General features: G+C 43.2%; 7 protein-coding genes, 3 long non-coding RNA genes and 1 pseudogene across 24 annotated transcripts; 5 read left to right on the top strand and 6 right to left on the bottom strand.

Annotated features, from left to right (window-relative positions):
- Positions 1-9,194: 9,194 nt before the first annotated feature.
- On the bottom strand, positions 9,195-19,967 carry LOC148140478 (uncharacterized). The gene is made up of 5 exons (XM_087979425.1): positions 19,828-19,967; positions 18,956-19,088; positions 15,576-15,701; positions 11,845-11,909; positions 9,195-9,737 (listed from the first exon to the last, which is right to left on the bottom strand). The coding sequence occupies exons 2-5, from the start codon at positions 19,005-19,007 to the stop codon at positions 9,441-9,443; spliced, it is 540 nt and encodes a 179-aa protein (XP_087835551.1). The 5' UTR covers positions 19,008-19,088; positions 19,828-19,967; the 3' UTR covers positions 9,195-9,440.
- A 15,019-nt stretch (positions 19,968-34,986) lies between these two features.
- On the bottom strand, positions 34,987-49,261 carry LOC122541364 (calcium homeostasis modulator protein-like). The gene is made up of 4 exons (XM_087978960.1): positions 48,622-49,261; positions 45,340-45,630; positions 39,733-39,801; positions 34,987-38,088 (listed from the first exon to the last, which is right to left on the bottom strand). The coding sequence occupies exons 1-3, from the start codon at positions 49,066-49,068 to the stop codon at positions 39,745-39,747; spliced, it is 795 nt and encodes a 264-aa protein (XP_087835086.1). The 5' UTR covers positions 49,069-49,261; the 3' UTR covers positions 34,987-38,088; positions 39,733-39,744.
- Positions 49,262-76,337: 27,076 nt separating this feature from the next.
- On the bottom strand, positions 76,338-99,663 carry LOC122541369 (uncharacterized). Of its 3 annotated transcripts, none has more exons than XR_015753064.1 (3): positions 99,535-99,663; positions 91,754-92,015; positions 76,338-76,474 (listed from the first exon to the last, which is right to left on the bottom strand). It is a non-coding gene; the product is annotated as an uncharacterized LOC122541369 (long non-coding RNA). The 3 variants fall into 3 exon arrangements; XR_015753063.1 differs by lacking the exon at positions 99,535-99,663 and adding an exon at positions 95,348-95,475; XR_006309580.2 differs by lacking the exons at positions 76,338-76,474; positions 99,535-99,663 and adding exons at positions 89,369-90,655; positions 95,348-95,475.
- Positions 94,070-100,313, top strand: LOC122541368 (uncharacterized). 2 transcript variants are annotated; one of them, XM_043678074.2, is made up of 3 exons: positions 94,070-94,676; positions 97,404-97,673; positions 99,566-100,313. In XM_043678074.2, exons 1-3 carry the CDS (start codon positions 94,071-94,073, stop codon positions 99,572-99,574), a joined length of 885 nt encoding a protein of 294 aa, XP_043534009.2. In that variant the 5' UTR covers position 94,070; the 3' UTR covers positions 99,575-100,313. The 2 variants fall into 2 exon arrangements, with proteins under 2 accessions (XP_043534009.2, XP_087835548.1); XM_087979422.1 differs by lacking the exon at positions 94,070-94,676 and adding an exon at positions 95,579-95,704.
- A 5,791-nt stretch (positions 100,314-106,104) lies between these two features.
- Positions 106,105-120,093, bottom strand: LOC122541367 (E3 ubiquitin-protein ligase TRIM39-like). Its single transcript, XM_043678072.2, has 6 exons — positions 119,683-120,093; positions 115,944-116,039; positions 114,898-115,131; positions 114,781-114,803; positions 114,581-114,699; positions 106,105-111,391 (listed from the first exon to the last, which is right to left on the bottom strand). The coding sequence occupies exons 1-6, from the start codon at positions 120,091-120,093 to the stop codon at positions 110,844-110,846; spliced, it is 1,431 nt and encodes a 476-aa protein (XP_043534007.1). The 3' UTR covers positions 106,105-110,843.
- Positions 120,094-123,439: 3,346 nt separating this feature from the next.
- LOC122541370 (zinc-binding protein A33-like) lies at positions 123,440-162,028 on the top strand. Of its 4 annotated transcripts, none has more exons than XM_043678076.2 (7): positions 123,440-123,486; positions 128,477-128,943; positions 140,443-140,538; positions 144,000-144,233; positions 147,525-147,547; positions 150,488-150,603; positions 159,799-162,026. In XM_043678076.2, the coding sequence occupies exons 2-7, from the start codon at positions 128,530-128,532 to the stop codon at positions 160,341-160,343; spliced, it is 1,428 nt and encodes a 475-aa protein (XP_043534011.2). In that variant the 5' UTR covers positions 123,440-123,486; positions 128,477-128,529; the 3' UTR covers positions 160,344-162,026. The 4 variants fall into 4 exon arrangements, with proteins under 4 accessions (XP_043534011.2, XP_087835546.1, XP_043534010.2 ...); XM_043678075.2 differs by lacking the exon at positions 123,440-123,486 and adding an exon at positions 126,614-127,558; XM_043678079.2 differs by lacking the exon at positions 123,440-123,486 and adding an exon at positions 137,374-137,662 and having other exon boundaries at positions 128,817-128,943; positions 159,799-162,028.
- Positions 162,029-162,639: 611 nt separating this feature from the next.
- LOC122541171 (uncharacterized) lies at positions 162,640-175,655 on the top strand. 3 transcript variants are annotated; one of them, XR_006309538.2, is made up of 5 exons: positions 162,640-163,469; positions 164,635-164,918; positions 170,435-170,674; positions 170,985-171,161; positions 173,220-175,655. It is a non-coding gene; the product is annotated as an uncharacterized LOC122541171 (long non-coding RNA). The 3 variants fall into 3 exon arrangements; XR_015753061.1 differs by lacking the exon at positions 170,435-170,674 and having other exon boundaries at positions 162,649-163,469; XR_015753062.1 differs by lacking the exons at positions 162,640-163,469; positions 170,435-170,674 and adding an exon at positions 164,216-164,375.
- Positions 175,656-176,303: 648 nt separating this feature from the next.
- Positions 176,304-187,157, bottom strand: LOC148140476 (uncharacterized). Of its 2 annotated transcripts, none has more exons than XM_087979417.1 (3): positions 187,082-187,157; positions 182,129-182,521; positions 176,304-180,618 (listed from the first exon to the last, which is right to left on the bottom strand). In XM_087979417.1, exons 1-3 carry the CDS (start codon positions 187,155-187,157, stop codon positions 180,434-180,436), a joined length of 654 nt encoding a protein of 217 aa, XP_087835543.1. In that variant the 3' UTR covers positions 176,304-180,433. The 2 variants fall into 2 exon arrangements, with proteins under 2 accessions (XP_087835543.1, XP_087835544.1); XM_087979418.1 differs by lacking the exon at positions 187,082-187,157 and adding an exon at positions 184,285-185,023.
- Positions 185,510-186,206, top strand: LOC148140477 (small ribosomal subunit protein eS8 pseudogene; annotated as a pseudogene).
- Positions 187,158-232,253: 45,096 nt separating the features above from the next.
- LOC122541372 (uncharacterized) lies at positions 232,254-251,649 on the bottom strand. Its single transcript, XR_015753060.1, has 5 exons — positions 251,466-251,649; positions 250,741-251,063; positions 241,764-242,094; positions 240,952-241,009; positions 232,254-232,599 (listed from the first exon to the last, which is right to left on the bottom strand). It is a non-coding gene; the product is annotated as an uncharacterized LOC122541372 (long non-coding RNA).
- On the top strand, positions 250,390-277,394 carry LOC122541371 (uncharacterized). Of its 6 annotated transcripts, none has more exons than XM_087979412.1 (7): positions 250,390-250,645; positions 251,816-252,016; positions 256,641-256,685; positions 257,434-257,826; positions 272,760-272,906; positions 274,282-274,361; positions 276,481-277,394. In XM_087979412.1, exons 2-7 carry the CDS (start codon positions 251,944-251,946, stop codon positions 276,625-276,627), a joined length of 885 nt encoding a protein of 294 aa, XP_087835538.1. In that variant the 5' UTR covers positions 250,390-250,645; positions 251,816-251,943; the 3' UTR covers positions 276,628-277,394. The 6 variants fall into 6 exon arrangements, with proteins under 6 accessions (XP_087835538.1, XP_043534021.2, XP_043534016.2 ...); XM_087979414.1 differs by lacking the exon at positions 250,390-250,645 and adding an exon at positions 256,358-256,449 and having other exon boundaries at positions 251,705-252,016; positions 256,546-256,685; XM_043678081.2 differs by lacking the exon at positions 250,390-250,645 and having other exon boundaries at positions 251,703-252,016.
- The last annotated feature ends 10,964 nt before the right edge of the window (positions 277,395-288,358 follow it).

Below are 288,358 nucleotides of genomic sequence, written 5' to 3'. Positions count from 1 at the left end.
TAAGAAAGGTTTGAAGGGATATGGGCCAAGGGCTGACAAATTAGGTTAGGGTATCTGGTCAGCATGGACGAGTTGGACTGAAGGGTCTGTTTCCATGCTCTATATCCCTATGACACAATGATTCTATGAGCTGTTCCTTAGATGAATTTGTTAAAATGTTCATGCAATTAATTATTAATTACTTTTGCATGACAGTCAGCTATGTTTAATTTGTTCCATTAGAATTTTATGGCATTTTAGCGAAGATTGACCTCCTGAAATTTGGTTTGAATAGCAGATTTTCAGTATGTTTAATTCTACCAGCCAAATAGTGTGCAGATTTGCCTGCATCTTCTACCTGAAGGGATTCTAAATAATTGGAGGCACACTAATGGAAACAAAATGACACATAGGGTTATGTTGCTGCATGTTGAGTCAGGAACCAACTTTGAATATTTTCAACAGGTACTTTTTCTCATGACAATTAAGTTAAATGCTCAAGTAACTAAATTCAAGCAAATTTAAGGTGACATATCAGAAATGTTCCCCCCTTCTGAATTGTTAGCCTTGATTGGGATTTCATCTTTGCTCCACCTTAACCCAATTAAGCTATTGCCTAACAATTGAGGCAAGATCATAAAACTAAGAAGCATGCCTCAATTTCAATCAGTTCTATTTCTTTCAAATCCATTGCAGTCTCTGACCTTTATTGATGTCCAAGTGGTTATCATCTAAGCATTGCTTTTCATGTATAGATTTGTAAATTTATCAACATAACATTCATTGACATTTTTGCAAACATTCCTCACAATACACAGAGGGTGTTTCATCTATGGAATGAACTTCCTGAGGAAGTTGCAATGTTTAAAAGACATCTGGATAAGGACTTGAATAGGGAGGGTTTGGATGGATAGGGACGAGGAGTAGGCAGATGGGACTAGTCAATTTAGGATTACATTCGGCATGGGCTTGTTGGACTGAATGGTTTGTTTCCATGCTGTCTGAATCTGTGACGCAATAAGATCAAGTTGTTGCATCCACCTTATTTATATGTCTGTGCCACTGACCGATTTAACAACTTGTTTACTATCAAAGAGACTTTGTGGTGCAGTTGCTTAAAAGTAGATTCGCAAGTAGAGAGAATGCGAAGAAGGCGTTTGATATGCTTGCCTTTATTGGTCAGTATATTGAGTAGAGGCAGTGATGTGTGACTGTACTGCACATTGTTGAGGTCACTTTTGGAATATTGTATTCAATTCTGATTTTCCAACTAGAGGAAAGATGTTGTTATACTTTAACAGATTCATGATGTGGAGGTGTCGGTGTTGGCCGGTTTGGACAAGGTCAAAAATCACAGTGCTGCTCCTTCATCAAGTGTTAGGGAGCAATCCTTCAAAAGCTAGTGTTTTTAAATAAAACTGTTGGACTGTAACCTGGTGTTGTGTAATTTTTGACCTTTAACAGGTTCAGAAGATATTTACAAGGAGGTTTCTGGGTGACGGACTTGAGCTGTAAGAAGGGGCTGATTCAGTAGGAGTTACTTTCTCTAGAACATCAGGGACTAAAGGATGACTTTGTACAAGTTTATAAACTCATAACAGGAATGGAAAAGGTGAATAGCCAAGGTCATTTTCCCTGGGTAGGGGAGTTGTAAACTAGGGGGTCACTGAGGGTTAAGGTGAGAAGGGTAATATTTAAAATGGACCTAAGGGACGGCTTTTTCAACAGAGGGTGATGTGAGTTTGGAATCAGTTGCCAAAGGAAGTGATTAGATTAGATTACATTACATTACAGCGTGGAAACAGGCCCTTCGGCCCAACAAGTCCACACCGACCCGCCGAAGCGAAACCCACCCATACCCCTACATTTACCCCTTACCTAACACTACGGACAATTTAGCATGGCCAATTCACCTGACCCTGCACATCTTTGGACTGTGGGAGGAAACCGGAGCACCCGGAGGAAACCCACGCAGACATGGGGAGAACGTGCAAACTCCACACAGTCAGTCGCCTGAGTCGGGAATTGAACCGGGTCTCAGGCGCTGTGAGGCAGCAGTGCTAACCACTGTGCCACCGTGCTGCCCCCAAAGTGGTGGAGACTGATACAATTACAACATTTGAAAGGCATCTGGATGGATATACGATAAGGAAGATTTGAGGTTTCAGTCCAACTCAACTATGCTGACCAGATATCCTAAACTGATCTAGTTCCATTTGCCAGCTTGTAGCCCATATCCTTCTAAACACTTCCTGTTTAGTCTGAGGAAGGGTCACTTGACCTGAAATGTTAATGTATTTCTCTCCACTGATGCTGCCAGACCTGCTGAGTTTTTTCAGCATGTTTTGTTTCTGTTCTTGTCATCATATCTCTGCTATTACACACCACTTACATTCTGAGAAGTGACTTAATTGAGATAAGATGGTTACAAGATAATCAAAGGATTAGATAGGTTGGATAGTCAGAACCTTTTTCCTCAAGTGGTGATGCCTATCAGGAGAGGATATAGCTTTAAATTGAGGGGTGATAGAGATAGCATAGATGTCAGAGGTAGTTCCTTTACTCAGAGAGTAGTAGGGGCATGGAATACACTGCTTGCAACAGTAGTAGACTCGCCAACTTTAAGGGCATTTAAATGGTCATTGCATAAACATATGAATGAATATGGAATAGTATAGGATAGATGGGCTTCAGATTGATTCCACATGTTGCCGAATATCGAGGGTCAAAGGGCCTGTACTGCGCAGTAATGTTCTGTGTTCTGTGCTCAAGGTATTCAGCCTCCCAGCTAGACTGTTATCCACTCCTTTGTCTGTCCAACTGTTCTCTCTCTCTTTGGACTGTATCTGCACCTATCGTTTACTCCTTATCCCTTCCACTCACCCTATCTTCTGCACATAAACTGACATACTCCTAACTAGCATCAGTTCTGAGGAAAGGTCACCAGATCTGATATGTTAACTCTGATTTCTCTGCACAGAAACTGCCAGATCGGCTGTGCTTGTCCAGCGATTTCTGTTTTTGTCCCCCAAAACATAATGTGAATTCCTGATTATGAATTGAGCCATAACACCACTACATGAACACTTTTCCCTAATCCGCATGTATACCGACTGTACACATCGGACAGCCTGAAACTTCTGTGAGCTTTGGCAATTCTGAAATTAAGAAGAAACTGGCAAAGACAATCTGCAGTTGATCGGTGCATTTAAACTGTAAAAGGTTATGTCTGAAAATTGGTGTTTGTTATTGAAATCTACTGGGCCTCCACAAATTTCAATGGATTAAGCAGGTTTTCCTTTTTGCCTTGTTGATGCTGTACTCTTGAAATAAAACCTGTGGCCATATTGTAATGAATTGACTCTTCATCATGTTGCGAAAAAGTTGAGAAACGAGGCAGAGAACTTTCCATGCACTTGCTCAGAAATGTCGACCCAGTACTCAGTTAGATTGTTAGGTGGAGCACCATGCAGCACAGCGACCAAGAGACCAGACTGGCAAATTTGCTATGGACCATGTAATGTTTATGCTGTCTTGTTTTTAATAATGCATTTTTAAAAGGCCTACTCCATCAAATAGATTGATAGCCCTGAAGACCTTAGTCAAGTCAATCTGCAACAGTCTACATCTTAGTTTGTTCAGACATTCCTGAAAGTTTTGATTTTTCAGTCTTCATATATATTGTAAAAATAAGCTTTTATCTACTTATTGGGTACAATTCTATCAGTTTTTATATTATATTTCCATAACGAACATAATACTCTGTTTAGAGAATGCTACATGCCTTTAACAGAACTCATTCTGTAACGCCGTTTAAACGGATATGAAACTAAATACAATATATTAGAGGCGAGTGCCAATTTTGTATATTTTTTGTTGTATTCCCTGAAAAGAACGGGATTAATTTATACTGCATCCAAAACAAAGCAGTACAGGCCTGACATTGGATTGATAGGCTCATTATCAAATGAACATTAGACAGGAGTCGCCCGCATTACTGAGATGGAAGTTGAAAGACAATGCCATTGGTAGAGTATTGACTGCTGTTTTGAGTCCGCATTGGGTTCAGCAACAAGTTCCATGCAGCTGATGAAACCAGTATGATTCAAGACACATAAACATTGTAATCTCTGTGACCCACTCTCAGCAATTCATCTTGCTGGGAGTTTTGGATAACCCAATGATTGATGCCTCAATCTGGTAAGTTGCAGCCTAATTGATAGCACACAGTTAAATGATTAGTGAGTTTTGAGAAGATTTGTAGTTCAAGTTGAGGTTATGGATATAGGTTTGCTTGTTAACCTGGAAAATTCATCAACACATTGACTTGGACCTCATTGACCACACGCTGAGAAAAAGAACAGGAAATGACATCACCATAGGAAATGGCATCACCACAGGAAATGACATCACCAACCCAAAGAAGCCCAAACATATAAATAGAAAGCAGGGATCATCAGCAGTGCTTCATCCAGAGTCTCACTGAAGATGTTACCTAATATGGCGATGGAATATCTGAAAGTGAACCTTCTAGCTCAATTTGCAAATCTACATCCAGACCAGTTTAATGATAATGCAGCCAGACTCGAGTTTCAATAAACCTTTCCAACTGATTCAGGCAATTACATGGTATGCTCCATTGCCTGGTAGACCTAAAGTAAGAATCAACTGAAAGATATCTCATAGTGACACTGCAATATGACCAATTCACTTACACCCCCAGTACTGCAGATTGCTGGTGCAAGTTGAATGAACAACAGGGTATCATCCGGCTATTACAATGCTCCACTTTTCCATCTTAAGGCATGTTTAAAGTTATTAGTCAGTGAGTGAATGTGGACATGGGGCAATAGTTTGCAAAGCTTGTGTTAAATAAATCATTGAGCAAGAAAGAACTATGGTAACTCCAATGATGTGCGAAGTGTTCGACATCATTCTTAAAGCATATTTTATTTTTGTGCCATTGAGATATCTTTTCCAAAAATAAAACATTGCAAACATCCATCACTGCCTGTAGTGCTGACTCCTGAGGATCAACATAAATGTGATTATCATTGATTTCAGATGAAAAAAAGCGATTAAATCGAGATCTTCAAAATTATACTAAATGAAAACAAAATTCAAAGAACTGTGCATGCTGGAAATCTCAAATGAAAACAGAAATCGCTGGAGAAACTCAGCAGGTCCCACAACATCTGTGGAGGGAAAGCAGAATTAACATTTCGAGTTCAGTGAATCTGCTTACAGTGCAGTTCAGAACAGGACAGAACCATTAAGAAGACGGATCACCAGACCGAAACAGTAACTGTTTCTCTCTCCATGGATGCTACTGGACCTGCTGAGTTTCTCCAGCAATTTCTGTTTTTGTGTCTTTAAAATTATAAATGGGGCACAACAACGAAATGATTCCATTGGTTTGCGAATCTACAATAAATCATCAAATTGACAAATGGGCATTTATGACAAAAATAGAAATTGCTAAAAAATTTTAGTTGGTTCTGGCAGCATCTGTGGTGAGAAAGCAGAATATAAACATTTCAGTGACCCTTCTTTAAATCCGGGAGTATTTTTTTAGGAGGCAATAGGTCTTCAGAATGTGGAGCCTTTTTTCCCTGAAAGGCTGTTGACTCGGGAGTCAACGGTAACTTCCAAAGCTGAGATGGACAAACATTTACTGGAGACAGGAGAGTTAAGGGATACAGAGGATGCATTGAGTGTGGTACTGACTAGATATTTGAATGGCGGAAAGGCATGAGGGTCATTCTCAGTTGTCATTAATCCATCTAAACACACAGCCATTCCAAAAGAAACAACAGAATTCCAGATCCTCGCTTATTCTACATAAACACAACTTGAATTCCACCCGCCAAACCCCTCAAGTAAGGGAAGGATAAACACACATATACTTTTTTATGTGCCACTGTGTATATCTCTGCAAATCCCTCAGTGAATGATATTCTTCACCTTCTCCTCGGATTTTTTGCTCATAGTTGTAGAATCAATGTTCTCAATTCATTCACTCACTCGCCAGAAGATGTCACTGTTTTCCCATGCTTACATTGCTCCGTCATCTTGGAAATGTCCATTGGCTGTTGACATCTTACACTCCAAGCATGAACTATTGCCAAGTGCTTTAGAAAGATCCCCTTCCCCGCCCTGCGCTGATATAGAGTCATAGAGATGCTGTAAACAGACCCTTCAGTCCAACCCGTCCATGCGGACCAGATTTCCCAACCCAATCTAGTCCCACCTGCCAGCAATTGGCCCATGTCTCTCCAAACCATTGCTATTCATATCCCCATCCAAATGCCTTTTAAATGTTGCAATTTTAATAGCCTCCACCACTTCCTCTGGCAGCTCGTTCCATACATGAACCACACCCTACATGAAAAAGTTACCCCTTAGGTCTTTTTTATACCTTTCATTTCTCACCCTCCTTCACTTGGAGGCTGGCATGAGAGGATTGAAGATAAAGGGGACTCACTGGGTCACAGCACAGAAATCGGGTCTGGTTCTACATCCTCATTTTCTCCTGGTGCTGTTTCATTGTTACTGGGATAAGGAGAGAATCATAGAGGCTTCTAGAATACAGGGGAAGTGTCCAAAGGCCATAATATATGAGGGCTCTAAGATCATGTTCTTTCAGGACTTCTCAGCCGCTGTCATAAGAAAATCTTATTTTTTTTACAAAGAAAATCTTATGACAGTGACAAGAGAAGGCTGAGGGAGCTTGGGATTCAGTGCTCCCTGAGGTATCTGGCGGTGCTTCAGTTCATTTTAGATGGATCCATACATCTCTTTGACACATTGGAGAAGGCAAGAGACTTTGTGGACAAATTAACCTAATTTGAACAATTTTAGTATCTATAAACAGTGTTGTTTGGGTATGTCTTTATCGTTTTGTAAAAGAAACAGAGAAAATCCGGTTGGAGCTTTCTTTACCTAATTTTTTTCTATTTGTAGTAACTTGGATTAAACTATGTTTGGTGGCAGTTGGAATGTATATTTTCAATTTCTAAGTTAAGATATACCAAAGGATAAATGAAGTATTTATTCCTTTTTGTAAAAAAAATTAAAATCATGTTAGTATTCTATGGTGCGTTTACTCACTTTTCTGCTTGTTTTTGCAGTGTGGCTCCATCTAGGAGAAGAGAAAATGCGTGGGATGGCTAGATGCCCACTTATGGGCAGTTTGGGATGGGTAATTGCCCCCTCCAGGCAGGGGCTGACTTCCCCTATTCAGCGTCGTTGGCGCTTTATACGTTGGTTTGCTTTTTGGTTTTCGCTGTTTTTAATTTTTAATAGTTTTGTCGGTTTGTTAAATGTAGTGGTTTAAGTTTATGTAGTTTTTATGTTTAATGGATTATGTGACACTAAGGCTCAGCAATTTGTGGTTTGAGTTCCTCCTCTCTGGAATTTAAATGTTACTGTTGAAGGTTATGGCTAATGACTTAATTAAATAGCATACCTGAAATATCAAGGGAAGTCGCTGACCAATTAAGAGAAAGAAGGTACTTTTGAGTGTTAGAAAGGAGAAGGTAGATATTGCTTTGTTACAGGAGACACACTTGGATGAAAGGGAACATCTGAAACTACAGCAGAATGGCTTTGACCAAGTTTATTTTTCATCATTTAATTCCAGAAGTGGGGAGTGGCTATATTGGTTATGAAGAATATCCCATTTAAGTTGCTAGAGTGTCTTAAAGACACATACAGGAGGTTTCTAATTCTTAAAGGCTTGATAAATGGGGAAGAATATTATGTTTTAAATGTTTATTGCCTTCCAGCTCACCCCCTTAAATTTTTGGAAGGCCCGTTTTCTAAACTGATAAGTTTTGAGTCCCAGCACATCATCATGGGGGAAGATTTTTAACTGTCTCATAGATCCCACAGTAGACAGGTTGCCCAAAGGTCCCTCGAAACTCTCTCTACAAACTAACCTGTTGGTGAATCAGTGTGGGGAGTTAGGGTCGTGGACATCTGGAAGTGTCTCCACCCTACAGGCAGGGATTTTATGTTTTTCTTCAATCCGCACAGATGTCACATTAGGATTGATTTTCTTTCTGACCCTTGCAGCAACCCTGGATTTGATGGCATCTTGTATGATTTGTCATATTACCATCTCTGATCATGCTCCAGTGTACCTTATGGTTAAGATTAAGGATGTTACAGTGGGTTCGATGCACTGGCGAATGGATCCCTTTATCCTTAAGGATAGTAAGTTTGGGGAGTATTTCTCTAGGGAATTTTGGACATTCCTAGACATCAACTTCGGCTAGGTTGGTCATCCATCCGTCCTTTGGGAAACTGCCAAAGCCTTTGGCAGCGGGTTAGTTATTTCCAACAGCAGTAGAAGGGTGGGCAGCAACGTTTCCTTGAAGCATGGTTGAAGGCAGCCGAGTAGGCTTACTTTGACAGACCTTCATTGGTCAAACTACAGAGGATTATGGCGCTGCAGTCTGCATTAAATTCCGTGCTCACTCAGATGGCAAAGAAGGAGCTTGCTTTTACAAAGCAAAGGTTATAAGAGCATGGTGACAGGCCAGACAGGTACTTTGCAGTTCTCGCAAGGAAAAGGAGTGCCCCACAAGCCATTACGGCGATTAGGGAAGGGCCTGGGAACCTGGCATGTGATTCTCAAAAGATGAATGTGGCGTCCCAGGGATTTTACTCTAAGTTATACCAATCCAAGGGCTGTGAGGAGTGGCAGGCCAAAATGGAATCATGTTTTTAAGGATCTAAAACTCCCTGGCATGACTCCTGAACAAGAGTCCTTTCTAAACGACCCCTGAACAGAGCAAAAAGTACAGGAAGCTTAAAAATATATTTTAAAAAAGGCACCTTGGTGGGCACATGATCTGGAAGGGTTTGGAGTGACAAAGGCCAAATGCTGGCAAATGGGCTAGCTTAATTTAGAATATCTTGTCAATTTGAATGAGTTCAAGTGCAGGGTCTGTTTCCATGTTGTACATATCCATGACTCTATAGGAAAAATAGGCCTAATGCAAAAACATTTCAGATGGACTGCCAGGCCTTGAGCCCCAAAGGGCTATGCCTCACAGCGCCAGGGACCCGGGTTCAGTTCCCGCCTCGGGCAACTGTCTGTTTGGAGTTTGCACATTCTCTCCGTGTCTGCGTGGGTTTCCTCCGGGTGCTCCGGTTTCCTCCCACAGTCACGAAAATGTGCAGCCAAGTGAATTGGCCATGCTAAATTGCCCCTAGTATTAGGTACATTAGTCAGAGAAAGATGGGTCTGGGTAGGTTACTCATTGGAGAGTCAATGTGGACTTAAGGGACCGAAGGGCCTGTTTCCACACTGTTGGGAATCTAATCTAATTAGGATAATTCAAAAGTACACTCCGACATCTATTCCAATCTATAATTGGGAACCAGAATTATAAATCGTGCCTCATCCGATTGTCATTTTGTTTACGATTGAGCCCAATTATTGAAGTTTTTGATTAACCGCTCGTTTTGCAGACTGAAGCATATTCACATGCGCCCTCTGCCGAGAAATCTGTTGGGCGATGTCTGAAGGAGACTTGCCGAGCAGACTCCGTATGTCTTTGTTCGGCCCCAGAGCAAATTCCGTGCGTGTCCGTCGGGAAAGCTGACGAACAGCACCCAGCCTGTCCCAGGTCTTCTGAGTGCGTCTTCGTCGGAGTTGCCCGTGGATGTTCAGGTGCTTCTTCGCCTAATATCGTGATATTCAGCTGTGCGTAGACAATACGAGACCCCTGTGAAGGAGAGTGGCCAGCCTATCGGAAAATAATGTGAGGCTGTGAAGGACGCTGACAGAACCCCGCCGCGTTTGGTCCTGTCCCCACCACCACTGCCCTGGCAATTTTCCCCTCACCCCACACCAATAGAGAACTCGCTGCATCTGAAATCCAGATAATTTGTGAATCGATTGTCCAAAGCGAAAACAATCAAATGTTAATTAAACTAGTACAGGAATACTCATATTATTAGAACATACGGCCAAAAGTCCAGAACTGGGCAGGTCAGGTGTCCGTGGTGTCCAAGGCTGTGCAGGTTAGGTGGGTTAGTCATGGGAAATACAGGGTTTGGAGGAGCTAGTGTTGGACTGGGGTGGACAAAGTTAAAAATCATACAACACCAGGTTATAGTCCAACAGGTTCATTTGGAGGCACTAGCTTTCGGAGCACTGCTCCTTCATCAGCTGGTTGGTGAACAAGCAGCGCTTCGAAAGCTATTGTCTCTGAATAAACCTGTTGGACTATAACCTGGTGCTGTGTGAAATACAGGATGACAGGGATAGGGCAGCATATTGGGATGCTCTTCAGAGGGGTCGATCGAATGGCTTGTATCCACATTGCAGGGTATCTATGATTCTATAACACGTGGGAGCAGATTTAGGCCATTCGGCCCATCGATAGCGCTCTACTATTCACTGAGACCACGGCTGAGCTGATAATCTTCCACATCATCATTCCCGATTCCACTTCTGCTTAAAAATCTGTTTACCATTATAAGTCCGCAACAGGGTAGGCAATGTGGACGCGACCCGTCTATCCGGTTAAAAATCACACAACACCAGGTTATAGTCCAACAGGTTTAATTCGGAGCGACCCATCTCCGGCATCTCCGAATCACGTCTATCCGGTGACATCTAATTGCTATGGTTTGGTTTTGCAGCAACTGGATTGTCATGTTCATTATAAATGGGGAAGGCAAGTTTGGATAGCACGATATGAGGAAGCAATTGAGTGACAGAATCCTACCCCAACTCTCAGCATGAATGCAACAGAATAGCATGTTAACGCGAGGATCATACGGCATCATTATGCCCGTGGATATTAATCTGACTCATTGCCAGCCTAACCCTCAGCATTTAGAATACACGGAACTCCGCCTTTCCAACCCTAGAGCTTACTGTCACTCAGTCCTAATTAGCCTTGCATTTTACTTTTACTCTGTGCCATGCCAACCTATGTGGATCAAATGAAGAGAAAATGAGGTCTGCAGATGCTGGAGATCAGAGATGGAAATGTGTTGCTGGAGAAGCGCAGCAGGTCAGGCAGCATCGAGGGAACAGGAGAATCGACGTTTCGGGCGGATTCTCCTGTTCCCTAGATGCTGCCTGACCTGCTGCGCTTCTCCAGCAACACATTTCCATATGTGGATCAAATGGCTGACACTATCCCTTCAGCCCTAAGTAAGCTGGTAGCATTATTGTGCTGAGCCGTAATAATTGAAAGAAAACATTTCAATTCCAAATACCGATATTACAAAGTTTCTGTATAAACTGGAGTAAACTTCCAAAATTCCAATAACCCCTTCCCAGTATCCGGGTTTTCTGAGATCTTATATTTCAACACTGAAAAACGGGGATCAGAAATGGAAAAGATTGTTTGGATTTGACGTTTCAATTCGCTAATCATCTAAAGGATTTGATGGACATTACCCTCCTCTCTCGCTCTTTCAAACAGAGCAAGGAGTCAGATCTTTCAAGTTGAGCTAAACATGTTTCAGTAATCTTCTACTGATCTCGTGCTGATTTGATTTACGACATCCACCCTTTCCCACGTCAAGTTAAGTGAACATACTCCTCCAATAATTTGTGTTTTTTTGTTTGAAAGCTGACAATTCAAACTCTTAACAGCTAGCCTCTTCGAAAATTTTCCTTGTTAAATTCCTTTCTCCTTGTTCTGTACTGCCCCAGTGTCATATAGAAGAACCAATCCCAACATGTTACTTATAATAAGAATAATCTTAGATTAGCAGCGAAGCGGTTCCTTGTTGCGGGCAGTCCCATCTTAGACCCAAGAGCCAGCAAAAACAGCAATTAAATCAAACAAGCTTTAAAGAGAGAGAGAAAAAAATCAAGAATTATCATAGTACCTTGCGCGACAGCTCTTGGTTTAGCCCGGGAGAATGTCTGAGGCAGATCGAATCGGCGCAAGCATCTGGAAGGAAAATGAAGAGGGCACCAGATTAAAAACATTCGGCGCACGCGTTCACAGAACCATTCTCTGCATATAAATTAAATAGTTATGATAACACCTCTGCATTTGTCGGGATAGGGTTTAAACCGTAGCCAGTGTATCATTTTAACGCCTTCGGAAGGCTCACTGGACTCCAACAACTCCGCTTGCTCTCCACGCGTGCTGCCAGACCTGCTAAATTATTCCAGCAATTCCTGATTTCCCCCCTCCCCCCCAGTATACATAGTTCATCCAGTTGCTATCACTTTAAGACGTGTTATGATTTAAACTGGGGTGTTATTATCGAAAAGTATGGCGCTTGAAAACCACAGCAGGTCAGCCCCAAACGCCGATTCTCTTGCTCCTCCGATGCTGCCTGACGAGCTGCGCTTTTCCCAGCGCCACATTTTTCGACTCTGATCTGCAGAATGTGCGGTCCTCACCGTCTCTCAGATGCTATTGTACAAGGCAGGTCCAATAATTAAACATAGCCTGATAGAACATTAGTGTGTATGATGTGAGTTTGTCTGGGTGTGGTATGTTTGCGTGGGTGTGTGCCATGTGTGTGGTGTACGCGTCAGATGTGTTAGATGCGGTGCGTATTGTGCATGTGCGTTATTGGCGTGTTGTGTGTTTGTGTGTGCTTTATGTCTGCGCATGTGTGCTGTGTCATACAACATGGATACGGGCTCTTCGGTTCAACCAATCAACGCCAAACATGTTCCCACATTACACTAGTTCTATTTGCCTGCACTTGGCCCAAATCCCTCCAAACCTTTTCTATTTATTAACTTATGCAAAAATCTTTTAAACATTTTAACTGCACCTGCATCCATCACTTCCTCTGGCAGTTGATTCCACACATAAACCACTATGTGTTAAAAAAAAGTTACCCCTCATTTCACCTTTAAACCTCTCATCTCACCTTAAAAATATGCGCCTACTTTTGAACTACGCCACCCGAGGGAAAATACTTTTGTTATTCACCTTGTCTATGCCCTTGCTAATTTTAGTAACGCATATAACGTTAGCCCCTCGACCTCCTGTGCTCCCGCGAAAAATGTCTTGATCTCTTCAGTTTGTTTTATGTCCGAAGTGTGCCTGAGTGTGCAGTCAAAGTTGATTGCTCGTCATTGAAATGCATTCACACCATTTTTTTAACAGTTGGACCAAATGTTTGCTGCACAAAATAAGATCTTAAAAAAGTTATGTGAAAATTGAAGGCAATTGAATGATCTTAAAACACTCAGTAAATAAAGTTTCAAACTGTTTGTTGATTACAAGCTCATGTGCAGAGAAAGACACTCCTCTTTCAACTTAAATGATTCTTTATAATGGCCTTGCCATTGACTGTAGACCATAGAAACAATTTGATGAGTTCCAATAAAAACAAGTCTTTCATAAATTCAAGAGCTGATACTTTCTCAGTTCTAATAATCTGCTGATTTCTAATCAAACTTTCCTCCTGTTGAAGTTTTGCAAAATAAGTCCTTCAGTTAAGTTAACAGGTTCTTCTCCAGGGACACAAAAGCTAACTTGCTTCTGAACTCAGCTCTGGTGTTTTCTATACTTTTTTTAAAAAATCAACTTGTTTGACGCTGTATTCTTCTGAATCAAAAATAATTCTTATGGTCTAATCTGTTTATTTTCTCGTCATAACCCTAAAGTATAAATATCTTGTTGCAATGACACTAGTGAGGTCAGGTGTTGCTTTCTAAAATAAATTGAATTTTGTTCACTGTTCAAGAAGGACTTGCTGACCGTCAAAGAAAAACTTCACAGGTCACGCATCAGCTTCCATTTTGACATCCAAATCCAAAAACAAATTAATATTTATTAAGTGCACACTGTCATTAATTGTAGAATGCAGACTAGATTTGAACAAAGTGAATTACATCACCCAAAAACACCAAAACTGTAAGAAGTATGCTGGAGTAAAATAATGCACAGACTTGACAGTAATAAAGCAGGCAAAACTTTCACAAAGGGTAAGTTTGACTGTTCTGGAGATATCAGAGCAATCAATCCTAGATTACAAATAATACGTTAGTCTCCACTAAAGCAAAATAATAATAAAACAAAAAATACTGCAGATTCTAGCAATTTAAAATTTAAAAAAAACAACAAAAAAAACATGCCGGAGAAACGCAGCTGCTGTGGAAAGAGAAACTGAGTTAATATTTGGAGTTGAATTGAATGCTTCTTCGCAACGCGAGAAGAAGAATCCTGCTGGACTAGGTTTATCTTCAATCACGCTGCACGACTTAATGAGCTGTTGCTGCTGCACTTTTTCTACAGAAGCACATTCGATTTCAGTTAGATTTTAGATTAGATTAGATTACATTATAGCGTGGAAACAGGCCCTTTATGTTGTTTTATTTATTTGTTCACAGGATGAGGGTGTCTCTGGCTAGACAATCATTTATTGCCCATTCCTAATTGCCTTTGTGCTGATGGCGGTGTATGGAACCCCTGTGGTAAAGCATTTATGGTATCTTTCAGTAACACCTTCCAAAGTGACCCCTGCCATCTTCAAGGGCAAGGTCAGTAGATATATGGGAATACTACCGCTTACATGTTCCCTCCCAGGCGCCCAAAAGGATCAACCCAAGGATCAATGGTTCTTGGAAGTACAAACAGATTGGATTGTGCCGGAGCGACTTTTATATAAGATGAAAAAGTTATCTTTTATGAAGAAAAAAATAGGAGTGGGATGCTGCAATTGGCCCTGTCAATAGAGCTGCGCTCGATAATAATTCACACCAATATTCTGAACATGAATTTCAAATGCAGCAAGAAACCGTATTAGGTAAAACAAAAAGCACACAACAGCAGGTTATCGTCCAGCAGGTTAATTTGAAAGCACTGGGTTTTCGAGCGCTCCTCCTTTATCGGATGCTCCTTCACATCAAACCATATTAAGGCACACCTGCTTTAACTGAGGAATTTTCCTTAACTGAGGAACTATGCTCTTGCTGTAGAGTGCAACGAAGGTTTACCACATTGGTCCCAGTTGTGATAGGACTGGTGTATGAGGAGAGGTTGAGTTGGTTAGGACTCAGTTCATTGTACTTCAACTAAATGAGGGGGAATCTCATAGAAACCTATAAAATTATAACAAGCTGGATACAGCTGGGAGGTTTCCCATGGGTGATGGAGTCCGGAATTAGGGCTCTAAGGATAAGATGTTTAAGGATAAAGAATAGACCATTTAGGTCTCAGATGAGGAAAATAATCCTTACACAGAGATAGGTGCGTAATTCAGTACCATAGAAAGCGGTGAGGCCAAAAGATTGTGTTTTCAGGAAGGAGGTAGATACCGTTCTTGTGACTAAAGGGATTAAGAGATATTGGGCGGGAGGGGATTTGGAATTAGAGTATTGAGCCTGATGATCAAATATGATGATCATATTGCATCGCAGAGCAGGCGCAAGTAATCGAATGGTCCACTGCTGCTCCTATTTCCTATGTTTCTGTGTTTCTTGATATGCACAGCTCCATTGGGAAAACACAGCTCACCCAAGACATGTTGATTTTCATAAGGGAAAAGAAAAGAGTAAATCCCTTTATGTCCTACTGTTGCAGTTTTAGGCTGATTCCACCCAGGAGCCGGGGCCTGGAATATGGTTCGCAAAGCAAATCACTCACCGATCCGCCGTTTAAAGAGGTAGAGGCAGCAACACGCCAGCACGATGCCGATTGCAAAACCCAGAATGATGTTTATGGGAACTGCATTCCGAACCAGCCAGTCCCCGCTTTCTTCGAAGTCGCTTCCTGCCAGAGAATTGTGATTAAAACCGAGGGCGCTTGAAAATCTCCAAACTAGGAATTATTTCAAAGGCATAAAAGGATACCGCAAAATTTACCTTTGAAAAAGAACAACGTCTGGTAGGTTTTTGGCAAAGTTGAAACCGTGGGAATAAAGGGACAAGGGGGAGACTTCCCGAATGACCTGCATCGACACTGTAGCAATTCTAGATTTACATAGCAATACCTAAAATGAATGAGCTTAAAACTTGACTTCAAGAGTTCATAATTTAAGGTGACTGTTAAAATAACGAGCGATGAAATCAGGAAAATATAATTCCCGACAAAAGAAAGGAATTTATACAGTTTATAAGGGTTACCAGACCAGCTACAATGGAGTCATATGGCAGCCGGGCTCTCAGCCCGGGTTGGGTTAACAAAGCCTCTGTCAAATGGGAATATGACGCACAAGTATCATAGAATCATAGAACCACAGAACTGGCAATTCACAAGGAGGCCTTTCGACCCATGCAGACACTGGAATGTGGAGAAAGTGGGTGTGAGTTGGAAAAACTGAGCTGCTAGGGATGTTTTTGTTCACTCAACGAATTGCTGTCATTTTGAAGGAGCTGTTTGAAAAAGTGGTGGGAGAGAATGCGAAATAAACGTTAAAGACAACAGAAAAGCAGAGTGATAGGAAATGGTAAAGAGGGATGATGAAATGAGTGGACATTTCAAATAGCTAAGAAAAAACCCAGAAAGATCCCATTCTAGAATGAGCGGTCCTATATTTGTTTTGGAGCCAAGAGTAATTTTCATCTATTTGGACCGTTTTATTCATATTCATTGGAGAAAATGACCTCAGTTCTATAGTGCAACCTGTAGAAAGCCGCACACTAACATCGATAGGACACCAAGAATTACTTACAGGCGTCAATTGCAACTAATACGAGCACAGCTCGGCGTCTCCATCAAGTCTTGCACACCATATTAGATTAGACTACTAACAGCGTGGGAACGGGCCAACAAGTCCACACCGACGAGCAACCCATCCAGACCCATTTCCCTACATTTTACCCCTGCCCCTTACACTATGGGCAATTTAGCATGGTCAATTCACCTAACCTGCACATTTTTGGACTGTGGGAGGAAACCGGAGGACCCGGAGAATGTGCAAACTCCTCACAGGAGGTCGCCTGAGGCGAGAATTGAACCCAGGTCTCTGGCGCTGTGAGGCAGGAGTGCTAACCACTGTGCCACCGTGCTGCCCATATTAATTCATAGGCATGCGAAAACAAAAGCAAAATATTGCATTTCCTGCAAATTTGAAATAACATCGGTAAATACTGGAAATCAACATTCACAGACCACGAATTCGGGTCTGAACCATAACTGTGCTTCTCTCAGGACAGATGTTGCCAGAGCTGCGAGTATTTTCCAGCGAGCAACCCTACTCCCTAAACCTCAACCTGAGCTACAAACCTTCACAAACCTTGCAGCAAATACATATGTTTCAGGGCAGAAAGTACTTAATTTTCTTCACAGTGCGCAGAGAAATCTCCAGAGTCCTGGAAGATCGCTGTATTGAACAACAAGAAAGTAAGAAAATACTGGACATCAAATAAGTAACATTATTAAGGTTCTAACCTCTTATTGAATCTTATCTACTTTGTCAGTATCTTTGGGACACGTATGGATGACGGAGATTACCGTGGATAATTCATTAAGGTTTTTATCACCACGTTTAAAATCACACAACACCAGGTTATAGTCCAACAGTTTTAAATGGAAGCACTATCTTTCGGAGCGACGCTCCTTCGTCAGGTGATAGTCACTGTCACCCCGATGAAGGAGCGTCGCTCCAAAGCTAGTGTACACCCCAGTCCAACACCGGCATCTCCAAATCATTTTTTCACCACTGCAGCCTCCTTCCACAATTGCAATTCAACATTGCGTTTACACTTGCTGTCTCCAATACATGTCTCACTACCATCACGCCTCACTTGGAGGTCGCCACTGACGATGTTACCTAGCCAGGTAATGAAACGTCTACATATCAAAGCGACAGCTCAGTGAGCAAACCTACACCATATACATCAGAAAGATGTTTATGGCAAAATATGTTTATTTTGTTGCTCGAGAAGTGAAAGGTCCTAATAGACGAAAATTACCTTTTATTCTTGACTCCTAAATATAAAACATGGCTGTTCATAGGACCGCTCATTCTAGAACGGGACCTATCGGTTTTATTAGTTATTTGAAATGTCCACTTATTTCATCATTCCTCTTCACCATTTCCTATCACTCTGCATTTCCTTTGTCTTTAAAGTATATTTCAAATTCTCTCCCGCCACCTTTCCAAAGAGTTTCTTCAAAATGACAGCAATTCGTTGAGTGAACAAAGACTTCTCTGGCAGTTCAGCATTAGCGGGACGTGAGGTCTCAGAAAAGTAACAAGACAATCGGTGAACAGGAATTGAGAGAAGTTTGGGTGAATTGCGAATAGCTAACATGGATTCAGGACAGCCAAACCAAACTTGAGAAAACGGGTTTGAAGTTCTAACACAGAAGTTTGTTGAAAACAATGCAAAGGGCGTTTTTGCTCGGTAATTTAAAACTTCGTTTAATAACGCCATGGCTGAATTCTTGATTTCCTTCTTAAAATATTAGTCCCCAAATTGGTATCAATGGGTTTAAGATACTGCGCAATAAAAGGAGGGATGAAGATGTCACGCTCATCTCAATACATTACTTACAGGAGGGATGTGACAGCAAGACAGAGGGTGTAGAGGGGATTTACCGGAGTGATGCCTGGGCTGGAGAGTCTCAGCTATGAAGAGAGATTGGACAGACTGCGGGTTGCCTTCCTTAGATTTGAGAAGACTGAGAAGGGAGATGGTTGAGATGAAGAGAGTTATGTGGATCATGTGTAGGCAATAAAAAAAGTCTTGATTGAGTGCTCAAGACGGTCTTGGGTGGCTGATGGAGGGCAGGTGGCACAAATTTAAGACAAGATGCAGGAGGTTTACAGTTAGATGTGAGGAAAAGCTTTTTTCGCCCAGAGGGTATTGGGAATCTGGAACTCACTGCCTGTCAGTGCGATGGACAGGAACCCACATAACGTTGAAGTAGTAATTAGATAGGCACTTGAGATGCCAAGGCACACAAGACTATGGGTAAGTAAGGGAAATGTGATTAGCTGGTTAGGCGGTAGTTTTTGATTAGCATGGACAAGATGAGACTAATGGCCTTTCGATGTTTAGATCGCTATGACTCATTACCTGGAAGTGCGTGGATATCTTCATTTCCATTGCCAACAGTTGTGCTTTGCATTGTTGAATTGTGCTGGAAGGTCTGGTTATGCTGTCCGGAGTCTCCACTCTGTCTGTATTTGCATCACCTCTGGAAAACTTCCTAAAATGGTGAGTATTTCAACACAGGATAACTGCCTCCACTAACATACAGTTAGTTTAATTTACATCAGAATTTAATATTGTACGAAATGTGAAATAATAGATTCTGCCAGTTTATTCATCTTGCATTGCAGTCAATTTCAAATGCCGCATTTTACAGCAATACGAACTTATCAGTATGGAAAGTTGTTTCCAATTTTCCAATTCCCCTTCTTTTGCAGGTTTCATTCAGTTGCTAAACAACTGACAGAGAAACTGACTTATTTTAAACAAATGATGGGTGAATTTTATTTACATCTAAGAGAAAATGCATATTTTAGATACATTCTCTGGACGTGTTGGGTTGTTTCGATACAGTAAACGATTTTAAATATTCCAACCTGCAGGAGTTCTGTGGAGGACCCACAGCCTGTTGTTAAACACGCGGCCGGTTTAGCATCCTCTCACAACGCTGCGTATAAAGACAGCGGTTAAACAAGAAAGAACTAACAACACCAATGTTATTGATGACAGGATTCCAACCGTTTGTAAGGATAATATGCATTAGTCGTTTACTCGTAATATTGAACTATTTCATGGCGAACAAGCTCAGGAAAATGTGGCCGCTTACAGTGGCCATCAATGTGCTGTCGAATAATATGGTAAAGGACTTGCAGAGAGCGGGAGTTTGGTCGCACACAGGAAAAGCGAGCAGTAGAATTCACAATGTGTATCTGCACACCAGCCGCCACGGGACTTACTCAGCATCATTCGACAGCCACAGGGTGGGCTGTTTGGATCCCGAGTTGATGTCAGCTCACATCTCCAGGAGGGAGAGTTCGCCCCTTTGACGATATTCTTCTGAGCAAAATGGTGATGTCCTGCACAAGTAACCGTCAGACCAGAGACTCACTCATTGGGTCAGCACTGGAGAACTACCTTTGGTTTTCACGAGACAGACGTGGGCGTCGTTGGTTGGACCAGCGTTTATTGCCCGTCCCTTCATCGCCCTTGAGCAAGTACCCAACCGGATTTTGCGTCTCAGAGCTGCAAGAGTTAACGGTCAATTTACAAAAGCTGACATTGTTCTATTCCCTCTTTGGTCACAGTTACCACTCACAATCGTCCCTCCAGGAACGACAGTCTATCGCCCTGTTTGCAAATTCAGGAAACTAACAGGGACAGCGGAAATTCCATCCCCCACCCTCCCATCCAGGTCCCATCAGGCCATCCATGTTCATTTGATACTGGGGGGGGGGGGGGTATTGCGCTTTGGTGGCATCAATTTGACCCCCCGCCCCCCTCCCTTTACTCATTCTGTTTGATATTTGTTCTGGGGATTATGGGCGTTTGATTACTTCAACTGACTACATTAGGGCAAAACTCATTAGGCGATTTTAATCCTCCTCCTATCTGGTCTTGAGGTTGACTTCCACGCCTGTTTCTTTCAAGGTTAATTGAACGAGCCATGTGTAAGCAACCTTGGAAAAGGCAAAAGACCTCCACACTGAGGGAGGGAGAGGCCGAGATAGAGAGGGCAAGAACGCCATTGCTTTTTGTCTCTCCTGAGTTTCCCTAGACAAATTAATGGTGAACATTTATCCTGCATTTTTGCTCCAACTACGGGCAAAGGTAACCCAAAGTCCTACGAGGGTGAGAGTTTCAATATATTCTTGCTTTAAGATGGAGCCATGATGATTTTACCCAAGTCAGGATGATTTAATTTGATAGTTTATAAACCTTACATGAGCTGGTTGCAGTATGTTCCATGCAAATGTACTTGCAAACTGTAATGAAATGGTGCTATCACAGAATCAGAGACAATGAGAGCCAGAGGATGGCATTCAGCATCAAGACTTGCTGAGTGCTTAAGTGAGCAACGTTGTCTGCTCCACTTTCCAGAATGCGCAACATAGCACTTCTACAAGTCTCGAGCATGTAAAAGGTCCGAAATATTTCTTTCCCTTTTTGTGTGGTTTATTAATCTATTGTGAGTTGTAGAACCTTGCTATGTGAAATCCTCTGAGGTCTGAATGATTTATCTGAGTGTGCTTACAATGTAAACAGCACGGACTTATTACAGTGGTTTGGCATCACACTTAAGCTACCGTTACAGTCTAAGTATAGCCCTTGCTTCATTGTGGGTTTCAACCAAACTGCTGAGAGAAAAAAATACTTCCGGATTTCATTCGTGGACGCCCAAGTTGCGCCTAACTATTCTAGGTTTGCCCAGTTTAGGAAATAATGTCTTTTGGTCTGGTGCATCTAGTACATATATCTAGTACATTTCTAATGTCTTTTTCTTTGTCCTATTTCGTGCATGCATCCTTTATATCACAAATAAAATTAACTACACTTTTTTAAGCATCGAAAGGATGTTATTGAAATTTACACAGCATGCTTGTACCACTTAAACATTGAAGCTCAACTATCTTTCTGTTGAATCTACAGAGTCCCTTTGAAATCTAACAGCTATCATTAGAACAAAACAGAAAACTGAACGCAGCGCTGTAGTTGTTGTCTAATTAAGGCTTTCCACAGCTGGCATTTGAAAGATAAGTAATATATGAGCGAATGCAGAAGTTGTTGGCAGGTTCTAAATGAGTCACCATTTGCAAGAAAGAGAATAGCAACACAGACATTCTAGTTGAAGAGGAACGTGAAATGTTAGCTATAATATGGGATAATGCATTGACCAAGAATTGAACTGAACTCCGCACACACAACTAATGTGGCTACAGCTGCAGGGCAGAGGCTGGGGATTCTATGCTGAGTAACTCATCTCCCAACTCATCCAGAGCCTGTTTACTAGCCACAGTGCACATGTCTAATGGAATACTCTTAAAATTGTGTCTTGCTACCATTCCAGTCAAAGAGACCACAACTTATGTCTGGTCATAGATGTGAAAAGCTTGGTCTTAAGTATGGCACAAGCCATAACTGTAATCGTATTTATTTTTTGCTTTCTGTAGTTGATGCCACATCCTTTAGGCCCATATTTCTGCTGTTTAGAAGAATGAGAGATCATCTCATTTCAACATACATGGGCATTTGGCAAAAACAATTGCCTCGTTGGTTAGTAAATGTAAAATCTGTGAATGAGTCTTGGGATAATGGTCTGGTCTACTAGACAAAATTACATTCATTTATATAAATAATTGCACGTCTTTTGAATTCTCTATCCCGTGGATGCTTAATGCTTGAAAAGGCTTTAGGCTATGATGGACTCATTTTAGGACACTCACAAAATCAAGGATATGGGGAGCATGCAGGGACGTGGAAACCAAAAGAACTTCGGATGCTGTACATCAGAAACAAAACCAGAAATTGGTGAAAAAACTCAGCAGGTCTGGCAGTGAAATCAAAATTAACCAGACCCGAAATGTTAACTTTGATTTTTCTGCACAGATGCTACCAACTCTGACGAGCTTTTCCAGCAACTTCTGTTTTTGTATGCAGAAAAGTGGAGTTGTTGTCCAAGATACTACTCACAAACTGGGCAATCTTGACAGACCACAGGATCCACTGTGTTCCTGGCTCTTGTGTCATTAAAGAATAAATTTTGAACTGAAAAATATGCAACAGGCCTTGTTTGCAGTTTGAGCACAGGAGAAAACAACTAAAGGCCAGAAACTTCATAGTAAGTTTGAGCTTAGAAACGCATTCTATTTCAAAGCAGTGTGTATCATATTTCAATAGATTTCAAACTTCCCAGTGTATTTCCAGTTTTCAGGAAACCCACAGTTGCAATTAACCTAAACAATATGAAGTACATGTGTGACAGTGCACTGCCCTTAGCCTTAGCAAGCAGTCAGTCTCAGAAAAGAGTCAAAATCAGAGAAAAGAGGTAAAAGCTTCACTCTTCCAGTGCCTACTTCCTTCTTCAAGCCCTTATCAACATATATTCCAAAATCACTGAAATGGATGCAATAGATCTCACTGCACGATTTCCTATATTCAAATGGATTATCTCCCTCCCAGATGCAAACTCACCATTATTTCCTCAACAGGCCATGTTAAGTTAAACAGATTCGCTGCTTAATATCTGGTTGATGTTCCTGGAAATCTTATATTCTCTAAATTGCAACCATACTTCCTGGAATGGCACAGTGATATCAATAAAACAATGACTGCAGGTGCTGGAAACCAGATTCTGGATTTGTGGTGCTGGAAGAGCACAGCAGTTCAGGCAGCACCCGAGGAGCAGTAAAATCAATGTTTTGGGCAAAAGGTCTTCATCAGGAATACCAGTTTCCCCAACCCTAATTGTCCTGGAGAAAGTGGTGGTTTTCTGCAATCTTGAACCAATCAGTCTTTATTGTGCAGAGGTGACCTCAATGCCCGAAGGAAGGGACTTCCAAAGATTTGACCTGGTGACAGTGGAGGAATAGCCACCTAGCTCCAAGTCAGGATGGTTTGATTCAAACAAGACAAATATTGTGCATCTAGAAAGCAGGACCTTACCAAAGCCAGTGTTGTGATTTTGACAGGGTCATTGTAACCACCATGTTACTTCTATCATTATTAATGGACGTCAAAAACGGAACATATAAAATAACGCTAACCCATATTTGTGAATGGAATCCTATAACAGCAGGTAAATGTAATTCGTTACTGATTTTTGAGGGATCCTTGGACCATGAAACTAAGTCGGCCAGACAAAATTTATTATTGACCAGACAATAGTGATGAAATTGAAGATTTGTAAAGGTACTTTTGGAAAATATTTTCTCTGCTTTCATACTGAAGTCCAATGGCTGTTGCTGGAGTGATTTTGATTTTGGACTGAAGACAGTTTGTGTTTTGAAAAGATTCCCATTGATGTGCATATTCCCCATACCTGTGAATATGTAACTGAAGGTTGGATGCAATAATAAGCGTGCACTATGGAGAAGAGAACTTCCAGCGGTGGAGAAGAACACTACAGCCAGAATTCGCCCACTCCTCCCATTCTTTTTCTTTTCTTCTCTTTATGTTCTTTATTACTTCTTCCCTCCTGGCTTCCACCAACTACCGGCCTCCGACAACTCCCGACTTCAGTGCAGACATGATGAGGGACCTTCTCGGCCTGTTGTAGCTGCCTGCTGGTAGACAAGCAAGAGGCTGGAAGAACAAAGCAAGCCAGGCAACATCAGGAGGTGTAGAAGTCAATGTATCAGGTGTCACCCTTCTTCCCCACTTCCTGTTGCTGCCTGGCTAGATGTGTTCTTCCAGCCTCCTGCCTGTCTACTTTTGGATTCCAGCATCGTTTTTTGTCTCTAAATCATAGTAGTTTCCTGGCATGGTGTAATGGACTCCTGGCTAGGCTTGACAGTCATCTGGCAGTATCTGGCTTTCTCTTGGCCTGGCATGACCTCAATGTGGTCTCCTGGCCTTGAGGCAATTCCAAAGCTGTGTTCCAACTTCATGAAACTCAAGGTGCAATCAGGGGCCAAAGTCCAATGTGGACTGGAGACTGGTCTGTGTTGGAAGTTGTTCTGAACTTTTATTTATTTCTGCAATGCTAGACTTGTTATATCTCTATTTTCTAAGGTCTTATAACTGGCAGTAATGATTAAACAAAAAGACAGTAAATGCGTTCAGCATGGAGTAAGTTTAAAATTACATGACATCAGGTTATGGTCCAACAGGCTTCTTTGGAAGTACAAGCTCCTTATAAACCAGTTGGACTATAACCTGGTGTTCTTTGACTTTTAACTTTGTCCACACATTCCAAGACCAACACCTCCACATCATCATGGAGTAGATGGAAGATGGATATATTTCTGACGGAAGTCAAATTTGAGGAATCTTCTTCATGAGTCTTTGCAGTTAATAAGTTGAAACATTGTGAGAGTGAAATAAAAAGTCCATGTCCGTCATTGATATTGTTCCATATATTTGTTTTCAAAATGGTGCACAGTGAAGATCATGTCAGTGGCATTGGTGGGTGGGAACAGTCAAACTGTGATCCTGGATTGAGAATTTTAGACACTGAGGGGGGACAATCCTTGCAATGGCATCTTCTGTGGAAAATATAAGGAGATTTCTCCACAGTTATAGCAATCAGACCTGTCTTCCTTTGTGATTTTAACCACAATCACAGCATACCTGCCACCCCATAATTATGAATACTTTGATTTGTAGGATAAAGATTCAGATTAATGTCTTAGGTTTAAGAGTTTCATTTTTCTTTGTTTAATTATATGATTGAGTAATCAACATTCCCCACATCCTTCTGAGCTAAACCTGTCTGGGCACAATTTCACCAACATGCAACTGTGACGGCTTAGCTGTTTTGGATGCCAGACAACTCATGCAGCAGAACAATGATCTGGAGGCATGAGTTCAAATCCAACTAGAGCAGCCGCAGAATTTAAAATCAATAATTTAAATGATTAAAACTGCCCAGCTTTTGTTTTTAAAAATGAAGCATCTGATGCAATAATTTGCAACAAAGAAGAAAACCTATCATTCCCCTTCTTGATCTGTTTTTGATTCTAGGTTGCAGCAGTGTGGTTGGCTATTAATTTATTTCTCTAGTTGACTATGCAGTAAGCCAGTCCTCAATAACCAAGAAAATGGCTCATTCAAGGGCAATGTTTAACATTGTCCAGCCAGTCCAACACCAGCACCTCCACATCATCATGTAGTAGATGGAGGATGGATACATTTCTTAAAGAAGTCAAATTTGATGATCTTCTTCATGGGTCCTTGCAGTTAATAAGCCAAAACATAGTGGGAGTGAAATAAAAAGTCTATGCACATCATTGATATTGTTCCGTACAATTTTTTTCAAAATGGAGCACAGTGAAGATCATGTCAGTGGTGTTGGTGGGTGAAAAAAGCCCAAACTCTGATCCTGGTTTGAGAACTTGAAACCACTGAGGGGGAGGGGGTGGGGTGGGGTGGGGTGGGGGGGGGGGGTGGGGAGGGGGGGGGGGTTAGTCCTTACAATGGCATCTTCTGTGGCAAACAACAAGTACATTCCTCCACTGTTACAGCAATCAGACCTATCTCCCTTCGTGATTATAATCACAATTATAGCATACCTGACATCCCAGAACTATGAATATGTTGATTTGTAGGATAAAGATTCAGATCAATATCTTAGGTTTAAGAGTTTCATATTTCTTTATGAAATAACATGATTGAATGTTCAACATTCCCCACATTCTTCTGAGTTTAATCTGTCTGGACACAATTTCATCAAAATGCAACTGTGGTGACTTAGCTGTTTTGGATACCGGACAACTAATGCAGCAGAGCAATGAACTGAAACATGAGTTCAAATCCGACTACAGCAGCCACAGAATTTAAAATTAATTAATTAAAATGATTAAAACAACCTAGGTTCTGTTCTTAAAAATGAAGCATCGGATGCAATAATATGCAACAGATAAAAAAACTTGTCATTCCCCTTTCTGGCCTGTTTTTGATCTTGATTTGCAGCAATGTGGTTGGCTATTAATTTCTTTCTCTAGTTGCCTATGTCTTAAGCCACTCCAACTAAAATTAGAAGTATGCAATAAATTTTGGCCAAACCCATCACACCTTGCAATGGCAACTGAATAAAAACCAAACAAAATGTTAATAACTACCTGGAACTTTGAATCTTTCTTTTTGAAAATCTTCAGGTCATATTAGTCAAAACATTTTCATGATAGGGAATGGCATAATGGTCAGCATAAGACCATAAGACTTAGGACCACAATTGGGTCATTCACCTCACTGAGTCTGTTGCCATTTGATAATGGCTAATATGGAGTCAAAAAGTGTGACACTGGAAAGCACAACACGTCAAGCAGCATCCGATGAGCGGGAGAGTCGACATTTTGGGCATAAGCACTTGATCAGGAATGGCTGACCTGCTACACTTTTCCAGTGTCACACATTTCCACTCTGGTTCTCAAGCATCTACAGTCCTCACTTTCTCCTCATGGCTGATATAGGATGAAAAGAAGCAATATCTGCTGTGTTCTAGGGAATACATCTTTATTGGAAGTGTTGGCAATAATCAATAGCAATGTTTCTTGAGAACCACACCATAAAACCTTTAACCTCAACAACAATTTTGCAGAGAAGCTCAAAACGAGAATGAAGCAGCAATGAGTGAGAGCAAGCAGTCACCTTTTAGTTCTTCTAATGAAAACAGCTCAAAAACAGCTTATTTCATCTTGCTCTCATGCAATACACAGAAGATACTGTGAAATATAACCTTGGGTCAGGAATTAAATTGTTACAAGCTTTTTGTCTGTGCATGTTTTGCTTTCTTTTTTCTATAGTTGCCAACATATACTATGGTTCCCCCTATGCAATGCCATTACAACAGAAAAAAACACATTAAACTTTTTTTTTCTATTGTTCAAATAGAGAAACAAAACAGAAGTCATTAAACTTTTGGTTCGTAAAATGCTAAATAGCAATTTAGGAAAGCTGAATACTGGCAATAGCATTACATTTGATTACATTTCAAAATGTTCATTGTGAAATACAATTTTCAGTGAAGAGTAATGTCATAACTTCAAGTCTCAACATGATTTTCCCCCTTTTGTCAAGAATAACAATTGTCTTTAACAACAATATGGATATGTCGTCAAGAATTCGATCTGAGATAGGGTATATCAGAGGCTGTGAAACAACAGCTTGACAAAAGCTCTCTCATCTTCTGAATACCCTCACAGAGAGAGGATCTTTTTCTCTGTTATCCTGGCAGCTTTTTATTTATCAAACAACATCTAAAAGAAAATCCATTGGATCATCACTTCATTGCCAATTTCTGGAAAGTTGTCTGTGCATTAATAAACATGAATAAGCTTCTGTGTTACCCAAGTTATAACAGTGATGGCACTTTCAAAATACAGCATTGCCTTGGCTGTCAGTCTTTGAAGTATCCTGATCTTGTGAAACTCCATTGCATTCAAACAAGCTTTGTCTTTTTTTTGTGTTTTATTATACACCTTTTTTTAGTTTTATATGCTGTGAACTGGGGAAGAGCCTTTAATTTTTCTCGTCACCTAACAAACTATTGGGGCTTACTGCTGACTTTGTGCACACCTTCTGTTGTTCATTCTATTATCAAGAAGCACCTGCTCCCAGAAGCAGTTGGATCCTGCCTTCCCCTCCCTAAGCTGGAGGGAATAATGGCAGGCATGATGACTTCAATAGACGTGACACCAAAAATCAGATTCTCACCATCAAAACAAACTTTGTCAATTAAGTGCTCCCTCCTTAGATCATGAGGTGTTTTTTTCATCTTCTACTGTTAATTTCCCTTTGTATGTAAGCACTATTCAGGACTAAGTGAACCTTTGCTAAGAAGTTAGTGCCTAATACTTTCAATGTTGCTTCAAGCTAGAGGAAGGAGAAAGTGAGGTCTGCAGACGCTGGAGATCAAAGCTGAAACTTTATTGCTGGAACAGCACAGCAGGTCAGGCAGCATCTAGGGAACAGGAGATTCGACGTTTCGGGCACAGGCCCTTCCTCAGGAATGAGCAGAGAGTGTTCAGCAGGCGAAGATAAAAGGTAGGGAGGAGGGACTTGGAGGAGGGGCGTTGGAAATGTGATAGGTGGAAAGAAGTCAAGGTGAGGGTGATAGGTCGGAGTAGGGTGGAGGCGGAGAGGTCAAGAAGAAGACTGCAGATCAGGAAGGCGGTGCCGGGCTGGAGGGATTCAGCTGAGACAAGGTGGGGGGAGGGGGGATGAAGAAACTGGTGAAGTCCAAGTTCATCCCCTGTGGTTGGAGGGTTCCCAGTCGGAAGATAAGACGCTCCTCCTCCGACCGTCGCGTTGTTGTGGTTTGGCGGTGGATGAGTCCAATGACCTGCATATCCTCGGTGGATGGGAGGGGGAGTTGAAATGCTGTGCTACAGGGTGATTGGGTTGGTTCGTCCGGGTGGCCCAGAGGTGCTCTCTGAATCGCTCCGCAAGTAGGCGGCCTGTCTCCCCAATATAGAGGATGCCACACCGGCTGCAGCGGATGCAGTAGATAATGTGGGTGGAGGTGCAGGTGAATCTGTGGCGGATATGGAAGTTTCCTTTGGGGCCTTGGAGAGAAGTGAGGGGGGAGGTGTGGGCACAAGTGTTGCACCTCCTGCGGTTGCAAGGGAAGGTGCCGGGAGTGGAGGTTGGGTTGGTGGGGGGTATGGATCTGACAAGGGAGTCGCGGAGGGAGTGGTCTCTACGGAAAGCTGATAGAGGAGGGGAGGGAAATATATCCTTGGTGGTGGGGTCCGTTTGGAGGTGGCAGATGTGACGGCAGATGATGCGCTGTACATGGAGATTAGCCCCGCCCCTCCAACCGCCACCAGGACAGATCCCCACTGGTCCTCACCTACCACCCCACCAATCTCCATGTACAGCGCATCATCCGTCGTCACTTCCGCCACCTCCAAACGGACCCCACCACCAAGGATATATTTCCCTCCCCTCCTCTATCAGCTTTCCGTAGAGACCACTCCCTCCGCGACTCCCTTGTCAGATCCATACCCCCCACCAACCCAACCTCCACTCCCGGCACCTTCCCTTGCAACCGCAGGAGGTGCAACACTTGCGCCCACACCTCCCCCCTCACTTCTCTCCAAGGCCCCAAAGGAAACTTCCATATCCGCCACAGATTCACCTGCACCTCCACCCACATCATCTACTGTATCTGCTGTAGCCGGTGTGGCATCCTCTATATTGGGGAGACAGGCCGCCTACTTGCGGAGCGATTCAGAGAGCACCTCTGGGCCACCCGGACGAACCAACCCAATCACCCTGTAGCACAGCATTTCAACTCCCCCTCCCACTCCACCGAGGATATGCAGGTCATTGGACTCATCCACCGCCAAACCACAACAACGCGACGGTCGGAGGAGGAGCGTCTTATCTTCCGACTGGGAACCCTCCAACCACAGGGGATGAACTTGGACTTCACCAGTTTCTTCATCCCCCCTCCCCCCACCTTGTCTCAGCCGAATCCCTCCAGCCCGGCACCGCCTTCCTGACCTGCAGTCTTCTTCTTGACCTCTCCGCCTCCACCCTACTCCGACCTATCACCCTCACCTTGACCTCTTTCCACCTATCACATTTCCAATGCCCCTCCTCCAAGTCCCTCCCCCCTACCTTTTATCTTCGCCTGCTGAACACTCTCTGCTCATTCCTGAGGAAGGGCCTGTGCCCGAAACGTCGAATCTCCTGTTCCCTAGATGCTGCCTGACCTGCTGTGCTGTTCCAGCAATAAAGTTCAAGCTAGAGGAAGCCAGGGATCTTTCAGAGGTTGTCCAAGCGACCTCTGCACCCTCCAGCAACAGACTGACTGGTATCTTTTGCAGCTGAAACTTTATTGCTGGAACAGCACAGCAGGTCAGGCAGCATCTAGGGAACAGGAGATTCGACGTTTCGGGCACATGCCCTTCCTCAGGAATGAGCAGAGAGTGTTCAGCAGGAGAAGATAAAAGGTAGGGAGGAGGGACTTGGAGGAGGGGCGTTGGAAATGTGATAGTTGGAAAGAGGTCAAGGTGAGGGTGATAGGTCGGAGTAGGATGGAGGCGGAGAGGTCAAGAAGAAGACTGCAGGTCAGGAAGGCGGTGCTGGGCTGGAGGGATTCAGCTGAGACAAGGTGGGGGGAGGGGGGATGAAGAAACTGGTGAAGTCCAAGTTCATCCCCTGTGGTTGGAGGGTTCCCAGTCGGAAGATAAGACGCTCCTCCTCTGACCGTCGCGTTGTTGTGGTTTGGCGGTGGATGAGTCCAATGACCTGCATATCCTCGGTGGAGTGGGAGGGGGAGTTGAAATGCTGTGCTACAGGGTGATTGGGTTGGTTCGTCCGGGTGGCCCAGAGGTGCTCTCTGAATCGCTCCGCAAGTAGGCGGCCTGTCTCCCCAATATAGAGGAGGCCACACTGGCTGCAGCGGATGCAGTAGATAATGTGGGTGGAGATGCAGGTGAATCTGTGGCGGATATGGAAGTTTCCTTTGGGGCCTTGGAGAGAAGTGAGGGGGGAGGTGTGGGCGCAAGTGTTGCACCTCCTGCGGTTGCAAGGGAAGGTGCCGGGAGTGGAGGTTGGGTTGGTGGAGGGTATGGATCTGACAAGGGAGTCGCGGAGGGAGTGGTCTCTACGGAAAGCTGATAGAGGAGGGGAGGGAAATATATCCTTGGTGGTGGAGTCCGTTTGGAAGTGGCGGAAGTGACGGCGGATGATGCGCTGTACATGGAGATTGGTGGGGTGGTAGGTGAGGACCAGTGGGGTTCTGTCCTGGTGGCGGTTGGAGGGGCGGGACTCAAGGGCGGAGGAGCGGGAAGTGGAGGAGATGCGGTGGAGGGCATCGTTGATCACGTCGGGGAGGAAATTGCGTTCCTAGAAGAAGGAGGCCATCTGTGTTGTGCGTATTTTGAACTGGTCCTCCTGGGAGCAGATGCGGCGGAGACGAAGGAATTGGGAGAATGGGATGGCGTATTTACAGGGGGCGGGGTGGGAGGAGGTGTAGTCCAGGTAGCTGTGGGAGTCGGTCGGTTTGTAGTAGATGTCCGTGTTGATTCGGTCGTCTAAGATAGAAACAGAAAGGTCTAGGAAGGGGAGGGAGGAGTCCGAGACTGTCCAGGAGAATTTGAGGTCGGGATGGAAGGTGTTAGTGTAGTGGATGAACTGTTCAACCTCCTCGTGGGAGCACGAGGTAGCGCCGATACAGTCATCAATGTAGCGGAGGAAAAGATGGGGGGTGGGGCCAGTGTAGTTGCGGAAGATGGATTGTTCCACATACCCTACAAAGAGGCAGGCATAGCTGGGGCCCATGCGGGTGCCCATGGCTACTCCTTTTGTTTGGAGAAAGTGGGAGGATTGGAAAGAAAAGTTGTTCAGGGTGAGGACCAGTTCAGTCAGTCGAAGGAGGGTGTCGGTGGAAGGGTACTGGGTGGTACGGCGGGAAAGGAAGAAGCGGAGTGCTTTGAGTCCTTCGTGATGGGGGATGGAGGTGTACAGGGATCTTTTGCAACCTGGACTTGGTTGACCAGCCTGATGGGAAAGTCATTATGTCTCAACTGAGGAGGAATATCCCAGGGGTCTGACCCTGAGGGCTGCCAGAGACAAGGTACATGCTCAGACTCTCAGGCAGAAGATATTCCCTGTTGCAGTGAATTGGATTGAACGAAGAAGACCCTCCTCTTCCTCAGGAAACTTAGGAAATTCAGCATGTCCATAAGAACCCTTATCAACTTTTACAAATGCACCATAGAAAACATTTGATCAGGTGTGTAACATGGCATGGCAAGTGCTCTGTCCAGGACCATAAGAAACTACAGGTGATTGCGTGCACAGCCCAGGCCATCAGAGAAGCCAGCTTTCCATCCATGGACTCCATTGACACTTCATATTGTCACAAAAAGGCTGCCAATATCATCAAAGACTCCTCCTATCCTGGTAATGCACTCCCACGACCTCTTCCATTAGGCAGAAGATACCGACACTTGAACGCACACACCATAGATTCAAGAACAACATCTTCCCTGTTGTTATTAGATTGCTGGATGGATCTCTCTAACTGCAAATAATGTTGATCTTGCTCTGTGCACCTCCAGTGCAGTTGTAACCTTGTGTGCCTTGCTCTTTCTAAACACTCTATTGTCTGTAAGTCCTCATTTGCTATGATTTGCCTGGACTGTTCACAAAACTAAGCTTTTCACTGTATTTAGATGCATGTGACTACAATAAATCAAATCAAAAATCAAAGTTCCAAATAAAATTGTGCCTGGCTGCCTCCATGTGTAAAGTGCTATTGCCTTGAAGATCCAAGCCCACTACACTCACTGTCTGCTGGATGTACACATGTACCTGCCTTCGGACCCTTTAACCATTGGTGCTCATCATCAGTGACAAGACAAGAAAGGAATGAGGATCTTTCTGTCATTCTAGCTGCCCCTCCATTCAGGAGACTGGATGCTTCCCATTCTCTCAGTGAGGATGATGCCAACACAGGCACTCAAGAAGGTTCTTCTCTTGACACTCTGGAGGTTAATGCTTCGTGACCTCCTACTGCCTGGGATCCCCAAGCCTTCAGCAATACAAGCTGAGGAAGGTGAGCCTGCATCTAGGCAGTAGACTGTCAGCAGCCCAAAGGTGTTAGCAGAAAACTATGCAAACACTTCCAAGTCAACAAGACCATCCACCGAGCAGGGTGTCTCCAAACTAGCTGCAGATATTGGACCTTCATTTATTCTGAGTGATATGAAGAAGAAGGAAGTGTACTGAGGGCACATGGGTAATTACATCTATATAAATGACATAACACTTTTGTAAATATATTTTAACTTGCACTGTTCCAATGTCTGCAGTGGTATAATTTTCACCTAAGGCCTTGTCAACACACACCCTTGTGAGAGATCAGCAGCCTCCTCCAACATGCCCAGGACAAAACTGGTAAAAATAGCCAAGCAGTGCTCATCTCTCACAAGCTACTGATTCTTGAACTGCAGATAGTCTAATATTCCACGCCTACAGATAACTTACTGGTGGGAGTGCCAATTCATTGATGATTCCACACATCTCTATAGGGAAAGCTCTGCATAACTTTTCAAGGGAGCACTCAGATATTCACACTACGATATGTACAATGGGCAACTTATCTATCCACTGTCCCTCATACACAAGTAATTGGTAACAGAAGATATGCAAGGTGGTACCTCACACAGTGTTTGTCCTGTCGGAGAGGATGTTCAGGCATTTCCAGACTACCTCGTAGTCTACATGTACTGTTAAATATGAACGATAATGGCATGGCCAAAAGAAGGTCCCTCAGGATTCCTGTCAATCTGGAATCTATTGTGAGTGATCTCACTACAGATCAGTCAGATGTCATATCCTCATGAATGTCTTTAGAGTTACTTAATGATGTTAGTGCACTGCCTTAATATTGCTATTTCAGAAAAGATCATGAACGTCAGTTTATGTGCAGATACGTCAAAGAAGGTCACCTGAAGCTATCATGCATGCAATCATATCGAGAAAAAAGCATTTATTCAGCAACACAAATGTTCAAGAATACAAAAATAACAAGGAAGAATACAATTTACACTAAGCAAAGGCTTCTTTCCAGATTAGCGACAGATTCTGAAACAATTATGTGAAATCTAAAGCCTGCTCATTCAGCCTGAAAGCAAGTATCAATGACTGTACTGTCTCTGGCCTCTTGGGCTCTGTGATATATTGTTCTGTCATGCTGTTTTGGACAACCCTCCTGGGAATGGCCTGATTTTAAATATCATCTTCCTCCTAGATGATTGCTCTCAATCCCCTATTTCATCTACATCCATGTATCCCTAGACAGACTTCCCTTGACCTGTTTGAACACTTCTCCCAGTGCATCCAGTCCCCTCCATTCATTATCAGGTCTCAGTCTTCCATCTGCAATTGCCCCTTATTTTACAGAGACCATTCCTCAATGAGCCAAATACAATGACACTTACTCCACAATTGAGTTAACTGTCTTCCCTCGAGCTCCAAAGACTGCTGCCATTAAGCCCTTAACCATTATTGATCAAACCTCCCCACAATCGATCATGACACCGGTTCCTAACACACACCCAAACAAATTCTGCAATAGCATATAACCATGATTTGTGTTAAGTGTTTGAATATTTGTACAGATTAATTATTCAAAAGTTATATTTTCTATAATAGAATAGATGTTTGATTGAAGGAAATGCTCTCGATAAATGATGCCAGTACGCATTTACTACAAACAAAACAATCCAGTGGATATTGAAACTCTGATGCAAACGTGGAAAGTATTCAACATAATTAGCTGAGTCACCTAGACCTGTGAAAAGAAAAGTGGCATTTATAATTCAAGTTGATGCGATTTCAACAGACTTACAATGAAATACTAACGGTTGTTAAGACGGACCCGGAGGGTCCCGTCTTTGCGTGTTCTTTTGGAAGGAGAGACACACACAGGCAACTATGATTAGACGCAGACAGCAGTTTATTCACAGAATCTTAACTGGTACAACGAATCAATCAACAGACATGCATTCGTTGGAGAAGGCGTTCTGCCTTCCCATTCAAAGTTGACACAATTATACTTCGCGCTGCCTGGAGTCCCCGGTCAGTTCGCCTTCCCCATTGGTCCATTCATCTGCGCGCGCTGGGGATCCGTCCTCCTATTGGCCGCATCGAAGTGCCTGTCCAGCTCCTGCTGTGCTTGACAATGGCTCAGCCATCCCTGGGAGCGGTTCCGATCCCGTATTCAATAGTCCATTGTTTCAAGGAATTACTATGCGTCTGACAGGCTGGCCATTTTCAATAGTTTCAGTTTAACTAAATTATCAATTACACTTATCAACTTTAGATTTAAATAGGGCCATTCACACTCACTTGTTACAGGTTCCGATAGAGCAATTCATACCTGTCTAACAGTTACAGATTCCGATCAGTTTCTTTATTAATCCCGGGTTTCGATGGGGCAATTGATACTGGCTGGTATTTACAGGCTCCAAGATTTAATTAACATTATGCATATCCCTTACAAGCTCCAGCAGTCATGCAGTCGCCTGCAGCAGCTCACTTGGCTGTTGTTAACCATTTCAGGGCTGGAAGTGTCACCCTCCCTAGCCCTACATTAAGCACCCCAGTGAAATCTCCCCAACACGGTCAACTAATTTTTCAGCTCTAGGAGCATAAGCAGTGGAGACAATGTCAACACAATATTTAAATACAACATAAACATTATCAGAATTTCTGACTCAACCATCCTTCCAAGCAGTGTGCTCCACTCTCTGGATGAAAACAACTTCCTCAATTCTTCTCTTGGCCTTCTGCCTCTTGCCATAAGTCAATGCCCTTGTTAATCTGCACCTACTAATGGAATAAGATGACTTTGTCTTCGTAGAGTCATAGAGTCATAGAAATGTACAGCACAGAACCAAACCCTTCAGTCCAACTCGTTCATGCCGACCAGATATCCCAATGTAATCTAGTCCAATCTGCCAGCACCCAGACCATATCCCTCAAAGCCATTCCTATTCATGTACACATCCAAATGCCTTTTAAATGTTGCAATTGCATCAGACTCCATCACTTCCTCTGGCAGCTCATTCCATACATGTACCACATTCTGTGTGAAAAAGTTGCCCCTTAGGTATCTTTTATATCTTTCCCCTCTCACCCTAAACCTTTGCGCTCTTGTTCTGGACTCCCTCACACCTGGGAAAATATTTTGTCTATTTACCATATCCATGCCCCTCATGATTTTATAAAGTTCTATAAGGTCACCCCTCTGCATTTGACGCTCCAGGGAAAACAGCCTCAGCCTATTCAACCTCTCCCTATAGCTCAAATCCTCCAACCCTGGCAACATCCTTGTAAATCCTTTCTGAACCTTTTCAAGTTTCACAATATCCTTCCAATAAGAAGGGGACCAAAATTGCACGCAATATTCCGAAAGTGGCCTAACCAATGTCCTGTACAGATCCTTGTGGCACTCCACTAGCCCCTTGCTGAGATATTTGTTTCAACGATAGTCACAGGTGAGGTGACAGAAGACTGGAGGTTGGCTAACTATTTAAGAAAGGTGGTAAGGACAAGCCAAGGAATGATAGACCGGTAACCCTGACATCAGTGCTGAGCAAGTTGTTAGAGGAAACCCTGAGGGACAGGATGTACATGTATTTGGAAAGGCAAGGACTGATTAGGGGATAGTCAACATGGCTTTGTGCGTGGGAAATCATGTCTCCCAAACTTGATTGAGTTTTTTGAAGAAGTAACAAAGAGGATTGAGGAGGGCAAAGCAGTGGACATGATCTATTTGGACTTCAGTAATGCGTTTAACAAGGTTCCCTAAGGGAGACTGGTTAGCAAGGTTAAATCTCATGGAATACAGGGAGAACTAGCCATTTGGAGACAGAACTGGCTCAAAGGTAGAAGACAGGGGGTGGTAGTAAAGGATTGTTTCACCCTATCAATGCCACTCATTATTTCAATATGCCGCTATCAGGTCCCCTCTCAACCTTCACTGCTCCGTGAAAAATAAACCCAACTTATTCAGTCTTTCCTTGTAACTTAAGTCCTATTTTCCTTTTTAGCCCCAATACCTGTACTGAAAGCATCTTTACCGGAAAGTGCAGATTTAAAGATGCACTTTGTCGAAGCAAATATATGATAAAATGATATAGCAGAGTTCAATCATTCGCCTGAATGTTCACACCTGTACATTTTCTTGAGTTGTCCAAGTAACCCCAATCCTTTGTCATGCCTCTTGGCTAACTTCCTTTAAGTAACTGTCCAATTTCCATTTAGGAAGTTCCAATTAAATCTTCTTCCCACCATCTTTCAAGTTTTACATTCCAGATTACAAGTATAAGTTATATAAAAGAAGACTTTCCTCAAGTTGTTTCTCTTTCTTTTGTCAATAAATGCAAAGATATTTCCTCTGATTACTGACAGAAACACTACTGTCATTCCTGTCAATAATACTTTTGATTTTGAATATTGCATTAATTCTTCCCTTTACCTTCCTTACTGCAAGAAAAATCTTACCTTCTCAATTTCTTCCACGCAACTGAATGCACTTATATCTGGTTTCATTCCAGGAAATTTCTCCTGCACCTACTTCAAGGTTCTTGACAATTTTAATAAACAAGGATCATTATAATTGAATATACAACTCCAGTCGAGGTTTACCCAGTGTTTATAAGAAGTTTTCATAGCCTCAATAGATTTGAATTATATTATATTAGCAATATATCAATGGGCAGCACCGCTGCCTCACAATACTGAAATGCTGGTTTGATTCCAGCCTCGGCTGACTATCTGTGTGGCATTTGTATGTTCTGTGTGTGTGTGTGTGCCGGGAGCTCTGGTTTTGTCCCACAGGTCAAAGATGTGCAAGTTAGATGGACTGGCCATGCTAAATTGCCTATAGTGTTCAGGGATATTTAGGTTAAGTGTGCTAGCCATAGGGAAATGTAGCGTTATAGGATAGGAGTGGTGGATCTGGACTGGTTGCTCCTTGGAGGATCAGTGTGGACTGTCTCCACACTGCAGGAATTCCATGGCTGACATGTTCATTGCTGAAAGAAGACAGATCTAGTTAAAGTTCTTAATTTGACAAAAATTACACACTGTATTGCAGGTGTGATCTAACTAATAACACCTACAATTTCAATGGAATTTATTTCAGTGTTCCAAATTTCTTGCAATTGGTGTCAACATATCAACCATCACTGGTATCCACAAGTATCACAACTTTAACTGATCAACTCTCTTCTCAAAATGTTCTTTGTTCACTCATAAAAAAAACCAAAGAACCACAGATGCTGTAAATCACAAACATAAACAAAAATTGTTGGAAAAACTCAGCATTTCTGGCAGCATCTGTGGAGAGAAAGCAGAGTTAATGTTTCTGAAGAAGTAACCCATCTCAAGAACTCATTGTAGATATTAAATGGTTAGTATATATGCTGAAGATGGGAGGGCAGTCGTGGGCTGAGGAGGTGGAGGAAGAGTGAACAATAGATGGCAATGAAGCTCGGGGAGAGAACAACAGTTGAGAAGCCTGGGAGAATGAATAGCTGCTAATAGAACATAGACCAATACAGCACAGAACAGGTCCTTCGGCCCACGATGTTGTGCCGAACATTTGTCCTAGCTTAAGCACCCATCCATGGAACTATCCAATTGCCACTTAAAGTTTGCCAATGATTCTAACTCTGCCACTCCCACAGGCAGTGCATTCCATGCCCCCACCAATCTCTGGATAAAGAACCTACTCCTGACATCTCCCCTATACCTTCCACCCTTCACCGTAAATTTATGTCCCCTTGTAACACTCTGTTGTACCCGGCAAAAAGTTTCTGACTGTTGACTCTATCTATTCCTCTCATCATCTTATAAACCTCTATCAAGTCACCACTCATCCTTCTCCGTTCCAATGAGAAAAGGCCTAGCACGCTCAACCTATCCTCATATGACCTATTCTCCATTCCAGGCAATATCCTGGTAAATCTTTTCTGCACCCTCTCCAAAGCTTCCACATCTTTCCGAAAGTGAGGCAACCAGAACTGCACACAGTACTTCAAATGTGGCCTAACCAAAGTCCTGTACAGCTGTAACATCACTTCACGACTCTTGAATTCAATCCCTCTGCTAATGAACGCTAATACACCATAGGCCTTCTTACAAGCTCTATTCACCTGAGTGGCAACTTTCAAAGATAATGGGCACTATTAGTTGCAGACAATGGGCTACTTATGGCAGCAGCCCGATTGATAAAAGCAGGTTGGGTTAAAAGGCATGGGGGAGAAGGTGCTCAGACACTCAAGTTATTTAACTCAACATTGAACCCTGCAGGGTCCCCACATGGAAATTGAGATGCTGTTCCGAGTTGTAATCAGACCTGAAATGTTAACTCAGCTTTCTCTCCTTAGATGTTGCCAGACCTGTTGATATTTTCCAGCAATTTCTGTTTTTGTTTAATGTTTACTCATTGATAATTTATATTCTGAAGCAAGAATGCACCACATTAGTGGGGTTAAATTTTCCATAATGTTGCATTTTTTTTAGTGGCAGTACTAACGGTTTAGGTACCTTCCTATTTTGAAAATACAGAAGGGGATCTTTGATCATTGGATTTTAGGTTGTGATACAATTCAGGTCTATGCTAATTAATTAAATTATAAATTCAAATAAATTTTTTAATAAACCAGTACACTCACCTTAGTTTATGACTAAGATTGCCATTCTGTTCTCTCTTGTAAATTATCATCAATTTCAAGGCATAAATTCTGTTGGAAGAACAAATCAAAAGCTTTAATGTTCTTGTCTACATAATCTAAGATTCTCAACATTAAATATTTTGTGAAGTCAGCAGCTTGGTTTTTGAAAGTATTGCAATCTTTCTCAAACCTGCAACACAGAGCCAATTTCAGGATGGAAGATGACAAGGTCTGCCTTTCACATTGTATATGGACAAGCAGGAGGCTGGAAAAACACAGCAAGCCAGGCAGCACCAGGGGGTGGAGAAGTCAATGTTTTGGGTGTAACCCTTTTTCAGGAAGTGTTTGTGATTTCCAGCTTCAGGAAGGGTTACACCCAAAACATTAGTTTCTCCACCACCTGATGCTGGCTGGGTTGCTATGTTCTTCCAACCTCCTGCTGGTCTACCTTGGATTACAGTATCTGCAGATTTTTTTGCCTCTTTCACATCTATGTGACTGAGTTTGGCCTCAAGGTACTTTCAAGCAAATGGAAATGAATGAAGAAATATTCTCTGTTGATTGAAGTCATCCATAAAGCAAAAGGAGATGGTTGTGATTGTTGGAGGCCACTCCTCTCAGCTGACCTCACTGTAGCTGTTACCCAAATTAGAAATTTTTATCAACCTGTTCATAACTGTTTTGATAGCTTTTTGTCAGATGGGACCCTATGTCAACTTTCTTAAAAATGTGATTCAACACCTCCAAACCTGGGTCCGCTGGCTCAAAGGTAGGGACACTATCACTGCATACAACAGCCTGCTCACTGTAAGTAAGTCTCAGGTGAGTGCCCTAGGCCAAACTATGCTCAGATGTTACATCAATTAACTTCTTTCTACCACAATGTTAGAGACAAGGATGTTTAACTTGGGGATAGTCCATTTTAATGGGATAAGATAGCAATTGGGCTGAATAAATTGTGGACAAAGGCCATGAAGGGAAATATTGCAAAAATAGGTGAGAATGATTCAAATAAGAATCTCAAGTTAAGGGACAAAGTTCCAATTTTCTCCTTAAATATCAGGCATCATTGAATTGCAACTTCAGAACATCATCTCTGCAGACTCAATGGACACTATCTTCCTTAACCTTTCATTCATGCAAGCAGCAAACCACAGCCTCACTACAGCAATATGCCTGCTCTTGGTCTAACTCTGACATCACTTCAGTCATTCAGCATTTCACTTTAGAGGTCAGGAACGCCTACAACTTGCCTGCTTCTGTCGCTTCACAGACAACATCATACATAAGCTTGCATCTCATGACATTCACCTTCATTTCTTAGTGCTCACTCACTTCTCTCTTGTTTGGAGGCTGCCAGCTTCTGTGGTTTGCATTGCTTTTTAGTGCAGATGGAGAAGCAGGGCAGTTTGTCACACTGGAGAGCACGGAACAGTTAAGGAGGTGGACATGTCACTGCACAGCATCATGCCAACTCAATGCCATATATACAGCAAGTATTAGCAGCTTAGATAGCACACAAATGGCAAGTGCTTCAAGCAAATGACTATGTCTGAAAGTCAAAGGAATGCAGCCCTTAGCGGTGTTAAGGAGTTAGTGGACACTTCCCATCCAGTTCTACAACTACGGGATTGGTAGAATATGCTTTAGATTGAGCGAATACATGTGACAATTTTATGATTGGCTTTGATAAATTATGTTTCACAGTGATGAGAAAGATACATTTATCATGATTAACGACATGGCCAGATTGCTTGTGGCTAGTGTTTCTTAAATAGATCATTGGCAAATCCTTGAATATTATGCACAGCATAATTTAATAGCAGATGTGTGACTTCGATTATGTGGATGTCTAATAAATGTAACTCCCCTTGAAGGGCCTCACATCAGCCAGAAATGGCACCTGCCTTCTCAGACAACCCAAAACAAATTGACTCCACCCATTGAGAGAGTGTTGGCAGCCATTTCTCATCATTATGGTGCAACTGAGAATCGATGATAAGTGGAACACAATCCAGACCGCTCTCCTGAGAGCTGTCCATATTCAAACGGTAAAAGGAGGAGAGAAAATAAATACAATAACTATCAATCATGAAAACGTGCTCGGGAACTTAATGGGGCTAAAACCGGTAAGTCCCCTGATGAGATGCATCCAAGATAATGAAGAAAGTAGTCAAGAATGTGGAGCTGGAAAAGCACAGCAGGTCAGGCAGCATTCGAGGAGCAGGAGAACCAACTTTATCAGGAAGAGCTTATGCTCAAAACATCAATTCTCCTGCTCCTCAGATGCTGCCTGGCCTGCTGTCCTTTTCCAGCATCATACTCTCAACTCTGATCTCCAACAGCTGTATTGTCACTTTCTTCTAATAAAGTGGATGCATTCTTCCAAGAATCCTGACATTCTGCAATAGGTCAGAGATTAGAAAAAAGTCCATGTAACACCTTTATTTATAAAGGGCACGGGGTGGTCAATAGCACAGTTAGCTTGATGTCAGTTTCGGGGAATAATTACAGAGTCTTTACAGAATCTCAGGGTCTTTTTTAAAGGATACAATAACAGAGTATTTAGAAATGCAGAAAATTTTCAATTAGGGTTAGCTTGGCTTTGTGAAAGGAAACCATACTTGACAAATTTACTACAATTCTTTGAGGAGCGAGCATACAGGATTGATAAAGGGGAAACAGTGAATGTGATAACTTTAGAATTTCAGAAGCTGTTTCACCAGGTGCCACACATTGTGCTACTTAATAAGGAAAGAGTTCAAATGTATTAGCATTGCTTAATTGTGTGGAGACAGAAGAAAGGGATAAGAGGGGTGGGTTTGCATTTTAAGGATGATAGCCTACATAAGTGGTGTGTTACTGGAATAAGAGCTAGGCCATAATGATTTACAATATATACTGATGACTATGGTGAGGCAAGTGAATGTACTACAGACAAGTTTGTAGATGACTCAAAAATAGCAGGGGAGGCAAGCGGTGAGGGGAACACAAAGAGTTTGCCTAGGGAAAATGGCAGGTCAATTGAATGGGCAATAAGTTGACAGGTGGAATTTAATGTGAAAACACATGAGGTCATGAATGATGGCAGAGGTATAGCAGAGCTGGATATTATTAAATTGAAAAAGACTGTAAAACATTATTGAACAGAAGGATTTGAAAGTTCTCATTCAAGAATTATAAAAAACTAGCATCAAAACTTAGCAGCTAACAGGGAAAGTAAAGGGAATATTCGACTTTATTTCAAAGGAAATGGAGAAAAAACATGGGAGGTTTTGCTGAATCCACATAAGGTGTAAGTCAGACTGTAACTGGGCTATTCCAAACGGTTTTAGGCCCCCTATCTAAGCAAAAATATACTTGCTTTGGAGGCAGTCCAGAGAAGGTTCACTTGGAGGGACTGATTGTGAGGGAAGATTGAGTGGATTGGCTCTGTACTTGTTAGTATTAGAAGATTGAGAGGTACCCTTACTGAAATATAAAAGTTCCGAAGCGACTTGACAGGGAAGGTGCAGAAAGGTTGTTGTCCTCATTGGAGAATCTCGGATCAGAGGTGATAATTTCAAAATCAGGAGTTACCCAGCGAGGGGCTCAGGTGTTATGCAGAAAATACAAGAAATTGGAGTTGAGGATTATCAAAACTCCATGATTTTATTGAATGGTAGAGCACGCTCAATGGACTGAATGTTCCAGTTCTGCTATGATGTCTTATAGAATTATGGATCCATGTGTCATTTTAAGAATCCACCACCATCTTCAATTTCTATTTTGTATAACTATTTCCATCAACACCATCAACCTTTAGGCTGCAAATGTTCCATCAAAACCTTTTATTTAACTAACAATATTCCTACTTTGTCAATTTCATCCCTGTCCATCACCTGGACATACCCACTATTACAGCCCACTGCCCTACCACTGAAGCCAGAGCCGAGGGGATGTGCAAAACTGCATACAATTCCACAGTACCCTGTGCTACTCCAATGTATCAGATCCCAACTTTGCATTTGGAGTTATCCAAGTCACAATCACTATCCCCTTTCAGCATGGCTGTAATCACCTCAACGTTATTATTCACCTTCCCTAACCTTGAGTGGTACATTCCCCAGGACTGACCGTATGCCTCCAAGTGACGTATCAGGACAGATCTGACTGATTACAGCTTATTTCCCTGACTGATGTCTCTGCATCTTCACAACTGACTTCCCTGTAATCCCTGGACTGTTTGTACCTGCAAGATTGATCCCTGAACCCTGATCGAATCAAGAACACAACTGACTGTGGCTAACTCCCAGAATGAGATTGGACAATCCTCCTGTCTGATTGTGGCATTGTTACATATTACATAGGACTACTCCTTTTAAACCTTGAACCATAACCATTTGGTTAAAGCATTTGCAAGTGTTTGCCCTGCACATTACCTGTGCACTCTGTCGGTGTTGCATTGATGTAACAAGTGCTATAGAGCAAATTTTATTAGATCAGTGCTGGCAAAAATTAACAGGCTGGATGTCTTCTTGTCCGTATTAAAAGTTAAGGCAAGAGGAAAGGCTGCCAAATCCAGAGAGCATTAAGTCAATCAGTGCTAAGAAAGCAAGATAATATATTTGAGGGCCATTCTGCTCAGATGGCAGATGCAAAATGCTTTAGCAGAAGCATTGCAATGCAAGGTACCAGTGAGTCCCAGAGTTCAGTCGTGAGTTGCTGAAGTGTATTCTAAGTTAGCCAGACATTGACATGATGCCGTTGTAAGACAAATTACCTGCCGATGTCACTCCAATTTCCATAAACAAAGTGTAAAGGCAATCACCACCAATGGAATGTGACATCAGGGACTGAGAAATGATGGACAACATGAAGGTCTAGCAAAAAACACCAATCAGCTTCAACAACCAGGTAACTGCTCTAACTTTCAACTTGGGATTGCCACTAGCTAGTCTCTCTTCAGTAGCTGAGAGAATTGCAAACTACACAGACTAGAGGTAGATTAGAGAGTAATGGGATGAAAATGCATGGATACAGGGTCATCACTGCTTACCAGTGAGAATCAGAACTTACTGTTGAAACCCTGAGGTGTAATCTGACTTCTTATCTTGACATCAGAAATCAAATATTTTCATTTTGTCTGTATTTCCCCAATGTCTCACCAATTTACAAGAATGGCATAAACTCACGTGATCGCATTTCATGGTTTTGAGAAAGCAGCAGATCACCACTTATCAGTTTTGCTCCGCACCTATTATTGGTATGTAGGTCAGGACTGTCCTATTCAGAGTCATAGAGTTGTACAGCATGGAAACACTCCCTTTGACGTACTGTTATTCAATAGCTGATATTTCTGCTTGAGGTCTGTTCACTCATGCCAGAAGCACAGGTGAAATATTCCACTTTTGCAGCTCATGACGATTAAAATTAACATTTGGAATAATTAAAGAATAGCAATAATTTTTGCTTACTCACTGCCAGGAAGTGCTGGAGGTACAAGCTAGAAAATGTTTCAAACGCACTTGCTAGTTGATTTAAACTGCATTCAACATTTTTATTCTATGTTTACTGTATGTCATGATCATTTTACAAGTTAGTAAATTAACATCGCATTGCATTTACCTCTTCAATTGTATCATCTCGAAATGGATGCCCCACTGATGCAGGTTCAAGCAAAGAACGTAAATTATTTTGCATTCCATTAAACAGCGTCCTCGCCGTTTCACCTGCTCTTCTTTCCACTTCCTCCATTGTCAATTTTTCTTGTTTTTCTTTACAGATGGCATCATATCGGTAATGGTAATAATAATTCTTAATGTCACAGGAAGAGCAGTAACTAAGACAGGAGGTGATAAGCAGGACGCCGAGGAATACGAAAATGAAAATGCTGCCAACATACTGTTGAGGCGTGGTTGGAAAAGAAAAGACATTTCAACAACAGCCATTCACCAGAACTATTCCATTGCTTTCATTATGCCTTTTTCTGTCAACTTATTTGCCTAAGAGTATATGGCTAAAAGGGTTTCAAATAAACTTTCAAGACTACTTTTCCTGCAATGGAGGATTCTATTGAAACATCTGGATCACCAAGTCTCTCTTTAAATTCCAAGCAAATACTTTTGCTTTCACTGTATTTGTCCTATCATGTAGTGCTGTCTCTGCACATACCAACCTGTCTGGCTGTCCCCTATCTGACAGTACTGGGTATTCGTCGAATTCTTCTCAACTCTTTTTGTTTTGTCTCTCATTTTATCAATTTATCTTCTATATTGTTCCCAGAGACCAAACCTTCTTGATAAATTTCAATTTTCACTCCTTGCAAGAGGCCAAGTTTCAAAAGAAGTAACAATTTATACAGCGTTAGAGCAGAGTACTGATGGCTGACAATGTTGAGTGGGAGTATTGCAAGGGAGAATGCACCAGGTGCTAATTAACTTCCAAAAGGTTATTAAAATTGAAAACAGCCAAGCAAAAACTGGTTGGTTAAGGTATAGTCATGGAGAGCGCATCAAGGAATGTCTACTCCCTTCAACTTTTTGTTCACTTGAAAAAGATGCAATGGAAAAGGACAAGGCTTCGCATGTAAATATATGTAACTACTCACTTGGGTAAGTGAGCCACATTGTGATTCTGCAAAACCAAAATGAAACTCTGCCTTCCATATGAATGAGGGCTGTGGTAGATGCCTTCCAGTGCCAGTATGATGCCAGCAATGAGAGCTGTACTTCCTAATGATGTGTGAGTCGTATCAGACAGCACAGGCAGCATGGTGGCACAGTGGTTAGCACTGCTGCCTCACAGTGCTAGAGACCCAGGTTTAATTCCTGTCTAAGGTGACTGTCTGTGTGAGTTTGCACTTTCTCCCCGTGTCTGCATGGGTTTCCTCCCACAGTCCAGGGTAGAACATAGTGTGCAATTTTTTTTGACAACCGAAAAATAGGTGGGAAGGTGAGACATGATGAGGTCATACAGAGACTGCAGGTGGATATAGAATGAGTATAGGACAGTGCACAAAAACTTGGTTTATGAAATTACTTTGGTAGGAAGAATAAAAAGACCAGTGATTACAGAGAGAGTTTCTTTAAAAAATGCAATGCAAAAGGATCGGGTTTACTTGTGCACGAAACACAAAAGGTTAGCAAAGAGGCGCAACAAGAGGCCCAAATGGAAATGTTAGGGAGAAAGTGGAATGGCGTTTAAAATTAGGAAATTCTTGTTACACAGTCCACTCCTTCAACAATGATGCTCTGTAGCAGCAGTGTGTACTACCTACAAGATACACTGCATAAATTCACCAAAGTTCCTCAGACAGCACCTTCCAAACCCACGGCCATGTCCATCTAGAAGAACAAGAGCAGCAGTTACATGGGAACACCACCACTTTCAAGTTTCCATCCAAGCCACTCATCACCCTGACTTGGAAATATATCACTGGGTCAAAATGCTGGAATTCCCTCCTTCAGGGCATTGTAGGTCAATCCACAACAGGTGGACTGCAGTGGTATAAGAAGGAAACTCACCACCACCTTCTCAAGGGGGCAACTATGGATAGGCAATAAATGCTGGCCTCAACCTATAGTGCCCACATCCCACAGGTGAGTAAGCAAAAACTATACAGGGTGCTGGTGAGGTCACACCCATAGTTTTAACCACCTATTTAATAAAGTACATTGGCCCTGAGGGTGGTTCAAAAGAGATTTGCAAAGCTGATTCCTAATGGTGTTGACTTATTATAAATGGTTGAACAGGTCAGGCCTTTATTCATTGGAATTGGGAAGAAATGTTGGATAATCTTACTGAAATATACAAGATTCTGAGGGGGCCTGACAAGGTAAATGTTGAGATGTTTCCACTAATTGGGAAGTCACGAATTTGGGGATATAGTTGCAGATTAAGCAGACATTCATTAAAATCTGCGACAGAAGGAAAATCCTGCTAGAATGCAATGATCATCTAGAATTGTTTACCCACAAAGATGTGAGCACAGGTTTTGCAATTCCTGTGGTGGCAGGAGAAGGTACTGGGAGGGGAAGCTTGGTTGTTGGGGAGCGTGTGGATCTGACAAGGCAGTCACAGAGGGAACGGTCTTTACAGAAAGTAGAGAGTGATGGGGAGGGAAATATATCTTAAGGACATCTCCGAGACATCCGCATCTACCAACCCCACTGCCACGTGGCTGAACACTTCAACTTCCCCTCTCACTCTGCCAAAACATGCAGGTCCTGGATCTCCTCCATCACCACTCCCTTACCACCCGACACCTGGAGGAAGAACGCCTAATCTTCTGCCTCTGGATGCTCCAAACCCAGTGCATCAATGTGGACTTTACCAGTTCCCTCATTTCTCCTCTCCCCACCTTAACCCAGTACCAAACTTCCAGCTCAGCAATGCCCTCATGACCTGTCCTACTTGTCCATCTTCCTTCCCACCTATCTGCTCCACCCTCTCCTCCAACCTATCACCATTACCCCCATCTCCATCCACCTATTGGACTCTCAGCTACCTTCCCCCAGCCCCATCCCCCTCGCAGTTATCTCTCCACGCCCAGGTTGCAGCCTCATTCCTAATAAAGGACTTTTGTCCGAAACGTCTTATGTACATTCCTTGGATTGTAATTCCAGCTTTTTAGTGAAACATCCTTCCTCAAATCCTCCCCACAATTAACGTGGAAGTTTTTTAGTCGCTGACCTCTTTCAGGAAACCTGTATGTCTCCCCTACACCAGGATTGCAATAGAGTGATCACAATTGTCCCTGGCGGATCAGCAATGTTTCAACTGCTTTCAGTTATTTGTCCCCCCAATCGCCAACTGTAAAATAAGTCAAGATGCTTTGCTAGAAATGGAAGTTACCGTTGTATATTTTCCACTAAATTACTCTTTACAACATATGAAGGCATTTCTCACCCGCGAATGATCACATTCCTGGTGCAGTGGCTGCTGGCAGCTGAAATTGGCGCATGTCTGACCCGACACTGTTCCATTTTCCATGATCACGGAACAGGCGTAGTAATCACCGTCCAAGAACAATACGCAGATCCATATCACTGACGGGAGAAAAAGTTGAATGAGCAATTTGCTGTAAATTAAAATTAATTTCCAACTTGTCCTGCAATCTTCATAATAGTGCCATTGATGTGAATCAAGTTGCAGCAGTAATCTCGTCAGCAACAATATCACTGAAGGTGCACAGAAAAATAGCCTGGCAAAGGCGAGGTTCTGTTCATGTCCAGTACATGGACACGGGATATGTTTGTCCAGGAGAATTTGCAATCCATAAAGGATTATAACCAGCATAGCATTCCCGATGATTGTGCCTTTTTTCAATAACGTTTTTAATATTTCAGGATCCATCGCACCAATAAATTGGCAATTCACTGGAGCGCTCACAGTTACAAAGTTTGAAGTAACTGCAGTAAGTCATGGGTAAGTTTAAATATGTGTTAAGCCCCGCCCAGGTAGATACTGAGGTTGTTCCAACAGGTTGTCTACAACTATATTTGTCTTAATTTGTCGACTCATCAAAAACACGAAGCAGAAGTGCGAATCTTAGTGGTCTTGCAAATTGGCACAGCCCATCGGTTTACCAAAAAAAGAACTGGGAATGCTGGATATGGAAATCAAATAAAACAGACATTTCTGGAGAAACTCAGCGGATCTGTTGAAAGAAACCCGAGTTAACACTTTGAGTGCAGTGGCCTTTTTACAGAACTCAAGAGTCTTAAGTGCAAAGCATTCAGCCGATGCAAGAGTCTCTGATCCTCACTTCCTCTGTCACTTCTTGAGGTTTATTTTTCAGAACAAAAAATTGATAGACTGGGTCTTTCACCTTCAAATATGAAGTCTGAGGGATGACCCAGTACGCAAATCTTTAAAATGATGACATGTTTAAATCGAGCATCTCCTGGTTGTGGGGAAGGTAACAGGTGATTATTCTGAGATTGTTAGAGTGGAAGTCAAGTATAACACACTTCAATGCCATACGAATCTGCTTATGTTCATAACTGCAGCCTCAACCCTGACTACCAGCCGCCACCCCCTCTGTCAACCTTGACTCTTCCTCCTCAGCTTCAGCCCCACCTGAACATCCCTCTCTTCACATCCTCAGTAGCACAGATGCTAGTCTTCAGTCAGTTTGATGTCGTACAAAAAGACAGCTGAGTGCTCTGCATGCTGGAAAGGCTAAAGGCCCAGGCAGCATTCTGACAATAGTTCGAAAGGTATGCTACAGACTGGGCGGACCTTATAAAAACTGAGAAATAAATCACAGTTCAAAGGCTGAGAAATCTGCAATAAGTATCAGATGTTTCTTCCTGCTAGCATGTGTCCATTATTGTCAAGACACAAATCCATAACATCATAAGATATAGGTCCAGAATTAGGCCATTCAGCCCATCAAGGCTGCTCCAACATTTGATCGTCATTGATATGTTTCTCAGTCCTGTTCTCCTGCTTTCTCCATGTCATTTTTGATTCCCTAACCAATCAAGAACTGACTTATCTCTGTCTTAAATATACTAAATGACTTGGCCTCCATAGATTTCTGTGGCAATGAGTTCCATGGATTACCTTCTAGCAGAGGAAATTCCTCCTAATCTCAGTTCAAATGGTTGTCCCTTCACTCCGAGACTGTACTTTCAGCTCCTAGTCTCTCCCACTGGTGCAAGCATTTTCTCTATGTCCACTCTGTGTAGGGTTCTCAGTATTCTATAAGTTTCAATTAGAGCCCCACCGTTCATTCTTCTAAATGCCATAAAGTAGAGACCAGGGTCATCAAAAACTTCTCATATGACAAACCCTTTATCCCAGGATCATTCTTGTAAATGTTCTCGGGTCCCCTCCAAAGGCAGCACATCCTTCCTTAGGAAAAGAACATAAAACTGCTCACAATATTCCAAATATGGCCTGACCAGAGCCTTATACAGCCTTAGCACTACATGTCTGCTCCTGTGTTCTACCTGTTTTGAAATGAATGCTAACATTGCATTTGCTTTCCCACATGCCAACTGAATCTGTATGTTAACCTGAATCCAAAGCTAGGTTCTCCAAGTCCATTTGTGTTTCAGATTACCAAAGCCTTTCCCTACTTAGAAAACATTTTATGCCTCTATTCTTCTGACAGAGTGCACAACCTCACACTTTCGCACATTGTATTCCATCAACTATCTCTTTGCCATGCTCTTGGCCTGTCCAAGTCACTCTACAGTCTCTCTGCTCCCTCAAAATAACCTATCCCTCCATCTACCTTTCTGCCATCTGCAAATTTAGTAACAGTGCCCTTAGTTCCTGTATCCAGATTGTTACGTGCAATGTGAATAGTTGCAGGTGCAACACAGACCAATGTGGAACTCCACTAGTACCACCTGCCATCCAGAAAAATACCCCCTTAACCTAATTCTCTGCCTTCTACCAGTCAGCCAATCCTCCAATTATGCCAGTACCTCACCCATAACACCATAGGCTCACCTTATTTCACAGCCTCCTGTGTGGCACCTTGTCAAGGCCTTCTGGAAATCTAAATAGATTATGTCCATCTAACTTGTTCATATCTCCTCAAAGCATTCGAACATATATGTCAAACATGACTTCCCCTTGAGGAAGCCAAGCTGACTCAGCTCTCTTTTACAATGCACTTCCAAGCAATCTCATTATTAATAATGGACTCTAAAATCTTACCATCGATGAAGGTCAAGCTAACAATTTATAGCTTGTTTCCCGTTTTCTGCACCCCTTCCATTCTTAAGCCGGGGGATTACATTTGCCATTTTTTAAACTCCACGACTCTCCCTGACTCCAGTGATTCTTGAAATATCACTACTTTTGCCTCTACAATCTCAGCAGCTTACTATTTCAGAACCTGGGGTGTTGTCTATCTGGTCTATGTGAGTTATACATCTTTGGATGTTTCAGTTTGCTCAGCACCTCTTTAGTATTGGCCATTCCACTCATCTTTGCTCCTGATGCCCTTGAAGTTCTAGTATGCTGCCGGTGTCTTCCAAAGTGAAGACTGATGCTAAGTAGCTGTTCAATTCCTCCACTGATTCTTTGTTCCCCATTACTGATTCTCCAGTCTCATTTTCCAGTGGTCCAATGTCTGTTCTTGCCTTTCCGAGATCTAAATATCCCTTGCAGTCTTTCATATTACCCTCATATTTCATTGTCGCTCCTTATTGCTTTTTTAGCTATCTTCTGCTAGGTTTTAAGGGCCTTCCAATCCTCTAATTTCCCACTAATATTCAATATATTGTCTGCTTTTTCTTTTACTTTAATGCTTCCCTCATCCTCCCCTAGTATGCTTCGTCTTACTTGGGATTAATGTCTGCTGTGCCTTCTGAATTACTCCCAGGAAGTCCTGCCATTGCTGCTCCACCATCTTTCCTGCTAGACTCCCCTAGGAGAAAGTGAGGACTGCAGATGCTGGAGATCAGAGTTTAAAAATGTGTTGCTGAAAAAGCACAGCGGGTCAGGCAGCATCAAAGGAACAGGAGAATTGATGTTTCGGGCATAAGCCCTTCTTCAGGACTCCCCTTCCAATCAACGTCAGAAGCTCCTTCTTCATGCTACATAGTTATTTTTACACAATTTTAATACTAATGCATTTGATTCTAGCTTGTCCCTCTCAAACTGCTGGGTGCATTCAATCATATTATGGTCACTATCCCAGAGGGACTGGAGGAAGTTCTTTCACCTTAAGCTCCCTTGTCAAGTCTACCCCATTATACATCGCTAAATCCAGAATTGTCTGTTTGCAAATGGATTCTTCCACAAGTTGCTTGAATAAAAACTCAAGCAACAAATTCCTCTTCTTGATATCAACTACCAACCTTATTTTCCCAGTCCTCCTGCAAATTGAAGTCCCCCATGATTATTGTAATAGTGCTTTTCTTAAATGCTTTTCCAATCTCTCAATTTATTTTCTTCTCCATATCCTGACTCCAGTACAAAATCCCATCAGAGTATTTTATTCTTTGTGGTTTCTCAATACTACCTACTCAGACTTTATATCACTTCTTGCTATCATTTTAATTTCATTTCTTACTAACAAGACAAATCTGCCCCCCTGTGGCCATCTGGCCTGTCATTTTGATAGGATGTGTATCCTTGAGTTCCTCGCACTGATCTCCTGGCAGCCATGACACTGTGATGCCTACAACATTCTACTGCATTCTGCACTACAAGCTAATTTACCTTGTTTCATATACTGCACCAGTAAGATGTAAAGTCCGATAGGGGCAATGCTGACATGATAAAAGTGAAGGAGGAGGGTAAGGATTAAATCAAAATAGAGGGGGAAATAAAATGCTCCACACTCTGCAGTGCCCACCGTTCCCTAAGGTATCGACAGCATTTAGCGGTCACGGCATGCTCCCTCCTCAGGGACACCCAGCTCAATGATAGAAGGAGGGGCAGACGGTAAGTTGAAATGGCCCCCCTCCATGTCCTGAACCCATTATAAGCCAGCCTGAACAGGCCAGGAGCAGACCTCCGAGGGTGTCCTCTGTCCTTCCCAACAGTAAGTTATCAAGTTACGTCAGAGTAGTTGAGAATGTCATCATGTTAGAAGTTGTACAACACATTCTACCTAATGATAATGTAGTTCATGGAAACCTGGCTAAAAGAAGGGCTGGATGCAAGGTGGTTCATAAAATATATAAAAGGAATGGATTGAGGAGGGGTAGCAGTATTGCCTGAAGAGAACATTAGAGTGTTAGAGAGAGAGAGAGAGAATACCACAGTAGGGCCAAGGGCAGAATCCATTTCGCAGAAACTAACAAACATGAAAGGTGTAGTTACATTGCTCAGTGGAATCTGTTGGCCAAAAATCTAGTGAAAAATGCTGAAGAAATACGAGAGATACAGAGAAGTGCAAGAAATATAGATAAATGGTCAATTAGTTTATACCTTCATTCAAAGGATGTGGGCATTGCTGTCTAGACCAGCATTTATTGCCTGACCCTAACTGGCGCATCAACAGGTGACTTTACTTACCTTACAATAGATTGTGATGATAATAAAGAATTCTTAGAATGCATTCAGAAAATGTTTCTTCAGGCTGAGTTTAACAACTTCACTAGGTGACAGACTGAGTATATTTATTGTACCAGAAACGTGGCATTGTACTGTGCTCTGTCACATAATGACCTCCTCAGGAGACTGACATGGGATGCGACTAATAGGGTCCCTTCATTGTCCAGTACTTCCTGGGAATGGAGAAACTATGCCATGTTCTTTGCAGTCTGCAAAATATTATCGATGAGGATGAGCACATTGCCGAAACCTTCCCTTCACTTCCAAATCTTGCATTTAAACAACCACCAAACCTTAAACAAACCATTGTTCGCAGCAAACTGCCTAGCCTTCAGGACAACATCGACCACAATACCTTACAACTCTGTCATGGCAACCACTGCAAGATGTGTCAGAGTGTCCACATGGATACCACCATTATACGTGGGGACACCACTCACCATACACATGACAGGTACTCATGTGACTCAGCCAACCTTGTCTATCTTATATGCCGCAGGCAAAGATGTCCTGAGGCATGATACATTGGTGAGACCAAGCAGACGCTATGACAATGGATGAATAGACACTGTGCAACAATCGCCAGACAGGAATGTTCCCTCCCAGTGGGGGAACACTTCGGCAGTCAGGTACATTCAACTTTGGGTCTTTGGATGACTGTCCTCCAAGGCGGACTTTGGGATAGGCAACAATGCAAAGAGGCTGAGCAGAGGCTGATAGCCAAGTTCGGTACCCTCAACTGGGACTTTGCTATGTCACACTACAGATGGCCCCACTACACTATGCACTCTCTCTCTCACACACACACACAATCACATATATGCACATGCGCACACACACACTCTTACATACTCAACACACTCATGCAGACCCTCTCTCATATAAACTCTCTCTCTGAGGCACAAACACAAACACACACACACACATCCCCAAGAGGCACACACCAACACACAAACACACACTCACACACTCACATGCAGATTCACACTATCCCCCCCCCCCCCCACCACCACCACCACACACACACACACATTCTCTCTCTCTCTCTCTCTTCCCCACCTCACTTGCACACACGCACACACATATATAACTTTATGGAGTGAATTTGCATTTGCAGAACTGTAATTGCGGATACATTCTATTTTGTACAAAAAACACACAATCTGTAGGCAGTCAATGCAGACAGTCAATCCATGTAACATTTTATAAATTCCTACTTTGGAAATAGAACCAATCTGACTCAAGTTTGGGATACAGACGGACTCTGACCTCACACCTTTTATGCACTGTCTGAGGTGAGATGTCACCTTTTTTTATAAAACATTAAGTTATTTCGAGAATGTGATTTCTGATTTACATATGAATGAACTGATAGCTACAATCCATTCTAAAAGATGAAAGACTTAACAGCAATCTTGGTTTGTTCAATATATCATATCAGTTGCATGCTTGACACTGTCTTATGATCCTGCCCCAACAACTACCCAATGAAGGAGAAGCTAATACTTCCAAGTAAACCTGTTGCACTATAACCTGGTGTGTGTGATTTTCAACAATTGTAAAAAATTCATTCATTGCTAGGCCAGCCTTTACTGCCATTCCTAATTACCCCCAGGGAAGGCACTAGTGAGTTGCCTTTTTAAACCTCTGCAGTCCTTCACACTGCTGTTAGAGAGAATTTTGCCCCAACGACATTGAAGGAATTGTGATATATTTTCAAGTCAAAATGATGAGTAGGTCGAACGGGGACTTCCAGGCATGGTGTTCCCATGTATCTGCTGCCCTCGACTCTCTAGACAGCAAAGATTACATGTTTGGAAGACGCTGGAGAGGAGGTTTGATGAATTCCTGCTGTTTAGAATCATAGAATCCCTATAGACCCTATTTGCTCATGTCGAGCAAACCTTCATCCAGAATCTCAAACTGAGCTACAAATCTTCTCAAAACTCACCAATCATATTCATACTTTTAATGATTTTTATTTTTGTCATAGCAATTGCTGTATTGACTACAATAGAGAACAAGTAAGCAGACCAAGAATACCAAATGTTAAAGGCCACCAATGAGCTGTTATTACATGTGGAGAGCTAAGAAAATGAGTTTTATTTAAAAAGAAATTGTGGAAAATTAATATAATCTTTAAAGTAAACATAAGCAAACAACAAACTAAGATCAAAAAGCCTTATGTCAGGGACTTGCTTCTGAATCTGCAATTTACACCTACTGATATTCAATAACCAAAGAGACCATCAGAAGTTAGCAGTGTTGTTTCTGATTAATTTTACCAGACTTGAATCAATTATTAAAAATCACACAACACCAGGTTATAGTCCAACAGGTTTAATTGGAAGCACACTAGCTTTCGGAGTGACGCTCCTTCACCTGATGAATCACCTGATGAAGGAGCGTCGCTCCGAAAGCTAGTGTGCTTCCAATTAAACCTGTTGGACTATAACCTGGTGTTGTGTGATTTTTAACTTTGTACACCCCAGTCCAACACCGGCATCTCCGAATCATGAATCAATTATGTAATCTTCTAGTAAAGGACATGATAACAAAATGGGGTGGCATGGTGGCTCAGTGGTTAGCACTGCTGCCTCACAGCACCAAGGATGCAGGTTCAATTCTGGCCTCAGGCAACTATATGGAGTGTGAACGTTCTCCCTGTCTGTGCGTGGATTTCCTCTGGGTGCTCCAGTTTCCTCCCACAATCCAGAGATGTGTAGGTTAGGTGAAGTGGCCATGTTAATTTCCTCAGAGGGTTCTGCAATGAGGAGGTTGGGGTAAATGTAGGGGAATGGGTTTGGGTGGGATATTCTTCGGAGGGTCGGTGTGGACTTGTAAGGCCAAAGAGCCTGTTTCAACACTATAGGGATTCAATGAAAATGGCTTTTAGTTTTCTAAAGAAAGAACCTACTAGCAACATAACTACTACAAAATTTGAGAAGAAAACATTTTAGATTTCCTGTAAGAAGAGATCTGAATACCAAATGTTATATATATTGTACTGGCACATATTAAACATAGTGATATACATGTAGTTGGGTTACACTATTTAGTGGACAATGCAACAGCTTGAGAGGAGACTGTTACTTGTGCTGTGCGTAATAGGTTAGCTATTAAAGCATACAGATTGTAATGAGTTGCTGCATTTATGAAAATTCTTCACCATGATGATGACTTTCATTCTTTACGGTGAAGGCACAGCAGTTGAAGGGTTTAATGATGACAATAATTTGAAACTGTAGCTTTAGATCAGCAGCTAAATTAAAGGAGTCACGTCATCTGTTCCAAAGTTTACCTGACAGTTAATACAGGTTAATACAGGTTACTTGACTGAGCAGAATGTGTAAGGTATTTAATGGCAATAGACTCTAAGTTTGTACTGATTGGAGTCTGAGTCTGCCTAAGTACCAGAAAGACACTGACAGTAATGGTTGTAAACAGAAAACAATAAATACTGGAGATCACAACAGGTCAGACAACATCTATGGAGAGAGAGCAAGCAAACATTTCAAGTCTAGATGAATCTTCATCAGAGCTAACTGTGTAAGTTGGCTTGCTGAGCTGAAAGGTTTGTTTCCAGATGTTCTATCTATTTACTTCAAGATGAAAGGAAGCCATGCGAATAAAATCTAATTAGTATTTCTACCTCGCTGCAATAATGGAAGTGCAAGTGAGATTCAGTCACATGTAGTGCAGAGAGCACACAAATACAAAAGGGACTAGATAAAATAATGTAAATATAATCATTAAAATTTATAACACCCTCAAATTTGCCATCAAGCAGGTGATGGATGCATGTCTCGTGCACATGATAATGAATGCAGTAAGTAAAGAATTTTCAACAAGAAGTAAGATTTGGATCATTGTCTGCTAAAGGGCATTAATGTTGTGTCGTGCCCCAAGGGGGCTGAGGAACTGGAAAGTAAAAACCTGAATCATTGTCATGGTACAATGTTGGGATGAACTGAGGAAACTGAACTAGCCGACAATTTCTAATTTCTTTGTTCTGATGGAGGACAGAATACTATACCAAAATGGATGAACCCTAATTAGCAAAGATAGGATGGAACTAGAACTGGATAGTTAGCTAGTTATGGGCATGAGTCAATATCCTGTTTGAGGTGTGAATATTGCACATTTAACTAACAGTGCTTTGAAGATTGCACAGAATAACTCAGTGCTCACAATGAAGCTCCAGCCTCAACAGTGGGGCTGCAATGCTTAGGATATGAAGAATGGGAATTGACTTTTGAAGTTGGCTCAATTAATTAGACATCACTTTATGGAGAGACAATAATGAGAAAGAGTGAGATAATTAGAATGGAACGTGAAGATATTGTCACAACAAAGAATTAAGCTGCACTCCAAACGCAATTGCAAGCTTTCACAGAGCGTGAAAAGAAACTTGTAAAGCATTCTATATTTGGGCAAAAATTGAGAAAGTGTCTCATAGTTGATGACTTAGATGTTAATGCAAGTTGAAGCATTTTGGAGCTCAATTACATTTTTGGACCTTAATAACTTATAATAAGACAATCCTTTGACTTGCTTAGAAAAAATTCTGGTCAGAAACTTAAATACGTTCTGCTTGAGTTTAATCCTCCAACCCTATAACTCAATTTTTTTTTAAGTACTTGGCGAAGACAGTTGTTGCAGACATTTTACTGAAAGTGCACATAACAGAGACTGTAAAATGGTCAAGAAATTTTTGAGGTGTGATGAAAATGCCTCTTTCACTTATTTTGGAGGCGGTGTAATGAAACTGTGAAGTTTACATATAAGTGTTTCAATATACTTTGGAATTCCAAGAACCCAAATACTTTCCAAGCTAACTCTCATGAATTTGTCTGTATGGTGGAGTTTAAAATTAGTTTACTTTAAAAAACTACACTATTTATAATTCCGAGAAAGGAAGTTACTCACAGGGCTGAGGGAGAGAACTGTCCATGTTCATTCAGTCAGTGCGAGAGAGCTGATCAAGACAGAAGCATGTATCAAGCCCTGAAATATTGGGAAGTCTTTCAATGAAGTAACATGTGCTAAGCAGATTCATCAACATCATTTGTCTCCTCCATGACAAGATCTCAGCAACAGTCCTTGCCCACAGTAATGTGACAGAATCCTTTGAGGTTAAGATAGGAATCAAACAGGAATGCATCATCACCCCTACCCTTTCTCCATCTCCATTGCCATCATTCTTTATCTTGTGAAGAACAAGCTTCCCAGTGGTGTGGACATTGTCTGGAGCCTAACAATGATAATTAAGATGTGGATGTGCCAGTATTGGACTGGAGTGGACAAAATTATAAATCGCACAACACCAGGTTATAGTCCAACATGTTTGTTTGGAAGTACGAGCTTTTGGAGCACTGCTCCTTCATTGGGGAGGTGTGGAGCAGGATCATAACACAGAATTTACAGCAAAAGATCACAGTGTCACGCAACTGAAATGAGATATTGAACAAACCTAGATTGCTGTTAAGTCTTGCATATTTTAGAATGGGTTGTAGGTTCCTGTTCATTAATATGTAAATCCCAGAACTTCTTTCAAGTCACATTCTTGAGGTAACGTAATGATTGGTAAGATTCAGACAGACTGTAACCTCACACCTTGTCTGAGCTGAGATGTCACTTTTTTTGTATAAAACCTTAAGTTATCTTGAGAATATAACTTGAAAGAAGTTCAGGGATTTACATATTAATGAACCGAAATCTCCAACCCATTCTAAAACATGAAAGAATTAACAGCAATCTAGGTTTGTTCAATATATTGTTTCAGTTACATGACACTGCGATCTGTTGCTATAAATTCTGTGCCTTATGATCCTGTTGCACAACTACCTGATGAAGGAGCAGCGCTCTGAAAACTAGTACTTCCAATTTGTTGGACTATAACCTTAAAAATCACACAATACCAGTTTATAGTCCAACCGATTTATTTGAAAGCTTTAGCTTTCCAAACGCTGCTACTTCATCAAGAGGTTGTGGACCCAATAACCTGATGTTGTGTGAATGATAATTAAGGAAGAGCTATTTACACTTACAGCGGATGAGTTGAAAATTTAATTATTTCAAACCCATCAACATATTAAAATCTCTCTCCCTTAGATATGAGTTAGACTGGGGTCTTTCTACAGGAACAGCGCTAGATATTCAAGGAATTGAAATAGTTGAAAAGCTGTACAAGGGTGTACTGATTCATATTGACAGATGTGTTCAATTTATGAAGAGTGCACTGTGTGTTTAAAATGTTTGGATCTTTGTTGTAAAGGAATTGTTGTAGGGTCTTATTTCATTTATCTTCAGTTTGGTTAATAAACCTGTTTTATCGTTGAAATAAAAACTACAGTATCGCGTCAACGATCACTTTAAAATAAACACAATCCAATTAGATAGACTCCAGTCAGAAATGTGATATGTCTGATCAACTGGGAATGATTAATGGGAATTCTCCCATTGGAACTGGGGCTATTTTCTCATCATGATTTTCATTAGAATAATTATTTATTAGAACCTGCACTTGAAACTTTTACTTACCCGCGAATAATCACAATGATGTTGTCCAGTTAAAAAGTACGGTAATTACGATTGCATTGGAATGCGACTGCGTGTTCCATTGGTCACTCTTTCATCTTTCATTATCTCACCACAGATATAGTAATCTCCATCCAAATATAATATGCCGAGCCATGATATTGAGGGTATGGAAGTTTTACACAAAAGATATATGGACTTGGAAGAAACAAAAACAGCGGCACCCATATTTGGAAAAAAAACTTTTTGATCTTGTTCATCCTGTGTCCGAGCATTGGATCGATCAGCCATGCAACACTTTACGCCATGGTACTGATTCGATTCAAAATGCAGCAGTCCACTGATGAAAAGCAATTCGAACAATAGACCAGCGTAGACACCATTCGATTTCGCAGAAGTACACAGGCATGGGATCTCTTTTTCTAGGAGTTCTTCCAATCCATAAAGAGTTAGGAACAGTACTGCCCCAATGATGGCGTGTGCCTGAGTTATCATTTAACAATAACTCCTTTAATTTCGTATGTTATCGTCATTTAATCCCATTGCAATGGTAATACTGGTCACTCACAGAAACCAAGATAAATGATTGGAGAGTTTCGAATCAGATCTGCGAAGCACCACATAGGAAAACTTTCAAGTTTTTCAAACACATTGAAACCTCTACAGTCCAATCTTCTATGCTCTAATTTTAGAGTGTTAAATATACCTGAAAGGGGAGTATTAATAAATGCACAATATGAGCACATCTCTTTCATTCTGACTTATTCATATATAAAACCTTGGCTCTGGTGCCTGTCAGAAAGTCTTTGGTCCCACACATGTCAGCGTCTTAGTGGTTTATTAAGTTCAGAAAGAAATTGCATTAAGTCAGCTCCTTTCAGAATGCCTAAGACGTTTCAGAAAATAGTTATTTTTGTTAGGGCAACCAATTATGGTTCTACTAATAATTAAGAAAGAACTATCTGCAATTCCCACGGATGATTTGAAATTTTAATTATTTTAGATGTACCAATTTACTGAAATAGCCAGCAAAATCTAGCTCCCTTGGAAATGAGTTGGGCTCAGCCTGCCCAAGAATAAAATACTAATTTCCATTCATAAGATTGTGGACTTGCTCGCTGAGCTGGTAAATTTGTTGGCAGATGTTTCATCACCTTACCAGATAACACCATCAGTGCACCTCCTGTGAAGCATTGGAATTCTGTCCCGCTGGCTATTTATGTGTCCTGGTTTGCTGAGGTGGGTGGTACCTTTTCTGGTTTTATTTCGTAGTAGTCGGTATATGGGATCTAACCCTACATGTTTGTTAATGGACATCCTGGTTGAGTGCCAGGCCTCCAGGAATTCCCTTATATGCCTTTGTTTACCTTGTCCAAGGATGGAGACATGGTGTCAGTCAAATTGATGCCCCTAATTGTCCGTGTGTATGGACACAAGTGATAGTTGATCATGTCTCTTGGTGGCTAGTTGGTGTTCATGTACCCTGATGATTAGTTCTCTTACTGTTTGCCCTAAGTAATGTTTGTGGCAGTCTTAACATGGTATTTTGTACATAATGTTGGTTCTGTTAGTTGTGGGTATGGGATACTTTATACTCGTCAGTAGCTGTCATAGTATAGTTGTCGGTTTGCGAGCGACCATGATACCTAAGGGTTGGAGTGGATTGGTGGCCATTTCAATATGTTCTTGATGTATGGGTGGGTTACCAGTGTCTCTTGACATGTTGTGCCTTCCAGTTGTGGTATGTTGTGTAGATACCGATAGACTACCTTTTTCAGGAAACTTGTTACTGTACTGTCAGGCAGATGGTAGCCTGATGGAGCTTCACTGATGCTGTTATCTAGTATGGTGACAAAACATCTGCAAACAAACTAACCAGTGTAGCGAGCAAGTCAACAACCTCATCCACAACCTGCACGACAAATCCTTTCAAGAACATGAATTTCTATTCATATAACTCCTCATACAAAACTTAAATGATCCATGCTGTTTCACAGGCAGCAAATTCCTTTGAACCATTGTCATTGCTACTCTGTGGAAAACAATGGTGTTGTGGTGGGGTGAGCAAATTCTGAAGTCACAGGACACCAAGTCATAGTACAACAGATTTATCTGAAATCTCAAGCTTTTGCAGTCCTGCTGCTTCAACAGCATCTGAACAAAGGCCACTCGTCCAGGGTGTTATCCAGGCCAACAATTTGCCTTTAATTCCATGAGCATCAGCCACAGCAAGTGGTTTTCGCTTTTGGCACTTTATTTGAACAGTTCGTTTACCGTAGTTAGAACTGACTTTACCTCAGTCAGTAAAGATGAACAGGGATCTAGAAGTGAAATCTAGAAGTGGTTCTAAAAATGCCAAGTGACTCAATGCGCTAAGTGACCTCTTCCTCCAAGACACTCCATCACGAGAAACCAAGAGGAACAGATTGCTGTGAAAATAAGGATCAAAACTTCCAAATTAAAACATTGCTTGTGCGTTACCAGTGTAAATTGGCAAGCACAAGGGTGATGGGTGAATGAGACATGATGTGTATCAGAGCATGGAAAGTTGAACTTTGGATGGCCTTATTTTACTGAAGGTCGGAATGTGTGAGGCTGGCCAAAAGTATACTTGCGAGGGTCAAGACTAGAATATTTGCAACAGTCAAATCAGCAAAGTAACAGATAAGGGTTTCAGCTACAGATGAGATGAGCCAGAGGTTTGGGTAGTTATCGGGATGAAAGTGAGCAGCCTTAGTTGATGCGACATGGAGACAGCAAGCTAAATCAAATCAGCCTCAATATCCCAGTATTCAAAACAAACTAAAATGAAAACATTCAGTGACCATTAAAATTGCACCAATGGTTTCTAACCAGCAGATTTAAAGCTTAAACAAAGCAAATTAGCAGTTCATTATTAATAGTGTATCCCTAGAAAAACAAATTTAAGTAAGAAAATCTAACTAAGCTATATTATTTAAACCCAATCTTCTTTGAGTCTAGTCCCCACTCATGAAGAGACAGACAGGCAGCCAGCATTAATGGATAAACTATGTTAAAAAAAAGGAAACATAACTGGCCAGTTCATTTAAGCAGTTAAGATAGAGATGGACATCATGGAAATGGACCCTTTGGTCCAACCCATCCATGCCGACCAGATATCCCAACCCAACTAGTCCCACCTACCAGCACCCGGCCCATATCCCTCTCAACTCTTCCTTTTCATGTACCCATCCAAATGCCTTTTAAATGTTGCAATTGTACCAGCTTCCACCACTTCCTCTGGCAGCTCATTCAATACATGTGCCACCCCCTGTGTGAAAACGTTGTCCCTTAGGTCTCTTTTGTATCTTTCCTCTCTCACCCTAAACCTATCCCCTCTAGTTCTGGAATACCCGACCCCAGGTAAAAAACTTTGTCTATTTATCCTATCCATGACCCTCATAATTTTGTAAACCTCTATAAGGTCACCCCTCAGCCTCCGACGCTCCAGGGAAAACAGCCCCAGCCTGTTCAGCCTCTCCTTATAGCTCAAATCCTCCAACCCTGGCAACATCCTTATAAATCTTTTCTGAACCCTTTCAAGTTTCACAACATCTTTTCGATAGAAAGGAGGCCAGAATTGCATGCAATATTCCAACAGTGGCCTAACCAATGTCCTGTACAGCTGTAACATGACTTCCCAACCGCTGTACTCAATACTCTGACCAATAAAGGAAAGCATACCAAATGCTTTCTTCACTATCCTATCTACCTGCGACTCCACTTTCAAGGAGGTATGAACCTGCACTCCGAGGTCTCTTTGTTCATCAACACTTCCCAGGGACTTACTATTAAGTGCATAAGTCCTGCTAACATTTGCTTTCCCAAAATGCAGCATCTCGCATTTATCTGAATTAAACTCCTTCTGCCACTTCTCAGCCCATTGACCCATCTGATCAAGATCCTGTTGTAATCTGAGGGAATCTTCTTCGCTGTCCATCATACCTCCAATTTTGGTGTCAACCATACCTCTTATGCTCGAATCCAAATCATTTATATAAAACTAGAGGACCAAGCATGATTTGTAGCATCACAGGCCTGTAGGGACTGTGTGTTGGTTGATTTCTGAAGAGCTGAAAATGTGTTGCTGGAAAAGCGCAGCAGGTCAGGCAGCATCCAAGGAACAGGAGAATCGACGTTTCGGGCATAAGCCCTTCTTCAGGAATCAAGTTTCTGAAGATACTTGTAAATGTAAATGGCTTTCCATGGGCTCCAAGGAATATTCTCTTCTTCCTTACAACTGGGATTCTACACTCTGAACTTCAAACCAGTTTATCAGCATTACCTTTGTTTAATTGATCAGTACTGGCCTCCCTGTGATGGTTCCTTTTAACATCCAAACATCTGCCAACACTTGAGCATAATGCATCTCAGGGACTGAAACATCTATGTTGTTCATTAAGCAATAATCAACTTGCAAAGAAATTCCAGACTAGATTCCAGAAATAACTATTAGTTTGTTTGTTATTTCCTCTTTTTTTCAAAAACAAGCTTCTGCTCGCAATTCAACCATCACATTCAACTCAGCTTCAAACCAAAATGAAAAAAAAAGAGAAAAAGCAATGGTTTCAACATTGTGAAGGCATAGATAGAGAATGCTCCTCTAAGAGGTAGATGTAATACCAATTCATTAACTCTCAGAGAGAGGAATGGAGTTGATCACTAATGAGCCAATTTTTTTTTTAGTGAGAACCAGCTTGTTCTTTTTAATGTTTAGCTGGAGGAAATTTCTGCTTAACCAGGACTGGATGCCAGATAAGCAATCAGATAATTTAGCAATGGCCGAGGAGTAAGAAGAGGTGATAGTGAACCAGAGCTGTGTATGTGAAAAAAACTACCTGTGCACTCCTTGGATTATTTCATGAGGGAAAATCAGGGGAGTAAGAACTGAGGGGGCAATGGTAGCTTCGCAACTTTGTATATTATAATCTGTTTTCTTCATTCACTCCACCATCATAACCCATTTATACCCTTGTTACAAGATCATTCCCCAGCAAACATAGATACAATCATGCTCAATACCCTCTTCGAAAACATTGGTATGGATAATAAGTACATGAAGCCCAATCTCCGAACATTTCAATACAGTTACAATCTTTCAAATGTTAAATGGCCCTTTCATTCCTATTCTCAGATGTTTGGCCAGTAATCAATTATCATATCTAAGTGCTTTTTTTTCCAGTTATTAAGAGATTACCAGTTCTGTATGGCTTCTTGTTAGGAGCATCACTTTTGTGTGTAAACCCATAATCTATATTTGCTTTCAATCGTTACCCATTGTTATTGTATTATTCAGTATTTGCTTTCAGTTTTAAGATTTTGCTCACAACTACAAAAGAGAACTTTGTTCAGAAGCTCAGGGTTCTCTAGAGATGAGCTTGGAGGCAAGGCAGCTAGAAAAATGTTAAAACTCACACAACACTGGGTTATAGTCCAACAGGTTTATTTGGAAGCACTTGCTTTCGAAGGGCTGCTCCTACATCAATTAGTTCCTGATGCACTCCAAAAGCAAGTGCTTCCAATAAACCTGTTGGACTATTACCTGGTGTTGTGTGAGTTCTAACTTTGTGTAGCCTAGTCCAACACCGGCATCGGGGCGGCACGGTGGCTCAGTGGTTAGCACTGCTACTTCACAGCACCAGGGTCCCAAGTTCAATTTCAGCCTCGCTAGACTGTCTGGGTGGAGTTTGCACATTCTCCCCGTGTCTGCATGGGTTTCCTCCGGGTGCTACGGTTTCCTCCCACAGTCCAAAAGATGTGCAGGTTAGGTGAATTGGCCATGGTAAATTTCCCATAGTGTTAGGTGCATTAGTCAGAGGGAAATGGGTCTGGGTGGGTTACTCTTCGGAGGGTCGATGTGGACTGGTTGGGCCGAAGGGCCTGTTTCCACACTGTAGGTACTCTAATCTAATCTACAAATCATAGCTAGAAAAATGACAGAGAAAGGCAATGAGAAGAAGACACAGCATCTCTCTAGTTTCAGTATGTACTGCTTCTTAATCGTGCTTGGAAAGTACCATTTCGAGTTGCCTTTGTGGTCCAGCTTTCAACTCAGTCATACAACCACTGAGTTTTACATTAATTTCTGACTTGTGCAGCCTTTTTTTTTAGTCTGTATTTTCCTTTTATCTGCCATTCCATTTGTCTTACCTCATTATCAGCAGCAAAGCGAAGGTACGACATGAGTCAGACATCAAATAAAACTGCCCTTACACTATCCCATCAAATACAACCAGGGCAGATACAACATGGGCTTGATAGACAATGAAACTCGCTATACACTGTTGTATCAAACACTCCCAAGGAAGGTAAAGCACAGGGTTAGATAGAGAGTAAAGTTCCCTCTACACTGTCCCAAACATTTCCAGAGCAGGTAGCAGATAAGTTAAATACCGAGTAATTTTAAAAATTCATTTATAAGGTATGTTGTCACTGCCCAGACGAAATTATAGTCTATATCTGAACCAGACTAGAACCAATGTCCTTGGGGAAGTTTTTGCTACTGCTGTTGGGAAGTTTTAAACTAATGTGACATGGGGCTGGGAACCAGAAGAGAAAACAAGTAGGTAGTGCGGTGGAGACTGGAGATTGTAAGAATAATGAAGATAGCATGAATAAGGGGAAGAGTAGGCAGAGAGCAGATGAATGCAAAAGAACTGGTGGCCTGTGATGCAGCTACTTTAATGCAAGCAGTAGAGTGTGTAAGGCAGATGAATTTAGGGTTTGGATTGGTGTCTGGGCTTATGACATTATTGTAATCACAGAGACTTGGTTGAAGGAAGGGCATGATTGGCAATTAAATGTTCCAGGATATAGATGATTTAGACATGACAGGGAGGGAAGTAAAAGTGGTGGTGGGGGGGGGGGGGGGGGGGGGGTGGTGGCAGGATGGAGTTGCATTGCTGGTCATGGCTGTGCTAAAGGAAGACACTATGGAGGTCTTGGGTAGTGAGGCATTATGGGTGGAGATGGGAAATAAGAAGTGTGCAGTTACATTGTTGGGGCTGTATTACAGGCCTTCCAACAGTGAGCGTGAGGTAGAAGAACAAATAGGTAAACAGATTATGGAAATATGTAGAGGTATTGGGTAGTGGTGATGGGAGATTTTAATTTTCCCAACATTGACTGGGATATACTTAGCGGCAGAGGCCTGAATGGGGTAGAATTTGTAAGAAGCGTCCAGGAGAGTTTTCTAGAGCAGTATATCAATAGTCTGACGAGGGAAGGGGCCATATTGGACCTGGTATTGGGGAATGAGCCAGGACAGGTGGTAGAAGTTGTGGTGGGAGTTTTCTTTGGGAACAGTGAGCACAATTTTGTAAGTTTTAGAATATTCGGAGACAAAGATGAGAGTGGTCCTAAGGGAAGGGTGCTAAACTGAGCCATGGCCAATTATATCAAAATTAGGCAGGAGCTCAGAAATGTGGAATGGACACAGCTATTTGAAGGGAAGTCCCCATTTGATATGTGGGGGGCTTTCAAAGATAGGTTAAAGATAATGCAAGATAGTCATGTCCCATTGAAGGCAAAGGATAGGAAAGGCAAGATTTGTGAACCGTGGATGACAGGAGAAATTATATGACTAGCCAAGAGGAAAAGGGAAGTGAACTTAAGGTCCAGGCAGCTAAGAACAGAATGGGCCCTGGAGGAATATCAGAAGAGTAGGACAAGTCTTAAACGAGGAATCAAGCAGGCTAAAAGGGGTCATGAAATAGCTTTAGCAAGCAGAATTAAGGAGAATCCCAAAGCATTTTATTCTTATATAAGAAGCAAGTGGATAACTATAGAGAGGATTGGTCCACTAAAGGATAATGAAGGAAGGCTGTCTGTCAAACCTGAAAGAATGGGTGAGATTCTGAATGATTACTTTGCATCAGTGTTCACTGAGGAGAGGAACATGATGAATGTTGAGATTAGAGATAGAAGTTTGATTAGTCTGCATCACGTTGGCATAAGTAGGGAAGATGTATTGGGTAGGCTAGAGGTTATTAAGGTGGACAAATCCCCTGGACCGGATGGGATCTATCCCAGGTTGCTGAGAGAGGTGAGAGAGGAAATAGCTGGGGCACTGACAAATATCTTTGTGACATCCTTAAATACAGGTGAGGTGCCGGAGGACTGGAAGGTTGCTCATGTTGTCTCCCTGTACATGAAGGTTAGTAGGGATATTCCTGGTAACTACTGACCAGTGAGCCTGACGTCAGTGGTGGGAAAGTTGCTGGAGAAGGTACTGAGGGTAAGGATCTATTCATATTTAGAAAATAATGGGCTTATCAGTGATAGGCAAGATGGTATTGTGTGGGGGAGATCGTGCCTTACCAACTTAATAGAGTTCTTTGAGGAAGTGACCAGGTTGATAGATGAAGGAAGGGCTGTTGATGTCATATACATGGACTTTAGTAAGGCATTTGATAAGGTTCTCCATGGTAAACTAACAGAGAAAGTGAGGTCACATGGTGTGCAGGGTGTTCGAGCCAGGTGGAGAAAGAACTGGTTGAGCAACAGGAGACAGAAAATAGTAGTTGAAAGGAGTTTCTCAAAATGGAGAAAGGTGACCAATGGTGTTCCACAGGGGTCAGTGTTGGGGCCACTGTTGTTTGTGGCATACATAAATGATCTGGAAGAGGGCACTGTTGGTATGATCAGCAAGTTTGCAGATGACATGAAGATTGGTGGAGTAGTAGAAAGCATAATGGACTGTCAAAGTATACAGGAGAATATAGATAGAATGGAGAGATGGGCGGAAAAGTGGCAGATGGGGTTCAATCCAGACAAATGTGAGGTGATGCATTTAGGCAAGTCTAATTCTAGAGCGAATTATACATTGAACGGAAGTGCCTTAAGAAAAGTTGATGGGCAGAGAGATCTAGGAGTGCAGGTCCATTCTACCCTGAAGGTTGCTGCATGGCTGGATAGAGTGTCAAGAAGGCATATAGTATGCTTGCCTTCACTAGATGGGGCATTGAGTATAAGAGCTGGCAAGTCATGTTAAAATGTACAAGACATTGGTTCGGCCGCATTTAGAATACTGTGTGCAGTTCTGGTGTTCACATTACCAAAAGGATGTGTAAACTTTGGAGAGGGTGCAGAGAAGGTTTACGAGGATGTTGCCTGGTATGGAAGGTGCTAGCTATGAAGAGAGGTTGAGTAGGTTAGGTTTATTTTCATTAGGAAAAAGGAAATTGAGGGGGGACCTGATTGAGGTTTACAAAATCATGAAGGGTATAGACAGGGTGGATATAGACAAGCTTTTTCCCAGGGTGAAGGATTCAATAACTAGAGGTCACACTTTCAAGGTGAGAGGTGGAAAGTTTAAGGGGGTTATATGCGGCAAGTACTTCACACAGAGGGTGTTGGGCATTTGGAATGCATTGCCAGCAGAGGTGGTAGGGGCAGGCATGGTAGATTCATTTAAGATGCGTCTGGACAGATGCATGAGTAGGTGGGAAGCAGAGGGATACAGATGCTTAGGAATTGGGAGACAGATTTAGACCATAGATTTGGATCGGCTCAGGCTTGGACGGCCAAAGGGCCTGTTCCTGGGCTGTTAAATTTTCTTTGTTCTTTGTTCTTTGTAACCATATGCTTGGGATCTGGAGTCACATTTGCCCAGACTAAGTCAGGACAACAAAAAAAACTGTGGATGCTAGAAATCAGAAACAGTAATTGCTGAAAAACTCAGCAGATCTGGCAGCACCTGTGGAGAGAAAGCACAAAGCTAACATTGTGGGTCCAGTGAGCTTTCTTCAGTTCTGTTTTTCTGCAATTTATCTTTCTGTTTCAGGTAAGGACAACAGTTTCCTTCCCTAAAGGACGTTTTTTGAAGCAGACGAGTTTTTCCAGAAATCAGCAAAAACCTCTCTTGACTGTCCAATCAAACAGGCCCAGAGGAGTTTGACACAGAGTAAAACTCCCTCTTGCACTGTGCAGTCAAACACTCTGAGAACAAACACATTCTGGTACAAAGTGAAGCTCATTCTAGGCTATCCCATAAAAACACTTTGTGGAATAAAATGCCGAGGTCAAGTTTGAGGTGGGGGAGGAACATTTGTCGCAGACAGTAGGGGCTGCCTGAGTGAAATCCATTCTTATAAATCGTGGTCACTCACTTTTCTTTCCAATTTTCATGTATTGAAGGAGGTGTGTGCTGATAGCTGTTCAAACATTACCTTTCTTTAAAATGTCTGATGTCTGTTTATGAAAACACATTTAGTGAAACATTTATTTTGAACTTGACTTGAGTTTTCAATGTTTGTGGGCGGCATGGTGGCACAGTGGTTAGCACTGTTGCCTCACAGCGCCAGAGACCCGGGTTCAATTCCCGCCTCAGGCGACTGACTGTGTGGAGTTTGTACATTCTCCCTGTGTCTGCGTGGGTTTCCTCTGGATGCTCCGGTTTCCTCCCACAGTCCAAAAATGTGCAGGTCAGGTGAATTGGCCATGCTAAATTGTCCGTAGTGTTAGGTGCAGTGGTAAATGTAGGGGAATGGGTCTGGGTGGGTTGCGCTTCGGCGGGTCGGTGTGGAATTGTTGGCCCGAAGGGCCTGTTTCCACACTGTAAGTAATCTAATCTAATCTAATTTGTCACTGGTCACATCCCTGAAGTGCTATGGAATGTCTTTGCTGATACTGAGATTCAATCTGGCTGGTGGTTTGTAAACGCATAGTTGAAGCTTAAAGGTTAAATCAGGGCTGGGATTACTAACTGCAAGCAACAATATACAAGTAAAGAAGAACACATGAACTGAACAACCTGATGAAGACACACCAGACCCGAAATAATAACTCTGCTTTCTCTCCACAGATGTTTCCAGATCTGCTGAGTTTTGGCAACGATTTCTGGGTTTTTTTGTTGCAGATCTCAAGCATCCTCAGTTGTTTGTTTTATTTTACTGCCTTGCCATGATTTGCCTTTTCCACTTTGTGCTTTGAACCCCTCAGCCAGACCTTAAAAGTTCACAACAGTTCTGTCCTGATTTGCAATTTAGCACACACTCAACACTAGGCAGTTTGTCGTGGCTGCCAGCTGTTATCAACCAAGGGACTGCATATGTTACACTACGGCACATACAGACCATGAAAGGACTGCCATAGCTGATGCGTAGCTGAGTCTAGATTACAGTGTTGCTGGAAAACCACAGCCAAGGAGGCAGCATCTGAGGAGCAGGAAAATCAACATTTCGAGCAAAAGCCCTCCATCAGGACTGAAGCCAGGGAGCCTCCAGGGTGGAGAGATAAATGGGAGGGGGGTGGTGTTGGGGGGAAGGTAGCAAAGAGTACAATAGGTAGATGGGGCTGGGGATGAAGGCGATAGGTCAGAGAGCAGGGTGAGGGAGGGTAGCAAAGAGTATAATGGGTGGATGGGAGTGGGGATGAAGATGATAGGTCAGAGAGAGGGTGGAGTGGATAGGTGGGAAGGAAGATTGTCAGATAGGACAGGTCATGAGGATGGTGCTGAGCTGGAAGGTTGGAACTGGGGTAAGGTGGGGGGAGGGGAAATGAGGAAAATGGTGAAGTCCACATTGATGCCCAGGGGTTGCAGTGTTCTGAGGCAGAAGATGAGGCTTTCTTCCTCCAGCCATCAGGTGGTGAGGGAATGGCTTTGGAGGAAGCCCAGGACCTGCATGTCCTTGGCAGAGTGGGAGAGAGAGTTGAAATGTTGGGCCACGGGCAGTGGGGTTGATTAGTGCGGGTGTCCCGGAGATGTTCCCTAAACTGCTCTGCGAGAAGGCGTCCAGTCTCCCCAATGTAAAGGAAACCACATCGGGATACAATAATGACATTGGTGGATGTGCAGGTGAAACTTTTATGGATGTGGAAGGCTCCTTTGGGACCTTGGATGAAGGTGAGGAGGGGAGGTGTGGGCGTGGACCTGACCAGGTAGTTACAGAGGGAACTGTCTTTGCAGAAAGTGGAAAGGGGTGGGGAGGGAAATATATCCCTGGTGGTCAGGTTTTTGTCATTGATGGAGATGGAGAGGTCTCCAGAAAGAGGAGGGAGCTGAGTCCAGTTTTTAGCCAGCCATTCCATTGTATGTGGGGAGCTACTGGTTGTAATTTCTGTCTTTCTTGGTACTCTGGGCACTGCCCCACCAATGCAGCCTTGTTGGCATCCAATCCTGGACCACCAGACATAACATCTTGCCAACATCTTCACATTGGAAACTCCTGGGAACCCTGGTGGAATTCAGCCAGTGTCTGGTGACAACCTTCACTCCGGGTAATCCGGTCTTGCTCCCCAGAATAATGTGACTTCCTCTGCAGTGATCTGGTCTTGCTGAATCCAGAAGGATTTCAGTTCTGGTTGTGATGGCCTGTTTCTCCCATCACACCATCTGCTTCGGTTTTGTCAGATAGGATCTTTGTATCCACAGTTTGATACTGTCAGCATTAACTGAAAGGGTGTCCAGAAAGTTTAAAACCAGAATGGAGTTATCTATTGGGTTTTGTTGTGCGCTGACCTCGAGTCCCTCTGTTCAAGATATCCCTAAGTGAGGCTATGCAATTGTTTTCACTCAAATGACATTCCCCAAACTCAGTTGGCTTGGCAAGAGTGTCCACATCCATTGACAGACCTTGTAACTCATAACCTCCACTTGCCGCATTTTCTAACAACAAAGCCAGTTGTAGCGCCTGTTTGAAATCCAGTTCAGCTTCAACTAATAGGCACTTTTGCATGGTTACATCATTAAATCCCACTTACCAACTGGTCTCTCAACATTTCATTCAGGTTTAAACCAAAACCACATGCCTCTGCCAGTCATCCTAACCTCACCAAAAAATCCTGACATCAATTCCACTGGTTCTCAAATTGTTGAGTAAAACTGAGGTCGAGAAGCAGGAGGCTGGAAGAACACAGCAACCCAGGTAGCATCAAGAGGTAGAGGTCAATGTTTCTGGTATAACCCTTCTTCAGGACTGATAGAGTTTCAGAATTAGAGGAAGCTTGGGGTCATAATATTCCTTAGCTCCATCCATCAACTTTGAAAGGTTTTAGTACCAGTTGCCTCTGGGAAAGTTAGGCTCCTCATAATAGAAAAATCTGCAGGACCACACTGTCAGGAGAATTATTGCTTGCTTTTCATCTGCCCCAATGTCATTCATCCAGAAAAAATAAAGTATTCTTTCTATATACTGGGCCCAGTCTTCGATGAGATGGAATGAGTCAGGCTTCCCAAATAGTAGCATGACATTAGAAATGCTTATCCCAACACAATGACAACAGTTGCAAATAAGTCTCTTCAGGGGTGTCTTCTGCCATCACCACTGAAATAACTCATGAAAAAAACAGCATCCTGTCAGCAAATCACCCTTTACTTACACGTGCAGAGTACATGACACTGATCCAGCTCCCTCAGTACTAGAGTACAGATCTGGTTAACTTTGGGAAGAAAATCACTTGACTATGTACAATTAAACTGCAGATCCATCCAGTGTATCTCGGACCTGGGATTGAGTACAGGAGTTGGGAAGTCATGTTACAGCTGTACAGGACATTGGTTAGGCCACTGTTGGAATATTGCATGCAATTCTGGTCTCCTTCATATTGGAAGGATGTTGTGAAACTTGAAAGGGTTCAGAAAAGATTTGCAAGGATGTTGCTAGGGTTGGAGGATTTGAGTGCTAAGAAGAAGCTGAACAGGCTGGGGCTGTTTTCCCTGGAGCATCGGAGGCTGAGGGGGGACCGCATAGAGGTTTACAAAATTATGAGAGGCATGGATAGGGTAAATAGGCAAAGTCTTTTCCTTGGGGTCGGGGAATCCAGAACTAGAGGGCATAGGTTTAGGGTGAAAGGGGAAAGATATAAAAGAGACCTAAGGGGCAACCTTTTTCACACAGAGGATGGTACAGGTATGGAATGAGCTGCCAAAGGAAGTGGTGGAGGCTGGTACAATTGCAACATTTAAAACACATTTAGATGGGTTTATGAATAGGAAGGGTTTGGAGGGATACGGGCCAGGTGCTGGCAGGTAGGACTAGATTGGGTTGGGATATCTGGTCAGCATGGACGGGTTGGACCAAAGGGCCTGTTTCCATACTGTATATCTCTATGACTCTATTTCTCTATCTAGATTCTGAAGCAAGGTCACCAGACTTAAAATGCGAACTCTGTTTTCTCTCCACAGGTGTTGCCAGACCTGCTGAGCTTCACCAGTGATTTCTGTTTCTGTTTGCTATGGATTTCCAACATTTGCAGTTCATTGTTTTATTAGTCAGGATTATCCTGTTCACCCTGTCCCAGCTGTTATGAAGGTGGAGCAGATCAGAATTGCACTCCATTTTTCCAGGGCACTGTGTGGTCAAATTGCATCAAGCAGACTGTTATCACATTATCCGACTATTATCATTGTTATCCCCAACTATTATTACTACCAGTACACAAAATAAGCTTCCTCTGCACAAGAAAGTTCCAGTCTATGTATGAGGAGCTGGGAAAGAATGACAATTAGCGTTTCCTCAAGCCAAGTGCTTGAAAATGAATGCTTAGGTCAGTCAGAACATTGTTCACTAGACGAAAAACAAATGAAAATCTTCAACTAACAAAATTCTTTATCAATAATAGGAACATGAGTAGGCTATTCAGCTCCAAGAGCCTGTTTCACCATCCAATGACATCATGTCTAATCTGTTCCAACTCCATACATGCTCAGATTTAAACTTAACAATTGATTCTGCGTCAACCAGAATTTGACGAAGGGCATTCCAAATATCTACCACACTTTGTCTATAATAATTGAAAGAATAAAACCCACAAACTTAATCACTAACTTGAACAACTAGGCAAGAAACCTGATCAATAGTCTGAAACCTCGCCATTTCTACACAGAGGCACATGAATTAGGAGCAGGTGTGGCTTGTTTAGTGCTTCAAACCACCTCCATGATTGAATAAGTGCACAGCTGATCTGATGGTGGTCTCAAGTTCACTTCCCCTCTCCCCCTTATAAGCTGTGACTCTCTTGTCAGTCAGGAATCTGTCTAACTTTTGTTTCAAAAGTATTCATTGACTCTGCCTCCATTACCCTTTACATTGAACTGCGCAGCATAGGAATGGGCACTTTAGACAAAAATGTTGTGCTGAACATGACGCCAAATGAAACTAATCCCTTCTGCCTGCCCATGGTCCTTATCTCTCCATTTCTTGCATATTCATGTGCTTATTTCAAAGTCCCTTAAACGCACCTATCATATGTGCCTCCACTATACTCTTGGTTGCGCATTCCAGGCTCCTACCACTCTCTGTATAAAACACTTGCCCCTCAAATCTCCTCACATTTCTCCATTCCACCTTAACTGGATGCCCCTAGTATTAGACATTTTGTCTTTTGGAAAAAGATTCTGACCATCAATGCTGTCCATGCAAACCATAATTTTACACACTTCTATCAAGTCTCCCCTCTGCCTCCGCTGCTCCAGTGAACCCTTGTTTTCTAGCCATTCCTTATAGCTCAGTCTCCCTAATCCAGGCAGAAACCTGGTAAACCTCTTCTGCACCCTCGCTAAAGCCTCCACATAATTCCAAAAGATGGTAACCAGAATTGAACACAATACCCTAAATGTAGGCTTACCAAAGTCTTACGAAGTTGCAATATGACATCTTGAATCTTGTACTCAACTTCCTGACCAATGAAGGAAGCATGTCACATGCCTTCTTTACCACCCTATCTGCTTGTGTGGCTACTTCCAGGGAGCTATAGACTTGAGCCCCAAAATCCCCAAAATACCAGTTGTGTTCAGGTTCCTGCCATTAACAGCATTCTTTTCTGAATTGAATCATTTATTGTCACGTGTATTCAATATAAAATACAATGGAAGGTGTGAACTGTCACCATGCATAGGTGCCATTCACTTTAACAAAATAAAATTAAAAACAAAGATAACTTAAAGAGAGTCCAACTTTTCCTTCTCCGCTGCTACAGTCCCGCTCCAGGATTCCCAGCCCACACCATACCATGGCCAGAGTCCTGCTCCGGGATTCCCAGCCCATGTCATACTGGGGCCAGAGTCCCTCTCCACACAGAAGCGAGAGCTTTATTCCAGGCTTCACAGGCTGACCGACTCTGCAGCCATGCTGCCTCTGGAGATGCTGGCACCACTCTGGAGCCCATCGAAGCCGCCATCCTCTCGAAGAGCTCTCTTTATCAGGTAGGTTTGAGTGAAAACTAAATAAAACTGAGAAAAGAAAAGGAGGAAAGAGAAAAGAAATAAGCCAGCACATAGGACAAGCCCATCATTGGAACCTGGACATTGCCTACTCTGCTGCTGCCATCTTCTCCTTTAAATTCCTGAACATTTGATCACACATTGACCTGGATTAAACTCCATTTACCATTTCTCCACCCATATCTGTAACTAATCTATATCCCACTGCATCCTTTAACAACCTTCTACACTATCCACAACCCCAGCAACCTTTGTATCATCTGCAAACTTACTAATGCACCCACCTACACTTTCATCTAAGTAATTTATACATACTGTATATACTTGTTTATTGGTCGATCTCATATATAAGTCGATCCCTTATTTTGGCCAAAAAATCTGGTATTTTTTCATATACCTCCGTTTATTAGTCGACCCTAGTTTTTCAGAGGTCTCTTCCTGACTATACATGCAGCCTTAAAGGTCAGGACTTGCACATTTTTGATTCAAATACAATACCTGAATCATCACATGTTACAATCACCAGTATGTATTTGCGCAACGTGATCTTCAAATCATTAAATTGAATGTTGATAACTATATATATATGCTGTATAGATACTGTATGTATTTATCTATGTAATATTTACATACATATATTTGACCTGTGCATGCAAATACTATGGTACCTTATGGCAGATCTCGACCTTGTCTTCCTGCTGTTGCCTCAGTTTCTTCAAATACAGTGTCGCATACAGTTGTTCTCTGAACTTATTGTAAAGCTCTCCCAAATTCAATAATAGCCATAATTCTTTTTCCTTTTGTTGTTTATTATTCTATGTAGAAACCTTGTCGATTTTTTGACTCATGCCAAACATGAATTTCATCCTCTCGAAAACAATATCTCATGTGTAAGTCGACTCCCTAATTTCAGCTTTAAAAGAAGTCTTCAAAATTTGACTTATACACAAATATATATGGTATATCACAAATAGCAGATGTGCCAGTATGGATCCCTGTGGAATACCACTAGTCACAGACCTCCAGCAAGAAAAATATCCTTCCACTACTACTCTTTGCCATCTACGGGCAAGTCAATTCTGAATCCACAAGGCCAGATCACTGGATCTCATGAATCTTAACCTTCTGATAAGCCTAACTTATCAGAAAATCCATGTAGACAACATTCGCTGCTCTATCCTCATCGGTCACCTTTGTCACCTCTTGGAAAAATTTGATCAAGTTAATAAGACACAACCTGCCTGCACAAAGCCATACTGATTGTCCTTAATTAAGCCATGGAGAGGAATTCGACGATAATGAACCTCTGTGGAAAAGAATCCTCACCTCTGCCTTAATGGAGAGGCCCCTTATTATTGAATTGTGTTTGCTAGTTTTTGTTTCTCTCACTAGAGGGAGCTACCCTTCAGCATCAAGTCCCCGAAGAATCTAATATGCACAGTCACCTCTCCTACCTCTAATCAAGTGAAGCCTCTCTGAACTACCTCTATTATAATTATATCATCATTTCAGTGAGGAAACCAGAACTGTAAACAGTACTCCAATATGACCTCACAATAAGGAAAATAAGACACAAAACAAATTTATGAATAAAATGAAAAGAATTTTTTTCAAATATAAAACTAAGATGAAAAAAGGAAAATCTCTAAAAGTTCTCAAAAAAACAAAAAAAATTGTGCCTCTATCACAAAATTTCCCTACATTTATACCTGATCTCCCTCACAACAAGCAACAATTGACCTGTCTGCCTTCCTAAACTCCTGCTGAACCTGCATGCTAACTTTTTGGGATTCATGCATCTAGTCATCCATATCCCTGTGTATTGTAGAGTTCTGCAATCACTTGATATTTTGTTTGATGCAAGTTATAAAGGACAAAAGGCTGGAACTAAAAAGCATTGTTGCTTTTAGATGATTTCACTAGATTTCCTGAAGTGGTGCCTTTTGGAAAAATTACTGTGAAAATGGCAGAGAAAAGGTTAGTTCAATATTTTACAATATATGATTACCAAACAAAAACTAATCAGATCAAGGTTCAAGTTTTATGTCATATATATTCAAAGCCATGGTAAATAGTTTGAATATTGTAAATGCAATAATTTACATTAGACTATATTCCTTACAGCGTGGAAACCGGCCCTTCCACCCAACCAGTCCACACTGACCCTCCGAAGAGTAATCCACCCAGACCCATTTCTCTTTGACTAATGCACCTAACACTATGGGTAACTTAGCGTGGCCAATTCACCTGGCCTGCACATGTTTGGATTGTGGGAGGAAACCGGAGCACCCAGAGGAAACCCACACAGACACGGGGAGAATGTGCAAACTCCACACAGACAGTCACCCAAGGCTGGAATCGAACCTGGGACCCTGGTGCTGTGAGACAGCAGTGCTAACCACTGAGCCACCGGGGCATCTTTACTTTTTCATCTTAATCTCAAAATGCATTGCAAAGATAGCCAAGGATTTGAGCTTATTGTCAGGAATATCCTAATGATTAGGATAAAGAAATTCCCTTGTTACTATGTGCCATTAGGGATGCTCTTAATGAATCCAAACTCGGTCCTTTTGACATGAGGTGAAAGCACCTCTTACATTGATTAAAGAAATAATCTTAAAACTAAGTTCAGACATAATGTTTTCAGCATGTACTTTGACTTTTAGAAATAAACTAATGAATGCATGTGAGTTGTTCAAGAAACATTTGAAAGGTTGTCACCAAACAATGAAATTGAGAGTAGATGGAAAGGCCAATGCTTGGAATTTTTTTGTGAGTGGTATGGTGTAGTTGTTGCCTATCTTGGGGGAAACATTTAAAAGCATAATTCACTGGACCTTATTAAAAAGAAGTTCAATTAAGTAAATTATATGCTGAGTACTCCAGACAAGAGACAGGCTTGGTGAGTGTGTTGTATCAATGCTTAAAGATATTTTAGAACAGTGATGATAGTCAAAAAAAAAAATACTTACATTAATGAAAGAATTAAGAAATAACATAACAGCAGCAGAATAACTAAGAATGAAACAAATGCAAAATTTGATCCTTGAGCAATCAGCTTAGATTGAACTGAGGGTGAAATGACAAGATACTTTATCTTCCATAAAATTATCAAAGTTGCTTATAAAGGTCATGACAGAATCGTGAAACAACTTATGTGAAACATCAGAAGAAATGTCCATTGCTGGGGACATGATGTTAATGTAAGTGATGGGTTACCCACAAAACAACATCCTTACAAACTCAATCCAGAGAACTTAACTCAGGTGGGGGAAGGGATTATGTTTATGATGAGTGATGATGTTATTGATGCAAGTCGTACAATCTGGCACAAAAACAGAAATTGCTGGGGAAACTAAGCAGCATCTGTGAAGAGAAACCAATGTTATTGTTTCAAGTCCACTGACAGTTCTGAAGAAAGATCACTAGAGCTGAAATTTTAACTCTGCTTTCCCTCCCCGATGTTGCCACGCCTTCTGAGTTTTTCAGCAATTTCTGTTTTGTTTGTTATCCAGTATCTGTAGTTCTTTGGGGTTTTTTATGTCTTAGTACCTGGAGCTCACCATCTTAATAGCCCCAATAGTATATGTTTTGCACAAATTCTGTATTGATCATTGCAAACTCAATTCAGTCAGGGAAGCAAACTCAAATCCCATTCTATAACGGGATGATTGCACGATAGAGCCAAAGAAATATCAGCTTTTGTAATAATAATTGGACTTTATTAATGCAAAGTCATGTATTTGGAATGAAAAAATATCAGCAACATTGTAATGATTGATCAATAAAGTAATTGAAGGACTATGTGCATGTATAATTTACACTAACAACTTGGTTGCTTGCAAAGAAACCTGGGAAGAATATTTTCCCCTCTTAACTGAATTGTTGATTGGCTACAAGGAATCAATTTATTTATAAATCTGGAAAAAAGTGAAGCGACTGACATATTTGCTCCACACTGAGGGGCAAGATCCAGAAGTGAAAGTTATGGACTGTTTTGGAATTTCCCGGTGCTAAAACTCAAAATTTTGCAATGTTGGCATGAGTGGATTTTATCAGCTGGTCATGTTGAACTTCAGTACTATTGTGGTTCCTTTAATGAATTTATTAAAGGAAGTTAGAAAATATGACTGAACACAAGAATGCCCCTGTGCCTTCCAAAGTGCAAAAGGTTTGCTGACAACTCCATTTTTTTTAAAGTATCAAATTATGGGAAGACTGGCAAACTAGCAGTTTCTGCCAATGATATCAGTGTGGTCATTCCAAACAGCATGTCTTTGCATTTCTGCCACTTCCCTGGTGATTGCAATTGTTTTAAGTTCCTCCTCTATTTTACTGAGTAGAACCCTGCCAGACTTGCTATCAGTGAATTCAAGAACAAACTATGTAAAATTTGAAACAATAAGTTGAATTTTAATACTCTGACCACTAAGTTGATGGACTGAATGGATGACTGCTGTTCCTATGTTCGTGTGTCACAGAGATCACTGATGCTAAGGTCAGTTTAGGATAGTGATTGAGACATGGATCAAGCTTAGTGGTCAGAATATTAAAATTCAGCTTATTGTTTCAAATTTTACATAGTTTGCTCTTAAATTTGCTGATAGCAAGTCTGTTAGAGTTCTACTCAGTAAAATAGAAGAGAAATTTAAAACAACTGCAATCGCCAGGAAGGTGGCAGAAATGCAAAGACATGCCACTTGGAATAACCACACTGATATCATTGGCAGAAACTACCGGTTTGCCAGTCTTTCCATAATTTGATACTTTCAGAACAAATAGAGTTGTCAGCAAACCTTTTGGGTTTTGGAAAGCACTCTGGCATTCTTGTTTTATTTTCTGACTTCCTTTAACAAATTCAGTAGAGGAACCACTGAAGTTCAGCAAAATCAGCTGATAAAATTCACCCATGCCAACATTGCAAAATTTTGTGTTTTAGCACCGAGAAATTCCAAAGCAGTTCTTAACTTTCACTTTTGGATCTTGTCCCACAGTGTGGAGCAAACATGTCAGTCACTTCAATTTTTGCCTGATTTATAAATAAATTGATTCCTTGTAGCCAATCAACAATTCAGTCAAGAGGGGAAAATATTCTTCCCAGGTTTCTTTGCAAACAACTAAGTTGTTAATGTAAATTATGCATGTACATAGTCCTTCAATTACTTTATTGGTAAATCATTCCTGATGAAGGCCTTATGCCCGAAAAGTCAATCCTGACCTGCTCTGCTTTTCCAGCACCCCACTCTTGACTCATTCAGTCCATCAAGCCTGTTCCACCATTCAGTGAGATCATGGCTGGATTTGTGGCCAAACTCCATACACCTGCGTTTGGCCCATATCCCTTAATACCTTAACAAAAATGTATCCACCTCAGATTTTAAACCAACACCTGACCCAGCATCCTTTGCCATTTATTGAAGAGGCTTCCAAACCTCTATCACTTTTTTTGTGTAGAAGTGCTTCTTAAGATCTCTCCTGAATAGTCTAGACCTGATTCTCAGACTGTGCCCCTATTTCTAGAACCTCCAACAAATGGAAATAATTTATCCTTATCTACTTCTTTTTCATGTTAATACCTTGAAAACTTTGATCAGATCAACACTAACCTGTCAAATTCAAAAGAAAACAGGTCTAACTTACATCTCTCCTCATTAACTGAACCTCTGAAGTTCAGGAGTTACTTTTGCAAACTTAGGATGTCCTCCCTCCAAGGCCAATATGTCTTTCCAAAGGGGTAATGTCCAGATCTGCTCACAGTAATTTACAAGTGGTGTCTAACCAGGTTTTTGTATAACTGCAAGATAACTTCTGCATCTTGTATCGCACCCTGTAGATATAAAGGCCAGCATTCCAATAGATTTCTTGATCATTTTCTGCATCTGTTTGTGACATTTTAAAGGTCTATGCAGCTGAACTCCCAAGTCTCTTTGGACATCTGCAGTATTTAACTTCATACTATCTAGAAAGTACCCTGATCTATCCTTTATCAGTCTGAAATGGATTATCCACACTTTCTCATATTTGTCACAGTTTTGCATATTCACTTAGTCTCTCAGTGCCCCTTTCTAACTTTATGCTCTCATCTTCACTGTCTACAATGCTGTCTAACTCTGAGTGATCAGCAAAATAGACGATGTTCTATGTCATTGTCCTCATCATCACACTCACTGTGACACATTCAATGATCACTGTGATACAATCAATGATCAGTGTGATGTCAGCAATAATACTGATCAGCCTTGTTTATCAATTATCTAAATAATAATAGGAAAACTGCATTTGATAACTTGATACTAACAGGGTTACTTCTTCAACATTGATTTTATTTGAACGGAATAAATGTATAATCGATATACTTTGGCTGAATTACATCCTTTTAAGATTTCTTTGCAGTGTTTCAGTTTAATTGGCCATCAAGTCTGCTCCAGCTCCCTCTCCAACTCCAGCAGCTGCTCCAGTTCCAGCTTTTGCTGCTGCTCCAGGTCGAGTTCGGGCCAGTGATCCTGCTCCAGCTGCTGCTGCATGTCCTGCTCCACCTCCAGCTCCTGCTCCAGCTCCAGCTCCAGTTCCAGCAGCTGGGCCAACTCCAGTTCCAACTGCAGGTCCTGCTCCTGTTCTTCTGCCTGCTCCCTCTCCCGCTCCCACTCCCACTGCCCCTCCAGCTCCAGCTTCAGCTTCGGCGTCAGCTCTGGGGTCCAGTCCCTGCCAATTGCCAGATTGCCAGCTGTCGAAGTCCTGTCCCCATATGGTGCCAAGTGCCACCAGGATGAGAATCACTGACTCACCACGAGCCACATCACAACAGTTGCCAGGAGCCATGTCATAAAGCAGTCGAGGTCCCTCCCACTCAAGTCCTCTCTTCTGCCTTTTGCCACTTGATTGCCTTCCTCTGAACAAAAATGAGCTTCCCTTTATAACATAAATTACAGCCATCCCTTCCAATGCCTACTTCATTCAAGGAAATAATTCAGATTACTTTGCTAAACAGTGCTTTAGACAGTTTTCTATCTAAGGCACACAGTATGGACTGTAAATCGAGTGCAGAGCTTACAATTTGTAAACCAAATGTAGCACTAAGTGTTGGAGAGACAAAGGTTGAGAGATGACTTAATCAAGGCATATAAGGTCATCAGAAGGTCAGATAGGGAGGACAATGAGAGCCTTTTTCCACGGATGGTGAAGGCTAACACGAGGGCACATTGCTTTAAACTGAGGAGTGATAGGTTAGTTTCTTTACTCAGAGAGTAGTAGGCGTGTGGAACGGCCTGCCTGAAAAAGTAGTAGACTCACCGAAGTTAAGGGCATTTGAATGGGCATTAGACATACATATGGATAATATTGGAATGGTGTAGGTTAGATGGGCATCAGATTAATTTCACAGGTCAGTGCAACATCGAGGGCTGAAGGGCCTACACTGCGCTTTAACGTTCTAGGTTCTATGTTCTGTGTCTGTAATCTCAGAGTTGGTAAATGGAGGTGAAACCTCTATCCATATGCCAGGTTCAAACTGTGTGTTGTTCTCAGAGTGATTCAACAACCAACATTTATTACAGGCTGTAAAATAAACATATATTCAGCTTTGGGTGTAGAGGAAGGGGAAACATTTTCTGATTCTGTTAAATAGTGAGAAGAGGGGCTTTACTATTTAATCTGAGTTTGATCTTGTAAAGACCCCACGATATGATATGCACTCAGTAAAATGACAATGAGGACTGAAGTCACTGGAAATGTCTACAAGAATAACAAAAATATCAGTCCTTGTTCACAAGCCTGAGGCTGATTTGCTTGTCACACCTCCAACAACTATTTGAGATCCAACATCTGCTGCTGCTCCACATTAATTTCTGACAAATCATCCTCCTTTAACTTGAGTTTCTGCTCCACTTCAAACTTCTGTTTTCACTTCAGTTTCTATTCCCACTCCTGCTTCAATTCTATATTCTGTCATAGGATGTGGGTGTCATTGGCTCAGTCAGCACTTATTGCCCATTCATAGCATCCCTATGGTGTGGAGTCAGCCCATTTGGTCTATTGAGTCCGTGCTGACCTTCCGAACAGCATCCCACCCAGAACCACTCCCTTCATCCTGCGTGCCCCATGGCTAACCCACCTTTCATGACCAATCTCCCTAGTCTTTGGACTGTGGGAGGAAAGTGGAGCACCCAGAGGAAACCCACACAGACACGGAGAGAATGTGCGAACCCCACACACACAGTTGTCCAAAGCAGAAATCAAACCCTTAGGTCCCTGAGGCAGCAGTTCTAACCATTGAGCCACCATGCCACTCTAATGGCCTAGAGGCAATTAAGGGTCAGCCTCATTGCTCTGGGTGTGGAGTCACATGTAGGCTAGACCGGGTAAAGACAGCAGTTTATTTACCTAAAAGGCATTTGTGAATCATGTGGGCTTTCCCCAAATAATTGATTTATGGTCATCATCAGACTCTTACTTCTGGATTTTTTGGGGAAATGAATGTTCCACAGTCAGATTTGAACCAGTATGCACCAGAGCATGACTTTTGGTCTGGATTAATGGTCTAGTGATAATTTACATTTAGAGTTTTTTTAATATTAGATTACTTACAGTGTGAAAACAGGCACTTCGGCCCAACAAGTCCACACCGACCCTCCGAAGAGCAACCCACTCAGACCCATTCCACTACATTTACCCCTTCACCTAACACTACAGGCAACTTAGCATGGCCAATTCACCTAACCTGCACATTGTTGGGCTGTGGGAGGAAACCGGAGCACCCGGAGGAAACGCACGAAGACACGGGGAGAATGTGCAAACTCCACACAGATAACTGCCTGAGAACATAGAACATAGAACAATACAGCACAGAACAGGCCCTTCGGCCCATGATGTTGTGCCGAACATTTGTCCTAGCTTAAGCACCCATCCATGTACCTATCCAATTGCCGCTTAAAGGTCACCAAAGATTCTGACTCTACCACTCCCACAGGCAGCGCATTCCATGCCCCCACCACTCTCTGGGTAAAGAACCCACCCCTGACATCTCCCCTATACCTTCCACCCTTCACCTTAAATTTATGTTCTCTTGTAACACTCTGTTGTACCCGGGGAAAAAGTTTCTGACTGTCTACTCTATCTATTCCCCTGATCATCTTATAAACCTCTATCAAGTCACCCCTCATCCTTCGCCGTTCCAATGAGAAAAGGCCTAGCACTCTCAACCTATCCTCCATTCCAGGCAACATCCTGGTAAATCTTCTCTGCACCCTCTCCAAAGCTTCCACATCTTTCCTAAAGTGAGGTGACCAGAACTGCACACAGTACTCCAAATGTGGCCTAACCAAAGTTCTGTACAGTTGCAACATCACTTCACGACTCTTGAATTCAATCCCTCTGCTCATGAACGCTAATACACCATAGGCCTTCTTACAAGCTCTATCCACCTGAATGGCAACTTTCAAAGATCTATGAACACAGACCCCAAGATCCCTCTGTTCCTCCACCTCACTAAGAACCCTACCGTTAACCCTGTATTCCGCATTCTTATTTGTCTTTCCAAAATGGACAACCTCACACTTGGCAGGGTTGAACTCCATCTGCCACTCCTCAGCCCAGCTCTGCATCATATCTAAGTCCCTTTGCAGCCAACAACAGCCCTCCTCACTATCCACAACTCCACCAATCTTCGTATCATCTGCAAATTTACTGACCCACCCTTCGACTCCCTCATCCAAGTCATTAATAAAAATTACGAACAGCAGAGGACCCAGAACTGATCCCTGCGGAACTCCACTTGTAACTGGGCTCCAGGCTGAATATTTACCATCTACCACCACTCTCTGACTTCGACCGGTTAGCCAGTTTTCTATCCAATTGGCCAAATTTCCCTCTATCCCATGCCTCCTGACTTTCCGCATAAGCCTACCATGGGGAACCTTATCAAATGCCTTACTAAAATCCATGTATACTACATCCACTGCTCTACCCTCATCCACATGCTTGGTCACCTCCTCAAAGAATTCAATCAGACTTGTAAGGCAAGACCTACCCTTCACAAATCCGTGCTGGCTGTCCCTAATCAAGCAGTGTCTTTCCAGATACTCATAAATCCTATCCCTCAGTACCCTTTCCATTACTTTACCTACCACCGAAGTAAGACTAACTGGCCTGTAATTCCCGGGGTTAACCCTATTCACTTTTTTAAACAGGGGCACAACATTCGCCACTCTCCAGTCCCCTGGTACCACCCCCGTTGACAATGAAGATGAAAAGATCATTGCCAACGGTACTGCAATTTCCTCTCTTGCTTCCCACATAATCCTAGGATATATCCCATCAGGCCCGGGGGACTTGTCTATCCTCAAGTTGTTCAAAATGTCCAACACATCTTCCTTCCAAACAAGTACCTCCTCTAGCTTACCAGTCCGTTTCACACTCTCCTCTTCAACAATACAGTCCCTCTCATTCGTAAATACTGAAGAAAAGTACTCATTCAAGACCTCTCGTATCTCTTCCGACTCAATACACAGTCTCCCACTACTGTCCTTGATTGGACCTACCCTCGTTCTCGTCATTCTCATGTTTCTCACATATGCATAAAATGCCTTTGGGTTATCCTTGATCCTATCCGCCAAAGATTTTTCATGCCCTCTCTTAGCTCTCCTAATCCCTTTCTTCAGGTCCCTTCTGGCTATCCTGTATCTCTCCACTGCTCTGTCTGAACCCTGTTTCCTCAACCTTATGTAAGCCTCCTTCTTCCTCTTTACAAGACATTCAACCTCCCTCGTCAACCAAGGTTCCCTCACACGACCATTTCTTTCCTGCCTGACAGGTACATACATATCAAGGACACGCCGTATCTGTTCCTTGAAAAAGTTCCACATTTCCATGACATCCTTCCCTGACAGCCTATGCTCCCAACTTCTGCTCCTCAGATCCTGTCTTACAGCATCGTAATTACCCTTCCCCCAATTGTAAAACCTACCCTGTTGCACGCACCTATCTCTCTCCATAACCAAGGTGAAAGTCACAGAATTGTGGTCACCATCACCAAAATGTTCACCCACTAACAAGCCCATCACTTGTCCCGGTTCATTACCGAGTACCAAATCCAAAATGGCCTCCCCACTGGTCGGACAATCTACATACTGAGTTAGAAAAGCTTCCTGGACACACTGCACAAACACCGCCCCATCCAATCTACTTGATCTAAAGAGCTTCAAATCAATATTTGGGAAGTTGAAATCGCCCATGACTACTACCCTGTGGCTTCTGCACCTTTCCAAAATCTGTTTCCCAATCTGTTTCTCCACATCTCTGCTGCTATTGGGGAGCCTACAGTAAACACCCAACAAGGTGACTGCACCTTTTCTATTTCTGACTTCAGCCCATACTACCTCTAAAGGCAGATCCCCCTCGAACTGCCTTTCTGCAGCCGTTATACCATTTCTAATTAGCAATGCCACCCCCCCTCCTTTTTTACCACCCTCCCTAATCCGACTGAAACATCTGTAACCAGGAACCCCCAACAACCATTCCTGTCCCTCTTCTATCCACGTTTCCGTGATGGCCACAACATCGTAGTCCCAGGTACTGATCCACACCTTAAGTTCACCCACCTTATTTCTGATACTCCTTGCGTTGAAGTATACGCACTTGAACCCATCTCTGTGTCCGCAAGTACTCCCTGTCAGTGCTACCTTCTTCACAGCCTTCCTACATTCTTGGACATCCTGACAAACAGCTAGCCTACCTGCTGGACTACAAGTCCAGATCCCATCCCCCTGCCAAATTAGTTTAAACCCCCCCCGAAGAGTGCTAGCAAACCTACCCCCCAGGATATTGGTGCCCTTCTGGTTCAGGTGCAACCCGTCCTGCTTGTACAGGTCCCACCTTCCCCAGAATGCAGTCCAATTGTCAAAATACCTGAAGCCCTCCCTCCTACACCATCCTTGCAGCCACGTGTTCAACTGCACTCTCTCCCTATTCCTTGCCTCACTGTCACGTGGCACCGGCAACAACCCAGAGATGACGACTCTGTCTGTCGTAGCTTTAAGCTTCCAGCCTAACTCCCTGAGCTCTTGAATGACCTCCCCACCCTTCTTCGTACCTATGTCGTTGGTGCCAACGTGCACCACGACTTCTGGCTGCACACCCTCCCCCTTAAGGATTCTGAAGACACAGTCCGAGATGTATCGGACTCTGGCACCCAGGAGGCAACAAACCATCCGAGAGTCTCGCCCATGCCCATGCCCGTCCATCCCTCTAACTAGAGAGTCTCCTATAACTATCGCTCTCCTCCTCTCTCCCTTTCCCTTCTGAGTCTCAGAGCCAGACCTCACGCCACAGACCCGGTCACTGCAGCTTACCCCTGCTAGGCTGTCCCCCCCACCAGTATCCAAAGCTGTATACTTATTGTTTAGGGAAATGACCACAGGGATCCCTGCACTGCCTGCTTCCTCCCCTTCCCACCTCTAACTGTTACCCAGCTACCTCTGTTCTCTGGCGTAACTATGTCCCTGTAGCTTCTATCTATCACCTTCTCAGCCTCTCGAATAATCCTCAGTTCATCCAACTCCAGTTCCAGTTCCCTAACTCGTTCTGTGAGGAGCAGGATCTGACTGCATTTCCTGCAGATGAAGTCGGCAGGAGTATCGGTGGTCACCCCTACCTCAAACATCCTGCAGGAGGAACAATTCCACTGCCTGCGCTGCCATTACTCTACACTTCGTCTCCAAAGCAAGAACACTGAGTAGCTTACCTGTGAACTTTAAAGTTAGGTTAGAGGAGGAGGATGGGAGGGAGGCCCTACTGTGTAGGGCCTGGGGACTAGAACACACCCACTCAAATATCAATCACTTACCTTCCCGACCAGCTCTGCGCTCCAACCTCACTTCCGCCCAGCTCGCGCCGCTCTCTGCTGAGAAAAGACCGTTGGCGTCGAGATAAGTTATTTTTATATCACTTACCGTCGAGGTAAGTTCTTTTTATATCAAACAGGCATGAATTGAACCCAGGTCTCTGGTGCTGTGAGATTAGCAATGCTAACCACTGTGCCACCGTGCTGCCCAGTCATCATCTTTTTCCCAGCACTCTTACTTGAGTTGCTGCTCCAGGCCCAATTCCCACTCCTGCACCAACTCTGAGTCCAGCTTCTGCCACTGCTCCACTTCCTGCTCCCACTCCAGCTCCTGGTCCTATTCCAGCTCCACTCCTACTCCAGATCCAGTTTCTGCTCTTACTCCAGTTTCCTGCTTCTACTCTAGCACCCAGTCCTTCTCCAGCTTCCAGTCCTACTCCGGATCAGGTTCCTGCTCAGCTGTTCCAGTAGCTCAACCATCGCCAGTGATGGTTTCTGTTCCTGTTCTTTTCCCTGCTCCATCTGCAGCTCCAGTCCTCATTCCTGCTCTGTCTCCTGAGTAACCATTACTGATTGTCAGTAACTGCTTTCAGTGGATCTGGGAAGGGCTATTCAATGACACTGAATGGTGTTCGTATCTGATTCTCCACCCCTCTATCTCCACCGGGACTAAATTCCGAGGGAGAAGGCCTTTTCATCAGCCTTCCTAAACTGCTGCTAACTGTGCCCCTTTAGTCACACATTCATGTCGACATAGATTGTTTCCACTAGACTCGCTGGTAATAGCTCAGTTGCGGGCAAGCCTCTCACCATGCAGACACCACAACAGAAGGAACAATGCAGATTACTTGCCAACTCCCAGCAAGAGTGACTCAATCAAAAGTAATCTGGGGGCTAGATGCAAAATGGGGAGGCTTCTCGCATACCAGGCAATCAGCAGCCTGACAGAGTCATACTCTCAGAATCATACCTTACAGACACCACCATCACCACCCCTGGATGTGACTTGTCACACTTGACATGGCAATACAGTGATATAAGGTTGGGAAGGAGTTGCCCAAGACGCACTGTTGAATATGGGGTGATTCATACTCACAGAACTGTGAAAGAACTGAACATTTTTCTCCCTCACTCCCTCCGCGACTTGTTGCCATCTCCAATCTGTTCAGTTTGCTGAGAACAAACCATACAGTTGTCAACAGACAAAAGATCTGTGCCATCAATCATCGGTCGCTAGTCCATCGACCAATCAACACCTTGTTGCCAACCAGAGGCACATCTGTACAGCCCGTCAGCTCCAAGTCATCTGCAACTCACAATTCAATTCCTGCTTGACCACACAGTTTGAAAGGTGCCTGCAATGGGAGTCAGGTTATTAGTTTCAAAACATATAGCCACCTTTGCAAACACCAGTTTTAAAACAACTTTTTCTTATTTCAATCTGTAGCTTTTAAAAAGGATTAAACTATCATGATGGACAAGTTAGTGAGGCTGCTCAGTGGACTTTAGTACATTCTAGCTATAAGATGGTAAGGTTACTCATGGGCTTCTTTGAAATACACACAAATTTGGGTGCAGTTACTGAACCTGTGAAAGGAGAATGTAATGTGCTGCAAACTGATATCAAATGGAGGCATCAGTAGGAAAATTTGTGAAGACCAAGATCTACAAGCTCAGCGAAAAGGGATTGTTATAACAGAATGCTGAGTGTTTTATAGGTCTAGAAAAAGCAGAACTCACAAGGTACCACAATGGAGGACACTTGTAATTTTGTTCAGATATATGCTGTTCATCAATATTCAGCATCAAATGCAGTTTTCCTGTTACTATTTGGATTATTGATATCAAACTGTAAACCGAATGCAGAACTCACAATGTATAACCGAATACAGAACACAGAGTCTGCAAACCGAGTGCAGAGCTCACGATCTGTAAAGTGAATACAACGCTCACAATCTGTAAACCAAGTGTAGAACTCACAGTCTTTAGGCCTATTGTAGACCTCTCAGTCTGTAAGCTGAGTACAGAGCTCAGAGTCTGTAAACAGAGTATGTGCTCACAGCTTGTAAACTGAGTACAGAGCACACACTCCGTAATACAGACTTAAAGTGTTTTCACTCGACTCGCCGATACTAATATTGTCAGCATGCAGACAGGCCTCTCTCCATGCAGAATGCACAACAGAAGAAATAAGACAGATTACTTGTCAACTCAGAGCAAGAGTCACTCATGCAAGGCAATCCAGGCACTAGAGTCAAAACTGGGCATGTTGTCTCACTGACCAGTCAAGCAATAGCCTGATGTAATCATACACATGGAATCATATCATACAGACAGCACCATCACCATCTCTGAATATGTCCTGTCCCAACAGACGTGGGCAGCAAAGTGATATATAGTTGGGAGGCAGTTGCCCCAGAAGTCCTGTTGAATATGGGGTGTTTCATACTCACAGAGCTGGGAAAGAACTGAACACCTTTCTCTCTCACTCCCTCTGTGACTTGTGGCCATCTCCACGCTGTTCAGTTTCCCGAGAACAAGCCATATAGTTGTCAACAGGCAAAAGGTCTGTGCCATCAATCATCGGTCACTCGTCCATCGACCAATCAACATCTTGTTGCCAACCAGAGCTGCATCCGTACAGCCCGTCAGCTCCAAGTCATCTGCAACTAACACTTCAATTCCTGCTTGGCCGCACAGTTGTTTCAACAGTGTCTGCAATGAGAGTCAGGTTATTTGTTTCAAAACATATAGCCACTTTTGCAAACACTAGTTTTAAAACAACTTTTTCTTATTTCAGTCTGCAGCTTTTAAAAAGAATGAAACGAGCATTATGGACTAGTTAGTGAGGCTGCTAAGTGGACTTTAGCACATTCCAGCTATAAGATTGTAAGATTACTCGTGGGCTTCTTTGAAATGCAAGAAAGTTTAGGTGCAGTTACTGACCCTGTGAAAGGAGAATGTGACGTGCTGAAAACTGGTATCAAATGGACGTATCAGTAGGAAAATTTGTGAAGACCAAGATCTACAAGCTCAGTGAAAAGGGATTGTTATAACAGAATGCTGAGTGTTTTATAGGTCTAGAGAAAGCAGAACTAGCAAGGTACCAAAATGGAAGGCACTTGTAATTGTGTTCAGATATATGTTGTTCATCAATTTTTAGCATCAAATGCAGTTTTCCTGTTACTATTTGAATTATTGTTATCAAACAGTAAACTGAGTGCAGAAGTCACAGTCTGTAACCAGGTACAAAGTCCACAGTCTGTAAAGCCAATCTGGAACTCTCACTCTGTAAACTGAGTGTAGAACTTGCAATCTGTAAACCAGGTGCAGAATTCACAGTCTGCAAACCGAGAACAGAGCACACAGTCTGCAAATTGAATGCAGAGCTCACTGTCTGTAAACGGTATACAAGACTCACAGCGTGTAAATGCAGAACAGAACCCACAGTCTGTAAACCAAGTGTAGAACTCAAGGTCTGTAAACCAAGTGTAGACTCACTGTCTGTAAACTGAGTACAGTGCACCCAGTTTGTAAACTCAGTACAGAGCACACACTCCGTAATACAGACTTAAAGTGTTTTCACTAGACTCGCCGGTACTAATACTGTCAGCATGCAGACAGGCCTCTCTCCATGCAGAATGCACAACAGAAGAAATAAGGCAGATTACTTGTCAACTCAGAGCAAGAGTCCCTCAAGCAAGGCAATCCAGGCACTAGAGTCAAAACTGGGCATGTTGTCTCACTGACCAGTCAAGCAATAGCCTGATGTAATCATACACATGGAATCATATCATACAGACAGCACCATCACCATCTCTGAATATGTCCTGTCCCAACAGACATGGGCAGCAGAGTGATATATAGTTGGGAGGCAGTTGCCCCAGAAGTCCTGTTGAATATGGGGTGTTTCATACTCACAGAGACGGGAAAGAACTGAACATTTTCTCTCTCGCTGCCTCCGTGACTAGTTGCCAGCTCCAATCTGTTCAGTTACTGAGAACAAGCCATACAGTTGTCAACAGGCAAACGGTCTGTGCCATCAATCATCGGTCACTCGTCCATCGACCAATCAACATCTTGTTGCCAACCAGAGCTACATCTGTACAGCCTGTCAGCTCCAAGTCATCTGCATCTCACACTTCAATTCCTTCTTGGCCACACAGTTGTTTCAACAGATCCTGTGATGGGAGTTAGGATGTTCGTTTCAAGACTTAGGGCCACCCTTTCAAACACTAGTTTTACTACAGGAGCCCTGGCTGACCAATATAGATAGGGGATTTAGAATCTCCTCACTTCAGGGGCCTCACTCTGAGCTGGCTGGAGTGACTTGGTAAGAGGATACTGGCCTTTACGCAATTATTTCAGAGGGATTGATGGGAAATGTTGTCAAGTCCAAGATCTACAAGCTCAGCTAAAAGTATAACAGAATGCTGAGTGGTGTATAAGTCTAAAGAAAGCAGAATTAGCAGATTACCGCAATGGAGGGCCATTGCAATTTTGCTCAGAGACATGCTGTTCCCCAGAGCAAGGACTGCATGTTGTGTCCAGGTATTGTTGACGATCCTGGCCTGGAGGAAACAACTGGAAAAACACAAGGAGATGATTCCACCTTCTGAGAAGGTATGTTAAGTTGGGGAAGAAAGATTGGCAGACACAATAGAGTGGACGACCGAAAGTTGGAAGGGGAACTGCGCCCAGCTGTTCAGACACAAGAGAGGAAGTAGGTAGCACGCAATTTCTATAAATTAGCCTCTGGATTTATTCTAAATGTGGTTGATAGCAGACGAGTTTGTTCTGATTTTCTCGCCACAAATTAACTTCTGCGACTTAACGGTGAATGCTAGTTATTGCGGCAGCTTCAATCAATTGTCAGTGTGTTGTGATATAACGCCGTTGAAGATGGCCATGTTGGAGAAACTCCAAGAGAGTTTCCTGAATGCTAAGCCGGGAATGTTCCAAGTTTTGGGGAATTTCATTATATTTCTAATCCTTTATGGAGTGGAATGTCTACTAGAGAATGAGATCCAATGTCCATGTCATCTGCCATCGAACATCCGCTACATCTCAATAACGTTTGTTTTCCCCGCAATGTCACTGTTCATTATTGGTCTCTTGGTACAAAGTTACTTACAGAAATTGTGTCATTTATGGTGGAGCAAGCAGAAGGTAGAGTACCGTCCACCCACACCTATACCTAGCCTGCTGACTGTGTGTAAAGCATCAATTCCAGCAATACTATGGATTATTCTACTCTTATTGAATGGCAACTATTACGCCTGTTCCAAGTTAATCGGTAGAAGTGAAACTGCATGCGAGTCGAAATGCAATGAGAATTCCTCTGAAATTGTCCAAGACTACTGCATTGCATCACAGGTAAGTGGTTCTTTTACATGGTCACTGTAACGAGCAAAGAGAGACTGTGCTGCACTCAGGAGAAAGTGAGGTCTGCAGATGCTGGCGATCAGGGTCGAGAGTGTGTTGCTAGAAAAGCACAGCAGGTCAGGCAGCATCCGAGGAGCAGGGGAATCGACGCTTCGGGCATAAGCCCTTCATCAGGAATTTCTCTGATGAAGGGCTCAGGCCCGAAATGTGGATTCTCCTGCTCTTCGGATGCTGCCTGACCTGCTGAGCTTTTCCAACAACACAGTCTCGACTGAGCTGTGACTAAACTCCATATATCTACCCATTGGCCAGGGGTTGGTGAGCCCAGTTAGCTAAGCCAGCTGCCTTATAATGCTGACCCACTATCAATTACGTGGGTTCTATTCCTGCACTGGCTGAGGTTATTATGAAGCACTCTGCTCGTCAACCTCTTCCCCTCGTGATATGCAGCGATTCTCAGGTCATAACAAGAAATGATGATGGTGATTTTAATTTTTATATAGATTCCTTTTCCATATCTTGAAATACCTTGTGCATCCCTCAATCATGGACTGGCAGAAGATTGAAATTGTAACAAGGCTTTCAAACATTTCTGTGCACAAATATTTCGTAACTTCACTTCAGTTATGAGATTTCGAACTCAAAAGTTTGCGACTACGTACCCAGGGGGAAGAGTCTATCACCGCCTGCTTCCAGTTCCCCATGTCGTTCGAACCAACCGGTAACCTTCTAGATTCCAGGGATAACAAACCGATCCCTCCCTTGCACCGTTGTATTTGGTCTCCCTCCGAGGCGAAGGATTGCAAATTGTCTCGATGAATGTGTCAGCTGAAAGTACAGTGCTTTACCTGTGATACATCTCGGTTGAAAATCTGAGCTGAGCTGGAGAGAACTGCAGGCTGTTGAAAGTAGGAACTGTGCCTGAAGGCTGTAGTTTCAAAGTGAGAAGACATGTGGTCGCCCTAATATTGGGCAAGATGGTGAAAAGCTCACTGATGGTAGATTGGAGGAAACGAAAGGTGCGGCATATGAAAGTTGGAAACACAGAAAATGCGGGAGATATTGGGCTTGAGGGGGCTATTGGGGAATGAAAGGGAGGGACATAAAAGGGCCGTAAATGTCTAGGATGGAGCAGTTCTATGGATGATTCATTCTGGGCAATACACTTTGAGAAAGATATCAAGCCGCGGTGAGGTTGCAAATGAACCTATCTGAATGCCACCAAAGATGGGGAAGTTCGAGAGCCTCAGAAATCTACAGGACAGAAAAGGCCCCTTTCCACAATCAAGTCTGCACCAGTTAGACATGAGCATTGAACTATTCTCATCCTATTTTCCAGCATCTGACCCATTGCCTTCTGTGCCTTGAGATCACAAGTGCACATCTAAATGTAAGTCAATGTCAGTGGTCTGAAGACAGCAGGGAAGTTGGGAATGCTTTTATATAGCATAAAGGTTTAAAGGGCATTTGATAATTATGCTGAATATAAGCATGCAGGTGCCACAGGCAGTGACGAAGGCATATGAGATGTTGGTCTTCATAGTGTGAGGATTGGAGTATAAGAGTGGGGATGTCTTGCTGCAATTGTATAGGGTCTTGGTGAGACTACATCTAGCGTATAATGCAGTGTTTTGGTCTCCTTATCTGGGAGAAGGTTATTCTGGCCATGTAGGGATTTACCAGACTATAGTACTGCCATTTCAGGGAGAAAGGAGAGAGTGAGGATTGCAGATGCTGGAGATCAGAGTCAAGAGTGCGGTGCTGGTAAAGCACAGCATGTCAGGCAGCATCCAAGGAGCAAGAGAATCAATGTTTCATGCATAAGCCCTTCATCAGGAATCCTGATGAAGGGCTTATGCCTGAAACATTGATTCTCCTGTTCCTCAGATGCTGCCTGACCTCCTGTGCTTTTCCAGCACCATACTTGGGATTCCAGGGAAAAAGACTGGATCAGTGAGGACTATATTTTCTGGAGTTTAGAAGAATGAGAGGACTTCTCATAGTGACCCATAGTTCTAACAGGACTAAACGGGTAAATGCAGTAAGAATATTTCTGAAGACTAGCAAGTCAAACCAGGGATAACAGCCTAATGATATGAGGGAGGCCATTAAGGACTGAGATGATGAGAAATGTCTTCACCCAGAGAATGGTGAGCTTGTAGAATTATTTGCACAGAAAGTGTTTGAGGCAAACACATTGAATATTTTCAACAATGAGCTAGATATAGTTCTTAGGACTAATGGAATCAAAAGACTTGGGGGGAAAGCAGGAACAGCATTCTGAGTTGGATGATCAGCTATGATCATAGTGATTGGGAGAGCAGTCTTGAAGGGCTGAATGGCCTACTCTTGCTCCTCCTTTCTGTGTTTTTTTTTAAATCGTGAGAGAGAAATAAATATGGAGATTTGTTTCTACCTCCGAAAGGATCAGGAAAAAGTGGAAAGAAATTCAAAGATGTTTGTCAGAAAAACCAGAGGTCACACTTGAGAAAAATATACATGATAGCTTGTTATAATCCAGAATGTATTCCCTAAAAGAGTGGTAGAAGCAGAGAAGAATGGAATTAAAGGGGGAAATAAATATCACAATTTTTGGAAACTGCAGGGGAGTGGGATTAATTCTGAAACAGACTGGATTCCTCTTGTGTTGTATCATTCTATGATTCTATGCATCATTGTTTAATTGAATTTCTTATATCTCCACCCATACCTTAACAGTTCATCGGCAGCCTTGCAGTGGTCATATTACTGTCTGCATTGGCAATATTCAACTTTCTTCAATATTGTTCCGACTGGAAGAGCAAATATATGTTTGAATATAACTGTAAATGTAAAAAAGATGAAGCAAAGTTGCTGGGGGAAAAGTTGAAAGCCAAGGCAGCTGAAGCTGTCAAAGAAATTTGCAAAAGTAAGATGTCAACACAATTCCCAAATGATGGGCAAATTCAGCCAGGATCCAGTCATGAAAACATGGAAATGAATTCCCAGGTAAGTGTTATACAATATTCAGAAATATTATGGCAAGGAGGATGCAGAGAATGAAATGTGGTAAATGCAGCTAAATCCAACTTTCAAAGATTAAGGTAGAAATTTATCTTGGATGGATCTGCAAGAAACGCCATTAAAGTGTACTCTTGATATTCAATTCTGTTGGAATTCTGTTAATGGAATAGAATATTAGTTGAATCTCTAAATGTTCTCTAAAATTATGATGTTAAATCTGGCAGAATAAATACTGAGACTGGGGATGTACTGAGAACAATTATCAGATGACTTATTCGCAGGGCACCAAGTATATCACAATAAAAGGCAAAATATTGCAGATATTGGAAATCCAAAATAAAAACAGAAGGTGGTTGAGAAGCGCATCATTGGAGGAAAGAGTTCCATACAAGAGTCATAGTGGACTCAAAACATTAACTCTGTTTCTCTCTCCACAAGTGCTGCTGAGTTTCTGCAGGACTTTTCTAATAAAAACATTATAACTCCATCACAGACAGTAATGTTGTCTGAGCTGGAGCTGGCTGACCAGCAGAAGAGTCGATCACAAAGGACAACAGTGGGGCTGTCCGAGATGGAGCATCTGACACCTTTACAGAATAATCTCACATGGGACAATGGCACGCTGGTGTAATCATTTAACTCTTCCCATGGTGCATGCTTTCCTGAGCATAGATGCATGCAATATCACAACAATTATTTGAGGCAGTCAATACTGTTCCATCCTCTTAACAACTATTCACCAAGGTGATATTTGACATCATCAGTTTTCAATTTTGTCAAAAGATATGCCAACAACTGATCAAATGGCACAGTCACAAAACTAATTGCTGATTTATTAACAATTATTTCAATCTGAAGTCTGAACAAACACCAAACCATGAATACTACTTTGCAATCGCTATTACTCTACGAAGTGTCATGATCTGTCATATTTCCATTAATTCATCACTGATGAAATGGTGGATTCTGTGTTGTAGCTTCTCTTTCACCTCTTCCATTTAACTTCTGAATAAAAGCCAGGATGAGCCTGGACTCTGTCATTCACATACAGTTGCCAGAGAGAGAGACAACTGATGGTGAGTTTAACCTGAGGGTCACCAAGCCTCCAGCAGAGAGAGGAGTTGAGAAGGAGAATCCTTCAAGATAATTTCAGCCAGTACAGGAATTGAACCTATGCCATTAGAATTACTCAGTTTCACAAGCCAGTTGCTTAGCCAACTGACAGTCCATAAACCAGGGGTCATAGATTCAAACTAGGTGACAGAGGAATTGGCGGGGATGTGAGGAAATAATAACCTTTTTTTACACAGAGGGTAATGGGTATCTGGAATTCACTGCTTGAGTTGCCAGTGGAGACAGAGGCCTTAAACCATTTGAAAAAGTGCCTGGATCAGCACCTTAAGTGTTGTAAGCTGTAAGGCTATGGGCCATGTGCAGGGAGATGGGATGAGAAAGGACATCTGGGTGACTTAAGGTCACACGACAACATGGGCAGAATGCCTCCCACCCCCCAGCAACCCCCACACCCCCCTCCCCCTTCTGTGCTATATCATTGCTGTGGTTCTAACTGAGCTGGTCAATCCCACATGACTATATAACAGACAGCTAGTTTGCATATCAAGAAGCCCCTAAAATACCAGACCACCTGATATTATTTCCATTCTCGATTAGGGCATAATGGATTTAAATCTTATTACTAATTGCTTAATATTGCACAATTATAGCAATTGATATGAAGGGATTCTGGCAGTGGAGGACAAAGACACTAGCAGTGCTAACTTCATGTTTACAATAAGGAGAAACAGGGAGTTCCCTGGTCTCCTTGCTCAGTATTATTACAGCTCACCCATTTAAGTGTGACTGTGCTTTTCCACCAGGTTCCTTAGGATCCATCCAAATCGCAGTAGTCCACTAACAGTAAGGATTGTAAGAAGAGGAACATCAAATCACATCTATTACTGGAAGTGGCGCCAAAGGCAACAGACCCCTGATATGGAACACAATTGAAAATATGCATTCAACTTTTACTAACTGTTAATTACTCACATGTTTGGATAAATAGTTTTCTTTCACACAGTAGATTACAATATTTCTGTGATATCTGAAGTCAGGTTAAATAAATAAAGGATTTCAGGCAAAAAAAAACGTTGTCAGACCTGAGTAGCTGGGACTGAATGGATTCTGACAGTGGTAAGAAAGCCAACAGATATAAAACAAAATAGCAGAGAGTCATTAAAACTTCACTCTGCAAGATATTGACAGCCTGGTGAGTCACACTGGCTTTGAATTTTCCAGCACCTGCTCCAATCGGCATGAAGGGAAAGTTAAAAGGGAATCGGCAAATCTTCCAGACTTGTTAGAAGAAGGATGAGGTTGCGCACAGCTAAGCAATGAACCTGAACAAATCAGGGCAGCAAATTTGTTATTAGTGATGGGGAGGAACTGCCACAACTGTATTACATGCAAGGTTTCAGTGAGAATCAGAAAAGCCAGTCCTATGGAATTTTGGAGGTTCAGAAGGACCATCTACTACTGTCATTCATGAATGTTATGTGTTCCAAGTAATTCACTGCAGATTTGTCCTTTAATTGCCTCTTTTTTGACTTAAACTTATTTCAAATTTGATTTGAATTCTGTTCCGTGTCCCTTTTTGAACTTGCATTTTCTTTGGCTGTTTCATTTTTACTTTCCAGCTCCCTTTGTATTTGGCTATCTGCTGCAGACCTTAGTCATGTCCTTGCCATTGGCATTCTATTTTGCATGGTTTCTCACCTCTCTCCACTTACTTTTAACTTCACACTTAACTTCAATGTGGACTGCAGTGGTTCAAGAAGGCAGTTCAGCATCACCCTCACAAGGGCAACTAGGGATGGACAATAAAATGTCGGCCAGCCAACAATGCCAACAGCCCACAAGTGAATTAAAAATATCAACTGGAGGATTCTGTAGCTGTATTCATCCTTGTATATTAATTCCCTTTGTCCCTACATTCTAATGGCTCTCAGAGAGACATAGATAGGATGCAGAGCTGGGCTGAGAGGTGGCAAATGGAGCTTAATGTGGACAAGTGTGAGGTGATACACTTTGGACGGAGTAATCGGAATGCAAAGTACTGGGCTAATGGTAAGATTCTTGGGAGTGCAGGTGAGCAGAGAGATCTCGGTGTCCATGTACACAGATCCCTGAAAGTTGCCACCCAGATTGACAGGATTGTTAAGAAGGCATACAGTGTTTTGGCCTTTATTAATAGAGGGATTGAGTTCCGGAACCAGAAGGTTATGCTGCAGCTGTACAAAGCTCTGGTACGGCCACACTTGGAGTATTGTGTACAGTTCTGGTCACCGCATTATAAGAAGGATGTGGAAGCTTTGGAAGGGGTGCAGAGGAGATTTACTAGGATGTTGCCTGGAATGGAAGGAATGTCTTACGAGGAAAGGCTGAGGGCCTTGAGACTGTTCTTGTTAGAGAGAAGAATGTGACTTAATAGAGACATACAAGATAATCAGAGAGTTAGATAGGGTGGAAAGGGAGAGCCTTTTTCCAAGTATGGGAACAGCAAATACAAGGGTACACAACTTTAAAGTGAGGGGAGACAGGTATAAGACAGATGCCAGAGGTAGTTTCTTTACTCACAGAGTAGTAAGGGTATGGAATGCTTTGCCTGCAATGGTAGTAGATTCGCCAAGTTTAAGTGCATATAAGTCGTCATTGGACAGGCATATGGACGTACATGGAATAGTGTAGGTGGGATGGGCTTCAGATTAGTATGACAGGACATAGACATAGAGATATAGAGATGTACAGCATGGAAACAGACCCTTCAGTCCAACCCGTCCATGCTGACCACAGCGCAACATCGAGGGCCGAAGGGCCTGTATTGCGTTGTAATGTTCTATGTTCTATGTTCTATGTAATTCTTTTATTTATTTTTCATTTTGAAACCATAAGTTTGTTACACCACAGTTGCAATGTATTTACAATTGCACTGCACATTTTGTCCACATGCACCAGCAGAGGGAGTCTTCAAGAATTCAGTAATAGAGGATCAATGTTTAATAGCTCAGTTGTGCAGTTATAATTTGAAGAATCCCCTATGTAACTGCTTCCAATCCAAAAATTTCGCACCAGTGACTGAGTAAAAGCCACATCTCTAAGTTATGCACATCTTGATTTCTGGACACATTAGTATTGCCATTCCTGTTTGTAATCACTTTCCAATCATCTCAACCCCAAACTACAGCCTCTGTTTGCCCAATGTATTCATCTTTGTGGCATGCATCTAATTGGATGTAAATGAATGTTTTATCACACAATCGGACAATTTGTGACTGTTAGTCAAGCACAGTTTGAGTTCTGAAGGGTTATTGGATTTGAAGTGTTATCTCTGTTGCTCTCTTCACAGTCGCTGCCAGATCGGCTGAGTTTCTCAAGCAATTTCTGTTTTAGTTATGATTTTTCTCCAATTTCGAGGGAAATTTTATCCTACAGTTTGTCCACAGTCATGGCCTGGAGATGTATGGCATCCTGGATTTTAGTTTTGCATTCCTCAAAATTCCAGGGTAAACCAAAAGATTTGGAAACCACTAGCGTCACCTGTAGCCCCTCTGAGTTTGATCAATTTCTCGCAATTTGCAGTTGGTCAGTCAGTCATGGGGAATTGTGGGATGAATGTGTTTCTGACCTTTAACCTGCAGGAGTGACTGTGACTCTGAAGTTTTCTCACTGTTGGTTGGTTGTGGTTAGAAAATTAGAAATAGTCTGTCAGTGAAAATATGAATGAAAGTACATAGATGAGACATGACCACATCGTAAAAGGACAACTGTCTAGCTTCACATTCCAGATCCTACAGAGGTTAGAGTGAGGGGAGTCAGTGCTGGAGAGGTGAACTGCAAAGTAGTCACTTCAAACAAGAGTCACAGGGTCCAATATTCAGCCTCGAGTCTCTGTCTGATATTCCCTTTTCTGATAGCAGACCCTTAGGCCAATGAGTCTCAGAATGGTCTGGTCCTCAGACAGGACTGTCTGTGGGCTGTCTGTGGATCCAGACTCAGAAAGGCTGGAGTTATGGAAGGAGGGAAGCTTAGAGAATTCAATTAATAGTTTACATTCTTGCTGTGATTTTACAGCATGGCAACTGGAGCAGGCAGCAGCATAAAAGTAATATCACTGAGCTAGTATTCTAGATCTCTAGGCTAATTTTCTGCAATCACAGGTTCAAATTCAACAATGGCAGATGGTCAAGTTATTAATTCAGTCTGAAAAATCAGGAATTAAAAGAAAGTTGACCTAATGGCGTCCATGTAATCATTATTGATTGTTGTAAACAGAAACCCATCCAGTTCACAAATATCTTCCTCACCTGTGACTCCAGATCCATGGCAATGTGTTTCGCTCTTAACTTCTCTCTAAAATCACTCTAGCAAGATATTGAGATCATGGAGCAGTTGGGGATGAGCAATAAATGCTAGCAATGCCCACATCCCATGTATGCCTGCAACCATTTAGCCCCTTGCTTTATCTCTGCTGTGTTTGTACAGCTTCCCTTAAAACTCGACTCACTAGGATGGCATAATGGCTCGGTAGTTAGCACTGCTGCCTCACCACACCAGGAGCTGGGTTCAATTCCAGCCTCAGGTGACTATCTATGGGTAGTTTGGCTCTTAACTGCTCTCTAAAATCACTCTAGCAAAAGGCCTTCATCAGGGATAGAGGCAGGAAGCCTCCACGGTGGACAGATAAACAGGGGGTTGGGGGTGGGACTGAGGAGAAAGTAGCAAAGAGTACAATAAGTGAATGGGGGTGGGGATGGAGGTGATAGGTCAGGGGTAGGGTGGAGTGGATAGGTGGGAATGGAGATTGGCAAGTAGGACAGGTCATGGGGACAGTGCTGAGCTGGAAGGTTGGCACTGGGGTAAGGTGGGTGGAGGGGAAATGAGGAAACTGGTGAAGTCCACATTGATGCCCTGGGGTTGAAGTGTTCTGAGGGGGAAGATGAGGCGTTCTTCCTCCAGGCGTCAGGTGGTGAGGGAGCGGCGGTGGAGGAGACCCAGGACCTGCATGTCCTCGGCAGAGTGGGAGTGGGAGTTGAAATGTTGGGCCACAGGGCAGTGGGGTTGATTGGTACGAGTGTCCCGGAGATGTTCCCTAAAGTGCTCTGCTAGGAGGTGTCCAGTCTCCCCAATGTAGAGGAGACCGCATCGGGAGCAACGGATACAATAAATGACATTGGTGGATGTGCAGGTGAAACATTGATGCAGGTGGAAGTCTCCTTTTGACCTTGGATGGAGGTGAGAGAGGAGGTGTGGGCACAGACTTTACAATTCCTGCGGTGGCAGGGGACGGTGCCAGGACAGACGGGCCGGTTGTTGCGGGATGTGGACCTGACCAGGTAGTCACGGAGGAAACGGTCTTTGTGGAAAGCGGAAAGGGGTGGGGAGGGAAATATATCCCTGGTGATGGGGTCCATTTGGAGGTGGTGGAAATGTCGGCAGATGGTGCGGTTAATGCGAAGGTTGGTAGCATCGAAAGTGAGGACCAGGGGGTTTTGTCCTTGTTACAGATGGAGGGGCATCATCCGCCAACATTTCTGCTACTTCCAAATATGACTCTCTTTGGAACTCCATTAGTGCTGTACCTCTCTCTAGATATGCTGTCAGAGCTGCTGAGTCTCTTCAGCATTTTGTTTTTTTTTCAAATTTCCAATATTCACAGTATTTGATTCTGAATGTGCATTATACAGTGTGTAAATTCCTGTCTGAGGTGGATTTGCCCTTGACATCCCTAACAAAGAGGAAGTGTATGTGACAGAGTGGAAGTGGTGTACCTCTATAGCACTCTCCCTATTGCGACCTCTACCACCTAGAAGCAGACCTATATGAACATGGGAGAGGGGATGCCCTAGTGGTGTTGTCGCTAGACTAATAATCTGGAGACCTGACTCATGCTCTGGGGACCTGGTTTTGATTCCTTCCACAAAACAGGATGGAGTTTGAACCTAAAAAAAATCTAGAATTAAAAGTCTATTGATGACCAGGAAGTTATTGTTGCTTGTCAGGAGGAAAACCACCCAGCTTGTTGACTAAAGGCGTTTAGGGAAGGAAACTGCCATCCTTACCTGTTTTGGCCTATGTGTGACTCCTGACCAACAGCCAAATGGTTGACTCTCAACCCTGTGAATTATTTTTCTAAAAATAATATCAATTGCCCTCTAAGCCACACACCATCCTGACTCAAAACTATATAGTTGCTCCTTCACTACTGCTGGTTCAAAATTCTGGAACTCCTTTCCTAAAGCACTGCTGATAAATCAGCACCATATATGAACTGCAGTGGTTCAAGAGGGCAACTCATCAGCACCTTCTCAAGGGCAACTAGGGGCAGCCATAATGCTGTCCCAGCCAGCACGGAATAAAAATTAATGGGCTGCAGTGGGTTCAAGAAGGTGGCTCACTAGCCCTTTCTCAAGTGTAGTTAGGGATGAGCAATAAATTCTAGCCTTGTCAGCAATGCATACATCCCATGAAATTATATAGAAGCAAACTATTCAACAGATTGGTAAAAACTGGGAGGAGAGTGTAAATCAGTTTAAATCAATGCTTGTATGATTTTTGCTACAAGGAGGCCACAAGTCCCCAGCTGGCAGGAAATACACACATTACTCTTTAATGGACCAGTGTCTTGAAGAGGAGACCTATTCTTGACAGGTTCAGAGGTTATAACTTATATATGATAAGTGCAGTCATACATGATGCTCGGTCTGTGTCATGAATTGACTGTGATTCCTGGAGGAGTCAGAGAGGATTTATTTAGAGTTTTATTTCCAACTTAATTGTCTTTTCTCTCTCTCTCTCCCTCTCTCTCTCTCTCTCTCTCCTCTGGCATCTCCCCTGTCCCTGAGGAAATGTCATGGCTCCGGGCGGTTGGAAAACAGAAATGTGTGGGTACGTGGCCAGTGTTGCCCGAGCCATTCATGTGAGGTAGGCTTAAAAGATCAGCTGGTATTGTCCTGTTACTTCTGCACATGAGGAACAGTAAATCACAGGGAATAAAAACAAAGGAAATGAATAGCTGTTGGCAAGGATTTCTTTGTGATTTCCCTTCACAATTAGGAGGAAGGTCTTGGATTGATAAACATACATTCGATCAGACTCTGACTTCCTCAAGCCTCTGCATTTCATTGCAAAATTGAAACTATGTCAAAGTATAGATCTCATGGGAGTTAATATTTGTGAACAATTTTTGTTTCGTTTCATTACATAGGCAGAGGGTTATATGCCTGGGGACAAAAATGATATACTGCATTAAAAGTGTACCCTGTATGCATAAAGTTTCTGAATAATCTTTCCTCTGCAAAGGTTGAAAGTCATGCAGGCAGACTCAATTATTATGTCAATATCAGAATTTAGTCAATTTCAATGATTCCAGCTAACTGACACTAAAATATTTTTGAGTTATGAAAACAAAATAGTCATCAAGTCCATTTTCATCAATATCTTCTGAAGTTTAGTAAAGGGGATACACAATACATATAAGATTACAATATATACAGTGGATCAGTAATAGCGAACTTTCACATTGCTGAAAAGAAATACAAAGTTGAAGCTTTTCATCTTGTACCCATCAGGACTGGGACCAAAGAAAACAAACTTTGAAAGGAAACACCAATTTTTATAGCATGAGAATAGGGTGCTGACTGGTTAGATTGCGGCTGGCATGGAGATGTGTTTGGATCTGTTAGCAATCACAGTTTGCTGATTAACCTCAGGCCAGACAGGAAGACTCAGATTGGGTGAGGAGATGCTATAGGGAATGCAGTAAGGATTGGGAGTCACCATATTGAATGATAGAATTGCATGTTTGCTATTGGAAGTCTCCTGAATGAAAATGTTGCAATGTATGCACAAACTCCATTTACCTAGACAGAACAGAGTCTTTGTGTGAACATACATAGTTTCTAAGACGCACAAATGAAACACACTGCCAGCCTAACTAAGAATGTTAAATTGGCTTATCGTGTAAGTTTTATAATAGTCAGGATTATTTAGTAAATGTTTTCCAATACAGAATCACATCTAGTGATGAATATTATGTTCTGAATTTTACAAGCACAGCCTGATTTGACATACTCGAACTTTGTGGTTTTTTTTAGCAATGTTTAAACTAGAAATATATTATAGATATCTTAAATTATAATATATATTATTTTGAATCGCATATAACATACAACACAAGACAGGCCATTCAGCCCAACCAGTTTGTCCTTTATTTTATAATATTGTACACTATTATTGATGTATGTGTAGTTTGATGTATGCAAATTGTCTGTTGTGTAACTTCGGAGCAGCAACTATACTTCAAACATTCTCCTTGCCTGTGAAGTGCTTCTTTGCAACAACCTGAGGTCATGAAAGTTACTCTAATATCTTCTTTTTATGTTGTTTCTTTTTATCAAGTCCACAAATCTGCTTCTGCAATGCTGTCCCTTGACTGGTGTACAGTTCCTTGTGTTGCTTTCCAGTGCTTTGACTGCAAAAAGGCTAGGCTCCCTCACCAGCGAGCGATCGGGAGTTAGACCTCTGGTTGGTCTCCAGCCACCCAATCCCTTTCACTCACTGGCAATGAAACCAAATGTAGCTCCTTTACTAGCCCCTCCAGCACAATTGAAATGAACTCAGCAATTGAACTAGATTCTTACTGGTTCCTATCTGCAATAAGTAGCATACACTCACTGGCTAAGACATTGTTGAAACTCTGCCTTGGACACAGAGTCTGATATCACAGTGACAATACGGACAGAAGATGGCTATTTAACCCCTAGAGCCCATTGTATCATTCATTCAGAATATAGCCAATCTGCATCTCGACTCCATTTTCCCAAAGAATCCTAAGCCTAACCCATTCTCACCCTGCAAAAATCTGTATATTTCAATGTTGAAAGTTTGAAATTGTACCCAATATCCACAGCCTTTTGAAAGAAAGCATTTCCCATTCCTATCACTTTTTGTGTGAAGAAGGCTTGTTTAATCCTGCCCATGCATAATCCAGCTTTAATTTTAAATCCTAATGCAATTATTAGTTTTCCCATCAGAAAATTATAGTATTCTTTTATTCTTGCATTATTTTAAACATCAATTAGATCACTCACGCATGATTAAAAGATTGGTTTAGACAAACTTGTCTTTACAATTTAAACCTTTAAAGTATGAAAGCATGAAAATATGATTTAGGAGTAGCCCCCCTCCAGTCTGGTCCAAAAATCAATAAGATTATGGCCCTCTGGTTGTGGCTTCAACCTCATTTTTATGCTTTTTCCCAAAATCATTTGACTCCTTTTGTTAACCAAGAATCTATCTAACTCAGCCTTAAAAATATTCAATGGCCTTGCATCTAACGTTCTCTGGGAAAGTTACACAGGTCTGCAAATCACTAAGGAGAAGAAAATTCTTCTTATTCACTGTCTTCAATTGGAAATTCCTCATTTTTAAAACGTCTCCTGGTTCTATACGTCCCATAGGGGAAAGCCTCCTTTCAGCAGTCATTCTTTTGAGTTCCCTCAGGCAAACGCATGCTTCAATAAGATCAGCTCTTCCAGACTGATTCTAGGATGGCAGGACTGACATATGAACAAAAAAATGGATCAATTGGGCTTGTACTTATTAGCATTTTGAAGAATGGCAGGGGGAGAGGAATCTCAAGAAACATATAAAATCCTGATGGGTCTGGACAGGCTACATGAGGGAAGAATATTCCCAATGTTTGGAAAATCCAGAACTGGGGGGGTCACAGTATAAGAATAAGGGGTAAGTCATTCAGAACTAAGGTGAGGAAGAATTTTGTCACTCAGAGAGTTGTGAACCCGTGCTATTTTCTCCCACAGGAAGCTGTTGGGGCCAGTTCATTAAATATATTCAAGAGGGAGCTGGACATGGCCCTTGTGGCTAAAGAGATCAAGGGGCATGGGGAGAAAGCGGTAATGAGATACTGAGATTGCGTGATCGGCCATGTTCATATTGAATGGTGGTGCAGGCTTGAAGGGCCGAATGGCTGGCTCCTGCACCTATTTTCTACATACCCACATTTTTAAACTTCAGTAAATACAGTCCAATCTGTTTGACCTTTCCACAAAGGATAACACCCTCATCCCAGGAGTCTGCCAAGTGCACGTCCTTTGAACTGATTTTAACACAATTAGGTCTTTTCTTAAATAAAAAGATCAATATTGTGTGCAACCTTCTAGATGTGGCCTGACCAGTATCTCAGGCAACAGTAGTAAAAGATTCCCATTTTAATATTCCAGTCCTCTTGAAATCATTATAACATTGCATTTGCCTTCTGAATCTCTTGCTGTGACAACTGGTATATCATAAATCAGCTGAATATAAAGCAGAGACTTTTCGACTATAGCTTAATGGTAAATGTCATGAAACTCTGTAAAACAGTAAAAGGGGAAGTGATACTTGTAGCAAACTGTGTGCCTCTTGGCAGGCATGTTGTCTGCAGCTCACATATATTGATGTGGTATGTGCCTGTCACTATTGGTGACTAAGTGTCTGTTATTGCTATTGCAGAATACAAGAGAATGATGTTGGAAATTATAAACACTACAAACAGGCAAATGAACAGACACAGTGAGATGTATAGACAGCTAGATGGACAAATATAGCAAGGTAGAGAGACAGAAAGAAAGGTGGGGGTGAATGGTGGGAATGTAAAACAGCCAGAATCGCTTTGGTTGTCATTTACAAGACATAGTCAAGCTGACTTTCCATTGAGGCGTATGATTTGTTGTCGACGTTACCAACTGCTGTTTTAAAATGAGGAGCCCGCTATAAGCTAGCGTACAGGGTCACCATCCAATCAGGGATGACAGGTTGACCGTGGACACTAAAGGACCAATGGGAGGACCTCCAAACCTCGGATTGACAGACCCACCAGCTGAGCTCTGTGAGTAGCTGGTCTGAAGGTAGAGACTGGGAGGGAGAAGGTCAGAATGTGACCCTGGAGGAGCATCCCTTCTCCCACCACCACCCCTCCCCTCTAACAACATCTCACCCTGATCTACACTGTTCCAGTGAGCTCCTCACAGTGCCAAATTGAGTTCTCTGTTGGTGTCGGGGACGGAGTCTTAATTGGCCCTGAAGTACATCAGCTTGCAGATGGCTGACTACCTGCAACTTGGCAACTGCCCTTCTAACCCTGATCTTTGACCCGGCCTCTTTGGAAATGCCTCCTGATCAGGATTGTGGTGCCACCACATTGTGCCACATTTGGGCGGCACGGTGGCTCAGTGGTTAGCACTGCTGCCTCACAGCACCATGGACCTTGGTTCAATTCCCGCCTGTCTGTGTGGAGTTTACATATTCTCCCCGTGTTTGCGTGGGTTTCCTTCGGGTGCTCCGGTTTCCTCCCACAATCCAAAGATGTGTGGGTCAGGTGAACTGGCCAGGCTAAATTGCCCACAGTGTTAGGTGTGTTAGTTAGGGGTAAATATAGGGTAGGAGAATGGGTTTGGGTAGGTTACTCTTCAGAGGGGTGGTGTGGACTTGTTGGCCCGAAGGGCCGGTTTTCACGCTGTAGATAAACTAATCTAATCTGTGAGTCCAACCCACCTTCAATCTGGTCCCAACCTCAACTTAAAATTCAGCTCCAGATGTTCAGTGCTGCTGAAGTCAATGAGACGGAACATTGATTGGACGGAGTGTAGAATGGGTAACTGCCAAGACAGCCAATCAGTTGCATCAAAGCACTAAAGACCTGGCCGAGGTGGACGTCAACAGGTCCAGGCAGAGGCTCATGGAAACGTTGTTAGTGCCCAACTCTCTGCTCTTCTTCCGTGGGTATGTCTGTGCTGGGGTGTCCATCAAGATTCAGCACGCAGTGTCCACTGGTACAAGAGAGATCTTTCAAGATCAGTGGGCACCGCAGTGGCTGGGGTGCATCATCAACTCGAAAAGCAACATTTTGATAAGTTTCCATTCCAGTTCTGAATGCTTCCATTGACTATTTGATTCTGACTTTGTTATGGGGCCCCGCCTGATTAAAGTTTTATTTTGAAAGAGTAGAACGGGGCAACCGATGCAACTCTGTCTTTGTTCTATCTCTAGCGACCCCAAGTTTGTTCCTCTATACACAGACGGGAGTCAAACAGAGATTGGTTAACCAGTGAGCAGTGTGAGTGATTCCCCATTTTTACCAGTTAGGTTATTACAGGGACTGAAGATGGGAAAGAGTTTCTCGACGAATGTGTCACTGAAAGTGTACAGGTGAGACATGTTATCAGCATTGTAAAATACCAACTCTCCTCCTTCATAGTCCAAGTAAACACCCAGCTTCCAAGGCTTCACTTCAACAGAAATAGTGGTACTTTCTACAGTTGACGCTCGATAATCATTCTCATTAAACAAACTCATAACCCAGTATCCTTCCGTAGTTAAAGGTAGGAAGGCTCCCTTCCTCCTGGAAGACTCTCCACAGACACCTACAACCCACTGGATCTTGTTTCTAAGATCTACCTCCCAGTAGTGAATCCCTGATGTGAAACCTTGTGAGCTCAAAACATACAGGTATTCATCAAATCGTTCCGGTGTATCAGGAAGATCTTCCTCTTCTCGCTCTGCGTTGCTGTGCTCCACACTCCTCAGGTCCTCAGAAATGATGAGTTGATCATTTGCTGTATTTGGGTCCAGGGTGAGAGACTCTGGGACTGGAAGACAACCCAAATGGGAAGCCATTATATAAGAGAAACATGTCTGATTTGGGATATGCATATAGACGGTGGGGGCTACTCAGCAGTTTCCTCAGCCCAGGAACAAGGAGATCTCAGGGATAAGTATGTGAGGCACTTCTCCACATTCCCTCAGCTCCATTTATTTAAAATAGCTAGATTAGATTACTTACAGTGTGGAAACAGGCCCTTCAGCCGAACATGTCCACACCGACCCTCCAAAGAGCAACCCACCCAGACCCATTCCCCTTCACCTAACACTACGGGCAATTTAGTATGGCCAATTCACCTGACCTGCACATCTTTGGACAATGGGAGGAAACCGGAGCAAACCCACGCAGACACAGGAGAATGTACAAACTCCACACAGACAGTTACCTGAGGTGGGAATTGAACCTCAGTCTCTGGCGCTCTGAGGCAGCAGTGCTAACCACTGTGCCACCGTGCTGCCCGTTCCAATACAGTTAGGATCAGTGTGACCTCTGTCTTTCCAGACTCAGAGCCCAGTCTGTTATATTCAACCATTTTGAACAGTTCCAAGGCTAGCAGTTTTCCAAATCACGAGACTTCTCAGGTTTAAAAGGACAAGGCTGAAAGTAATATTAGTGCACTGAAAACAGCACCAGCAATAGAGAACTACCAAGTGAACATTGTTGGCATTTAGAAGGTATGACTGAGGACACAAAATGCAGAATACTTGACTTCTGGCTTCCCTTTGCTTGCCACTGTGCTACCTGGCTAATGTCTCTGTCTCAGTCTTGCTACAGTGCTCCAGCGAAGCTCAATGTAGAATGGAATCACAGCAACTCATTTTCCACTTGGGAACTCGACAGCCTTCTGGAGTCAGTATTGCATACGATAATTTTAGAGTCTGAGCATCTTCTCCCATGTCGTTGCCCCAACCCCTTCATACCAAGACCTGTCATCACGTAACCCACTAACACATTGTTAGCCATTAGTGGCCCCCATTGAGCAGCTAGTGCTTCTCTCAGGCTGTCCTTTACCCATTCTTTTGTCTGTCCAGCTATTTTTCTCTCCCTTCCTGAGCTCCTTTGGTACATAACATTTACTCCTCTCCCTCCCTCCATCCACCCCATCTTCAGCATAAATACCAACCATTTTCTAGCTATAATCATTCTGAAGTAGTGCCACTGGTCCTGAAATAACTCTTTCTCTCCAGAGATGCTGAGTTTTTCCAAAAAGTTTGTTTTTTGTTTGAGAAGACATGGTTGAATGGGATTGAAGAGTGAACGGTCCAATTTCCATCAAGTCGCAATTGAGAGGTTGGAAAGGTGTTAATAATTCCACTTAGCCCACAGGGCCAAATAATCTCTCAGATCTCTCACATCACCCCTTGTTTTTGAAGGATATTTTAGGATGCACCGAGACCTGTCTAGTGATAGGCAAGTTCCAACGCATTTCAACTGGATCTTCTCACCTGCAGCGATTCACATTAAGGCTGAATAGCAAGGCATTTCTTCGAACCATCAGCCATGTTCAGTTGATAGATCCCTCGCTTTTGAGAAAGAACATTCTGTCCCTTCAGCATGTTGGTCTTTCAGCCGGTGTGGTAGTCTCCCAACCTGTTTGGCAGTTGTTCAGTTGGGCATGGCCTCAGTGTGGACCTCCAGCCTCGAAGTGAAGCCGATTGCAGTCAGGAGTCAAGGTTGGTGTGGACAGGAGGCTAAATGCCAGCGTGAGCAGGGTTGCAAGGACTGTTGTTCTGAGCTTTTTATTTCTCTATTGTCTAACTTATGATCTGTAATGCTGGGCAGTTTATTTATTTATTTTTCCAATTTTTTTTTTCCCCTCACAACTTGTCTTGAAGAATCTGCACCTTGGTACTATGTACCAAAGATGGTGCCATCAGTGGCGACTTGTAAACTTTTTACTGTACATGTGACAATAAAGCTAACCCAATTCAATATGTGCACTCATACACCATGAACACCCTCTCCCACGTATATTATGTGCAAAAGCTTGGGTGTCAAACCTGGCTAAGCATTGCCACACTGAGTTCAGAAGTCCTGGGTGTAGGTCCCACTCTCTAGACTTGTGCATAAAGTTTAATCCAAGTCTAACAGCAGGGCAATATTGAAACAGTGCTGACCCATTACTGCTGCTGTTTTCCAATCCATTAACGGTGCTATATTTTCTGCCTTGCTCTAAACATCATAATTTGAAGAAGTGTGATTTTCAATGCTGTCTCCTCATCGATACGGTAAAGTCTAATTTAATGCACAGAGATTCATGAGCCCCATCAATTTGAGGAGACAAATTCATGGGTCTTAAACGTCCTGTAGATTTCCCAAGGTTCTAACATAGGCACCAGTGCTACCATAGAGACAAAAAACATGTCTAAACAAAAACACACCTAACAACCTAATTTTCTTCTTTCTGGCCAGGTTGACGCATCAGGCAGATAGTACAGACCCAAGGATATTCACTAGAATAAAACAAAGAACTGCAGGTGCAGGAAATCTGAAACATTGCTGTGGGTCTGGAGTTACATGTAGGCCAGCCAAGATAAGGATGGCAGATTTCCTTCTGCAAAGCGTATCAGTGAACCAGATGGGTTTTTACAACAGTCAACAATAGTAACGTGGTCATCATTAGACTAGGATTTTTACTTCAGTACTTTGATATTTATTCAATTCCCACCTCGGGCAAATGTCTGTGTGGAGTTTGCACATTCTCTCCGTGTCTGTGTGGGTTTCCTCCGGGTGCTCCGGTTTCCTCCCACAGTCCAAAGATGTGCAGGTTAGGTGAATTGGCCAGGCTAAATTGCCCGTAGTGTTGGGTGAAGGGGTAAATGTAGGGGAATGGGTCTGGGTGGGTTGCTCTTCGGAGGGTCGGTGTGGACTTGTTGGGCCGAAGGGCCTGTTTCCACACCGTAAGTAATCTAATCTAATCTAATTAGTTCACCACATGAGCACTTTTCCTGCAAACTGTGAAAAGAGTTGCTACATGACGCAAAGTATGTGCAGCAGATTTTCAAACTTGCCACACGAGGCATCAGATAGCCCCCTCATTCCTGCCACTCATCACAGAGGCCACCCAATTATCACTGCTGCTGAATTGAATGGAAGGGTGACTATTCCACCCCCTTGCTCATCAACAGCTGAGCAAAGTGAAGGGGATGCTGCAAGAGGCTACTCTGACTCTTACCTGGCTCAATCATTCTCCTCATTCCCTTCCACACTCTGAAAAACTGGAAGGGCTCACCGAAGATCTCCATGGTCATTTCAACATCAGTTTCCTCTGGTAGCTTGGCTCGGTTTTCGCATCTGGGGAAAAGAGTTTGATCTGCATGAGCAGCAAAAGCAACAAAAGCAAAGGGTAAGTGCACAAACTGAGAGGGAACGTACCTGGTGAGAAAGCCCTTAACATCCTAAATAAAGAGAAAATAAACAGAACAGGAATTAATATCAAGACAAGCATAACTCCACAACGAAGCACACTCTTTCTTTCACTTTAGTTACTACCTTGAGAAACTCTGCTGCCTCAGTTATTTTTAATCGTGCTTGTAACTCTGAGATGAGCTGCTCATTGATCGAGACTCCATCATTAAGTGCTCCAATGTATTCCTCCAATCTCTTTAACATATTGTCCTCTTCTTGTCTCAGTTTTGTTCTCATGATCTCTTCTTGTTCATTCAGGAAGTTGTGCATCTTTTCAAACTCTTTTTGAATTGTGTCCATCAGCTGGTCTGCTTGTGCCTGAAGCAGAGAAAACACCAGTCCCAGTGAACATTCAGAAGAAGGCAGTGCAAAGGGTTCTCGCCTTGTTATGATCTGAAATTCACTGTCTCCAGGACAGGGGGAACTGCTTCGATGAGCAGAGGAATAGGACTGAGCATGTGGCTCTTTCAAAGAGCCACTATGGGCTGAATGGTTTCCACTGTACTCTGAGAGGTTAAAAACAGGGTTGCATAACACCCATATTTCAGGCTGCACTGTGCATACCGGAAGCATATGCACACTTGCAAGAAGTTCATGAACTGGATTAGCTTAGCAATATGTATATACTGTCAGGGTCTGTAAGAAAGGGCAATAAATAATGCCTTGCTAATTTTGCCTATAGTCTATAAATAGCTGTGTCTCAAAGTCTAAGGGAAAAAAGCGGCATCATCAGTCCAGAGGCTAAGACACAGTCAGTCAGATGCTTGGGTGGTCAAAGTCTGGAGAATGGGTTCCAGGCACTCTTGCCAGACCAGAGCATCCAGACAAGGGATCAGTGGCAAATTAGTGAATTATTTTTTTTAAAATTCCAATGATCAAAGGTCTAAAATATTACATCTGGTTCTGTCTGCACAGATCCTACCAGACTCATTAATTCCAACATTTTTTATCTTTGTTTTGAAGTTTTGGCCAATATTTCATCTTTTCAAACATTTTTATTGCCCTGGATTTCAAGTTCAAGTAGAAGTAGCATTCCAAGAACAACTACAGAGGGACAAAAAAAATCGCAGTCTGGCTATACTTTGAGAATGACCTTTTTAAAATGAACACTGGAATTGTTTTATTTTTACCTTTAGTTCTTCCATTTTTGCCTCTTGCTTCTCTTTGTTTTCAATCATGTCCTTAATTTCCCAATCCAACAAATCCAAACATGCTTGGAATGCTTCCTGAAACATTTAGTGCATTTTAGTAATATGAACGAATCAGACTGAGTGTGATTCATGAAATAAACAGATGTTATCAGATAAGTCAATAATGTGACGGTCACTGAAATACCTTTGAGTTGGGATCTAAAAAATTTCCTTCGGAAGAACCTTAGATTATTTCAATAGCACATATACATGTATATGGCTATAGTCATAACCAGATACAGAGGAACCTCAATTATCCAAACATCAATTATCCGAAAATTGGATTATCTGAAGGAGATGTCAAGGTCCTGTTAGAAACATTACATCAAAGACATGTTTCCAACACTGATCAGTTTTTGTTCACAGTGATTAAAAGTGAACTCTTATTGAAATGCTGCCAAGAACAATCCTGGACATCAATGGGAGCCTAGGCACCATCTCCAAGGGACTGACCTCCCACCCTCTCTCTGTCTCCCCACACTTTCCCAGGAGTTCTACACAGGGGTGTACCCTAAACCCTACTTCCACAGAAAATCTCTCCAACATTGTCCTGTACAAGGCAAAGGTGGAACCTGTCAAAAGGTTTCAATAAAAAGTTGTGCGTGTGTACTATTTGGAGACTCACCCACCAAAAGGCAGCAGCAGCAGCAGCAGTCTTGTTGTTGGTGTCCAGTCCGGAGAGGGGGCGGGGGTGCACAGGGTGGTGGGGGGGAGGGGAGGGGGGGGGAGCGGCGCATGGCGGGGAGGCAGGTGGGGGGGGGCGGTGTTGAATGGGGTTGGGAGGTGCAGTGTTGGACGAGGGCACATGGGGGGGCGGGATGGGGGCACTGTTTGACGGAGATTCGGGCGGGCAGGGGTGGTGTTGGACGCGGTTGGGGGCGGGCAATTTTCGACAAGGTTGGGAGTGGGCGGAGGTCGGATGGGAGGGATGGTGTTGGACGGGGTTGGGGTTGGGGGCTCGCACGCGGTGTGCTGCTGCCTCGTCTCCTGAACAGGAAGCGGACTTAACAGAAAGCTCTGAGCCCCAGAGGAAAGGCATTGAATCAATTAACCGAATAATCAATATCCACCCATCTCGTTCGAATAATCGAGGTTCCTCTGTACAAGTTCCTCTATACACATGGGGGTTATCTCATATATGCTCATTGACTCATAACCAGGCAAAGAAACACCTGATTTACATCGTTAAAAATCACACAACACCAGGTTATAGTCCAACAGGTTTAATTGGAAGCACACTAGCTTTCGGAGCGACGCTCCTTCATCAGGGGAGCGTTGCTCCGAAAGCTAGTGTGCTTCCAATTAAATCTGTTGGACTATAACCTGGTGTTGTGCAATTTTTAACTTTGTACACCCCAGTCCAACACCGGCATCTCTGAATCTGATTTACATAGGCAGAGACTGCGGTACTTCGCATTCAAGCTAGACAGTAGAATGCCCAATATGTATGGCTTGACATTAGAAAGTCAAATGTATATACTTAAATATTGGAATATGTTTACAGAAAGAAAACAATCCATACCTAGCTGGATTCTGAAATTCTCCATTATGGTGGCTACGCACAACAGTCCATCTTCCGTTGTTACACCTGCACCACTCCCCACCTCTTCCTCTGCTACATTGATGACTGCATCTGTGCCACCTCGTGCTCCCGTGAGGAGATTGAACAGTTCATCAACTTCACCAAAACATTCCACCCCAACCTTAAATTCACCTGGACCATCTCTGACACCTTCCCCCCCTTCCTGGACCTCTCCATCTCCATCAATGACGGCCAACTTGACACTGACATTTTTTACAAACCCACTGACTCCCACAGCTACCTGGATTACACCTCTTCCCACCCTACCTCCTGCAAAAATGCCAGCCCATATTCCCAATTCCTCCATCTCCGCCGTATCTGCTCCCAGGAAGACCAATTCCACCACAGAACACACCAGATGGTCTCCTTTCGAGACCGCAATTTCCCTTCCCACATGGTTGAAGATGCCCTCCAACGCATCTCATCCACATTCCGCACCTCCGCCCTCAAACCCCACCCCTCCAACCATAACAAGGACAGAGCCCCCCTGGTCCTCACCTTCCACCCTATCAACCTTTGCATTAACTGCATCATCCGCCGGCATTTCCGCCACTTGCAAATGGACCTCACTACCAGGGATATATTTCCCTCCCTACCCCTTTCCACAAAGACCGTTCCCTCCATGACTATCTGGTCAGGTCCACGCCCACCAACAACCCACCCTCCCCACCTGGCACCTTCCCCTGCCACCGCCGGAATTGCAAAACCTGCGCCCACACCTCCTCCCTCACCTCCATCCAAGGCCTCCAAGGAGCCTTTCACATCTATCAAAGTCTCACCTGCATATCCACCAATGTCATTTATTGTATCCATTGCTCCCGATGCAGTTTCCTCTACATTGAGGAAACTGGAAGCCTTCTCGCATAGCGCTTTAGGGAACATCTCTGGGACACCCGCACCAATCAACCCCACTGCCTGTGGCCCAACATTTCAACTCCGCCTCCCACTCTGCTGAGGGCATGCAGGTCCTGGGCCTCCTCCACCGTCATTCACCCACCACCTGACGCCTGGAGGAAGAAGCCTCATCTTCCGCCTCGGAACACTTCAACCTCAGGGCATCAATGTGGACTTCACCAGTTTCCACATTTCCCCTCCCCCCACCTTACCTCAGTTCCAACCTTCCAGCTCAGCACCATAACCGGTCCTACCTGCTAATCTTCCTTCCCAGCTATCGGCTCCACCCTCTTCTCTGACCTATCACCTTCATCCCCACCTCCATCCACCTATTGTACTCTTTGTTACCGACTCTCCATCCCCACCCCCCTCGCATTTATCTCTCCATCCTGGACTCTCCCTGTCTTCAGTCCTTCAGCATCCTGTTCCTCGGATGTTGCCTGACCAGCTGTGCTTTTCCAGCACCACTCTAATGTAGACTCTGATTTCCAGCATCTGAAGTCCTCATTTTTGCCAAATATTCCAACAGCTAACCACTGGAGTATTCTATTTACATAGCTAAAGCTGGGAGTACTCCACATACAAGGCTCAACACAGGCATATCTCACGTACAAGGCTAAACCCCTTGGATGGCCTATAAAAATGCTGATACCTGTACTGGGTCCTCCTTCATATATAACTTGACACTGAGTTACCCTACATGCGAGGCTAGATATTGAAAACCTCACACCCAAACTATATAAATATATATTATATATATATATATGTATATATACACACACACACATATATACATATATATGATGATAATCAATGAGGTCACTGCTGATCTTGACACTGACTGTTACTCCTTAACCTGTAACACATTTGGTAAATGAGAACCTATAAACCTCAGTTTTAAATTTAATCTACTCCACTAGTTCCTTTTAATAACTTGGAAACTCTGATCCCATCCTTCTCACCTCTCCTTCTTTCTCCGCGCCTATCTCTCCCCTCCACTTCATGCTTATTTTTTCCTCTTTTATCCCCCCAAATTTCCCTTGTTATATTTCCTCCCTCCTCCTTACCTCAGCTGTAACTCCTCTTCTGACCCGTTTACCATCTCTCACCCTTAATTCAGTGAACAAACTCTCCCTTGTTCACATGTCTTCACTCTCACAGTCATACTACCTACTCTGTGCCACTTGAACAGTGATTGTCTACCTTGTATTTGTGGGACGCCTCTTTTAAAGTAGTCACATCATGTGTTTCATGCTCTGAACTCCAGCAGTCCACACAGATTATTTCCTCCTCTTCTTCACAGAACAGTTTCAGCTTCTTCTCATGTTCCTCACAGTAAGACCCGTTCTCTCGCTCTGTCACCTTCGCCTTCAGCTTTCTGAACTTCTCCACAACACTGCTCAGGGTCCGAGCTGGCCTGATGTTCTTCTGACTGAAGACCTGCCGACACTCAGGGCAGGAAACATCTCCTGTCACCTTCTCCCAGCTCTGGGAGATGCAGGACCTGCAGTAATGATGCTCACAGTCCAGAGACACCGGGTCGGTGAATACCTCTAGGCAGATGGGGCAGGTCAGTTCATGGGTAAGATCCCCCAGCTCTTTTGCAGTTCCCATTTTACAGCTTGTTCTTCTTCTGTCTTTTCTGAACTTTAAATTCTGATTCTTAAACGCATTCACGCCCCTTCTTAAAAATCACATGATTCAAGATTGTGAACACAATAATGTTTCTCTGGTGAATCATTAGCATTGAACTATTTGGCAAGCAGTCAAATTTAGACAGGAAATATATCTCAAAACATGTTTTACTTATTTTAGATTGAGATAATGACGGAAATATAATTGAAACAATACGTGGTTTAACTATTCACTTTCATCCAAATATTTCTCAAAACTTACCTCTGACCAAAGTTACGGTCATCCATCCGAACATATCTTTTTTGGCTCCATGTCAACTTTTGTTTGATATCTGTACTGTGAGAAATCTCAGACATTTCAATAAGTTAATGCTGTTGTTGTCCTTTGAGACTGTCCAGGCATGGATTCAAGTGGAAATTTGTTCAACTCCTTCTGCACGTATGACCATTTAATCACTTCTGCCCTTCACTCAACCTCACTTTTAATTTTTTTATTAGCTCCGTACAGATATTTTGAATCAACTTGTTCCAATCAAACTGATTTCTTACAATTCTTTTTCGTTAAGTGGCAAAATTGGAGATGCAGCATCTGGAAGGTCATTAAATTTGAGTTTGGAGTAATCTACAAACAATGACAGACATCAACTCTAAAGAAGAGTTCCATATAGGTATCTCATTCGAGATGATGTCCTTTACAGGATGATTTAATTCGGAACTGTAAGTCTTCTGACCCTTTGCAGGTATCTTAGCAACCTTGTTAGTATCTGTTATAAAAATTATAATGCAGTTCTAGAAACTCTTATGCCAATTAGTCCATGCTTGAAGTTCTTTTAAATTTGTTCATGGATTGGGGGTTACCAGCTGAGCCAATATTTATTGCCCATCACAAATTGCTCAGAGGGCAGTTATGAGTCAACCACATTGCTGTTGTTCTGGAGCACATGTAGGCCAGCAGATATCCTTCTCTGAAAGACATCAGTGACCCAGATAGTTTCATGACAATCATTAGGCAAGTTTTTTTATTCCAACTTAAAAATCACACAACACCAGGTTAAATTCCAACAGGTTCATTTGGAAGCACTAGCTTTCGAAGCGCTGCTTTTTTATCAGGTGGTGAAGCCTGCTGAAGGAGCAGCACTCCAAAACCTAGTGCTTCCAAATAAACCCGTAGGACCTGGTGTTGAGTGATTTAGTAATATGCTTAAGTGATTTTTTAACTTTGTCCAACCTAGTCCAACACTGACTCCTCCAAATCATTCCAAGTATTTATTAAATCCTAATTTCACCATCTGCCATGGTGGAATTTGAATGTATGATCAGCGATTACTGTGTTTTTGGCTAAGATTTTGGACTGTTAGCATAGTGACATTAAAGGTAAGGTAAGGTTGCCATAGTTTTACCAGACCAAAGGACTGGTCTCTCATTAGTGAGATAACTGGAGGTGGTTTAACCTCAGGGTCACCACACCCAGGCAAAGGAAGAGAATGAACAGGAGAGTACTTCAATGATAACCTCAGTTGGTGCAGCAATTGAACACACACTATAGGTGGCTCTCTACATCGTAAACTTCCATCCAGCCAACTGAGCTAACCAACTCCCAAGAACATCACCACCTTCCCAATTATAAAGTTAAAAATCACACAACACCAAGTTATAGTCCAACAGGTTTAATTGAAAGCACACTAGTTCTATCAAAATTTCAGCATGGCACCATGTTAGAAACAGGAATCAGTTCGGCAGGACATCCTTAGTGACAGGAGGTGGTACCACAGGGCAATGCCCTTCGTAGCAGCAAGTGATCTCACCCACCGTGGTACCCTCAGGGATGTATTGCTATTGGGACATGGCAGTTATTAGTACTGCAGCATCCTGGTTGCAGACATGGAACCCACCAACACAACAAGAGACAGAATAATTTGGCGGCAAGGGGCAAAACTAGAGCGCCCTCAAGGGGTTTGGAAGAAGTTGTTACCTCCAGCACCATTCAATGAGAGGGTACTGCAGCGCCTTTAGTGATTGGGAGCGGTACTGCAGCATGTTTCGCGGTTGGGAGCGGTACCGCAGCGCCTTTGGCGGTTGGGAGCGGTACTGCAGGTACCTTTGATGGCTGGGAGCAGTACTGCAGGCACCTTTGGCGGTTGGGAACGGTACTGCAGCGCGTTTCACGGTTGGGAGTAGTACCGCAGCGCCTTTGGAGGTTGGGAGCGATACTGCAAGCACCTTTGACAGTTGGGAGCGGTACCGCAGCACCTTTGGAGGTTGTGAGCGGTACTGCAAGCGTCTTTGGGGGTTATGATTTGGAGATGCCGGTGTTGGACTGGGGTGTACAAAGTTAAAAATCACACTCTGCACTCACTACACACACACACACACTTTCTCACACTCACAACCCCCACCCTAGACAGACACACACACAGACAAAGACCCACATGCACACATATATTTTGTGGGGTGAATTTGTACTTGCAGAGTTACATTGCACTTTGCTGAAAAACTGCATACATTCATGTAGAACTCTGAGCTCAAAAACTGCATGAATTTATGTAAAACTCTGTTATCTCACTTTTTAGATTAGAATCAATCTAAACATCAGGTCATAGACAGAGAACACAGGGGGCTAAACACCTTCAACATATTGTCTAGCTATCACCATTGTTAACAGCTAACCCAAGAATGCAACTTTTAAAAAAGGGTTTTGTGATTTACACATGAAAGAAGTGAAACTATCACTGTATTCTAACAGATGAAAGGCTTAACAGACAATCAATTTTTCAATGTATAATTTCAGTTATATCACACTGCAAATTTTTGCTATAAATTCTGTGTTACGATCGAGCCCTCCACAATCACCTGATGAAGGAGCGTCGCTCCAAAAGCTAGTGTGCTTCCAATTAAACCTGTTGGACTATAACCTGGTGGTGCGTGATTTTTAACTTTTGGAGGTTGGGAGCGGTACCGCAGCGCCTTTGGCGGCTGGGAGCGGTACTGCAGCATGTTTCGTGGTTGGGAGCGGTACTGCAGCGCCTTTGGCGGCTGGGAGCGGTACTGCAGCATGTTTCGTGGTTGGGAGCGGTACTGCAGCGCCTTTGGCGGCTGGGAGCGGTACTGCAGCATGTTTCGTGGTTGGGAGCGGTACTGCAGGGCCTTTGGCGGCTGGGAGCGGTACCGCAGCGCCTTTGGCGGCTGGGAGCGGAACTGCAGCATGTTTCGCTGTTGGGAGCGGTACCGCATCGCCTTTGGCGGCTGGGAGCGGTACTGCAGGTACTTTTGGCGGTTGTTTAGGGGGGGGGGGGGGGGGGCGGGGGGATGGGATAAAACCGCCCTCAGGGGAACACGACCGCGACCTTAAATGGGGGAAAGAGAGCGATTTGAGGTTGGTGAAGTATAAACAGGCGGGGGCTGGAGAGGGGAGGGGGTCAATGTGGGGAAAATGAAAGTGAAAATTCCTTTTCCCTCCCGCGGGGCTGGAGCAGAGGGAAAAAAATAAACTGGGATTTTAAAATCCTCCCGAGAAAGTTCTCCAGGTCCCGCTGCCGAAACTCAGCAAGTTGGAGCTGTGAAGTTTTCTTTTTTGTTGTTGTTTGGTCGAGGCCGAGCGTCGGCACAAACCACTCTTGGTCCTCCTGTTGGAAACTTCTCTCTTTTCTTTTTATTTCACTGTAAGAGTCGGAATGAAATCGGCCGCAGTTTTTAAGGAGCTACTGTCTATTAAAATAGGGAACCCGGGTTGGGGGGGGGGGGGGGGAGGTAAAAAGAAAATCACCCTTTGCCCTAAATATTACCACTTTTTTTTTTGTTTAAACGGCAGCGTCTTCGAAACGCACTAAACTCCTGAAACTGAACTTGGGAAGGTCACCCCCCCCCCCCCCCAAACAAAATCCTTTTTTTATATGTATCGATTAATGGGCATTCGTGCAAATATCAGAGATGCTTTTCAAGTTTACCCTGTTCATTCGCCCCCAAAGTCATTTTGATGTTTCAATTAATGGGCATTAATGTATATGTCAAACACTGCTTTTTAATCCTCCCCTTTTCCCCTGAAGTTGTATTTATATTTCGATTAATGGGCATTAATGTATATGTCAAACACTGCTTTTTAATCCTCCCCTTTTCCCCTGAAGTTGTATTTATATTTCGATTAATGGGCATTAATGTATATGTCAAACACTGCTTGTTAAGCCTCCCCTTTTCTTTTCTCCCAAAGTCGTATTCATATTTCGATTAATGGGTATTATTTTATATCAAACACTGCTTTTTAATCCTCCTCTTATCTTTTCCCACCTAAAGTCGTATTTATATTTCGATTACAATAATGGGCATTAATGTATACATCAAGCACTGCTTTTTAAGCCTCCCCTTATCTTTTACCCCAAAGTCGTATTTATATTTTGGTTAATGTGCATTAATATATGTATTAAACACTGATTTTTAAGCCTCCCTTTATCTTTTCCCACCCAAAATTGTATTTATATTTCGATTACAGTAATGGGCATTAATGTATGCATCAAACACTGCTTTTTTGCCTCCCCTTATCTTTTACCCCAAAGTCGTATTTATATTTTGATTAATGGGTATTAATGTATGTATTAAACACTGATTTTAAAGCCTACCCTTATCTTTTCTCCCCAAATCATATTCATATTTCAGTTAATGGGTATTAATGTTTATATCAAACACTGCTTTTTAATCCTTACCTTATCTTTTTTCTTAAAGTCGTATTTACATTTCGATTAATAGTCATTAATGTATACATCAAACACTGCTTTTTAATCCTCCTCTTATCTTTTCCCACCCAAAGTCATATTTATATTTTGATTACAGTAATGGGCATTAATGTATACATCAAACGTTGCTTTTTAGCCTCCCTCACTTTTTAACCCCAAAGTTGTAATTATATTTTGGTTAATGGGCATTAATGTATGTATTAAACACTGATTTTTAAGCCTCCCCTTATTTTTTCTCCCAAAGTCATAGAACATAGAACAGTACAGCACAGAACAGGCCCTTCAGCCCACGATGTTGTGCCGACCACTGATCCTCATGTATGCACCCTCAAATTTCTGTGACCATATGCATGTCCAGTAGTCTCTTAAATGTCCCCAATGACCTTGCTTCCACAATTGCTGCTGGCAACACATTCCATGCTCTCTCAACTCTGTGTAAAGAACCCGCATCTGACATCCCCTCTCTACTTTCCTCCAACCGGCTTAACCCCTCGTGTTAGTCATTTCTGCCCTGGGAAATAGTCTCTGGCTATCGACTCTATCTATGCCTCTCATTATCTTGTATACCTCAATTAGGTCCCCTCTCCTCCTCCTTTTCTCCAATGAAAAATGTCTGAGCTCAGTCAATCTCTCTTCATAAGGTAAGCCCTCTTAAACTCAATCCCCCTGTCAATGAAAGCCAAAACACCATATGTTTTCTTAACAACCCTGTCCACTTGGGTGGCAATTTTAAGGGATCTATGTACCTGCACACCAAGATCCCTCTTCTTCCACACTGCCAAGAATCCTATCCTTAATCCTGTATTCAGCTTTCAAATTCGACCTTCCAAAATGCATCACCTCACATTTATCCAGGTTGAACTACATCAGCCACCTCTCAGCCCATCTCTGCATCCTGTCAATGTCCCACTGCAGCCTACAACAGCCCACTATACTGTCAACGACACCTCCAACCTTTGTGTCATCTGCAAACTTGCTCACCCATCCTTCAATCCCCTCATCCAAGTCATTAATAAAAATTACAAACAGTAGAGGCCCAAGGATAGAGCCCTGTGGAACACCACTCACCACAGACTTCCAGGAAGAATATTTTCCTTCTACTACCACTCGCTGTCTTCTGTTGGCCAGCCAATTCTGTATCCAGACAGCTAAGTTCCCCTGTATCCCATTCCTCCTGACCTTCTGAATGAGCCTACCATGGGGAACCTTATCAAATGCCTTGCTGAAGTCCATATACACCACATCCACAGCTCGACCCTCATCAACCTTTCTAGTCACATCCTCAAAGAATTTGATAAGGTTTGTGAGGCATGACCTGCCCCTCACAAAGCCGTGTTGACTGCATTTAATCAAGCCATGCTCTTCCAGATGGTCATAAATCCTATCCCTCAGAATCCTTTCTAACACCTTGCAGATGACAGACGTGAGACTTATTTATAAGTCATATTTATATTTTGATTAAGGAGCATTAATGTATGTATTAAACACTGATTTTTAAGCCTACCTTTATCTTTTCTCCCAAAATCATATTCATATTTCAAATAATGGGTATTAATGTTTATATCAAACACTGCGATTTAATCCTCCCCTTATCTTTTCTCCCAAAGTCGTATTTATATTTCGATTAATGGGCATTATTGTGTATGTCAAACACTGCTTTTTAAGCCTCCCCTTATCTCTTACCCCCAAAGTTGTATTTATATTTCGATTAATGGGCATTAATGTATACATCAAACTGCTTTTTAAGCGTCCCATTATCTTTTCCCCCAAATTATATTTCAATTAATGGGCATTAATGTCTATGTCAAAGCTGCTTTTCAATTTTACCCTTATATTTGCTCCCCCCCACCCCAAAAAATTCACATATCGGTTAATGGGTATTTACGTATGAATGAAAACTGCGATTTCAGCTTACCTTTATCTTTTCCCCTGCAGTCATGTTTATATATCGATTAATGGGCATTTATGTCTATATCAATGCTGCTCTTGCAGCCTCCCCTTTTCTCATCCCCTGCTATCCGCTTTCTAAATCAAAATTGATCCATCTCCAAGTTTCTTTCCTGTCATCGAAGTGGAAACTTCTGGAAAATCGCAGCAGCTGAGGGTGGCACAAGGCAGGTGGTGGTCAACCTTTCTCTCAAACTACCCCAAATCTATCCACGTATTAAGCCGTGGAATTGTTGTCTGTGTCTGGAATGAATATCATTTAAGCTGGGTTCAGTATCCTCAGGAGGAATTTCTGGAGGTTGGGAGAGAAATATTTGCTCTTGGTGTCTTGTCCTTTTGGAAGGGAAAGACCAAGTTGAGATTTAATCAAAGTTCATCTCTTTCCATCCTTCCCCCGTCTCTTTAAATTAGGTAAGAGCATGAGTTTACTTCCATTCATTTCTTCATGGGATGTGAGAACAGCATTTGTTCCCCATTCTTTGAACTGGCTTTGCTATAGCGTCATTTCAGGGAGTAAAAGGTATCACTTGGAGTCAGCCACATTGCTGTGGACCCGGTGTCACATTTCGGTCAAACCAGATAAGGAATTGGGACTCAGCGACGTTTTTTCCCATCAGTAAGTGAGGATAGTGTCTGTGGTAACCACAACTTTTTTTTAACTCATTCACGGGATGAGGACATCGCTGGATAACTGGTATGTATTGACAATCCCAGCAGGCAGTTAAGAGTCAGTTACATTGCGGAGGATCTGGAGTCACATTTAGGCCAGACCAGGTAAGGGCAGCAGTTTCCTTCTCTAATGTCGTTTAAACTGAGGTTAGCTTTCAATTCCAGACGAGTAATGGAGTCTTGGAGTTATTCATCCAGCAACATTACCACTGCGCTACCATTTGAATGTCAGTGACAAAGTGCTCACAACTCAAAATCGTAAAGGGAGTAGATGTACTGAGAGTGTATTAGTAATGAGTTTACATCGAGAGTAGTTGGAAAATTAAATGTTCTGTCTAATTGGAAAGAGGGTAAAGGAGTGATTGTTGTTTTTTAAGACAAGTTGTAGAAATATATGATGCAGGAAAGACGCAAGACTAATTGATGAGAAAGGGGCAGCAAAATTATATTTTTATTGTTTGAGCAAAGGCATTATGGGCCCAGTGGCCTCTCATGCAGTCAGCTCTATCAGCTTGTAGAGTGGTTTTCATATTATTTGGATGTCCCTTGGTGCTTTACAATCAATAAAGGACAAATTAAGGAATAGTCAATTATATTTTGCAGGAAACACCGCAGGTGATTTGCACACAAGGTCCATAAAATGTGGAAGTTGGTATTTTATTGATTACAAGACAAATATTGATCAGAGTACAGGGGACAACTCCTCAGCTTTCAAAATGTTGCAAGGTCTTTTTTTTACCTCAGAGGATAGACAGGAATCACAGTTTAATATCTCACCTGAAAACCTGTACCTCTGACAGAGCAGCACTCCCTGAGGTTGTGACCAGTAACAGCCAAGACTGTGGGCTGAAGCCTCTTGAGTTTATGTTGAACCTAAGACCTTCCAATTTAGACGAGAGTGCTACCCATTAAATCGTGGCTGACTATATGATTAAAAATTGAAACTTTTCAGGAATGAAGCTAAGAGGGAATGTAAGTTATAATGTTTACGCATTAATTTTGACTTTTTTAATCTGTATTAAGGTGGATAGTTAAGAGAGCTTGGAATTGGATGGACGTTGCAAATTGTTTTGAGAATGGCTACGAATCATCATGTGAACCGCCTCTTCAGTGAAGTGACCTGCTCCATCTGCCTGGATTTCTTCCAGGAGCCGGTGGCACTGGAATGTGAACACAATTTCTGCCGTCTCTGTATCTCCAGGACCTGGGAGCAGGGTGGTGCTTTCTACTCCTGCCCTGAGTGCAGGGAGGAGTTCCACGAGAAGAAGCTAAAGCCGAACCGCATGCTGGCCAATATTGTGGAGGGGGTGAGGGAGCTCAACCTCCAACCTCGCCAGGGTCACCCAACCTTCTACTGCCAGCAGCACGATGAGCGCCGCAAGCTGTTCTGCCAGGACTGTCAAGCAGCCATCTGTGTGGTGTGCTCCTGTGCAAAAGAACACCAGGGCCACAGCTTCATCCCTGTTGAGGAGGCTGCTGTCCTGTACAAGGTAAGAAGGTTGTGGATGTACAAGTAGAGAGGAAGAGGGCTGAAAGATGTATGGGGTAAATATAGGAATGTTTTACTTATTTACTCACGGGCATCGCTAGCTGGATCAGCACTTATTGCCCAACCCGAGTTGCCCTTGTGAATGTGGTGAGTTGCAGTCCACACGCTCAAGGTAGACCCACTATGCCCTTCAGGAGGGGATTCCAGGCAACCATGAAGGGACAGTAATGTATGTCCAAGTCAGGATGGGGAGTGGCTTTGAAGGGAACTCGGGTGGTGGTGTTCTCATGTATCTGCTCCCCTTGTTCTTCTGGGCGGAAGAGTTTGAGGGTTTGGAAGACATATGCTGTAAAGAGGGCACCAAATGGTGGACAGCCCCAGTGGTAGAGGAGGTTTCTGCGGTGGTTTGACTTCAGTGGCCTTGGGTGGGGCTGAGGCTGCGGTAGTTCGTGGAAGGGGTCCTGATGCTCATGGTAAAAAGGCTGAAAATAAGGAGTGTGTGCTAGGAACGAAACTTGGTGGTTGGTAAAGGAAGTGAAAATCAATACTCGAGGAAATTTACCTCTCTCCCTACCATCACTGAGTCTGAAATAATCGATTTCTTCCTGGGATCAGCCTTAAAGGACAAAGTTCTCAAGATCTGCAAACTCATGCTGGTCAACATACAAGAATTAAAGCTTTTGTTGCAATTGGTGACTATAATGGACATATTTGTTTGGGTGTCAAATGCTTGAATTGGTCATCAGTTGGCAAAGCTGTCAATCATTCCTGTAAAGAGGGCTTAAACTGGGGTAGCAAAATTGGAAAACTCCTCGCTGTACCATACAATGTTACACCTCTGTTCAAGAAGGGACAGAGGCAGAAGACAGGAATCTATAGGCTGGTTAGCCTGACCGTGGTCATTGGTAAGATTTTAGAATCCATTATTAAAGATTAGATTGCAGAGCACTGGGCAGTGTATGGTAAAAATAGAGCTGAGTCGACAAAACTCCGTCAAGGGGAGGTTAGCACTGACAAATCTGTTAAAATTCTTGGCGGAGGTAACGAGCATGTTAGATGAAGGAGAACCAGTGGATGTGAACTGTTTGGATTTCCAGAAGGCCTTTGACAAGGTATTGCACAAGATGCTGCTAAATAAGATAAAAGGCCATGGTGTTAGGGGCAAAGTATTAGAGGATTGTCTGACTGGCAGAAGACAGAGTGGGGATAAAGGGGTCTTTTTCAGGATGCCAGCTGGTGATGAATGGAGGTCAAAATGGGGTCCACATTGGGACCATAACTCTTCACATAATACAGTAATGATCTGAGAAAGGAACTGAGAGCATTATTGCAAAGTTTGCAGATAACAGAAAGATAGGCAGAGCAACAGGGAAGCAGTGAGGCTGCCGAAGAACTTGGACAGGCAAAGGGAGTGGGTAGGGAAGTGACAGATGAAATACCATGTGGGAGAGTGTGATGTTATACACTTTGATATGAAGAACAGAGGTGAAGACTATTTTCTAAATGGGGAATGGCTTGGGAACTCTGAAGCACAAACGATTTGGGAGTCCTTGTTCGGGATTCGCTTAAAGTTAATACGCAGGTTCAGTTGACAGTTAGGAAAATGCAATATAGAACGTAGAACATTACAGCGCAGTACAGGCCCTTCAGCCCTCGATGTTGCGCCGACAAGTCATACCAATCTGAAGCCCATCTAACCTACACTATTCCATGTACATCCATATGTTTGTCCAATGACGACTTAAGTGCACTTAAAGTTAGCGAATTTACTACCGTTGCAGGCAAAGCATTCCATACCCTTACTACTCCACACCTGAGGAGTGACTACCTCCCTGTAACTCCTGTCAATAACCCCCTGTGCCTCCCAAATGATCCTAACATCTGATATCTGTGTTCAAGAGAGCTAGAATATTAGAGCAAAAATGTACAGCTGAGACTGTCTTCGGGAGAACACCTCGCTGCTGCTAGCAGCAGCCCCGGGGGGATGACCTTGCTGCTGCTGTCACAGGCCCTGCATGGTGGGACAAGGTACTCGCTGCTGCCACCTTCCTGTTGCCAGGAGAACCATCCTGTCTGTGGCCACTTGCTATTGCCGGGAGAAGCCACATCTGCCGACAGCCCGGTCTTGCCAGTGCTGCTTCAGCCCACTACGGAAAAGAAGAAAATAAAGACCAAAAGAAAAGGAAAATAAAGCGAAAGGCAAGAGCAGAAGCAAAAGTAAAATAAAGAAGGCAAGCGGGTGGGCCCCTGGCAAGAGTCCGCACCCAGCCCTTTTATTCCCTGTCATCATGAGGAACAGTTCAGACTCTGGGTCAGCACTTGATGGAGTTCAGAAGGATGAAGGGAGATCTGATTGAAACTTACAGAATACTGAGTCGCGTGGATAGAGTGGAGAAGATGCTTCCACTAATATGAGAGACTAGGACCCGAGGGCACAGCCTCAGAGTGAAGGGGCAACCTTTTAGAACTGAGAGAAGGAGGAATTTGTTCAGCTGTGGGTGGTTAATCTGTAGTACTCATTGCTGCATAGGATTGTCATTGAATGTATTTAAGACAGAGATAAATGGGTTCTTGATTGGTAAGGGGATCAAGGATCACAGGGATTGAGAAATACAACCACTATGATCGGATGGTGAAGCAGACCACATGGACCGAATAGCCTAATTCTGTTCCTATATCTTATAGCCTATGGTATTATAGGATTAAAAAGTGGCAGGAAAGAGAGCTCAAGATATACCAGGGACAGGAAGATGATTGAGGTAAATGCTTGGGGCAGGAAGAGGGGTTTAGAATATGCACAGGCAGAGGGAACTGTGCATGGGATGGGGAGATCCTTATCCATCTCCATGTCTAATTTCTTCAGTATGTCAACTTTTAACATTTTGGTTGATGTCCTGAAATCCTTGGTTCACCCAGTTCTAATCTTCTCTGACCCATCTTCTTTTTGTTTGCCTTTTCCATCTTTGCTTTATTGCCTGCTGTCCCGTCCTTTATCATATTATGTTCTGTCTGTGAAATTGTTTTCCTAAACCCTTTGCAAAGACATATCTCTCAATCCTGCTTCAGAAGCCATGTTTAATCCAAGGAATTAGCATGAGTTTTTCGCTCACTGAGTCCATTTTGCCATTCAGCAAGATAATGTCTGATTTCTAACCCAACTTTCCTAACTGCACACTTCCATCTCTCTCTCTCTCTCTCTCTCTCTTCTTGCTGGACGCTTTTTCTCCATGTTAGGGGATGCACAAGAAGTATTTTTACTCTTATGACAACTGTAAACCCTGTTTTTACCATTGGTATGTTACTAGTGTGATATTTTCCCTTACCCACAACAGCTGCCAAGTAACCCCCACACTCGATTCAATTGCAGCTACACTTGTTCACCCTTCCCTGAAAAACAATGAGCTTTGATTTTTGCACTCTCCTTTGCTGTTTTAAAAGCCTCTTTAGTATATCAATGTGTCATCTTTACATATGTTTTAATTTAACTGCTCATACTAAATGCTATGTAACACCAAAAAGAAAGCAAAATACTTGGAATCCTGGAAATCGGATGTAAACAAAAAGCTGGTGCCATTCGTATGTTACGTATCCTCTGAAAAGAGAGAGAGCACTGACGCTTGACTTCCAGCAGAATTGTCAGGATGAAAGGTGATTGATTTGAAATGTTAACTCCACTTCTCTTGTCACACGGGCTGCCCTAACATGCTACATATTATTATCAATTTTCATTAATCTATCATGGCAATGAACTTGCGACTCCTCTTGATAATTTATTCAAGGAAAGAAGAAGGGATATAGCTATTAGGATAGGTGAAAGGGGTGTTTAGATGTAGACCGCTTAGTTTTTCAAATAACATTGGATAACTTTTCACTTGAAAGGTAGACACACAAAATTAGCAAGTTTGGAGCTAGTAATATGTCAGTGTGGATGGGGAATTGATGAACAGACAGGAACAGAAAGTCAGGATAAATGGGATATTTTTAAGTTGACATGGTGTAACTCATAGAATTCTGTAAGAATCTGTACTCACCTATTTGCAATCTATATTAATGACTTAGTTGAACATTGAGAGAATACGTTCACATTTGCTGACAGTAGCAAGCTGTGTGGAAATGTACGCTGTAGAGAAGACACAGATGCTGTGGAGGTAGAAGCAGGTTGAGTGAGCAACAAGATGAAGTATAATGTGAGATTATATACTTTGATAACAAGAACAAAGAGGCAAACTATATCATAGAAACACAGAAAACAGAAGCAGCAGTAGGCCTTTTAGCCCTTCAAGTCTGCTGAAATGTTTGATATGATCATGACTGATTATCCAACTCAGTCCCCTGTTCCTTCTTTTTCCATATACCCTTTGATCCTTTTAGATCTAAGAACTATATGTAACTCTTTCTTGAAAACATTCAATGCTTTGGTTTCACCACTTTCCCTGACACACAATTCCACAGTCTCATCACTCTATGGGAGATGAGATTTCTCCTCATCTCAGTCATAAATGATCTATCCCCTTAGACTGTGATCCCTGCTTCTGGACTCTACGCTCATCAGGAATGTCCAGTGTATTTTTTAAATTCATTTATTGATGTCATTAGCTGGACTAGCATTTTTTTATTCCTAATTGCCCAGAGTCGGTCAGTCTCATGCTGTGTGTCTGGAGACACATGCAGGACAGACCTGGTAAGGACAGCAGATTTCCTTCCTGAAAAGACATTACTGAACCAGGTACTACCCTCTGCATGCAAGAGTTGCCCCTTAGGTCTCTTTTATATCTTTCCCCTCTCAACCTAAACCTATGCTCTCTTGTTCTGGACTCCCCCACCACAGGGAAGAGACTTTGTCTATTTATCCTATCCATGACCCTCATGATTTTATACCTCTTGGGCAATTTTCCCTTTTGTTGGGAAAATGCCAGCATTGTAGCTAAACTGGAACAGCTTGGCTATGTTGCAGCAAGTTCTAGAGCTCATGTCTCCAGAGCAATATTCATTACTTCCAGCCATTTCTTTGCTATTTGTCTCACAGTTGTGAAAGAATAGTTGGGTTTACATACATTTTATTCCTTTTAAAGAAATGTTGCATATGATCCATTTCACAATTAAAGAAAGGATGTGTATGTAGATAAGAAAATAACAACATTCCATAGTGGATGTGTTCAATTTGAATTTCAAGAAGGCTTTTGACAAGGAGTGCTAAACAAGAGCCCATAGTGTTTGGAGAAAGATATTGACATGGATAGAGATTTGGCTCACCAACACAAGGCAGGAAGTGGAGATAATGGGGTCTTTTTGAAGGTGGCAGTTAGTGAACTAGTGTAGTTCCATAGGGGTCAGTATTGGGACCACAATTGTTCATGTAACACATTAACAAGCTGGATGAAGGACGTGTCAGCATTGTTGCTGAGTTTGCAGATGACACAAAAATAGGAGGGACAGATATTGCTGAAAAGATGAAGAGGCTGCAGAAGGACTTGGACAGGCATGGAGAATGGGCAAATAAATAGCAGATGAAATACAATGGGCAAAGGCTTCAAAAATCTTAAAAACAAAGGAGTCCATGTTCAGGATCATCTTAAGCTTAACATGCAGATTCAGCACATAGTTAGGAAGGCAAATGCAATGTTAGCATTCATTTTGAGAAGGGTAGAATACATGAGCAGCGGGGTACTGCTGAGGTTATATAAGGCTCTGTTAGACTGCATTTTGCACAGTGCCTTGTGTTTTTAGGAAGGAACAATTGCTGGCATCAGAGGAGGTTCACAAGAATGATCCTGGGAATGACGAGCATGTCATACAAGAACTGGTTGAGGACTCTGAATCTGTTCTTAATGGAGTTTAGAAGGATGAGGATAGAATCTCAATCAAAATTGCAGAATACTAAAAGGCCTGAATAGAGTGGACTGGAGATGATGTTTCCACAAGTAGGAGAAACTAGGACCTAAGGCGACAACTTCAGACTGAAGGGACAACCCTTTAGAACTGAGATAAGGACAAATTTCTTCAGTCAAAGGATGGTGGAACTCATTGCCACTGAAGGCTGTGGAGGCCAAGTCATTGAGTATATTTAAGACATAGGTATGTTCTTGATTAATAAAGGGATCAAATGTTACAGGGAGAAATTAGGACAATAGGGTTGAGAAACTCTTCAGGTATGATCAGACAGCGGAACAGACATGATGGGTCGATGGTCTAATTCTGCTCCGATATCTTATGGTCTTATGGATGAGCAGGGACTAGCAGGTGGAGAAATTATTGTTCTGAAAAATCAGACCCTAAGAGTTTTCCTTGTTGTCTATAACCTTCCATGTGGGGTATCCCTCACTTGGGGGAAAAAAAAAAGTGTTTGGATGTAAAATGATCAAATAATTTGATGTGCTGCAGAACACCTTTTTATTAAGAGTGTTACATTTTTGGTTATATCAACTAGAAGTTTTTCCACAGCTGAAATAGCATGTCATGGCAATGATATGCCCAAAATATGTGAAAGAACAGGAGTCAGTATCTATGTTCAGTATCATTAAGCCTTTACCATTATGGACTGCCTCGAAATGAATGAATTGTGAAAAAGCATATATTCCTGAGGATGATTCAGACTTGAGTATACCCCACTGATGACTAACCAAGACAAACAATTCCTTCAAAAGTTGCCCAATTACACATTACAGATAACTGAATACAGAAATAGCAATAAGATAATTGCTCATATTTGTCTTGTTGGATGTACATAGAAACAAAGTGACCACAACTTTGCAGCTGTAAGTCAAAAAGTATTGCATCATGGGCTTTGCCAGCACCTTAGAAGTAGGTACGCAGTTGATGGCAAATGATCCTTTAATTAGCGAAGCAAACAAAACTTTGGAGGACTGGATTTTTATGAAAGACACCAGAAGCCATTTATAAATGGCAGCAGTACCCCCATTCCCCAATATCCCAAATTTTGCTGCTGTTGGATAAGGGTGCAATAGTGAGACTGTGTACTGGCTACTTCTGACCTGCCCAGTTCTATTATGGGGGTGAATGTCTTACTACAATTTTTGGGGAGTCAGGTCAGCTTCACCATGACTCATTCATGGATTTCAAGGAATTGCAAAACATAGTGTGTAATGATTTATATTTTAAATTCAGGAGCCTTTTGGAAACTCTTCATGCTAACTAAATGCCAAATTGTGTCACACTCACTCATTCCCAAAGCCTTTTGTTGTTCCCATCCCAACTCAAAACCCCCAATCTGAATTGTACCTCATGCCATCTCTGCAAACTCAAGGCATCAAATGAAATGTTAATGAGCCCGGCTGGTCAAATTTGTATGTCAGATGCCCTTGCTTTATTGGTCGTTGATTGTCTTCACAACGCTATACATGGTGGTGCTAACTCGACATCTGACCTCCTCTTGACCACCTGGTGGCACCCTCACCTCCAGCAGATGGCCCAAAGTGTCAGTGCTCGATGCCTCACCTGCCAAGAACACAACCTGGGCGAGGATGTGCCTTGCCTGGTGGGGCAGACACCCGTCCCTGAAGGGCCCTTCCAAACCCTTTGACTTGACTTCATTGAGTTGCAAAAGTGTCAGCATTATAAGTATGTTTTGGTAATTGATGACGTTTTTTCTAGATGGGTTGAAGCTTACCCCACTTCTAATGCTACTGCCAAAACTGTTGTAAATATTTTACTCCAAGAAATTATTCCTCCCTTTGGGATTCCCATTTACTTATCTTCTGACCATGGCGCTCATTTTATTGGTGATATTAATGAGGAATTATGCTGTCTGTTTGGAATCCGCCGCCAACATCATTGTGCTTATCGCCCACAGGCTGCAGAGCTCGTGAAGCATTGTAACCAGACTCTGAAAAGTAAACTTGCCAAGTTGACTTCTGAGACAGGTCTTTCCTGGGCTAGGCTATTACCATTGGCGCTGTTTCACCTACAGTGCACTTCTCTGGATAAACTCGCTAATCCCCAGCCGAAATCGTCTACGGTCAAGTTTTCTGCATAACTTGGACTGATGCCACCTCCCCTATTCACTTCCACCACATGATTGAGGACATGTCCTCCTATGCTGTCTTTGTGACTAAAATTTTGTGAGGTCTTCACTCCCAAGTCCTTGCTGCTCATGAGAAGCTCCCCTCCCTTGAAAGTGTTCTGATTATTGAACCAGGCTCTTTCGTTCTCATGAAGAATTGGACACGCCGTAGCCTCCAAAGTCGATGGGCAGGACCTTTTCAGGTCCTCCTCACCACCACGACTGCTGTTAAGGTTGCCAGGCACTCGGCCTGCGTTCACCTCCATCACTGCAAGGTCATCGCATGAGCCCCTTGCAAGGGGGGAGATGATGGAGATGGAGACAATGGGGAACTAAGAGAAGAATCTGAATCAAACCCGACTACTAAGATATAGCTTCATCTTTCGATTAGTAATTCTTCTTCTGTTTTAGATATCCCAATCCTTGATCCAGAAATGACCATTATGATGAAGATCGAACTTACCCTGCTAAATGGACTTGCCGTCGCCGGCATTGGTGCTCAAGAAGGGACTGTTTACCCGTGTGATCCTGAACAACCAGAGACTGTACCATTTATGCTGAAAAGATGTTCTTGTGTGCCGAGAGACTGATTCCTTTGCATGGAATGTTACCAAGAATAACTGTCGCAATGGTCAACTGCATCAAGAAGATCGGACAGTTCATCTACAGAACAAGTCTCAATCGCCTTTACTCTGTCAAGGTGTGGTGTGGTAGTTTGATTTTAGTTGTGCTATGGGCAACCCTGGTAAACCTTGCCCCTATTCAAAGAGGTCTAAATCTGCACGTCGCAAAAGAGAAAAGGGGAAATGTGATCTTTCACTAACAATTTGTTTCTTCAAAGTCACAATAAAACAATTAGCCAGGATGAAGTGGTCTGTTACGCCTTCACATCAGCAAAAGACTCTCTGACCCCTTTCCCCCTCCCAAATCCCAACAACGGAGTATGGAATGCTTCTAAGGCGTTTACCGGATGTAATTTTTTTTTTCTGACTATTACTTATCCCAACCTGCTAGTTGCTTGTGGACCTCCTCTAATAAGTCCGGGGTAGCCTATCCAAATTGTTGCTGCAGTAAGGGATGGGGGTGCACTTACATGAATGTGACTAAGACCATGTACTATGATGAATTGTACCAACCGCTACTGCTCTCCTGTGGGACCTCTCATCTCGTGCACATGCCTGCTGGAGAAGTGTGTCTCTGTTATTGCTGGTATTCAAATCCTTTGTGGAATGGGTAATGGCACCTACCTTCACTATGAGACCCCTAATGGCACTTCCATCTTCCCAGTTGTGGGATGGAAGGAACCAATCTGAGTCAATAACCGCATCTCTTACCGAAAGACCCACATTTTCTCTTGAGCAGCTTCCACCCTAAGTGCTCAGGGCAACCATACTTTGTGGCCATGGACTACCCATATGTTCGGGGTAGTCACAAAGACAGGCCTGCTTCTTGGGGAGCTCCCTCCATAATCTATACTAAACCTGGACATTATTTCTTCAGCCAAGGCAAAGCGACCAACGTCTTTGTCCTTGATGAAATAAGTACTCCCTGTGCTGTAGCTGTAGGGACACTTTTCCTGACTACTATTCCCTGTCCAATAACCTGGGAATGGTGTTGGGGTTTCCCTGCCAAACGTTCAGTTTCTACTGAATTCTGCGCGCATTGGAAGGGTGCTAAGGCTTTGGGCAGCACTAAAGATCACTCTGTGGGCTGTGCATTTCTTAGTACCTTTTCCTTAGGAGGATCTGCAGGAATTATTAGCCATCAAAATTGAAATTATCTTATTTGTGGTTTCATCCTCTTGGGCAACGAGACGGCCTCAGCCTTAGCTCTCAGATTTACGTCTATTTTCCCAGCAAAGCTGGTACACCCTCGACTGCCTACTTGCCAAAGAGAGTGGGGTTTGTGCCATAGTTAAAGACTATGATGGAGGTTACTGACCTCATTGCAGATACTACCAAGCATGTTGCTAACATTTGCACCTTCGTCAATCAAATGACAGAAGATCCTGGATGGGGAGATACAGGTTTTGGCTCATGGTACAACTCGTTGATAAATCTGGCCATGAATATTGGTATTATTTTAATTTGCCTCTTTGCTGGCATTGCTATTGTTAAATGTATTATTGCCAAGCTAATGGCTTCTGTTGACAACATCGGTTCCCCCGAGAAAATGCTTCTTCTCCATCCAGATGAAGATGGGGAGGAGCGATTGCCTACCCCTGCTCCCTCCCCGGAGGAGGTGGAAGTATGGCAGTCTCTAGTGTCCATTTGATTAGACTGATCTAATCTATGCCCTCCCATCCTATGGTGTGGTCATGGAATAACCAAAGGGGGGAGATGAGGATCTGAAAACTGAATACAGGCTGAGGTAACTAGTTGTTGTCAGGAACAAGCACTTAACACATGCTTTTCCTAACTTAGGTGGCAATAAAATGGCTTTTTAATGCAAATAATATGACAAAGTGACTTCGAGGCTGCAAATTGACGATTCTGCTAAAAGCTGCATCAGGCTTTTAACTCTGATCAAGTTGGATAATTGACTAAGCACAGTCTGCCTCAACAAAGATTAGCAGACAATGCTTCCTTTACAGCATAGAAATAATTAGACTAGGTAAGACATTACTGGCCATCATAATTGACCTTCAAGTGCAAGTACAAAAACTTGGTTCCTGAGACAAGAGTGGCTTGAGTGTTGGAAAACAAATTTGGTTGCCAGGAAAAATCATTGGGCTGAGTTGCTGTCAACGAAGCTATTTCATTATTTGATTGGTAATTGTCTGAATGTACTGTACAATTATGGCCTGTACCTTTCTTTAAGAAAAGTATAAAAATGTGTTTGTTTTAAGCCACGTGCGCAGCTTTTCTGAGCAACACAAAAGTGTTTAATCTCTGTTTCTGGACAATCTATGCCCAGCTGCATGAGGAGTAAAGTGTGAAGTCTTAAAGAACCAGACTGATTGCTATTGTTTATTGACCTGATTGTGGAACTTTGAGACCCCGCTGGAGATCGAGATTTTTACTTCATGATAGGAAAGGCTTGGAGGGATATAGGCCAGGAGCAGGCTGGTGGAATTAGTTTAGTTTAGAATTATGTTCGGCATGGACTGGTTGGAACAAAGGGTCAGTTCTATGCTGTATGACTCTGACCTTTACAAATTGAAAATTCCATAATTCCATGATCTTTATGAGGAAACAAATCACCTCATCTGTGCTTTAAATTGGCAATATTTTATATTTTGAACTTCCTGAATAGAAACATTGAAACATAGGAGCTGGAGTATGCCATTTATCCCATTGAACCCACTTTGCCGTGAAGCATAATAATGGCTGGAAAATGGAGCTGAATCCAAATGGTTATTACCCATAATTGTGATGAATGATGGAGCAGACTTAAGGAGCCTGCTCCGATTTCTTAATGTTATTCAGTTTGGTAATCTGGACAAACCTATCGTTATGAAACTCACTGTTTCTCTTGCAGGAAAGATTGGGACAGGCTATCAACTTCCTCCAGTCCCAAAAGGAGAAGGCCTGTCAAAGCCAAAGCCAAGAAGAGGCAAAGATTTGTAAATTACAGGTGAGTGTCATATGATTTGTCTCATCCACTGGCTTTCTCGGTAGAGGATGTCATGACGTTTGAACAAAGAACATAAATATTCGAGTAATGTCTTTGCCTAAAAGTTGTATCGTTACTGGGGCACTCTGGCATTTATTTAATTCATGAAATTCTCTTAATGTGCACATGTGTTTGAAGGTGATAAGACAAGTTTTTTTTTTAAAAAGAAGCATGTGGAATCCTTAGCTTTATAAGCAGAGTTATAAAGTGTAGCTTTGGATTAAAATTGAGAAGTCTGATTATTGTTCAAATACTGAAAAGTTGGAAATGGTGGAGTTCAAAAGCGCTTTAGGGATCCATGTCCATATTTTAATATTATCAAAAATGTACAAAAGTTGCCAGTGGAATATTGGCCTTTATATCTGAAAGGTTAGACTATAAATTTAGCTCGAGTTCTGCAAAGCAATAGTTAGGCCATAACTGGAGTGCTCTGTACAGTTCTGGACATCTCTGTTTAGAAAATATATATTGAATTTGAAAGGAGTGTAGTGTACATTCATCACAATGTTAGCAGGTTTCTGAGGATATGATTCATTGAGGTATTTAGGATTTTGATAATATGTTAGAGAGAAGGTCTTTCCGCTGGTGAAGTGGTTAGGACAACTGGGTATAAGTTTAAAATCAGACCAGGTTATTCAATGTAGAGCAACAACAAGTTGTATTTGTATGGTGTCCTGTATAAAAGTCCCCAGGTGCTTCACAGGGACATCACAATGCAAGATGTGATGTAGAGATAATGAAGCGGATGACTAAATGCTCAGTGAAAGGAGTAGATTTTAAGAAGCAACTGGAGAAGTTGAGAGATCAGATATATGGAGGGAATTCCAGACCCAGAATTAGAGTCCAGATATCTCAGGGTTGTGGAGCTGAAGACAATTATTGAGATAAGGAGTGCTAATGCCAGTGAGAGTTTAAAACCACAGATAATATTTTAAAATCAAGGTATCGCTTAATTTGGTACTAATGGAGTTTAGTGAACATTGTTGGTGGGACAATAGACTTAGTGCAACGGATAACATGAGTATCAGAGTTATAGGTGACCTCAGACTTACAGACGGCAGCATGTGGGAAGCTGAAAAAATGTGCTTTGGGATAATAAGGACCAGGAGTTACAAAGGTATGATTGTATGTTTCAACAGGACGTAAGCTGAGGCAGGTGTGATATGGGTGGAAATAGGTGGCCTCAGTGAACCTCTGTACTGGTAAATGGGAGTTCAAGTCGGAGTCAAATACAGCACTCAAAATTACAAGCAGACTGGTCTAGCACTAGACATTTGCCAGCAAAAAGAATAGAGTTAGCAGCAATGGAAGGGAAATTTGTAAAAAGGGTCAAACCTAGTCATAGAGATGTACAGGATGGAAAGAGACCCTTCGGTCCAACTTGGCCATGCCAACCAGATATCCCAATTCAATCTAGTCCCACCTTTCAGCACCTGGACCACATCCTCCAAACCCTTCCTATTCATATTCTCATCCAGATGCCTTTTAAATGTTGCAACTTTACTAGCCTTCACCACTTCCTCTGGCAGCTCATTCCATACACATACCACCCTCTGTGTGAAAAAGTTGCCCCTTAGATCTCTTTTATATCTTTCCCCTCTCACCCCAAACCTATGCCCTCAAGTTATGGACTACCTCACCCCTAATCAGTCCTTGCCCTTCCAAATACATGTGTATCCTGTCCCTTAGGATTCCCTCCAACAACTTGCCTGTTACCGATGTCAGGCTCACTGGTCTATAGTTCCCTGGCTTATCCTTACCATCTTTCTTAAACAGTGGTACGTTAGCCAACCTCCAGTCCTCTGGCACCTAATCTGTGACTATCGATGATACAAATATCTCAGTAAGAAGCCCAGCAATTACTTCCCTAGCTTCCCACAGAGTTCTAGGGTACATCTGATCAGGTTCTGGAGATTTATCCACTTTTCAAGACATCCAGCACTTCTTCCTCTGTGTAATATGGACATTTTTCAAGATGTCACCATCTATTTCCCTGCATTCTATATCTTCCATGTCCTTTTTCACAGTAAGCTCTGTTGCAAACTTAATGGGCTTTGGTCTTCTCAATATTTAATACATGGATATTTCTATTTATCCAGACTGATAATTTACAGACAGTAGAAAAATCAAGAGAAGTGATAATGAGGTAGAGCCAAATGTTATCTGAATGCGGGTGAAATCTGGGATTATGTTTCTGTATGAATTTACCCAAGGTGTCGCATGAGGATTAGGCGGAGAACAAGGATAGCTCTGATGAAGCTCAAGACTCAAAATGTAGCTTATTTTCTCTCCATGGAGGCTTCCTGACCTGCTGTAATCTCCAGCACTTTTTGTTTTCAATCAAGGATAAATCCTCATCAGGATACCAGAGATAACAGTGCAGGAACAGAAAGAGAAGCCATCGCAAGTTGTATTCTAGCTATGATCAGGTAGATGAGCATGGAACCAGTCAAATATAGTCCTCCCCAGCTGTCCGAGTTGAAAATGATGGTGTGGTCAACAGTATCAGTGGCTGCAGACATGAAGGATAGTTTGTTTTTGTTAGACTTGGCTGAAAAGGAAAGCTGATTTGATGGAGTTCTGGAAATAACAACATATTCAAGGAGATCTGAAATGAAACCGCAGTTGCAAATGGAGTGATAGTTTACTCATGAACTGGGACAGGATTATTGCTTTATTTAAGGAGTGGGTGCTTACAGCAGATTTGAGGGAATGATAGACAGTACCTGAGGAGAGAGAACTGTTAACAATACTAATTAATGTTGGAGCCAGGATAAAGTTCTAATGAGTAGAGATTGGAGACAAACTGAAGAAGGATCAAAGTTAAGAAGTGAGAGGAGCCTCCAAGGACAGTTGGCCTAGTGTGTTCCTGGGAATGGAAGGAGTGGCAGATTCAGCTGTTCAGATGGTCTCAGTCTTATTGACAGAAATTTGTGAGCTTCTATCCTTTGTTATTGGAGGTGAGGATGGAGAGGACAAGGATGAGATACTGTCTACAATGAAGAGCAGAGGCTAGGGATTTTCTTTGTATTGTTGGATGATCCTGGAACAGTGAACAAAGCTGAGAGCTGAACAGGGGGAATGCCTAGGGTGAAGGGGGAGTCATGGTTTTGTTTTGAAACAGTGCCATCAGAGGTAAAAATGAAGGTATGATTGATTAAATCAGCAGATCAGCATTTCTTGGTAAAAGTGCCAGTCACAAGACTGGTAACGTCTCATCTCCACAGAGCACTGACCAGGGACTGCCTTTACCTCTGATGTTAGGTCTCCTCGGAATGTATGCTTAACTCCTTTGTCCAATGCTTGTTTTTATTAGTTAGCTGCAAGCCTTAGCCAACCAAATTAGACATGCAGCTGTATCTCCAACTACTCAGAAAATAATAACTTATATTGATAGACTTTACTGGATAATTTTCACCCAGGAGCAAGGCAAACTGCTGAAGGAGCAGGTTGATGCCGATCTGTTCGCCATCTATCAATTTTTGGATGAAAAGAAACAAGAACTGCAATCAAAGATTGAGCAGCAAGTGTGCCAAATCATTGAACCCTTGCAAGAAAACGTGCAGAAGATCCAAAGGGAAATGTCCTCAATTGAGCAAATCATTCTGGATGTCCAGTTGCAACTAAGTTTCAAGGAACCTCTAGAGCTTCTCCAGGTGAGAAGGCAATCTGTGGGAAACATGAAACAAATGTATCCTTCACCTTTTGCTCCTTTCACCTGTGTTCTTTGCTCAGTACTTCAGAAGCTTTGAGGAAAATGTTAATAGATGAAAAACTGAACAATTTTGCATTTATATAGCAGCATTCCTGACACAACATCCATATCATTTATATTTTGGAGTGCAGTCACTGTTGTAATTGCAGACAAGATGCAACTATTTTGCACACAACAAGCTCCTATAACCAGCAGTCTGGTGGTGTTCAAGTGAGATTGAAGGATAAATAATAACCAGGGCAACAAAGGCAATGGGATATTTTACATTCACCTCATGAGGAAGATAAGACCTTGGGCTACTATCTCACCTGTAGCAGTGAAGGACCATCTTTTTTTTTGTTGTTGTTGGGATTTATGGAATTGTCAGATGTTGGTTGGTCACGTGTCAGATTTGAACCAATGCCACCTTGATTTGGAAGCTCATGGGTTTCCTGCTTATCCAAGGGTGACTTGAGAACTTGAGATTGGAACAGCTCGAGAACATATAATTCTTTGAGACGGTTCCATGTTCATTGGCTAATCTTGGACTTCAGCCCGCTGCCCATATTGGATGATTCTCTGAGAGATCAAATGAATAAGTCTTATCTCAATCTTAAGTATCTTCAATTATAGCTTATCAATGCCTTACAGTATGGGGAATTCCAAAGATTGATAATCTTTTGAGTGAAGAAATTTCTTCTCATCATTATGCTTCCTAGAAACAACAAAACAACCATTGCGTTTACCCTGTCACCCTCACCCCCAAACTTTCCATAATCTTTATGAACACCAAAGAATATAGATCCAATTTACACAGCTTGTAATCAGATGACAATACTTTTATCCTAGGTGCCATTCTAGTGAACTTCTATTGTACTGCCTCTAGTGTAGCTATACCCTTTACTAAATATGTGGACCAAAACTGCATTGTATTTGGTGTGATTTCACCAAAGTCCTCTTCAATTGCAGCAAGACTCAAATCACTGTGCAATAATGGCCACAGGCCAACTACTTTGCTTGTTGTTCCTGCATGTTAACTTACTTTCTCTGCAAGAGTTCACCTCCGTCTTTGAACACCAATATTCAGAAGTTTCACATTGTTTAAAAATATTCTGCTTTTCCATTCTTATGACCAAAGTGAATAACATCATACTTCCATTAACTTCAGTGTTGCCTTGTCCATTCACTTAACTGTTCTTTGCATCCACTTTATATTCTCCTCAGTGTTGCATTTCCACTTAACTTTGTCTTGTCAGTAAATTTAGATACATTATTCTGTCTCATTAGTACAGACTGTAAAAGAGTCTGTAGCTGAGGTTCCAGCACTGATCCTGGCAGCAAGTTAAGCCTATCAAGTGCAGTCACTTGAAAATGCCCATTTATCCCTATTTTCTGCTTCTTGTCCACAAACCAATTCTCTATACCAGTACATCGCCAAAGTCCATGAACCTTATCTAGTGTAACATCTTCTTGATTGCCTTTGGGAAGTCCAAGTACACTAAAATTACTGGATCCCTTTGACCTACCCTCCTAGTTACATCCTCAAAGTACCCTCATAAATGTCACACAGGATTTCCCTTTTGTAAAACCTTGTTAGTTTATCTTAATCATATTATGGTTTACTAAATGCATTGTTAAGACTTGTAACAGGTAGCAGACCTGTTAAAGGTCTGTGGTTCCCTATTGCCTCTCTCCCTTCTCTCTCGAATCGTGATATAATGTTTGCTAAGTCTAATCTGTCACTGTTCCTCAAATTGGGGAATTTTGGTAAGTCATGGCTAGCCCATTCTATTAGATATGCAGCTTCATTTCATTTCAGAGTGTTAAGCTGTAAGCTATTTATGTCCTGGAATGATATTAAATATCCTAATCATCATAATGCTTTAGCACCAATGTATCCAACCTATTTTTTAAAACAAAAGGTAGAGAGAAAATAGAATTATAGACTGGTTTGCCTGCCAGCAGTGGGGAAATGCGAGGGTCCATTATAAAATAGCAGAGCGTTTGGAAAACAGTGACAGGATCAGAGAGGCAACATGAGTTCATGAAAAAGAAATAATGCTTGACAAACCTACGAGAAGCTTTCAAAAAATGTAACTAGTAGAATTGATAAGGGGAGCCAATTAACTTGCTTTACTTGGACTTTCAGAAAGCTTTTAATAAGATCGCACATTAGAGATTAGGATGTAATGTTAAAATGCATGGGCTTGGGGATAGTGTACTGACATAGAAAGACAGCTGCTTGGCAGACAAGAAGCAAGGAGCAGGAACAAATGGGTTCTTTTATCCCCTGCATGACAGGCAGTGACTAGTGGAGTACCAAAGGGATCAGAGCTTGGGGAAGGTGCTAACATATCTGTATTAATCTTCGTGTTAGGTCTAAACTATTTAGGTCTATTTGTGATTCTCCATACATTCAGATATGCTGTTCTCATCAGTGCTGCGGTGGTTTACCAATTAAAAAGAAATCAGTGAATTTCTGTTTGTTATTTCAAGTGTATCATCTGGTAATTCCTCAGAATGAGGATTGGGATTGCTAATATATGTGGAGCCTTTTAACGTCAGGAGGATAATGCAGCACAGCGACCATTATGTTCTGGCTGACCAGGAAATGTTCCTACTCATTCTGGGTGCAAAAATGATTTACGAGGATGTTACAGAGACTGAATAGGCTTGGACTTATTTTTGCCTCGAGTGTAGGAGGCTGAGAGGTGATCTTATAGATGTTTATAAAATTATGAGGGGTATAGGTAGAGTGAATAGCAATGGTCTTTTCCCCACGATAGGGGAGACCAAAACTAAAGGAGAGAGGTTTAAGGTGAGAGGGGAAAGATTTAAAAGGGAGGGTGGTGTGTGTATGTGTAACAAGCTAACCGAGGAAATGGCAGAGGTGGGTACATTTACAGTATTTAAAGGACTTTTGGACAGGTATGTGAATAGTAAAATTTTAGAGGGACATGGGCCAAGGCTGGCAAACTGATTAATTCAGTTTAGGAAACCTGGTCAGCATGGACAAGTTAAACCAAAGGGTCTGTTTCCATGCTGGCTATCACTATGACTCCATACAAGGATTCTTCCAAACAGCTAGTATATTACATCAAAAACCTCATGTTGTGCTAACCAAGTCTGATTAATGAACTTTCACTGCATGTTCTTTGTGGATAATTTTATTATACAGACAATTCTTTCTCGTAACTGTCAAATGTGAAAATTATAACCTTCTATTTTGTTTTGGTTTTTCACTTTTCTTTAGGATATCAAACTGCTGCTGGACAGGTACGTGTCTGAAGTTCTTTCTAAATATATGCTCCCGAGTTCCCACTGCTGATCTGACTGGATATGTACACAGCCTAACCCACACAGATATCACACTCCCATGTTTAATACTAAATGTCTTCTGAGTTAGTTGGGCTTGACTGGAATTATGTCCAGTGCTATAGTTTACTGTCATGGCCAATGGAGTTTGGAGAAGGATAACCATAGAATAGAATCATAGAAATTCTACAGTGTGGAAAGAGGCCATTCAACCCATCGAGTCTACAGCTGACCTTTCAAAGAATATCTCTCCCAGACCCAAATCCCTGCCTTATCACCATAATCCACATTTTACCACGGCTAATCCACCTAACCGACGTAACTCTGGACAATATGGGGCAATTTAGCATGGCTAATCCACCAACGTGCACATCTTTGGACTGCGGGAGGAAACTGAACCACCCAGTCAAAACTCACACAAGCACAGAGGACGTGCAAACTCCACACAGACAGTCGCCTGAGGCTAGAATCACCCCTGGGTCATTGGCACTCTGAGGTCACAGCGCTAGCCAGAGTCCCCTTGGCTGCAAAGCACACTTGGTGTCAGTCATAGTTTAATTGGTATTCAGGCTTTCTACCACAAGTTCATAGATTTGAATCAGATTCCAGTGACTGAGCACAAAATCCAGACTACAGTGCACTTCTTTAGGAAGGCTTGACTGTGAAGAGTTGCTATCTATTGCAAAATGCAATATTGAGGCACCGGTCTGCCCCTTCAAGTGGATGTAAAAGATTGCATGGCAACATTTTGAAGAACAGAAGACTTTTCCAACACACCTCCCTTAACCAACATCTAAGATTATCTGGTCATTATCGTAGCCTTGCTGTACAAAATTAATTGTACTTTTTCAAGATACAGTAGCAACTGATGTGATATGATTTGCACATGCCTTTTAGAGGATAGATCCTAACCTTTTAGAATATGTGATCATTGTATATATCCTGCTACAATGCTTGGAATTTATGTTGCCCAAAATTCATGTCCATGAGATTTCCTTGCAGACTGGGGAGAGCTCTGCAGTTTTTGATGTGTTAGGTAGATGGCTTTAAGTATCATAAGTGAGCATGGAAATTCCTGGCATAAAGGCACGTTACAATAATACTTTTGTGTTTTGAGAAACAGGCACTATAATCTTGGTGTTGCACAAATTAGGGTTTTTGTCAGATCATTTGTGTCACATGATTTGTTTCCACTACAGAACTTCTTTCCAGCTACATACTGGCTGGATGCCAAATACAATTGCCAAGGATTTCAATTCTCTATTTGATTGGCTTGGGCAGCTGACAAACACCTGGAGGGAAAAGCAATAGATTTCCTCTTCTGGAGAAGTCATGCTCTAAGTCTTTTTCAAGATGTGTCAGTTGCTTCAGTTAAAGACATTTCAATGTCATTTTAAAAAAACTAGATCCTCCTGCCAACAAAAAAATTTAGATTAGAAGTTCATAAATAACTGAGAGGCTTTCCGGGCACTATTGAAAGTAAGAGTATTAGAAATACTGAGGCAGAGTTGCAGATCATTTTATCTTGTAGAATGGCCATTGCGTTGACACCTTTAGCTTACCAGGATCAGGAAAAATGTTTGTATCGGAATTGTTGGATCCAAAAAGTTAATTTGTGGAGTATTGGTGTTCCGTTTCAAACTACTAAACATCAAATTTTCTCTGCATGCAGCTTCTATCAGAAGGTATAAATTTCTGTCATGCTCCACTTTGTGCCTGTGATGGCGATGCTGTCTTCTTTGCAAAAGCATCCTGGTATCTTGCACACCATCAAGTCTATATATTGTTGAAAAATATCCTTTATGAGCAATATCTCACGAAGGGAGTATGGAGTATTGTTAGTTCCTAAGAAGGATCTCTCTGTCCCAACCAATGCCCAAAGTACGGGTTTGCTGAAGAATTTGGCAATCATAAATTTGGGATTGAGATTCTAAAGTGTGGAATTTTCTGAGCGCATTGTGCTACAGCCAGATTTACATGCCTTAGTTCTAAACAAATTCAAAAATAACCAGCTGCCTTCATTGACAATCATGTTGGTGCTACATTAGTCCTTTTAACCGAATCATCTCTTTCTATCTTGTTCAGTTTGGCATTCATCTTGTGTGGGATGTGAATGGACACTTATGTAGTGGACCAATATATGGATTAGCATCTTCACCGAGATACAATATTGCATCACCCTTGAAATCTCTAATCACTTAACTTATTTGAGTATATTGAAACAAAGTTAGCTGCTCAGGATATTAGTTGTTCTTATATTGTGTTGGTTTCTTCCTTGAACTGTGGGCACCATGGTGGTAACCAGCATTTGATCTTACTCCTCACCAACTACTCAAAGTCATGGGATGATTTCATCATATCCTGTGCACATGGCAATATTAGCAAAAGTTTAACCTACACCCTTTAAAGAGGCATATTGCATCAAAACTGCAATGGTACTTCAAAACAAGGAGTACGTTTTTAGCTGTAAAACACCTTTAAAATGTTCTGTGACTAATTTGTTTTCTTAAACTGGGAACAATTTCAGACTTGGCCTGGTTTGCCTTGACAACATGGCCACAAGCTTGTATGAAAAGAGTGGCAACTTTGACACTGTGCTCACGGGCTGCCTGTCTCTTCCAACTTGAGATGAGAAATTTGGGGGAAACAAACACAGAATTCTGGAAAAGCTCACTCCCTCTAAAGTGTCATACCTGATTCGAAACATTCGAAACATCCATGGAGAGAAACTCTATTTCCCTCCATGGATGTTGCCGGACTTGCTGAATTTCTCCAGCATTTTGTGTTTGTATCGTATTTCTAGAGTCCGCAGTATTTGCTTTTACCGGAGAAATTTGGAAGGTTTTGTTTTTGTAAAGCATTAGGTTATTGTAACATTCTTGTGAAGTTGCTCTATTCCAGGTGTAGACAGGAGCATGTCAAACCAGTAGATGAACCCACTGAGCTGCGTACCAACTCTGTCATCACACCTTTCCGCTACGTTAAAATCTGGGATAAACTTAAAGCATTAGTACCAGGTACGTGATCAACCAGTCTCTTGCATGCAGACACAGTGCTGTAAATGAATTTATTACACAGTGGATATAGCAGCCTATGGCTCAGTGTCAGAAGCTTGTAGGTGCAAGCCCACTCCTGAGACTTGAGTGTAAAGTCTAATATAAGCAGCTGTGCAATACTGAGGCAGTGCTAGATTATTAGAGGCACAGTCTTTCGGATGAGTCGCTAAATCAAAGTCCTTTTTTTTTTGCCCTTGTGGTTGTAAAAGATTCATGGTGATATTTGGGAAAGAAGCAGGTGAGTTCTTCGGGTTCTGTTATCAAATATTTCATCCTCAATCAAAGACATTCGCAGATTATCTGGTCAGTAATCTTTTACTGTTTGTGGGATCTGGCTGTGTACAATAGAATTGTTTGAGTATGTCATATGTGCTGAATGAACTTTGAATTAACGAACAATGGAGGTCTCTTAAAAACTGAGTCTGGCCCAATGCTCAGAGAAGGACTCCTAAAAGATGGAAAGTCAGTGAGTAGGGTTTTGCCTTTTGAAATAGGAAATGTAAATTGGGTAATTTCTGAAATCCCATTCCTGGTTCAACATACATACTCATTATTTTCACTGCACAGTTTATCGGCAGGCTTAAGTAAGTGTTTCTGACTCATCAAACAGACTAAGATGGGTACAAAGGAGAGGATGATTAGAAAACATGGTTCCTTCTACTGGAACACTGGAACTGTTCTGTACCTGATTGTTAGGCTTCTAGCCCTAACCTCATGTACCGTTCCCGTTTCGGTACCCTACATGCCTCCGCTGTTCTCCTCAGTCTACATATTTGGTATGGAGAAAGTGAGGACTGCAGATGCTGGAGATCAGAGCTGAAAATGGGTTGCTGGAAAAGCGCAGCAGGTCAGGCAGCATCCAAGGAGCAGGAGAATCGGCGTTTTGGGCATGATCTCCTGAAGAAGGGTTCATGCCCAAAACGTCGATTCTCCTGCTCCTTGGATTCTGCCTGACCTGCTGCGCTTTTCCAGCAACACATTTTCAGCTACATATTTGGTATGTCCATTGCATACCCCTTCATATTTCTCCACAGAGACTAATCTAAAGCCCTGGCAGGAAACTGGTAATAAAACTGAAAAGTCTTTGAAATGCTTGTGTAACTGTTAGAAAAATAAACATCCATTCAGCCTCCACTTGTAATATATCTTGGAGCTCATAAACCAGTCAAGGACTCACCCTAGCCATTCAGATTCCTTTTAAAACTGTGACCATTTAAGTAGTCATAAATCTGTTTTTAAAAAAACTAGCTGAAAATGTGTTGCTGGAAAAGCGCAGCAGGTCAGGCAGCATCCAAGGAACAGGAGAATCGATGTTTCGGGCATAAGCCCTTCTTCAGGAATGAAGAAGGGCTTATGCCCAAAACGTCGATTCTCCTGTTCCTTGGATGCTGCCTGACCTGCTGCGCTTTTCCAGCAACACATTTTCAGCTCTGATCTCCAGCATCTGCAGCCCTCACTTTCTCCTTTTAAAAAAAACTGCTCCATTTCTACTTGACAAGAATATAATCCAATTAGAATTGACAATCAAACAAAGCTCAGCTTCTCCTGGATTGAATGTTTTCATGATTTTAGTTCTCACCCAAACATACATAATGTTTTGCATAAGCATGTCAATAAAACCTCTAGAGCTGAATATATTACAGTCTTAAGTAGACAAATCAAATGTTTGAACACTCAACCAAGGAAGTTTGCCATCTGTTCAGGTATTTCAATTCAATGAGTACATGGTAGTAATGTCACTGGACTAGTAATCCAGATCTCCTGGCTATTGTTCTGGGGTCAGAGGTATAAATCCCTTTAGGCAGATTGTGAAATTTGTATTCAATATAATAACAACCATTTTTGATTAGTGGTTTAAAACAAATCAATTTGTTTCAGTAATGCTCTTTACAGAAAGAATTCTGCTGTCCTCGCCTGGGCTGGCCTCCATGTGATTGTCTCTTCTGGCCGGTTCAGGGTGGACAGTAAATGATGTCCTAGCCAGTGGTGCCCACGTTCCTTAAATGAATTCAAAAGTTTCGATGTAAACATCAAAGTACAGGGTCCAGATGACACACACAAATCTGAATGTCAACATTGGTACATACAGAAAAACTCTTTTTTGGATAAATTCTTCTTCTGAACACTTTTACAATCCCAATCAGTTTAATGGTTAAATACCATTAAAACAAAGCAATAATATTAATCACATCATTTTAAAAACAACTAACCAATTACAAAGCATCTGTTGACAGCAGTTTTCAAACAGAAGGTTTCCAGTTCCCGACTAGGCCTGCGCCATGGTTCTTGAGCCCTCTGGCTCCTTTGAGCTTCAGAACACAACCTGTCTCATTGAACATTTCAGATGTAATAACATTTGAAATAAGATACATTGTAAATGTATCTAATACATTGTAAAAAAACATACATTTCTCAAAGTAGTGGCTGGTGTTGAGATTTTTCTATCTCCCTGCAATTATATTCTGTGCTTTGATTAGATTAGATTAGATTACTTACAGTGTGGAAACAGGCCCTTCGGCCCAACAAGTCCACACCGACCCACCGAAGCGCAACCCATCCCCCTACGGATCACCTAATACTACGGGCAATTTAGCATGGCCAATTCACCGAACCTGCACATTTTTGGCCAATTCACCGAACCTGCACATTTTTGGAGGAAACCGGAGCACCCGGAGGAAACCCACGCAGACACTGGGAGAATATGCAAACTCCACACAGTCAGTCGCCTGAGGAGGGAATTGAACCCAGGTCTCTGGCGCTGTGAGGCAGCAGTGCTAACCACAGTGCCACCGTACGATTGATAAATGCAAGTGTCAAGTATGCCTCTTAATTATCCTTTAAACCTGCTGCCTTCAGGGATCTGTGGACAAGCACCCAAAGAACCTTCCCATTCGATGAACTTCTTCGAGTCCTGCCATTCATTGAGTATTCTCTTGTCTTGTGACTTCACATTTATCAGGGTTAAGTTCCATCTGCCCTCTCATCTGACCAAGACATCTTTATCCTCCTATAACCCAGCCTTCTTCCTCAGTATGAATCACCCGGCCAATCTTCATGTCATAAATAAGCACACTTGTCATTCCCTCCACATTTACTTCCATATCCTCAATAATAAAGGGACCCTACATTGATCCCTTTGGTACACCAGTAGGCACTGATCACCAATCACAAACAGCTTTCTTACCATCACCCTCTCTCCAATTACTTTTGGATCCAATTACTTTCAAAGTTATCTGGATCCCATGTGTGTTTACCTTCTTTATAAGTCTATTGTTATGATACTGGGCAAACCCCTCTACTATAATTTAAACTGGCCACACAGAAAAGTTCACCCCGCGCCATATTCAGTTAAATTTCGAGTGGCAAAGAACTATCCCAAAAACCACTAATTTAAGAAAAAATTTAGCAATTTTATTTTAATCCAAAAGAGAACATTAAACAACAACTATTTATACTCCTTTCTCTTAATCAAACTTTCTCTGTAGATTTCTCTAGGTCAGCTTTGGTGTTCTGCGGCATAGATTTCTTATGGACAAGTACCTTTCAAAGAGCTATTCTGCTGGCTGTTATGTTGGTGCTTGGCAGCTCTTTGCTGTTCTTCCCCCTAACTGTGCAAAATGTCTGATATTATACCCCAAAACATCAGATCATTTCATTAGTTTGATGTCATCCAAAACAGTAAAATTCAAATTTGATTGAATTTTGTATCTGGGGTATAATTTAAACTGGCAAAATTTGAATTTGTTTTGTACCATGGCAGTGCAGCTCCAGCTATTTGTTTCAACCAAATGTTACATTTTAAAATTTTTCAGCATACTGTGCCTCTCTCGGTCCGTGCCAGCTTCCACTCTCTCTTAAAGGTACAGTACTCACCTACACCTTCATAAAACTACCATATTGAACTTTGTCAAAAGTTTTGCTGAAATCCATGTAAACTACATGAATTGCACTACCCTCATCTACACACCTGGTCACCTCCTCTCAAAACTCAGTTGGACTTGTTCGGCATGACCTCCCTCTAACAAAGCAGTGCTGATCAAACCTTGCCTCACCAAATGGAGATTAATTCAGAATTTTCTCCAATTAATGTAAGGCTCACTGCTCTGCTCTGTAATTCCCTGATTTATCTCTACCACCTTCTTTGAAAAGTGGAACAACTTTATCTGTCTTCCAATCAATTGGCAGCTCCCCATTGCCAGAATGATTAAAAATTTGGTGCAGAACCCCTGTAATTTCCCTCCTCATCTTCTACAGCTGCTTGGGATGGAACAAAAATTTGTCCATTTTTAAGCCAGCCAAAAACCCGAATACTTCGCTCCCGATACTAAGCTATTCAAGAATTTCATTGTCCATCTTCTGCATTTTCCTCCAAACTGAAAACAGATGTGAAGTAACTGTTTAACACCCTAGCATGATCCTAATGGGCCTTACTCTATGCATGTGTTTATACGTGCTATACCTGCACAATGATTGAGTATTATACAATGGACAATGAGTAAATAGAAGAAATTAAAAAAGGAGCAGAGTCAGCCATCTGGCCCTTCCAATCTGCTCCACCATTCAATAAAATCATGGCTCATCTCTTCGTGGACTCGGCTCCACTTAACGCTCACTCACCATAACCATGAATTCCTCAGCTGTTCAAAACTCTATCTTTGCCTTAAAACATTCAATGAGGTTGCCTCAACTGCTTCACTAGACAGGGAAATCTACAGATTCGCAACCATTTGGATGAAGACGTTCCTCCTCAACTCAGCTCTAAATCTGCTCCCTTTATTTCATAACTGTGTGCTCCCGGTTCTAGTTTTACCTGCCAGTGGAAACAACATCCCTGCTTCTGTCTTATCTATTCCCTTCATAATTTTACATGTTTCTATAAAATGTGCCCTCACTCTTTTAAATTCCAAAGTGTATAGTCCCTGTCCAGTCAATCTCTCCTTGTAATCCAGCCTTCTCAACTCCAGAATCAACCTAGTGAATCTTCTCTGCACTACCTTCAGTGTCAGTACATCCTTTCTCAAGTAAGGATCCAAAACTGTACACAATACTCCTCCTGTGGCCTCACTAGCATCTTTATGCAGCTGCAGCATAACCTCTGGTCAGGCAGCACCCATGGAAGGAGAGCAAGCTAACATTTTGAGTCTAGATAACTATTCATCAGAACTGAAGTGAAGTCTGCACAACTGCTGTCCCTCCACACTTCATTTCAGTTCTAATGAAGAGTCATCTCGACATGAAATGTTAGCTTCCCCTCTGCTTGGATGCTGCCTGGCCCGCTGTGATCTCCAGCATTTGTTGTTTTCAGTACAGATTCCAGCATCTGCAGTAATTTGATCCAAAACATAACCTCCCTATTTTTAAACACCATCCCTCTAGCAATAAAGGACAATATTCCATTGGCCTTCTTAATTACCTGCTGCGTATGCTAACCAATGTTTTGTGATTCATGCAGAAGGACAACCCACGTGTCTCTGCACAGCAGCATGCTGCAATTTTTCACCATTTAAATAATAGTCCATTTTACTGTTCTTCTTATCAAAATGAATGACCTCATATTGACCAACATTGTACTCCATCTGCCAGACCCTTGCCCACTCATTTAACATATCTATATCCCTCTGCAGATTTTGTGTCCTCTGCACACTTGGCTCTGCCAATCATCTTAGTGTCATCTGCAAACATTGCCACACTACACTTGGTCCCCAACTCTAAATCATCTTTGTAAATTGTAAACAATTTTGGTCCCAGCACTGATCCCTGAGGCATACCGTTAGCCATTGATCACCAACCCAAAAACACACATTTATTCCTTACTCTTTGTTTTCTATTAGTTAATGCCAGGCACCTTTATCTTATGCAGCAGCCTTTTGTGTGGTATCTTATCAGATACCTTCTGGAAATCTAACTATACCAGCTCCACTGGTTCCCTGTTGTCCACTGCACTTGTAAAGTCCTCTAAGAATTCCAGTAAATTAGTTTCGCGTGACCTGCCTTTCATTAATCCATACTGTGTCTGCCAAATGCGACAATTTCTACCCAGATTTCTCACTAGTTCTTCCCTGATGATAGATTTAAGCATTTTCCCTATTACAACGTTAAGTTAACAGACCTATAGTTACTTATCTTTTGTTTACTTTTTCAAGTACTGGAGTCACATTTGCTGTTTTCCGATCTGCTGGAACCACCCCAGAGTTGAGCAAATTTTGGTAAATTACCACTTGCTATTTCTCCTGCCATCCCTTTTTAGTACCCTGGGATGCATTCCATCAGGGCCAGGAGACTTTTCTACCTTTAGTTCCATTAGCTTGTCCAACACTACCTCTTTACTGATAATGATCTCTTATAGGTACTCATCTGCCATAGCCTGCTTGTCATCAATTAGTGGCATGTTATTTGTGTCTTCCACTGTGAAGACCGACACAGAATACCAGTTCAAGGCCTCAGCCGTTTCCTCATTTCCCACTATGACATCCACCTTCTCGTTTGATAAAGGACCAATGTTTACTTTAGCCACTCTTTTTTTCAACTTATATTTGTAGAAATCTTTACTATCTTTTTATATTCGGGGCCAGTTTGCTCTCATAATCTTTTACCTTGTTTCAAATACTGTGAACATTCAGGTGAAGTGTCGATATGCAAGTTTTTCTATCTTTAAAATCCTATCTCCTCCACCAGAAGAATCTTTCTTTTTAAACAAACATTCTCTCTTTTTCTGTCACTACCTAGTTTCCAGTCATCTCAGTGCTACACTGCCTATAAAGATTTCCCAGTCCTCTAGTTTCCCATTCACCTTTGCCACTTTGAATGTTTAACTTTCAATTTGATACCCTCATTTATTTCCATAGCCATCTATGGTTGATTATCCTTTTTCCTGCAATCCTTCCGTTTCATGTGTATATTCTTTTGATGAGCGCTGTAAAATGTTGCTTTGAAAGTCCTCCACTGTTCCTCAATTGACCCATCATATAGTCTTTGCTCCCAAACTACCTTAGCCAACTCCTTCCCCATCCTATTGTAGTCTCTTTTGTTTAAGCACAAGATACTGATACTGGCTTGAATTTTACCTTCTCACCCTCCATCTTTGAGCACTCCTTCCGAGAGGATCCCAAACTATGAGATCACTAATTATTCCTGGTACATTGCACAGGATCAGATCTAGGATGGTTTGTTCCCTCATAGGTTTCATTATACATACTGTTCGAGGAAACTGTTCGTGTATACATTCTATGAACCCCTCCTGAAGGCTGGCTTGACCGACTTGGTTTGAATACTCAATATGTAGATTAAAAGCCTCCATAATTGCCATTCCATATTTAGATGTATCAGTTATTTCTGTTTATTGTCTGCCCACTGTGATATTATTTGGTGGCCTATAGACTACACCTATCAGTGACTTTTTCCCCTTAATATTTCTAATTCATTGATTCAACCTTTTTCTCCATAGAATCATCTCCCACTACTGCCCGGATGTAATCCTTAAATATCAGAGCTACACCGCCTCCCCTTTCCTTCCTGTCTGTCCTTCGTGACCACGGTTCTGTCATGACTACCTAATTATGCCCAGTTGCAACAGTTTGTGCCATCAACTCGTTTACCTTGTTTCAAATACTGCAAACATTCAGATGAAGTGACGTTATGCAAATTTTTCTATCTTTAATATCCTATCTCCTCCACCGGAAAAATCCTTTTTAAACAAACATTCTCTCTTTTTCTGTCACTACTTAGTTTCCACTCATCTTAGTGCTATGCTGCACAGCTGCTTCTTGCTTTTTATTTAATATCCTGATTCTCTTTTTCCTTAACCCCTCACCCACTCTAGCTAACTGAGAGCCTCCCGTTAGGTTCTCATCCATCCCCCCGCCATGCTTGTTTAAAGTCCGCCCAATATTGATAGCAAACAGCCTGCAAGAATATTGGTCCCTTCACTGTTTGGATGAAGACCGTCCCTCTTAAATAATTTCTGCCTTCCCAGGAATGGTCTCAATTATTCAGAAATCTCAAGCCCTCCCTCCTACACCACTCCTCAGCTCTCATTTTTAAACGGCCTAATCTGCCAATCCTAGCCTCACTAGCATGTGCACAGGTAGTAATCCAGACATTACTACCTTTTGAGGTCCTGGCTTTCAATCTGGCTCCTAACTCCCTAACTTCAGCTTCAGGACCTCATCCTTCTTTTTAACTATGTTGTTGGAACCAGTGTCTACCACAACCACTGGCTGGTTCCCTTCCCACATCAACACCACCCACCCCAATTGCCCTGCAGCAGCTCAGTAACCTGCAGGACCCTTGCACTAAGGAGGCACCATACAATTCTGTTGGCAGTAGAGCATCTGCAGAAACACCTCTCCTTTGATGATTGAGTCTCCTATCACTGCAGTCCTCACTGCCTTTTTCTGTCCCGCTCTGTATAGCTGAATGACCCACCATGCTGTGGGTTTTGCTTTGGCTACAATTCCCTGAAGCATTATCCCCGTCGTCAGAACTCAACACTGCGTACTTGTCGGCTATTCGGATAGCCTTAGGGGACTCCTGCACTATCTGCCTCACCTTACAGCTGCATGCAATGATCACCCATTCTCTATCCTCCTGGACCTTTTTATGCTGTGGGGTGACCACAGTCTTGTACGTGCTATCAACTTAACTCTCATTCTCCTGGATGTTCCTCAGTGCCTCCAGACCTCGTTCAAGCTCCATAACCTGGCACTTGAGTTGGAGGTACTGACAGCACCTCCTGCACACATGTTGCTCATCGAGCAGTCAGTAATCAAGAACTCCCACATGTTACAGATGGAACATGCGGCTTGAAGGTACTGGCCTTCCACCTTTTTTACCCAAAAATTAGCCACTAAAAAAAAACTAAATGCAATTCTCACTAACACACACTAACAATTAACTAGAAACCATAATTCGACAGGTTATTTGATTAGAGTCAGAAAATTAAAGACTTATCCTTACCACTCAAATAGCCAGTCATTTAACAGGTTGGCTGTAATGTCTCGATTGAATCTCACGGTCACTCTCACCAGATGCTGATTAGCCCCTTACCGCTTCTCAGGTCTCTGCCGACTACTGCCGGCTCCAAGGTAAGACTAGCTGAACCTAAGAATGTGTCCAATCACTGAATGTCTCTTTTAACTAAGGATGTGTATCTTGCAGCCAGAGAATTTCTGAAACTGGATCCTAAGACAGCACATCCACGACTCATTCTGTCTGAGGATCTCATCAGTGTGATTGATGGTGAGAAACGTCGGGACTCTTCATTCGTGCCCCATCGCTTTAACCACTGGCTCTGTGTTCTGGCCAATGTTGGCTTCCTGTCAGGGCAGCACTACTGGGACGTATTGCTGGGCAACAATACCGCTTGTGTCATTGGGGTGGTCAGCGAAATTGCCGACCGGGCAATAACTAAACAGCTGACGCCACAAGATGGCTACTGGGTGATTGAAATGGTCAATGGGAACCTAGTCAATGTCAATGAGTCTGGTGCCAAGATCCTCCCCCTCCAACGCAAGCCCCGCATCATCCGTGTCTATCTGAATTATGAGAAGGGGCAGCTATCCTTTTATGATGCTGAAGACCTGTGTCCTATCTACACCATACAGGACAAGTTCACAGTGAAACTCTATCCTCTCTTCAACCCTCACAACCACAAGGAAGGGAATTCAGAGTCGCTGAGTATATGTAACGAGATGGAGTGCTGAATTAATTTGTTACCGAGGTGGAATTTTGACATTGTGGCGGCCTTTGAAGGGAAACTCTCTTGTCAATTTAAAACCTAAGGCAAATATATGAACTCGGATTGGTATTTTTTTTCCATAAGCTGGTGTCAGGCATTAAGTATTAAAGGTGCTGGTTGGAATGAAATGGACCCTGACTGGCTGGTTGGGAATTTTCACATTGGTGCTCCTGGTTCCTAGGAGGAACCAGGAGCACCTGTCGAATCTGCATTATCCATCTGTTACCTTTCCATTAATGATTTTAAATGTTATAACGAAGCTGGGGTTGAGGCAGGAAGAAAAGGGGCTGCTGAATTTCTACACTGGAACCAGTAACACAGCAGATATACAGAATTAACTCCCCTTGCACAGACGCTCGATGGATCCATCAATCACAACACAAGTTCTGGAATCCGGTGTGCATGTGGAATCCAGCATTGGCGCCATTCTTCTGTTGTGGGCACTTATTTCCATAACAAACACACCAGTACAGGGATTGTCCCTCCCACTTTATCCTCCTTGTAATTCCATGAGTGGAATATATCGATTAGAGGCTGGAATAAGCCATTTAGCTCTATTAGCATGGTCTGCCTCCTTCAATAAGATTGTGGCTTACCTGGTTGTGGCCCTCATTTCATAATGAACATTGAGTTATTTATGAATGTTACTGTAGCGACAGATATAAAAAGGCACAAGTCATCTTATCATGAAAGGATAATATAGCCAAATTTCTCTTAACAGTATTTTATTAAATAGTTAATAGCCATGCCATTGATGCTGAAAGGAACAGACTGAGGCAACATAATGGAGATTTTGATTTGTGGAAAAAACTTTAAATGTATTATGAGTAAATGCACAATGCAATCCTGGAGTGTAATAAATGTATTCTGAATGTTTCATAATTGTAGTTTGAGCTTTATTCTCCATTTTAATGAAGTTGTTTTCAATTGAATACACAGTCATCTTCTCAATCATGTTAACATTACTTGTACCTCTGGGCGAAAGTGAGAACTGCAGATGCTGGAGATCAGAGTCAAAAAGTATGGTACTGGATCAGCTGTGCTTTTACAGCATGACACTCTTCGATTACTAATACATTTGCAAGCCCAATATGTTTCAGCCTTTTCTGTTCATGAACAATGTCCAAAATTGGAGAATATGTCAATGTATTGACACTGACAGAAATATGGCTTATGATGATCCTAAGAATGGATTTCACGGAGTGAATAAAGAGGAACTATTTTACCTGGAGTTGTGTTAGCAACCAAAGGCTATGAATCTGATGCCTGAGCACTGCCCCAAGGTCATATCCAAGTCAAACCAAATAGTGAGGCATTGATTGGCAGGCACCAGTATGAAATGTTTTTGGAAAATGTCGCTGTGTCCCAAAAAAAAATCAGCTTGGGCAAGTCATTTTGAGATAAAGTGAGTGACTTCTAAAATCATAGTTATTATGTTTGGGGTGATTGGAAGGTTACATAATTAATGCTCACTTTTGTATCAGAACAGCAAACTTATAAGGACAAATAGTGCTGAATGACAAAGTGAAGAATTGTCCACAATGCAGTTCTTCACATCATGTGAGATGTTGTTAGGCGTAATAATATTTCGGAAATCTGGAACGGGGCAGAAAATTCTGTGGTAAGTGCATAATGGACACCATTGTTAATGTGACATTCATTCTGCATTTTGAATAAAGAATACCATAAATTGTGAATTGTTTCATGTTCGGGGATGATTTAACCTTGTGAAAACAGCGTCATATTGAAGACTCCGTGAAATTCACAATGGCTGCATTTGCAAAATAACCATTGAACTCCATTGCAAGTTGAAACCAGTGATCAAAAGTAGATACATTTTTAACACCATGATAAAATTACTAGTTTAGATTCTCTTTACTTCAATTTGTGAGTTGGAGATAAGAACTTTCAACGTTTCAAGTGATACATTAGTGTGGATAGGGAACTGGGTAATTAACAGGACATAAGATAAATGGTAAAATACTGAAGTGTCACAGTGATTGTGGTAAAGCAGAATATTGTCGAAATGAAGAGAATCACAGAATACCACAGCATGCAGAGGGATCGGAAGGCTTGTGGCAGTTGCCTTGGAAGCTGCCAACTTCTGCAATGCATCGAGGCAGAGCGATACTGTAGGGTGGAAGCTCACTATCCATGCGCTTATTGCATATCAATGAAAGACCGGGCATCAAAAATCAGGACAGGAACATTTGATTTGGGTTCTGCGTGACCACTTTATTAAACGGTGAGTTCACAACTCCATTAAAAATCCACCCTTACACTGAGGACAGCTGAGAAGATCATTGGGGTCTCTTTCCACCGCCCACCCCCACCCAATTGCCTTACTGCATTTACACCACACCCCTCACTCAAACTCTTCTCCCATCTGGCAGAAGTTACTGGAGCACTCGCTGTCACAGCGGCCAGACTGTGCAACAGTTTCTTGCCCCAAGCCATCAGGCTCCTTTAACGCTGTATGATCGGGTGCTTTCCCACCTGCAATTCTCTGCAGGACTTTAAATTGCCGCTAGGAAAACGCTGTAACTTGCGTGTTTTGCACTTCTTATGCACTTTATGCCGTGTACGAGTGTGGAATCTGTGCTGTCAATGTAGCACCCTCTGTCCCGGAGAAACCCTGTCTCATTTTTACTGTATCAGTTGTATGTGGTAGAAATGACAAATTAAAAGGCTACTCTCGTTCCTGCACTGTCGCCGGGTGAAAATCCTGGAACGCCCTTTCAGACAGTATCACAGCTGCCTGCACTCTTAAGTACAGCAGTACAAGGAAACAACTAACTGTGCTGGCCAATCTGTTCAAACACATTTTGGCCGCAGTAGCATTTGAACTCTTGTCTTCAGCATTCCACCATCCACAGCACTCTATTTAGTACCGATCCTTATTGATCTTCCATCCCAACCTCCCTCCATCTCCCTCGTCAGCCCTCTATTCCTGTAATTTGAGGATTAGGCCCATCCCCCTCCTGCTTCCCGCTATTTCCTGTGACAGTCGGAACCCAGCTCTGCAGATCGATGAAGATGTTCGCCTTTTGTCTCCTTTGCGCTTTGCAGGTTCTCTCTCACTCGGCTTCAGGTAAAACCATCTCTAACAGTCTCTTTAAACCGACAGTGACTGATTCGGATGAAAACAAACTGAAACGATGACACAAAGAAATGCTCTCGGGGAGATCTGGGAATCGGCAATGCCAAGAGTTTATAAAACTCGATGTTTTGATCTTGTAGTCTGTGATGTAGCCGCCCAGTATGAGGGAATGTTCACTGAGTTGGGAGTGGGTTAACACAGGATGATATTTCCACCCAGTTTGAGTTTCCGTTGGAGCCGCCTGACCTTTTCCGATCCATTCCCGTCTAGTTTACACAGTCTCCGGGGCAGATTCCTACCCGGCTCCGTGACTGACACCGTGTTGCTGAGGCATGAGTTAAGAGTGCCCCCCCCCCCCCCCCCCCGTATCCCAGCGCCTGCAGCTCGGTCCCAGGCACTGGCTGGGAATCAGGACTGACTGAGAGGGGGAGAGGAATGGAACAGGGTGAGGTCATTCTCAAACAGAGAAACAGACTCGTTTAAAAAAAACTGGAGCCGGCTTGTTTCAGCGTGAGACTCAGCTTTAGAACTCCTGTCTTCCCCATCCCCCATCCACATCGCTCTGTTCCTGCTTTCAAACAAATTTACAGTGTCAGATTGTCTAATAGGCAGGGGGCTGGGTGGCGAGAGGGATAAATTGATTCCTTCACTGCGCGGCCTGTTCTCATTCTCCCCACCCATAACCGTGTGCTCTCTCGCCACCCCGCCCCATTCCCCCCCCCCCCCCCCCGGAGCAGGATAAATGGTGTAGGGAAGCTGCACTCCTGAGCTGGTCAACTTCAAATGGGGGGTAATCAACCATCCCATCTCCTCCCGTCCCTCTTTCCTCCTCTACCCTTAACCTCCATCGTATAATTTTCACCAAAAATGGGTCAAAGGTCTCAAAACTTTTGAAAGGTAACTTCAATAACTCCGAACCATTGAACCTAAATTTTAATTTTTTTTTTAGTCGACATTAAGGCTACTTGTTGTGGTAACAATTAGAGAAAAGCTGTAAAGGAAATGCTAACAAAGATGACATGTTAATGTCAATTTTAGTCATATCAATTGACAAATAGTGTGGGTGGGGAGGTGAGTTTGCTGCCAGTTCTGACTATTTCTGTGACCATTAAATCTCCTCAGTAGTCTTGTTCTGATTGACTCATTTTCATTTCAGCACAGCATCTGAAAGACAGCATGGTGGCTGCTACAGGTGCCCCCGTTCGATTTCCGGGAACTGATGAAGAATTCAGCAGTCTCCATTGGGAATTTTCAACTTCTAGCAAAACACTTCCCATTGTAGATTACAACGAAGGGCATTTGATCCATATGAGGGTAGAGTTGAACTGAACAAATCAGATGGATCATTGTTGCTAAAAGATGTGCACGAGGCAGACACTGGCAATTACAGAAGAATTGTGAACTCGAGGAGGACCAGAATGGTAACTCTAACAGTGATTGGTAAGTACCTGGACAATGGTTCCATTTCTGTTCAAATAGAAACAATAGCAGGGTGACCTGCGCAGGTGCTCTGATGCACTTTTCGTCATTGTAAATATGTGTTAATTGACATTAGCAGATACTGAAGGAGCAGTTGAGCCCCGTACAGAGGAGATTACAAGGATAGAACTTGTTTGGAGAATTTTAGTTATGAAGGAAGATTGGTTGAGGATATTTACTTTGAAATAGAGAATGCCAAAGGAGACCTAGTTGAAGTTCCTCAATGACATGTCGATCATCCACCATGCACTTTTTCCTTCAATGAACAGTCTCTATTCAGGAGGAAGTAAGATAAAAAGTACAATGAAGGAGCTTTTTTTTTAATCACCCAGAAGATGGTAGGGATCTGGTATTGTCTGGAAAGCTTCTGAGGGGCAGAAACCCTCATGATCTTTTCAGAACGACATGAAATTGTACTTCATAGAATCCCCACCATGTGGAAGCAGGCCATTGGTCCATCGAGTCTGCACTGACCCTCTGATGAGCTTCCAACCCTGCATTTCCCATGGTCAATCCATCTAGCTTGCACATCTCTGTGCACTATGGGCAATTTAGCATGGCCGATCCACCTAACTTGCATATCTTTGGACTGTGGGAGGAAACCGGAGCACCCGGAAGAAGACCACACAGACACATAGAGAATGTGCAAACGCCACAGAAAACATGGCCGGATTTGATTCAGGTCCTTGGTGATGTGAGGCAGCAGTGCTAACCACTCAGCCACTGTGTCACCCTAATAATAAAGAGTTCGAACATAAATGTTGAGCTTAAACTTGCAAAAAATGACATAACAGATGACAAGAACCTCTTTAAATATTTACAAAGGAAGCGAGATGTCAAAACAAACATTGGCTGCAAGAGGATGAGGCTGCGGAAATAATAATGGGGAACCAGGAAATACCAGAGGAGCAGAATGTGTACTCTGCATCAGTCTTCACTAACAGCATCCCAACTGATGAAATAAGGGGGAGAAGGAGGATCAGAAGTAAAAATAATAGCTATCACAGCAAGAAAAGGACTAGGGAAAAGAATGGGGCTAAAGACGCCTTGTCCCCTGGATCTGATGGGATGCATCAGAGTATATTAAAGGAATTAACTGGAGAGATAATGGATGGACTGGCAGCACTCTTCCAGAATTCCTCTGGATCTCCCAGAATGTTGGCAAGCCTTTGTTGAAAAAGGGAGGAGACCAAAGCATGTAATTGTAAGTCAGTTTGCTTAAAGTCTGTTATTGTCAAAATGCTTGAGTCTATCATAAAGAATGTAGTGGCAGAAAATTTAGAAATGCATAATATGACTAAGCAGTGTCTGTATGGTCTCATGAAGGCAAAATTATGCTGGCAAGTTTGCTAGAATTCTTTGAGGAGATAAAGGGGGGAAGCCGTGGATGTCATATGTGGATTTCAGAAGGTGTATGATTAGGCTATTGTGACGACATGGGGATATCCAAGCACAGTAAGATCAACTGGCTCCCCTTTCTCCATTGTGCATGTTACCCCTTCAAAATTAAACAGGATTCCCATTTCACAAAATCATTATGACTTTTTCTGATTAACTTGAGATTTTCCAACAGCACAATTGTAATTAATGATCAATTTTAACACCTTTCTCATGAAAGACATGAACCTAACTGGCCCGCAGTTTTCTGTCACCTTCCTTCTTGAATAGCGGGGTTATGCTTGGTACTTTCCATGGAACATGTTCAGTATTTAATTACTTTTGGAAATTAACACCAATGCATCCATAGCATTATTAGCTAAAACTTTAAGACCATCTGAAGTCCATCAATACCCCTGGACTTATCAACCCATAACTCTATCAGTTTGGTCATTACCACTTTCCTAATGATTATAATGCATCACTTCCACCTCCTGATTTACAGGTATGTGAGAGATTTCTACGTATCCTTTTTACAATGAAGACAGAAACAAAATATTTTTCATTATGTCAATCACTCCTTTATTATCTACTATTAATGCTCTTCATACGAGCCAGTGCTCACTTTAGTTACAACTTTCCTTTTTAGATACCTGTAGAAACTCTTGCTTTGCAATTTTATATGTATAGCTATCTCCCTCTCATTTTTCACTTTACTTGTTCTGATTAACTTGTCAATCATTTTCTGCCATTCTTTGTATTCTGATCAGTAATTTGACCTGCCACTCACGTTTACATAATTGCATGCTTTTTGCGTTTGTTTGATGTTCTCCTTAACTTCTTTAGTTAACCACAGATTGTGTGCTCTTGAAAGGAAAAGCACCGTGATGCTTTACCAAACTTGATGGTTTCCACCCAACAGATATTTTACCCTTTGAAATAAAAGCTTAGGTTTTAAGATACAAACATCCAATTGAACAATATTGGCAGATTCTGCACCTTGTAATGAAGATGACTTGATAAAGTATTAAATTTGACAAATATGGCAAGGCTGCATTTTACTCTGTGGATTCAAGGACTAAAAATTCAAAGGGAGAGATGTTTTCCTTGTAAGGGCTGCACTGATGAATTCATAGATGATTTGAAGAAATGAAATCATCAGGCTTTTACCATGACATTGGAGCTTCAGGTTTGAGGAAGAGTACTCTTGCTTCAGTGTCAGGAGATCAGCATTTGTATTTCTACCCCAGAGACTTGAAGGGGAAATAAAATTGGTGATTGATACTCCTTGAGCAGTCAGAAAGAACTAGTGATTTGCACATCCAAAATTCTTTCCAGAGAAGAAATGAATTTCAAAGTGTAGTATGATTGCCACTGGTGGGCAGTTACTGTCCAACTTGAGCATAACAAACTCCCACAAACAGAAATATGATACAAATCGGAACTTGTTTCAAGGTGGTATTTCTGGGTGAGCCAAGATAAGAGGGAGAGCTGGCATGCTCCTCGTTGAATCATGCTATGGGATCACACCATAGAGTCACACAGCATGGAAACAGACCCTTTGGTCCAACAAGTCCATGGCAACCAAATCCAAAAATAAGCGAGTCCCATCTGCCCGTGCTTGTTCCATGTCCCTCCAAACATTTTTTATTCATGTACCTGAGCTAAGGATCTGCAGCTTGGATAGCTTCAGTTCAGAGTGCTGAGCTAGAGACTGAGTTACAGGCACTAAGGAGCAGTGGAGAGGAGGCGAGAATTACCTGGACATTTTTTCTTTTGAGAAGGCAGTCATCTCACGATCCAACCCTACCCTAACAGTGCCTTAGAATTGTAATCTTGGTCAATGGTCACATTTCTAACATACTAACTGTGAGTACACTTCAAAGGTAGCTCATTGGCTATAAATCACTCTCTAGGCTGCCCTGAGTGCTGCCGAGCAAAGAGGCCTTGGATTGCAGGTTCATAATTCCTTGAATGTGAAATCGCATGTAGACAGGGTGGTGAAGAAGGCATTTGGCATGGCTGGCTTTATTGGTCAGTGCATTGATTATAGGTGTTGGGATGACATGTCGTGGTTATACAGGATCTTGGTTACGGCACGTTTGGGATAGTGCATTCAATTCTGGTCCCCCTGCTATCAAAAGGATGTTCTGAAACTTGAACAGGTGCAGAAAAGATTTACAAGGATGTTGCCAGGGTTATTCAGCTTTAGAGAGAGGTTGAATAGATTGGGGCTGTTTCCTTGGAGTGTCAGAAGCTGAGGGATGACCTTATTGAGGTTTATAAAATTATGAGGGGCATGGATAAGGTGAATACCAAGGTCTTTTTCTCAGTGTAGAGGAGTCCAAAATTAGAGAGTATAGATTTAAGGTGAGAGGGGAAAGATTTAAGAGGGACCTAAGGGACAACTTTTTCATGCAGAGGATGGAATAAGCTGCCAGATGAAGTGATAGAGGCTTGTACAATTACGACATTTAAAAGGCAAGGGGTATATGAATCATTGAAGGTGGCAGGCATAAAGTCATTGAAGGTGGCAGGGCACCTGGAGTGAGCAGTTAATAAAGCCTACAAGGTTCTCAGCTTTATTAATAGAGGTGTAGAAGGCAAGAGTAATGAGGTGATGTTGATTTTGTACAAGACACTTGTTAGATATCAACTAGATTATTGGGCACAGTTGTGAGAACCACATTATATGAAAGATGTGAATGCATTGGAGAGAGTGGTTTACAAGCATAGTTCCACGGATTAGAAACTTCAGCCACGAGGATAGATTTAAAAATGTGGGACTGTTCTTCTTGATGACATGAAGACTAAGAGGAGATTCGATAGGAGATTTAAAAACAATAAGTAAGTTGAATAAAGTAGAGATGAAGAAACTGTTCCTGCTTGTAAAAGCAACATGAAAGAAAGATTGTGCAAACAATGCAAAAGTGATGTAAGAAATGTTTTCACACAGCAAGTACTTAGACTACGGAATGTACTGCCTGGAAAGGTGTGGAGGCAGGTTCAATTGAGACATTCAAGGGAGCATTGGATGTTTATTTGTTTACAGGGGTATGGTGAATTGTCACATGGAATAGAAGCAGTGCAGGCATGATGGGCCAAATGACGTCCTTCTATGATTCTGTCTCACCATAAAGTGTTGGAGTACAAGTCGGCCATTCAGCCCATTAAGGCTGTGCTGCCATTGAGTGGGATCATAGGTGATCTGCTATCCTTATTAGAAATGAATCTCTTAAATTGCTTCAGACTGATAACATCTTTGTCTGTGAATTCGTGGCCATACTGCTATTTTGAAGACCAGAAAGGACTCCTGTATCTCATCCAGAATCATAGGATCCTACAGCGTGGAGACAGGCCCATCAACCCAAACTGCTGACCAAAATGTCCATTCTTGCAAACACCATTTCCCTGCACTTGGCCCATATCCTTCTAAACCTTTCCTATCCATGTATTTGTCCAAATGACTTTAAAACGTTGTTAATGTTGCCTCCACCACTTCTACTGGCAGCTCATTCTATATGTGAACCACCCTCAGTGTAAAAACAGTTGCTCCTCAGGTTCCCTTTTATTCTTTCATCTCGAAACTTAAACCAATACTGGTCCTTTATTTCCCAGTTCTGGAGAAATAACTGAGGGCATTTACCTTATCCATGCCTCTCATGATCTTACACACCTCTATAAGATTCAGTTTCCTAGGTGCTATAAAGAAAGAAGTACTAGCTTGCCCAACCTCTCCCCCAATAACTCAGACCATTGAGTCCAGGCAACATATTTGTAAATTTCTTCTTCACTCTTTTCAGTTTAGTAACATCCTTCCTATAATAAGGTGACCAAATCTGAACACAATGCTCCAAGTGCGGCCTTCCAGCATTTCCAATTGCACTTAAGCATCAGGCTTAGCACAGCAACACTTCTCTGTGACATTGGCAACTGATTTTCTTACATTACAGCACCCGCCCCCAGCGGCTGCATTTCACTGATTGCAAAATGGTTTGTGACAGCTGGAGTTGAAAGATGCTTAATAAATGGAAGTTGGTTGGTTAATAAAAACTCTTGTGTTTTTGTCTTTCTCCGGATCCCCTCTCCACACCCACCAGTAACTGCAGCCTCGAGCACCTCCCAGTGATGCTGAACTGTGTGGTGCACGGAGGTAGGGCCCATTAAGTTCAGTGGACCAGAGAAAGACTGGCTCCCAGCTCATGAGCGTCATTGGCTATCGGAGGATAATAGTACTTTAATCATTCAGCACGCTCAGAAACCGGACTCTGGTTGCTGAACATTCACTGTTGTAAATCCAGTCAGCCAAAGCAACACCACCTACCAACTGTCTATTAAAAGTAAGTCTGTCAAGCTTGCATAAAATTGTGGAGTCTACAGCACACAAAGTGGGCCATTTCTGCCACTACTCCTCTTCATCTAACCTAACCATTGTATCTTCATTCTCAATTCCCTAACTTGCAAACAGTAATGTTACTGAGCCACAACTGACACTGATTGAGATTGGATTCTTTCTGCATTAAGAAAGGTGACACTGCACTTATTTGAAATGGCCACAGAGTGTTTTACAAACCTCTATAAACTACAGCTGATAAAAGGTATTGTCTTCTATAAGCACTTAATCAAAGACAATTTTCTTTTTTTTTGTAGGTCTTGGGTGTAATTCCAGAGCTCATTTTGGATTAATTGCAGCCATTGTTGTGTGTTTGGCCGTGTTCCAAGGGCTTATGCCCGAAACGTCGATTCTCCTGTTCCTTGGATGCTGCCTGACCTGCTGTGCTTTTCCAGCAACACATTTTCAGCCGTGGCCCCATTAGTAATTATATGGTGAGTATCTGGTGATTAAGTTGGGGTGAGAGATGAAAAATTGTGTTCAAATTCAACACAGAAATATCAGTGTAGGGAAGAAAGTTCCTCTTGCAAGAAAGAAATGAGACACAAAGGAAAAGTAATTTGCAGAGTTTTTTTTTTAAAATGATAAGAGACCCGGACAAGCCTGGGTGGCCTTGTATTTGAATTCCAAAGAGTTAACATCCGGATGTAGAAATAAATTAAGAAGACAAATGATATGTATTCCTGGAATATTAAAAGATTCATAGTTATAAAGTCATAGTGGCTTCGGTACAGAGGGAGGTAATTTGTCCCATGCTGGTTCACTATATGAGTGATACAACTAGTTCCACTTCCCTGTGAGCTGAAACATTGATTCATTCAAGTGTTTAACTAATCTCCTCTTGGAAACTATCATTGAATTCTCATCAATGAAGCTTTCAGACAGTCCATTTCCAATTATAATCACACGCTGAGTAAAATGGTGTTCACACGTTGCCATTTTATTTGAAAATCACCTCAAATTAGTGCCCTCCATTTCTTGAGCCATCCATCAACAAGAACAGTTCCTCCCTTTCTGCCCTGTCTAGATCTGTCTTGATTTTAAAATACCTCGAATAAATCTCACCCAAATCTCCACGTTTTATTGTGAGAATAACTCAACTTCTGCAAACTATCGGTCTAACCAAAGTCCTTCTATCTTTTGGACTCAGTCTAATCCTTCACCACCATCTTTCTAAAGAAAGGTGTGCAGATTTTAATGCAATGCTCAGGTTATCAAATATATATCAAATTATCAAGATTATCAAATGAAATAAAACCTCTGTTTTATAAAGTTATTTTGTAATTCATGCCTCTATTTATAAAACCCCAAATCCCATATGTTTCTTTAACTACTTTCTCAACAATCTGTAATGATTGGTAATATGTAACCGCTTCTTCCCCGCCCTCACCCCTGAACCTCATTGTTCCTGTATATCATTTAGAACTGCAGTCTTTGGTTTATAGCTAATTTTTTATAGGGATATATCAATTTATTGTGTCACGTGTTTGTTTGTTCCTCCAGCCTTCACTTCTATTGCCGTCTCTTACTTCCTATAGCTATAACTATAACTTTGTATCATCTGCAAATTGTGCCCTGTGCCTCCAAGACTATAATTAATGCCCATTACTAGAAAACCATGGTACTAGCTTGCATTTCAAATAAGAATGATACATTACAATTTTTCAGTCCACTGAAAACCACCAGTATATCTATGCAATATTGTATGATTATACAGTACCAATGCAGTTTTCATTCTCATTTCCAGGCCTGGCGTCATGTTAGCTTTAATTTTAGGCAGTTTGTATGGTACCTTCAATTTGTCAATTTTTAGCCCATACAATATTTGTGCAACCTCCTCTTTTATTGTGATAGATGTTTTTAAAAACATCCACAACAGCGTCATTAAATGGATTTAAACTAAATAAATTATTAGATTTTATGCCAGGCATTGACGGCGTAGTGTTTGCAATCCGATGGGTGTGCTCTGAGGCAGTGTGTACTGATCCCTGATACAGCTGACTAAGAGGCATGACTCCTGTTCCTGAATACCAAGCAGGTGAAAAGTCACGGTAGCTCGGTGGTTAGCAATGCTGCCTCACAGCACCATGGACCTCGGGTGACTGCCTGTGTGAGGTTTGCACGTTCTCCTCATGTCTGTATGGGTGTCCTACCACAGTCACAAAGATATGCAGATTAGGTGGATTAGCCATGTTATATTACCAATAGTGTCTCGCGATGTAGAGTTATAGGGATGGGGTGGCATGCTCTTTGGAGTGTCAGTGCGAACTCGATGGACTGAATAGCTTGTTCCCACACTGTAGAAATTCCATGTCAGAGGGAGGTCAGATGCTATCCTATCTCCCGCCATACCCCAGTCGCTTCCCAAATCCATGTAAGTGCCATGCTGCACCCACAGCACCTGGGGAACTAGACAGAAAGCTGGATAACCAAGGAATAACAATTCACAAAATGCTCTCTTTTAACAGTGTGTTTCAATTTTTTTCACTAAGGTCAAGGTGTGGGGAATTGAAGTTCCAACAGAAACTGCAATCTCTGTCCTAAGCTACAGATCCATCTGAGTGGCGATTTGACATTATTCTGGAAGCTCAGTTTGGAAATGAATTCTCGATGTTTGCCACTGGGCTACTACAGGAGCCGAACACTGAATGGCGGAACCCTTAGTGCTCATGTTGATGGTTTTGCGTTTACCGTGGAGCGGAGCGGAAACCACGTGGTTCAATCGTTTTTGAGATGTTTCAAAACAGCAAAAAAAGGATTTTTTTTTAACATGGCAATGTTGAGATCGGACATTTCTGGAACTTAAAAATAAATGAGAAGTTCCTCCATGCCCAACAGCCACAACATTCATGAAGGTCATTTAATACCATCTTCTCCAGGGTAGGTAGGAACAGGTAACAACTACTGGACTGGAGCACTGAAGTCAATATCCTGCATATACTTTGAATCAATCTGCTCAGGTGTTTTACCATATAGGGCTGCAGCAGGTTGGCCTCGAACCCCCAGCTATCGTGGTCCCGTGATTCAAACAAACAGAGAGCTATCCCAACTGACTCCAACGCTGCAGTTATCCACATTTTGGACACACAACAATTCCAGTTTGCAAAATGAAGCATTGATTTTACTCTAAGAGTCAACCTCAGGGAGGGTCTTCATGAGAGGGTATTCATAGAGTGAGAGGTTTCTCCAGGAGACCCCTAAACTTGATGGCAACAATTCCCATGGGAATTCTTAGATCATTCCCTTACCCCGATCGTTAATTTTCATTACACAATGCACACCTGCCAGGGTGCGGTCAGGAACGAAGATAAATTGGCACCAGTTGGAGATGAAATATAGGCGATTGCATTGTTTAAATTTCCTGCCAACATCAGTCAGGCAATGTTTGAGTTTGTTCTGAAGTTGTTGCGGTCCCCAACACCTCTTGGAATGATGCGACTGCCCGGGACACCCGCGTCTCCGGGTGAATAAGAATTTCTCGCTGTCATTTCTCCCTGTGCCTCAGGCTCACACAGCAGCATACACAGCGGGCTTCAAGCACACAGAGCCCGCTCGGAGCACCCACGCTGAACAGGAGAGCCGCTCTGTGGTCTCTGTCACTCACTGGCATTGGACATGCAACAGGACAGTTCACGTTTCAAAGTGGACCGGCATCATTCCTTACTAATTCCCTTGGGAACACACAACTCGCTGTCCAGTTGTGCAGATCAGGAATGTCTCTCCATAAGCAAATAGCAGTCAGCTCAGTGTCAGATTGACCTGTCCCATTATAGACTGTTAGACTTATTCTCTCTAGTAGCTGTGTCCACACCATCTCTTTACACTGATGTCACAAACTGTCACGTTCGTACTTTTCACAATAATATTTTAAAATTATGATCACAGCAACCAATATGTTCCCCTACTATCACTTCATTCACTTGTCCTGACTTATCACCCAAGAGAAGACCAAGCTTTGCTCCTTCTCTAGTGAGAATATTTACATATTGATAAAGGAAATGTTCTTGCACACATTCAATAAATTTCTTATCATCCAACCCTCTAACATGATGGCAGTGCCAGACAATTTTTGGAAATTAAAGTCACCTACTGTTAGATCCATATTATTTTATATGTACCTCGACATTGAATCCCTACAGCGTGGAAACAGGCCATTCCACCCAACAAATCCACGCCGGCCCGCCACAAAGTAATCCGCCCAAACCTATTCCCCTCTGCTACTACTCTACATTTACCCCTGATGAATGCACCTAACCTAAACTACCCTGAACAGTATGGGCAATTTAGCCATGGCCAATTCAGCTAACTTGCCCATCTTTGGACTGTGGGAGGAAACCGGAGCACCCGGGAGGAAACCCACATAGACACAGGGAGAATGTGCAGACTCCACACAGACAGTCGCCCGAGGCTGGAATCAAACTGGGATCCCTAGCGCTATGAGGCAGCAATGCAAACCACTGAGTGATCCTGCTGCCATTTGGGGGGGCCTATAGTACAATCAAAGTGATCATTCCTTTCTTATTTCTAATTTCAATCCACATATTTTCACAATTCGATTTTTCAGAAATATCTTTTCTAGTTACAGTAGTCATGTTTTCCTTATTCCTTATTCCTCACGATCTTTTCCAACTCCCCTCCAAATCTATCCTTCCAATAGCATCTGAAATGCCTGAGTGCACGGCCCCACTCTGTACTAGTTCTAACCCCCTTTCTCGTCTATCGTAACCCACACTGCGCTCTCGCTCCTTCCACCTATCTATCTCTACCGTTGCTACTGTATCTCAATCTCCTCTGCCCTCACAAAGGCACCGCTCTCTCACCACTTCCATTATTCAAATACTACCTAACACTACTATATCTCAATCTTCACTGCTCTATAGGTATTCTGCACTGCTCTATCGCTACAGTCGCTTCCTTACCTGTGCTGGTCTATTGCCACTTCCAAAGCCTATTGTTACCTGGACTGCTGTATCAATGCCTGCACTACAGTATTAATACCTGCACCTTCCCATTAACTTGCAATCCTCTATCACAACCTGTATCACTACCTGGACTGCATCGTAACCTGGGTCGTTTTATCGCTACCTGGATTACTGTCTCGCAATTTCCACCATCCTATCGCCGCTTCCGCGGCACTCTCCCTTCCAGAAGATCAACATCCTCTTAAGGAATCCCAGCTGCAGCTAAAACTTCGGAGAATTTCCACCTAATCATGAATAAGAGGATGTGCAATCTACCTGTTCACAACAACACCCACAGAATGGGAGTGCAGATCTTATAAATGGAGATAAATCAAACCATTACAGATGGTGGAAACCTGAACTAGAAAAGGAGAGTACTGGAGAAACCCAGCGGGTTTGCCTATGGAGAGAGAACCAGAATTAACGTTTCCAGTCAACAATGATCTTACAACCTGAGTTCAGCTTCATTCACTGCATGGGAGTGAGTGACTGAATCTCCGCTCTGAATAAACACTGTCAACTGTCTCAAAACTTCGAAAAGGATCTCTTTCATGGTAAGTGTCGATGAACTTACCAGAAATGCACATAAAATAACTGAGCAAAAGGCAACGCTGGTGAATTCAAATAGATGGTTTATTTCACTGCACATATTCCTGGCATCAAAGCAACAATACAGAGGACAACAATAAAAACTGAATGTGGCCAAGGTTCCCATTTTTCCAAATGGCCAATCGCAAAACCAAGGCTCTGATACTTTGTAAGCTCGACACCTAAATAACAATAACCAATAGACAGGATCAATCACCTGTGATCACACTGTAGGTTTGAATAGAATGAACAAAAATGAGTCAGGTTAAAATGACACGATCATTGTCCTTGTGTTGGGGGGGTGTGGTGGGAGAGGAAGTTGAAGTATCAGCTACAGGGCAGTGAAGTTGTTGGGTATGTGTTTTCCAGAGATGTTCCCTGAAACGTTCTGCGAGTTGGTGTCCTGTCTCCCCAATGTGGAGGAGACCACATTGAGAGCAACGGACACAGTAGATTAGGTGGGTGGACATGCAGGAAAATCTCTTTCGGATGTGAAATGAACTTTTGGGACCTGGGACAGAGGGGAGGGGTGAGATGTGGGCACAGGTTTTATACCTCTTGAGGCGGCAAAGGAAGGTACTGGGTGTGGAAGGTGGGTTGGTGGGGGAGAATAGTCTTTGTGGAATGCAGATAGGTGTGGGGAGGGAAATATGTCTCTGGTGGTCGGGTCTGACTATAGGAGGCAGAAATGGCAGAGTATAATGTGCTATATCTGGAGATCAGTGAGAATGGGGGTTTGATCTTTGTTGTGGTTAGGGAGTGGGGTTTGAGGATGGAGGGGCGACAAGTGGAGGAGATGCATTGGAGGGCATTGTTGATTAAAGGGGAGGGAAAATTGTGGTCCTAGAAATCGAAGGCCATCTGGGGTATCCTGGAATGGAATTGCTCTCCATGGGAGCAGCTACGGTGGAGATGGATGGGATCATGTTTTTATGGGTGTGGTTGTGGGAGATGGAAATGTAATCCAGGCAGCTGCAGGAGTCATTGACTTTGAAATAGATGTCCGTATTGAGTCAGATGCAGGACATGGAGATGGAGAGGTGCTGGGAGGAAAGGGCATTCTTTGAGGGTTTGGAAATGTACTGACTTGACAATATAACCCAGCAAGCTCTTCACAGTCAAATGGAGTTTATAATTTAGTCAGAGACTTCACTCATTATGCAAACCTGGAGATGCCAGTCTAGTGTTGTGTATGTGGAGTGTGTGTACATGCATGTGTGTGTGTAGTGCTCACACACTCACACAGACCCTCTCTCATACACGCTGTCTCTCAGATGCACACACATACACACACACACCACACTCACACCCACACATACACCTTATCAACAATCTGCGTGTAGTCAATCCATGTTACATTTTATAAACTCCTACTTTGGAATAGAACCACTCTGACTCAAGATAGGGCTACAGACAGCCTCTAACCTCACACCTTTAATGCATTAGCTGAGATAAGATGTCACTTTAGGAGCCAGTGTTGGATTGGGGTGGACAAAGTTAAAAACCAGACAGTTGGAAGTGAGTACTGCAGATGCTGGAGATTAGAGTCCAGATTAGAGTGGTGCTGGAAAAGCACAGCAAGTTGAGTAGCATCCGCAAAGCAGGAAAATTGACATTTCGGGCAGAAGCCCTTCATGAGGAATGAGGCTGGAAGCCTCGGGGGTGGATAGATAAATGAGAAGGTGGTGGGGTTGGGGAGAAGGCAGCTGAGAGTGCAATAGGAGGATGGAGGTGTGGGTAAAGGTGATAGGTTGGAGAGGACGGTGGAACAGATGGTTGGAAGGAAGATTGACAGGTGAGACAGGTCATAAGCTGGAAGGTTGGAATGAAGGTAAAGTGGGGGGGGAGCAGAAATGAGGAAACTGGTGAAGTCCACATTGATGCCATGGGGTTGAAGGGTCCCAAGGCGGAAGATGAGGTGTTCTTCCTCCAGGTTTCAGTTGGTGAGGGAGCAGTGGTGGAGGAGGCCCAGGACCTGCATATCCTCGGCAGAGTGGGAGGGAGAGTTTAAATGTTCGGCCACAGGGCGGTGGGGTTTATTGGTGTGGGTGTCCCAGAGATGTTCTCTAAAGTGCTCTGCGAATAGGCGTCCTGTCTCCCCAATGTAGAGGAGACCGCATCGGGAGCAACGGATACAGTAAATGACAAATGTGGAAGTGCAAGTGAAACTTTGATGGATATGGAAGGCTCCTTTGGGGCCTTGGATGATGGTGAGGGGGGAGGTGTGGGCGCAGGTTTTGCAATTCCTGCGGTGGCAGGGGAAGGTGCCAGGAAGGGAGGGTAGGTTGTTGGGGAGGCGTGGACCTGAGGAGGTAGTCGTGGAGGTAGTCTTTGTGGAAAGCAAATAGGGGTAGGGAGGGAAATATATCCCTTGTAGTGGGGTCCATTTGGAGGCGGCAGAAAGGTCGGCAGATGATGCGATTTATGTAGAGATTGGTGGGGTGGAAGGTGAGTACCAGGGGGTTCTGTCCTTGTTGTGGTTGGAGGGTGAGGTTCAAGGGCAGAGGTGCGGGACATGGATGAGATGCCTTGGAGGGGATCTTCAACCACGTGGGAGGGAAAATTATGGTCTTTAAAGAAGGAGGCCATCTGGTGTGTTCTGTGGTGGAACTGGTCCTCCTGGGAGCAGATACAGCAGAGGCAGAGGAATTGGGTATACGGGATGGCATTTTTGTAGGAGGTAGGTGGGAAGAGGTGTAATCCAGGTAGCTGTGGGAGTCAGTAGGTTTGTAAAAAATGTCAGTGTTGAGTCAGTCATTGTTGATGGAGATAGTTGCAGGAAGGGGAGGGAGGTGTCAGAGATGGTCCAGGTGAATTTAAGGTCCGGGTGGAATGTGTTGGTGAAGTTGATGAACTGCTCAACCTCCTCGTGGGAGCACAAGGTGGCGCCAATGTAGTCATCAATGTAGCAGAGGAATAGGTGGGGAGTGGTGCTGGTGTAACTACAGAAGATGGACTGTTCTGCGTAGCTGACAAAGAGACAGGCATAGCTGGGGCCCATACGGGTGCCCATGGCTACCCCTTTGGTCTAGAGGAAGTGGGAGGATTTGAAGGAGAAATTGTTAAGGGTGAAGACCAGTTCAGCCAAATGAATAAGAGTGTCAGTGGAAGGGTACTGTTGGGGACATCGGGAGAGGAAGAAATGGAGGGCTTGGAGGCCCTGGTTATGGCAGATGGAGTGTATAGGGACTAGATGTCCATGATGAGATGAGGCATTGGGGGCCGGAGAAACAAAAGTCATGGAGGAGGTGGGTGGTGTCCCAAATGTATGCGGAGAGTTCCTGGACCGGGGGGCTAGGACAGTATCAAGGTATGTGGAGATGAATTCAGTGGAGCAGGATTAAAATTTAAATTTAAAACAAACTTAAAAGGATTAAAAAGTTAAAAATTACACAACACCAGGATATAGTCCAACGGGTTTATTCGGAAAGGCTAGCTTTCAGAGTGTTGTTCCAAATAAACCATTTTTATGAAACTAAGTTATCTTGAGAATGTGATTTGAAAGAAGTTCTGGAATTTACATATTGATGAGCTGATATCTGCAACCCATTCTAAAAGATGAAAGACTTAAAAGCAATCTCAGTTTGAATTGCATGACACTGTGATCTTTCGCAATAAATTTGGTGTCTTGTGATCCTGCTCCACAGCTACCTGCTGAAGGGACAGCATTCTGAAAGCTAGTACTTCCAAATAAACCTGTTGGACTATAACCTGGAGCTGTGTGATTTTTATCTGTGTGGTGTGGGGGTGGGGGGGCAGAATGGTATTTGTGTGTGTGAATAGTTGTGTGTGTGGTAGTTGTCAGGATACTGCACTCCCATTCTGCTGTACTGACAGAAACCTACCATTATTCCATCCATTTCTCTGGGATTCTCTAGAAGTTAACTGGGAGGTTTGGGAGAATCTTGATGACAATTCCAGCCATCAGTCATTTTCCTTCACAGGTACTGACTGACCTGCTGTGTATTCACAAACATTTTCATTGACACTCGAAAAGCTGATGTAATTTTGTGAAATCGATTATGTAAGATGGAACAAATAGAATGCCATCAACTCCATAGTCTGGATCGCTGTGCAAATATCCATTAGTAACAGGTCAAATAACTCGTCAGTTTGGTCTCAACATTGAGGAGAAGTTATTTTGATTGTATCAGACCTCAAAGCTCTCGCTGATATTTCTCTCTGCATCTCCGGCTCACACACCAGTACAGAGAAGCCCCAAGCACAGCGACAAAACTTAAGGTGCTCACTCGGAGCAGCAGAATGACTCCTTGGTCGGAGTGTTGTCTGCTGGTCATTGGCTGCTTACAGCTGCTGACTAGTGGAGTCGTAATCATATTATCTGCAATAAGATTTCTGACAGTTACAACAACCCTAACAGAGTGAGCAGGTAATACAATGATATAGAAAGTATTGCCATTATGCAGCTTACTTCCAAATGACAGGGACAATGCAAACATGGGTGACTTTAATCTTCAAACAGTTTTTAAAATCAAATTGGCAGAGATAGCCATGAGGAAATATTCGCAGTGTGTTTTCAGGTTAGTTTCTGAGAAGAATATATTGTGGATCCAACCAGGGATCAGGCCAGTTTTATTTCAGGTAATGTTTAACGATCTTGGTGAAATATCCTTCAGGGATCAGTGACTATAACATGGTAGAATACAGCATTTCGTCTGAGTGTGACAAACGTGGGTCAGAAACAGCTGTGCAAAATGTAAATAAGTGTAATTAGATGGAAATTAGGGTCATGTTGCCTGGAGTGGCGTGGAAGAGGAGTTCAGCAAAAAATACAAGGTTGATGAACAATGACATTTTTTTTTTTAAAATTGTGACTTACAATAAAGTGAGGAAGAAGAATCCTAGCAAGAGAACAAACCAACTGAGAATGTTCAGTATCAAATGGAAAGAAAAATCGCCAATGTGGCAAATATTAGTGGTAAATCAGAGGATTAGGAATGTTTTAAAACCTACAAAAAAAGGACAAAAAGTAATAGTGAGAAAATAAACTACAGGGGAAACCCAGCAAGTAAAGGGACAGTAAGTGTTACTTCAAATATGTGAAAATGAAGATAGCGTTACCAGTAGATGTTGGCTCCAGAGAGAACAAGGTGAGGAAAATAATAACAGAGAGCAGAAAATGGCAGAGGACAACATCACTATCAATAGTATCGCAGAGGTGATAAAGTGTGGAGCTGGAAAAAGCACAGCAGGTCAGGCAGTACCAGAGGAGCAGGAGAGGCAATGGATTGGGTCAGGACTCTTCATCTGGACCCTTCAAAAGGAGCGGAGTGGCTCAAGCTACACAAAGCACTCCCCAGAGCACAATTGGAATACCGTGAACGGCTCTCGTCTCCTTATCTGAGGGAAGACATACTGGACTTGAAGGCAGAACAGGGAATATTCACCAGGTATGGAAGGATTGTCTTATGAGGTGAGGTTGAGCAGGTTAATCCTGTACTCCATGTGTGAGAAAGTCTAGCATGAGAGGCACAGCCTCAGAGTAAGGGGTCACAATTGACAGAGATGAGGAGGCTTTTCCTCTCTCAGAGCGCAGTGATTCTGTATCACAGAGAGGTGTGGAGACTGGGTCATTCAGTATATTCAAGGCTGAGATAGATATTTTTAACCAGTAAAAGAGTTGAGGATTGTGGGGAAAAACAAGAAAGTGGAGTTGAGGATCATCAGATCAGCCAGGAGCTGATTGAATGGCAGAGCAGTTTGAATGGGCCGAATGGCCGGATTCCGCACCTACGTCTTATCTTCCTATTGAGTTAAGAGGGAAAAAGACAGGTTGCCTTTGCTGGAAAGAACAGCCAAGAATAAAGTGATAAAAGATTGTAAACTCTTACCTGTCTCGCTATAAACGGTTAAAGTCACATTCCCTTCAGTAGTTGTGTTCATACCATCACGAGAAACTGATATCACATACACGCCGCTGTCATCGGATTGAAAATCCCGCAGCCACAAGGATCCAGTGTCTGGGTCGAGGTGAACCCGGTGCCGGTAGGAAGGCCGTGTTACCCGGTGATCTGAACAGTTATACCGGGGTGTGACAGGGCCTGGAGAGCAGTTTGATCGGCTTAGGGTCACGAATGGAGTATTTTCGGGGAATAAACGCCACTGGATCCTCAATGTGGAGTAGGGTGTGAGTGTGACATAGGAGACAGAGAGATTGACAGGCTGGCCCACGGTCCCCTTCACTTCTCTCTGAGGGACACTCAGGGTAACACCGCTTCCAGAGGCTGCAACAAGATCAAAACACATCAGTGTCAGAAAGGAACGAGCACTTTCAATATTCCCCCAAGACGGGAGCAGGTTATAAAACATTATAAATCAATCATCAAAACAAATAGAGCATTAAATGGCACAGAATTAGATTTTTTTGGACCGAGAATCCACGTTAATTGGAAACTATTATTTCACTGAATGTAAAACCGCGCCCGAACAAAGACACCTAACCTGAAACGCTTTGTCGGTTTCTCTGCCACAGAGTCATAGATAGACAGCCAGGAAACAGATCCTTCGGGCCAAGCAGAACATAATCCTAAACTAAACTAGTCCCACCTACCTGCTCCTAGCCTATAATCCTCCTATCCTTCCCCATCCCTGTATTTATCCTTTATGTTACACATTGCAATTGCACCCACATCCACCACTCCCTCAGAAAGTCATTCCATACACGAACCCCGCTTTGTGCAAAACCTTTTGCCCTAATTTTTTTTATATCTCTTCTTTCACCTTAAAAATGTGACCCATAATCCCCCATCCTCGGGAAAAGACAACAACCATTAACTCTACCCATGCCTCTTATTATTGTATAAACTTTTCAAAGGTCGCCTCTCAACCTCAGATGCTCCAGAACTAAGCAGCCTAGATCATCTAATCAAACTTTATAACTCAAACCTTCCACACCCGGCAACATCCTGGTGATCTCCTCTAAACATCTCCAGCTTAATGATTTCCTTCCTTTACCTGGGCGACCAGAACTGGACACGGTATTCCTGAGGAGGTCTCACCAGTGGCCTGGACAACATCATGATTCGGAGATGCCGGCGTTGGACTGGGGTGTACAAAGTTAGAAATCACACAACACCAGGTTATAGTCCAACATCAACATTTCATCCCAACTGCTATACTCAATGGACTGAGCAATGAAGGCAAGCGTGGTAAACGCCTTTTCAAACACCCTGTCTATATGTGACACAAATTTCAAAGGGTTGTGTATCTGAACTCCTAGGTTCCTCTGCTCTACCTGGAGTCTTACTGATTGGTATCACCGTGAGCACTAAGAGGTTGAAGTTGCTGATCATTTCACACGTGCAGCGAGATTAGATTCCCTACAGTGTGGAAACAGGCCCACCCAGACCCACTCCCCTACATTTACCCCTTCACCTAACACTACGACCAATTTAGCGTGGCCAATTCACCTTAACCTGGACTGTTAACCTGAGGCGGCAATTGAACCCGAGTCTCTGGGGCTGTGAGACAGCAGTGCTAACTGCTGTGCCACTGTGCGGCCCCAAGGTGCAGTGTTTGTTAAGGGGAGGTGGTAGGGTATGGTAGTGTTTGGATATGGGAGCGTTTAGAGGCGGACTGTAGTTAGCACGGACACACAAAACTTTCAGACATTGAGTTCTGAAGCGCCATTAAATCTACTTTCTCTCTCCACAGACGCTGCAGGACCTGCTGAGTTTCTCCAACAGTTTCTGCTTCTGTTTCTAATTTCCAGCATCTGCATTATTCTTTTGTCAGAATTCCAGGCTCCTCGGTGGGGGGGAAACATTCCTCTTCAACTCCACTCTATTCACGAAGTGGCATAAAAATAACACTATTTGTTTCGCAATCCCAGCTCACTGACCTCATTTGCAAAGTAAAACAGCGCTTCGCTTGGGAGAGACATGAACGTGGCCTCAATGCACTGAGTTACCCACCTCACCGCTGGAACCGCTTCCTTTTAAGGGGCATCCTATACTTTACAAACCCTCTCCGTGTCCCTCTGACTGACCTGAATATTTACAAACTGCAAGGAAACTCATCCGTCACCCGGCTCTGGATGTTTTCAGGAGAAAGTGAGGTCTGCAGATGCTGGCGATCAGAGCTGAAAATGTGTTGCTGGAAAAGCGCAGCAGGTCAGGCAGCATCCAGGGAGCAGGAGAATCGACGTTTCGGGCATGTTTTCATGCTGTTAATGCCCTTTTGAAGATTGTCAATACTCTCCCCACTTTCACAACGCTTTCACGAACGAAAACTTTTAAGAAGTTCTGGAATTTACATATGAAAGAACTGAAACCAACACGGTCATTCTAAAAGATGAGAGACTTAACAAACAATCCGGGTCTTTTCAATATATAATTGCAGTTACATCAGACGGTAAACTTTTGCGATAAACTCTGTGTTTTATACTCCACAACCACCTGATGAAGGAACGTCACTCCGAAAGCTAGTGTGCTTCTAATTAAACCTGTTGGGCTATAACCTGGTGTTGTGGGATTTTTAACTTTGTCCACCCCAGTCCAACACCGGCTCCTCCACATCATGACAAATGAAAAGAGGATCCTAATATTGCATCTGAGAACCAGCGTGAGATACATGTTCCTCCGGTTCAAAACTAAAAGCGCCCCGTGATAACCACACGGTTCTGAAGATGGGTCACTGGACCCGAAACGTCAACTCGGATTTCTCTCCTCAGACCCGGAGCCGCTGGGAGAGGAAGCAGATCGAACGGTTCCGGGAACTGGACTCTCTGTTTCTGTCTCCATAAATGGTGCCAGAACCGCGGAGTCTCTCCAGTGATTGCTGTTATAGGTTTTACCCGGTTGGACCAAGTGTGATTTAACTTCTTTATAATTCATTTCCAACCCTTAACCAAAGTAGGCAGCTGCATTGCACCACGTAACGGTTCCAGACAGCGTCGGGAGAAGGGAGAGATCAAGATGGTGTAGTAACCTGTGATGCAACTTTGCCTTTCCATAGCTGACTGGCCCCGCAGCCGTGGGAGTACCCTCGTCAAAGTTCTGAAACGGGATTCTCACCAAATCTGACAGATAGAAGAATGTTAATCACCAAAAATATGCCCAGTCTGACGCTGTCTGACTTCGATATAACACACAAGGTAACATTTTACACCTTAGTGTTGAATCATCGGCGCATTCAAATCCTCGCAGACTCATTACTACTCCCAGGCTAAATCAGGTTTCCGGCCACATTAAACCACCATACACGCTCTTTCCCCTCGGTGCTTGGAAATGGGTATTTCCCGGAACAATTGGCACAAGCGTCGCAAGACCGGGGGCAAAAGGAAGCCATATCATAAAAAAAGAAAATATGAACTTGGTCGTCCTCCTGCAACTACAAAGATTGGTCCACGCCGTATTCACACAGTGAGAGTCCGTGGCGGTAATAAAAAGTACCGGGCACTGAGGTTGGATGCTGGGAACTTCTCTTGGGGTTCTGAATGTTGCACACGAAAAACGAGGATCATTGATGTGGTGTACAATGCCTCAAACAACGAACTGGTTAGAACAAAAACATTAGTCAAAAACTGTATCGTTCTAATCGACAGTACTCCCTTCAGACAGTGGTATGAATCTCACTTTGCGCTTCCACTCGGCCGGAAGAAAGGTGCCAAGCTGACCCCTGAAGAAGAAGAAATTTTGAACAAGAAGAGGTCAAAGAAAATTCAGAAGAAATACGAGGATCGCAGAAAAAATGCAAAAATCAGCCCGCTGCTTGAAGAGCAATTCCAACAGGGTAAACTGCTCGGTTGCATAGCCTCAAGACCTGGCCAGTGTGGCAGAGCTGATGGCTACATCCTTGAAGGAAAGGAGCTGGAATTCTATTTGAGGAAGATCAGAGCCAAGAAGGGCAAATAAGCATAATACTCTAAGGAAACTGTGATTAATAAACAATTTCTCACCCAAACAAAAAGCACCATACAAGGAACAGGAGTCATTCAATAGGATCATGGCTCATATCACACGTCTCACATCCACTTTCCCGCCTTTTCCCCATAAATCCTTGTCTTCCCGACTGATCAAGGAAACATCTATCTCAGCCTTAAATATACCCAAGGGACACTGCCCCCACAGCTCTCTGCGGCACTGAGTTCCAAAGACTCAGAGCCCTCTGAGAGAATAAATTCCTCCTCACTCAGTCGCAAACTGGTGCCTCTTTATTCTAAGTAGACACCCTCCGGGCCCAGAACCTCCCATGACCGGAAACATCCTCTCAGCATTTACCCTGTCAAGCCCCTCTGCCTCACAGCGCCGGAGACCCGGGTTCAATTCCCGCCTCAGGCGACTGACTGTGTGGAGTTTGCACGTTCTCCCCGTGTCTGCGTGGGTTTACCTCCGGGTGCTCCGGTTTCCTCCCACAGTCCAAAGATGTGCAGGTCAGATGAATTGGCCGTGCTAAATTGCCCGTAGTGTTAGGTAAGGGGTACATGTAGGGGTATGGGTGGGTTGCGCTTCGGTGGGGCGGTGTGGACTTGTTGGGCCGAAGGGCATGTTTCCACACTGTAAGTAATCTAATCTAATCTAATCTAATCATGTATGTTTCAGAGAGATAGCCTCCCATCCTTTCAAACGTGAACTGAAGGCATAGATTGTGACAAGGAAGCAGGATACTGGAGGGCCCAGTTAATGAGAGAGGAATCTCAATGATCTCACACTCGCTGGATGAGAGAGAGAGAGAGTGGTGAAACTTCAGTCCCGAGGAAATACCGCCAGCCAGCCTGTCATACGGAATCAAGGGGCATTTGATGGAGCATTGCTTTCGTGGTGAACGTCGATTAAAGCACTTACCAGAGAGGCGGGTACAGTAATGCACGAGAAGCCAAAGGATGGGGAGCTGAAAGCGATGACTTGTTTGTCTGCACATATCTCCGACACCACAGGAACTGGACCTCAAGCAGTAGAAACGCATGAGTTGGAGACCTGTATTTCTGATTGAGTGTGATAACCTGTGTTTTTTGACAGTAACGGAAGTGCTCATGGCAATGAGCGTGTGGTAACGTCAGCATGGTACCCAATGAGCAAGTATTTCATTGACGGCTTCCACGATTTTCATTTACACTTCAAATGGACTGTACACACATATATAGAATAGGTATGGGATTTAATCTAACACAGGCCCAGGCTTCTTTGCAGCAGCACCATCCCCTTGCTCTCCGGATAGTAACCTCAAACCACAGGCTAAACTGTCAAACTGGACTGTTGGACCCTTAACTCTTTCACAGCTGAATCATTCTTTTTCCCCAGTGACCATGACTTTTTATAGTGACACTCCTGTGAAGAATCACTGATGGAGTGAAAGCACTCTGTTCCTGTTCTCCTACAGCCCCCCAGTAAATTCACCCAACCTCTTGCTTATAGAGTGTGTCTGTTAACCATGCTCCCTCGCACACTCACTCAGTGACTCCCTCCCCATATCGGTGTGTACAATATATTCTGTGATATCCTTAATTACACTCTCTTCGGCACTCGCTCAGTAAATATTTCCCCAGTTCCTTGGGTTTATGTCTGTAATATTTATATTATATCTGTAATAACTTTAATTACACTCACTCAGTAAGTCCTTCCCAATCCCCTTGTGTTACTGAACGCCCCTGTGATGATCTCAGTCCTGCTACCACAGCTTAGAGAACAACTGCTCAGAGCCAGAAACACGTGGGTTTGGCTGTCTTTATTTTATGTCATTGTTTTCGATAGATTAATAAATATTATTAGATAACCTGTTCAGACATAGACTGACACACATGGACCATGACACACTTATGCTGAAGTTGTACAGGATGTTGGTGAGGCCTCTTCTAGAGTACTGTGTGCGGTACTGCCCGCCCTGTTTTCGGAAGGATATTAAGCTTGAGAAGACCATGACACACTTATGCTGAAGTTGTACAGGATGTTGGTGAGGCCTCTTCTAGAGTACTGTGTGCGGTACTGCCCGCCCTGTTTTCGGAAGGATATTAAGCTTGAGAAGACTCAGAAGAGATATACCAGGATGTTGCCAGCACTGGATGTTTGGGTTATGGGGAGAGGCCTGATGTTTTTTTTTCCCTGGAGGGTAAGGGGTGGAGGGGGTGACCTTATAGAGGTTTATAAAATCGTGAGAGGCACGGAGAAGGTGAATGGCAAGGGTCTTTTTCCTAAAGATGGGGGAGGTTCAAAACTAGGGGGCGTACTTTGAAAGTGGGAGACGAAAAATTTAAAGAGACTTTTTTTCACGCAGAAAGTGGTTCATGTGTGGAATGAACTGTCGGTGGAAGTGGGTGGATGAGGACACGGCCACAACGTTTAAAAGGCAGTTGGATGATTACATGAAAAGGAAAGTTTGGAGGGATGTGAGCCAGTAGGACTAGTTTAGTTCAGGACCAAAGGGTCGGTTTTCCGTGCTCTATGACTGTGTGAGTCTATGATACCATCATAGTTATAGATGTGAAGTTTAATCTAAAATTATCCCCTAATCCACAGAGAAAACTAAACGTGTTGACCTGGATTATTCGGGTGTTAACAGCTGTACCTGCCGAATCTTTCGCATTTAATCAGTGAGTATTGATTTTTGTCGATTTCAACATTATGCTGGTGTTGTCAGTTGTGCTGCCTGCAATTGTATTGGCGCGGTGGTTATGAAATATGTCATTTATTACAGATTTGACATTTTCTTAATTTCACAAGGAATTTTCGGGTCATCTACACCTCCCTCCTTCTCACGTACGATCAAAACAGCGACTGATTCGCCACACCCAGCTGAGTGTTTTGTCCTTTCATACTGTCTGCGTTCAGTTGTGGTTTCCGAGCGAGGCAACTGGGTTGCATTTGACTTCTGAAGAGAGTGGGGGACTGGCATCTGGACTTCTCCATTTCTCACAATAATACATTCCCTTTTCTGTGTATTTTTCAAACTGAGTGGCGGTATCTGTGAAAGGAATTCTGGATCAGTGGTGCCGGAAGAGCACAGCAGTTCAGGCAGCATCCGAAAAGCTTCGAAATCGACGTTTCGGGCAAAAGCCCTTCATCAGGAATAAAGGCAGTGAGCCTGAAGCGTGGAGAGATAAGCTAGAGGAGGGTGGGGGTGGGGATAGAGTAGCATAGAGTACAATAAGTCAGTGGGGGAGGAGATGAAGGTGATAGGTCAGGGAGGAGAGGGTGGAGTGGATAGGTGGAAAAGGAGCTGGGCAGGTAGGACAAGTCCGGACAAGTCAAGGGGATCGTGTTGCTGGAAGTTTGAAACTAGGATGAGGTGGGGAAAGGGGAAATGAGCAAGCTGTTGAAGTCCACATTGATGTTCCCTAAAGCGCTCTGCTAGGAGGCGCCCAGTCTCCCCAATGTAGAGGAGACCGTATCAGGAGCAACGGATACAATAAATGATATGAGTGGATGTGCAGGTAAAACTTCGATGGATGCTTGTAGAGAGAGGAGGAAAACTTCTTCAAGGCAGGCATCCTTGCAAGAGGATTCGCAGTAGGGTTAAAACCGTTCCCTCCATGACTACCTGGTCAGGTTCACGCCCCCCTACGACCCACCCTCCCATCCTGGCACTTTCCCCTGCCACCGCAGGAACTGTAAAACCTGTGCCCACACCTCCTCCCTCACCTCCATCCAAGGCCCTAAAGGAGCCTTCCACATCCATCAAAGTTTTACCTGCACATCCACTCATATCATTTATTGTATCCGTTGCTCCCGATGCGGTCTCCTCTACATTTGGGAGACTGGGCGCCTCCTAGCAGAGCGCTTTAGGGAACATCTCTGAGACACCTGCACCAATCAACCACACCACCCCGTGGCCCAACATTTCAACTCCCCCTCCCACTCTGCCGAGGACATGGAGGTCCTGGGCCTCCTCCACCGCCGCTCCCTCATCACCAGACGCCTGGAGGAAGAACGCCTCATCTTCCGCCTCAGAACACTTCAACCCCAGGGCATCAATGTGGATTTCAACAGCTTCCTCATTTCCCCTTCCCCCACCTCATCCTAGTTTCTAACCTCCAGCAACACGATCCCCTTGACTTGTCCGGACTTGTCCGACCTGCCCAGCTCCTTTTCCACCTATCCACTCCACCCTCTCCTCCCTGACCTATCACCTTCATCTCCTCCCCCACTGACCTATTGTACTCTATGCTACTCTATCCCCACCCCAACCCTCCTCTCGCTTATCTCTCCACGCTTCAGGCTCTCTGCCTTTATTCCTGATGAAGGGCTTTTGCCCGAAACGTCGATTTCGAAGCTTTTCGGATGCTGCCTGAATTGCTGTGCTCTTCCAGCACCACTGATCCAGAATCTGGTTTCCAGCATCTGCAGTCATTGTTTTTACCATCTGTGAAAGGAAACCGAGTTCGGTCAGGTCAGATGGGAAAGAAACTAAGCTTAAACACTTGATCAGATGCAAGTGCTTCACCAAGAGAACTCCCCCCTCCCCCTCCCCTTCCGCCCTACTCACTTTTCATTTCCCAATCCTTGTGGAGAGAGAGGGACCTTCCCAAACTCTGGACGCTCGCAGACGGTCTAAGCACAGTACATTTTCATTAGTTTTTTTTCCCCTTCAAATCAACCTGCGACTGTCTACTTCTGGATCAGATGAGACTTGAGTAACAACACTACCACTGCACCATAAGAGGGCGCCCTTCTGAAGTCTCCATAAACCCCATAAACTCCATAAACAAGGCGAGGAACCCCTCCAATAGATGGCGATCGATATCAGTTTACTGCTCAGCAGAAGTGGGCACTGCAGATGCTGGAGATTAGAGTCAAGATTAGAACGGTGCTGGAAAAGCACAGCAGGTCAGGCAGCATCCGGGGAGCAGGAAAATCAATTTATTGCAGGTCATTCTCTTTCAGAGATTTACAGACGTATTTACAGCTTGAAAGCGATAAAACATAGGTTGTTTTAACGGGATGGTAAATATTTGTTTCTTGTGTTTAAATGGATTCAAAAATGTACTAAATGCATGAGAAAAATAGGGATCAACTATGGAGCAACGTTTTAGACAGACAAATGAACAGACAAGCAATAGAGGGATATGGACCATGTGCAGGCAAATGGGATCAGTTTAGAATAGCATCATGACTGGACATACAGGATAGGCCGAAAAGCCTGTTCCTGTGTTGTACTGTTTCTATGGAGGCAGCTTTCCAATGTATTTGAGTGAGATAGGGAGCTCCCTTTAATGTTCAGCCAGCAGAGGAAGGGTTACAGTTTCTCTGTGTTGTTCAGAGGTGGGGATAATTTCGCAAGTTAATTCAGTGAGAGGAAGGAAGCATTTTATATCACCAACTGAAAGGGTGGTAACTCCCCACCCAGCAACTCTGAAGTACCTTGGGCCCATCATGATGTGATGTGCACATTGAACGGGTGGAGAGTAGGAAACGTGTTAACCACAGGCTGCTGAATCATTCTGTCTTGTCTGTGATTAACGGAATCACATTGACAGAGACACGGGGCAGCTCACTCAGGACTGGAAACCATTGCAAGCTCCTTCATTGCTCTGGTTGTAATCTGTACACTCTGTCTGTCTTCATTTCTGTTTGAGCACAAGTCCCCAGTGGTTAGCAGTAGCACCCTCGAGGCCCTGAAAGAAAAAGGCAGGGTGGATCCTGTCATGTGGTTCCCTGAGCAGACTGTCAAAGTCATTGGCCAGCATGTCTGATCACCAGAACTTTCCAACAAGCACCAAGACACTACCCGTCAGATCCCTCATGTGCGCCCGGTCGCTGCACCACAACACACTGCCCTCAAAGGCACTGCAGGGGGCTTGAGACTCTCACACATCTCCTGCTGGAATGTGCCTTTGTAAAGGAAGTCTGGAGGGAGATGCAATGGCTCGTGTCCAGGTTCATCCTGAGCTCCGTGACGCGGGACTCTGTGCTGTACAGCGTGTTCCCCGGGACGTACAATGAGACAAACATCGACTGCACCAGGAGGATCATCAAATCAGTGAAAGTCGCTCTTTGGTCTGTCTGAAACCTGTTGGTCTTCCAGAGCAAGGATTGATCCCAATCCAGTGTTGCAGACTGGCACATTCCAAGGTCCAGGACTACATGCTGAGGGACACACTCAAGCTTGGGGCAGCTGCTGCCAAGGTGCGGTGGGGAAAGACCACTGTCTGAGGGCTTCCTGCTGAAGGTAAGTGGGGGTTCTTTCAGTTATCAGACCCTCCCGGTGCCTCAACTATATTTAAATAATATCTTGCATAAGTAAGAAATACCTTTGGGTTGTAGGAACTGTTGGGCAAGTCAAACTCCAATGTTTGTTAGTTCCTCCATATGCAAAGACTGTACAGAACTGAACTGATTTAGTGACAGTATATATATAAAGATTTCTTTATGAATAAAGCATATTTCTAACATAAAAATGTCCCCACAAAACAACACATTCATTCACTGATTATGACATTTGTTGAATGTATGTAAAGCTTCAGTCACATGGAAATCTTGTAGACTCTCTGGTAGTGTCCCTACTCCCAAGTCAAGTGGGCTCGGTTCAAGTTCCTGGTGTGCAACGGTATCTCTGAGCAGATTGATTAGAAAATATCAAAATGTACTCATATAACAATGTTCAAGCACAATGTTTTATAAGTTTTGTAACAAAGGGAGCAATCTTTTAAATTGAAAGGCAGGAGTTTTAAGGAGATTTGTGGAAAAGCGTTTTCTCCCAGAGGGTGGTACGTGTATGGAACCTCACAACCTTTAAAAGGTATGTGGAAGACCTTGAGGTGTCATAACATTGAAGGCTATGGGTCTAGTCTGGGAAAGTGGGAGTAGTGTAGGTAGTTGTATAGTTTTGACAATACAGACACAATGAACAAAAGACCTCTTCTGTATTACACTCTGATTCTATGAACTGTTGAAAATCATAAGATTATTGCTTTGATGAATTGCTTTCTTTAAAATAAGTAACCAATATAGATTGTCAGCTGATCTACACACATGCTCAGTGACTTGTTTTATCTCTGAAGTGCTCAGATCTTTTAACAGAAATTATGTTACCAGTTCAGGGAGGCCTCATTTCGTTGTGTCTCGTGTCCCAAGGACAGCTGACTAAACTCCATCTTGAGATCAAGTCAGGCTAATTTTTCAGGCATCAGGAGTGGCCACCTCAATTGGAGGATTAGGCCCTGCAGAAACGAAGGAGAGGCCTAATGCATGTTTTGGGTCTTTTGGGAACACTGAGATGCAAAGCTGGCTTCCACTAATGGTGCTGGCCCTTCAAAGGTTCAATCTTTCCCCTCTGTGGAGGTGGGGAGGGAGTGCCCTCTTTCAGAGACCTCAGTTGTCTTGTTCTTTGCCTCTAATGTGGTCTTTCAGTGGGCCTTAAAGTCTCTTTAGTGTCCCTTACCAACTCTTCTTAAATCTATTCAAGATGTGTGGGCAGTGTTGTCGAGACCAGCAATTATCATCCATCCCTTCCTGACCTGGGGAATGTAATGGGGAGCTGCCTTATTGCACGGCTGCAGTCATTGTGTAGGGAGGCCCGGATTGCTATTAGAATGGTGCTTCAGGACATTGACCCAATGGCAGTGAAAGCACAGTAATATGGTTCAGAATGGCTTGTGGCTTGAGAGACATTTACTAGTGGTGGTGTTCACTGTCAGGCTATTCAGTAACCATAGTTACCATGGTTCTTAACATAGAACAGTGCAGCAGAGTACAGGCCCTTCAGCCCTCGATGTTTTATGCTGACCTTTTATCCTATTCTAAGATCAAACTAACCTACATACCCTACATTTTACTATGTGCCTATCCAAGAGTGACTTAAACGTCCCTAATGTATCTGACTCTACTACCACTGCTGGCAGTGCACTTCAAGCATCCACCAGTCTCTGTGTAAAGAACCTACCTCTGACATCTCCCCTAAACCTTTTTCCAATCACCATAACATTATTCTCCCGCCCCCCCCCCCCCCCCCCCCCCCCGCCACGATAGCCATTTCTGCCCTCAGAAATGTCTCTGGTTATGCCTCTCATTATTTTGTACACCCCTATCAAGTCACCTCTCATCCTTCCTCACTCCAATGAGAAAAGCCCAAACTCCCTCAATCTTCCTTCATAAGACATGTCCTCTAATCCAGGCAGCATCCTGGTAAATCTCCACTGCACCCTCTCCAAAACTTCCACATCCTTCCAATAATGGGGTTACCAGAACTGAACACAATATTCCAAATGTGGTCTGATCAGGGCTTTAGAGAGCCCCAACATAACCTCACAGCTCTTAAACTTAATTTCCCCATTAATGAAAGCCAACACACCGTATGCCTTCTTAACAACCCTATCAACTTGGGTGGCAATTTTGAGAGTTCTATTGAGGCGGACCACAAGATCCCTCTGTTCTTCCACACTTCCACACTGTCTTTAACCCTATAATCTGCATTCAAATTCAATATTCCAAAATAAATTTCACATATTTTTCTAGGTTGAACTCATTCGGCCACTTATCAGCCCAGTTCTGCAACCTGTCAATATCCCATTGCAACCTATAACAGCTCTCCACACTATCCACAACTTCACTAAACTTCATGCCATTGGCAAACTCACTAACCCACCCTTCCACTTCCTCATCCAAGTTATTTATAAAAATCACAAAGAGTAGAGGTCTGTGGTGTAAAATTATGTCCCAATACATGTGTGAATCATAATGTAACACATGTATTGGGCCAAGCAGTGGAATGTGGTGAAACGGTTAAAAATTATGTCCCAATACATGTGTGAATCTAACCGGAATGGAGGTGTTGCTTAGTCCCGTGTGAATCTTCTTATCTGTATGTAACCAGAATGGAATGTGTTTTTTAGCCTTGCTCTGCTGTTCACATGAATGTTTATATCTGGAAAAGAGTATATCAGCTGGAAAAGTCTCCAGTTCGGCGAGTCTGCTCCGGGGTTGCGTTTAACCGCCGAGCGTGGGTTGTTGGCAACCGCTCTACGAGAACTGACGGCTCCCAGTTCCGGTAACACGTAGAGTGAGTATAAGCCAGACCCGTTGTAAGTATGAGACCTGGTTGTGGCGACGCTGCGGGGAATAAAATGCTCATATTCTAGCAGACTCGCCTCTTGGTCGTTTGTTCTGTGTCAGACTACTCTCCTACGAACCTGACCTTGAGAATTTTTTAAAACATTTGGCGCTGCGAGCAGGGTCAATCGCAATTGAGGAGAGATTTTGATACAGAACAATGTTTTGGAAAAAGACTAAGAAACCAGAAGAACAAACTGTGGAGGTCCCGACCGTCCCGGGATGGCATGGACCGTGGCATGACGTGGCAGTTTGTTTGAGAAATGGTGGGGGGCGACCGGAGGAACCCCAGGGTCGCTGCTGTCCACCCTTGAGAGGATCCCAGTCCTGCCGAAGAACCCCTTGCCTGGGGTACAGCGGAGGATGTGGGCATGTCCAAAAAGCTGAAGCGGAGTTAACAGAATTGAATGGGATTGAACTGAGTGGAACTGAAGTGAATCAAATTGAACGGAACAAAATGGAACTGAGCTAAATTGAATTGAAATGGACGGAACTGAATTGAACACAATTGAATTGAACTGAACAGACCTGAACTGAGCTGAATTGAACTACACTGAATTGACTGAACTGAAATTAACTGAAACGAATTGAACTGAATTAAGCATAATGTAACACATGTATTGGGCCAAGCAGTGGAATGTGGTGTAAAATTATGTCCCAATACATGTGTGAATCATAATGTAACACATGTATTGGGCCAAGCAGTGGAATGTGGTGAAACGGTTAAAAATTATGTCCCAATACATGTGTGAATCTAACCGGAATGGAGGTGTTGCTTAGTCCAGTGTGAATCTTCTTATCTGTATGTAACCAGAATGGAATGTGTTTTTTAGCCTTGCTCTGCTGTTCACATGAATGTTTATATCTGGAAAAGAGTATATCAGCTGGAAAAGTCTCCAGTTCGGCGAGTCTGCTCCGGGGTTGCGTTTAACCGCCGAGCGTGGGTTGTTGGCAACCGCTCTACGAGAACTGACGGCTCCCAGTTCCGGTAACACGTAGAGTGAGTATAAGCCAGACCCGTTGTAAGTATGAGACCTGGTTGTGGCGACGCTGCGGGGAATAAAATGCTCATATTCTAGCAGACTCGCCTCTTGGTCGTTTGTTCTGTGTCAGACTACTCTCCTACGAACCTGACCTTGAGAATTTTTTAAAACAAGGTCCCAGAACAGATCTCTGCAGAACACCACTGGTCACCGAGGTCCAGGCTGAATATGTTCCATCGACTGCCACCCTCTGTCTTGTGTGGGCCAGCTAATTCTGTGTCCAGACAGCCAAATTTCCCTGTATCCCATGCCTCCTTATTTTCTGAATGAGTCTACCATGGGAAATTGTATTAAACACCTTGCTAAAATCCATGCACAGATGAACCTAATTCTCTGAATTTCGGATGATCGGAAGAAGATCTCAAGGTCCCGATAGAATCATTACATCAAAGAGGTGTTTCCAACACTGATCATGTTTTTTGTTTACAATGATTAAAAATGAATTTGTCTTACTGAAATGCTGCTGAGTACAGTCCTGGACATCGATGCGAGCCCAGGCACAATCTCCAAATGACTGACCGTCCGTCCTCTCTCTCTCTCTCTCTCTCTCTCTCTCTCTCTCTCTCTCTCTCTCTCTCACTCCACACTTTCCCTGGAGTTCTACACAGGGGTATACCCTAAACCACCCCTTCTCCAGACAATCTCACCAACATTGTCCTGTACAGGTCAAAGATAGAACTTGTCAAAAAGTTGCAGTTAAGTTTTGTGAATGTGTGTATATGGCTGCACACGTGTGTGTGTGTGCATGTGTGTGTGTATATGGTTGCTCAAGTGTGTGTGTACATGTGTGTGTATGGCTGTGCACATGTGTGTGTATGGTTGCACGTGTGTGTGTGTATGGTTGCGTGTGTGTGTGGCTGCATGTCTGTGTATATATGGCTGCATGTATGTGTCTACGTGTGTGTGTTTGTGTATGGCTGCATGTGTGTGTGTATATATATATATATATGCTGCGTGTGTGTGTGTATGGCTGCACGTGTGTGTGCATGTGTGTGTGTATATGGCTGCATATGTGTGTGTGTGTGGCTGCATGTGTGTGCGTATGTGGCTGCGTGTGTGTGTATGGCTGCGTGTGTATGTATGGCTGCATGTGTGTGTGTATGTGTGGCTGCATGTGTGTGCGTATGTAGCTGCATGTGTGTGTATGGCTGCGCGTGTGTGTATGGCTGCATATGTGTGTATGGCTGCATGTGTGTGTGTGTGCGTGTGTGTGTGTGTATGGCTCCGTGTGTGTGTGTGTAAATGGCTACGTATGTGTGTGTGTGTGTGGCTGTGTGTGTCCGTATGTGTGTGCATGCGTGTGTCTGTATGTGTGTGTGTGGCTGTATATGTGTGTGTAAATGGCTACGTGTGTGTTTGGCTGTATGTGTGTGTGTATGGCTGTGTGTGTGTGTGTGTGTGTGTATGGCCGTGTGTGTGCGTGTGTGTACATGTGTGTGCGTGCGTGTGTATGCGTGCTGTTATGAGACTTACCCCCCAAGGGCAGCAGCAGTCTTGCAGTTGGTGTCCAGTCTGGCTGTCCCAGAGAGGGAAGGGGTGCTGACGGGGGGATGCATGGTGGGGCGGGGTGGCTGGGGCGGATGTGGGGGTGGGGAGTGGGGTTGGATGAGGTTGGGGGTGAAGGTGGGGGCAGATGACAGATGGGGGGTAGGGGTGGGGGCGAACAGGGGTGCAGGGGCTTGCATGCAGTGTGCTGCTGCTTAGTCTCCTGAATGGGGAGCGGACTTAACAAGTGCTTGCTGTGTCAACCCCATTGAAATAATGGGTGGGGGTGGGAGGCTTCATCTATGCTGCAGATCCCTTACACACCAGTGTGTTCTGCTCAGAAACAAACCCTGAGACAGAGAGAGGCAGCAAGGCAGGAAGAGCGAGGAAGAAGGAAACTTCAGAAAACTCCGAGCCCCAGAGGAGAGGCACTGAATCAATAAACTGAATCATCATTTATCCAATTGAAATACTGCCCGCCCATCTCATTCAGATAATGAAAACTGCACACAATCCTCCAGTTGTGCTTTTACCAAGACCCTGTACAATTGCAGCAAGAACACCCTGCTCTTGCTCCATGCTGCTTGATTAGATTCCCTACAGTGTGGAAACAGACCCTTCAAAGAGTAACCCAAGCAGACCCATTTCCCTATGACTAACGCTACAGGCAATTTAGCACGGCCAATTCACCTGACCTGCGCATCTTTGGACTGTGGGAGGAAACTGGAGGAAATCCACGTAGACACAGGGAAAATGTGCAAACTCCACGCAGACAGTCGCCCAAGGCTGGAATTGAGCCTGGGATCCTGGTGCTGTGAGGCTACAGTGCTAACCACTGAGCCACCGTGCCACTTGAACAGCATGAAGTCTTCCAAATACAACAGCTGACTTTTCATCCAGTGAAATATTTGGGACTGTACACTACATCACACTGAACGTCAGCACTTTGTGTAAAATCCCTCAGTGTCAGTGGCTCAATCCCCTGGCCTGGCAAAGCAACACCTTATAGAAAGCCCCATGTCTCCTCTCCCCACAGCATTGGTGTTTTGAAGTCTAGCTTCCTGGGCCTTTGTAGCTGATCATATGTACATGTGGAAAATGATAATTAAACTTCTGAAATGTTATGCACCCTTTCATGAGATTGTGAAAGAGGTAGAATTGCACTGTAAGATCTGATCAGTTGGTGAGTTTATATGCCTTGAAAGTAAAACTGCATTGAGCGATTGCTCCCCCCTCGCCTGGCGAATGGGATGAGGTCAGATTGGGATATTTTCTAAGATCACAAAGGGATCTTCATCCAAATGGGTCAATGGGCTCAAAAAATGGCAGATGGAGTTAAATTTGGATAAATGTGCGGTATTATATTTCAGTACAACAAACATGAGCAGGACGTATACAATTAATGGTAGGATCTTGGGCAGTGTTGTAGAACAATGGGACTGAGAGGTTCAGGTACATAATTCTTTGAAGTTTGTGTCACATATAGACAAGGTGGTTAAAAAGGCATTGAGCATGCTTGTCTTCAATGCTCAGTCCTTTGAGTATAAGAGTTGGAATGTCGTGTCGAGGTTGTACAGGACATTGGTGAGGCTTCTTATGTAGTATTGTGTCCAGTTCTCGTTGCCCAGTTTTAGGAAAGATATTATTAAGCTAGAGAGTGTTTAACCAGGATATTGCCAGCTGTGGAAGCTTTGACTTCTAAAGAAATGCTGGAAAAAACTGGGACTTTGGAGCATAGGCGATTGAGAGGTGACCTTATAGAGGTTTATAACATCAAGAGAGGTAGAGACAGCATTAATGGTTGGTGTCTTTTCCCTAGGACAGATGATTACAAGACTAGAGCAGATCCTCTTAACGTGAGAGGAGAGAGATTCAAAAAAGATATGAGGGGGTAGATTTTCTCCACCAAGGGTGGTTCGCATGTGGAATGAGCCTTTTGAGCAAGTGGTGGATATGGGCAATTTTAAAAGATACTTACATAAGTATGTGAATAGGAAAGGTTTCAGAGAGATATTGGCCAGGAGTAGACAGGTGGGTCTAGTTTAGTTTGGGATTATGTTTGGTGTGGACTGGTTGGAGCGATGGATCCGTTTCCATGCTGTATGAATCTATAATATTTAGAGAGAACAACTGTTAAGGGATACGTCAAGAGTTGCATTTCATCAATGGCATGATGTAACAACCATGTATGTGATATTTTTAACAGTGACGACAATCTCACATATTGGGAACAGACACATCTCCCGTAAGATGAAAGGTCAAATTCTAAAGGGACTGCAGGAGCAGACAGATCTGGGTGTATATGCATTTTCGTCACTGCAGGTGGCAGGACAGGTTGAGAGAGCAGTCAATAATGTAGACAGCATGCTGGGTTTTACTACATATAGTAAAGGAGGTCATCTTACATTTACATATGTAAACTCCTTTCACATTCACATAGCATGGGAAGAGACCCTTTGGTCCAACCAGTCCATGCCAACCACGTTCCCAAAAAAAACTAGTCCCATTTTCCTGTGTTTGGCCTGTATCCCTCCAAATCAGTGCTCCGAAAGCTAGTGCTTCCAAATAAACCTGTTGGACTATAACCCGATCTTGTGTGATTTTTAACTTTCTACACCCCACTCCAACACCGGCATCTCCAAATCATTTCCTATTCATGATATGGAGGTGCTGGTGTTGGACTGGGGTGGACAAAGTTAAAATCATACAACGCCAGGTTATAGTCCAACAGGTTTATTTGGAAGCACTAGCTTTCGGAGCACTGATTTGGAGGGATACAGGCCAAACACAGGAAAATGGGACTAGTTTTTTTTGGGAACGTGATTTATTTGATCCAAAGATCCAAGACCGAATGTCCCTGACTGCTGAAATGTTCCCCGACTGGAAGGGAACATCCCTGTCTGGTGATTGTTGTGTGTGCCCATTCATCCATTGATGTAGCATCTGCTCGATCTTGGTAACGTACCATGCCTCGGGGCATCCTTGCCTGCAGTGTATGAGATAGGCAATGTTGGCCGAGTCACATGAGTTCTTGCCACGTACATGGTGGGTGTTGTCCCCACGTGTCAGGGTGGTAATCCATACTGACACTCTGACATGTCTTGCAGTGGTTGCCATGACAGGGTTGTACGGTGTTGTGGTCGATGTGGTCCTGAAGTCTGGGCAGTTTGCTGTGAACAGTGATCTGTTTAAGGTTTGGCGGTTGTCTAAAGGTGAGAAGTGGAGGTGTAGGCAAGATCTTGGTGAGGCGCTCAACTTTATCAATAATATGTTGTAGGCTGTGAAGAACATAGCGTCGTTTCTCCAGTCCCAGGAAGTACTGGACAATGAAGGGTACACTATCGGTTTCATCCCATGTCTGTCTCCTGAGGCGGTCAGTACGGTTTCTCACTGTGGGTTGGTGGAACTGGTGATAATTGAGTTGAGCATTGTACCCTCCCAGCAGTCAGGGACATTTGGCCTCTGATCTTCGGGTGACCATCCTCCAAAGCAGATTCGGGATACACAACAAAGTAAAGTGGCCGAGCAGAGGCTGATGGCCAAGTTTGGTACCCATGAGCATGGCATCAACTGGGTTCATGTCACACTGCTGTCTTATACTCTTTCACACACATACACACACACACACAAACACACACACTCTCTCTCTCTCTCTCTCTCTTCACATATATACTCTCTCTCCGACACACACATACACCCTCCATACACTTCCACACCCCCACATACTCCTAGGCTTATACTCTGTTACACTCACGCACACACTCTACCAAGCACACATGCAAACACACATTCTCTCATGCCAATTCACACTCACACGCAGACACTCACATGCACATTCTCTCTCTCTCCCTCACGTGCGCATGTGCACATGCAGACACACAGACAAACACACACATAAACATGCGTGTCTACGGGGTGAATTCACATTTTCAGACTTGTATTTGCACACACATTCTATTTTGTTCAAAAAGCACACAACCTGCAGGCAGTCATTGCCTGAGCTGAGATGTCACCTTTTTTTAAATAAAACCCTAAGTTATCTTGAGAATGTGACTCAAAAGAAGTTCTGGGATTTACATGTTAATGAATTACTATTTCAAATAAACCTGTTGGACTGTAACCTGGTGCTGTGTGATTTTTAACTTGCTGATATAGACATCAAAGCGACAGAAGCTTTTCCTTTTTCACTCGACAGCCCAAATTGCAGCTTTTTTCTGGGATGTGACTTGTATTCATCTCTGTGGTTTATCTATGTTAGTTATTACCGGTGGCCATTCAATGTCCCAGCACTGAGACCCAACTGCTCTCATAGATTACTGAACCGTTTATCACCAGCAGAGCTGGTTAGAGACATAACACTTTAATAGCAATACCACTTCCTTCCATGTACTGTCATTTGTATCTCTTCTCCTCACAAGCCCCAATAATACATCTCTCCTGTGCACCCAACACAGTGAGGGAAGGCTCATTGTCATTATCTTTGATGCGTTCAGCTCTCACCCTGCCAGTTTGCCTTTCTGAAGGTAATCCTTCCCTATCGAAGGTAATCCTTCCCTATCCCCTCACATACAGCTCTGCCTGGCCCTGTCATGATGCACAAACGAAGGAAAGATCTGTACTTCGTAAACTTGAGTGATTTACAACCGCTGAAATACTAAAATGCACAGTAGCTAATTCAATCTGCCATGGAGCTGCTCATTTCCCCAGACTGTCTTTTCATGGGGACATTTACCACCTTCCTCACTGTTCATTACATTTCCGAGTTTGATACTGCTTGCAAACTTTGAAATTGTGTTCAGTACACCCAGATCCTGGCCATTAATACTTAACAATGAAACTCCTGCCAGTTATTGGGGAACACCACTACATTTTGCCTTCCCACTGGAACAGCAATAATTTGACCCAATTCTTCGCATTTCTTAATCAATTACTTAGCTGTGATGTCACTTTTATGCTGAAATGCTTAATATCGCTCTCAAATCAATTACTTGATGCTTCAACAAATAATTTTTGAAACTCAGGACTGGTGGCAAGAAATCCTACAATAAGTAACTCCTTCCTGACTCCCCAAAGCCTGCCCATAGTCTACAAGGCACATATCAAGAGTGTAATGGAATGCTGTTCACTTGCCTGGATGAATGCAGCTCCAATAACACTTGACACCATCCAGGACAAAGCAGCCTGCTTGATTGGCACCATATCCACCAACATTTACTCCCAGCTCCACTGACATTCAGTGGCAGCAGTATAAACTATGTACAAGTTGCACTGCAGAAATTCACCAAAATTTCTTAGACAGCGTCTTCCCAACCCAAGACTATTTCCATCTGGAAGGTCAAGGGCAGCAGATACATGGGAACACCTCCTGCAAGTTCTCCTCAAAGACATTCACCACCCTGACTTGGAAACAAAGCGCCGTTCCTTCAAAAATCTTGGAAATCCATCTGTATTGGCATCTACTTACAGCATATGGACTGCACTAGTTCAAGAAGACAGCTGTCAACCATCTTCTCAAGGGGCAACTAGGATGGGCCATAAATGCTGGCCCTGACAGTGACACCCACATCCCGTGAGTGAAGTTAAAAAAAATCAGTTCTACTACCATCGTCAATCCTGTCTAATGCTTTATGGAAGATCCTACTGTTCTATTGGCAGCATCATTGGGAGGTGCCACAGTTCAATCAAACTGTTATTCTCTCTCAGTCTTACCAAAATGCATAACCTAATCTGTGTCAATAGATTATGAGGGGGAAGAGAATTCGAAACTGAGTAATTATGAAACAACAATGTTGCCGAGTACAAGTACATATTTTGGTGCAACTTTAACAGTTCAACGGCAATTCAGTTTGCCATTGACTTTGTGCCTAGGAATCCAATGCTACAAACCAATGGCATCTTGTTTACATGTTGCAAAATTGGGTCTTTCCAGAAATTGAGCAAGATCAGGAGCACATCCCTCAGGGAGAAGACTCGCTGATAACAAGGGGAGTAGAGGTTGTTAAAGTGGAAGAGGTGAGTGCAATCATAGGCAGAAGGTATGCAATGGGTGGAGGAAGTGTGGATCAGGGGTAGGATTTGGAGGGTTGGTGTTGGGTGTATTGGAGTTGGGGTAAGTGATCAGTACAGGGTACTCTAAAGCATAGGTGTGCGTGGAAATTGCAGGGTGAAGAGTGAAGGGAATGATATTTGGAGAGCTGCATGCTCTGTTCAGAGGACACAGTTGTGTTCAGAGGATGGAATCATTGAAAATAAGAAAGTTGCCTCCAGCAGCAATTCAAACCTTTTCAAGTTTTAATATAAAGAAATGGGGAGGAAGAGTATTTCCCTTTTTATGATCTGAAAAAAATGTTTCAAATTGAATTCTAATATTTCCTAGATGTATTTTGAGTACAGTTTCATAATGGACTGAAGCTACACTGATACCTGTACATTTTGTGAAATATTTTTTCCACAAGATAGATATGGAGAAAATTCTTCTACTGGTGGCGCAATCAAGAATATATGGACATAGTCCCACAATTCGAGCTGGGTTGCTGAAGAAATACACTAGGCAGCACTTTTTCACACAAAGGATAATGGCAATCTGATAATCTCTTCCTTAAAGCTATTGAATATAGCAAACAATTTCAGCTTTTGGATCTGAGACGGAGAGATTTCCAATTACTGAGATCGTCAAGGAAAATGGAGATGACGTGGCCCCAGTAGGAGAGTCTGACTGGGTCCCATTCAGTTCCCTTTGTTACTGAGATGTTACTAAGACCCTTAGAGGGTAGATTCCAAACCCTTGACCACTTCCGTCTTGGAGGACAAGGATGACAGATACGTGGAAACACCATCTCCTGCAAGTTCCCCTCCAAGCCACTCACCACGCTGACTTTGAAATATATTGCCATTCCTTTAGCGTCACTGGATCACAATCCTAACAATATTTTGGGTCGATCTGCAGCACATGGACTATAGCAGTTCAAAAAGGCAGCTTACCACCACCTTCTCAAGGACAGCCAGCATGGGCAAAAAATGATATTGAGTCATAGAGTCATTAGCAAGGAAACAGATCCTTGAGTACAATGAGTCCATGCCATTTATTACTCAGCAGAGCTGGTTAGAGACATAAAGCCATCTTGGCGATACCACTGGTTCGTGCCAACCGTAATCTCAAAATAAACTAGCCCCACCTGCCTGCACTTGGTCCATATCCCTCCAAACATTTATTATTCATGTATTTATCTAAATGTCTTAAACATCGTAATTGTACCCAAATCCATCACTTCCTCTGGAAGTTCAATCTACACACAAACCACTCTCTGTGTAAAAAAATTGCTTCTCATGTCTTTTCTAAATCTTTATCCTCTCACCTTAAAAATATGCCCCTGGTCTGAAATCCCCCACTCTACGGAAAAGACACCTGCCATTTACCTTATCGATTTTCTAAGCCTCGATAAGATCCAGTGAAAAATGTCCCAGCCTATCCACCCGCTCCTTCTAACTGGAATCCTTCATTCCTGGTAACATCCTGGCAAATCTGTTCTGAACCCTCTCCAGTTTAATAGTAATGTAGTTCCTATAACAGGGAGACCGGGACTGCACACAGTACTCCAGAAGAGGCCTCACCAACATCCTGTACAACCTCGACATAACATCCCAACTCCTATACTCAGAAGGTCTGAGCAATGAAAGCAATGATACCCCACAGGTGAACGAAAAAGAAAATTTAATATGTTCTTTCATGGACCGTCAGACTACTTGGGTTCAGCACAATGAACCTGTCAGGTTAATACATGCTCCTGTTTGTGAAGATGTATTTACAGCCACAACATGGACTGGAGCAAGTAGCATCTTCTCAATGAGCGCTTTTTAAAAGCGTATTTAAAGTTAGCAAGATGTTCGGCTTCAGTTGTCAGTGGTTTACAGCAGTGGAACATTCTGCAGGTGACCTTTGAGTTGAAAGAAGACAGAAGCTGCTCTGAGAGTGAAATGTCTGCAGGGAGGCCCAGTGAGAGCTGGTTGGGTCTTGGTTTCTCAGTCGCCTGCTGTAGCCACTGAGGCTCTTTGCTCATGTTCTCCATATTCAGAGGCTCTGTGTGAAGCTCATGTGAACTTGTATCAGCAACTTAGTGATATTATTGCTTCCTGTTGTACCCAAGGCCTTGTTTCGAAGTTTACTGAAACCACAGCAATAGCATATTGCAGCAGATGCGCAACAAATTACATAATAACTGAGTGGATGGCTGCAGATCTTGAGGGGGCGGGAGGGAGGGAAGACAGAAAGTATAACATAATAGAGGGAAGTACTTACATTTGCAGTTCAGCTCAGAACCTGTTGTTCTCCCTGAAACCAGAAAGGCTAAGAGGGGACGTGACAGAGGTTTCTATAGAGTTAGTTGGATTTAGAGTTAATTAAGAGAAAGCATTTTCAATTACTATAAGACCACATGATGTAGCTGCAGAAGTAGGCCATTCAGCCCATCAAACTGCTCTGTCATTCAGTGAGATCATGGCTGATGGCATAATGTTAAGAGGAAAGCAGAAAAGACATAAGGGACAACTGTTTTTACACAGAGAGTGGTTTCCAGAGGAAATGGTAGGTATGGGTTCAGGCACAACGTTTAAAACACATTTAGATAAGTACGTCAATAAGAAATCTTTGGAGCCATATGGGTCAAGTGCAGGCAGGTCGGACTAGTTCAGTTTGGGATCATGGTTGGTAAGGGCTGGATGGACTAAAGGGTCTGCTTCCATGCTGTATGACTTTATGACTGCGAAAATCCTTGATCTAACAGAGAGAACTGGGGATATTGGAAATATGAAACCAGAAGGGAGTGCTGAAGAAAGGCATTCAGTCTGGCAGCATCTATAGAAAGAAGGCAGAGTTAGCAGAAGTGTTCCGAGGAAGGGTTCTCAAAACATTCACTCTGTTTTTCTCTCCACAGATGCTGCCAGACCTGCTGAGTCTCTCCCGATAATCCTCAACACCACCTCTATGCTTTTCACTTGATTCCAGTAATGATTAAGAAAAATCTGCCTATCTCACCTTGAATAGACTTTAAACCGCGCGCCCCTCCCCCCCCACCACCGTTATAGCTTGCTATGTTAAACAAGTCCACAAGTTCATTAACTTCTGAGAGAAGAAATTCTTTCTCATATCTGGTTTTTATTAATGGATCTGAGATTATGCTGATGAAGGGGTTTTGCCCAAAATGTCGATTTTCCTGCTCCTCGGATGCTGCCTGACCTGCTGTGCTTTTCCAGCGCCACGCTGATCTTGACTCTAATCTCCAGCATCTGCAGTACCCACTTTCACCCTCTGAGATTATGCTGCCTTGTCCTAGACTGGCCCACAAGGGGAAATAACCTTTCTGCATCTACCATGTCAAGTCCCCAAAACATTTTGTTTGTTTCAATCATTCTTCTAAACTCCAATAGGAAGAGGCCCAACCAACTCAAGCTCTGCTCATAAGGCAGTCTCTGTACATGACATATCACCTTCTCTGGACTGCCTCCATTGCCAGGATATCTTTCCTGAAATAAGATACCCAAAACTGTTCACAGTATTGCCTGACGAGTGCCTTGTACGGTTTAACCAAGGCTTCCCTGTTTTTAATCACACAGAGAATTCTGGAGAAGCTCAGCAGGTTTGGCAGCTTCTGCGGAGAGAGAAACAAATTTAACATTTCTGAATCTTCTTCAGAATTTCAAGTTTCCAGCAACTGCATTATTTCATCTTTATTCATACTGTGTTCCCTTTGAAATAAGAGTCAGTATTCCTTTGTCTGCCCATTGAACTTGTGCACTAGCTTTTTGTGATTCATGCCTGAGGACTCCTGCTGAGCTGTATCTTTCTGCAGTTGTTCTCTAGTTAAATGAAAACCAGCTCATCTATCGCTCCTACCAAAGTGCATAAATTCACATTTTCCCACATTATATTCCACCTGCCAAATATTTACTTACTCGCTTAACCTGTCTGTAACCCTCTGTAGACTCTTTGTGTCACTGGCCTTCCCATCTATTTTTCATCACAGCTCTAGATTTGACTACAGTACATTCACTTCATCAGCATCCAAGACATTAATATATTGTAACAAATTGCAAGCCCAGCATTCAGTCCTTGGCACACTGCTAACTACAACCTGAAAATTGCCCCATTCACCCCTACTTTATGTTGTCTGTTAGTTAGCTCATCTCTATCCATATTTAATATACTTATCATGGGCTCGGATCTTATTAGTAGCCTAATATGTGGTGCTTTATCAAATGCCTACTGACAATCTAAATATATTGCATCCATTTGTTCCCTTTCGAGACAGACTGGCCTTCCTTATGAAGGGCTTTTGCCCGAAACGTCGATTTTCCTGCTCCTCAGATGCTGTCTGACCTGCTGTGATTTTCCAGCATCACTCTAATCTTGACTCTGATCTCCACTATCTGCAGTCCTCACTTTCGTCCTGTCCTTTCTCCTGTTGACCACTGAAATAGAATCATAGAATCCTCACAGTGCAGATACAGACAATTTAGCGCATCGGGTCTGCACAGATCTTCTGAAGGGCATCCCATCCAGATCCTTCCTTTCCCTGTAACCCTGTACTTACCATGATTAATCCAACTCACCTGCAGACCCCTGGACACTATCAGCAATTTGGCATGGCCAATCCAGGCTAACCTGCAAATCTTTGGACTGTGGGAGGAAACCGAGCACCCAGCAGAAACCCAAGAAGACACAGGGAGAACACGCAAACTCACCAGTCAGTCGCCTAAGGGAAGGATCGAACCTGGGCCCCTGGCGCTGTGAGGCAGCAGTGCTAACTCTAGTAGGCCGTACTAGCAGACCCAACAAACCTGGACACATTGTGGCTGGATCAGTGACGTGTCTCAGTTTAGAAAGAATGTCCAGTGGTGCAGGGAGAAGGTTCATGATCTCCTGCATTCTGCAAGAGTATGTGCCCATCACTTTCTCTGTGCTGCTTCAGAATCACAGGTCCACCACGCACTCCCAATATGCCGCTGCATACTCACCTCACCAAGGCTCGTGCACTGCAAGTCATTCGAATGTATCCACTCGACATCTCTCAGTCACCTCCTCCTCCCAAACGACTAACCCTTCCCGCCTTCTGTGCTTCCCACTCACTTGTTGCTCACCTTCTCCTAGCTGCTCCATCAGTATTTGCTGTTCCATCTGTTCCCAGCAAACCCCAATCCCTCTCTTTACTTCATTGCAGCAAAAATATGAACTGTCAACCTCGGCAGTCTCTGGAGCTCCCTGGAAAGTTTACACTGGATCTGCAGGACTGACCCTGGACTGACCCTGGTCTGAACTTTTGTCTGAAATGTTGATTTTCCTGCAAGGACACACCCTGCTCAGTCCAAGTGCCTGACTGGCAGTGGTAAACCCCCCCTGGACTAGAATCAGACCTACCCAAGTGACTGTCAGTGATGGTATTCCCTAACTGTTTGTAGAGCTCCTGCATTATACTAAGATGTGCTTGACTTTGATTTTCAGTTGTGGCCATTTGGTTGAAACACATGCACTGAGCCTGCCCTGTAGATGATTGGTGCATGCCACTGGTGTATGTAGCATGATGCTCTACCATAACATGACAATCCCTTAAATGTACAGTGCTCCCCACTGTGACAAGTGCCTGCCTATCCCTCTGCACTAACAGAGAGTGTGAGCCATAGCAACACTTTCAGAGTGAGCGCCAAAAAAGCGAGCATTAAGAGATGAATAATGGGTGGCATGGTTGCTTGGTGGTTAGCACTACTGCCTCACAGCACTAGTGACCCAGGCTGGATTCCTGCCTGGGGTGACTGTCTGTGTGGAGTTTGCACATTCTCCCCGTGTCTGTGTGGGTTTCCTCTGGGAGCTCCAGTTTCCTCCCATAATCCAAAGATGTGTAGGTCCGAGTGGATTGGCGATGCTAAATTGTCCATGGTGTCCACAGACGTGTAGACTAGGTAGGTTAGTCATGGGAAATGCAGGGATGATAGGATAGGGGGAAGGTTGGGGTAGGATGGTCTTTGAGGGTTGGTGAGACTTGATGGGCCGAATGGTCTGCTTTCACACTATAGGGATTCTATACTGACTGACGTTTAGAAGAATGAGATGTAATCTCATTGAAACAAACAGGATTGTTAAAGGTGTGGACAGGGTAAATGTGGAGAGGGTATTTCATCCCATGGAAGAGGCTAGGACAAGAAGGCAACATTTCACAGTAAAGGCACATGAACTTAAGACTGAGGAATTGCTTCTGTCAGAGGGCTGTGAGTGATTGCCACAGAGAGCTGTGGGTAGACAGGCAGGAGGCTAGGAGAACACAGCAAGCCAGGCAGCATCAGGAGATGGAGAAGCCAACGTTTCAGGTGTAGCCCTTCTTCAGGAAACATTGACTTCCCCACCTCCTGGTGCTGCCTGGCTTGCTGTGTTCTCCCAACCTCCTTCTTGTCTACCTTGGATTCCAGCACCTGCAGTTTTATTTTGTCTCGAACGGAGAGCTGTAGGGGTAGAGCCCTTGTGTATGTTTAAGGCTGAGATAGATAAACTCTTGATCAGTCAGGGAATCAAGGGTTATGGGAAAAGGGCAGGAAAGTGGTTGTGAGAAATGATGGAACAGCCGTGATCCTACTGAATGGTGGAGCAGGGTGGAAGATGTTGGATGGCCCACCTCTGTTCCTATTTCTTATGGTCTTGAATTTAGTGATTGCCAGACAGCACAAGGGATTTGCATCCGTCAATTCCCATCAGTCCATTCTTTATTTTATCAAACATGGTCAGTTTAATTTTCTTTGCTGCAATAAGTCCTATTATTAGAGTCATAGAGATGTAGAGGTGTACAGCATGGAAACAGACCCGTCCATGCCGACCAGATATCCCAACCCAATTCAATCCCACCTGCCAGCACCTTGCCCATATCCCTCCAAACCCTTCATATTCATATACCCATCCAAATGCCTTTTAAATGCTACAATTGTACCAGCCTCCACCACTTCCTCTGGCAGCTCATTCCATACATGTATCACCCTCTGCATGAAAAAATTGCCCCTTATGTCTCTCTTATATCTTTCCCCTTTCACCCTAAACCTATGCCCTTTAGTTCTGGACTCCTCCATACCAAGGAAATGACTTTGTCTATTTATCCCATCCATGCCCGTCATGATTTTACAAATCTCTATAAGGTCACCCCTCAACCTCCGACGCTCCAGGGAAAACAATCCCGCCTACTCAATCTCTACCTATAGCTCAGATCCTCCAACCCTGGCAACATCCTTGTAAATCTTTTCTGAACCCTTTCAAGTTTCACAATATCTTTTCGATAGGAAGATGATCAGAATTGCATGCAATATTTCAAAAGTGGCCTAACCTATGTCCTGTACAGCCGCAACATGACCTCCCAACTCCTGTACTCAATACTCTGAACAATAAAGGAAAGCATACCAAACGCCTTCTTCACTATCCTATCTATCTGCGACTCCACTTTCAAGGAGCTATGAACCTGTACTCCAATGTCTCTTTGTTCAGCAACACTCCTGAGGATCTTACCATTATCCATTAAGGATGTGGCACTGGTGTATCTCTTGAACTGATCCACGCAATTTGCCTTTGGATTGCTTCAACTTTGTTGATATCCCTCACCATGTAGGCATTTTACACACGACCTTCGGAAGAAGGGTCACGGGACCCAAAACATTGACTCTGACTCTGCTTTTTCCCTCTACAGATACTGCTAAACATGCAGAGATTTTTCCCAGCAATTTCTGACTATGTAACTGACGTAAATGTTCATTTGTATATCAAATGTACTCCATTTAACAACTCCACGTTGTCTGCCATTTATTGCCAATTTCCTTTCACCCCCGAGCAAGGGTCAGTTTTCTCCTGGCCTATTCTGATTTCTCTGCCCTCTCTCTGCACTGTTCCACTGAGGCCCAATATTATCTCAGAGGACTTAGAACATAAAACATAGGACATTACAGCACAGTACAGGCCCTTCAGCCCTCGATGTTGCGCCATGCTGTGGAATCAATTTGAAGCGCATTCAACCGACACTATTCCATTCTCGTCCATATGCCTATCCAATGAGAATAGCAAACAAAACTGTCTATGGCTTTCCAAATTCCTCACCAGTTTCAGATCATAGCCACTGCTTCTAGTTGTTTCAATGGCAGCTGCTAGTCTGGATGCTGCCAACCATTCCCCTCCCAGTTCACCTTTGGCCTCTTTAATTGTCCCATTACCACCTCCTTCGTCCTGCATCATTCTCACTTCCATCAATGGTGGGTGGGCGGCACAGTGGTTAGCACTGCTGCCTCACAGCGCCGCAGACCCGGGTTCAATTCCTGCCTCAGGCGACTGACTGTGTGGAGTTTGCTCGTTCTCCCCGTGTCTGCGTGGGTTTCCTCCGGGTGCTCCGGTTTCCTCCCACAGTCCAAAGATGTGCAGGGTCAGGTGAATTGGCCATACTAAATTGCCCATAGTGTTAGGTAAGGGGTAAATGTAGGGGGATGGGTGGGTTGCGCTTCGGCGGGGCGGTGTGGACTTGTTAGGCCGAAGGGTCTGTTTCCGCACTGTAATCTAACCTAATCTAATGAATCTACCCTGCCCCCCTGCTATTTCACAGACCATTTCCTTCCCTTTCCTCCCCTTCCATGCCGCTGCCTTTTCTCATCACTGATTTCTTCCAGTTCGGATAAAATGTCATTGTGCTGAAACTTTGGCCCAGATATTCTCACGAGAATTGCGAATGAAAATTGCCCAGTGGAACATTCAACATCGCAGGCAATTCTTTTGGAGTGTACTACAATGGAGACCTCCCCTATACACTGGAATAAAGACTGTCTGTCCATCAGAAAATCTGACTCTGTTTAGCTCTCTCTCTCTCTCTCTCTCTCTCTCTCTCGCTCTCTCTCTGTCTATGGATGTTGCAAGACCTGTAAATTTGGCAGTCACAGTATTTTATCATTGATTTGTGTTAAATGTTACGCTCACAAAGTGTTTGGAGAGTGAGAAACTCAATGGGGTGCAATCAAAGGTGAAATGAACAAAGTGTAGCTCACGTGTGGTATATAACACTTACATGAAGCACAGTGTTTGCATGGGATATAGTCACGTTTGCAATGGCCACCACATGGACATGCTTTTCAGTATTTCGGGGCAAAATAAGCTGGGATATCGTGCTTGTATGGAGCACATAACAGGAGGCATCAGTGGAGAATTGGTGCACACATACATAGCTCAGCCTGCCTTGCAAAAGGTAGAGAAACAGCAGTTTGTACCTTCACACTGTGCACCTCCACAGTAACTGTTGATGTGTTATTTTCGAAGGGTCTAACAGCACGTGTTGCCTCACATTTCAGCACAATCATTAACCAACATTATAGACGTTTCACAAGTGAGCTCGCCTGTTCTACCTGTGGTTAGGTTTCAGTAAAAGTTCATGCGGGGTTGTGGGGGGAGGTATAGTGGGTGGTGGGTGGGTGCTATGCTGTCAGCATTCTGTGCAGGGTCTCAAAGGCAAGATGGAGCTTGCATTAACAATGCCAGGGAGCAGTCGGCTTCATTTCCCAGAGCAGCCTGAACCAGACATGCTCCAAAACCCCCGCCTCAATTCAATAATGTCGAGATGCATTTTCAGCAACATCAGCAACTGCCTTGAAATGTACTTTCCATTTCACAGCTTGTGGTGGATGAATGAAAATGCAATCATGGCAGCAACTCATCAAATGCATCACCAGCACATTGAATGCCCTATTTATTCTTTATGTAAGGGCCCGCTTACATGAGGAAGCCATTTCCTTTTGGTTTTCAGCGATTTTCCTTTTGTCATGCCCAAGGCTGTGTGGCATGTCCTGGCACAGGGCAGGGTGAAAGAACAGGAGGAAAATGCACATTTACACGTGAGGATAGAGAGAGAGAGAGAAAGAGAGAGAGACAGAGTTAACAGGCTCAGTATTGCTTGGCTTGGAACACTGAGACAGCGGACACAGACATGCCTGTTACCAATGCTACCCCTTGTACTGTCCGACAGTCAGAATAGATATTTTTATAATCAACCCATTCAGAGATGTTGTAACACATCTCTAGTACAAATGAGACTTGAAGCCGGACCTATTATTCATAGAATTCCTACAGTGTGGAAACAAGTCCACACTGACCTTCCGAAGAGTAACCCACCCAGACCCATTCCCCTACCCTATGACTCTCTATTTCCACTGACTAATGTACCTAACTTGCACAGCTTTGAACACTATGCGCAATTTAGCATGGCCAATTCACCCTAACCTGCACATCTTTGGACTGTGGGAGGAAACCAGAGCACCCAGAGGAAACCCACACAGACACGGGGAGAATGTGCAAACTCCACACAGACAGTCACCTGAGGCTGGAATCAAACTCGGGTCCCTGACGCTGTGAGGTAACATTGTTAAATACTGAGCCACCCACAGTGGACCTCCTGACTCTGCAATAGGGACTCTAACAGTCCACCACCTTAGTACAGCCAGGAGATCCATCTGATCCAGTTCAGAGGCATATTGACATTGAATGAGAGCTCACAGACATAAATCGGGGTATGTCGTGTTTTTGACAGGGGTCCTATGGGCGTCACGTTCTGTCTGGGTGGAAGCAGCTGAATTGAAGTGGTGGATCAGTAGTTAGCACTACTGCCTCACAGTACCAGGGACCCGGGTCAATTCCACCTTCAGGCAAAGGTGGAAGGTGAACTCCAAACCTTCTGTGTGGAGTTTGCACATTCTCCTCGTGTCTGCGTGGGGTTCCTCCCATATCCCAAAGATGTGCAGTTTAGGTGGATTGGCCATGGGAAATTGCCCATAGTATAGAATATTACCGTGCAATACAGGCCCTTCGGCCCTCAATGTTGCGCTGATCTGTGAAAACAATCTGAAGCCCATCTAACCTACACAATTCCATTTTCATCCATATGTCTATCCAATGACCATTTAAATGCCCCTAAAGTTGGCAAGATTACTACTGTTGCAGGCAGGCCGTTCCATGCCCCTACTCCTCTCTGAGGAAAGAGCCTAGCTCTGACATCTGTCCTATATCTATCACCCCTAAATTTAAAGCTATGTCCCCTCATGCTAGCCATCACTGTCTGAGGAAAATGGCTCTCACTGTCCATTCTACCTAAACCTCTGATTATCTTATATGCCTCAATTAAGTAATTTCTCAACTTTCTTCTCTCGAATGAAGGTAGACTGAAGTCCCTCAACCTTTCCTCATAAGACCTTCATTCCATACCAGGCAACATCCTGGTGAATCTCCTCTGCACCCTTTCCAAAGCTTCCACATCCTTTCTATAATGCAGTGACCAGAACTACACGCAATACTCCCAAGTGTGGTCGCATCAATGTTTTGTACAGCTGCAGCATGGCCTCATGGTTCTGAAACTTAATCCCTCAACTAAGAAAAGTTAACTCACTGTATACCTTCTTGACAACCCTAACAACCTGTTGGCAACTTTCAGGGATCTATGTGTATGGACACCGAGATCTCTCTGCCATCCACTCTACCAAGAATCTTACCATTAGCCCAGTACTCTTCATTCCTGTTGCTCCTTCCAAAGTGAAACATCTCACACTTTTCTGCATTAAACTCCATTTACCACCTCTCAGCCCAGCTCTGCAGCTTAACTATGTCCCTCTGTAACCTACAACATCCTTCGGCACTGTCCACAACTCTACCGAACTTAGTGTCATCTGCAAATTTACTAACCTATCCTTCTAAGCCCTCAACCAAGTCATTTATAAAAATTACAAACATCAGTGGCCCCAAAACAGATCCTTGCAGTAATATCACTCATAACTGAACTCCAGGATGAACATTTCCCATCGACCACCAACTTCTGTCTTCTTTCAGCTAGCCAATTTCTGATCCAAACCGTTAAATCACCCTCAATCCCATGCCTCCATATTTTTGCAAAAGCCTACCGTGGGGACATTATCAAACGCCTTACTGAAATCCAGATACACCACATCAACCACTTTACCCTCATCCACCTGTTTCGTCATCATCTCAAAGTATTCAATAAGGTTTGTGAGCTACGATCTCCCCTTCATAAAACCATGTTGACTATCCCTAACCTTTTCCAACCTTTTCCACTTTGCCCACATCTGAAGTAAGGCTCACTGCTCTACAATTATCAGGATTGTCCCTACTCCCCTTCTTGAACAAAGGGACAACATTTGCTATCCTTCAGTCTTCTGGAACTATTCGTGTAGACAATGAGGGCTTAAAGATCAGAGCCGAAGGCTCTGCAATCTCCTCCCTGGCTTCCCAGAGAATCCTAGGATAAATCCCAGCCAGCCCAGGGAAGTTATCTATTTTCACACTTTCCAGAATTGCTAACACCTCCTTCTTGTGAACCTCAATCCCATCTCGTCTAGTAACCTGTATCTTAGTATTCTCCTCGACTACATTGTCTTTTTCCAATGTGAATGCTGACAAAAGATATTCATTTAGCTGGTCGCCTTACTCCTCTGACTCCATGCACAACTTCCTACTGTTATCCTTGATTGGTCCTAATCTTACTCTAGTCATCTTTTTATTTGTGATATACCTATAGAAAACCTTAGGGTTTTCCTCGATGCTATCTGCCAACAACTTTTCATGTCTCCTCCTGGCTCTTCTTAGCTCTTTCTTTCGGTCTTTCCTGGCTAACTTGTAACTCTCAAGCCCCTAACTGAGCATTCACGTCTCGTCCTAAGATAAGCCTTCTTCTTCCTCTTGACAAGAGCTTCAACTTCTTCAGTAAACCAAGGCTTCCTCGCTTGACAACCTTCTCCCTGCCTGACGGGTACATACACGCTATAGCTATTGCTTGAAAAAGCTCCAAATTTCAATTGTGCCCATCCCCTGCAGTTTCTTCCCCATCCTATACATCCTAAATCTTGCCTAATCGTATCATAATTACCTTCCCCTCAGCTTTAATCTTCTCCTGTGGTATTTACTTATCCCTTTCCATCGCTAAAGTAAACATAACTGAATTGTGATCACTATCAACAAAGTGCTCACCTACCACCAAATCTAACACCTGGCCGGGTTCATTACCAAGTACCAAATCTAATGTGGCCTCACCCCTTGTTGGTCTGTCTACATACTGTGTCAGAAAACTCTCCTGCACACATTGGACAAAAACCGACCCATCTAAAGTACTTGAACTATAGTATTCCCAGCCAATATTTGGAAGTTAAAGACCCCAAACAACTACCGTGTCACTCTTGCTCCTATCAAAAATCATCTTTGCTATCCTTCCCTCTACATCTCTGGAACAATTCGGAGGCCGATAGAAAATTCTCAACAGGGTGATGTCTCTTTTCCTGTTTCTAACCTCAGCCCAGACTACCTCAGGAGACGAATCCTCAAATGTCCTTTCTTCCACTGTAATACGATCCTTGATTAACAAGGCCCACCCCCACCTTTTACCATCTTCTCTGTTGTTACCGAAACATCTAAATCCTGGAACCTGCAATAACCATTCCTATCCCTGCTCTATCCATGTCTCTGTAATGGCCACAACATCAAAATCCCAGGTACCAACCCATGCTGCAAGTGCACCCACCTTATTCCAGATGCTCCTGGCATTGAAGTCAACACACTTCAAACCAACTTCTTGCTTGCCGGTGCCTTCTTGCAACCTTGAAATCTTATTTCTGACCTCAATACTCTCAACCTCCTGTGTACTGGAACTACAGTTTAGGTTCCCATCCCCCTGCTGAATTAGTTTAAACCCTTTCTAAGAGCATTAGGATGGACACAGTGAATGCTGGGGTGGCCCAGTGGGGTGCCAATCAAGCTGCATGATTTGTCCAGGGTAGTATCAAGCTTCTCCTGTATTGTTGGAGCTACAAATATCAAGATAAGTGGAGAGTATTCCATTACACACCTGACTTGTGCATTGTATAGCATTATGGAGCTGGGAAGTAGACAATCCATCAAACATTTCTAGACCTTGACCTGTAGCCATTGTATTTACATGGCTCGTCCAATCCACTTTCTGATCGCTGGCAACCTCCAGGATATTAATAAGGCAGGATTCAGTGATAGCGGTAACATTGAATGTCAAGGGATGAAGGTTAGATTCTGTCTTGTTGGAGATGATCATTACCTAGCACTTGTGTGATGTGACTGTTACTTATGAGCCCAGGCTTGGATAGTGTCCCGATCTTGTTGCATTTGTGACTGCTTCAATACCTGAGGGTACTGAATGGTTCTGAACATTGTGCAATCATGGGTGAATGGTCCCAATTCTGACCCTGTGATGAGGGATGGTCACTGATGATGCAACTGAAGATGGTTGAACCTAGGATGCTCCCCTAGGGAATTCCTGCAGCAATATTCTTGAAATGAGTTGATTGAACTCCAACAAGAACAGCCACCTTCAATTGTGCTGGTGACTCCAACCAAATAGAGATTCTTTCCCCTGATTTCCAATGACTCCCATTTTGCAAAGTGTCGAGTCCCCAAGAGCTCATTTCCTTCTTTAGATTTTCAAGTTGACTTGATGACCGAAAACATGTGTTCTGCTGATCACATGGTGCCAAGTTGGCTGCATTTCTGACATTTCCAGCAGTAATGGAAACTTCAGGAGGGTTGTTAAGAAGGCACATGGTGTGTTGGCACTTATTGGTAGGGGGATTGATTTTTGGAGCCACGAGGTCATGCTTCAGCTGTACAAGACACTGGTAAGGCCACAACTAGAGTATTGTGTACTGTTCTGGTCACCGCATTATAGGAAGGATGTGGAAGCTTTGAAAGACTTCAGAGAAGGTTTACTGCCTGGTATGGAAAAAAGGTTTTACGAGGAAAGGCTGAGGGAACTGAGGCTGTTTTCGTTGGAGAGAAGAAGGTTGAGAGTGACTTAATCGAGGCCTATAAGATAATCAGGCGGTTAGATAGGATGGACAGTGAGAACCTTTTTCCTCGGATGGTGTGGGCTAACACGAGGGAACATAGTTTTAAATTGAGGGGTGATAGATTTCGGACAGATATTAGGGGTAGTTTCTTCACTCAGAGAGTAGTAGGGGCATGGAACGCCTTGCCTGCAACAGTAGTAGACTCACTGACATTAAGGGCATTTAAATGGGCATTGGCTATACATATGGATAATAATGGAATGGTGTAGGTTAGGTGGGCGTCAGATTAATTTTGCAGGTCGGCGCAACATTGAGGGCTGAAGGGCCTGTACTGCGCTGTAACATTCTATGTTCTATGTATGTTCTAATTGCAAAAGCCAGAATCTAAAACCACTAACCTCCTGAAACATTGGCATTGTTTGCAATTTGCAGTCCACAAGCACAAAGGTCCTACAGATGACATGTCTCCCAACTACTTTTGAAAACAAGGAAGCTATTGAAACTTATTATGCCTGAAGTGCAGCTCACTACTTATCTCATACAATAAGACAATGGATTTTGACTGGAGGCATGGAAGTATAATCTCATTATGCTGTGGAGGCACCTATATTTCCATTTGTCTCCTACATTGCTTACTCAACCCCTGGCCAGAAAAATAGAAACCTTTTGTTACATAGGAGCGGCCTAGTTACATTGAAGCTGATTTATCCAGGAGCCTCATCACATAAACAATACTCCTTTGGTTCAATTGTACATTTCTGAACCCTTGCTTCAGGCAGATCAGAAACCAATTTGGTGTAGGCCTCAGTCTGTTCGTAAACTAGGTGGTAACACCACAGCCAGCTTCCAGGCTCGGCTGAATTCGTCTCTTATTTCAATCTCCTCAAAACCCAGAAAAACATCATATCCACTGGAAAAGAGAGCACAACCCTAATCTCACCATGGCTTCATCAACTTGAAAAAGAATTCAGCAAGTTCAGCCATTGTATCCGACCAGACCTGAATGTACACAGAAAGGAATAATCTTGTGGCCTCAGTCAAGAGTCATGTGAATTAATCCTCTTGGAGTTATAGAGTCATATAGGACTGGTCCAACTCATCCATGCCAAACCAAGTTTCCCAAACTAAGCTAGTCCCACTTGCCTGTATTTGGCCCACATTCCTCTCAACCTTTCCTAATCATGTGCCTTTTTCATGTTGTAACTGCACCTGCATCAATCACCTCCTCTGCCAGATTATTCCACATAGGAACCACTCTCTGTCTGAACATGTTGCCCCTCAGGTCCCTTTTAAATTTTTCTCCTCTTATCTTAAAGTTATGCCCCCTAGTTTTGAACTTCTCCACCTTGGGGGAAAGACTTGGCTATTCACCTTATCCATGCTCTTCATGATTTGATAAACCTCTATAAGGTCACCCTTCAACCTCCTACACTCCAGTGAAAAAACTCCCAATTTATCCAGCCTCTCCTTATAACTCAAACCCTCCAGTCCCAGTAACATCCGGGTAAATCTTTCCTGAAGCCTTGCCAATTTAATACTGTCCTTCCTATAGCAGGGCGACTGGAACTGCACACAGTACTACAGAGGAATCCTCAACAACATCCTGTACAACGTCACCATGACATCCCAACTCCTATTCCTGAAGGTCTGAGCAATGAAGGCAAGCGTGCTAAATGCCACCTTCACCACTCTGTCTACCTGCAATGTAACTGTCAAGGAGTTATGTATCTGAACCCCTAGGTCTCTCTGTTCTACGACACTATCCAGGGCCCTACCATTATCTCTATAAGTCCTGCCCTTGTTTCTTTTACCAAAATGCAAAACCTTGTATTTATCCAAATTAAACTCTATCTGCTGCCCCTCAGCCCATTGGCCTAATTGATCAAGATCACTTCGTAATTTATAATTATACAATGTTTGATGACTTCAGAAATGTCTAAAATTATTTAAGTACATCAGCTGCATAGTTACTGTTATAATATAGGAATCACAATAGCCAATTACACAAGCTCACAATGGGTGGCATGGTGGCTCTGTGGTTAGCACTGCAGCCTCACAGCACCAGGGACCTAGGTTCGATTCCAGGTGACTATCTGTGTGGAGCTTGCACGTTCTCCCTGTGTCTGCATTGGTTTCCTCTGGGTTTCCGGTTTCCTCCCACAGTCAGGTGAATTGGCCGTGCTAAATTGCCCATAGTGCTAGATGCATTAGTCAGAGGGAAATGGGTCTGGATGAGCTCCTCTTCGGAGGGCTGGTGGGGACTTGTTGGGCCGAAGGGCCTGTTTCCACACTGTAGGGAATCTAATCTAATACATCCTTTTGTTCGAGTTCCTATGGAAGACAAAGGCAGGGGTCATGTTACCAACTCTCTCCTCACAATAGCACGGGTGGTGCTGGAAGGTGAAAAATGTTATTGAAAACTAGCTCTTCCTGTGTCCATTTGTTATGAATGATACGCAACCAATAATTTCTTAGTGATTTTTAAAAATGAATTAGATTTCATTGTCACATGAACTCAACTACAGGGATACAGGAATACAGAAAAAAGTGTACAAAGTCGCCAATCCTGATGCCATCTTAGACACAATAATGCCGAGATAAAACAATCTTCACTATAAAACAGAAAATCAAGAAATAAGTTAAGGGTTCAACATGACAGTCCTTTTTAAAGGCTTAGCCATGGCCTGGATCCAGGCCCTTCCACTCCAGACCAACAGCAGCTGGAAGCAGTAGGCCAGCCCTTTCTCCACACCACCCATCACCATCTTGCCGCCATCGACAATGCTCCTGCCATGAGCCCGCTCTGGGCCGATTTCAGCAGAGCAACCGCTGCTTAAGATGCTACACTGGGCATAGACCGGAACTCACCTCTCTCCTCCGACACCAGGACCACAGCCTCGCCTCACTCCTCCATCACCAGGACCACAGCCTCGCCCCCCCCCCCCTCCATCACCAGGAGCCCAACCTCGCCCCCCCTCTTCCATCACTAGGAGCCCAGCCTCGCCTCCCTCCTCCATCACCAGGGACACAGCCTCACCTCCCTCCTCCATCACCAGGGACACAGCCTCACTTCCCTCCTCCATCACCAGGGACACAGCCTCACCTCCCTCCTCCATCACCAGGACCACAACCTCACCTCCCTCCTCCATCACCAGGACCACAGCCTCACCTCCCTCCTCCATCACCAGGACCACAACCTCACCTCCCTCCTCCATCACCAGGAACAGAGCCTCGCCACCCCCCCCCCCTCCATCACTAGGAACCCAGCCTCGCCTCCCTCCTCCATCACCAGGAACACAGCCTCACCTCCCTCCTCCATCACCAGGACCACAACCTCGCCTCCCTCCTCCATCACCAGGGACACAGCCTCACCTCCCTCCTCCATCACCAGGACCACAACCTCACCTCCCTCCTCCATCACCAGGACCACAGCCTCACCTCCCTCTTCCATCACCAGGACCACAACCTCACCTCCCTCCTCCATCCCCAGGACCACAGCCTCCCCTCCCTCCTCCATCACCAGGACCACAGCCTCACCTCCCTCTTCCATCACCAGGACCACAGCCTCACTTCCCTCCTCCATCACCAGGAACACAGCTTCGCCACCCTCCTTCATCACCGGGAACACAGTCTCATCTCGGTCCTCCATCACCGCTGAGGAGAAACCTGTATCAGATGCGTTGGACGTCTTGAATTGGACAGTGAAGAAGGCATTTGGTATACTTTCCTTTATTGGTCAGAGTGGAGAAAGTAAGGACTGTAGATGCTGGAGATCAGAGCTTAAAATGTCTTGCTGGAAAAGCGCAGCAGGTCAGGCAGCATCCAAGGAGCAGGAGAATTGACGTTTCAGGCATGAGCCCTTCTTCAGGAATGAGGGGCCTCATTCCTGAAGAAGGGCTCATGCCCGAAACATCGATTCTCCTACTCCTTGGATGCTGCCTGACCTGCTGCGCTTTTCCAGCAACACATTTTCAGCTTAATTGGTCAGAGTATTGAGTACAGGAGATGGGAGGTCGTGTTGCAGCTGTACAGGACATTGGTTAGGCCACTGTTGGAATATTGCGTGCAATTCTGGTCTCCTTCCTATCGGAAAGATGTTGTGAAACTTGAAAGGGCTCGGAAAAGATTTACAAGGATGTTGCCAGGGTTGGAGGATTTGAGCTACAGGGAGAGGCTGAACAGATGGGGTTGTTTTCCCTGGAGCGTCGGAGGCTGAGGGGTGACTTTATAGAGGTTTACAAAATTATGGATAGGATAAATAGGCAAAGTCTTTTCCCTGGCTCGGGGAGTTCAGAACTAGAGGGCATAGGTTTACGGTGAGAGGGGAAAGATATAAAAGAGACCTAAGGGGCAACCTTTTCACGCAGAGGGTGGTACGTGTATGGAATGAGCTGCCAGAGGATTGGGTGGAGGCTAGTACAATTGCAACATTTAAGAGGAATTTGGATGGTATATGAATAGGAAAGGTTTGGAGGGATATGGGCTGGGTGCTGGCAGGTGGAACTAGATTGGGTTGGGATATCTGGTCGGCATGAACGGGTTGGACCGAAGGGTCTGTTTCCATGCTGTACATCTCTATGACTCTATGGCTCTATGGTCTGAGCTTCTGCATAGGGTAAGGAAGGTTAAAGCAAGGAAAAAAAAAGTGAGAAAGAAGGAAAAAAAGGAAAAGCAGATGGAGCTGATGAGTTCCAGGCAGGAGCCCGCACTCCTGCTTCACTACCATCTCCCAGTTAAATGGGAGTGTGTATGTGGGACAAGTTGATCAAGCAATTTCAATATCATCTCCATTTTACACATTACATGCCAATCTCTCAGACAGTGAGTATAGAGTTACCAGGCAATTGACCAAATTCTAAAATCACCCCATTGTCTTCCGAGAATTTGAAAGAACATGCATCATGCAGGAACCTGTGCAAAACCACAGGATAACATCCAATGTGACCACAGTTTCAAATCTATCAACCTTGCTCTGCTACTGTTATAACAAGGCCTTACAACTCGGTGTTTAGGATCAACTCCATTCCAGCTAGAGTTAGTGGGCACTCGTCCTCAACAGGGACAGGGCTGGAGAGCTGGATTTTCAAAGAAAAATTAATTCTTTAAATTGTTTGCAAAACAATTATGTTTTATGTTTTTCTGGACCTTTGTGTGGGAAGTACTCATTGTCTGCTTGCTACAGTAGCTATCAAAGGCAGTGGGTTAGCTGAGAGAGTGACACCAACTTTTAATGAGGCTTGAAATGGAAAATGGATGGGGCAAAGTCAGCCAGTGCCCTTTTCTTAGCAATCCAACAGCAATGTTGGGAGAGACCATCACTGGATATCTAATCAGGGAATAGGTAGGTGCGCCTCAACGCAAATACCTTAGCCATTACCCTCGGTGGGTATCTTTGAGTTTTAAGTTATTCTGAATTGTAGAGTGTTTCTTTTCCTGCTTGCATTTTCTCTTCCTTGTGTATGTGAGCTTTTTGTTACAATTGGCTCTCTCCATGGGTTCAAATGCAAGAACAAACTGTAATTTTGTTTTAACACCCAAAAAGGTTGATGTGGTCCCTTCAAAAGTCAAACTTCATAAACTGAAGGTTTGGGGGTGTGACACACCATGGTCAATTTCAAAAGCGGAATAAAAAAACTTTTTAAATTCGCTGAAGTGGAGAAAAGTAAAATATTTTAAATTCTTTCATTCTCCCTTTTCATAACATAGGGCTCCTTGATGCAACACTCCATCGAAAGCGATTTTGGTGTCCAGGGCTGTCACTCTCATCTCACCTCTGGAGTCCAGCTCTATTGTCCATGTTTGATCCAAGGCTATAATGAGGTCAGCAGCTGAGTGGCCCTGGCAGAACCCAAACTGGGGCATCACTGAGCAGGTTAATGCTGAGCAGGGGCTGCTCATTAGCACTGTTGATGACACCTTCCATCATTTTATTGATGATCAAATGTATTCTGATGACGAGGTAATTGGCCAGTTTCAATTTGTCTTTTTTTTGTTCACAGGGCAATTTCCCAGTTATGGGGAAGACACCAATGTTGTAGCTGCACTGGAAGAATTTGGCTGGGTGCGCAGATAGCTCTGAAGCAGATAGTGTCTATCGCTTGAAGTATCTATTGTCTTCTTTGCTTGCAATTACTTTCTGACGGGGGAACGCATTCACCACTACGGGCTCCCTCTCAGCCATTTGAAGCAAAACTGAAAAACAGAGAGATCAGGGCCATGTGCAGGCCAGTGTCAGCTACCCTTGTTGGTTACAAGCTTCATAACTCAGTGGTTGGTCAACAGTCTTCAGTACAATTGCTGGAATGTTGTTAAGGCCTGTAGCCCTTTCAGAATCCAGTTATCTCAGCCATTACTTGATATCACATGGAGTGAATCGAATTGGTTGAAGAATTAGATCTGAGATTCTACGGGGAGGTCAGGAGGAGGCTAAGAAAAATTACTTGACATAGCTGAAAAATGTGTTGCTGGAAAAGCGCAGCAGGTCAGGCAGCATCCAAGGAGCAGGAGAATCGACGTTTCGTGCATAAGCCCTTCTTCAGGAACGTCGATTCTCCTGCTCCTTGGATGCTTCCTGACCTGCTGCGCTTTTCCAGCAACACATTTTTCAGCTCTGATCTCCAGCATCTGCAGTCCTCACTTTCTCCTACTTGACATAGCTGTAAATGCTTTAGCCTGGTCTTTTGCACCGATCTGTCCTATCATTGGAGACACTGAGCCTCTTCCTCCACTTAATTGTTCAACCATCCACCACCATTTGCAATTCAATTTTTCATGACTGCAGAGGTTAGTGGAGATCTGCTTGCTGTGGGATCACTTCACCCTATGCTGATTCTGCTGCTTGGCATACAAATAGTCCTGTCTCGTCTCATTATTAACAGGTTGACACCTCGTCTTCAGGTGCACCTGGTGGTTGCTCCCGGCATGAACTTCTGTGCTGTCCATTGAACCAGGGTTCTTCCCTGGCTTGATGGTAATGGTAGAGTAGAGGATATGCCAGCTATAGATACAGATTGTGGTTGAATGCAATTCTGCTGATGGCCCACCTTCAGCATCTCTAGTTGTTAACTGAGTTGCTCGATCTATTCCAAGTCAATCCCATTCAACACGACAGCAGTGTCATGCTAGATGATGGGGTGTATTCTTAAAGTGAAGAAGGGCCTTTGTCTCCACAAGGACTGTGTGTTGGGCAGTATTGTTAATAGAAGGTGGATCCACCACAGATAGCAGCAGAGTGAAGATTAGATTAGATTACTTACAGTGTGGAAACAGGCCCTTCGGCCCAACAAGTCCACACCGACCCGCCGAAGCGCAACCCACCCATCCCCTACATTTACCCCCCTACCTAACACTGTGGGCAATTTAGCATGGCCAATTCACCTGACCTACACATCTTTGGACTGTGTGAGGAAACCGGAGCACCCAGAGAAAACCCACGCAGTCACAGGGAGAATGAGCAAACTCCACACAGACAGTCGCCTGAGGCTGGAATTGAACCCGGGTCTCTGGTGCTGTGAGGCAGCAGTGCTAACCACTGTGCCACTGTGCCACCGTGCCGCCCGTGAACTACTGGGCCACCTTGAAGGGAGGGCTTCACAAGTTCAAAGCCCTGAGATATGACTGAGGATGTTGGCTGGGTGCCCTCGACTCACAAATGTTGAACTTTACAAGATGACTATCTTTTCAGAAATGTACTTTTTAACTTGAAGTTAAAAACGGAAAGTTCCGAAAAGAGAGATGGTGAACACCTGATAAACACCTCAGTTCTAAGAAGTAGACTGTGATCGCAGGTTGCCATGGAGAGAGAGAGAGAGAGTGAGAGAAACCAAATAGAAATGACTTAATCTGAAACTTATCTTTTCTTTCGCTTGAAGTATTTATTGTCATCCTTGCTTGTGACTACTTTCAGACGGGGGAACGCCTCCACCACTGCGGGCTCCCTCTCAGGCATTTAAAGCAAAACTGAAAAGCAGAGAGACCATGGGCGTCTGCAGGCCAGCATCAGCTGTCCATTTTGGTTACAAGCTTCATGTCTCAGTGGTTGGTTGACAGTAACTCTATGGCTCTATGTCTCACTAAAGGTTCACCCATTCCATTTGGTGGCGCAATGCACTCCCAGGCTCCTCAGCTGGTGTGTCTGCTGAGGATGAATGCCCAGAGGCCTGTGTTACACTGAGGCCCGGCGTTCCTGACGCCTAGTCGAATCATTGAACCTGCTCTGATACTGGACCCAAACTAGGAGCTGCCCATTTTCTGCCGACTGCAAAAGGCCAGCTACATCCACCTCTGCGCAATCCAGGCTTCCCTTCAGCAAGAGGGAGGTGAATCCACGAGGAAAGGTATCATCGCCCTCATCTACAAGTGGAAAATAGTGGGGGAGGAAAGAAATTAGAAATTGGCAACTAATATCACTGGTGAAGGCAGACAACAAAATCCTGTCTCAGTCCATTGCCCAACCGGGTCAGGTCTGCTCTGGGATTGGTGATTCACCCTTACCAATCCTGTGTTGTACCGGGCAGGACGATCTCTGACAGCCTCGTGCTCCTCAGGGATACGATTGCCTAGGTGCAGGACCAGGAGGGAATGGACACTTACCTCATCAGCTTGGACCAGGAGAAGATCTTTGACAGGATATCGCGCACCTATATGTTGGACGTGCTTTCCCAAGCATGCACTGGGAGGAAATCTGCAATTGGATCCGAGTGCTCTATACCAAAATCATTTGTGCAGTCTCAATCAATGAAAGCTTCCTGATCAGACCAGGAGTCAGGCAGGGCTGCCCACTCTCTCCGTGTGTTTGTATGTGTGTGTGTGTGTGTTGCATAGAGCCCTTTGCTGAGTCCATCAGGAAGGATGTGAGCCTGAGAGGGGAGACTATGCCAGGCAGTGGGGGCCAGCAGGTCAAAGCCTCCCTGTACATGGATGATGTTGCCGTTTTCTGCTCGGCTCCGCTGCCCATGAGCAGACTCCTGAGCATCTGTGACCAGTTCGAACTGGCCTCAGGAGCCACATAAACCGAGGCAAGAGCGAGGCCTTGTTCTTCAGGAACCGTGCTGGCCAATTCTTTATACCCTTTATCATCCGGATAGATTGGTCCTGGGAAGGTGCTGGGAATATGATTTGGAGGGGCCGGGGCTGGGGAGGAGTGTACCACCAAGACCAGGCAGAAACTAGGCAGATGGGACAACTGTTTCTTCTTCATTGCGGGTAAAAGCCTGATCATCAGGTACGAGGCACTCGTTCTGTTGTCGCATGTGGCACAAATTTGGCCCATTCCTGAAGCCTGCATCACTGCAGTCACCCGAACTATCTTCTACTTCATTTGGAAGTCAAACTTGGAGTGGGTCTGAGGGTTCAAATGTATAAAGCACTGGACAAGGAGCGTGGGGAAGTAAATAATGCCAGGAGATCCTGCTATTGATTTGGAAGGCTTTGTTAATCTCTAAATGGCCGAGTAATATTTGTTCCATTGTTTTAGGCTTGAGGGTCTGTTTCTTGGATCCACTATTTTGTTTACTTAATGAGATATGCCAATGACAGGATATGCCCTTTTCACTATGCTAATGTCTTTAGCACCTAGTTACTGTTTGCGTCTGGTGTCTGGGTTTTGTGACATCAGATTTTTTACTTGGCCAATGTACCCAGCATCCCTTGCTATTTTGCCAAGTTGGCAATCGATCTGCGTTTTAGCAGCCAGGAGGCTGTTACACCTGGCTGTCAAATACATCTCTGAGGGGAATCCTCTGTGAAACTCAGGGTTAATAAAAGGTGTTCCTATTGGCTAAAGGGTACAGCACTCGCAGGCAAGACAGTAGCCCTGAGGTGCTTTCATTAGATCAGTAATCCAGGAACCAAAGTTCAAATCCCAAAGCAGCTCTTAGAATTTAAACTAATTTAATCAATAACTCGAATTGAAAGGCCATTTAATCCATGAGAATGAGACGTGAATAGGGAAGAGCTTTGCATTGATTTGGGGAAATTTGTGTGAAAAGGAAAGATCTGTCAGGAAACCATCGCTGGCAGACGTAAAAACCCAACTGGTTTAATTACAGAGGGAAATCTGATGGCCTTACCTGCTTTTGGCTTACATGTGATTTCAGATCCACACAATGTGGTTGATCTGACAGCATTCAACTGTAATGCATTGCCAAAGGCACCAGATGAAGGTGGCTCACCATCACTGTATCAAAGAACAATTAAAGATGAGTATAAAATCGTGGCCTTGCCAGCGATTCTCAAATCTCATTTCATCCTTTGTTCCCCACCCCCCACTGATGAAAATCAAGCCCAAATCAGCAGAGCTGATAGGGAGACAGCTTTTAAGCACAGAGGCATGGACTGTAGGATGATGGTGGATAAGGAAAACAGGCAGCGTCTGGGACAGGATGGAGAGCAGAAATGGGTAAATGACAAATGATGATGATGCACCGCAAAAGGGAGGATTCTTGATTAGGCATCTTAAAGGCGGCTGTGCACAACTTTGAGTTCAGCAATTTCATGACCTCTGTCCCCAGAGGTGGCACCTGACGGCAGCAAATTTTCTTCGATTTACACCTTCTCTCGTCCCAACTCTAGTCACTTTTCCATCAGCAGCAATCTCGGAATTTACTGAATCCTTTTATTTCCTTAACACTTCTCAGGTCTGACGAGACATCATCAACCCGAAGCATGCTGAACCTGAAAGTTATCTTTCTCTCTCTCTCTGAAACCTTGCTGAGAATTCCCATCAGTTTCTGGTTTTATTTCAGAATTTGCAGTATTTTGCTTTTGCTTGAAATTGCTGTAATTTTGTTTCTTGTTGTCACAAAAGGAAGGTTTGCTTTTGTGCCATGAATGCATCTTGTGCTGTAGCAAAAATGAATATAATTGTTACAACCAAGGAAAACACAGCCAATCCCATCAGTTGTATCTGACAAAGAAATAATGCATTTATAGAGGAATTTGTCTTTTATTGCAACAGCTATTTTAAAAAATATTGCCTTGCTGTAATGAAGGAAATACAACATCTAAGTTGTGCAAAACAAGATCCCGGGAACTGTATAAAGGTAAAGTCACCATAGTACTGCCGGATCATAGTTTGCAGACTGGCACATTCCAAAGTCTAAGGCGATGAACTAAAGCTTTGAGCAGCTGCTAGCAAGTGGGGAATGGCCACTATCTGAGGTTTTCCTGCTGAAGTTAAATGGGGCTCCATTCAGTTATTCGACCCTCCTCATGCCTCACATGTATGTCAATACAATTTGGTTCAAGTAAGAAATGGCTTAGGTTTGTTTGCACAGAGTCAAACAATATTTGTTTGCTTCCTTGTTATGCCACTGTACAGAACCAAACTGTGTTTGTGACTATATATATATATAAAGATCTTTTTTATGAATAAAGTATATTTTGAAATGTAAAAAAATTGAGTTGCTCCCTCATTGGAAAAGAATGACTGGGGACAGTTTAACCTGAGGTGCATCATGCCTCTCACAAGGGGAGAGATTGACACAGGGAAACCCTACATGGTCATCTCTGCTAGCATGAGCATTGAACCCATACTGCTACCATCACTTTACACTGCAAGCTAGTTACACAGCCAACTGAGTTAAACTCACCCACCAGGTAAGCCATTGTAGTGATGTTGTTGTGACACAGAGTCATAGAGATGTACAGCTTGGAAACAGACCCTTCCGTCCAACCCGTCCATGCCGACCAGATATCCCAACCCAATCTAGTCCCACCTGCCAGTGCCCGGCCCATATCCCTCCAAACCCTTCCTATTCATATACCCATCCAAATGCCTCTTAAATGTTGCAATTGTACCAGCCTCCACCACATCCTCTGGCAGCTCATTCCATACACTTACCACCCTCTGCGTGAAAAAGTTGCCCCTTAGGTCTCTTTTATATCTTGCCCCTCTCACCCTAAACCTATGCCCTCCAGTTCTGGACTCCCGACACCAGGGAACAGACTTTGCCTATTTACCCCATCCAGGCCCCTCATAATTTTGTAAACCTCTATAAAGTCACCCCTCAGATCCGACGCTCCAGTGAAAACAGCCCCAGCCTGTTCAGCCTCTCCCGAAAGCTCAAATCCTCCAACCCTGGCAACATCGTTGTAAATCTTTTCTGAACCCTTTCAAGTTTCACAACATCTTTCCAATGGGAAGGAGACCAGGATTACATGCAATATTCCAACAGTGGCCTAACCAATGTCCTGTACAGCCGCAACATGACCTCCCAACTCCTGTACTCAATACTCTGACCAATAAAGGAAAGCATACCAAATGCCTTCTTCACTATCCTATCTACCTGCGACTCCACTTTCAAGGAGCTATGAACCTGCACTCCAAGGTCTCTTTGTTCAGTAACACTCCCTAGGACCTTACCATTAAGTGTATAAGTCCTGCTAAGATTTACTTTCCCAAAATGCAGCACCTCGCATTTATCTGAATTAAACTCCATCTGCCACTTCTCAGCCCATTGGCCCATCTGGTCCAGATCCTGTTGTAATCTGAGGTAACCCTCTTCGCTTTCCACTACACCTCCAATTTTGGTGTCATCTGCAAACTTACTAACTGTACCTCTTAGATCTTTGCATGTGTTTATGTCTCTGACACTTTCACTTCCATAAAGAGACGGGCATATTCATTCACAGGTTGTACCTCCCTCTTCTTAACACTAAAGGTACCAGCATTTCAAAGCCAAGTGTTACTTGTTTTTTTGCCAGTCGCTGCATGGGACGTTATATAAAACAATGAACTGTGGATGCTGGAAATCTGAATCAAAACCAGAATGTGAAGGAGAAGCTCAGCAGGTCTGGCAACATCTGTGGAGAGAAAAACAGACTTAGAGTATCAAGTCCAGTGACCCTTCAATAGATCAGCTTCGGAGCTTCTTGCTTTTGTTGCTGCGGGCACGGTGGGTTCTGTTGAAATGGAATTAAGCATTTACCCGCAACCGTTTCTTTTGCATTAATTTAAATGTTGCTGAGCTCCTCCCCCCTCAACAAACTGAAAAAAAGACAGAAAATCAACAAGTGCTCACATATTCAACCAGTACATGAAAGCACAGAGGTGACAAAAAAAACATTTAATCAAAGGTTGCCACACTTGTCCCTTTGATGGTCATATATAATGTTCAGCCATAGATAAAGATCTTGATGTCTCAAGTATGAAAGGATGAAAAGGAAGGCAGTTTATCACATTATCTAAAGGCAATAGTGTGAAGCCATGACTGTGAACGTGTTGCAGAGCAGCAAAGAATTTAACCTCAAGTAATAGCTTCACAGTGAATGTTGGTCAAACGTGTTGTATAGATTTGTTTTAGTTTCCATCAGTTAAGGTCGAATTCCACAATCCTCATCTCTCATTTCCCTTGAATCAATGAGAAAACCTTCCTCTACAAGCATATGTAATGACTTACAATCAGTAAGAGATGAAACAAAGCAATTCTTCCCGAATCAGAATAGCCATGGTGTGGAGGTTCTTCCTTAATTCACATCTGGAATCCTCCAAGTTTGCATGGGATACTTTTCCCATTTACATCTCATTCGAAATCCTCTTTTATTTCCAATCATTTTGTCGCGAGGAACTTCCATTTTCCCTTCAAGTACATTTAGATATCAGTACGGTGCTTTACATTAATAAAATAACTTTAAAAGGAAGACATGAGATGACAAGTGTTAAAATGTGAGACGTTTACTTTGACACCAACAAATGTGTCAGGTGCAAAAAGCTGGAGCAAGACTTTAGCAGAAACAATGCTAGATTTGTAAAAACAGAGCATCAACTGGTTTTATTAGTAATTGTGTGCATTGTGAAGTTTAGCAGTTGACGAGAAAACAGGAACAAGTTTAGATCCTTACCACCAAGATTGCACATTTGTGAAGGAATTTGTAACAAACATCTGGAAGAATGGCACGTAGATTGGAGTTTTTGTATCATTGCTCTTGTCTCTAGGAACACAGTGGAAAACATTACAAATTGATGAATATTCTGACATGTTGACCACATTCATATCTCTACACAGCTCTCTGGGAAAGTACAGCAGATAGCTGAAATAACTGTGACAACACAGAAAGATGAATAATAAGCAAAAGCAATTTAAACCACAGATGTAACAATATGATTCCTATTCATAATAGAAGGAATGAGCTCAAGGCAAAAGCTGAGCCAGGCAATTTGCAGAAGACTGAAAAATGGCAACTGATTGGCAACTAACACTAACTAGCATGACACATTTAGGAAGGGACTGGAGTGTGAGAAGCTGACCAAGACAAAGATAACATATTGATAACTTATAAAGGATGCCAATAATATCAAAATGGATGCAGAATCTATACAGATGCTGCAGGTGTTTGGTAATACAGAACCTGAGGATTGCTGAAATGGGACACATTATGCCAACCCGTTTTAACTTACACACATGAGAACAATTCAAAGAGATCCAATTTAAGGATTAAATCAACATTTATACTTTGAGTGAATAGTGCAAATAGGCTGCCAAGAACACTCTGCTAAAGGCAATGCCCTGGCGAATGCACCAGTTCATGGTAACTAGGCAAAAGTGGAGACTAGAAACCAGAGTTTATATCAGAGTGGTGCTGGAAAAGCACAGCAGGTCAGGCAGCATCTGAGGAGTAGGAAAATCGATGTTTCAGGCAAAAGCCCTTCATCAGGAAAAGGGCTTTTGCCCGAAACATCGATTTTTCTGCTCCTCAGATGCTGCCTGACCTGCTGTGCTTTTCCAGCACCACTCTGATCTAAGTTCATGGTAACTGGCATTTAAGTGCCAAGTTTTTTTTTGAATAGGGAGCCTCGCTTAGATTGGCCACTGCCCTGAGGTGGAAACCAGCTTATAGCTGTCACCTATTTTGTTGAGTTGAAACAGGCATTGTGAATGCATGTGCCTTTACTGTCTGCAAAGAACTGGGTCTTTTATATGATTATATGCAGCTTTCCAGTACACATAAGTACACCATACGACAATCTCGATTAACAATACTCGATTGTTAGCAGTTAACTGTCTGACATCATTAATTTATCCACTCGCCATGGCAACATTTCTACAAATCAGAGTCTACTAGCCAACCAAACAGCACTTGACTCTCCAACAGTTAAATTTAGTCTTCTCTTTAATTTGGTATTCTTGCAAATTGTCCTGATGGGAAATGAGCAGCTTATGAGGAAATCAAGATGAATGTAAAACTGAAAAAATCCTGAAAAGAAAAGAGATCAAAACACAGTGGGATATCTTCAACAGGGTAATTAACACACTTTAAGAGAAATATATTGCATTATAACCACAAAGCAAGCAAGTAATGCAACATGGTAGATGAATGAATAACTAAAGGGAGGATAAAATCTAAAGTAAGGGACACATAAAAAGTTTATACATAATAAAGGAGAGGGCAAAACGAGATATCAAAAGTTTAGGAGGAAGTCCATAAACCATTAGGATATCAAAGAGAGATAAAAAAAATCAAGTTAGGAAGGAACATAAGCAGGTGCACTCTTTCAGCACATCCATAATACAAAGAAAATTAAAGTAGAATTAAGGTTATTAATATGAATGAACCACATAAACTCACAGGTAATGACAGAAGAAAATCTGATCTCCTGAATAACTGTTTGTCCTACCTATTATTCAGGTTAAACTTCAGTCCAACTCGTCCAGATATCCTAAACGAATTTAGTCACATTTGCCAGCATTTGGCCCATATCCCTCTAAACTTTCCTATTCATGTAACCAATCAGGTGCTTTTTAAACGTTGTAATTGTACCAGCCTCCACCACTTCCTCTGCCAGCTCATTTCGTACATGCGCCACCATCTGCGAGCAAAGGTTGCCAGTTAAGTCACTTTGAATTTTTTTCCTCTTTCACCTTAAACTTATGCCCTCTAGTTTTGGACTCCTCTACCCTGAGAAGAAGACCTTGGTTATTCACCTTATCCATGCCCCTTGTGATTTTATAAATTTCTATAAGGAACCCCCAATAGCCTCCAATGCTCTAGGGAAAACAGCCCCAGCCTATTCAGTCACTCCCTACAGCTCAAGCCCTCCAACCTTCCAATTCTTTTCTGAACTTTTTCAAGTTTCACAATGCCTTTCCTATGGGAAGGAGACCAGAATTGAATGTAGTATTCCAAAAGTGGCCTAACCAATGTCCTGTATAGCCGCAACTAATTACTTGTTGAGCCTGCATATGAACCTGTTGCACTCCAGTACTCATTACCTGCCAGAATCTTCCGTCATTTGAATAATATTTCAATTTTTTTTATTCTTGCTGCCAAGTGGACAATCACACATTTTCCAACTGTGCACTCCAGTCGCCAAACTTATCAATATCGCTTTGCACAATAAGAAGCGGTTGAGATAAATAAAGTAAAGTTTCAAAAGGAAACGAGATAAAACATGAGGAAACATGCAGCTGAAGACTAATCAAAATGCTGAGCTGAGGTAACTTAAATGGGAGGAAGTTTGTGTAAAGTCTAATTGGAAAAATGACCTGTTTCTGAGCTGTATGTTCTATGTAGTGAAGTGAAACAGTTGGGGCCCTTGACAATATGGTGGGTACATTTGGATATGGGTAAGGTACTGCACAGTGGTCAAAAGGCTTGGAGAAATTTGAAACAGGTCACTGATAGAAACATTTGATTGACTTCCTGTGTAGACACAGGAAGTGGCGTGAACCCACAACAGCTTCCAAAAACAATAGAAAGGGTTGAATTTCCCCACCTTTGGCCGTGTTTCTTTTCAGCCTTTGCATCAGGTTGCCTTTTCTCATGCAATCACCCCCTCTTCATTTGATTTATTGTGCATCTGGTCTCTACAATAGAATCATCATTGGCCACAAAAAGCCCAGCTCCAAAGCATTTCAAGCTCTGTAAGCCAGTCATTGTCACCTACTCTCTGGTCCTGCACTATTACCCCAAAGGAAATGGTCCAGAATGTTAGCTCCTCGCTTTACCAGCAGGGACATGGAGGTGCTGGTTTGTGGGCTAGTCAAAAGAAGGACAGTGTTTCTTCCCTCCAGACTGCCAAAGGTGGGCATGCTGCCAAAGACAGTCAGCCTGCACAGAGACACAAGCCTAAGTAAGGGCAGTTTCATGGGTTTAAGGCACATCTAGCAATGCCAAAAGAAGATTGATGAGTTTCTGTGCTCCGCAACGGTAAGTTGTGAATGTACCACCTGATTCTAACAGTGCCACTGCTTCTCACTTTAACCATATTGCTGCATACAACTCTCCCATCTACAACTACTGGTAAAGTGCCTGAAGGGTGGGTGGCTAATGTTGTCCCTTTGGTTAAGAAGGATTGTCAAGAGAAACTGGGAAACCATAGACCTGTGAGTCTGACTTCAGCTGTGGGTAAATTGTTGGAGGTGATTCTAAAAAATGTGATTAGTTGACATTTAGAGAGGCAAAACTTGATTCAGGGTAGTGAGCATGGTTTTGTGTGAGGAAAATCATATCTTACAAGCTTGAGTTTTTGAGCAAGTTACCAAAACGATTAATGAGGGCAGAGCAGTAGACTCATTCTTTAGTAAAGCCTTCGACAAGGTTTCGCAAAGTAGACTAATTACTAAAGTTAGGTCACATGGGATTCGAGATGAGTTTGCCAATTGGATACATAATTGGCTTAATGGCAGTAGACAGAGAGTAATAGTGGACGCTTGCTTTTTGGACTGGAAGCCTATCACCAGCAGTGTTCCACAGGGATCGGTTCTGGGCCCTCTTCTGTTTGTCATTTATATAAATGATCAGGATGAGAATATGGAAGTCATGGTTAGTAAGTGTGTGGACGTCACCAAAATTTGTGTCATAGTAGAGAGAGAGGAAGGTTTTGTCATATTACAAAGGGCTCTTGATCATATGAATCAATGGGCTCAAAAACTGGCAGATGGAGTTCAATCCGGATAAATGTGAGATATGGCATGTTGGAACAATGAACAGGGGCAGGACTTATACAATTAATGGTTGGGCATTGGGACAGAGGGATCTAGGGATGCAAGTACATAATTCTTTAAAAGTTTGCATGACATGTAGACAGGGTGGTTAAAAGGCATTTCTTCATTGCTCAGTCCTTTGAGTAAAGGAGTTGGGAAGTCATGTTAAGGTTGTACAGGATATTGGTGAGACCTCTTCTGTAGTATTGTGTCCAGTTCTGGTTTCCCAGTTTTAGGTAGGATATTATTAAGCTAGAAAGGATTCAGAAGAAATTTACCAGGATGGAAGGTTAGACTTATAAAGAAAGGCTGGATAGGCTGGGACCTTTTCCACTGAGCATAGGAGGTTGAGAGGTGACCTTGTTGAGGTTTATAAACTCATGAGGGGCAGACATAGAGTTAATAGTAGGTGCTTATTCCCTTGAATGGGGAGTCTAAAGATGAGAAGGCATTCTTTTAAGGTGAGAGGAGAGAGATTTAAAACAAAACACAAGAGGGGCAAATGTTTTAAGCATAGGGTGGTTTGTGTGTTGAGTGAACTTCCTGAGGAAGTGGTGGATGCGGGCACAGTAACAATCTTTAAAAGACAATTAGCTAAGTACATCATTAGGAGAGGTTTGGAGGCATATGGCCCAAATGCAGGCAGGTGGGATTAGTTTGCAATTATGATCAGCATGGACTGGTTGGACCGAAGGGTCTGTTTCCATGCTGTTTGGCTCCATGACTCTATGTAACTGTCACTGTTGCTTGCAGCATGTCCACTCAATAGCTCTCTCCAACCTCACCCTCCAAGATGCCAATGCTTCTTGTAAACTGCACTTCCTACTCACTCACTGGGGACAGCTCGCCAACTCTAGCTCGCCATTAACACCGATAGCGCTCAACCACTTTCATCATACTCAGTCCTCCACTTTGGGTCATTGCAAGAAAAGATACGGTGTAACTGGACCAAGCGCACCAAGACCAGTAGCTGGGTGATGGACAATAAGTCCTCATCCCAAATGTGGTGAAAATACTGAGTTGGCTGACCAAAACGGATACCACTTAGGTAGGGACATCAGGACATCATGAAGAATTGACTGAGTGAGCTCCATGATGCTGATCTCCTCTCTCATTACCATCAGTGCTCATCCAGAATGAGCTTCCTTACAGCTAATTACTTCTCACCTCTTAGGCAGGCATCAATGGGAATCAATGAACAAAAATGGCAAAGCAGCCAGTACCTCCTACCCTTAGCTCAACCTCCATCCCTGAGGAGGTGGACACTCAACCCTCAGATGATGCACTAGCAAGGCTTTCACCCCTCACCTTCCTCCAGCTCAGAGACATTTGCCTCAATTTCTCAATTGGATCAGGAACACAATCTGGCGAGGACATCACTGATGCCTCTCTGCAGCTGGGTGAGGAAGAAATGCCACAGGTCATTGGCACCCGCTCAAGTCCAAGTCAGCAATGCACAAACAGGCACCCGCTCAGCTCCAGGTAGATGTTGATCCTCATTAATGAGTTTGTGAAGATGTACAGACTGGCACAGGACTAGCAGACAGGCTTGTCAGAGGCAACTGGCAAACTGGATAGAAGGATAGAAGAGTCCACCCATGGTAGATATTATCAATGCCATGCTGTCACTGGCATGTGTCTGGCTGCATCCATGGACAGGCTGGTGACTGCCAGTGAGACCCACAGTGTCTGTTAGGTATGAGGACAGAGCATAAGACCATAGACATATGAGCATAAATTAGACTATTCAGCCCATCAACTTTGCTCTGCCATTTAATCACGGGGATAAGTTTCTCAACCTCATTCTCCTGCTTTCTCCCTAGAATCCCGCTGATACTCAAGAAACTATCTAACTCAATCTTTAATATACTCAATGACCTAGCCTCCGCAACCTTCTGTGGCAATGAATCCCACAGATTCATCACTCTCTGGCTGATGACGTTTCTCCTTATCTCTGTTCTAAAAGGTCTTCCCTTTACTCTAAGGTGATGCCTCTAGTCCCTCCCACCAATGGAAACATCCTCCCAACATCTACATTATTCCATTGATCCAAACATGGGGTTCAACAAGTTTGGTTACTGACCCCTTAAATAATGAATAAAGTGGCTGCCTATCCATTCTATTCATGCCCCTCATAACCTTGAACACCTCAGCTAAGATCCCTCTCAACCTGATAATTCCTCATAACTCAGATCCTCCAGCCCAGGTAGGATCCTGGTAAATCGCCCCGCAGTGCAATCACATCCTTTCTATGATGCGGTGATGAGGACTCCAGCTGTGGTGCAGCCAGCGTTTTGGACAGTTTATACAGTTTTTCTGTTCCTTGACGAATGAAAGCAAGAATCCCAGAAAATCCACCATTTTCTACCTGAACCTGCCATCTTCAGCAGCCTGTGAACATGCACAGCACAATCTCTTTGATCTTCAGTGCTTTACAGTTCCTTACCAGTTATAGTGCAATCCCTTTTGTCGCTCGCCCTCCCCAGGTTGAATTGCATTTGCCACAGATCCTCAGATGCTGCCGGACTGGCTGTGCTTTTCTAGCGCCATACTTTTTGACTCTGACTGTCCAGCGTCTGCAGTCCTCACTTTCTCCTTTGTGACAGCTCTTCTAAGCTGACCAAGTCTGATGATATCCGCCTGCAGTTTCCAGCTCTCCTCCTCACCATTTATTTACATGTCACCCACAAACGTCTTGATTATACTCCCATAATACAGCCCAAGTCAGCAATGCACAAACAGGATAAACCCCAGAGCTGTGCCCTGTGGAATCCCACCAGAAACAGACTTCAAGTCACAGAAACATCCCTCTAGCATTGGCCTCTTCTCCCTGTCTGTCAATGTACCACTTTAGATCCCATCGACTCTTACTTTCTTGACTATTCTGCTATGCTGGATCTTGTCAAAAGCTTTGCTAAAGTCTACCGAAATCATGATAAATGAATTACCCCCAGCAACATTCCTAGTTTTCTCCGCACAATAAACATTTGATCAAATTTATCAAGCAAGGCTTCTCTTTAACAAATCACACTGATTATCCCATCTCTCTCTCTCCAAATGCAGTCATATTCTGTCTCTTAGTCTAAACTGCGGTGCTGGAAAAGTACAGCAAGTCAGACAGTATCCAAGGAGCTGGGGAACCGACATTTTGGGCAATTCCTGATGAAGGGCTTACACCCGAAACATTGATTCTCCTGCTCCTCAGATGCTGCCTGACCTGCTGTGCTTTTCCAGCACCACACTCTCGACTCTGATCTCCAGCATCTGCAGTCCTCACTTTCTCCATATTCTGTCTCTTAGAGTTCTTTCTAATAACGTTCTCACCACTGAGGTTAGAATGAGTGGTCTGTAATTTCCAGCTCTATCCCTTCCTCCCTTTAGTAATAACAGAACAGCCCTCCAGTTCTCTGACATCTCATCTGTGACAGAGAGGATTTGAAAGTTATTGCCAGGAAGTCTGATATGCCTTCCCTTCCCTTTCTCAACAGTCTGGGTTAAATCTCAGGGTAAAAACAATGACTGCAGATGCTGGAAACCAGAGTTTAGATTAGAGTGTTGCTGGAAAAGCACAGCGGTTCAGGCAGCATCCGAGGAGCAGTAAAATTGATGTTTCCGGCAAAAGCCCTTCATCCAAGCTCACGGATTTATCCAGTTGTGACTCTGCTGAACTCACCCACACTTGCTTTCTCTCTCTGTTAATTTGTTCCAATAATTCACAGTCCTCCACCTTGATGTCTATCTCCAAATTGTCCTTTTCCATTATAAGGACTGAAGCAAATATTCATCGAGGATTATGCCTATATTTTGTGGCTCCACAAACTGATTGACGTTATGGTCCAGAGTTGTCCTCTCCCTTATTGATCCTTCTTCATACTGGCTAAAAAGCATTCTCCAGGAGGAAATTTATTGTTCCCTCGCTACCTTCTACACAGAAACTATCCCAAGTAATACTTGGGTATCTAAAATGCCCTAATCTTACACTTCTTCAAACTTTGATCACATATCTAATTATTATATCGCTCCCTGACTGTTTAAGCACCTATGGTAGACACCCCACTATGTAAATAACCTCTTGCTGTTATTAGTTCCTTCCACCTTGCCTCATTTAATGATCTTTTCAATATAGATGCCTCCTTGTTGCTATAATTGATTCTTCAACCAATTTAGGAACTGCCTGCTTTGTTTCTTCTACCCCATTCTCTAGTGCATCTGAAAACTCATGTACCAAGAGTATTTAGTCAAGTCCCAATTATTTCTGCTCCCTTAAGAGGCTGTGTGGCAACTCTGGGGGTTGCTGTTTATGGGCTTGGAGGCACCATGGTAATTGATGTCTTCTTCAATACTGTCATGGCACGCTCACCAAATTCTCAAGGAGCCCTCCAAGCATGGGTTCCATGTCAGATATGAGAGCCGATAATCTGTGAGGAATGTCAGAAATAGAACAGCACATCAGTACCCCAGATTCCTTACAATAAAGCACATGCCCTATCAAGTACAAATATGGAGGGTTCACAAGGATGTCAATGCTGTACCTCAATATGGAGCTTTAAGCTCAATAACTTTATACAGATGCATGTTGCAGCTCCAAAGTGCTAAAACCTTATTTTATTTCAAAGATACACTATATTCATAAAAAAACTTTGTATATATACTGTCACAAAACAGTTCAGTTCTGTACAGTTGCATATCAAGTAAATAAGCTGAAAATGTGTTGCTGGAAAAGCGCAGCAGGTCAGGCAGCATCCAAGGAGCAGGAGAATCGACATTTCGGGCATAAGCCCTTCTTCAGGAATGAGGAAAGTGTGTCCAGCAGGCTAAGATAAAAGGTAGGGATGAGGGACTTGGGGGAGGGGCGTTTGAAATGCGATAGGTGGAAGGAGGTTAAGGTGAGGGTGATAGGCCGGAGTGGGGTGGGGGCGGAGTTTTTAACAGTAGAGGTCCTTTACAGGTCTGTGAGAGTGTTGTTCTGAGCTGGGGTAGGTCTAACTGCAGGGAATGTAGGTAGCGGCGCATGGCTGCAAGTGTGGAGTAAACAAACAAGTAAATAAACAAATACATTGGACTTTGACTCTATCCAAAAATACCAAAGGTCTCTCTTACACATGCAGTACTAGTACTTACATATATTTGAGGCACTAGGAAGGTCCAATAACTGAACAGACTCCCATTTACCTTCAGCAGGAAGCCCTCAGACAGTGGTCTTTCCTCACTGCCCCTTGGCAGCAGCTGCCCCAAGCTTTAGTGCGCCCCTCAGCGCATAGTCCGAGACCGTGGAATATGCCAGTCTGCAGCCCTCAGTCGGGGTCAACTCCTTGCTCTGGAAAACCAACAAGTTTCAGGCAGCCCAAAGCTCATTGTTCACTGAATTGATGGTCCTCCAGGCGCAGTTGAAGAGCTTATGCTTGAAACGTTGACTCTCCTGCTCATCGGATGCTGCCTGACCAGCTGTCCTTTTCCAGCACCACACGTTTCAACTCTGTTCTTCCAAAGTGATAAAGCTACACTGTTAGAGTTGGGAAGAGAGGTTTAAATTCAGACACATATATACTGTGAGTACACACTTAACGCTAACCCTTGAACATCTCAGTCCATATTATCGCATACATACAGTTAAGTCCACCTCAAAAGCATTGGCTTCCAGTGTCAACGTGAGAAGGTATACAGAAATGGAAAACCTAGCTGAGGCGTTTGAGTTTACACCTGTATATCTTACCCAAAAAATGCTAATCTCGTGAAAATTATGTCACAGTCTTGTTTGCTTGAAGCCATAATTTTTAATGTTAATTATTTAAATCCAATCTAATATGATGGCAGTTGAGTGGTATTACACGATCAGTGAGTGTATGATTATTATGATTATTCCTAGTGGGGTCTCATTCGCTTCCATTAAAAACAAGATTTAAAACACAATTGATACATTTCTGTTTTAATGTCAGATCTCGAGCATCTGCAGCATTTTACTTATATTTAGAGTCATGGAGATGTACAGCATGGAAACAGACCCTTCGGTCCAACCCGTCCATGCCGACCTGATAACCCAACCCAATCTAGTCCCACCTGCCAGCACCCGGCCCATATCCCTCCAAACCCTTCCTATTCATATACCCATCCAGATGCCTCTTAAATGTTGTAATTATACCAGCCTCCACCACTTCCTCTGGCAGCTCATTCCATACACATACCACCCTCTGTGTGAAAAAGCTGCCCCTTAGGACTCTCTTATGTCTTTCCCCTCTCACCCTACACCTGTGTTCTTTAGTTCTGGACTCCCTCACCCCAGGGAAAAGACTTTGCCTATTTACCCTATCCACTCCCCTCAGGATTCTATAAACCTCTAGAAGGTCACCCCTCAACCTCCGATGGTCCAGGGAAAACAGCCCTAGCCTATTCAACCTCTCCATATAGCTCCAACCCTGGCAACATTCTTGTAAATCTTTTCTGAACCCTTTCAAGTTTCACACCATCCTTCCAATAGGAATGAGACCAGAATTGTACGCAATATTCCAAGAGTGGCCTAACCAATGTCCTGTACAGCCGCAACATGACCTCCCAACTCCTGTACACAATACACTGACCAATAAGGAAAGCATACCAAATGCCTTCTTCACTATCCTATCTACCTGTGACTCCACTTTCAAAGAGCTATGAACCTGCATTCCAAGGTCTCTACTTTCAGCAAATTCCCTAGGACCTTAACACTAAGTGTATAAGTCCTGCTAAGATTTATTTTCCCAAAATGCAGCACCTCACATTTATCTAAATTAACTTCATCTGCCATTTCTCAGCCCATTGGACCATCTGATCAAGATCCTGTTGTAATATTTGAGAAGGTTAGTTGCCTAACTATACTGTAAAGAATGGTATAGATTTTTAATGCAGCATATGAGACTGATTATTGATTTCAATAAGTATAAGAAAAAGGGTCAACCGACTTGCATTCCATGAGCAAGCTTTATACGCCTTTCCTTCCATTGTGCTATAAAAATTTCAGACTTTTTTGTCATTCTAAATATTACAACATTAGAGACGGTGAGAGGGGAAAGATATAAGAGGGACCTAAAGGGCATCATTTTCACACAGAGAGTGGTACGTGTATGGAATGAGCTTCCAGAGCAAGTGGTGGAGGCTGCTACAATTGCAGCATTTAAAAGGCATCTGGATGGGTATATGATTATGAAATGTTTAGAGAGGTATGGGCCAAGTGCTGGCAAATGGGACGAGATTAGGTTGGGATATCTGGTCGGCATGGACGAGTTGGACTGAAGGGTCTGTTTCTGTGCTGTACATCTCTAAGTCTCTATGACTGTTAGAGGTTCGAGGTTCTGCTGGGGTCCTGGTTAGAGGTGCTGGATGGGACACTGGTCAGATGTTTGGACTGGGACCCAGGTTAGAGGTTCTGGATGCAATCCAGATTTGACATTCTGTCTCTTACATCAATTAAAGATCTAGATGGCCCTGTGTTTCGAGGATCTGGCTCTGAATTTATTAGTGGTTCTGACTGAGACACATTTGGTATGTCATGTCTCGAACTATGGTTTGAGGTTTTGTCTTGGTTGCTAGTTCTGGGTTCTGGTTTCGGTGTAAAACGCATCTTTAAAGTCTCTGTCTGGGAAATACTGGACAGATATTGCATGGTGGGGAGGGGGGGGGGGGTGTGGTGGTAGTAAGGTAGAGAGGCTCTGCTGCTCCAACCCTCAGTGTTAAAGCTTGATCAGCTCACCCTGCAGACATTGATGGAGGTTGGGCCATTAATTGGCCAAAGGTGGCACCTGATTGCCATCAGTGATGAATTTCCAGCTCACAGAGCTCCCAGCCAATCCATAGCTGTCTTGGCCCTGCCTGCAGTGGTTCCTGCAGTGCTGAAGAACAGCCAGGGAGCTGGGAATGAGGCCAAGTCGGAAGTCTCACTGGGGACCAGATTGTCAAACTTGGGAGAAGGAAGCGTGGAGTCGAGTTTAGGGGAAATGAGGGCCTGGGAAATAAATCAGGGAAGAAAGAGGCCTCCAATGGGCACAGTCCGAACCATTGCCCCTCTTTGAGCCAGCCTTTCAACCTGAACACTGAAGGAAAGATCAAAGGGGGTGCAGGAGGCTGCATGTTCACTCTGTAGACAGTTTGGAGCTACAGTGAGCCCATTGACAAGTGAGCCACTGCATTTACAGTAACTGTAGAGGTGGATCTGCAGTCAATAAGTGACAGATGTTAGGCCTATTTATGATCCACCCTACATTTGCGAAGCTTTCCCAGAATTCTGACCAAGAGACTCATATTGTTCAGTCGTAGTGCTTGCTTCGCTGAGGTGGGAGGTCTGAGTTCAAACCCCCACCCATCCCTGAGGTGCAGCATTACTTGCTGAAGCAATCTGCTTACAATTCTGATCAAACCTTCTGTTAGCTGGTGTTTGCAATTTCACAACCTTTGGAAATAATGTTAATGTCTGCAATTTCAAGGATGGTTCTCAGGATAAGTAAAATGGGGATAGAGGACAAATGCCCATTGACACAGTAGCATTCTGCTAAATAAAACTTACTTGGCATACGCTGTCATGAAACTCAGAAAAGAAAGCAAAAGCTTCTCTCAGGAAATCAGGACATCGCAGTGAATTTTTCAGTTTGTTAGGTGCTTCAGAAGGGTAGTTGGTGTTATAATGTATGAAACAGATCTACTATACAGCAAGCTTCAGTGGAAATCAATGAGATATATCACCAATTAAGCTCCTTTCACCATAATTGTTTGACCGATAAAATACTAACCAGCAGAGCTCTGAGTTCTAATTCCAAATGTTGCAGTGTGATTTATGAGAGTGGCAACAGGTATTTGGTCTTGCTCTAAAATTAGCAATGGTGAAATGTTGGGGTTCATTCCTATTGGGTTGAATACCCCTGCTGAGGGTTTTAGTGAGGATCTATGACAGGTACAGACAAATGAGGTGACTGGGGTTTTCACACTTAGAGAGTGGGCTGCATAAAGCGGCTGTACACAGGAAGCAGCCTGCGGCTCTTACTGTGGTTATTGTTGCATTAAATATAATTGCTCCAAGCAAAGGCTCAGCATTTAGATGGTTCATGTCAAGAATGGCTCTAATGTCCTACACTGAAATTGTTGACAGTGCTCAGTGAGGTGATGGCACTGTTAGACATGTGGGAGTTGTCACGCTTGGCGAGAGTATCAGTGGAGGTGAAATGGTGCAGAAGAGCGATGCCTTTTATTCCAGTGGCAGCAGCGCAGTGAAGGGGTCTCATGCCTGGCCTCCAGGTCCATGGCTTATGACAGAGCACTTAACAAGAAGGACTGCAAAGCTGGACACTTTCTTCACTTTTCTGGCTTCACATTCTCTGCTTTGGTTCATTCTCTGTGTTTTAAGACGGTGCCGGAGAGTGGCGACACCATGCAATACTTTTCACTGTATTTTGTAACAAGATGCACATGACAATAAGTGCATCAAATGAAACAAATTCTATGCAGATACGTCAATGCAGGGGTGACCTCTTTTATATCAGATGCTCAATCTCCCTCCTCAGGTCAGAGGATTCTCTGGTCATCATTAATGATGCTGTTGTCAGTTGGACACTGTGGTGCACAAATTGGCAGTTGTGTTTCTTATGTTTTAATTGCTTCAAAAATTACTTAAATGAGCTATAAAGTTCATTGAGATGTGCGTAACTAAAAAGGTGTGCATAAACGCAATTTTATTTTACTTCTGTAACCCAGAGAAGCTGGCTTTAATTTGAATCTGTACTATATAACACTCATAAGTTTAAAATATGGAGCAGGCAATGAAATATTAAGTCAGTGGGATTGCCCCTGGGAGAGAGTAGCGGCATTGGACTAATAATCTCAAAAACCAGCTTAATGCTCTGGGGACACAGGCTCACATCTCACCACAATAGCTGGTGGAATTTAAATTCAGTAAATCAGTCTGGAGTGATAAAGTTAACATCTATAATGGTGACTGCTGCATAAGGCCTGAATGGATTAATATGAGGCCACCGAAATACGTGCACAGGTTGTAAGTCAGTGTTTGTCTGGTTGTCTTATAGTTAGGCCTCTCTCGCAACCACAACTTAGTTTAGACATAGCTTAGATATCGGAGAAGATACCCTTACCTCTTACCAAGTATAAAGGCAATGTTCTGGAACATAATGACATGCCTGGCCATTACAGAGGCTAGTTATGAATCAACCACATTTCTGTGGTTCTGGAGTCAGACTGAGCAAGCAAGACAGTCAATGATAGTTGTCTTGGCCACTGGTGTAAGAGGTGACCACACCTGGCACCTGTTTGTGCTTGGATCTGCTTTGAGTAGATTTGCTGTAAGCAACTCTTCTTACAATTCACACTCTGGTAATAAATGGTGCAGGGTTAGCCACGAATACAGAAGAGACATGCTCATGAACAACAAGTACCCACAGCTCATAAACAAATTTTTAAAAAAACAACCAGCACACTAATTGCCTTTCCTCAATATGGCCTATGTGACACTAGGCTCATGCTGACATGGGTTGGTTTGGCTGTTTCAGATAACAATTGAGGGCAGATAAGGATTCAAAGAATGAGTAAGACAAAGCTTTCCTAGTAATTGATGTGTCTCATGGTATAACATTCTATAAAAAAAAACAAATAATAGAGCCTGCAGTAAGAAGGGAGGTGGTGGCCAAGTGTTTTTATCACTTGACCTATTAATCCAAAGATTCAAATAATGTTCGGAGACCAAGGTTTGCATCCTCCTATGGCAGCTGGTGGAATTTGAATTAGATAAACACCTGGAATTAAGAGTCTAATGATGACCAATGAAATCATCACCAATTGCTGGGAATAACCCATTTGGTTCATTAATATCCATTAGGGTAGGACAGTTCTGCCCTACATCTGACTCCTGTCCCACTGCAATGTGGTTGATTTAATTACCTTTGAGTAATTTAGACAGGGGTAATAAATATTAGCCTAACTCATGACACCTGCATCATATGAATTAAAAAAAACATCCAGAGTAACCAAATAATAAAATAACCTATGAAATAGGAAATGAAACTCCTCTAAGTTAATCTTTTAAGAATGAAACATACTGTTCTCACATGCTCAGACCTAAACGTGACTCCAGTCCTAATGCTCTTGGGAGTATCTTATGAATGGTCTATAAATGTCAACTTTTTTGAATGATCCGAAATCCTGACTTCAAACTTTGAAAAGCCAGGAGTTCATCCGAACTAGCCATCGAAGAAAACCTTTTAAAGTGTTTAAGGGTGATCATAACATTGGAAAAATAATGTAAGATGGGCAATATTGAGTTGAATGGCTATGATACTCAATTTTTTTCTTGTTTTGACTTCAATGAAAAAGAAACTTGCGTTGGTGTATGATAGGAGCTTAATTTCCTCTGTGCATTTTATGCTATCACCCAAAAGATAAAATTATTTCCATGTGTTACTAACTGATTGTGCTAAAACATCTTATGTTACATTCGGTCACTCTGTTAATGCAGAAGTTCAAATCTTGCTTGATCTATTTTTGATCTTTATTTTCTCTACGTATGAGTCACCAAGTTCCATTATAAAAATAAACCTCTCTTTTAAAAAAAAGACTACCACCCTTTCCAGTGGTTATTTATAGACACAATGATATCAAATAACAGGCATCCCACATTCTTCAGTAAAAAGTCTTTTGTAACATTTGGAAGTATGTGCAGTGAAGGTAATGGGACAATTAAGTGGGATCAGCAATTGTACAAAAATAACAAAATGCAAACAAATATAAGGTATTAAACAAAAACCTTAATTCTAATTATGGATGTTCAGAAGGTAATTGATCAAACTATTCACAGCCTTTGAGCTAGAGTGTATTATAAATGCATGAATCCACAAGATTTAAGAATTTTGTTTAGAGAAAGAAGCGGGAAGAGTTTGTGTCAAATCGGATAAAGAAATGGAAATAAGAGATTAATTGAATCATACGAGAAAAGGAACAAAATTGAAACTGTAAAGTTTGGAAATTTTAATTCTTTCAACAATTCACTCTGAAGAATTAAGACTCCATGATTGAAATTGTTGAGGGGCTTTGTTTGGCAGACATTAACAGCACCTTGTATTTAAGTAGGAGCTTCAGCTAAGCAAAATGGCTCAAAGCATTCCAAATAAACCTGTTGGACTCTAACCTGGTGTTTTGTGATTTTTAACTATGTACACCCCAGTCCAACACCGGCATCTCCAGATTATTTCAGAAGAGTAGTACTCAAACAAACTTAAACACCCAGCCATTTATAGAACCTAATTAGAGGTGCAAAGAGAAGAGAAGCAGAGCTATTTCAGGGGGAGGAATTCTGGAGTTAGGTTAAAGGCATAACTGCCAATGATGAAGTGATTATACTCAACAGTGCTCAAGAAGCTAGAGTTGAGAATAGCTAGCGTCTTGAAGGAATGAAGGAGATGACAGAATCATGGAGTGATGGACAACACCGGGGTATGAAACCTAGGAAGAGTATTCAAATAATTGAGCTATTGCCTAACAGGGAGTAAAGCTAGATGAATGAGACTTGATGCAAGTTACGAAACTGAAAGCAGTGTTTTAGTGGTGCTCAACATTACACAGAGTGTGATCGATTACTTCATAATTTAATTTTCTGAGAGGCATTTACTGGGCATTTCACGTGCAAATCCAGTTGGTTTTATTACATACGAGGGAAAGGTAAAAGGGACGATGGTTTGTGTGAGCATCAAGCCCTCCCCCGCCTAAAATGCACTAACAGTTCATTGTAGCAGCAAGTTTCACTGTGCAATTCCTAAATTTTTTAGTGATTGTCTCATTCCCAACTTTAACGCTGGGGTAGAAATTGAACATAATTTGTCGAAGTTTCAGATTCCATTCACATGTCTATCGCTCCTAAATAAAACATCAAATAAACAATCACATTGTATCATGATATCACCGAATGACATTGGAAATAAGTGATTCGCTATTACACTTGAAGTCATCATGCTGCAGGGTCCTGTGAATGTTTTGGCCGTGATGCATGTTCAATTACTTTCTGCGTGACTCCCACATTAACAGGGACGGAAGGTGACTGGACTCGAAACTTTATCTTTGTTTTTTTCTCTCTCTCCCTTTCCCCACGGATGCTGCCAAACTTGCTGAGTTTCTCCAGAACTTTTGTGGGTTTTTTTTTGTTTCAGATCTCCAGCTTCCCCAGTTCTTTGTTGCAGTTTTACCCTCACAAAGGCACCCTGCCGTTTGCACGCTGTTAGCTTTGGTTCCTTTGACAGTAACGCTGCGTGTTGCTCCATCTATTTCCGCTTGACTTCAAAGAAACGACCAACCTGTGTTTTCCACCTCCTTTCTCCCGGGAGCTCAGAGCTTGAGCTCAGATGAACAACAATCATGATTGAAAGGTGTTTTTTTTTAAAATAGCCCAGCTTGTGAGCTGGACGGGGTGGGAGGGAGAGAAATGAACATGTTTTTAAATCAGTGTTCACGCCTCAAACTGTTGCAAATTGTGTCGATCGGTGCTCGACCTTCCACGGATCGGATTACAGTTCACATTCTCCTTTTGACTCGCAAATGTACAAATCACACAACACCAGGTTATAGTCCAACAGGTTTAGTTGGAAGCACTAGCTTTCGGAGCGATGCTCCTTCATCAGGTGGTGATAAATTTGCTATAAATTCTGGTGTTTTACAATTGTGTCCTCCACAACCACCTGGTTAAGGAGCGTCGCTCCGAAAGCTAGTGTGCTTCCAATTAAACCTGTTGGACTATAACCTGGTGTTGTGTGATTTGTAACTTTATACACCCCAGTCTCCAACACTGGCATCTCCACATCATGAGTCGCAAATAGGTGGTGAGAACCAGTGCGATCGGAAGGCAGTGTGCTGCAGTCCCACGGTTTACTCTCCCCTCTCTGTGATATGAGGTAAATGACTGACTGATGTCTCGCCCTGCTGCAAGGCGATCCCATTGAGGCGAAGGATTCACTCTACCCCCGGCAAAACAAAAATCTGTATTGCAATTGTTCAATTCTCCACCTTATGATTTCGAATTACGTGAACATCTACGCTAAGCTGTAAGTTTTATTGGCGTTTGCTGGTCAAATATATTTGGGGTTTTGTTTTTGAGAAAGGTAATAAAACCCAGGGAGGTTACAAACCAACAACATACCTGAGTCGAGCCATCGCATCTTGGAAACTTGTTCAATGGGGAGGGTAAATTGAAGTGTGCACTGATATTAAAAGATTAGGCGTGCGGGGCTTTGTTGAGGATCAGTCTCGGTTAAAAGTCCCGAACCTTTCGGTTTTGTTTTGCTTAGCGGTCGGTTCAATGCATTCCACCGGGTTACACAGATAAGCTCGTCAGAAATATAAAGCAAACGGGCGTCCCCTTTTTTTCCCCGGGGGCTGGTGTTTAATCTTATCGCCAACAGAGGAACTTGAAGGTTTGGTACTGCTATCCAGGCCACTGCGAGCTGTCTTGCTCACCATGTCCTGCAGAGAGAGAGAGAGAAGTGACCAGGAGCTGCAGACACCCAGGAGGTGTTACATAGAAGGAGAGAGGCTGACAGAGTTGCCCCAGAGAGTGTCGCATTGTCGGGGCTACCCTCTCTGGGCTGAGGTGACCGCGTGACGACAAATCCGTCACAACTTCCAATTAAACCTGTTGGACTATAACCTGGTGCTGTGTGACTTTTAATTTGGTACTCTCCCCTCCTTTCTCTTCCTCAGTATAGGAGCTGAGGAGAGTACTTACTTCACAGTGGCAGGTGAGAGTCAGAAACCTATTACCCTGATGCACTTATGTATGGTATGATAATGTCTGCACAGCTCGCAAAACGCTCCTGTCCACTGTAACTCTGTACACGTTACAAAGATAAACCAAACGCACAATACCTAGGAGGTTAAATGTGAGCCACTCTGAGTGCTGCTTGTTTTGAGAGGCTGTTCGGAGGAAGTTGTTGCTGTTTCTGTGCTACTGTGGAACATTATTAGATTTGCTGCACCGCACTGGGCCACTTTGAGGATGTAACAAACCCCGTAGCTGTGGGGAGGAGGAACGGAGAGATTGCTAATTTACAATAGGTACTGGTGCCTGAAATTGTTAGGGGGAGGGGGAAGTGGCGTGAAGTCACGCAGGAACCGGGCAGTGTGACAGATTATTCTCAACAAGAAATGACATCCCATTCAAACACGGTCACATCTATTAAGTTAAATGTGTACCTCTCTCTCGCTCGCTCCATCAGCAACGTGTGGTTTCTGACACCATCCTATGACTGCTCCGCTTGCTTCCGCTGCCAGTACAGGATCGCCCCAGTGAACAGCTCCGGGCAGTGGCTTTTCCCCTTCCCCGGGTGGGACCGGGCCCTTCGCTATGTACGAGCAACGGAGCTTGTTACAATTCGCCAGCATTCTCTTCCTCAGCTGTTGTTTCTCTCGCCTCTCCGGTAAGTAAGGTATCCATTACTTGCAGAAGTGCAGTTTCTGGGCGCCTCTTGGCTCCGTGTTTAATGGGGCATGACCTTTCCCTGAATTACTGTAAAAGAACCTCGGTTTCTGCTCCAGATCTTGCAGGCAGGCTCCTTTGAACGGGGGAAATTGTCCCCTGTTCCATCAAATTGAAGTTGCCATTGAGCTAGCTGTTCACACAAGTGAATCAACCCATCTCCCAAATTAGAGCTCAGAGTGCGTGCTTCTATACATTGTCACCTTGAGTCAGTTAGAAGTTATTTTTGTGTGTGTTTTAGATTAGATTAGATTACTTAGCGTGGAAACAGGCCCAACAAGCCCACACCGACCCTCCACAACGAGCTACCCACCCAGACCCATTCCCCTACATTTACCCCCTTACCTAACACTACGCGCAATTTAGCATAGCCAATTCACCTAACCTGCACATTTTTGGGCTATGGGAGGAAACCGGAGCACCTGGAGGAAAACCACGCAGACACGGGGAGAATGTGCAAACTCCACACAGACCACACGCAGGATTTTATCACTAGGGCTGATCCTTCAGTACTGAGGGAAGGTGATGGTCTTCCCCTGCCTTCTCTTGCAAGGTGCCTGGGGACAAGGTTTCGAGAGTCGCTCAGCTTCTCAGCTTGACAGTCTTGCCTCAGTTAGGAACGCGGCTTAAAAATGTGTTGCTGGAAAAGCGCAGCAGGTCAGGCAGCATCCAAGGAGCAGGAGAATCGACGTTTCGGGCATAAGCCCTTCTTCAGGAACGAAACGTCGATTCTCCTGTTCCTTTGATGCTGCCTGACCTGCTGCGCTTTTCCAGCAACACATTTTTAAGCTCTGATCCCCAGCATCTGCTGTCCTCACTTTCTCTCTAGTTAGGAACGCGTTTGTCTCTGAGTCAAGGCGCTGCTGAGTTCAAGACTTGCGAGGCCTCAGATGCTAAACTCCGTCTGCTTCCTCAGGTCGACAAATTACCGATCAATGTGGTACTTTCTATCAATTGTTGAGGTGCATTTATGTAGCGCAGTGTAGTTGAAAATGTAGTTGGAAAATAAAATTGGACACTCAACCACAAGAGATGTTGGGCCCAAAGGTCAATTTGTCGAGCATTTTTAACGAGGAATGTGAAGTTAAAGGAATGTAAGAAGGGATTTCCAAAGCTTAGGGTTAACTGAAGCAATTGTGGAGTCAAAAAGTTTTTTTAAAGCCTGGAAAATGGCCCTTTAGCCCCATCGCATCCACACCGCCATCAGGCATCTTTCTATTCTAATCCCATTTTCTAGGGTATGCAATCTCACATAATGGGGCTTGCCTGAGAAATTCTGCAAAAGTACATTGTTTGACATTACAGCAGAGAATGCCCACCATGGCAGAACTGGGGCAGTAAAGCCGTCTCTCAGGATTGTGGGGTTAGAGGGTTTCATACCCATTGGAAAAGACAAGTTTAGGGAAGGAGTTGAAAATGAAAATTTGAAAACATCTTGATCAGGAGCTAATATAAATCAGAAAGTACTAGGGTGGTGGGGAATCCGACTCACTGTAAGACAAAACATAGATTGTAAAGCTTGTGATGACTTAAACATAGAAGGTGAATATTGGAGATCAGTCAGTATGCACGTTGGTGGGGAAGAATTGCTTAAAACTCGACACATCTTCATCTCTCAATCAACATAGTTAAAGCAGATTGGACACTAGAGACAGCTTTACGGTGTGTAAATTGATGCTGTATTTCTTACATTAAACAGAGATCACAATTCAAAGTTTTCTTCAGTGGAAGTAAAGAACTTTGGGAACACTGAAATCAGCAACACATGATACAAAAGGAAGCTTCAGCTTATTTGTAATTTGTGGACAAGTTGGTTGTAATGTTTGCTACAGTTGCTATTTTTGAAATGCTGTCAGTATTGGTTTGTAGGTAATACACAAAGGAAATCAAGGTATTTAGGTGTAAATTCTGATGGTATTATTCTTTGATGAAAAATGCAGGTGTTAGGTGGCTTAGCACAAATGGGAGCTATGGCTGAGATTCTGAGAACAGAACAAAAGAATTATATTCAACAAGGAGCATAAGATGGACTCCTCTCTCCACTGGCATTCAGAGCTGTTGATCATTTCCAGCACTTTGCGGTTTTAGATTTCCAGTATCCGCAGTAGTTTTTTTTTGCCGAATTGAGGGCTGATCTAACTGGAGTGTTTTAAAATGGTGAAAGGACTGATCAGATGGAGAGAAATTACTTCCTCTGTAGTGTCAGTTCAGAACAAGGTGTACAAGCTTACAAATAGAACCGGGCTTTTCAGCACTGAAATAGAGACACGTTTTCGCACAGAAGTTAATGGAGATCTGGAACAATATGGTGATCTTAAACTGAAATAGAATGTTAGGTAGATAGCATATAGAAAAATACCAAGTGTGCCAAAATTGCTGAAAACTAATAGTGTATAAAAGTTAGACACTCCTCACTACTAAAACCTCCATCCCTATGTTCAAATGTAAATATAAGTAGTCATTTTTTTTTCCAATGATTTAGCAATATCTTGACATAATGTAACATAGATAGTGGTTTATTTCTGTTTAGTAATGAGGACACTGTGAAATAAGTTTAAAAGTGTCACAAGTTGTGTTTTTGGGCTCCATATTTTTAAATAATGAAGGTGTTCAATAGGAGAAACTGTTCACACACCTTGGTAATTCCAGAATCTATGAGCCATAAATTTAAGAAATGGATCAAGTAAAGAATTTAGGTATGTATTTTATTGTTTTAAACAGAGTGATGAACTTGTGGAATTTACTGTCACATTGAAGAAAGTAACTTTAATACATTGAAAAGGAAGCTTGGTTTTCATACAAACAGTAGTTTGCCCTTAGTTTCTCTTTTATTTTTAAAAACTGGATTTTCATCTCAAATGCCCACTGAAATCGCCACAAAAGTGAAATGACGGCCATTCTGCAGACAAAAATTTTCCAGAGGTGAGAAATTAAATGCAGGTAAGTTATATCCTTACCGATTTGTTCTTTTCCAAAATTCCTGGGTTTCCTGTGAGTACAGCTTTGTGGAATTTGGGGTATCCTAAAATTGTGGAAGGAGTCATATAAACTTCTAATCTACTAACTTCTCATCTCGGCATTAAAATCATCCACTACCTTCTGCAAAGGGTGATGGAGTTGGCAAATAGCTAAAATCTAACGCAAATCATCACCAAAAGTCATAGAATCCTGCGTTGTATCACTTTGCTTTTAGACAGTGATCAGACTGGAATGTTTAATAAAGCAAATGGGTTAGACAGGATAGTGAGAGAAAGAAATGTTTCTCTCTGTTCAGGAAGTCCTGACCATCAGCTTTGAGTTAGATTCAGGCTACTCAGGAGTGAACCTCAGAATGTGCATTTTCACAAACTGGGTAGTAGAATTTTGGAATTCTCTCCCCTAAAACGTTATAGGCAATGGGCAACTGAGATATTCAGAATGAAATGAGCAGATATTTTATTCATTAAAAGGTATAGAGAAAGGTCACTCAAGAACAGGTTAGCAGAGTTGAGGTTCAATCTGCTTTTAATACAACCAGTAGTCATTTTACTTTTAAAGTCACAGATATCTCGACATGAAGATATGACTGATAGAGGAATTAGTGTCCACATTATACATCGAAGAGTGTGGTACTGGAAAAACACAGCCAGTCAAACAGCATCTGAGGAGCAGGAGAGTCGACATTTTGAGCATAAGCCCTTCATCATCCCTGATGCTGCCTGACTGGCTGTGCTTTTCCAGTACCATACTCTTCGACTCTGATCTCCAGCATCTGCAGTCCTCACTTTCTCCACATTATACTGTCAACTGAAGTGCAGGTTTATAATTGTTATCCTGATTCATCTTCAAGGTGATTCATGTATTTAATCAATTTACAGATCTGATGAACAAAGAGTACAGTGAACATACTCATTGTATTTCTGGGACGATTCTCTCTGGTCTGTATGGTACAATTACTTGAGAGTCCAGTCTCCAAAATATAGCAAAATATGATTGTGAGAGGCAATTGATAAGTTGGATGAATATAGGAAGTTGATAAATTGTGACTGGTCTGATTTTGATCTCAACTCCACTTTCCTGCTCACCATTGGAACCATAAAGAAACAGTTGCAATCAAGCCTACTTATATATTTCATTGCTGCTGGTAATAAAGGCCAACAATGCACTTGTTTTCCAAGTCATTGGCTGTACCTCCATAACATTTTTTAAACAATTTAATGTATCAAGCCACCTTTGTACCATTACACATTGCAATCTCTTTCTACTCAAATGGTAAATTGTTTTTCTATTCTTCTGACCAAAGTGAACGAAGCAAACCCAACAAGAAAAAAGTGAAGAAAATGAGTAACAACAGCTAGAAATACTATGATGCAAGAACAGAGGGAATTCATTCAGGTCTTCAAGCTTGTTCTGGTATTCGATGTGATCAAAGCTTTTTTGAAACCTTGCCTCATACCCTTTAAACCTTATGGCTAAATCTATTCATTTCAGATTTCAAAATTGACAATTGACCCAGTATTGTTTTTTCTGCATATTGAATGGGAGTTCCATGAGAACAGAAACTAATTGGTATTTTGGGTTCGTAGGAACAGGAAAAGGCTATTCATCCCCTCAAGCTTGTTCCACCATTGGTAAGATTCTAACTCCACATACCTGCCTTCGGCCCACGTCTCTTAATACATTGGCTTAACAAAGCAGTGGGTTCAGTAGGGTAGATAGTGTAGCGGCTGTGTTAATATATCTGAGAAATCTCACAATTCAGAGGATGCAAGATTAAATCCAATTTGATTTAATTTCAAATTGGAGCTGGTTGTGGTGACATTGAGGCAGTCGAGTTGATTTTAAGTCATAGCTCCCATACCTCTTGACTGGGCTTAAATAGACGACTTACTCTAAAATAGCTTCTGAAGCCGATCAGTTAATACGCAATCTCAAACCATCAGTACTTCCTTCAGGCAACCAGTGACAGACAATAAATTCTTACAAGCCAAAGAACAGTCCTGTCTCAAACTTTAAATAAGTCAGAAACAGTGCAGCATTCATAAAGGTAGAGAGTAAAAGTGAAGGAAAGATAGCCACATTTTGGAAAGGAATGTTGGAACTTTTGAATTTCTCGTGTAAAGTTGCTTACCTCACAGTTATGTATTTTTTTGACACGTTATTGATTTTAAGAACATGCCAGCATTTTTGGAGATGTTTATTAGAAGTTTTAATTTTTTTGTGGAAAGTTGCTTATCTTTTGTTTTGTATTTCTGACACCATCAGCTCGTCCATCTCTCTCTCTCTCTCTACCTGGAGATTTCACTGTGTAAAATGTAACTGACGGGATGAGACTGCGATGCGGTTGGAAACTGACGTCGTGTTTTGATCTTGTTGCAGCCTCTGGAAGCGGTGTTACCCTGAGTGTCCCTCAGAGAGAAGTGAAGGGGACCGTGGGCCAGCCTGTCAATCTCTCTGTCTCCTATGTCACACTCACACCCTACTCCACGTTGAGGATCCAGTGGCGTTTATTCCCCGAAAATACTCCATTCGTGACCCTAAGCCGATCAAACTGCTCTCCAGGCCCTGTCACACCCCGGTATAACTGTTCAGATCACCGGGTAACACGGCCTTCCTACCAGCACCGGGTTCACCTCGACCCAGACACTGGATCCTTGTGGCTGCGGGATTTTCAATCTGATGACAGCGGCGTGTATGTGATATCAGTTTATAGAGATGGTGTGAACACAACTACTGAAGGGAATGTGACTTTAACCGTTTATAACGAGACAGGTAAGTGTTTACAGACATTTAACTTGTTTAAGGGGCAGGGGGTTGATGTACAGGAATACTTAAAAAGACTTGAATTGCTTACAGATTCTGGATAGAAGTCTTGAGACGAGATATAGAATCAGAACATGTGGGATTGAATTTGACCCTCCCCTCTGGGTGGCATGTATCGGGGATAGTGGAGGGGAAAGGACTGATCAGGGCGAAAGAAGGCATGGGGACAGTTAATGGTGTCAGCTCAGAGGGAGAGAAGGCATGTGGAGGGCTACGGTTACAGGGTCAAGGCCAATGGGTTGGTGTTCAAGGGCGACAAAGGGGCGAGGGATGACAGTGGGTGGGTTCAGTGAGGGGAGGGAAGTTGGATGGTGACTGGGAGAGGGTACACAATGGGATGATCAAGTTTGGAAGGTGATGTGAAAATTTCCTTTCACTTTAACACCGTCAGGGTGAGAATGCAATCTTTGGGCATGAGGAGAGTTTTTATTTCCCAGTGGATGGAGTTAAATTTCAGTTAAATTGACCCATTAAAGAGACTGATGATGAACCATGGCACAGACATAACCATTAAAGGGAACGTGACTTTAACCATCCATAATCAGACAGATCCTGATCCATTCCGTCGTGTGCTGTCCTCTGTATGGTTACCCTCTGAACACAGGGACATCCGCTGAGAGGGGGGCTGCAGGAGGGGAAACCACTGAAGGGTCAGCTTCTGCTAAAGGAGGAGGAGGGGAGTTAGCAGCAAAGTACTCGGGGGGGGGGGAGGGGGGGGTGCAGAAGCTCAGATGGGGGAATGCAAAAGGGTAAAGTAACCAATGTCTCACTCTCTCACGACAGACAACTGGTTGTGATGGTTTAACCTGAGGGCTAGGAGAGAACTTGGAAAGTTTAGGGTAACCATCTTTGGGTGACTCAGTGGTTAGCACTGCTGCCTCACAGCACCAGAGACCTGGGTTCCATTCCATTCATGGGCAACTGTTGGTGTGGAGTTTGCACATTTTACCCCGTGTCTTTCCTCCCTTGGTCCAAAAATGTGCAGATTAGCTATGGGTAAAGGGTGGGTCTAGATGAAATGCTCTTTGAAAGGTCAGTGTGGACTCAATGGGCTGCTTCCATGCTGTAGGGATTCAACAAATCTATCCTCAGCCTGTACAGGATTTGAACCCATGCTGTTGGTGTCACTATATATGGCAAACCAGCTATCCAGCCAACTGAGCTAACCAATCCCCTTATAGGGTGATTGACATTTAGAGTTTCAGAATGACTGGAGGATGGGCAAGATACAAACTAGGAATGGTAGTCGCAGGAGACACACTGAGAGAAGGCCAGGGTCATGCAGAACAGAACAGATAGGGAGAAGCTGTTCCTGCTCATGAAAGGAAGAAGAACACAAGGGTTATAGAGTTAAATTGCTGGGCTAATGAAACAAGGGTGAAATGAGGAAAAACCTCTTCAAATAGTGAGTAGTTAGGATATGGAATGTACTGTCTGTGGTGAAGATAGGTTCAATTGAGGCATTCAATAGACCATTTGATGATTACAGGGGTCTCCAATTTACAAATATCTGACATACAAATATTAGCACTTACAAACTTGGTCTTACAACATCAGGTTAAAGTCCAACAGGTTGATTTGAGAGTGCTGCTCCTTCATGTGGTTGTGGAACAGGACCATAAGACACAGAATTTATGCGAAGGGTTACAGTGGCATACAGCTGAAATTGTAGATTGAACAAACCTAGATAGTTAAGTCTGTCTTCTTTTAGAATTAATTTGCTTGGTTTGGTTCTTTAATATATAAATCCCAGAACTACTTTTAAGTCACATTCTCAAGATAATTTAAAGTTTTATAACAAAAAGTGATATCTCAGCTCAGACAATACCTTAAAGGTGTGAGGTTAAAATCTGTCTGTGTCCCAATCTTGAGTCAGACTGGTTCTATTTCCAAAGTGGTATTTGCAAAATATTATATGGATTGACTGCCTGCAGGTTCTGCATATTTTGAGCAAAATATAATTCTACAAAATCAAATTCATTCCATAAACTTATATTTGTGTGCTCATGCAGGAGAGAGACAGAGTGGATGTCTAAAAGCTGAAAGACTTAACAATCTAGGTTTGTTCAATATATCATTTCAGCTGCATGAGGCTGTAATCTTTGCTTTAAATTCTGTGCCTTGTGGTTCTGCTTCACAACCACCTGATGAAGTAACAGCGCTTCAAAAGCTAGTGCTTCCAAATAAACCTGTTGGACTACAACCTAGTGTTGTGTGATTTTTAACTTTGTCCACCCCATTCCAGCATCGGCACCTCCACATCAAACCCGATCTTATACGGGGATGTAATGTTAAAGACCTGACATACCAACATTTTATGTACAAACGGCTCCTTTACATTGTGTTCCACTTGTGTTAAAATCGACTCCAGGATGGAACCCATTCCCAATCCTGGCACTGTCAGTATTTGGATAGAGATGGTGTACATGAATATGGGGAGAAGGCAGGAAAATGGCATGGGGTAATGGAACCAGGAGCTGAATGACCTCCTTCTGTGCTGTAACAATTCTGTATTGAAGGTGACAGCGGCATTGAATGTCTTCACCAGTAGGTCTTTCCAGGGGTCCTCTGGGCATATGTCCAATGAAAGGCTGTGCAGACAGTGTGAAAGAACAGAACTCACACTCATAGAATAAGGGCAAAATATAAGTGGTTTACTCACATATATGTGGGGAGCAGCTCAAAGGCTCTCCAGTGAGCCACACATATTCATGACTTTTATACATAAAATATAGTTACACACCACATACTGGTGGTTAATGTACGTATCACTAGCCTTGGTACATTTCACATGTAACAATGCTTAAACCACCTGTCCAGTAGCTGAACTGCCTTACACAAAATGGAACTTTATTACAGTTAAGTGGGATTGACTCATTCAAAGGTGTTCTCCAAAAATAGTAGAAAATTAACATATTCTCCAAATAGCATTACACTGTAGTTTAATTAGCCATCCTGATTGGTCAGAAGGTGCAAGTTTGACTCGTGACATGGGAGTTACCCCAGTCATAGAGTCATAGAGTTGTACAGCATAGAAACAGGCCCTTCGGCCTAATTCATCCATGCTGACCAGATATCCTAACCTATTCTTGGCCCATTTTCCAGCATTTGCATATCCTCTAAACCCTTCCAATTCATATACCACCAATCCAGATGCCTTTTAAATATTGCATTTGTACCAGCCTCCATCACTTCCTCTGGCAGATCATTCCATACATGCATCACCTCTGCATGAAAATGTTGCCCCTTAGGTCACTTTTAAATTTTTTCCCCTGACCCTAAACCTATGTGCTCTAGTTCTGGACTCTCCCACCCCAGGAAAAGACCTTGTCTATTTATCCTATCCATACCCCTCATGATTTTATAAAGCTCTATAAGTTCACCCCTCAGCCTCTAATGCTCCAGGGAAAATAACCCCAGCCTATTCAGCGCCTCCTGGATTTCTACAGAAGATTCATTGGCTGATACAGACAGAAGTTTTGAGTTATGACCTGAAACTATGAGGAGACCCTCCGTTATCTTTGTGCCCAATTGCACCATATCTTAAAACTTCACAAACTCAGCGAGTCTTCCTTTCCTTATTACCAGTCAGTTTATCAAAGGGGAGAAGATCATTCTTTGTGTCTTCCATTTCCTGCTCTCTGACATCTGTCCTATATGCTTGTACAGTGTTCTCTCAGTAATTTTCCACATTATGAGCCAGTCTGCATTAACCCTCTAGATTCCATGCTATCATTTTTAATACTGCCCTTTTTTTGTCTTTTATTTTACTTTTCACTTTCTTTCACCCTTAATGTCCCAGTCTGCCATGAACAAATGCTAAATACGTCTTGAACGTGGAAAGCCTCCTCTTCGGAAGAGCAAATGAAAAGTTCAGTACAGACCCTGAGAACCAGGCAGCTAATACAGTGGGACTTGAATCAGAATCCTTCAAATATTGGGGCATAATGATCTTTACACACATAGCACTGAGAGTTGCACACATTAACAGATAGCAGCTTCACTCTATGAAAATGCAGGCAGTCTGTGTTCAAAGGAGACCAACCTTGCAGGTTTCAGCCAGGGAGCTCTTCATGATGCACATGACCAGAAGAACTTGCAAGTGGCACAAGTGTTTGTTCCACCTCCTCATTGATTACAGGGCTGGCTCAATGGTAACACAGAGGATTTGGCGGAAGGCATCCATAATGAATGTGCAAAGTGTAGCAGAGAAGAAGTACAATGTTCAACCAAGAGCAAAAAATGAGATTCTGTTGTCTGGACCATTCATTTAGAACATGTCAAGCACTCGCACAGGTCATATCCAGGATCATTGTGAAATATCCAGGAACCTCGACCAGTAAAGAGGGTTTTGCAGAATTGGGAAGCGCAGGACCCTGATATCGCCCTGATAAGGGAGGAAGGGGAAAACACTGCTGATGAGGGAGTGAACAGCACCAGAAGCCAGGGGAGTAGTGCAACACAGCAGACTGCAATTTTATCAGCACTGGGTTTCAGAATAAGTGTGGCACCATGCGTCTCTACTACACTGAGCATTACAAAGCTATATTGTTTGGAAGGCTGGGATTCCCTATTGAGCACAGATGATTTTGTTTAATTTCATTGCTCTGGGGCTGCATTAAGTTTTGCTCTTCCACCTTGAAACCCTTGATACTTTAAATCTGTATTTGTGTCTTTCTGAAAACAAATGCTTCTGCAAAATGTGCTGGATCAGCACCAGCAGGAATGTTTAGTTAACGCTACATATACCATGACCTCTGTAAAATGCTGCAGCTCCATGGCACAAGCAAGCCCACGTGCATACTGCATCAGAAGCTGAATGCACTCCTAATTTGGTTGTGATGTACTCAAGACTCACTGTTGCATGCTCCAAGTGGGGAAATCCCTTGCAAACAACTCAGTTACTGCCTCAGCCACAGATACTGCTGAAATTACAGCCTTGGAAGGATAATAATCAGAGCAAGCTAACAATTTGATGGATGCATTCCAAACCTACAAATGATGCCCTAGTTTCATTCCTAACCATCAGAATAACTAAAGATGGCTGCTACTAATGAGGTGCTGCAGTAACTGGTGCACCATACATCCACATTATCTGAGGCTGATCAAGAAAATATAATGACCTCAACGGATGCAATCATTGCAGCAAATAACATCACAATTCAAACATTCTAACTTGAGATCTGAACACACAAAAGGCTCTAAATTCATGAAGCAGGGATTCTTTGTACCACTTGCTGCTTGGTCAATACAAAACAGGAGGGAAGTTAAGGATAAACAAGGAACTCTGCAAAGTATGGAAATGGTACAAAATAAAAAAGGCAAAGAAGACACTGGTGGGAGGAATTTTCAAGTCCCTTGACAGTAGCTGTTCTGTCAGTCACAGAATCAGTCCTTGGAATGAGTCCTAATCCTTGCAGGGAGGTTTCCCAATGCTGTTGGGGAGTTTTAAACTAATTTAGCAGGGGGATGGGGAACAGAGTAGATGTAAAATTAAGAGCAATGTCCACTCAGATATAGAAGGAATGCTGGGACAGTCCAGTAGACAATGGGCAGGAGAAGGCACGCAGGGGGTTTAGAATGCTAAATTACATATATTTTAATGCAAAGAACTTAACTGGTAAGGATGATGAACTCTCAGATGAACATTTATCAGCTTGTGGAAATATGATATTGTTGCCATTGCTGAGACATGTTTGAAGGAAGGGCTGTACTGGCAGCTCAATATTACAAGATGTAGGTGTTTCAGGCACAGTATGCAGGAATGTAAGAGAGGCAGGGCATCGTGTTATTGATAAAGAAGACCATCACTGCAGTAATGAGAGATGACGTACTAGAAGGATTTTCAAATGAGGTCATTTGGGAACAGCTTAGAAATAAAAAAGGGGCGATTACCTTAAACTACAGCCCTGCCAACAGTCAGAGGGAGATAGAAGAGTAGACATATAGGCAAATCCCAGGAAGGTGCAAGAGAAACAGATTCATAGGTTTCGGGAACTTCAGCTTTGCTAACATTAGCTCGGATTGCCTTAATATGAAAGGATTAAACAGGGTAGAATCTTTAAAGTATATCCAGGAGACCGTTTCGCGCCAGTATATAGATAATCCCAGTAGAGATGGGGCAGTGCGAGACCTAATCTGAGGGTCCGGTGAAGTGGTTAATGTTTCAGTGGTTGAGCATTTTGGGAATAGTGACCATAACTCCATCAGTTACAAAGTCATTATGGAAAGCAATAAGGACACAGCAGAAATTAAGTGTCTAACAGATTTCACGATAGAGTCCTAGAGATGTACAGCACGGAAACAGACCTTTCAGTCCAACTCGTTCATGCCGACCACATAGCCCAACCTAATCTAGTCCCATTAGGCAGCACTTGGGCCTCTGAACCCTTCCTATTCATGTACACATCCAGATGTTTTTTAAATGTTGTAACTGTACTCGCTTCCACCACTTCGTCAAGCAGTTCTTCCCATACATGCGCCACCCTCTGCATGAAAAAGTTGCCCCTTAGGCCTCTTTTATATCTTTCCCCTCTCACCCTAAAGCTATGCCCTCTAGTTCTGGATTCTCCCACCCCAGGGAAAAGACCTTGTCTATTTACCCTGCCCATGCCCCTCTATAAGGTCACCCTTCAGCATCCGATGCTCCAGGGAAAATAGCCACAGCTTATACAAGCTCTCCCTGTACCTCAAATCCTCTAACCCTGGCAACATCTTTGTAAATCTTTTCTGAACCCTTTCAAGTTTCACAACATCATTTCTATAGAAAGGAGACCAGAACTGCATGCAATATTCCAAAAGTGGACTAACCAATGTCCTGTACAGCTGCAACATGACCTCCCAACTCCTATATGCAATGCTTTAACCAATAAAGAAAAACATACCAAACACCTTCTTCACTATCCTATCTACCTGCGACTCTACTTTCAAGGAGCTATGAACCTGCACTCCAAGGTCTCTTGGTTCAGCATCACTCCCCAGGACCTTACTATTGAATGTACAGTCTGTCCTGCCCTGATTTGCTTTTTCTAAAATGCAGGACCTAACACTTATCTAAATTAAACCCCATCTGCCACTCCTTGGCCCATTGGCTCATTTGATCAAGATCCCATTGTAATTTGAGATAACCTTCTTCACTGTCCACTACACCTCCAATTTTGGTGTCATCTGCAAACTTACTAACTATAACTCCTATGTTTATATCCAAATCATTTATACAAATGACGAAAAGCAGTGGACCCAGCACCGATCCATGTGGACACCACAAGCCTCCAGTCTGAAAGATAATCTTCCACCATCACCCTCTGTCTTCTTGCTTTGAGTCAGTTCAGTATCCAAATGGCTAGCTTTTCCTGTATTCCATGAGATCTAACCTTGCTAACCAGTCCCCCAAGAGGAACCTTGTCGAACACCTTACTGAAATCCATATAGATCACGTCCAGCACTCTGCCCTCATCAATCCTGTTTGTTACTTCTTCAAAAAACTCAATCAAGTTAGTAAGACAGGTGGGATTAAGGAAATCCCCAAGGCTTTTTATATATATATTAAGAGTCGGAAAATTACTAGAGAAACAGTCGGACCTATTAGAGACCAAAAGCAGGAAACTGTGAATAAAGCTAGTGGCTGTGGGTGAGGTCTTAAGCAAATACTTCACCTCTACATTCACAGAGGAGAAAAGTGCTATCGCTGGAGATTTCATTTGGGATAGTGAGTTTCTTAAACATGTTAAGATTAATAAGGAGGAGATATTTGATGTTTTAGCAGGCATTAAGGTACACAAATCCCCAGGGCCTGATGCGATGTATCCCAGATTTCAATGGGAGAGAAGGGAGGAAATTGTTGCAGCCCTGAGGGAGATATTTAACATTTTGCTGGCCACTGGTGAAGTGCCAGATGACTGGAGGATGGCTAATGCGGCCCGTTTGTTCAAGCAGGGATGGGCCAGTTAGTCTGACCTCACTGCTAAGGAAAACCATTGGAAAATAATCTGAGAGACAGGATTAATCAATCCTTGGAAAGGCAGGGATTGATCAGACATAGACAGCATGGACTTTTTTTTTGAGGGATATCATGTCTAATTTAATTGAGCTTTTGAAAAGATCACTAAATATATTGATGAAGGTAGTGCAGTTGATATGATTTAGACAGACTTCAGTAAGTCCTTTAATAAGGTCCCACAGGAAGTCTAAAAGATAAAAGCGCAAAGCTAGTCAGCAAACTATCCAAAATTGGCTTACAAGGAGGCAAAGGGTCGTGGTGGAGAGTTGCTTTTGTAATTGAAAGCCTGTGACCAGAGGTGAACCACAGGGGTCAGTGCTGAGACCCTTACTGTTTGTTAAGCACATTATTGACATGGAGGTGAATGTACAAGTTTATAATTAGTAAGTTTGCAGTTGAGTTGAAAATTGGTTTTGTTGATCAGGAGGAGAATGGTCTCAGGCTAGAGTCTAATATTAGTAGAACGTGAGGGCCCCCTAGTCCTCACCTTCCACCCCACCAACCATCGCATACATCACATTATTCTTCGCCACTGCAGCAACCTACAAATGGACCCCACCACCACAGATATATTTCCCTCCCCACCCCTATCAACATTCTAATAAGACCCCCTCGTCAACTCCCTCGTCAGGCCCACACACCCCCACCAGCCCACACCCACACCCCACTCCCTTCTCCAGGAAGTGCAAAGCCTGCGCTCACACCACTCCCCTCACCTCTGTCAAAGGCCCCAAAGGAATCTTCCACATCCATCAGAAATGTACCTATATCTCCACCAATGCCATGTATTAAATCTTTTGCAACCGATGTGGTCTCCTCTACATCGGGAAGACAGGACCCCCTCCTAGCGGACCATTTCAGAGCACATCTCTGGCACACCCGCACCAACCAACCCCACCGTCCCGTGGCCGAACAGTTCAACTCCCCCTCCCACTCTGTCAAGGACATGAAGGTCCTGGGCTTCCTTCACTGCCAAACCATTACCACCCAACACCTGGAGGAAGAATGCTTCATATTCCGCCTTGGGACACTGAGCCACATGAGATCCATGTGGATTTCAACAGTTTCCTCATTTCCCCTCCCCCCACATTATCCCAGTCCCAAGCCTCCAACTTAGCACTGCCCTCCTGACCTGTCTATCACCTTTCCCATCTATCCGCTCCACCCTCCCCTCTGACCTACCACCTCCGTCCTCACCTTCATCCACCTATTGTATTCTCAGCTACCTTCCCCCCAGTCCCACGACCCTCCCATTTATCTCTCAGTTCCCTGGCCCACAAGCCTCATTTCTGATGAAGGGCTTATGCCTGAAATGTTGATTCTCCTGTTCCTCGGATGCTGCCTGACCGGCTATGCTTTTCCAGCACCACACTCTTGACTGGAGTCTAATATTGACCAGATGGTACATTGGGCAAATTGTAAAAGAGACAGATGGCAGATGAAAGTAATCTCAATAAGTGTGAGGTGATGCATTTTGGCATGTCTAATGAGGGAAGGATATACACAATAAATAGAAGGTCCCTAGGGAACACTGAGGAACAAAGGGACCTTCATGCCCAAATCCATAGATCTCTGACGGTGTCAGCACAAGTACACAAGACAGTGAAGATGGCATTCGCTATGCTGGGCTTCATTAATTGAGGCATTGAACACAGGAGGAAGGAAGCCTTTTTCCAACTTTAAAAAAAATTGGTTAGACTACAGATGGAACACTGTGTGCAGTTCTGGTTACCATATTATTAGAAGGCATGTCCGCACTGGAAAGCGTGCAGAGGAGATTCAACAGTACGTTAGCTGGGATGAAACCTCTCAATTATGAGGAGAGACTGTTTAGAATGGATTTGTTTTCCTTGGAGAAGAGGAGGCTGAGGGGGAATCAGATTGAGGTATACAAAATTACAAGAGGCATAAACAGGGTAGATTGTGAGAATCTCTTTCCTAGTGCAGACATGCCTAAGACCAGACGGCATAAGTTTAACTTGAGAGTAATTAGTTTGGAGGAGATGTGAGAAATTCTTTTTTCACCAGAAGGTGGTAGATATATGGAATGTACTGTGTGAGAGGGTTATGGAGACAAGTACTCTTGCAAGACTTAGGAAGTAAACCACACAAAATGGGGGAGATACGAAATGAATATTTTGCATCAGTATTTACTGTGGAAAAGGACATGGAAGATATAGATGGTGACATCTTGCAAAATGTCCAGGTTACAGAGGAGGAAGTGCTGGATGTCTTGAAATGATTAAATGCGGATAAATCCCCAGGACCTGATCAAGAACTCTGTGGGAAGCTGGAGAAGTGATTGCTGGGCCTCTTGCTGAGATATTTTAATCATCGATAGTCACAGGTGAGGTGCCAGAAGACTGGAGGCTGGCAAATGTGGTGCCACTGTTTAAGAAGGGCGGTAAAGACAAGCCAGGGAACTATAGACCGGTGAGCCTGACCTCGGTGGTGGACAAGTTGGAGGCAAGGACTGATTAGGGATAGTGAACATGGCTTTGTGCGTGGGAAATCATGTCTCACAAACTTGATTGAGCTTTTTGAAGAAGTAACAAAGAAGGTTGATGAGGGAAGAGCAGTAGATGTGATCTATATGGACGTCAGTAAGGCGTTCGACAAGGTTCCCCATGGGAGACTGATTAGCAAGGTTAGATCTCATGGAATACAGGGAGAACTAGCCACTTGGATACAGAACTGACTCAAAGGTAGTTGGAGGGTTGTTTTTCAGACTGGAGGCCTGTGACCAGTGGAGTGACGCAAGGATCGGTGCTGGGTCCTCTACTTTTTGTCATTTACATAAATGATTTGGATGCGAGCATAAGAGGAACAGTTAGTAAGTTTGCAGATGACACCAGAATTGGAGGTGTAGTGGGTTACCTCAGATTACAACAGGATCTGGATCAGATGGGCCAATGGGCTGAGAATTGGCAGATGGAGTTTAATTCAGATAAATGTGAGGTGCTGCATTTTGGGAAAGCAAATCTTAGCAGGACTTATACACTTAATGGTAAGGTCCTAGGAAGTGTTGCTGAACAAAGAGGCCTTGGAGTGCAGGTTCATAGCTCCTTGAAAGTGGAGTCGCAGGTAGATAGGATAGTGAAGAAGGCGTTTAGTATACTTTCCTTTATTGGTCAGAGTATTGAGTACAGGAGTTGGGAGGTCATGTTGCTGCTGTACAGGACATTGGTTAGGCCACTTGTGTACAATTCTGGTCTCCTTCCTATCGGAAAGATGTTGTGAAATTTGAAAGGATTTCTGAAAAGATTTACAAGGATGTTGCCAGGTTTGGAGGATTTGAGCTACAGGGAAAGGCTGAACAGGCTGGGGCGTCGGAGGCTGAGGGGTGACCTTATAGAGGTTTACAAAATTATGAGGGGCATGGATAGGATAAATAGACAAAGTCCTGGGGTCGGGAATTCAGAACTAGAGGGTATAGGTTTAGGGTGAGAGGGGAAGATATAAAAGAGACCTAAGGGATAACATTTTCACGCAGAGGGTGGTACGTGTATGGAATGAGCTGCCAGAGGATGTGGTGGAGGCTGATACTGTTGCAACATTTAAGAGGCATCTGGATGGGTATATGAATAGGAAGGGTTTGGAGGGATATGGGCCAGGTGCTGGCAGGTTGGACTAGATTGGGTTGAGTTATCTAGTTGGCGTGGATGGGTTGGACCGAAGGGTCTGTTTCCATGCTGTACATCTCTATGACTCTAAGTATCTGGATGAGTTCTCAAAAGGCATCTTAGGCTATGGACGAAGTGCATGTAAATAGAATGAGCATATTTTTGTGTTTTTGGATGGTGTAGACATGATAGGCTGTATGACTGTATGAGATAATTAAGAAATTAATTAAAGGGCATCGGTAAGGTAAATTTTCATGAAGATTGGGAAAATTAAAATAGCTAAGGTCGCCATGAGCAAGCATTCGTTGAATTCGGGGCAGAGAACAGTATGTTTTGGATCTAACCAAGGATCATGGTTTTTTGGATCTGGTAAGGTGTAATGAGGCAGGTTTAATAAATAATCTCTGTGTAAAAGAACCTTTGGGGAACAGTGATGATTACATGATGGAACATAGCATTCAGTTTGAGAGTGTGAGATTTGGACCAGAAACAACTATCCTTAACTTAAATAAGACTAATTACTTTAAGGTGAGGGCAGCGTTAGCTGGAGTGGACTGGAAAGGTGTTTAGCAGAAAAATGTAGTTGAGGAACACTGGCAGGTGCTTAAGAAAATCGTCCATGACTCAAAGTAAATATACATCCTGGTGAGTCATAAAGATTTAGGAAGGGTATAAACCAACCAATGTTTACCTAATAAGTTCAAATTGGATGAAAAAGCACACAAAGGTTAGTGGTAAACCAGAGAATTGGGAAAGTTTTGAAAGCCAAGAAATGATGGTCAAAAAAAGAAGAGGGAGTAAATAACCTGTGAGGGCAAACTGGTGAGTAGTATAAAAACACACACACAGCTTCTTTAAATGTACAAACAAGAGCCAAAGTAAAAATAGGCCCCTTAGAGAATGAGGCAGGTAAAATAATCGTAGAGAACTAGGAACTGGAAGAGGTGTTGAATACAGGCAGTTCTTCTCGAATGCGATGGGTGCAATTATGGAAAAATCGTGTTTTAGGAAGAGTGTTTAAAGTGTTGGTGATGTAATCGCAGTACAGCCAATGCACGTTTTAAAAGTTCACATTTTAGAAACAATGTCCCCAGTTGTCAATCGTTTTAAAGTGAATTTCCATTAACGGAATGCAGGCTACAGCAGAACGACCCGTAAACACTTTGCATCTGGCTTCACAGTGAACAACATTCATCACATTCTAAACTTATTAAATATTCAAGAGGTTTATGTGGGGAGAAAATAAACACAGTCAATATCACAAGAGAATGAATTATGTGAGAAACTAATGGGGTTAAAAATGATAGGTTCCCAGCATCAAATAGGATTTTAATAGAAGTAGTTTTGAGATAATGGATGTACTGTAATCTTCCAAGAATTTATAGAGGACTGGAAAACTCCTTATTCAAAAGATGAGGGAGCCAAAAAGATAACTTTAGGCCAGTGAGCTTATCTCCTGACATGAGGACAATGTTTGAATCTGTTATAAAAAATGTAATGGTGGATCATTTGGAAACACATAGTATAAAGGATGTACTGGCACTGGAGGGGGCAGAGGAGGTTTGTTAGGTTGATTCCAGAGTTGAGGGGGTTGGTTTATGAGGATTGGCTGAGTAGATTAGGGCGGCACGGTGGCGCATTGGTTAGCACTGCTGCCTCACAGCGCCAGAGACCCAGGTTCAATCCCTGCCACAGGTGACTGTTTGTGTGGAGTTTGCACATTCTCCCTGTGTCTGCGTGGGTTTCCTCTGGGTGCTCCGGTTTCCTCCCACAGTCCAAAAATGTGCAGGTTAGGTGAATTGGCCATGCTAAATTGCCTGTAATGTGAGGTGAAGGGGTAAATGTAGGGGAATGGTTCTGGGTGGGTTGCGCTTCAGTGGGTCGATGTGGACTTGTTGGGCTGAAGGACCTGTTTCCACATTGTAAGTAATCTAATCTATATTCATTGGAATTCAGAAGAATGAGGGGGGATTTTATAGAAACATATAAAATTATGAAGGGAATTGATAAAACAGAAGTAGAGAGGATGCTTCCACTGATAAGTAACGGTAGGATAAATAGGCATAGCCTCAAGATTAGAGGAAGCAGGAATGAAGAAGGGTTGTTAATCTATGGAATTCTTTGCCCAGGAAAGTAGTTGATGCTGCTTCAGTTAACACTTTTAAAGTTAAGGTAGATATATTTTTGAAAAATAAAGGCATTAAGGGATATGGTGAGAGTGTGGGTAAGTGGAGCTGAGTCCATGAAAGCATTAACCATGATCTTATTGAATGGTAGAGCAGGTTCAAAGGTCCGGATGGGCTACTTCTGCTCCTAGTTCCTATGTCCTTATGAACTGCAGGCCCTACTGCTGTAACTCTTCATCAGAATGAAAGGTTCTGCCCACTGCCCCTTTATCTAAACCACTCATTGTACTTACCTCTGCCAGCTCTACCCCATATGCCCTCACATTTCAAGTAAAAAGAAACCCAGTCTATCAATGTTCTTATTGATGTGTACACCCTGACCTTTCTGGTATTGCTCTTATAAGTCTTGTCTGCATCCTCTCCACTGTGTCCTTATCATTTTTTATAATATAGAAACCAGAATCACACTAAGTAGTGCACCGTCCAATACAGAAACAAAAACAGAAATTGATGGAAAAGCTCAGCAGATCTGGCAGCATCTGTGGAGGGAAATCAAAGTTTACATTTTGGGTTGAGTGACCTTTTCTCAGAGCTGTTCAATATAGATTTAGCTTTAATTCCATAATTCGCAATTTTATCATTCCAAGAAATAAGCCTAATGTATCTTTTTATGGCCTTGGTGATCGCTAACATAGCTTCTTGAAATGGATGCATTTGCATTCAGAGATTCCTTTGTTGTTCTAACTCACCTCGACTTGTGTCTTGTGGATAGTATGCAATCTCCTTGTTTTTCCTCCCAATGTCTACTGCCTCACATTCATCCATTTTAAATTTTGAAAATGTTTGCTCACTTTGCCCATGTCTCCTACTAAGTTGTTGCACTGTTTCTCAATCTTGATTGTCACCCTGACATTCCCACTTCTGGCTTTGCTGTTTTCAGTGAATTTACAAACTGCGCCTTTTATTCCAAAGTCCAAATCATTCATGTAAGTTGGGACCAGCAGTGACCCATGTGGACCCAGCTTCTGCAGTGCTCTCTCCTTGCTGTTTTAAACTCATCTCTTCAGAGCTTTAACCTGAAGCTCTACATTAATCTGTTGACATTACCATTAAACTATTAGTGCTTTGTTACAGATGTTGGATGTACTACCCAACCTGGTTCAACAACAAGTCAACCTCTGAGTACAGAGTCAATCGAGTACCTGCATATCATTGTCTCTGTTGTTGGCTGTTTCCTTATTGTTCTCATCCTTTTCATCTTGGTAACGAAGAAGTACAAAGGTATGTCACCATTCTTGATGATCAGAGTTTACACCAGTGAATGAGCAATTGCAGCAGGGAAGGTGAAAAAGCCTGACAATGACTCTAATTAATGTGATGGACTATCATTTTATCTACTAGTGATGGGCTAAGATGTGGAAATTCAAATTGTCTAGCTACCCAATCTTTACTCCTGTTGAGTTTAACATCAAGGAAAATTGGGGAAGACATATACTGGGTAGCTTAAGTTGATATCACTAGTTTTATACAAGTTAACACAGTTAAAAGTACAGTCTACAGTCAAGTGACTATCGCCCTGCTACTGTCGGAAATCTACTCCACTCCTGGATTGGGCAATGAAGGGCACTCAATTCTTGTACTGCCTCAATCTCCTGACTTCCATTTCCAATTGAATTATCTACCATGTATCGTTCTGCATACTCCCCCTCATTTAGCTCACTGAGAGTCTTGGGGCTGAATCAAAGTCTCCTTTTCTGAAAGGGGCACAGGTTGGGATGATGATCTGAAAGCAGATTAATGTTGAATCATAAATAACCAGACATAATACAAGTATTCATAACCGTGACACTTTAACTGCCATTACAGGTTGTAGTTTGTTTCATTTTACTGGGTAATACACTTCAGTATGAGCTGGTCCTTGGGGAGTCCAGAACTAGAGGGCATAGGTATAGGGTGAAAGGGGAGAGATATAAAATAGACCTTAGGGGCAACTTTTTCACACAGAGGGTCGTACGTGTATGGAATGAGCTGCCAGAGGAAGTGGTGGAGGCTGGTACAATTGCAACATTTAAGAGGTATTTGGATGGGTATATGAATAGGAAGGGTTTGGAGGGATATGGGCCAGGTGCTGGCAGGTGGGACTAGATTGGGTTGGGATATCTGGTTGGCATGGATGTGTTCGACCGAAAGGTCTGTTTCCATTCTGTACATCTCTATGGCTCTATGGTGATCAAATGAAAATTTTGCTATGGGTAATCAGAATCTCACTGTTTTTAAAATGTTTAAATAACTCATGCACAATGGATAAGGAAAATGGTTAAGAGTTTATTCTAAATTTATTTCTTCACCTTGCCAAAATTCTGATCATTTGACTGGACCTTGCATTGTCTTTACATTGGACAGATTTTTAATCATTAACTATGTGCATTTGGTGAGAGATTTTGATTAATATTTCAGGGAATGGTCCCCGTAAGTGAAAAAAATAAAATAGGCCAAGTGACCAAACACAAAATTGGAGCTTGCGTTAACCAACTGAAAAGCAGTGGCAAGCTTCCTTCTTTATACAGTGGTGTCTTTATCAAATTTTAAGTTGTTTTGCATCTTATCATTCACACACAATGCAAGTGATTTTGTACATCTGAATATTTTAATTCAGGTTCTTGTCTGCAACATGATTCAGTTGCCATGGAAACACATGATCAGCCAATTGAAGGAATGAGGCAAGACTTTGCTGAGGTAAGAGTGAAGTTGATTATTACGAACCTGACTCCTTCTCAAAGAAAGACAGACTATTGGGAAAATGATGGGATTAGGAGCAACATTACTTTTACAGCCCAGTGATTTTAATTTCTATTGGTTTGATTTGATTTATTATTGTCACACGTACTGAGATAATGTGAAAAGTTTGCTTTGCATGCTAGTATCATGTAAAGTGCATTAGGGTAGCATAACAAAGTGCAGAATACAGTGTTACAGCTGCAGAGAAGGTGTGCAGAGAGCGAGAGAGAGAGCGATTGGAGTTAACTTTGAGAGATCCATTCAGAAGTCTGATAACAGTAGGAAGAAGCTGTTTTTGAATCTATTCATAAAAGTATTCAAACTTTTATGTCTTATGCCCAATGGAAGCTGGTGATAGAGAGAGTATAACTGGGGTGGGAGGGGGCTTTGATTATGTGGGTAGTTTTTGCAAGCCAGCAGGAAGTATAGATGGAGTCAGAGAGTCACAGAGATGTACAGCATGGAAACCGACTCTTTGGTCCATCTCGTCCATGCCGACCAGATATCCCAACTTAATCTAGTCCCTCCTGCCAGCATCCGGCCTATATCCATCCAAACCCTTCCTATTCATATACCCATCCAGATGCTTTTTAAATGTTGCAATTGTACCAGCCTCCAACATTTCCTCTGGCAGCTCATTCCATACACATACCACCCTCTGTGTGAAAATGTTACCCCTTAGGTCCCTTTTATATCTTTCCCCTCTCACCCTAAACCTATGTTCTCAAGTTTTGGATTCCCCCACCCTGGGGAAAAGACTTTGTCTACTTATCCTATCCATACCCCTCATGATTTTATAAATCTCTATAAGGTCACCCCTCAGCCTCCAACACTCCAGGGAAAACAGCCCCAGCCTATTCAACCTCTCCTTATAGCTCAAATCTTCCCTGGCAACATCCTTGTAAATCTTTCTGAACCCTTTCAAGTTTCACAACATCTTTCTGATAGGAAGGAGACCAGAGTTGCATGCAATATTCCAACAGTGGCCTAACCAATGTCCTGTACAGCCCCAACATGACATCCCAACTCCTGTACTCAGTACTCTGTCCAATAAAGGAAAGTATACCAAATGCCTTCTTCACTATCCTATCTACCTGCGACTCCACTTTCAAGGAGCTATGAACCTGCACTCCAAGGTCTCTTGGTTCAGCAACACTGCCTAGGACCTTACCATTAAGTGCATAAGTCCTCAGGATATATTACACATGGCCTTGGTGAGACCACACCTGCAGTACTGCGTGCCATTTTAGTTTCCCAACCTTACTGAGAATAGACTTCCCAAAGAGAAGTGCAACAAAGATTTGCAAGGCTAATACCGGGGATGGCAATACTGTCATATAAGGAGAGATTTGTTCAAATGGGTTTGTGTTCACTTGGGATCAGAACTGTGAGAGCCGATCTGATTGAAATGTATCAACTGTAACAGGGTTGGAAAGACTAGATGTAGGGAGGATGTTTTCTCTGGTTGTGGTGCTGAGCATCAGTGGGTCACCCCTGTCTCAGGATTCTGAGCGGTGATTAAGATGAGGAAACTTTTACTCTCCCAGACGATGGCCAACATGAGGAATGCTCTCCCACAGAAGGCCGTGGAGGCCGGAGCACTGAGCGTGTTCAAGAAAGAGCCTGATATATTTTCAGTTATTATCGGCGTCAAGGTGTTTGGAGAGAGAGAGAGTGGGAATAAGGCATTGTGGTAGATGATCAGCTGTGACCATATTGGATGGTGGAGCAGTCTCGATGGGCTGAATGGCCTACTCCTGCTCTTCATTTCAATGTTTCCATATCGAACATGGGTGGATGAACAGAGTGGAACTGCAGATCAATCATGGTCTTATTGAATGGTGTATCAGGACAAGGGGGTGAGTGGCCTGTTCAAATGTTCCTCCCAGGTAGGAAATCAAAAGGTGACTTGTCTTGCACCTACTAGTTGGATAGATTTCCATGTCAGGAAAGCTCAGGCAGTGACTCCTCTCCTCCTGTTGCTGACAGAACTGTCCGTGGCCTTTCATCTATTTTCCTCCCAAGCTTTTACTGTTTCGCACATCTTGTAAGCTGTGTCTTTTTCTGTTGTGTGCAGGGCCAGGATTCGGTACTGAACGGTGATCTCACCTACTCCCTTCTCCAGTGGTCTGAGCACAGGATCCCAGCAGCTTCAGGAGGTGACCCACAAGATAGCGGTCTGGAGACGATATATGCTTTTCCACAGAAAGTGAACCGCAGGTGAAGTGCCTGGGCTCGAGAGACAAGGAGCTGAATCAATCCCCACATCCTGCAGTGAGATATGGATAATGGGCTGTGGGGAAATGTGACAATCAGATCGACACTAGCCGTCATTAGCCAACACAGTTTCACAGGCCTTTGTGTAGATGCAGTGAGAAGCTTTCCTTGGGACTCATCGATGTGCAATCAAGTACCAATCAGGTCCAGTGTCTAGGGTTCCTACTATGCATGGAAAGTGTTGATGTGTTAACAGAACTGAGTGAAATCCGGGGCTCAGAGCCTCCTCAGAATGTGCTGTCAGTGCTGTTTGGATAGAAGCTCCTGCCCTCAACCGTCAAAAACACGGGAAGGAAGGGAGCTGTCTACTCTGTGCAGTGACCTGCTCATAGCAAGTCAGCAGGTCACATTACCTATTCATAGGTCAGTCCCTATTAATTCCAATGGAAACAAAAATCAGAGAGAACTGCAGTTAGGACTGTCAACTCGGTTATGTCCCCTTTACATTATCTTGGGAAATGATTGCAGTGAAGTGATAGGGGGAGCAGGGGTTCTGACATTCTCTGTTCCTAAGCTCGAGTGCAATGATGCTGAGGACAAATATGCAGAAATACATGAGCTGTTTCTTCTCTGCATTTCCGAAGCAGCTATCGATAACTGGTAAACATTCTTCAAATGTTCTCTTATTTATTCAAATGATGTATACTCATTAAAGCAAAAACGAAAGGTGGTTTCATTTGTCTTTTGTATTAAACTGTCTGGATGCAAGTCTCATTTTCTGTCTGTCTGTCTGTATCTGTGGCTGGTGCAGGCCATTTCTTGTTTTTGGTTAATCAGTTTAATTAGCGGATACAGTCAATTTTATACAAAGGTTTCCAGCCACAGCAGGCCTGTTCTTTTGTTCAGCCATTCTGTTGGCTGGAATTGTAACAAATCTTGTTGGAACTCTATTCCATTTTGTTGGAGGAAATTGTAAGACAGGGTGGTTATACTTAGTAGCAATAGGTTGGTTAGCTTAGAAGAGCACAGCAATTCAGGCAGCATCCGAGGACAGGCAAAATCGACGTTTCGGGCAAAAGCCCTTCATCAGGAATAAAGGCAGAGAGCCTGAAGCGTGGAGAGATAAGCTAGAGGAGGGTGGGGGTGGGAGAGAGTGGCATAGAGTACAATAGGTCAGTGGGGAAGGAGATGAAGGTGATAGGTCAGGGAGGAGAGGGTGGAGTGGATAGGTGGAAAAGGAGCTGGGCAGGTCGGACAAGTCCGGACAGGTCAGGGGATCGAGTTTCTGGAGGTTAGAAGCTAGGATGAGGTGGGGGAAGGGGAAATGAGGAAACTGTTAAAATCCACATTGATGCCCTGGGGTTGAAGTGTTCCGAGGCGGAAGATGAGGCGTTCTTCCTCCAGGCGTCTGGTGGTGAGGGAGCGGCGGTGGAGGAGGCCCAGCACCTCCATATCCTCGGCAGAGTGGGAGGGGGAGTTGAAATGTTGAGCCACTGGGCGATGTGGTTGATTGGTGCGGGTGTCTCGGAGATGTTCCCTAAAGCGCTCTGCTAGGAGGCGTCCAGTCTCCCCAATGTAGAGGAGACCGCATCGGGAGCAACGGATACAATAGATGATATTAGTGGATGTGCAGGTAAAACTTTGATGGATGTGAAAAGCTCCTTTGGGGCCTTGGATGGAGGTGAGGGAGGAGGTGTGGGCGCAGGTTTTACAGTTCCTGCGGTGGCAGGGGAAAGTGCCAGGATGGGAGGGTGGGTCGTAGGGGGGCGTGGACCTGACCAGGTAGTCACGGAGGGAACGGTCTTTGCGGAAGGCGGAGAGGGGTGGGGAGGGAAATATATCCCTGGTGGTGGGGTCTGTTTGGAGGTGGCGGAAATGTCGGCGGATGATTTGGTTTATGCGAAGGTTGGTAGGGTGGAAGGTGAGCACCAGGGGCGTTCTGTCCTTGTTGCGGTTGGAGGGGTTGGGTCTGAGGGCGGAGGTGCGGGATGTGGATGAGATGCGTTGGAGGGCATCTTTAACCACGTGGGAAGGGAAATTGCGGTCTCTAAAGAAGGAGGCCATCTGGTGTGTTCTATGGTGGAACCGCTCCTCCTGGGAGCAGATACGGCGGAGGCGGAGGAATTGGGAATACGGGATGGCATTTTTGCAAGAGGTAGGGTGGGAAGAGGTGTAATCCAGGTAGCTGTGGGAGTCGGTGGGTTTGTAGAAGATGTCAGTGTCAAGTCGGTCATCACTGATGGAGATGGAGAGGTCCAGGAAGGGGAGGGAGGTGTCAGAGATGGTCCAGGTAAACCTTAAATTTACCTGGACCATCTCTGACACCTCCCTCCCCTTCCTGGACCTCTCCATCTCCATCAGTGATGACCGACTTGACACTGACATCTTCTACAAACCCACCGACTCCCATAGCTACCTGGATTACACCTCTTCCCACCCTACCTCTTGCAAAAATGCCATCCCGTATTCCCAATTCCTCCGCCTCCGCCGTATCTGCTCCCAGGAGGAGCGGTTCCACCATAGAACACACCAGATGGCCTCCTTCTTTAGAGACCGCAATTTCCCTTCCCACGTGGTTAAAGATGCCCTCCAACGCATCTCATCCACATCCCGCACCTCCGCCCTCAGACCCAACCCCTCCAACCGCAACAAGGACAGAACGCCCCTGGTGCTCACCTTCCACCCTACCAACCTTCGCATAAACCAAATCATCCGCCGACATTTCCGCCACCTCCAAACAGACCCCACCACCAGGGATATATTTCCCTCCCCACCCCTCTCCGCCTTCCGCAAAGACCGTTCCCTCCGTGACTACCTGGTCAGGTCCACGCCCCCCTACGACCCACCCTCCCATCCTGGCACTTTCCCCTGCCACCGCAGGAACTGTAAAACCTGCGCCCACACCTCCTCCCTCACCTCCATCCAAGGCCCCAAAGGAGCTTTTCACATCCATCAAAGTTTTACCTGCACATCCACTAATATCATCTATTGTATCCGTTGCTCCCGATGCGGTCTCCTCTACATTGGGGAGACTGGACGCCTCCTAGCAGAGCGCTTTAGGGAACATCTCCGAGACACCCGCACCAATCAACCACATCGCCCAGTGGCTCAACATTTCAACTCCCCCTCCCACTCTGCCGAGGATATGGAGGTGCTGGGCCTCCTCCACCGCCGTTCCCTCACCACCAGACGCCTGGAGGAAGAACGCCTCATCTTCCGCCTCGGAACACTTCAACCCCAGGGCATCAATGTGGATTTTAACAGTTTCCTCATTTCCCCTTCCCCCACCTCATCCTAGCTTCTAACCTCCAGAAACTCGATCCCCTGACCTGTCCGGACTTGTCCGACCTGCCCAGCTCCTTTTCCACCTATCCACTCCACCCTCTCCTCCCTGACCTATCACCTTCATCTCCTTCCCCACTGACCTATTGTACTCTATGCCACTCTCTCCCACCCCCACCCTCCTCTAGCTTATCTCTCCACGCTTCAGGCTCTCTGCCTTTATTCCTGATGAAGGGCTTTTGCCCGAAACGTCGATTTTGCCTGTCGGATGCTGCCTGAATTGCTGTGCTCTTCCAGCACCACTGATCCAGAATCTGGTTTCCAGCATCTGCAGTCATTGTTTTTACCTGGTTAGCTTAGAAGGCTGGCTTGCAATGCAGACTGATGCCCAGAGTGTGTGGGTTCAATTGCTGCACTGGCTGAGGTTCCCGGGAAGGATTCTCTTTCCTAATGTCTCCCTTTGACTGAGTTGTGTTAACCGTCAGATTGAAACACCAGTCCTGGAGTGTTGCCGAACAAAGAGACCTAGGGGTGTAGGTTCATTGTTTCTTTAAGGCGGAGCTGAAAGTACACAGGATATTGAAGAAGGCATTTGGTATATTTGCTTTTATTGGTCAGAACATTGAGTGTAGGAGTTGGGGATCTCATGTTGTGGTTGTACAGGACATTGGTTAGACCACCTTTGGAATACTGCCCTCAATTCTGGACATCCCTGTTAAAGGAAATATGTTGTGAAACTTGAAATAGAGCAAAAAAAATTTACCTGTACATGGATTGGAGGGTTTGAGCTATAGGGAGAGACTGAATAGACTGGGGCTATTTTCCCTGGAGCATCAGAGGTTGAGGGGTGATCTTATCGAGGTTTATAAAATTATGAGGGGCATGGATAGGTGATTAGACAATGGCTTTTTTCCAGTGTAGGGGAGTCCAAAACCAGATGGCATAAATTTAAGGTGAGAGGGGAAAGATTTAAAATGGCCCGAAGGGGCAACTTTTTCACACAGAGGATGGTGCGTGTATGGAATGAACTGCCAAAGGAAGTGGTGGAGGCTGGTACAATTACAGCATTTAAAAAAACATCTGGATGGGTACATGAAAAGGAGAGGTTTAGCGAGATATGGGCCAAGGGCTGGCAAATGGGACTAGATTAATTTATGATACTTGGTTAGCATGGACAAGTTGGACCAAAGGATCTGATTCTGTGCTGTTCATCTCTATGACTCCATGATACTCATTCTTTAGTGAGCGAGCAAGATGATGGTGACAATGCCATTCCCTTAAACATGGGACCTTTGTGGTGACAATGTCAATTGGGAAATATTGCATCTACTGCTGTTTATAGTCTGCATGATTTTCTATTCAACAGTGACATGACATGTGTATAATGGGAAATTTGTCCAACATCAGTGGAATTAAAGCCTCCCCATTGGATCCTGGAGCAACAGTTGATCCTCTGAGCAACTGATATGGAGCAAATGGCCTTTTATTTGTTTCACTATTATGCAAATACAAAGTAATGCCTAGCAGTATTAATTACGCAGATATTAAATCTGAAAACAGTTGGACCAGCCTTAGTGCAATTAGGGTTATTTAACAAATGCTACAACACAATTAGGCTGACCACCAATTTAAGGTTGTTAGTTGGACTCTTAAATGTCCTGAAAACTACCCATATTAATACCTAGAGTTCTATTTCTTGCAGACTGAAAATGTACACTCTGCACCTGTTTTCACTAAAAGCAAAAGAAGTGAAATGTGACTAGATTAGGTTATGATGTCTGGTCGGCATGGACGAGTTAGACCGAAGGGTCTGTTTCCATGTTGTATATCTCTATGACTCTCTGACAGACATTCTCTGGTCAATTCCTCAAGGCAATGCATAAACCAGACAGAGACAACCTGCCTAGTTTAAAATTTAAGCAAAGCCTGGCACTTAACTGTCAGTCATTATCTAACCAGTGCATTCTCCATGACAACATCTCTAACAATCAGCAACCTGTCAGCACAGTCTTCTCAAGCAGGATGCAATTATGTTTTCTTTTATTTGTGCATTGTCCAGTTGGGTACTAGCTTGAACGAACTACGTATTTTTTTTCCAGCAATAATGGATTTCTGTATTCACAATATGTAAAATCCAGTAAGGGATTCAAAGGTACGTGCCTTTATCAGACAGTGGTGGATGAGAAACCAGAACGTGATGTCACGTGGACTGGCTGAGACAGGTAGCAGAGATGTATCTCTGGAAAATGTTGGGTAAACAGGCATAATTGAAGAGAAAAGAAGGAGGAAGATGGAGTGGAGATTGGAAGAAACTCAACTGCAGCAAAAAGAACAGCGTAGGTCGCTCTGGTGGAGTGACCTACCATGAAAGAGAGCTCAGCCAGCTCCATGAAGATGTTTCCACTCTGTTTCCCTCTCTCTCGTCCTCCCACGCTGCGCCATCTAGGTAACATTCAGAGAGAGAAATTGATAGAAGGTTTCAAGATGACTATACGATGTGAGATCTGCTGATTCATTTTTTGAAAACGAGGGACGGCAAGCACGATCAGTCATACATGACTGGGGCCATACTTTTCAAATTTGAGAACAAGCACTTCTGTTGAAAAATAATCTGCAGGGGAGGCAGGATGGGTGGAAGGACAGAGCTAACAGAGTGGTGTCTGCAGAGAGCTAGGACAGAGACAACAGCTGATTGACCTCCTGTAACCATCCCATGGATCTCTACACCCAGCCCTCCCCCACGCCGGCATGTCTTGATCACTTTGTTCATCACGTACCTGTTTTTCCTCAGTACATCCATATGTCCTGCCACCCGAAATTGCCATTTACCATCTTTCATGTCACGACCGTGGACTTGCCAGATTGGAAGAAACACCTCAGTTCAGTGCAAGTCCAAAGGACTAAATCTGTTTTATCTGAATCTGCCTGAAGAAATAATGGATCCAAAGTCAAAGGGACTGATTTTTCAGGGACAGCGCCCCCTCCCTGTGGGTCAGAATCTCTGCAGGTCCAACAGCGCCACCAGGAGCAATGGTCATGACTGGACCTGCACCCAATCCCAACAGTGTAAGAGCAGGTAGTTCAGGGTCTCATGGTGCGGGAAAGAGGGGAGTCCGGGGGCAAGAGACATTGCAAAAGAGTGGGGAGAAGAAAAGGGGACAAGTATTGAGGCTCACCATCAGACAAAACAATTCATGAGGGAGGCTGCCCCAATTTCTCAGCTAAGGCTTATTCAGAATAATCAGCCTTGCAGACCCTACTCCTGAGATCTTTCTGCTGGTCTCAAATCAGGAATCAGGACTCAGCAACACAGCTGATGCATGGATTCTAAGCCTTGTCAGCACTCTCTAACCAGAATATTCCCCCCACCACCCCCCCCCCCCCCCCCCCCCCCCACCCCTGCTGCAAAAGCTCAGACGTGTTGGGAATGGGTGTGTCTGGACCAGGAACCTAGGGAATTTTACAGACTCCCCTGGCTGTAGAATGGGACCTAGGAAGTGTGATACCTTTCCCTCTGTGTCATTTGCAAGGCTCCATGCTGGTCATTCATGAAGTCAAATGTCAAATACTCCTCCATTTCAAGCTGGTAATACATTTTACACAGTAGATGACAGAACCCTTGCAACATGAACATACACTGGGCTCGAGGTACGCAGGTCCACAGTTCCTTAAAAGTTGAAACACAACAAGTGGATAAGATGGTCAAGAAGGCAGATGTTATGCTTCTTTCATCAGTTGGGGCACAGATAAATATGGATTAGGGTGGTGCTGGAAAAACACAGCAGTTCAGGCAGTGTCTGAGGAGCAGGCAAATTGACGTTTCGGGCAAAAGGACACTGTCCTATTCCCCCCTAGTCCAGGAACTCCCCACATACGTTCAAGACACTACCCATGCCCTCTACCTTCTCCAAGACTTCTGTTTCCCCGGCCCCCAACGCCTCATCTTCACCATGGATATCCAATTCCTCTACATCTCCATCAGCCATGACCAGGGCCTCCAAGCCCTCCGTTTCTTCCTCTCCCGACGTCCCCAACAGTACCCTTCCACCAACAGTCTCATTCGTTTGGCCGAACTGGTCCTCACCCTTAACAAATTCTCCTTCGAATCCTCCCACTTCCTCCAGACCAAAGGGGTAGCCATGGGCACCCGTATGGGCCCCAGCTATGCCTGTCTCTTTGTTGGCTACATAGAACAGTCCATCTTCTGTAGTTACACCAGCACCACTCCCCACCTCTTCCTCCGCTACATTGCTGATTGCATCGGTGCCACCTCGTGCTCCCACGAAGAGGTTGAGCAATTCATCAACTTCACCAACACATTCCACCCTGACCTTAAATTTACCTGGACCATCTCTGACACCTCCCTCCCCTTCCTGGACCTCTCCATCTCCATTAATGACGACTGACTTGACACCGACAGTTTTTACAAACCCACCGACTCCCACAGCTACGTGGATTACACCTCTTCCCAATCTACCTCCTGCAAAATTGCCAACCCGTATTCCCAATTCCTCCGCCTCCACCGTATCTGCTCCCAGGAGGACCAGTTCCACCACAGAACACACCAGATGGCCTCCTTCTTTAGAGACGCAATTTCCCTTCCCATGTAGTTAAAGATTCCCTCCAACGCATCTCGTCCACATCCCGCACCTCCGCCCTCAGATCCCACCCCTTCAACCGTAACAAGGACAGAACGCCCCTGGTGCTCACCTTCCACCCTACCAACCTTCGCATAAACCAAATCATCCGCCGACATTTCCGCCACCTCCAAACAGACCCCACCACCAGGGATATATTTCCCTCCCCACCCCTTTCCACCTTCTGCAAAGACCGTTCCTCCGTGACTACCTGGTCAGGTCCACGCCTCCCTGCAACCCATCCTCCCATCCTGGCACCTTCCCCGGCCACCGCAGGAATTGCAAAACCTGCGCCCACACCTCCTCCCTCACCTCCATCCAAGGCCCCAAAGGAGCCTTCCACATCCATCAAAGTTTTACCTGCACATCCACCAATATCATTTATTGTATCCGTTGCTCCCGATGCGGTCTCCTCCTTTTGGGGAGACTGGACGCCTCCTAGCAGAGTGCTTTAGGGAACATCTCTCGGACACCCGCACCAATCAACCACACCACCCGTGGCCCAACATTTCAACTCCCCCTTCCACTCAGCCGAGGACACTGCTGCTCCCTCACCACCAGACGCCTGGAGGAAGAACGCCTCATCTTCTGCCTCGGAACACTTCAACCCCAGGGCATCAATGTGGACTTCACCTGTTTCCTCATTTCCCCTTCCCCCACCTCACCCCAGTTCCAAACTTCCAGCTCAGCACTGTCCCCATGACTTGTCCTACCTGCCTATCTTCCTTTCCACCTATCCACTCCACCCTCTCCTCCCTGACCTATCACCTTCATCCCCACCCCCACTCACCTATTGTACTCTATGCTACTTTCTCCCTACCCCCACCCTCCTCTCATTTATCTCTCCACCCTTCAGGCACTCTGCCTGTATTCCTGATGAAGGATGTGGAGGTTTTGGAATAGTTTGGGACAGTAATAGTTTATCAGGATTTTGCCTGCTTTGGAGAGTACTAGCTATATGGAGAAATTGGACACATTTGGCTTGTTTTCGGTTGGATGTTGGAGGCTGAGGGGAACTTGATGGAAGTTTACAAAATTATGAGAGACATGGCTACAGTGGATAGTTGGAGTCTTTTCCCCGGGGTAGAATTGCCTGTTGCTAGGGGGCATAAGTTTAAAATCAATGAGGTAAAAACAATGACTGCAGATGCTGGAAACCAGATTCCGGAATAGAGTGGTGCTGGAAAAGCAGAGCAGTTCAGGCAGCATCTGAGGAGCATTCCGGCATATGTTTAAGTTGAAAAGGCGAAAGTATAAAGGTGATGTGAGAGGCAGTGTTTTTATACAGAGGGTGGTAAGTACCTGGAATGCATTGCCAGAGGAAATGAGGAGGTGGATACGATAGCAACATTTAAGAGGATCTTGACAGATACATGAATAGGCAGGGAATAGAGGGATACAGACTATGTAGAGATAAGGGGTTTTTAACTTTAGAAAGACATGTGTCAGCACAGGTGGGCCGAAGGGCCTGTTCCTGTGCTGTACTGCTTGTTGTGCTTTATAAACATTTACTGGCACTGAAAATACACTGTGAAGATAATCAATTGTTGGCAACAGAAAGAAAATGCTGGGAACGGGAAACGCCGTAGTTAATGATTCGGAAAATGTTGGGAAAATAAACGTGAATGCCCATTGCTTACCATTATTAAGGTGATAATCAAATCGAGAAACTGGTGACAAAAAAGCAGGGCAACTTAATTGGGCAGGAGGCAAAACGTTTAGTTTCCCAACAAAAGGTTACAATTTCTTCACTGAGCTCCCAGAAACTTTCAGATGGGTCAGATTTCCTAACCTTTATGGTGTGCATTCGCTGGCCTGTTACAACAGCAGCACCATAGCCCACTGGAATGTGACTTTGTCAGCAACGCCCACATCCTAACACTGAGCTAAAAATAAACCGCATGACTCTGAGGATTGATCTTTCTCAGGCAACATTGAGGAATGGTGGTCACTGTTAATTGCATCCAGGCCCAGAAATGTTTTTTAAAGTAAGGTTTTACAGTACCATTTGCAGCAGTCCAGAATCTATTTCACAGCTGTTCTTTATCACAGAGCTGTCTGCAGGCCAAGCCAATTCCTTAAGTATTCAGCTTGACAAAGCCACATTGTACCAACAGAGGCTGAACAAAGAAGTGCCTGGAAGAGGACTGAGTTCAGCAGATCACATGAGATAGGCCATTCAGTCCATCGATCTCGCTCTGCTATCCAATGGGAATATTGCTGTAGCCTTAATTACCACTTTCTTGCCTGCACCCCATGGACCCTGGAATACCTTGTAAGTCTAAATCTGCAAAACCTAGCCTTGAAAATATTCAATGAGCCAATCCCCTCTAGTATCTAAAGGGTGGGAGAAGTCCAAATGACCCTCTGTGAGAAAAGGAATCCCTCTTATCTCCATTGCAAATGGGAGACCCTTTAGTGGGGTCGTCGGGTGGCATGGTGGCTCAGTGGTTAGCACTGCTGCCTTACAGCACCAGGGTCCCAGGTTCGATTCCAGCCTCAGGCGACTGTCTGTGTGGAGTTTGCACATTCTCCCCATGTCTGTGTGGGTTTGCTCTGGTTTCCTCCCACAGTCCAAAGATGTGCAAGCCAGGTGAATTGGCCATGCTAAATTGTCCATAGTGTTAGGTGCATCAGTCAGAGGGAAATGGGTCTGGGTGGGTTACTCTTCGGAGGGTCGGTCTGAACTGGTTGGGCCAAAGGGCTTGTTTCCACGCTGTAGGGAATCAAATTTACTTTCGAACTGTGCACCTTGTTTCTATAGTCCCTTAAGAGGGGAAGTATGTTCTCAGCATCTAACCTGTCAAGTGTGCCCTCAGAATCTTTTATGTTTCACTAAAATTGCCCCCCTTATTCTTGTAAAGTCCAGTGAGTGTAGACCCAACCTGCAGAACCGTTGGTCAAAAGGCAACCCCTTCATCCCAGCATCAGCTGAGTGAACCTTCCCTGATCTTCTTCCAAAACAAATACATCACTTCGTAACCGCGGCGACAAGAAATGTACATAGTACGCCAGGTGTCATCACATCAATGTCCCATATAGATTTAGCAAGTCTACACCTCTCCATCTGCTATATCACCCTTGCAATAAAGCTTAAATTCTACTAACCTTCCTAACTATTTGCTGGCATTGTATGGTAATCTGTTGTGATTCAGATACAAAGCCACTCGGATCTCTCAAAAGCTTTCTGCAGTTTCACTGGATATCAATAATATTCTGTTTTCCTATTCTTCCAAAGTGGAGAACTTCACATTTTCCCACACTATTCCATTGCTGAATCTAAGTAGTAGTAGCGCTGACTATCGACAAGGTGCACTGCAGGAATACACCAAGACTCCTTAGACAGTACCTTTCAAACCCACTTCCATCCAGAAGGACAAGGGCAGAAGATACATAGGTTCACAGCCATCTTCAATTCCCCCTCCAAACCACTCACAGTCCCCTGGCTTGGATGTTTATTGTAGTTTCTTCACTACTGCTGCGTCAAAATCCTGTAGATCCCCTCGTCAGGGCATGGCCCATCTACCTGCACCAAATAGACAGCAGCAGTTCAAGGAGGCAGCTCACCATCAGCTTCTCAAGGGCAATAAAGGACTTTCAATAAATGCTGATTCGGCAAGCTACACCCACAGCCCATGAGTGAATTTTTAAAAAAGTCATATGCCTAATTTTGAAATACATTACATAAAACAAAAAGCGGAAATGAGAGATGGCATTAGAAAAAGAGAAAGAAGCAAGAGAAAAGTACTTTAACTTAAACAAATAAACGCTGGCATTGCAGAAGTTCATTTCCAGTGCTACAGGATTGTTTTGCAGTAA

This window comes from Chiloscyllium plagiosum, unplaced genomic scaffold (genome assembly GCF_037043375.1).
Source record: "Chiloscyllium plagiosum isolate Xiang-an unplaced genomic scaffold, Cpla_swu_hap1 HiC_scaffold_35, whole genome shotgun sequence".
NCBI classification, from domain to species: domain Eukaryota; kingdom Metazoa; phylum Chordata; class Chondrichthyes; order Orectolobiformes; family Hemiscylliidae; genus Chiloscyllium; species Chiloscyllium plagiosum.
Note: the sequence above shows the minus strand (reverse complement) of the source record. Positions and strands in the feature narration are given on the sequence as shown.

Excerpts from the sequence above, each read along its gene's own strand:
- LOC148140478 (XM_087979425.1), bottom strand. The coding sequence starts at position 19,007 with ATGCAAAGCACAACTGTTGGCAATGGAAATGAAGATATCCACGCACTT. Across the intron at positions 15,702-18,955 it reads AGATATCCACGCACTTCCAG|GAAGCGACTTCGAAGAAAGC; the intron begins GTAATGAGTCAT and ends ATTCTCTGGCAG. Across the intron at positions 11,910-15,575 it reads CCTCTTTAAACGGCGGATCG|ATGCTTGCGCCGATTCGATC; the intron begins GTGAGTGATTTG and ends TTTTCCTTCCAG.
- LOC122541364 (XM_087978960.1), bottom strand. The coding sequence starts at position 49,068 with ATGGATCCTGAAATATTAAAAACGTTATTGAAAAAAGGCACAATCATC. Across the intron at positions 45,631-48,621 it reads AGGAATGTGATCATTCGCGG|ACCACGCCTCAACAGTATGT; the intron begins GTGAGAAATGCC and ends TTTTCTTTTCCA. Across the intron at positions 39,802-45,339 it reads GAGATGATACAATTGAAGAG|AATTTATGCCTTGAAATTGA; the intron begins GTAAATGCAATG and ends TTCTTCCAACAG.
- LOC122541368 (XM_043678074.2), top strand. The coding sequence starts at position 94,071 with ATGTGGTTGATAGCAGACGAGTTTGTTCTGATTTTCTCGCCACAAATT. Across the intron at positions 94,677-97,403 it reads ACTACTGCATTGCATCACAG|TTCATCGGCAGCCTTGCAGT; the intron begins GTAAGTGGTTCT and ends ATACCTTAACAG.
- LOC122541367 (XM_043678072.2), bottom strand. The coding sequence starts at position 120,093 with ATGGGAACTGCAAAAGAGCTGGGGGATCTTACCCATGAACTGACCTGC. Across the intron at positions 116,040-119,682 it reads AGGCGTCCCACAAATACAAG|GAAGCATTCCAAGCATGTTT; the intron begins GTAGACAATCAC and ends TAAATGTTTCAG. Across the intron at positions 114,804-114,897 it reads AGGCAGCAGAGTTTCTCAAG|GATGTTAAGGGCTTTCTCAC; the intron begins GTAGTAACTAAA and ends CTCTTTATTTAG.
- LOC122541370 (XM_043678076.2), top strand. The coding sequence starts at position 128,530 with ATGGCTACGAATCATCATGTGAACCGCCTCTTCAGTGAAGTGACCTGC. Across the intron at positions 128,944-140,442 it reads AGGCTGCTGTCCTGTACAAG|GAAAGATTGGGACAGGCTAT; the intron begins GTAAGAAGGTTG and ends TTTCTCTTGCAG. Across the intron at positions 147,548-150,487 it reads ATCAAACTGCTGCTGGACAG|GTGTAGACAGGAGCATGTCA; the intron begins GTACGTGTCTGA and ends GCTCTATTCCAG.
- LOC148140476 (XM_087979417.1), bottom strand. The coding sequence starts at position 187,157 with ATGTGCAGACAAACAAGTCATCGCTTTCAGCTCCCCATCCTTTGGCTT. Across the intron at positions 182,522-187,081 it reads TTACTGTACCCGCCTCTCTG|CCTCTGGAAGCGGTGTTACC; the intron begins GTAAGTGCTTTA and ends ATCTTGTTGCAG. Across the intron at positions 180,619-182,128 it reads AACCGTTTATAGCGAGACAG|ATAATATGATTACGACTCCA; the intron begins GTAAGAGTTTAC and ends ATCTTATTGCAG.
- LOC122541371 (XM_087979412.1), top strand. The coding sequence starts at position 251,944 with ATGTACGAGCAACGGAGCTTGTTACAATTCGCCAGCATTCTCTTCCTC. Across the intron at positions 272,907-274,281 it reads GGTAACGAAGAAGTACAAAG|GTTCTTGTCTGCAACATGAT; the intron begins GTATGTCACCAT and ends ATTTTAATTCAG. Across the intron at positions 274,362-276,480 it reads TGAGGCAAGACTTTGCTGAG|GGCCAGGATTCGGTACTGAA; the intron begins GTAAGAGTGAAG and ends TGTTGTGTGCAG.